The sequence below is a fragment of the Coccinella septempunctata genome, chromosome 3 (genome assembly GCF_907165205.1).
Source record: "Coccinella septempunctata chromosome 3, icCocSept1.1, whole genome shotgun sequence".
Classification (NCBI taxonomy): domain Eukaryota; kingdom Metazoa; phylum Arthropoda; class Insecta; order Coleoptera; family Coccinellidae; genus Coccinella; species Coccinella septempunctata.
This window is the reverse complement of record NC_058191.1, coordinates 41,530,310-41,818,667: the sequence shown is the minus strand read 5'-3', so window position 1 is coordinate 41,818,667 and position 288,358 is coordinate 41,530,310. Positions and strand designations below refer to the sequence as shown.

At 38.3% G+C, this 288,358-nt stretch overlaps 12 protein-coding genes across 25 annotated transcripts; 5 read left to right on the top strand and 7 right to left on the bottom strand.

Annotated features, from left to right (window-relative positions):
- The first annotated feature begins 23,345 nt into the window (after positions 1-23,345).
- On the top strand, positions 23,346-61,904 carry LOC123309454 (B-cell lymphoma/leukemia 11A). Of its 4 annotated transcripts, none has more exons than XM_044892590.1 (3): positions 23,346-23,688; positions 50,764-51,279; positions 58,596-61,904. In XM_044892590.1, the coding sequence occupies exons 1-3, from the start codon at positions 23,652-23,654 to the stop codon at positions 60,524-60,526; spliced, it is 2,484 nt and encodes an 827-aa protein (XP_044748525.1). In that variant the 5' UTR covers positions 23,346-23,651; the 3' UTR covers positions 60,527-61,904. The 4 variants fall into 4 exon arrangements, with proteins under 4 accessions (XP_044748525.1, XP_044748524.1, XP_044748523.1 ...); XM_044892589.1 differs by having other exon boundaries at positions 23,349-23,688; positions 50,761-51,279; XM_044892588.1 differs by lacking the exon at positions 23,346-23,688 and adding an exon at positions 42,040-42,390.
- Positions 61,905-92,386: 30,482 nt separating this feature from the next.
- LOC123309968 (facilitated trehalose transporter Tret1-like) lies at positions 92,387-95,660 on the top strand. Of its 2 annotated transcripts, none has more exons than XM_044893286.1 (2): positions 92,387-92,593; positions 94,247-95,660. In XM_044893286.1, exons 1-2 carry the CDS (start codon positions 92,536-92,538, stop codon positions 95,512-95,514), a joined length of 1,326 nt encoding a protein of 441 aa, XP_044749221.1. In that variant the 5' UTR covers positions 92,387-92,535; the 3' UTR covers positions 95,515-95,660. The 2 variants fall into 2 exon arrangements, with proteins under 2 accessions (XP_044749221.1, XP_044749220.1); XM_044893285.1 differs by lacking the exon at positions 92,387-92,593 and adding an exon at positions 92,777-92,960.
- A 62,402-nt stretch (positions 95,661-158,062) lies between these two features.
- On the bottom strand, positions 158,063-160,661 carry LOC123309751 (maltase 1-like). The gene is made up of 7 exons (XM_044892999.1): positions 160,151-160,661; positions 159,836-159,961; positions 159,539-159,780; positions 159,106-159,313; positions 158,784-159,045; positions 158,364-158,694; positions 158,063-158,279 (listed from the first exon to the last, which is right to left on the bottom strand). The coding sequence occupies exons 1-7, from the start codon at positions 160,631-160,633 to the stop codon at positions 158,210-158,212; spliced, it is 1,722 nt and encodes a 573-aa protein (XP_044748934.1). The 5' UTR covers positions 160,634-160,661; the 3' UTR covers positions 158,063-158,209.
- Positions 160,662-162,867: 2,206 nt separating this feature from the next.
- LOC123309822 (maltase 1-like) lies at positions 162,868-165,371 on the bottom strand. Its single transcript, XM_044893098.1, has 6 exons — positions 164,856-165,371; positions 164,508-164,633; positions 164,152-164,393; positions 163,837-164,044; positions 163,107-163,699; positions 162,868-163,055 (listed from the first exon to the last, which is right to left on the bottom strand). The coding sequence occupies exons 1-6, from the start codon at positions 165,336-165,338 to the stop codon at positions 162,986-162,988; spliced, it is 1,722 nt and encodes a 573-aa protein (XP_044749033.1). The 5' UTR covers positions 165,339-165,371; the 3' UTR covers positions 162,868-162,985.
- A 4,395-nt stretch (positions 165,372-169,766) lies between these two features.
- On the bottom strand, positions 169,767-172,026 carry LOC123309962 (maltase 1-like). The gene is made up of 6 exons (XM_044893276.1): positions 171,423-172,026; positions 171,220-171,345; positions 170,887-171,128; positions 170,601-170,805; positions 169,956-170,548; positions 169,767-169,896 (listed from the first exon to the last, which is right to left on the bottom strand). Exons 1-6 carry the CDS (start codon positions 171,906-171,908, stop codon positions 169,827-169,829), a joined length of 1,722 nt encoding a protein of 573 aa, XP_044749211.1. The 5' UTR covers positions 171,909-172,026; the 3' UTR covers positions 169,767-169,826.
- Positions 172,027-176,860: 4,834 nt separating this feature from the next.
- Positions 176,861-181,292, bottom strand: LOC123309707 (CLK4-associating serine/arginine rich protein). The gene is made up of 11 exons (XM_044892932.1): positions 181,055-181,292; positions 180,899-180,996; positions 180,552-180,847; positions 180,220-180,496; positions 179,974-180,134; positions 179,670-179,862; positions 179,272-179,613; positions 178,678-178,729; positions 178,484-178,571; positions 177,942-178,047; positions 176,861-177,771 (listed from the first exon to the last, which is right to left on the bottom strand). The coding sequence occupies exons 1-11, from the start codon at positions 181,163-181,165 to the stop codon at positions 177,237-177,239; spliced, it is 2,259 nt and encodes a 752-aa protein (XP_044748867.1). The 5' UTR covers positions 181,166-181,292; the 3' UTR covers positions 176,861-177,236.
- A 303-nt stretch (positions 181,293-181,595) lies between these two features.
- LOC123310544 (striatin-3) lies at positions 181,596-190,210 on the top strand. The gene is made up of 9 exons (XM_044894056.1): positions 181,596-182,113; positions 183,295-183,570; positions 183,627-183,777; positions 183,830-184,030; positions 185,534-185,656; positions 185,712-186,063; positions 186,287-186,551; positions 186,707-187,070; positions 187,733-190,210. The coding sequence occupies exons 1-9, from the start codon at positions 181,910-181,912 to the stop codon at positions 187,903-187,905; spliced, it is 2,109 nt and encodes a 702-aa protein (XP_044749991.1). The 5' UTR covers positions 181,596-181,909; the 3' UTR covers positions 187,906-190,210.
- A 236-nt stretch (positions 190,211-190,446) lies between these two features.
- LOC123310545 (barrier-to-autointegration factor) lies at positions 190,447-191,074 on the bottom strand. Its single transcript, XM_044894057.1, has 2 exons — positions 190,835-191,074; positions 190,447-190,725 (listed from the first exon to the last, which is right to left on the bottom strand). Exons 1-2 carry the CDS (start codon positions 190,958-190,960, stop codon positions 190,579-190,581), a joined length of 273 nt encoding a protein of 90 aa, XP_044749992.1. The 5' UTR covers positions 190,961-191,074; the 3' UTR covers positions 190,447-190,578.
- Positions 191,075-191,433: 359 nt separating this feature from the next.
- LOC123310542 lies at positions 191,434-261,011 on the top strand. Of its 7 annotated transcripts, none has more exons than XM_044894050.1 (10): positions 191,434-191,679; positions 209,698-209,809; positions 233,677-233,839; positions 235,979-236,126; positions 244,863-245,000; positions 252,251-252,325; positions 255,724-255,784; positions 256,344-256,459; positions 256,524-256,605; positions 258,386-261,011. In XM_044894050.1, exons 2-10 carry the CDS (start codon positions 209,698-209,700, stop codon positions 260,869-260,871), a joined length of 3,381 nt encoding a protein of 1,126 aa, XP_044749985.1. In that variant the 5' UTR covers positions 191,434-191,679; the 3' UTR covers positions 260,872-261,011. The 7 variants fall into 7 exon arrangements, with proteins under 7 accessions (XP_044749985.1, XP_044749987.1, XP_044749984.1 ...); XM_044894052.1 differs by having other exon boundaries at positions 256,521-256,605; positions 258,479-261,011; XM_044894049.1 differs by having other exon boundaries at positions 256,521-256,605.
- A 2,258-nt stretch (positions 261,012-263,269) lies between these two features.
- Positions 263,270-269,819, bottom strand: LOC123310540 (E3 ubiquitin-protein ligase SH3RF1). 3 transcript variants are annotated; one of them, XM_044894045.1, is made up of 9 exons: positions 269,419-269,819; positions 268,856-269,298; positions 268,456-268,570; positions 268,165-268,400; positions 267,807-268,109; positions 266,685-267,324; positions 266,275-266,432; positions 265,937-266,053; positions 263,270-265,042 (listed from the first exon to the last, which is right to left on the bottom strand). In XM_044894045.1, the coding sequence occupies exons 2-9, from the start codon at positions 269,278-269,280 to the stop codon at positions 264,760-264,762; spliced, it is 2,277 nt and encodes a 758-aa protein (XP_044749980.1). In that variant the 5' UTR covers positions 269,281-269,298; positions 269,419-269,819; the 3' UTR covers positions 263,270-264,759. The 3 variants fall into 3 exon arrangements, with proteins under 3 accessions (XP_044749980.1, XP_044749982.1, XP_044749981.1); XM_044894047.1 differs by having other exon boundaries at positions 266,910-267,324; positions 268,856-269,819; XM_044894046.1 differs by lacking the exon at positions 263,270-265,042 and adding an exon at positions 265,274-265,461 and having other exon boundaries at positions 268,856-269,819.
- A 281-nt stretch (positions 269,820-270,100) lies between these two features.
- Positions 270,101-287,939, top strand: LOC123310541 (putative oxidoreductase GLYR1 homolog). Its single transcript, XM_044894048.1, has 9 exons — positions 270,101-270,244; positions 270,329-270,365; positions 270,523-270,596; positions 271,027-271,153; positions 271,871-271,951; positions 272,010-272,165; positions 274,180-274,356; positions 286,580-286,702; positions 286,799-287,939. The coding sequence occupies exons 1-9, from the start codon at positions 270,210-270,212 to the stop codon at positions 287,450-287,452; spliced, it is 1,464 nt and encodes a 487-aa protein (XP_044749983.1). The 5' UTR covers positions 270,101-270,209; the 3' UTR covers positions 287,453-287,939.
- On the bottom strand, positions 276,388-283,684 carry LOC123310539 (immunoglobulin domain and leucine-rich repeat-containing protein 2). 2 transcript variants are annotated; one of them, XM_044894043.1, is made up of 5 exons: positions 283,082-283,684; positions 278,419-280,215; positions 278,099-278,243; positions 277,901-278,041; positions 276,388-277,827 (listed from the first exon to the last, which is right to left on the bottom strand). In XM_044894043.1, exons 2-5 carry the CDS (start codon positions 280,173-280,175, stop codon positions 277,114-277,116), a joined length of 2,757 nt encoding a protein of 918 aa, XP_044749978.1. In that variant the 5' UTR covers positions 280,176-280,215; positions 283,082-283,684; the 3' UTR covers positions 276,388-277,113. The 2 variants fall into 2 exon arrangements, with proteins under 2 accessions (XP_044749978.1, XP_044749977.1); XM_044894042.1 differs by having other exon boundaries at positions 276,388-277,836; positions 283,082-283,673.
- Positions 287,940-288,358: the final 419 nt, after the last annotated feature.

Sequence of the window (288,358 nt, the reverse complement as noted above, 5' to 3'; positions counted from 1 at the left end):
TTCTGAAAAATCATCGTAGATCTAAATGTGATACATATTCTGAAAGAGCAACTCTTCTTCTTCTAGTGATAAATCTCGAAATTCCATCGAGCCCGGTGTAGGGATAGTTTGAGTTGGAATTGGGTTAGGTTAATCTGGGTTGACTTAGGTAAGACCTGCTTGAAGAGCATATTTGCACATCTCTTTGAGAAAGGGGCACCATTTTTCATTTGTGAATTATCGCAATGTATTTATGTAAAGTACAAAACTACAAAAGCACCCTGGTTCCAAGCATAATTTTCCGTTTTCGAAATATCATCAAGATGACATTTTTCTCATTTTATCGACCTTAATCACATTATAATGATTTCTATCCCATTTTAATGATCTTAATAGTTCCTTCCTCTGTATTTATAAGGCACTCTAAGAAAACAGCTGATCGGTATACTTAAAAGTTAACGTGGGATACACGGATTTTTTTCTCAATTGATTCCCAAGACGGGTACATTTCTACGATCCAGAAACAAAGCAACAATCGATGGAATGGTGACACTCTGGTTCTCCAAGACCTAAGAAGTTTTGTGCCCAAAAATCTGCTGGAAAAGTTCTTGCTTCAGTTTTTTGGGATTGCCATGGATTAATCATCATTGATTTTTTGGAGGAGAGTAGAACAACAACCAGAGAATACCATTCGACGTTACTGATCACTGTACGGGAAAAAATTAAAGAGAGAAGACGCGGAAAGCTACCCAAAGGTGTTTTATTTTTGCAGGACAACGCCCACGCATTTAAATCTCATGTTGCCATGCAAAAAATTCGTGATTTAGGGTTTGAACACCCCCATTATTCACCAGATTTGGCTCCATCCGACTATCATCTCTTTCCTCAGCTGAAAAAAGTTTAAAAGTTCGTAAATTTTCTTCCAACGAGGAGGTAATAAAAGCTGTGTAGGTCGGGTTTGCAGAGCAAGAAGAAACATTTTTTTTTTGAAAGATCTAGAGACGTTGCAGGTTCGCTGTGATAAATATATCCAATTAAGAGGAGAATATGTTGAGTAATTAAATATTTTGACATTGAAATTTTGTTTGGTTCTATAGTAGGCTAAGAATTTTTCAATATATCCTCGTAGTAACTTCAATTGATAATAATTATCGAAAATTTTGTGACAACTGATGCTTATACTATTTTTCTTCCATGAATTTGTGGAAACAATTTTTGTTTTCCAGTCTCACTGTGGAAGAGATTTAACTTCCGAATATCGTCTGTTGTTATTCGATTCGTTCACAATAGAACGACTTTTATGAAAACAGGTATGTACCAAAACGACCATATGCATTCAAATCGATGTTAATAGTTCGAGAATCATCCGCTTAATCGCTTAGTCCTTCCGTATCCACAAAAAAAAAACTTTCCCCTTGTGGGAATGTTCAATAGGCGAGCCTGCGAAATAATTAATACAGAGATGAGACTGAGGGAACCAATTTCCTCTTTAATCAGCCAGCGAGAATTACCTCCGAACGTCTGAAATATTTTCGAGACAAATTTAGATACGAATCAGATACATCTCAGCCCCCTCAGAGGAAGTCGAACAGACTTCGGGATCAACGGTCAAGGTCCGCATCCACCCCGGGTCTTTTCACCCCCCGTCTGACTATTAACGAAGAGGAGCAGGCAACCGAATTCCTTTTCTGAAACTGACCGCAACAATGCCCAACCTGTCACAACAAAACGATGTCCGGTGTTATTGCCGCTAAAGAAGGAAACGTAAGGTGTAATCCTCCGATTTCTGGTGGTAGTAAAACGGGTGATTATTCTTCTCGAAGTAGTAGGATAACATCAGGTATAATGTCAGAGCCATTGTGGTAACACTACGGTTGTTTAGGTGTGTATGTTCGACAATAAATATGATTGTTTGGAAATATTTGGTCACTTATTTACTGCCTTGTTCGATGCTTTGTAGGCAGTATAAATTTTCGCCTCATTAACGTTTCCTACGTTGTTGACGGTAAATGGCAAGAACTGGCTTTCTTTTATTGTTGCTATACTGAATAGAGGCGTTATCTGCAGGGATAAATACACTGCTCGAAAGTAAAGTGGACATTCGAGAGAGAACTAATTTTTTGCACTTGAACCAAACTCCTAGAAGGGCTAGATCAAAATAAATGGCACTTTTCAGCTATTTTTCAGATAAACAAAGAATTGTGAAACCCGTAGCCTCCAACAACTCTTCGTTTCTGAGTTATTTAGATGCAAAAATTGTCACATAACTTTTTCGTCACATATCTGAAACTTGAACCTTCTACAGGCACTTTTTAACGTAGAATGCACCAGTGATCTTTGCTTCATAATTCGAAATCAAATTTTTTCAAGATTATCAATAGGTACTGCGTGAAAAATTGCCTGTAGAAGGTCCAAATTTCAAAAATGAAGGAAGTTTTCACCATTTTTTGTTTTTCTGAAAAATAGTTCGGAAAAGTTCTATTTCTGTTTGAATGTAGCTCAAGTTATACCATTGCGAACCAAAGGAAAGAGTGCTTTGGACAGGAAACTTGTAGGAGAAACTTGTTCCTCGTTGAAGCCGTCCCAGATATTGGATTTCATCAGATCTCTGGAACTGGTCCCATCGAAATTATTTTTTTCGAGCTTTATCGACCCGGGTAATTTTTTGGCTAATTCGAGGTCGTAGATCACGAATATGCAATTCGTTTTTTTCTAGGATCAGTAGTTTCACGAAAAAATGATTTTTTGTGGGAAAATTGGAAAAATTGAGTCAAGTTTGAAGAGCTATAGCAGCTAGAAAAATCGTACTGAACATATGCTGATTTTTTTACACATAGATTGATCCCTTGCGAGTAAAAAGGTCTAATTTTCATTCAGCTATAGCATGCAGTTTAGATTTTATGACTTTTTCTGCAAAGGTCTAAAATTTCGGATTTTCTGTTGACCATAACTTAAAAAATAATCCTCATAGAGAAAATCTGTTTGTATATTCGCAATCTACGACCTCAATTTAGTAAACAGTTCGATTTTGATGGAAATCGGAGACGATGAATTTTTTGAAAAATTTTCCATAATATGTATGGAAAAAATTCGACTTTTCGAAAAATATTTTTTGACTCCGATCGGAACCAAATTGAAACTCTCACCTGAGTCGAGGGCGTAGATGACGAAAATGCAAACAGATATTTAAAAAAAAAAATTAGTTTTCAAGTTATGGTCGATGAAAAATTCGAAAATTTGGACCTTCTCGGGAAAAATCATAACTGTCAAACTATACGCTACAGCTTGATGAAAATTGGACCATTCTATTCACGAAGGATCAATCTATATGTAAAAAAATCAATATCTGTCCAGACCCATTTTTCTAGCTACTGTAGCTCTTCAAAGCTGACCTATTTTTGCGAAATTTTCCACAAAATATGGTTTTTTTGTTAAACTACTGCTTGTACAGAAAAACTGATAGCATATTCGTATTCTACGACCTCGATTTAGTAAATGTTTCGATTTTGGTGGAAATCGGAGACGAAGAATTTTTTGACAAATTTCCATGCATATGTATGAAAAAAATTCGATTTTTCGAAAATTATTTTTTGACTCCGATCGAAACCAAATTGATACTATTACCTAATTCGAGGGCGTAGATCACGAAAATGGAATCAGATATTTTTAAAAAAAAATTACTTTTCAAGTTATGGTCGATGGAAAACTCGAAATTTTGGACCTTCGTGGGAAAAATCATAACTTCCAAACTGTAAACTACAGCTTGATGAAAATGAGACCATTCCTTTCACGAAGGATCAATCTATATGTAAAAAGATCAGCATCTGTCCAAACCCATTTTTCTAGCTACTGTAGCTCTTCAAAGTTGACCTATTTTTTCGAAATTTTCCACGAAAAGTCGTTTTTTCGTCAAACTACTGATTGTACAGAAAAACTAATAGCATATTCGTAATCTACGACCTCGATTCACTCAAAAAAATTATCTGAGTCGATATAGCTGTAAAGGGCGTGATGAGATGAACAGCTCTGTTAATATAGAGATAAGTTTTTAGCAGCTTCAAGGAATACTTTCAAATTATGTCCTTCTGTTAAATATCTGTATATTTAACTAAGAAGAGACCCGTTCTTTCCATCTACGCCTTCTATCGTCACCGTAGGAGCTTGCGAGCGAGCAATTAGCCCATGAGAAATTGTCCGGTTAAAAATATCTTCCGTCATATTTTACGTCAGTCAATCCCTCCGTTAATCCAGACTCTCGTTACTTTCTCAGCCTGGGCAACCAAGAAAAATAAATAATTTATAGTCCTCTCCACCCCTCTCCCTCGCATAAGAATGTCCACTACGCCACATGGAGACATGTTGTCGATGTTTCCACACTGGTCCACATGTGCGTAGACCCTACAAGACGAAAACTGATACAAGCTGTCTTCCTCCCGGCCGAACGGTCTAATGTCGTGTGACATCCCAACATATGATTCCTATATTTACGTTTCAGTAACCGGGGTTTACTGTTCTATAAAAACGTCTCTGTAAACAATTCGGGATAGGATCATCCTCCCACAGAATGTTTACGACCGCTGGAACTACTCGACAATGGATTAATTAGCTGGTATAGTTCGAGATGGTTTTGTATACAATTTGTCGAGCTTGACGCCGCTGTGGAGGATCGACGACGTTTCCCAAGTTTTCAGGGAGATAGAAAACAATACAAGTCTTCACAAGCTAACATTGACGGCTGGTGTCCAGATACTGATTGCTCTACCAACAGCAAAGTGCATCTGACATACGAGGATGTATCGATATCTAGTTAGCCTAGACCAGTTCCATGCACAAAAAAAATATTGCGTTACCATAGCAACGAACATCAACTCATTAGAAGTGTCAGTGTGAAGTTTGAGGTCAAAAAAGTTAGCCAGAGTTACGCAATAGATTAAAAGAAAGGAGATGTCCATCAAAAAATTGGAGTATCGAGCCATCATCGAGTATCTGTATTTAAAAGGGTTAAGAGATGAGAAGATTTACGAAGATACCTATGCTTGATACCCTTGGTGATCAATGTCCTTCCTATACGACCGTAAAAAATTGGACTACAAGCTTCAAAAGAGGTAAATTTTCCATTGAAGATGATGACCGATCGGGAAGGCCAGTTTCTGTGTCAGTCCCCGAAAATATCGATGCAGTTCATGACATGATTTTATCAGATATCTGAAACACTGAATATTTCATACGAACGCGTTCATCATATAGTCTACGTCAATTTGGACATGAGAAACATTGCTGCAAAATAGATCCCTAAATGTTTGAATGTTGACCAAAAGCGTGCAAGGGTAGAAGCATCGCGTTCGATCTGTGCTCGATTTGAAAACGATGTAGACTTCTTAAACCGAATTTTTACTACGGATGAGACTTGGGTACATTTCTACGATCTAGAAACAAAGCAACAATCGACGAAATGGCGACACTCTGGTTCTCCAAGACCTAAGAAATTTCGTGTCCAAAAATCTGCTGGAAAAGTTCTTGCTTCAGTTTTTTGGGATTGCCATGTTGTAATCATGATTGATTTTTGGATAATGGTAGAATAATAACCGGAGATTACTATTCGATATTACTGACCACTCTACGGGAAAAAATTGAAGAGAAAAGACGCGGAAAGCTATCCAGAGGTGTTTTGTTTTTGCAGGACAACGACCCTGCATACAAATCTCATGTTGCCATGCAAAAAATTCGTGATTTAGGGTTTGAATTACTAGAACACCCACCTTATTCACCAGATCATCTCTTTCCTCAACTGAAAAAAAATTTAAAAGGTCTTAAATTTTCTTCCAACGAGGAGGTAATAAAAGCTGTGGAGGTCTGGTTTGCAGAGCAAGAAGAAACATTTCTTTTGAAAGGTCTAGAGACGTTGCAGGTTCGCTGTAATAAATGTATCCAATTAAGAGGAGAATATGTTGAGTAATAAAATATTTCGAAATTGAAATTTTGTTCGGTTCTATCATAGTAGGCTAAGAATTTTTCAATATATCCTCGTACTTTGAATGCGAGTGGACGTTTATGGTGACCATCTCCAACTACTACGTCAAAATTCAGCTCCCAACTTGAATCGCCTCAGAAGACGAGGCATTTTTCCGAGAATTTTTGGCTGCCTTACATTTTTACCCTGTACAGCAAGGAGAGATTGAAAAATATACAGCTTGCCAGTGGCATACAGGTGAAGGATAACGCCATAATTTGGGGTTGGAGATACAGCATCATCGAGGTAACGTCGATGTTATAGCTAGTCAAAGTAAGAAAATATTAAAGCTTTTATTTTCTACTACATTAGATGCTTAGCTCAATACTACCAAGAATCAATAGAAAAGTTCGCTGAATAACGAACCCATCCCTTACGAAAATAAGCAAGATTTTTCAAGAATCTCCTCCAGTGCACCATAACACCCACGACAGCCAGATCAAATTCGATCTACAATACACAATACCCTTCGTAACGTAACAGCGTGATCGTCCGCATAGACTTGACATTCAGCCTGCTCTAACATCCTAGAAGAAGCCACTCCACTCATGTTACGACACGGATGACCCCATCGAATGACATTTAGGTCCGTTTCTGGGCAATTTGATCGTGATATTGTGTCTTTGAAGAAGGATGGTCGACCTGCTCGGACAATAGTGACCTGGCTCACCCCTGTGACGTCAACGCATTCAATGCAAATGTGATCTGAAACTTCATCTCGCCAGTCACTCCTTCATTTACCGACTACGTCGATACCTTCTATATGAAATGGGATGAGAGGTGTTGCCATGTCCAGAAAAATTGGAGAATTATGGACTAAGGAGTGTAGACTGGAATGATCATCGTGGAACGGAATTATTCTGAGACAATGAACTGGCTTGGTAACCCGTCCATTACAGGAAAAGGATCGAAAGATCATTCCAGAAGAGTTATGAGATGACGCAGATCCGTTTGTGATCCAAGGAGTTTCGAAATGACGTTCCCACATAATTTTGACTTTCACACAAGTCATATGAATCGACAGAGGCAGTTTTGTTCATTTGGTAGGGTCTCCATATGCTCAATCAAAATGATAAAGAAGCTACAGAAGGGGGTGAACATATATCCATAGGTCCACCATGGACACATTTCCTTGAGGGACATTTTTGTACCAACAGACATGCTGATAGCTTATAGAAGGCCCAACTTCCTTCTGCAATATCTTGCCGTAAATCTGGCATCATCGCCAATATACACAGGAGATTAGTTGCATACTAATAAGCACAATTTTTCTCCTCGTATTTGTGTACACAATCCGAATAGGCGTTTCGACCGTATTGTCTCTGGTACTCCGTAAAAATGAGTCTGACATAACCTTACAAAGCCACAATTTGCCGGCGTTTTTATCTAACGTCGTTGGATAAATGGACCCATTGTTTCAAAGGTTGAATTGAAATTGCTATTCATGAGAGAATATTGACGGAAATGAAGCTACCTACAACGTTTATTGGGACGGTTCAGCGTGCCCAAATAAATATGCGATGCGTCGAAGATATGAGGTTAATGCGATATTTCCAGATGGGGATCTATTATAGGCCGATTGCGATCTCCTTATATCGGTAGGTACGGTAATCAAGGATACATTGAAGTTGGGAATCTACAGGTTGTTCACGGATAAATCTGAAGATCAGATGCTCCATCCAAGAATGACCACACATCTGATAGTGGAGGATCAGATGCCAAGAATACCCATTCCATTCAGATCTCCAAGAACTTCTGTTCATCAAAAGTTCCTCTCTCGACCTACTGGGACATTCTGCCAGCTGTTCTGTAGGCAAGCAATTCAAAATAACAATAAACCCAATAAACACGTAGAAAAAACGTTGTATTTTTCAAGTACCGCTACTATCATTTAGCGTTGAAAGAAAGGCGAAATACATCCTAGTTTCATAGCAAGGTTACTTCACGTTTAATTTAGGTTCTTTTTCAACAAGAGTTCTACGTAAATATAACGTTGCAAATACAACTATAATTAAAAGTTGAATTTCAGGGTTTAGGCAACGCTGACATTATCGGTTCAATCTACGTTGACTATCCGTAAATTTTAATCGTTATTGTTACCAATCCTAGACGTTACAACAATGTTTCTTGATCTAGAGTGAACTCATTTCATTACTTCCCTAACATATCCGACATTTCAAAAATAAAAACCCTTATAGGGATTAAAAAAATTCTACGAACAGTATTCGAATGAGAAACCTTGAAGTAATGTTTCTCACTGCTTTCGTTGATGAGATACGATAAAGAAACGTTTCATATTGGTAGTTAGAGTAACGGGTTGTTGAACAAATTCGTATACAACGTTGATATAACGTTTCTCAGATATTTTATTGAATATACGTTGAGTAAAGCAAGTTAAGGTAACCTTTCTCGTTGTTCAATGGTTTCTTATTAAACTTTGATATAGCGTTTTTCAATTTTTACTGTCTGAAGCTTATGAAACTAAAATAACGACACGTGTCGTATTGATGACTGCAAGAACGAGTTGATTAAAGGTGAAATTAACGAATGGTTGAAATAAGGTTCCAAAATACAGGCTGGGAACAGTCTGCCCCTATCTGTTCAGAGCAACAACTTGCTGATAAAGGTTTCCCTTGCGCGAGTAGGAAAATATTAGAGAAAAGGTGATCAGTTCAGACGATTTTGAGCGAATAACTATAAATATATGTTCATCTGAAGTGACTATTACTCGACAGTTACGTTAAATCAGTCACAATCAATCAAAACGTTTCGATATTGAGAAACATCAATCACTGCAATCATAGATCGAAAATCTCGGAATGACAAACAAGCATCTGTGAAGCAACACTTGTACCAGCAGGACAATCGATCCAATCTCACCCATTTGGACGTATATTTGTTCTTCCCCATCCGCGTCTGGTCTCAACACCAAGTTAACAACGTTTGAGCGAGGAAGATATCATCAATAAACAGTTATCCAATCGAAAAATCCAGATGTACTGTTGACCAACTTATGCATCAATATTCTGCGCTGGGCACGGCCTAATGACACCGCAAACAGCGGAGAAGATGAGGCTGATCGCACACGCGTTTCGCGTCAAATAATTGCCCGTCACCTTTGAAGAGGAGATTTTATGCTAATTTTATGTGAAAGATGGTATTATCTTATCGTTAGCTGAAGGTGAGGTGTGAGAAGATTGGATCTCATCATCGGGTTAGAAGAGTGCGGAAAAATTCAGGGCGTGCTTCATAGTTCAAAGTGGTAGTTCGTATATGAGCAACTGCTTCGAATCATCATTCTGCTAAAAAAAGTTTCAAAACTTTTTAAATGGGTACAAACAGAATATACTGTCCAGATCTTATTGATAGCTCTCATTTTTCGCAGCTGTCATTTTTGACAGATGTCATTTTTGGCATATGTCACTTTTTGACACATGTCACTTTTTGACAGAAGTCAATTTTTGAATGACTAAAAACTACGCCATCAACATCCACATGTACCATCTAATTCAGAGTTGCGCAGGTATGAATGAAAGTATAAAAACAATTTTGTGGGATTGTAAATCATCCGAGGACTATTGATAAATGTGAAGAAAGGGGATAATGTTGCAGAACCAATAGAATCGAAGATTAACAACCATTTTGGTGCCTCAGGTAGTATGGTGATCTCATATGAATAATTTAATATTCGCAACTAGGCAATTAATTCTTCATCTTAACGCCGAATATGAGTGGAGATTGGTTCCCAATCTTAGAGCCGGCTGAAATAACTCATACATTCAACATCTGAGCACGCTGTGAGAAGTCAACACACCCACAAAGTCCGCCTATTCACTGTAAGGTTAGAAAAAGTGGAGAAGATTGAAATAATACGTTCATTTCCAGTGAACCAATGGGATGAACGAAAAGGAATGAGGAGATGGATTTATCTTGTGTATTTTGCCTGTGCATTCTGATCCACAAGAGTTTATTAATGGTTTAAAAGATACAGGCTGATGAAAAACGATAAAAAATTGTATTTTTAGTTCTATTTCACAAATGGTTTTGTCGAACGAAATGAATTTCGGAATATAGTTTTTTATTTATTTGGTGAATCTTTTTCGAACATAAGATATTACCCACGTCTTCTAGTTTTCTCATTATGACCATTACATACCATAAAAATACCAAAAATGCAAAAAACCCAACTCTTGATACTAAGTTGGACTATCTAAAAGTATTCTTCGTATTTTCTCGTAAAATGAGCCGTTTTCGAGTAATTTGATGTTCAAAAATTAAAAAGTATCTGTGAAATTTTAAAAATTGGGTACTTTGGCTAGATACAACACTGTTTAAAAGATCCACAAATGTGTAGTGTCCCAGATTTATCTAGTTATTCTGAAGGGAATGTTGTTTCTCTAGGGATAGCACAGCTCATTATGAAAATTTGAAATGGCTATATCTTTTTATCAGGGCAGAATCGGAAAAAATGGTAGAGGAAAGAAGCGTTTCTTTTGACCTCAGGAGTCTACTGTTGAAATATTTGTCAATATTTGAGTCAAAGGCTCGCCCTGTATATATCCTCAATGAACTATGAAATATTAAGAAATTTGAACTCCTTGAAAACTGTCAAACTTTCTTGTCTCTTGCAATTCATTCATGGAACCTAAGAATTTCCAGAAATAAATGATCTCATTTCGAGATTCCTATGGAATTCTTCTTGTTAATCACAGGTGGCTGACGTTCACAATGAAGGAAAAGATTCATTTTTTATGGTTATTCTAATGATCTGCCGAAAATTTAACTCAATTACTTATATCAATTATTATCAATCAGTTATTCAATTAATTCCATCTTTGATCGACAAGTAGAATTCCATCCACATCTCTAAATTCGTTCACATTTTTAGATTTTCTCAAGAATCTTGCGTTCCATGAAAAATTGCAAGAGACAAGAAAGTTTCTCAATTTAATGGGATGTCTAACGGTTCGACAATTTTCACTGAATTCTGAAATACACGGTTGTAGATTCAGGTACGTTGATCCGGCCCGAAGGACCAAATGTTGAATAAGGGACGTTGATCCGGCTCGGATGTTTAGCGGATCCAAAAGACATTATGGCCCAGTAAAAAGTATCTGAATGGGGTCCATTTCCAAAATAGGTAGCACTATTGAGATTTCGCATATCATAAGACATAAATCTTCTAGGTTTCTCCTGGAAATTGAAGGTGTTTAAACGAGCCTTTTTTCCACATACAGAAGACAGATCCCACATCAAGAAAACCTGCATCGCCGACAACAGAACGGCAGTGGGTCATGACCACATCTCGTAGTATCTCTTATTATGATCGGCACCGACTGCACCAATGCTCACAGAGCACAATACCATTAATTAGAGGTACGCCAATCCGTCAATGGTCGACCATACCTGACGCGTAGCCTCATCTAGCCGATAAGTAATAGAAGATAGAACCTTTGACACCGCAAATGTCGGCATCATCACGATAATCGACGCGTTATTACCAGCGCTCATGGATGTGCCGTTTTGAAACACGCTGCAATTGTCACTAGCGTCATTGCCGAGTGACAAATACGACCCGGGCACGGTATGGAAAAACTGATTGATGCTGGGAAACGTGCGAAGTGAAGGAAAGGTGAAATGAGTTATGTCTCCGATGTTTTCGAACTTTTCCCCGATCTGTAATCAACTAGATGCACGAGGATCTTAGCCTACTATAGAACCAAACAAAATTTCAATGTCGAAATATTTTATTACTCAACATATTTTTTTCAGTTGAGGAAAGAGATGATAGTCGGGTGGAGTCAAATTTGGTGAACAAGGGGGGTGTTCTAGCATGGAAACATGAGATTTGTGTGCAGGGGCGTTGTTCTGCAAAAACAAAACACCTTTGGATAACTTTCTGCGTCTTTTCTCTTTCATTTTTTCTCATAGAGTGGTCAGTAATGTCGAATAGTAATCTCCGGTTATTGTTCTACCCTTATCCAAAAAATCAATCATGATTACTCCATGGCAATCCCAAAAAACTGAAGCAACAAGAACTTTTCCACCAGATTTTTGGACACGCAACTTCTTAGGTCTTCGAGAACCAGAGTGTCACCATTCCATCGATTGTTGCTTTGTTTCTGGATCGTAGAAATATACCCATGCTCATCCATAGTAACAATTCGGTTTAAGAAGTCTACATCGTTTTCAAATCGAGCACAGATCGAACGCGATGCTTTGGTCAACATTCAAACATTCGGGTATCCATTTCGCAGCAATTTTTCTCATGTCCGAATTGACGTGAACTATATGATGAACGCGTTCGTATGAAACAGTCAGTGCTTCAGATATCCGTTTTAACCCAATTCGACGGTTTGATAAAATCATGTCATGAATTGTATCGATATTTTCGGGGACTCACACAGAAACTGGCCTTCCCGATCGGTCATCATCTTTAATGGAAAATGTACCTCTTTTGAAGCTTGCAGTCCAATTTTTCACGGTCGCATACGAAGGACATTGATCACTAGGGGTATCGAGCATATCTTCGTAAATCTGCTCACCTCTGAACCCATTTAAATACAGGTACTTGATGATGGTTCGATACTCCAATTTTTCGATTTTCACAATTTCGGTGGACATCTTCTTTATTTCAATTTATTTCGTAACTCTGGTTTACTTTTTTGACCTCAAACTTCACACTGACACTTCTAATGAGTTGGCAGCAGGATGCCCTCATTGTTGCAATAAGTGCTTTGAAGGTAAAGCCACAGACTATTTTTCATTCCTGCATCCTAACTCAAAGACCAATGTAGTGGAACATCTGACATTTGACGTCACGTCTTGTCTCTCACAAGCTTATCTGACAGTTCACATGGTTGATAACTTCAGAAGCAAAGATTATAGATTTTGGAAGATAGGGAACGAAGGGACTAAATTCATTCGATCATTGGCCTTTCCAAGACCATAAATTCTGAACGATTTGAGATATCCAAAATCTTGTGGCATATCTGTAATCATCATGTGCAAATCGACCAATCCCCAAATTGTTGGATCATTACCAAATTTTGTCGTCAATTCAAATCCTGGGTGAAGGAAAGCTTATGGAGTGCTAAATTTATTATTCTAAATGTTTTGAGGGCCACACTGAGTATTCCAGAGTTGGTAACCAGATATTATAGGAAGCAATGAACCAAAATTACAATGAAACGTCGCTCATCTAGGCACGGAAGATTTTTCATCATCATCCATTCATCTAAATACCATTCGCACATTTCCAAAAAGCGAACCACCATCGCCTGAAGTTGACGGTAATTACAGTGTCGACAGTCCGAAATTCGTGAACACCCACGTGATAATGGGAGCCTAGAAAGCTTTCACGAGGCAGCATCTATTATAACCCAAAGTTACGATAATGGTGTGCTATTCATCAACTTCAAAAATTCTATGTCCAGAAACCCGTTAATTGTGAAACATTATTTTACCATTATATCGCTTGTATTGTAATTACCCAAAGTATTGTTTGTTTTCCAACATTCTTCTTGCGGCCGGGACGCCTAATTGACATGCTTTCAACACTTGAACATTATTTTTCTTCGATTTTCCCAAGCTGATAAGGATCTAGCGGCTATTGATGCCAAGCGTGAAGAACTCTAGTCAGCTCTTTGATATCTGAATGAAGCAGGCTTGGATTAGGTATACCTACATATACCTTATAATTAATTACAGTGTTGGGACACATTATTTGTCTTTATTATTTTACCGAAAAATTGTATACGCCTGTTTCGTCGTATAGAGAAATTGATTTCTTTGGTCCTCCAGGTGAGACCATTGATAAAAATGATACTCATGATGGAATTTGAATATCAAATCTATTATCCACTTGACACCTAGAGATTTCAGTGTTTGGAACGGCAAGAATCACAGTTACGTTGTTTGATAAATAAATAGAGAATCAAAACATGAAAGTTAAATAATGTCGATATCTCTCTATGAATAAGAATGGGATTAGACGAATGAGCTCACACGCATACAGAATGTAATCCTGTTATTTGTTGAAGTCGAAAATTTTAGGTAGTAGCTGATTCACCGAGGTAGGTAGAAGTGTCATATTCCATTTATACTCAGAGACACTGAGATGTGTAAAGATCCTTAGATCTTTACCCATTTCTTGAAATGTATAATGACTTTATGTAGATATGTCAAAGTAAAAGTTTCAAGAAACTGTGCAAACTTGATTTGAAGGAAAATCGGAACTCACAAGAAGAAGAAAATGGCAAAGAATAAGACTATAACCTACCTGGATCTGGTTTAGTTGAAACTAGGATATTCAAACTTGATTTCAGTTGATCTTCATCATTTCTGTTTCATTTGATTTCCGAGTCTAAGTGATGGTGCAGGATTTGGAGCTATGGTTGTGGTCATAGACGCTGCTTCTTGAGTTCTTTTCGTTTTGGTCAATTTTCCTTCGATAGTTTGGGAGCTTCATCCCATTTGAACCTATGGTCTTCGTTGGGAGAATGTTTTGATAACAATCTTCTGACTTTGCATGGATTTTCATCAATACAGATCTCAGTTCTTCATTTTATTATCATCTTCAGCTAGATGCTCTGTCACAGAGTCTTCTGACTCCTTTGAATCCCAAAAATTAATCCTAAAACAATGAAATCACAAAAACAAGGTGAATTCAAGTTGATTTTTTTCCTGTACTTAACCAATAGTTGTGAATTGATCTGTCATACTTTGGAAATCAAGTGTAAAGAATACGAATTCGGTTCGCGAACTCTCTGGTAGTTTTTCAGAATATCCCGAATCTCATAAATGGCTTCGTTACAATTTAATGACAATATATATTGTTTTTTGCCACTTCGTCGTAGCTATATTATCGTAAAATTTTATTGCATGCTTCTCTGCACCTTTTCCGGATGGTTTCATCAATCCACATCGTAAATTAGTCGGAGTTTAATATTGCCATAGCTCATGCGATCTTTTGTACTGTCGGTCACAGTAAAGACGATTTTCTAATAGTTGTGACGTTGCAATAAGTCTTCCTGACCCTATAACTTGACGTACGGCCTTTTCTGCACATCAGGCTGATGATTATCTCGAATTAAATTTTATTAACATATAAGTAGTATATGCGAACCGACGAAAAAATTTATGGCACGTTAAATTTTCCAACCAGTTTTCTTGCAGTCATGATAATAACGTAGGTACTCGGGTATGGATTATAATGTCATAATTCTCTGTCTCTTCTCATTCGAAATCTTAATGGTTTGTTTAACGATAAGTTTTTTGAGTTATGAACAAGCTTAGTTCAAATATTGCATGCTCGAAAAGAGTTATATGCATGTTCTTCTAACTGCATCCAAGTTCTGCTGGTTTATTTATGTGTTGTGATATCAGCGAGATTCCTTGACACAAAACACAGTTTGAAAATACCTCGGTCAACCGTTTTAGAATACCCTCTATTGCCTTATAAAACAATATATTTTTTCGTTTTGATTTAACTAACAGAAGTTTACTCTTGTATTGGATGCACATTCTGTAGCTTCACCTTGTTTCGAATCGATTTTTAGTTTTGTTATTGTGAACTGAATGGTGCTTGATTTTTGCCATAGATTAAATCGATTTATCTAAAAGATTTTCCCAGAAAAATACAAGTATTATTGTTTGAGGCGCTTTCAAACATGGGACCTTGAAAATTCACCCAAAAACATCTTTTTCTTGTTTGTAGATTATACATAGTTGGGGAGCCGACGATGCTTAATCGGGATTTACTCGAGTGTCATCGAGACCTAGAGAATTTTGAAGATTAGATGGTAGAAAAAAAAAGTTCTATAATGTATGCACTTTCAGCGGTGGGGAAAGCGTCTGCAGGTTTTCAAAGACGTAAAAAAAAATCGTTAGGTGTACATACTCGAGCGTGTCAGATTAAGATACTGTATGTGCCCCACGTATCTCTGATAATAAATTCATGTTAATTTGACAGTTTGCGTGGTGGGGCTGGCCGTACTGAAGAGTTGAAAATAGTAGAAAAAACAATTTTCTTCGAGGGTGTCAGATTTTTTAAGGATATGCAAATTGGACCCAAAGAAAGCTACTTTTCAAGAAACTGACAATTCTGACGTGACGGAATGTCACAGCGATCCTTTGAAAATGCAAAAAAAATCGTACATACTCGAGCGTGTTGTATTTTCATGCAGATGGTTAATCTCGGTGTTGCAGACCTATTGACCCATCAATCTGACACTAATCAAGGGGGTTTTTTTGATCTGACAGTTTGAAGATGATAACAAGGCATTTTTTTTTTAATATCACCCTACCTATACCTGTAATCGTTTCTGTATTCATTGTGAAAGTTGTAGATAATAAAATTCCATACAACTTTTGTCTGAAGCAATTTTTCATGCCCTCAACCGTTTTTGAGCTAGAGGGCGATAAGAGCGAGGAGCTTAGCCACACATGCGGAAGGCCCAAGGTCAATGAAGAAACCCCTGTCTTATGTACATTTATCGCCATATAACTCAAAAACGTTCAGACGTAGAAAAAATTGCTTCGGACAAAATTTGTAGAAAATGTTATGCTCTACAACTTTTATGATGGATGCGAAAACAATTTGAAGCCCAGGAGAGGAGATAATTAAAAAAAAACTTATTTTTGTGGCCTTTATGGCCAATTTTTTATGTTTCGGCTTGCTGAAGCTGTCATATTACATTTTTCCGTTATTCTTGAATCATTAGCTTTATATTAAGAAAAAAGCCACCGCGCTCGAGAATGTACAGGATTGGCAAATTTCGATGTTTTAGCACTACAGTTTTTAAACCAGAGGAGATACACAAAATCTGATACCCCATTCTCGTTCTCTTTTTCTGAGAAACTAACAATAGTAGTAGTCATTTTTGGCCACTTTCTTTTGTTTTCGAGTTGTAAGCAAAAATTGGAAAAATGGTGAAATTGAAATAAATTTATATCTCCGCTAATACTGATGATAGAGCTCTGAAATTGAAACATTATACAGGCACTTTTTTACGTAGAATCCAGTGGCGTGCTCGCCTTTTTAGCAGGATTTTTAATTACGAAGCTATGACCCAAAGTTATGTTTTTTTAAATGGGAACACTAGTTTTCTGTGCAATTTTTTGAAAGCTTAATTTTTACTGATTTCAAAAATACATAACATCATATGGTTTGTATCAATATAAATGATAGGAAATGGTCAAAAACCTTTTTGTTCAATATTCCTATGGTTTCAACTTTTCATGAGCACAGAAACTTATAGCATCGTATGATTACCACTGTCTCCTTCTATAAGTCCTTTCATTATTATGAAAATTTATGAAATATATCTTGATTCAAATTTTGTGAAAATTGGTAAAAAGCATAGAAAGAATGACATTTCCGGAAGGAGACTGCTTTTGTTATAGGAAACTCTATTTTTTTTCCCCCTCAAAAGTTGAAACCATGGAAATATTGAGATAAAAGGTTTTTGACCATTTTCTATTATTTATATTGATACAAACCATAAGATATTATATATTTTTGAAATCAGTAAAAATTAAGCTTTCAAAAAATTGCACAGAAAACTAGTGTTCCCATTTAAAAAAACATAACTTTGGGTCATAGCTTCGTAATTAAAAATCCTGCTAAAAAGACGAGCACGCCACTGGATTCTACGTAAAAAAGTGCCTGTATAATGTTTCAATTTCAGAGCTCTATCATCAGTATCAGCGGAGATATAAATTCATTTCGATATCGCCATTTTTCCAATTTTTGCTTATAACTTGAAAACAAAAGAGAGTGGCCAAAAATCACTACAACTATTGTAAGTGTCTCAGAAAAAGAGAACGAGAATGGGGTATCAGATTTTATCTATCTCCTCTGGTTTAAAAGCTGTAGTGCTAAAACATCGACATTTGCCCACCCTGTACACGTGACGTTTTTCTTCAGCGGTACCGACAGTAATGGGTCCGAATCGATCCTAATCGATTGCCGTCCATTTTCACTTTTACGACCAGCGCAAAAGGAGCAATAATGGTACTCTCGGAACAATACCGAAATTACCGTGATTCTAACCTAAGAAAAGTATGTATCTGGCACACCGATCTGCAGCTAGCTGGGCCCCAAACTGGTGCCGCGGCCCGAGGCAAAACGGGACAGGCTCGCGAATAGAAATCAGGTCAGGGGTCACACTCTGGGGGCAAATCCTCTTCTCGGTTGTATTTTGCAATACTATGAGAACATCACACCTTAACTAGTCGAGTGTCGTACAATGGTCGTACATATATTACACTGAATATTAGATGTCGTGATTTATGTTAAGTGCCAGCCTGTCTGTGGTAAATGGAGGCGATTGTCTCTTGGTTTTTCGCGTTTCGCGCCTGTAAAATCGCACATGGCGACGGAATTGAATGATCATGATGATATTTGATTGATGAGGCCGACATGATGAGGACCTTACCATTCGTTGTCCCACGAAAGAAAACAGGGATACACTTTCTAATCAAACTGATAACATCAGCAATAAACTAACACCTTATTTTGGGTTTTCATCGGCATCAGTATGACCTATATTTATTCAAAGTTACGCCCATGATACTGCAATATTCACTAAGATGTGACTACCCCAGTTTGGAGTTGAAGGAACAAGGATATCCAAATTTTGTGCCAGGGGGGAGCCTTGGCAACGCTGATTATAGAACCGAAGATCTTAATTGGACCAGAGCTATATTACAGGAGATATCATTTTCGAAAAATGCCATTTCAGAAACGAAAATCTGAAATAAGGAAAATAGGCTTCCGAAATTAAATAGAAAATAGAAAATTCACAGTAGATCCAACCGTGATACACACTCCCAAACCCAACATTTTGGGATTTTTCGGAGGCCATACTTTCGAGTCGATTATCTTCCAGGAAAATTATTGTAGATTTGAACGTGATATATATTCTGAAAGAGCAACTCTTCTAGTAATAAATTTGAGAATTTCATTCATTTCGGCACAACTGTTCGGTCTTGAGGAAGTCTTAACTGAAGCCAACTTTTTGGGAATTTTTCTAAGGTCAGATTTCGAGTAATTTTTCTTCCAGGATAATTATCGTAAATCTAAATGTGATACATATGCTTAAAGATCAATTCTTCTAGTAATAAATCTGAGAATTTCATTGATCTCGGCACAACCGTTCGGTCTTGAGGAAGTTTTAACTGACTCCAACTTTTTGGGAATTTTTCGAAGGTCAGCTTTCGAGTAATTTTTCTTCCAGGATAATTATCGTAAATCTAAATGTGATACATATGCTTAAAGATCAATTCCTCTAGTAATAAATCTGAGAAGTTCATCCATCTCGGCGCAACCGTTCGGTCTTGAGGAAGTTTTAACTGGACCCAACTTTTCAAAAAAAATTTCGAAGGTTATATTTCGAGTAGATTATCTTCCTAGAAAATTACCGTAGATCTAAACGTGATACATATTCTGAAAGAGCAATTCTTTTAGTAATTAATCTGAGAATTTCATCCATTTCAGCACAACCGTTCGGTGTTGACGAATTCTCAAGTGAAATTCGCAATTTTGAGAAATACCATTTCCAAGATGAAAATCTAAACGAAGGGCGATTGGCTTTCAGAATTGCTCGCAATAAATTCAGCGTATTCGAAAACCTATATTTTCCTACCAAACTTTCGAATATCTGACACTGTTTAGGAAAAAATAAATTATCTTGTTTTTTCACTCTTTATCTTCATTAAGTCCACTTTGAAGCTCTCTCTGGAGCGCAATTCTCTATTGATCCATCAGGTGTTTGGTTTTCTAGAATCTACAAAGGAAATTTCAAGCATTCCATATCTAAAAGCAGTCTGATTCTGAGAGGCAAATACCCCTCACTCATTTTTTACCCAAAAAATCGAGATTTTCGAAATTGATCTCTGTCTATCATATCCTCTCCTCAGAAACCGACATCATAGGAATTTGATACTCTGGCAATCAACAGACTCAAGCAAACCCGAAAGTTCAGATAGTCACTAACCCATGTTTAAGTTGTAAAATTTTGAAACCCTCACGTCAAAGGATATTCAAGACCAACCTCGACATTCAAAATCTCACCCACACATCCAAATTTACGCCGTTCTTCCTCCCGTGAAGTACGGACGTCTCCGGCGTCTCGATGCCGACCGGTGGCGTCTTCTGGCGGTCGTAAAACGCAACTCGGGCGTCGCGACGCTCACACTTGTGAGTCGAGTCAAGAAAAGTTGATTAATTATTTCAAACAGTTCTTTATTCGCTTCAACGCAATTTCTTTATGAATATTAATTCACTTAGGATTCTCTCTAACTCGATTCCCTTCCTCTGCCCCCTTTTTCGTGCTAATATTTGATCCTTCGTCCTTCCTGCTGTTTGCTTAACAGTGGCCGATTCAAATACTTACCCTAAATTAGTAAATTGCGAATCTTACACAATACTTCTTCCTTTTTAATGATCCTGGATTTTTATTGGCACTGAAAACAATCGGACAGCTGTGGGGTGCTGCGTTTCGATCTTTTCATGACCTCTTCAGGGATCATTAATACTATTGTTGAACTAGTTGTGGTTGCAGTTTTCTATTATCTTCCATTTAAAGCGTCATGAGACAGAATTGACGCGGAAAAACATTAATTCCGCGGAAATGATTCAAAGTGAACACTCCCAATTTTTTATGGGTATGTAGGTAGAGCTAAGGACCAAGGATGGGCTCTCCTACCAGCCTAGATTTTGTTCGACGAAACGCACGCTTATCTAACTCGTTCGTAGAGCTGGATTACCACGCAATATTTACAGAGCCGCCTTTTTGACCAGTAATCTTGATAACGTCCAGGGCCGTATCTTCACTGTTAATTTAGCTTATCGGTGTTTTCCCAACTTATCTTGTTTGTCCAGTTTATTATATCAGTCATGCCATGTTTGCACTAATTACCGCACGTTGGTGATAATGTTTGATTTGTACCTATCCTGTTTAAGTTCAAACTAGCCAAGTACCTTGCCCAAGCTTTTTGTTTGCACTTTGGCCGAATCTTATCTACGTTGAAATCCGACGAGATGCAGTAGAAATGAGCGTTGATACGGTGCCTAGCCTAGCGTCGTTTCAATCGATGGAACAATATCTAAAGGAGAATAGTAATTTCTACAATGAGCACAAGAACTTATTTATAATTTCGACAGATCAGGATGTCTTTCAGGCTACTTCAAAAACGCTTTAAAATAGTTGGCCTCTTCGAAGTGCAAGGTTAGAAGGGCCGAAGGCCATTTTCAATCACTGCAATCATACATAAAAAGCGACACAACTTGAACATAGAGATTCGGGTGATTTGGGAGGATTTTGAAATTTAACTTGTCATATTTCAAAAACGGTGACCTATTTTCATGTGAGAAAGAGGTTCAAATATGCTGAATGACTCAGACTATTGATTAGGATACCATACTTCAGAATTCGGATATAAATTTTGAAAAAAATAAAATATACTTGTCCCAAGTCACCCACCGATTTGGGAGGCTTGGGACACAAGTTAAAATCTATTGATTTCTCTACTCTCAAATGAAGAAGGTGACTTGGGACGGTGTATAGTTTTGAAAAATTAGAGTTTGTGATTATATTTTTGAAATTCAGTAAGGAAACTAAATAATAGACAACTCTTACAGCGAAAGTGAATATATTGAAACTCAAATGTAAAAAAACTCAACAAAACAAGGGAACTTTGATTTCTTTCATTCTTTGGTGATTTTTTCGTTGAAATAACGGAAATAATAATATCCTGCGAATGATCGGCATATTTCCTGCTGCCAATGCGCCGCTTGTATCTATTCGGCATTGTCCCAAGTCACCCTATGAAACAACAAAATAAATGAATGAGATCCGAGTTGCGGTTTGATTTGTAAACAACCCTGTTCTGACTTATCTTATATCCCAATATCCCACGAATCCTGAAAAAAAATTACACATGCACAAAGTGACACACATGTACAGGACACTAGAAAGTATAAGGGCCATAAAAAAACGCGCTTTTACTCTCCTGAATTCGTTAATTTTTCCTGTCAATCCAAACGCTCTGGTCACGGCAAACTCAACAGGAATTAATTGTTAAACTAACCGAAAAGACGCTACACAATCTTATAAGTTTGTCCTTTCACTCATAAATGGTAAGAAACAAAGACATCTGCAAGGGGGGTAATTGTCCCAAGTTACAGGACTGTCCCAAGTCACCCGAATCTACCGGTATACGAGAAAATATGAAGAATATTTTTATATTCATCAGAAAGCATCCAACTTAGTTTTAAGAGTTGGATTCTTTGAATTCTTGGTATTTTTATGGTTTGTGTGGGATAAAACTAAAAATACCATTTTTTATAGTTTTTCAACAACCTGTATCTTTCAAACCGACCTGATTCGGATAAATGGTAAGAAAAAAAGTGTTTCTTTCCACTTCAAGAATCTACTGTTGAAATATTTGTACGAGTCAAAGACTCAGCTGTATATTCGTATATAGTCCCAAAATTTCTGAAAATATTGATACTACTGCTCGACTCTAATAGTCTCTAAACAACTTTCTGAGGGTTGGTGCAGAATTCGATAGCCATTAGGCTGATAATTTCTGAGATACACAATATTTCAGAGATTTGATTAAGATGAAGTCCCTGTCAAAATGATAAGACTGCTTGAGGCTTGTTTTGGAGATATATTTGATGCTCCACCTGTTTTAAAGGGCACAACTAACCGGAAACCTCGAAAATTCAAAATGAGGACATAAGATGTTACACATAGATGTCGTTTTCAAAGAATTGAATATTCAAGATCTTTCAGGCTTCAGGGAATATACCATCAAATTTGTTTTATTGATGGAATCATTCACGCAAACGGAATTTATATCAGCATTTTTCATCATTCTCATTTCCTACGTGATGAAAGCAGAGAGGATTGGTTCAGATAAATTCTGAATGAATTTTTCTTTCGTAGAATTGGTTCGATCATCCGCATTAACATTGGGGGGATGTTCAAAAATGTTCATCACCAAAAAAATAAGTCTCATTGTACCCGTTTACAAAACGTTTCCAAACCCAATCTTTCAACGTCGAACATCCCACCGGCCCGCCTAAGAAAACCACCCATAATTCCTATTTCCATCCGGGCAAACACCGTTAAACAACATCATCAGAGCGCGCCTCTCCTCGAAACGCGGGATAGAGGCAAGAGGAAGATCTGTAACACCGGAACTCACCGGAGTTTAACATCCGTAGAGAGGACATCGGACTTCCCCACTCCGGGCAGGCATAGATAACCATATATGCGCAGTTTCATCCCTTCCAAACAGGGTGAACACGACCAGAGGCTAGTGAGTGGCCCCCTCGAAGGCTGTCGAGCGTTCCCGAAGGCCTCCGAACGTCTACGCGGACTTCCCTAGTAAGTTTGTCCGCATCAGACACACGCGTTTGGACCATTGGCCACTCAGCATCTTGTGGTCCACGTCTCTGCTAGCCCACGCGGAAGTGAGTCGGAAAATTCACATATGTAATGACAGTTGCGGAAAAGTTCATCTGACGACACATCACAATCTGACATGACTTGTTAAGTAGCGAAAGTGCGATATAGTGTACCAAGTGTCAGTGCCAAAATATTGCCATGGACTTAATCTAACACACCGGAAAAATCACCTCGGCAAGATGAGGATCAAGATGCCAGCGGTGCGGATTGCACAAGGTGAGAAAAACCCTCGGAGTGTACGCGATTTTCAAACCTCGCGCCACTTTTTGATTGATGCTTTTAATTAGTACAGAGGGGAGGCTGCTGCACATTGTCTGCCGCTAATAATAAAAGTTTTAATAATGATTTTTGTGAAGTCGCTTGCGCACCATTTTTCTCCAGTCGTCTACGTTTCAGTACGTTTCAGTTATTTCGGTGATGCAGGTCGGCGGATTTTCCACAGGTCGGGAAATTCGAAATTCAGTTTTCCTCGGCGATTTTCCTCGGGAGTTTTCCGGGTTGTGATGCATGAGTGAGAGCTGTGTTTTTCTTTCGGTGTAAGGGATTTTCCATCCATTCAATCACTAGAAATTGCGAACCAAACACTTCCTTCACATTTTCTTCGTAGAAAAATGAAATTTTGACTGATGATTCTCATCTCGATTTTCCACACAGTTCCATCAATATTCCTCAACAATATATACATAATTTTCCATTGAAATTCCGAAACATTTTCTTGATTCCTAAGTATTCGAAGCAGTTATGAATTTTCCACTATTTTCATCCCGAAGTGGTGAATTTCCCAAAGAATTTCCCCATAGCACTAGTATATTCAATAATCCTCAATTTCCATAAGCTGAATCAATACAGAATTATACCTACAAATGTGACTCTGTGATATTTTTCACGCGGAAAATTTTTGGAATTTTCTTTCGGAAGTTTTTCCGACGTATCTCACTCCTTCCTCAACCTTCAAAGGACCAAATTTATATCCTCGATAGTCTTCATATTATTAGTGAAGACAATTCTAAAACAAATGTATATTTTTCACATGGACAATTTCAAAAGTTTTTATTATGTCCACCAAGGCATTTCTTGAATGAATCGGAAAATTCTCAAAAATAGGAACAATTTTCTCTTAGACATTTTTCACACATTTCAAATTTCACTCTAACCTCAAAAGCACCACAGCAATTTTCGAAAAAATACGCAGAAATTTGGAAAAACTCAGCTTATCTAGGAAAAAATTGGCTGAAATAGATGAAAATTCGGCAGATTTTCAGTAATGAAACTTCCTCGTGGAATTTTCACTTGATTCCCGCACACAGAAACTATCCAAAGTGAGTTTTCCTTGTGGAGAAATAATTTGAACATTGAATTTTCCTTTGAACGTCAGAACGAAACCAATTTTTCCACCCGTGAATTCTGGTGAAAGAAAAACTATTCTTCCTAGGTATGACCTAACTGTTGACTGTTTCAATTCTGACTTAGTTCCAATTTTTTTACCTCACAGACTCCAACATTGTATATTTCCATAATCAACCTCTAAATTACCCCTTGCTCTCTAAAAAATGCAAATACCGATTTTCTGGGGTGAAAATCTAGCACATAGCCCAATCCGTGATTATTTTAATTGACTCCGATTGGATTTGTAACATTATCTCTTGTCGTGGGACGTGCATAATAACCAATTAATATTTGTTCTTCACAGAAACGTATCATATCTCAGGAACCAATTGGAATTGTACTGCTCGATAACGATAAGTGTTGAAAAGATTGTTTTCATTGGCGGTTTGTTTCCGTTTCGCCGGTATCGCTGTTTTCACACAGGAACATCCACTTGTTCGGGGTGATAACTGTAAATTGCTCACCTCGGACTTCAAACTATCATATTACCAACATTCTTCATATTGAAACCTACCACCATTTCATATTTTTCAAGAACCTCCCAATCATCTCCTATTTATAGTTCGTATTAATAGTTATCAATCGTGGTGAATGTTTAGGGGTGATAAATGGAAATATGCACAGGAAAAAGTAGAAACGGTTTCTCCTGTTTACTATCATGACTGCTTGCCAGATATCGATGGAATTTCAGATTTCCCTATGGACAGAACAGGTCACAGCGGAAACCGAATTGATACTGACTTTTCCTTCAACGCATATAGATCCCCTTTCGTATCAGTCAGAAAATTCAGATAATATAGAAACCGATGACAACAATGAAAATTAAAAACCATTCCCTTATTCAGAATCTCGAACATACGGTATAAATCAAACCGGAGGCACTTGTCCGATCCTTAATGGCTGTATCCTATCGAGGGGTCCATTAAATGTTTAACAAGTTAATTCTTTTCATGTTGGCATCCGCCTAAGATGACCCATTATACCTGTCTTCAATAATGCACCTATCTTGCGCCTAAACATTGTCGTGTGTCTATAATAAATTCAAGCGAGGGTCCATGGTGGCTTCAACGTATTAAACGGCAGTGAATCTTCTTTTAAATACCCTCCTCGTGGTTCTTTACTCGGCCACGCGTCCTACCTGGCTCCGTAAGATTTTTTTGTAAGGTCGGAGGTCTTCCGAATCAAGAAGTTAATCGAGAAAGGGTGTTGTAGAACCCTTTCCTTTTCACACGGTCATTCGATGGTCAGTTATTATGCAAATGGTCCCTTGTATGTCCGGTACTGCTTAATTGGTTTATTGTGTCGTGGACGTGGAAATGAGGGAGTTCAACGGACGTGGAAATTTTTTTAGTTTCGGTGGAAATGTGTACAAGATAGAGCTTGTAAACATTGCAGAAAATTGCGAATATTCTTCGTGAAAATTTGAAGTGATGAATGAGAATTTCATCCAGAATACTATACCTAAATTCGCACTTTATTTGAATAAATCTTGAGTGTTATTTGTAATAGTAATTGAGGTTCGAACTCTGGCATGAAGAACATGAAGAAAAATTATAACTTTTCCTGAAATTCTGATAGTTAACGTGTTGCTACAGGTAGAAATCAAAATACAAACAAATAAGGAAGGATAAGTTTCATGTTTTTATGTGAGTGGAGCCTCGAACCTGAACCTTCTTCAATTTATTATTAGTTTTTGCCATAAATGTCAGACGAAGGGTAGACAAATTCTTTCAATTCGTATTTCAAATCAAAACGTAAATCTTAGGTGTTTTCATTGTTGAAGTAGAGTCATTGAAATGGAAAATGCATTCTGGGTTTCTCTTTTCTCAACTATCTTTAGTAGTATTGGCAACGACAAAGCTTTCTTGTAAACTACAAATTGGAGAGAGGGGAGAAAGGTTGCTCTGTTTATTCGGGTGAAATATCCAACTAATATTAGGTACAAACTGAGGTAGAACCAAAAAAATATCCATAAATCTGACCCTTGTGCCTGGAGCACTTCGTCAGAGAGAGCCAGGTGAAATTTTATTGACCAAACAATCGACCCAAACGGTCCAGTGTTTGCCTGCCACTAGATTGACCATCAAATCGTCAAATTTGAACAGCGTCGGTCAACATTGTACAACACTCGGCTTGAAATTATTTACCGTATGATTATACGGTTCGAATTAAATGAAGTGTGAAGCTTTCAGCAGATGCGAAAGATGGTCTTTGTGTTGTTCCAAGAGGATAATTATGGAAGGAGTCTGAAAGAACGAAGGAGAGTTTACAAAAAACAAAATTTCAGTTGACCATCAGAAAGGGTTGATTCAGTAAGGAGTACGGAAATCACAGTTGCAATTTCATAAAATATACTTGTCTCAAGTGATTGATTTCCCAACTTTCAAATGAAAAAGGTGACTTGGGACGATGTATAGTTTTGAAAAATTAGAATTTGTGATTATTTAGTTGAAATTCGGTAAGGAAATCGAATGATAAACCCCTATTACAGCGAAAGTAAATATATTGCAACTCACATGTAAAACAAACTAAACAAAACAAGGGAACTTTGATTTCTTCCATTCTTTGGTGATTTATTTGTGGAAATAACGTAAAAATAATAACGTCCTGCGAAATATCGGCATATTTCCTGCTGCCAATGCGCCGCTTGTATCTATTCGGCATTGTCCCAAGTCACCCTATGAAACCACAAAATAAATGAATGGGATCAGTGTTGCCGTTTGATTTGTTAACAACCTTGTTTCATGACATATCTAATATCTCAATATCCCACGTATCCAGAAAAAAAATTACACTTACACAAAGTGAAACACATGCACAGGACACTAGAAAGTAAAAGGGCCATAAAAAACGCGCTTTTACTCTCCTGAATTCGTTGATTTTTCTTGTCAATTCAAACGCTCTGATCACGGCAAACTCAACAGGAATTAATTGTTAAACTAACCGAAAAGACGCTACACAATCTTATAAGTTTGTCCCTTCACTCATAAATGGTGAGAAACAAAGAAATCTGCTAAGGGGTAATTGTCCCAAGTTACAGGACTGTCCCAAGTCACCCGAATCTACCGGTATAATAAACTTTAAGTAGAGAGGACGTTATCTCCTCAAAGCCAAACTAGATACTGGAGTTCATCAGAACTGTGGAAGTTTCACTATAACAAAGGAAGAAACCACCCTTTCTGGCATCCGATTTTTCTACCATCTACAATTATCAAACTCTTTAAGACCCAGACACTAAAGTTCATTAGAACTTTGGAACTGTTAGTTGAGCTGTAGAGTATAGATGTTGTAGCAACTCTGATAGAGGTACGACAGACCTTAAGGTCATAGTGAAAAACACCTCAAACAATCTGAATCTAATCAATCCTCTAACACCATAATAAGAACGCTTATTTTGGTAATTAATCGATTAAAGCGTACCAGTTGGATGGTATACTCGACAACTGTCAAAAGAGTCTGTTTAAAATTTAACGAGCAGGTTCAAAACCCTGCGACGAAACTTATTTTTCACGAGTTAACTCGTTAATACACTCTGACCAAGTGCGGACGAAACAGATACCCACATTAACTGAAGATGTTATGCGATGACCCTACAAGTAATTACTCTTATCTCCATCTGCAGGTAGTAAACCAGATAATTGCTATTGAACGAAACTCATAACAGCGTAATTGGAAAGAGTTTGAGAGAAAATCTCCCCTGGCTCAAGAGTAATTGTGCGGAAATATACAGAACTAGTGACAATGATATAAAGTTCAACACCAATTGACAGTTGCAAAGATCACTTTCTCAAAAATGAGCACAATAATAGGTGGAGAAGGGTGAGCTCTTCAAGAAGAGTATCTCGATAAAAAAATGGAATTTTCTGGGTTACACAGGAGACTTATTGCGTGTTGTTCATTTGGTAAGAATGAGGGTGGTAAAAATGAAATATTTGAGTGAGTTAGGAGAACCCCAACTGTTTCAGTAGATGTATGAAAGATCCTTGAAATGTTCTGAGTGGCTAGACAACAAAACGCTTTTTTCTTGCGTTCAACTCTGGTACCTAATTGATATGTGAACCAATTTTTTTGATGATGTTATTTTCAACGATGACCTAATCATGAGAATCTCCTACTGTCTCGGCAATTTGCCTTGTAACCGTGTACCAACATTAATTAGGGAACAAATGGCTCTTTGCCCCCTCTCCTCACCAACACCGTGTGAAAATATCATTGTGGTCAGTTCTCAAATTGCCCAGGTACAGAGCAAGAAACGTTGACACTATTGACGTTATCGGCTACGTACAAAAAACGGCGGGTAAAGTTCCAATGGAACGATGTAATAATAGCAATAATAACTGAATTCCATGGTCATGACTTCTCGGGCGTTTTAACGCCGTTTTCATTTGCGACCACGAAACCACGTGACTCCTTGACCACGACAGTTGAATATCTGCTCTCGAAGAGAAACTCCGAACTTATCTGCCAGACTAGAATCGATGTGAACGTGACAAAAACTACAAATGGTTCATTGTTCCTTAATCTAAATAAAAATAATGGCGTTGCTTGGGTTATCAATTTAATAATATGCGGATAAAATAAAGTACCTAGTCGTTAGGCGCCAGGCAAGGTACATTCAGCGATATAGTAATTGTCCAAGAATTTTTCCTCTGAATCTGACAATTTGTCTCTTCCATGAATCGACCATTCATTGACTATTTTCGGGAAACATGACTTGGCGTCGATTCAAATTAGTCTTCTAAAAAAATCATCAAAATGACACGTACAAAAATTTGTGTTTCGTCATCTACAGGAAGCATCGGATAGAACAATAAACAGGGATTCCCACACCGAAGAAATCTGTTACGTAAGGTTGAGAGAGGCCTTTCGAACCGAAGAACAAGACATAGTTCGTGATCGCTGAACATAATATTCTGTGACCTGTGTAGGTCGTGCCCTTTTGCCGGTGCGCCACTGCCTGAATTATGGTTTGCTTGATAAAACACCGGCAATCTTAATACGTGGTGGTAGAAATGTCAGGGGGTCTTCCTGACCAGCGTGACTTGATATTTACTGCTTGGTCAGTTCGATTTACTGGTTGAGCGTGAAGCAAAACTGAGGCCAGCCAAACCGCAACCTATTCCACGGCGGAGAGTTTCACGGATGGGTTTTTCGATGATGACCGTGAGTAGGAGCTATTTTTGGGCGAACTTGACCGGTGGAGTGGAATATGGGCCAATGATTATGGGGAAAATAGATAGGTTATACACAGTGGATCTTTGACTTGTACAAATATTTTATGAGTCGATGCTTGAGGTCAAAAGAAACACTTTTTTCGTATACCATTTTTTCCGATACGGCTCTGATTGAAAGAAATAGCTAATTTACGTTTCATAATGAGCTGTGCCACCCCTGAAAAAAAGAAATTACCTTCAGAATAACTAGCTAAATCTATGACACTACACATCTGTGGATCTTACTCGAAAATGGTGCTTTAAACGAGAAAATATGGAGAATACTTTTGTTTTACAAAATTTTCAAATATGCATTAGATATAGCGTTCAACTTGGTTCCAAGAGTTGATCTGATATCCGAATATCCCTCATATCCAAAAAAAAATTACACATTGACAAACTGAAACACATGTACAGGACACTAGAAAGTATAAGGGCCATAAAAAACGCGCTTTTACTCTTCTGAATTCGTTAATTTTTCCTGTACATTCAAACGCTCTGGTCACGGCAAACTCAACAGGAATTTATTGTTAAACTAACCGCAAAGACGCTACACAATCTTATAAGTTTGTCCCTTCACTCATAAATGGTAAGAAACAGAGAAATCTGTAAGGGGGGTAATTGTCCCAAGTTACAGGACTGTCCCAAGTCACCCGAATCTACCGGTACCTACTTTAATTTCACAAAACGTTCAAATATTGATTAAATAGCGCCCAACTTAGTTTCAAGAGTTGTGTTCTTTGAATTTTTGGTTTTCTTATGGTAACGGTAATGAGAAAACTGGAAGACGTGGGTCATATCTTGTGTTCGAAAAAGATTCATCAAATAAATGTAAAACTATATTCCGAAATTCATTTCATTCGATAAAACCGTTTTTGAGATAGAACTAAAAATAACATTTTTTTACGGTTTTGCAACAACCTGTATCTTTTAAACCGAGCCGATTTGGAAAAAATGGTAAAGGAAAAAATTGTTTCTTTTGACCCACTCAATCTACTGTTAAAATATTTGTATACCTAGTTAATCTTGAATTATTTTCTTCGTATTTCAAGAAAATTTGACATGCTTGAAGGGTCTACGTAACGTTTTCTCATCAATAATCAACATCGATTCTACAGCTGAAACATCGATGTATCTTCTCCATCCCTAAATTAAGCCAGCTTTAGAATTCATAGCCATCCAGGCATTGAAATCTGGTAGAAGCTAAGCCATATTTTTCCGGGTTTGCCGAAAAAATCCCTACTCAACTGTTGATTTTCTCTGCCGCTGCGTACACAACATGCATCATATCATAGCGTGACCCAACTCCATCTCTCATCCTGCTGATTTATCCCGTCAAACAATCGAGAATCGCGAAATCTCCTACCCATTTCTACTCCCAACTTCTTCATATTTCAATTCGTAAATTGCGGACGCTAATTTATCGGCCGGCGGCGTCATTTTGATGCGGTTGTAAATGGAAATGTCACCGGTCATAAACTAAACTGTTTTGTATATACGGATAGTTGTTCAACTTTCCTACCACCTGAATTGATTATGCAAGAACGGCGTCTGCTAACAACGAGTATATTAAAATGATCGATCGTGTCCTGGAGGCCTTCGGGGATAGGTGTTGAAACCGACTTTCCTGAGAGCCCCATGGTGGGTATCCTCCTGTCATCTATTTATTTCGATTCTGAAAAACGCCTTGATTGTCATTCTTCTGGCGTTCTTCGGCATGATTTCAACGGATATGTTTTACGCCTATTTCGCGGCAAATCTACTCTGACCTCGGCTTGTAGGGTCAGGTCAAATCCGTAAGAAATCGTTCTTCCGACTTGTTTCGCTTGGACAGTCCCCTTAATACGTAGCTCCGTTGTCCAGTTATGTCAGGATGTCGTCGTTTTTCTGTCGAACCGATCAGCCTTCTTTGGCAGAAACACCGATCCTTAATATTCTCTGAAATCTCTGGTCCTGTCAAAAATGTAACATTCAGAGAAACACCCTTCATTTTACTGAATTCTGTATTTGTAAAATGTATATCGCATTTACCATCTGGGTTTGCCGTTTATTGTTTCAAGTAAATTTACATTTTAATTCACTTTTTGGTATGTTTCTCCTAATTTTACAGGCTGAGTCTTTGACTCGTACGAATATTTCAACAGTAGATTCTTTAGGTCAAAAGAAACACTTTTTTCCCATACCATTTTTTTCGATTCGGCACTGATAAAAATATGAAGCCATTTTAAATTATCATAATGAGCTATGCCACCTCTGGAGAGACAAAATTCCCTTCAGTATGACAAGCTAAATCTATGACACTACGCATCGGTGGATCTTTTAAACAGAGTTTCAGTCAGGCAAAATACCCAATTTTACAGATATCACAGATATTTTTTATTTTTGAACATTAAATTACCCAAAATCGGCGTATTATACGAGAAAATATGAAAAATGCTCTCATTTTACAAAACATTCATTTGATATCGTCCAACTTAGTATCAAGAGTTGGGTTCTTTGAATTTTTGGTATTTTATGGTACGTAATGGTCATAATGAGAAAACTAGAAGACGTGGGTGATATCTTGTATTCGAAAAAGATTCATCAAATAAATGAAAAACTATATTCTGAAATTCATTTCATTCGATAAAACCATTTGTAGGAAAGAACTAAAATTACTATTTTTATGGTTTTTCAACAGCCTGTATCTTTTAAACCGAGCCGATTCGTAAAAAATGGCAAAGGAAATAAGTGTTTCTATTGACCTCAAATAGTGTATCTTTCAGATAACAGATTCATTGTAGAAAATTTGAAAAAATTCAACTTTCAGCAAGGAAGTTAGATGTTTTCACATGAATTAACTATTTTCATTTTTAAACGAATTCATAATAGTGATTCTGTCCAACCACAAGCTACGAATAAGTAACCTTATGGATGCTTATGGAACATTTAACGAGTTTTTTCACAGGGTGAACCTAAATAGAAACAACAAAATTTGTTTCTCGAGACAAAATTTGGAGACCACTATTTAAGTGCTTCCTATTTTAGCGTTATAGCCTTAGGACAACTTCAACTGGGCCACAATGTCCTTGGAACCACTGAACTTTAACCGCGTATTTGAATTCCTTCACATATCTGTACAAGAGTTAGAAAACCCAAGTAGAATTCCATAGTATTCTCGAAATGGCTCGATAGCATTTTTAGATTTCTCTCAAAAACTTTGCGTTTCACGAAAAAATTGCAAGAAACAAGAAGTTTGTCGATAAATTGGGCTTTCTAACAGCTTTGAAATTTTCCAAGAATTCAAATACGCGGTTATAGTTCAGTGGTTTTACAGACATTGAAGCCTCGTAGTTAAAAGGTATAACAAAAGGGTCCATTCCCCAAATACGTAGCACTATGAGATTTCGCATATCACAAAACTTCTACGTACCAAATTTGCTAATTTTGTCTGGGAAACTGTGACCAAATTCTGTTGCATTAATTTCGGGACACCCTGTCCATGTACAGGAACCTTACTACGCTGAAATTTCAGGAGGATAAATAAAAATGTATGTATTTCTTATTCCATTAGAATAGATCACGAATAGAAATATTGATCCGAGTGTTCACGGTCAATACGAACGTATTCTGGTCGAATTTTTTCAGCAGCGGTCATTCTAATCGTACGTTAATTGATTGTAGAGGCAATTATAATGGATTCGATGAAAAAAAGACCTTGCCATGCGTCCGGCAAACTGCGACACGGAATTGTATAATTTCGAGTAATAGTTCTGTTGTGGTTTGAAGAATTTAGAATTGGGTACGTTGATGTGGTCGATCCTTCACAATTTTATTACGCAGTGCGATTAAAAAATGATATTGAATCTCAGGCTGAAAGATGTGGTAGAAAGGTTTTCGGTTTTCAATTACTTATCGTTTTTTACGCCAAACCTTAACGTGTTTTATAATTCCCACGACTTAAAGAAGCAACTAAGGATCGAACTTGAAAATCATGTAATTTCAGCGAACGAAATCCCTAGAAATTATTTATACCTTATCTAGAATGGGCGACTTATCTCAATAAACATTATATTGGCTCAATTCCTACTTTTGATAAGATTAAATCAGCAAATAATGATAAATATTACTTTTTGCCCCAAATTCAGTTTTATTAATCTGATACATACGATGAAAAGATAACCAAAAGTTTTAGGAAATGCGATATTTCAATTCACCGATAATTCATATTATTTTGAAAGATCAGCTTTATAATCCATCCAACCAATCGAATTTTTCTGGGATATTTTATTCAATAAGATAAGAAGTAAAGGTTAGATGAGGGTGAAACCTTCAAAACCACTCATTTTAGAAGCTGTAAGATGTGAAACGATGCTATATTTTCTTCAATACATAAAAATGTCTTATATATTGGTCGATATTTGAGCAACACCAACAAATTCAGTTGATAGACTATAGCAGGAACTGAAAAAACCTGGAGACATACATCCATATTTCGAGGAAAACCGAGAATTCTTGTCTTGATGCCAAACTTTTTCAGAAATGTCCCATTATTGTCATAAAAAAGCATGTATGTTAGAGACCAGTTCAATGAATCCAACTCTGTTTGCTCAATGAGGTGTAGTAGCTAAATAATTACTTCACCGAACAAAGCCATACTTCACTATGGTGAAAATATGGCGTCTAATTACAATGAAGGAACTCTGTGGGTAATCACACACCATTGGACTTCTATACAATAACCACTCGAAGGTGAAATATTCAGACCAATCGAATTGCCTGCTGATGGCCAACTTTGAGGGGTTAATATTGAGGAATTAACGGAGCAAGTGAGAAGATTAACATTGAAACAATCTGGACCAAAATGGTCGACAATGTACGTTGCGAATTTCTGGTTGGTTAGTTACAATCTCATATCTTCTAAAACAGATTTGGATTGAGAAAAATGATTAGATTCCCCGAAATAAAATGATCAAAGAGAATCTCATGCGGTGTGATTTTTAAGCAGGGAGGAATGATAGAATCGGAGATCCAGTTTCTCATGGTTGTCAATGGAGAAATTCGATATTTTAAATCGTTCTACAAAGGTGTTTACACATGACAATTTATCGAAAATAAGTAGCCATTGTAAACGTCACTGCTCGACTGTAAGCAGCGTTGTTAACAATCGTTATAAGAAACCTGTAGAAGCCCCGTAGATCGCTATCTCTGATGCGAGTTTAGATTCTGATCTGCCTGAAGAGGACCTTGTTAATAAATCTGAATAGGGAAATAAAGTTTGTCGGTTGGGGTATTTCGCTATGTTCAGACCGTTGCCTATTCTTCCTTCCAACAAATTTATAAGCAAATTGTGGTTTTATGCCTTTATCGGAACAAATGCCCGTATATTTAGTCCCGGAGTATAATTAATATGTGTATTGACCATTGATATCGAGGCCATGGCAATGTTGGTCAGATAAGGCACTCCAGAAGTGCAGAAACAGCGCTGTACATGGGTAATGTGCTCATTTGCGATAACTATTTGACCAATGACAGGTGTTGGCAGTTCTATTCAAGCCGAATTCCGATCGAGATACAGAAAGCGTTTCAGGAAACTCAAAGCCCAATTATTGAAAGTTTTTCGATAGTCTGGTAATGTCGTTTTCAGACCTACGATGATTTTTCTGGTCGAAATTTGACCCTCAAATATGGGGTCAGTTGAAAAATCGTCAAGACGGAACGGTTGCACCGAGCTCAATTAAATTCGGAGATTTATTACTAGAAGAGTTGCTCTTTCCAAATATGTATTTAATTCAGATCAACGATGGATTTTCTGGGAGGTACGGGAGGCGAGAGATGACCTTCAAAAATCCCTAAAAAGATGGGGGAAAAAGTTGACAATTCGTCAAGATCGAACTGTTGCACCGAGATCAATGAAATGTGGAGATTTATCACAAGATGAGTTGCTCTTCCAGAATATGTATGACATTCAGATCTGCGATGATTTTCCTGGAATAAAAACGACTCAAAAGTTGACTTTCGAAAAAAAAAAATTCCCAAAAAGATGGGGTCAGTTGAAACTTCCTCAAGACCGAACGTTTGTGCCGAAATGGATGGTATTCTCAAGTTTATTACTAGGAGAGTTGCTCTTTCAGAATATGTATCACATTTAGAGCTACAATGATTTTTCTGGGAGATACACGTGTCGAAAATTGACATCAGAGAAAGACGATTTTTAGAGACTCGCACTTAACATAGTTCCTTAAGATTCCTATTTTGATAGGAAATGTTGTGGGTTTAAGTTGGGACACCTTGTACATCATCCCAATATGAACTCAGAACTCAGAATGTGATAAAATGACCACAACTTTACAATTACACCGGCCTTGGTCGACGCTAATCAATGATCGATTAACTATCGGTTTTTCCACAAACTCGACTCACCTGGAAGTTGAGGAATTTATCTTGTTCCATCTGCATTTCCCGTGACATACCCATCGACTTCGGTTATCTAGATTCTGCTGATAAAATTTATATGCAAGATCTCGCGCAGGCTCCAGTCTTGCTGAAGAAACTTAATGATGTCCACTGTTATTGATGCTTGGGGCTTAGTTTGCATAGATTTGAATAGCATGGTGGGCGGTCCGCGAGCTTAGATATCCTGCATCTTTTCAATACGGGATTCGCAATGTATAATTAAATGCATCGACGTAATAAAGATGTCGCAAAAGGGGAAATCTCACGTTGTTGTTGTAATGAAGAAACTCTGAATACATTTGAATGCGATCTCTTCCAATGTTCCATCGTATACGATGGACAAATTCATCATAAAATATGGGCCACAACGTAAACTTTTCATTTTCATCAATGACAGAGTTTTCAGTTGTCATATGTCAAAAATTGATAAGCTTGTCGTTATGGCATCTTAACTTATAAAACCCTCAATCCCACACTGGAAATTTCTAGTCTTTGGAGGGCTTCATCAAGCCAGTATACAGTAACGTCATCAAAAAAGTGATTACAAACGTTCTACTAAACACAAAGAAGGCCATCAACGAGATAACATGGGAAATCACCCACAATTTTTTTTCTGAAGGCTCCCATCGCCGCTACAGATCTGGTACAATTTCTTAGGGTCATTCCGTACGTCATTTTTCATTTCACCGTCGTGACAGACACGACAATATGGACAAACATCTTTCTTTGTGCCTCGAAAGGGTTAGGACGGATTCCCACACTGTACACCCACATCTGCCCCGGCAAAACAACTCGCATTCACAGCGTATGGACATCGCAGAGATTCATCTGGCAGAAAATGATCAGATATGACCCGTGAGCCTGATATTAAGAATGCTTTTTGTGTCGCACACACCGCATCTCTGTCATCGCTCGTTAATTCGCAGTTTTTGTAATAATTGTTTTATGGGGGCATCAAACTCCCATACTTTGCACGGTGAATTGTCAACAACGATCACACCTTCATTTCACGACAATTAAACGTTATTAACTAAGCGAGATATTTCGTATTTTCAGCTTGAGGTCGTTCCTTGTGAAATCCCAGGCCTTGTTAGCAAAAATCTAAAAGTCAATGATAAATTACCTATATTACAAGAAGACGAATCGAAGAGGAATTTAAGTTGAGGAGTAACCAACATCATTTCTTTTATACTGACTCGGAGCTAACCTAAGTGATCCTAGACGAAACTATAGCATCTTAATCTTTGTTCAACAAACTAAAACATGTTTGAAATTTCTGGATCAAAACACGACATGTTTCAAGGGCTACTATGCATCAAGACTAAGTCCAAATTGTTCATTCACTTATATGAAAATATAAAAGAACTACTCATTTCTAGTAAATGCTGAATGTCCAATTCTGTTTGATGATGCATCACTGAAATCTTCACTGGACATATTGAACATCTATACCTTCCGATGACGATGTGGTTGATGCTGCATTCGGTCAATTGATATTAACTGACGGTGTTGATGCTTTAGCTTGTTGTTTCTCCTGACGAATTCAGCAATGAGCTTTGAAATTTACTATACAGGCCTCAATATAACCAGAAACAGCTTGTAGGGTAGAATGTTGAATCTCTCTCTTTTATTTATCGGTCTATTTCTCCCAAATCCATATCAGTAACGCTTAATCTTCCTTATAACAGGAATTTCGGATGCAGCATCCTCGTTTTACTTTAGAAATTCGGATAAGAGTTCGTCTTAATTAGAAACAGTTTTGGGGTTATCAATTATATGAATCAAATAAGCTTGTAAACGACAATTGCTTAATCGATGTAGTCAAGACGTGACATCAGATGTCCATTACATACCTAATAAGCTCATTTGAATAATAAGTTCGATATTCTTTAAGTCTTGGCTTCTGCTGTGCCTTTTTTAGGCAAACCGTTCAGTTAGATCAGAGGTTCCCAAACTTTTTTCTCTCATGGACCACTTTCAAAATTTTGCTAGTTTCGGTGGACCCCCTGCCTACATTTCTACCATATTCCCAAAACTCAAAACAAAAAATGTGAAGACTAAAGCAAACTAAAGAAATTTGCGTTAAGGCGAATTAACAGTTTTCGAAAGAAATCTGAGAATAATTGGTTGATTAATTGATTTATTGTACTGTGAGTGGTTGTCAGAAAAGTAAAGTTGGCCAATGAAAAAAGTAATTCCATCCAACTTTTCTTTTTCGTCATTCACTGACAGCACAAGGAATCAATCAATTCTCTTTTATTTTATTTAGAAAACTCCCCATTCGGAGATGGTAAGGAGAAAAATAGTACCTATATTTTCTCTAATATTCAAATATGTAATAATTTCAAATAATATTATCGAGAATATTATACTGTAATATGATAACAGTATAACTAAAATCAAACATTAATAACGTAATATAACTTCTACAATGACAAAATACTCATAATTTTAATGGGAGGTATGTACTTGATGGATTGACAGCAAATTATCAATATTTTGCTTCAGTTTTGTTAGGAATAACCGCAAATCTCCCCGTTCTGTTATATTCAATCCGTTCCGTTTGTCGAAAGATTTGTGACGACACTTTTTTCGACAAGATATGACGAGGGAAAGGCTATCAGAAGCTTTCTCGCAATTCCAGTCCAGGATATTTTTCGGGTATTTCTGCCTGCAGCCAAAATGTTTGATACCCTCTTTTTGAATTTAACCTTCAGCTCCTCCAATGCTGAGCTCAAGTAGCTCCTCTTGTAATAACACAATCCCCCATTTCCGTTTCATCAAATGGATTTATGATCCATGGTGGTATTTCTATTGTCAAGATATCTTCAAATCTGATTTTAAAGTCATCATTCAGGGCGATTAAATGTTGAACGTATATCTGAATATCCTCATCAAGACATTCTACCTGTGACAAGTTTGAGAAATGAGAAAATTCTCGCCGACTAATATTTTGCTTCATAAATTTCAATTTTCCAAGAAAAGCTGAGATTACACCCTTTGTTTTTATTAAATTGAGGCTATCCCTTTATTGTAAGTTGAGGTCATTAAATTTTTTGAACAAATCTGTCTCCTTTCGAATTGATCAGGTTTTTTTTTAAATCTGGATCTTTACTATCCAAAAACTCTAGAACAGATTCAAAAAGTGATATCTATATTCTTGTTAAACATGCACCTTTCGATAACCAGCGTACTTCATCAGTATGTAAGAGCAATCTCTTACTCTCAAAATATTATCTGCCTACGTTGATAGGTGAAGTCAAACCTACATTTTAGTTCTTCACTATCGATACCAGATAAATTTTCGTGGATCCCCGCTTACGAACTGCGAACCCCTTTTTTTTTGTCACGCCAACGTAGACCCCCATCGAGTCTTCCATAGACCCCTGGGGGTCCACCTGGACCACTTTGGGAATCAAGGAGTTAGATGTACCAGAGCTTCGAAATTTGATAGCCTACATGACGACTTGCTAAAAATACCATTTAATCATCCCTAGAAACCAAATAATCTCAGTAAATCATAGTGGAACTGATGGATTGGGCCACAGCACTAAAGAAATCATCATCCCAGTGTATTTTCAACGTCATATCCCCCCCTCTCCCAGCCACAAAACCTCAAGACTTTATCTCCACTCATTTACGTTGTTTTTACCGTCTTTACAACAATTAGATCCTCGATTCGCCGATAAGGTGACCTTTAACGGTGGCCCATAGAGAGCATGTGAAGATGTGAGGAAATGGTTCAACTCTCCCACGCTCCAGCTAGACGGTGAGCCAGGGCCAAACGAAGAGAATAATAGAATGGGAATTCAACACTTGTCCGAAGAACGGACAATGGGGGGACAATGGTCAGATTCAACCTGCCTCAGATGCGGTATACGATTTTATTCTTTTCAATGGGGAAGGCGATGTTTGTCGTTTAAATTTTGAATGGATTGGGGTTAAAACTGATTGACGGAATCAGGGTGGGACCTGTGTGCGATACCCTGTATACATTAGACGGCAAAATTTAGGTGACGATGGGAATTGTTTGGGTTTTGCATCCTTTGCTTCGATTTGCAATGAATAAAAGTGGAATACTTATATCCTAGTCATTTTTACAACCCTTCTGGATATACGAGGATATGTTGAAAAATTCTTAGCCTACTATAGAACCAAACAAAATTTCAATGTCGAAATATTTCATTACTCAACATATTCTCCTCTTAATTGGATACATTTATTACAGCGAACCTGCAACGTCTTTAGACCTTTCAAATAAAAAGTTTTTTCTTGCTCTGCAAACTAGACCACCACATCTTTTATTACCTTCCCGTTGGAAGAAAATTTACGACCTTTTAAACCTTTTTTCAGTTGAAGAAAGAGATGATAGTCGGATGGAGCAAAATCTGGTGAATAAGGGGGGTGTTCTAGTGATTCAAATTCTAAATCCCGAATTTTTTGCATGGCAACATGAGATTTGTGTGCGGAGGCGTTGTCCTGCAAAAACAAAACACCTTTGGATAGTTTTCCGCGTCTTTTCTCTTCGATTTTTTCCTGTAGAGTGGTCAGTAATGCCGTATAGTAATCTCTGGTTATTGTTCTACCCTCATCCAAAAAATTAATCATGATTACTCCATGGCAATCCCAAAATACTGAAGCAAGAACTTTTCCAGCAGATTTTTGGACACGAAACTTCTTAAGTCTTGGAGATCCAGAATGTCGCCATTCCATCGATTGTTGCTTTGTTTCCGCATCGTAGAGATGTACTTAAGTCTCGTTCATAGTAACAATTCGGTTTAAGAAGTCTACATCGTTTTCAAATCCAGCTCAGATCGAACGTGATGCTTCTATCCTTGCACGCTTTTGGTCAACATTCAAACATTTGAGGATTCATTTTGCAGCAATTTTTCTCATGTCCAAATTGATGTGAACAATATGATGAATGGCTTCGTATGAAACATTCAGTGCTTCAGATATCCGTTTAAGCCCAATTCGACGGTCTGATAAAATCATGTCATGAACTGCATCGATATTTTCGGGGACTGACACAGAAAGTGGCCTTCCCGATCGGTCATCACTTTCAATCGAAAATTTACCTCTTTTGAAGCTTGCAGTTCAACTTTTTACTATCGCATACGAAGGACATTGATCTCCAAAGGTACTAAGCATATCTTCGTAAATCTGCTCACCTCTCAACCCTTTTAAATACAGGTTCTCGATGATGGCTCGATACTCCAATTTTTCGATTTTCACAATTTCGGTGGACTTCGGTCTTCTTTCTTTTAATTTATTGCTTATCCCTGGTTGACCTCAAACTTCACAGTGACACTTCTAATGACTTATTGTTCGTTGCTAAGGTTACGCAGTATGTTTTTATGCATGGAACTGGTCCTGGCTAATTAGATATCAATACATCCTCGTATATTCAAAACTGGACGGAGTGAAAAACTTGAATATTCATCATCGAAGAATTCGAATATTTCATCTTCACCTCCTAACGGTTTTCCCTAGTACCGTATCCGTAAAATACAGACGTCAGGTAGGGATGAACCGTACGCCTAAGGGCACAAAACCCCTACGGATAAATGATAATCGCCAATACCCCAAATTAGCATCAAAAATACACGGAATTCTGGTGGAAAAATACAGGAACCCTCTATAAATTTTTGGACTGTTCGTCCTTTACCCCCACCATGGGCTGAATTAATATCAGGCGTCCTTGATTTTATTACCTGGTGGTTGCGAGACGTAGCATTCAGTTGATCCGCAGCTTCCCTAGGGGATGAGGTCGATGTATGAAATTGTATTTCTGCCAGTTCATAAGGTTTTGTGTGTCGTGCTGTGGACAGAATGAGTTCGGAATTGTTCACGAGGATGGAGCTGTTTTTTAAATATCTCAACGGTGAGGTTCTTTGTTTTCTTTTCGATAATTTTAATCAGATTATTTTTATTTTGTGGTTTATTTTATGTTTTATTCAAGAATCGCTTCTTGAACATTTTTGTCATGTTAAAAGGTCTCATAGTTCTACTGTTGTTTAATTCGATTTATTTCTTAGAAAGTTTTGGCATTCATTGTTTGATTCATCGGTGTAATGAAAATTTTGATTTTTAAAGCTAGCTTTCAGTAATTCTCAATAAAGTGATTGGAGTTTTGAGTGCCTCAACTGAAGTTTGACCTTCGATTACTGGTTTAGGTTAGATTTAGATTGATGGTGGTGTTTGGTCATTCCCAAGATTATAGTAGATGATTCCTAGTGCTTTGAGTCCATTGAAAATCCAAAAATCGAGTAACACTTCATTCATTAAAATATATAAAAATGTTAGAGTAGTTGCAACTACATTTTACACCTAGGTATAATGATTATTATAATATGCTTTGAAAATATGAAATACTCTTTCAACTAAATCGTTGGTTAACTTTGATCACAAGTTTTCACATCCAATATTTGTTCAGTGAAATTAGTGATTCAAGAATTCTTATTTTAGAATATTTCAGATTTAATCTCTCTGCAATAATATGAGTTGCTTTCATTAAGATCAAAATATTTTGATTTAATCAACTTATGCCTGCAGCCATCACAAAATATTTTGATCTATTTGAACTCATGCCTGCAGGCATCACAAAGTATTTCGATCTCTCTGATGCCTATAGGCATAAGTTGATCTGCACGCATAAGTTGAAATAGATCAACTTATGCCTTCATATCTTGTATGCAGCGTTTCTGGACTATTGATTGATCTATTTGAACTCATGCCTGCAGGCATGAGTTGATCTGAACGCATAAGTTGAAATAGATTAACTTATGCCTGCGTATCTTGTATGCAGCATTTCTGGACTATTTGACGTCTAGAATTCGAATTCTTATGAATATTTATTTCTGTACTCTCATACGTTTACTTCGGGTCGATTTTCGATATCTAAAAAATTCTCACGTAACGACTTATCTCTCGTCTAGATTTTGCTGATCCGTTTTGAGTCATATCTATTCGTATCATCGTCTAATTCATGCTCCAAACAAACAATTTCGCGGAACTCCCTATATCAATACGGCATATCTCGCTATCTTGGCGCCGAGCCTTACAGATATCTCGGACAATTTTGACAACACTAAATTTTTATGTTCATTAATTCCCCCCCGAAGATCTAGGACTCCACGGCCATTAAGACCAGCCCTCTTGATTGGAAATACCAGTTCGCGTCGTCTGATTAAGTCTGCCGAAAGCTCGGCTATATTGCCCCATAATGTCCAGAAAGGATACAAGTTGGCATCGAGTGGCTACACTTGGCACTATTTTATTGGTCCTTCCGGTGACAAATGAAGACCAGGTCGTGACATTAACTATCAAACGTTTTGTTTTATGTTTGTACTCTTTCGGTCCCGGGTTTTGAGCTGATAAAGTCGAGGTTCTTTTTATTTAGGTCTGCAAAGAACATGGGAGAATACACAAGAAAGATTGGAATCGCCGTTTGGGTGAAATGCTTATCTTTTGACAGCAAAATATACTGAGGAACGTCGACGATCATTTTAACCCTCAAAACCGATATTTCCACAATGAAAAACATGATTTCGCAGTTGGGCTTGGACCATGAGCGAGTGAAACGACCAGCGGTTTCGTTTTTCTTCGTTAATCAGTACTTTCGACGCCGTACAGTTGACAAGCATCCCGTAGAACAAAAAAACGTCCCTCTGAGTGAAATCGGACAATGGCAGAGCTCTGTTGTCCGTTGTTTGGTCCATTGTTGATGTATGTATGTACGCGTTTTAAAGAGTGGCACCACCTGGTCATTCATTAGATGAAATGGCGGCAAGGGTTGCTCGATTTAACTTGTAAGAAGTCCCCGTTGTTTTGGCCGACCAATGGGGTGGACGCTTTTGGACGCTGTGCGTTTTGGAACTGACCGGTTGGGAAGAAGTTTCTTGAAAAAAAAAACATGGAGTTCGCTTCAATAAACGTAGAAATCCAAAAAGATATTAACGAAAAAAATTCTATCAAGTAGAAAACAATCAAAATCATCTCATCGTGTTTTGAGGCGTTCATCCACTAACGAAATTGTTTCATCGTATACAGAGTGAGTAAAAAGTAAAGCTCGGAATACAGATCTTCGGTATTTATCATTCTGTAGAGCAGTGGTCGAAGAATCCAATTTATATTTGAATCACGCAAATTTTTATGTATAATTGAGAACTTTGCCTTGTATCTTTTATCAGGTATGAAGGCTTATTGGGTTTTTCATATGGCAACCCTAACGTCTTGTGCCATAAATGGATAGACCATTTGTAAATTTCGAAAAACTCGATTTTTTGGGTAAAAAATGAGCAAGGGATTAGAAACCTCCTAAAATGGCACATTTGCACCTTTGTCTAAAGATCAGGTGGTCCTACTACTGTCCTAGAATATGGAGTGCATAGAAGAAAACCAAACAGTTCATGATTCAATAGACAATTGCATTCCAGACAGCCTTTCAAAGTGAACCCACAACTGAAAAGTGGAAGTTCCGAATCGGAAAAAATGATATAGAAAAAAAGTCTTTTGACCTCAAGATACTACTATTAAAATATCTGTATGGGTCGAAGACTTACCCTGTATATGTGCTCATAGACCAAATTGTCCTTCTCACTGCTCATCTTGATTTTATATTGAATGGCTATAGAGGTACTAAACCTTGCATTTTTGTAAGGGTATGATGTCATTTTAAGGTCAGGAAGTTCATTTAGGACAGCAGATCTAGCTATAAGATGGTGATAATCTACTTTTCAGCCGTTTTGAAACAAGAAATGGGCGTCTAAAGCCTTCGTCTCCCACCTCAATCTGGAATCCGAATACAGCTATAGAATATACCTCATTATGAAATGATTTTTGAGCAATCCCACACAAAATCAGATAGACAGCAACAGAATCAGGATTGCCAGTCGGATGACGGTATATTTTTCATAACCCCAACGATGACAGACTGCCCAAGGTCGGATCCGAACCAATTTGAACCACTTTCCTACGTCCCATCCATCCAGAAAGTCAACAACGGTCCGGACTCTCACAATGGGGGCGTGACTGATCCATGGGGGAAAAATCATAACGGAACATGTGATAAACGGCTAGAAATATTACCCGCAAATGTCCCTACCGAATTCCGCACATGGACATAGGGGAAACTACCCGGCGTAGTGACTGATGCCGTCTAGAGCTAACTCAATTTGGAAATTACATCGGGTTAGTCAATCCAGAAACTGCGGCATCATTGGATTATATATCGGGAAGGTGACAAGGCCCTGTCCCAGAGGTTAACAATGTGATTATTGACCACCTCCTGGCTACAAAAAGATAAATCTTATTAGGCGAGACGCAGAAGATACGACTGATATTTCCTGGGGCTGTTTTTGCCCCATGTCCCTAGCTGTGCAAACGGCGAAGAAGGTTTTCTACTCATGACACCTGCGTTCATCAACACACAAGTTTTCATGATGAACTGTGCCACTCCTGGAAGAACAAAATTACCTTCAGAATAAATAGCTAAATCTGTGACACTACACATATGTGGATCTTTTAAACAGAGTTGTATTAAGCCAAAGTACCCAATTTTCCGAATTTCACAGTTTTTTTTTTTTAATTTTTGATCATCAAATTACTAGAAAATGGCGAATTATACGTGAAAATATAAAAAATACTTTTAGTTTACAAAATATTCAAATATTCATCAGATAGCGTCCAACTCAATTTTAAGAGTTAAGTTCTTTGAATTTTTGGTATTTTTATGGTACGTAATGGTCATTATGAGAAAACTGGAAGACGTGGGAGATATCTTGTCTTCGAGAAAGATTCATGAAATCAATGAAAATCTATATTCCGAAATTTATTTCATTCGAAATCACGTTTTGTGAAATAGACCTAAAAAAAGCATTTTTTTATGGTTTATGGAAAAAATGGTAAAGGAAAAAAGTGTTTCTTTTGACCTCAAGAATCTACTGTTGAAATATTCGTACGAGTCAAAGATCCACCCTGTATTTTTTAGCAGAATTCAATAACCCTTAGATATCCGCATGAAAAGTAACGAAATATTTCGAAAAAATACAATGGATCTCGAGTAGACCATTTCGTCCCTCTCAAGCTGATAAACACAAGCATCCACACAATATATACCTGTCTGTCATCCCTTGTATACAATCTTAAGGTACTCGGGCTAGTTACATGCCCAGAAGTGAAAGTAAACATTCTTTTCTTTTGTCCACGCCACCGGATTTCTTAAAGGGCTCGACCAACCCTAGTGTCCGAAATTTCACCCCTACTGACCGCACCCCGACTGACCAATGGAGACTGGCAGGGGTGCAAAATCGATTTTTACAAAGGGAAATACGCGAGCTCATTGGTCTGACGCTCGGCCAGTGGTCAAGGGATTTTCAACCCTCTGCTAGCAGGGAAAACTAGGTGTTTATTTCTCACAGGTACATAAGGGTGTACGGGGTGCATTCAAATATTGAGCTGGCTTAAGGACTACAAAGGGTCTGCTTTGTATCGATGGATTTTTGGATGAGAATATACAAGGTGTAAAAGAAATGTTGTGAAAGGTGTGATTTTTAGCAGAAATTGTATGGATTTTCCCCAAAAAATCTTTTTTAAAAAACCAGAAAATTGACAGAAATGGAATTTCTATTTGGGTGAGGCTGAATGTAATATGAAATGTTCTCCTGTTGGATTCCTTCTTTGGAAAATCATAAAATTCACTCTAATACGACAAAAAAATTCTGTTATGTTTAGTTTGTCCCTTAAAGTTCTTGAAAACATTGTTGAATTTTACTGTCTGCTGATGTTGAAACCATTGTTCGTTGTCCAAATTGAATGTCTTAAATTATATATCTAGTTTTTTCCATTCTTAGTGAAGTATAATATTTGTTAAAGATTCAATTTTCAAAGAATACTCTCTAAATAATTAATCTCCTTATATGACATAGCAGCCATTTTGGATTGACTTCACTTCAGAGACAAACAAACCATCTAGGACATGTATTATCACAAAAGTTCAAGATTTACCTGTCAATATTGAGGATAATAGTCAGCTTTCCACCATACCACATTTTCATATCACCACTGACAATAAATAATATCCACTTGAAGACTTTTTTTCAGAAAATTGATGAGAATGTTGTAAAAACCACTTGAAATCGCAAAAACATGAACTCTACCAACCCTTTTGTGCCCCTCAGTGGTCTTGTCAAAAGTCAGAGAAATATTTCGATGACATAGTCATTGGGATGACTATGCCATCGAAATATTTCTCTTTCTATGTCGTTGGCTGATCCGAATATTTTGACATTTCTTCCACTCGATGAAATAGATGTTTTGACGTACATTTTTCATCATTCATTGGAATCTGATGTAGACTTTGAATTTATGGAAACGTTTTTAGAAGGAATATATTTGTGCCCCACCCCAAACACGGAAATTCTGAGTTATGGCCCTGTTAGTCCATCGGATCAGATGTAAAGATTACGTGTGGTAAATATACGGACAGAGTAATAGGGAAGAAAATAGCCAATTCGTATCTTCGTATGAGTTATTCTTCCCTCTGCCCCCACGGCTGCGGTGAATTGAAACCAGGGACCTCATTTATATCAGCAGAACAATATTGGAAATGTATATGGGGGGATCAGACCAGCGATTTCCTGGTATTTATATGTGCATCTATTATATCGGGTCGCGGAAGTTGTAAACTGGCAAGATTGAGTTCATGCATTTATATGTGGGAAAAATTCGGAATCTGACGGATTTTCACGGTCCGTGGTTACGTAGAAGACGCGATAAGGACGGTAGTAGGAATCGCCCATAATTTCCAGCTTTCATTGTGTGAATCCTTCGTTTTGTTCGAGGATGGGGCCACCTACACTCGTTTTGGAAGAAGAAAATCGATAACCTAACCTAAACTTGTTCATCGCGATGAATCAATGAAATTTTTTCAGATATCGAATCCTGGATAGAAATTTTCTGTTACATCCTTCAAATTGTAGAAGATTCATTTCCCACTTCGTGAGAAATGAACGTATACCTACTTTATTCACATTTATTTTGGCAGTCGGTTGGCCATGAAATGATTTTCTAAAGTTTACAAAAACTTCTAGTTACAAAACTAGAACGGAGTAAGGTTGGCACTCATGAAATGTCGTTAATGTCATAACGCCGTTGCCACAACTTAAATCAATTTTTATTACGAAAATGCCGAGAGTTATTGCAAAAAAGAGACAGGGTTTTAGGAAGTGCCATTTAGAATTCAGGTCCGCTCATTCAAATAGTTATACCCTGATATTCTAAAATCCACAATACTTCAGAAAGTAGCGATTATATTCAATGTAAGAGAATTTATATAATGTTTCATCTGAATCTAAACGACTTATATTTCAGCTGAATATTTCCATAATTAGAAAGATTGTGAATGAAGAGGATGATAAAGAATTTCCTTCTATTGGGAGACCCAAAAAAGTGATGGCATTTGAGAATTTTATGTTTTAGTGAATTAATGCGAAAAGTTTACTACAGGATTTTCGATGAATGACATCGTAGAATAAGTTCCCGAAAATTGATTTTTCTATTTTTCATTTGACTTGTCCTATATATTGTAAATGTCTTAAGGTACCAATAAATACCTAATTATTATCATTATATCAACGTATTAAGATGAACAGCCCAAAATACGAGCCAGTTGTCCTGTTAATTGTTTATTCATTTGAAATTTTTGTTTGAAGGTGAAGTTCATCTTGTCTTGAAACTTCTTTTAATTCCTCTTACTTATATTGATGCAAGATGATTTTTGTTGAGGAACTTAACATTCTTGTAATTATCTGTTGATTCCTTCGAGAGATACCCATTCCACTGCAACATATGCATTTCATCTTCGGGTTAATATTTTTGAAATCTACAACTGATGTAACGTATTCAAACTTTAGCCAAAGAAGATAACGAACACTAACTCTCCTCAAGCTAGTGCATATTATGATATTATACTGATCTCTTGATTTTCCATGCAAATAACTGGATTTGGTATGCCTTCACTCAGTTTGTATAAACTTCAATTATGTTCTTCACATATTTTCCGAAATGATTCGACATTGTGATAAAATACGTAATAACAGAAACTTTTACGTAGAACGGGCAACATAGCGTTGATTTAAAACCCAAAAATGTTTTGACAAACTTCATAACCCCACATTTTCGTACTATACAGAGTGAAATGTGTCAAATTTCCATGGCCAACCGAGTGCTAAAATAAAAGTGAATGGAGTACCTATATAGGGCTGATGTCCTTCATGTAAAATGCAAATTTTTGAGTATGGCTTTGTTTCCGAGGTATAACATCACGAAAATGAAATATTACGCACCCAGTATACTGGGCAGTAGTATTTCATTCCGAGACCCCTGCTAGAATTGAACCGAATTCGACCGCATCCACTTTTCAACCCCCACAGAACCTCGCGGCATGACGAAACCTCCAATTCATAAAAATTGAATAGAAAATTGTTTTTCGTCCATAAACATTCTCGTCATTTGTCCGGCGACGGAGGAGTGAGGGCCTATCGATTACCGAAACAGCTGCGAATCTGTTCCCACCCCCCGAGGCGACCGGGTGTAGTAATGACACTCGACGAGCAAGGAGCGCGAACCCTTTACCCCCCTCATAACCAACCCCCTGTAGGGATTAGCAATCATCGGCTCCGTCGATCCATAATTTTAATTGTCGTTCTTTACAGGGCGTCCCATTCGACTCTGTTCTACGCGGATGTTTCTTCTGTTGGAACTGCTTTTGAATTCGGGCCGTTTAACCGGGGAAAACAAAGCGTCGGTGGTTTGAACGGGGTTTGTCGTTCATCGCGATCAATTGGGCTTTGTTCACGGGGTAGATGGTAGGTGAAGAAGGGCACAAGTTTTCTCCACAAATGGTCATCGATAGAAAAATTTACACGGTGATTTGGCGACAGTTTTTGCTATTTTTTGTGATTGGCAACCTCCTAAAGTAGGGGGATGGCTAATCTACACTTTTGTCTACATATTGACCTCTTCGTGCTTAAACTAAGAGCAAAACTACAAGTGACAACATTAATTCATAACCTACTTAACAGTCTTAACACCCACCTAGGTATAAAAATGGGCCTGTAGCCTTCCTAGATGGAATGGTCTTCCTCTTGGTGGCCAGATATTGCCTCAAATTTATCCTCTTCTTATAGCATTATTAATTTTCTCCTGAAAACAAGTTGGAGTTATCCAAAACTAACGTCTTCTTTTGTTGCAGTAGACGCAGACGGCAACGACCCTCAAAGTCACCAGGACATCCTAACATGCGGCTCCTGTCAAAAACCCTTCGCTCTATCGGACATCGTGTGCTTCATCCAGCACAAAATAGCTTCCTGCAACAAGGAAAACTTCGGACAGTGTTTCTCCAACACCGATCGAGAAAGAGACAACGACGATGAAGCCCTGCCATTGACCACCATCAACACCAGACGGCCTAGCATAAGCGCCCCAATCTCCAGCAAAAAATCGACGGGGAGCAGGGTGCATACGCCTCCCCCAGCTTCCCCGAGGCTGCTGGCACCAGCCGATCTCTGTGTGGATGGAGCTGCCTCATCTACTCCCATCAGGAGAGGATCTGCGACTCCTCTAACCACCTCCAGTCCCGAGGAAGCCGACGATATCAAACCGATCATCAAGAGGGAGAGGACAGAGTTCTCATCTTCCCCAGAGGATCACAGTCAAAATAAGAAGTCTAGGACGGAAGTTGCAGACGCTGAATCGAACACAACACATAGCGGTAAGTTTCAAATTTATCGATCTCCAATACCTTCGTCTCCGATGACAATTTTATCGTGGGGGATGTATATAGAGCATTGTCCAGTTGAACCCTTCCCTCACCCTCTGCATGACGTCTGATCTGATGAATTCAGCGATGCATAACAATCATTTCGGAGTTCTTTATTCATGAGGGCATTGATGACCATCGATGATGCAACTGTCCCCAGAGGGGACAGTCTTCAACAATGGAAACTCGATGTCCGAAATTAGATGCATTTCTATTGTTTCTCTGGGCATCTGGCGTTCTTAATTCGTCTCTATTCAATGATACGAGGGATGCATCTCTTGCGGTAATTCACAGTAATCAATCCAAGAGTCTGATTATGAAATTTCAGTGAATCTGAAGCTTAAGCAACTTGCACTGGGATATCATAACGATTCATCCGATTGTTAGCAAAATAATCGAAAATATTCTCGCCTGGGATGTCTTCTGGCCCTTCTGTAATAACTCCCCACTTGACAGCTCCAATAGAAACGCAACTCTTTGACCCGTTGTCTCTAGAATTCATAAACCCTTCAGCCGGCTTTATTGAATGTCCCGTTTGACGTCTGGATCAGCGGAGGGAACAGCTTTCTTCGAAATGACAGTTTCTTAATTTGGCCACCCTGAGTATGCGACATTTGACAGTGACAGCGGAACGTAGTCGATTTGCCTACGGTTTCAGCGGGAAAAAAGCCACGTATCTCGTGTGAAATAGGACCCGGGCTGACCCTAGGTTCAAGCGAGATATTCTTTCCGAGTAATGGTATTTCGGAGGGCTATAACTCCCCGGATCTGGAGAAATATTAGAGGTGCTCCGTTTGCGGGCCTTCTCGGGGAGAGATAGCGTTCTCTTTCTACCTTCCATTTGCATACGTTAAAGATGTGGTGGCGTGGCACTCACAAAGGAGTCCACGAACTCGAGATTATTTATCACGCTTGTCGCGAGAAGGGTGCTGAAACATCTTGTAAAATCCTTAAAACCACCGTGAGAGGGAGCGGCAAACGGTCAGGGTAGGTGCTGTACGGGAACCAACGACAGATTCCACTAGAATCTTCAGTTTTTGAACTCTTTTTTTCTATGAAATGAGGCGTTAGGATTTTGCAGGCATCTTCATTTTTTTCTCAATTCCAGATGGATGGATTAGATTGAAACTTGATAGGTGTAGTTGTGACGTATCCATACGAAAATTACTGCAAAATTTGATGAGGATTGTTCCACTAGAAGAACGAAAAAAAATTATGTTTTCAGGTTCGGTATCTCAGAAACTATTTGACACATTGTTTCTCGATATATAGGGCTTAGTCATAATGGGTTATTCAGCTAATCTATCTCGTGGCAATCTATTGAATATCTAACATCAAGTTTGCGTGAAGTTGGCGACGTCTACTCTTCACAATTGGTCTCGGCATCTCCCGTATCATGATCCTTGTCACGGGATTCCCGCAGCCGCTCTACAGAAAGAAGGGTGCCGGCTAAAGTAGCCCCACTGAATGGTTTTGGACACCGCACAATGAAAGCGGGCTTAAAAATTTGAATATCGCGGTCATTCTTGCCTTATCTCGACATTAAGGAAATAATCTATTGAGGCTTTTGACAGATGGTTCTTTCAGAAATAAGATTTATTCCCTTGCGCCTTTAAACTTCCAGCGTTAATATCTCAATGTGGCCTATGAAATATTTATGAATGGGCTCAGATTCGGCCAGGAGATCCATCTCAACCTTTCGATTTTATCCCTGTAAACAGGGACCCAATATATGTCGAGTTTTCGGATAATAATTTCGACGTCGAGAGGATAATTTCAAAAAAATCAGATCAAAGAGAGAGAATCAGCTTTGTTTCATCGCCAAGGCGGTTCAAAGCACAGTAGCTAATATCACCCACGGTCAGGAGTAGCAGCAATCATATAAGCATTAAGGCATACACGGACCGCCTGATTCTTGATATTAATAAAAAACGCCCTAGGCGACCGTGTTCAGTAGTCATCTTGGTACTGATTAATAGGCCTAGTAGGGTACTTAGCTGCCTACCAGGTAAAGCAGCGTGTACTTGCTAGTCCATAGCACGCGCTGTACCGGTTCATATCATCTGTTCATCTCTTTGGATCCGAGCGAATGCATCTTTTTTACGGGCGTTTTCTGTGCCGGACGTGTGGACAAGATAACCGAAAGGGTTGCTCAATAGGCATTCGGGCTCAATTTGAATAATTAGAGGGAGAATCCCCGGAGGGAAATGTTCGGCACGAGGTAGACACAAGACAGATTTTTTGTCGAATTTAACGTCTGAGAGGAGGTTATGTCACACTTCTGCCAGAAACGTCTCGTTGGGTTCTCAATAGGGCTGTTTTAAAATGGGCGGTTTTATTATTATACCTTGTATAATATGCGAAACTAAGAAACAACAAGGAAAATGGTCGAATAAAAGTTGTTCTGAATAAATCAGTCTTCTATAAGACTGTTAAAAATGTTTTTACAAGGGTAGTCTTTGACTTGTACAAATATTTTAATCGTAGATTCTTAAGGTCAAAAGAACTGTTTCTAAAAGACCACAGATGTGTACTATCATAGATTTATCTTGTTGTTCTGAAGGTAATTTACTTTACCTTTACACTTACTGTATATGTATCTTTTTTCAGTCAGATATTCTATCTGCATATATTTTTTTCCTTCTATGGGTGTATATTTATATCAAAATCAAGAAATTTCATGTTCTCTATCAACTACCATTACCATTATTGAGATTATATTCGAAAAAAATTCCTGATCTGGCTTTCCTCGAATCAATTCAGTGGCTTGTAACTATAGGGTGCGGGAAGATCTGTAAATGTGTCAATATTGAATTTATATCGCCGAAAAACTTAAATTAACGACATGTCCATGATTTACAGCCTCTCGCCCACAGCGGGCACGTCACTTCCCAACCCCTATTTCGTCCCTTTAAATTCAATAAACGGCGACAAACCGCTAACTGCGAAACGTAACAACTGCTAGAAATGACATCGAAATGAATTTTTTTATTGATGGGTGTTATTCCCACAGTTGACATGGCGAATTTAAGTTTTTTGAATTATAAATCTACATCTAATTTCTTGAAATTATATATGATTATGATCTTCACGCTGAAGTATGTTGGTTGGTAATACTGTTTCAATGCCACCCTTATAAACTGCTATTTGGCAGAAACCAAGCAACAATCGATGCAATGGCGACACTCTGGTTCTCCAAGATCTAAGAAATTTCGTGTCCAAAAATCTGCTGGAAATGTTCTTGCTTCAGTTTTTTGGGATTGCCATGGAGTAATCATGATTGATGTTTTAGATAAGGGTGGAACAATAACTGGAGATTACTTTTCGACATTACTGACCACTCTACGGGAAAGAATTAAAGAGAAAAGACGCGGAAAGCTATCCAAAGGTGTTTTGTTTTTGCAGGACAACGCCCCTGCACACAAATCTCATGTTGCCATGCAAAAAATTCGTGATTTAGGGTTTGAATTACTAGAACACCCCCCTTTTCCTCCAGATTTGGCTCCATCCGACTATCATCTATTTCCTCAACTGAAAAAAAGTTTAAAAGATCGTAAATTTTCTTCTAACGAGGGGGTAATAAAAGCTGTGGAGGTCTGGTTTGCAGAGCAAGAAGAAACATTTTTTTTGAAAGGTCTAGAGACGTTGCAGGTTGACTGTAATAAATATATCCAATTAAGAGGAGAATATGTTGAGTAATAAAATATTTTGACATTGAAATTTTTTTGGTTCTATAGTAGACTAACTGCGGGTTGCATAAAACTTTCATTGTCCGATCAACGATTTGACAGTCACTCGATTTCTGAAACGAAATCACTGAAACCTTTTCATTTCTGAAAATATTAAAAAAGAAGCAATTGAGAATAATTGTATGGACGAACGAACATCATAATGTGATACGAGAGTGATATTCTGAATGCTCATGACTGAATTATCGATTGAAAACAAATCGACGTCTATTCGTCAATCAAGCGTTGATTCCCCGATCAAGCTTTATGAAACCCGGGCTCAGACTTTTTCAATATATCCTCGTACACATCTTGATGTAGTAATTGCTTTGGAATTTATCGATTATTCCACACGAATAGAGAAATAATTAACTACCATTTGTCTCAGGATTGAATTTGTATACTTTCATATATTTCGATCAAGAAAACAAATCTTAAATCATGCTAAAACCGAATATGGGCCATTGCTCATCAAAAATTCCAACCCCTCGTTTCTAATGACCACGAGTCGCCACTGTGCAAACCCTTCGCCATCTTGGGACGCCTCTCCGAGGAAATTCCAGCAACTTAGCAACATATAGTAGGCATAACATTAGCATAATGTTCCTATTCAGGACCCTGGCTACGCCAGTGGCCGGCTATCATCCCGCGCCGTTGTCGGCAGAAATAAGAAGAAGAAAAGCCAGCCGGCGTGAACGATCCGGAGTCCGGGCACGTACGGAACACCCTCGCATCTCCCGGAATTTCCAGCATAAATGTCCAGACGATTTTTCATTCCCGATTTCAGTGCATTATTATTTGGCCGCCCCGGAGGGCGGTAATGGCCAGCCAATATGTGGCCTCAGCATGCAGATCGCCGGCCAGGAAGCCAGACACGGTTTCCGAATTTTTTCGAGGTGGCCGACAGGATATCGCTTTTTGTGGGAAGCGTCATAAATCACGTGGCAGAAGCGATAAAAGTTCGGCGGGGAACCCTTGACCCCAAGTTCTCCACATGGAGGCTTCCTGCGGTTTTATCCGAGGAAAAATGGACTATTGAGAGCCAAGAATACTCTGTGATTCTACAAATATCAGTTTACTAGATTCGGGCATATTTTAAATTGACAAAAACGCCGACAAACTCAAAAAAAATCAATCAGCAAATTGGTCACACTGAAAACCGTCTCGAGGCCCTGCTCCTACGCCAATGAAGCGTCCGATCTCTCACAATGGACCGGAAACACGGCCAACTGAGCATCTTTCGAGGTCAAACCTAAGACGGCGGAAGTTATGTCATAATGAATGTCAATTGGACCGTTCGGAGGTATACCTTACGTCTTTCCCTTGCCTGATTGCGATGTCCATTGTTCTATGTGCTATAATTTAGCGAAATCGATTCGTTTAAACGCTGCCCCGTACGCCGGTCGCATATACCCAAGCGGAAATAGTGGCTTCTTCCGGTTTTCCAACGTTTCCAAGTCATATTTCCAGCTAGGGGGTCGAGTTGGATCATTCGACTCAGATCTGAGAAGAGGATTTCTAAGTGAACATTCGTTTTAAAACTCCTCGAGGTTCAGGACTTCTCTTCTTCTTCGTCTTGGTGCTTTCGTATTCTGTGCTCATTGAGCTGAAACATTTTTAATTTCTTTGACTGTATGTCAAAATTGTCTCATCGTTTCCACCTCGAAAAAGTGTCTTCCCTTCCATCAGCTACTAGCAATTACCTTACGTCGAATCTATAAGGAACTCCAAGCTCAACCCAACCATATCAAACCTAACCTGAACATTTTTGCTCAAATATTCCCCACTTGCAAGAATTGAGGCACGTACTCTGTGCTCATTAAGCTGAGTCATTTTTCATGGCTGTATGTCGAAATTGTCTCATCGTTTTCACCTCGAAAAAGTGCCTGCCCTTCCATCAGCTACAAGCAATTACCTAACGTCGAATCTATAAGAAACTCCCAAGCTCAACCCTACCTTATCAAACCTAACCTGAACATTTTTGCTGAAATATTCCCCACTTGCAAGAATTGAGGCACGTACTCTGTGCTCATTAAGCTGACTCATTTTTCATGGCTGTATGTCGAAATTGTCTCATCGTTTTCACCTCGAAAAAGTGTCTTCCCTTCCATCAGCTACTAGCAATTACCTTACGTCGAATCTATAAGGAACTCCAAGCTCAACCCAACCATATCAACCCTAACCTGAACATTTTTGCTCAAATATTCCCCACTTGCAAGAATTGAGGCACGTACTCTGTGCTCATTAAGCTGACTCATTTTTCATGGCTGTATGTCGAAATTGTCTCATCGTTTCCACCTCGAAAAAGTGTCTTTCCTTCCATCAGCTACAAGCAATTACCTTACGTCGAATCTATAAGGAACTCCAAGCTCAACCCAACCATATCAAACCTAACCTGAACATTTTTGCTCAAATATTCCCCACTTGCAAGAATTGAGGCACGTACTCTGTGCTCATTAAGCTGACTCATTTTTCATGGCTGTATGTCGAAATTGTCTCATCGTTTCCACCTCGAAAAAGTGTCTTCCCTTCCATCAGCTACTAGCAATTACCTTACGTCGAATCTATAAGGAAGACCAAGCTCAACCCAACCATATCAAACCTAACCTGAACATTTTTGCTCAAATATTCCCCACTTGCAAGAATTGAGGCACGTACTCTGTGCTCATTAAGCTGACTCATTTTTCATGGCTGTATGTCGAAATTGTCTCATCGTTTCCACCTCGAAAAAGTGTCTTCCCTTCCATCAGCTACTAGCAATTACCTTACGTCGAATCTATAAGGAAGACCAAGCTCAACCCAACCATATCAAACCTAACCTGAACATTTTTGCTCAAATATTCCCCACTTGCAAGATTTGAGGCACGTACTCTGTGCTCATTAAGCTGACTCATTTTTCATGGCTGTATGTCGAAATTGTCTCATCGTTTCCACCTCGAAAAAGTGTCTTCCCTTCCATCAGCTACTAGCAATTACCTTACGTCGAATCTATAAGGAACTCCAAGCTCAACCCAACCATATCAAACCTAACCTGAACATTTTTGCTCAAATATTCCCCACTTGCAAGAATTGAGGCACGTACTCTGTGCTCATTAAGCTGACTCATTTTTCATGGCTGTATGTCGAAATTGTCTCATCGTTTCCACCTCGAAAAAGTGTCTTCCCTTCCATCAGCTACTAGCAATTACCTTACGTCGAATCTATAAGGAAGACCAAGCTCAACCCAACCATATCAAACCTAACCTGAACATTTTTGCTCAAATATTCCCCACTTGCAAGAATTGAGGCACGTACTCTGTGCTCATTAAGCTGACTCATTTTTCATGGCTGTATGTCGAAATTGTCTCATCGTTTCCACCTCGAAAAAGTGCCTTTCCTTCCATCAGCTACTAGCAATTACCTTACGTCGAATCTATAAGAAACTCCAAGCTCAACCTTACCTTATCAAACCTAACCTGAACATTTTTGCTCAAATATTCCCCACTTGCAAGAATTCAAGGCGTATCTCCGACAGTTTTTAACGGTTTCTCTTTGTTTCAGAACCCAGTAACTACGTTTGCTGCACCTGCAAAGCCCGCCTCCACTCAGCCTGGAGGCTAGTCCAACATGTACAGAACTCCCACGGTATAAAAATCTACGTCGACAACTTCTCCTCCAGCAAAAACAACAACCACAGTTCGAGCAGCGCCAGCAGTAGTTCCTCAGGGTATTCAACGGGTAGTGGCGCTCCTACGCTGCCAAACCTGAGGCATCACGTGTTCCCCCCACCGGATCTACACAACCCCTTCAGTTTATTGAACCGAATACCGACCTTGAACCACACACCAGTTCCTCCAGCCCCGTTGTTCCCACGACCCGATCACCAGTTCAGGATCGATCAGTTGGTGAACGAACAGTTCAGGCATCACAGTTTGAGTCTGGCGGCTGCTGCCGCAGCCGTGGCCGCGGGTGGTGTACCCCCGCCACACCCCGCCTTTCCAACGAACGCAGATCCGAGTACGACAGTTCCTGGTCTTCCTCCTAGAGAGAGAAGCATCCCAAGTCAGCCTATCAAAATGGAACCACAGCAGGATTTTTACTCGCAGCGGTTGAGGCAACTCGCTGGTGCAACCAGCCCGGGGTCGGCTCAGGCGAGCTCGCCGTTACCTCGAAAGCTTTCACCGCCATTTGCAAGTCCCTCGCCCTCGCAAATTCAGCCTACGCCGGCCAGCAACAACATGAGCGTCAGCAGCAACAGCACAAACGGTAACAATAACAACAACAGCGGAAGTTCTGGTGGCAGCAGTGGGAGTAGACCACCCAGCGCGTCGCCTCAAACCGAAGACGAACCTCAACCCCTGACAACCACACCCAGATCCTCTCCCCAAGTGAATCAGACCGCACCTCTGGAATCGCCGAAAGTTAACAACGAGATGGAGCAATGTTACCCTTGCGAATACTGCCCGCAGAAGTTCTCCTATCAGGACAGCTTGGACGAGCACAAGAAAACCCACAACGACGGCGTGTTCAAATGTAAAATCTGCGACCACACGTGTTACAAGAGATCCAAACTGAAGGCGCACATGAAAATACATCGAACGCCTGACGACAAACAGAGCAACGCTGGTTCCGTGGAAACTGGCGATGATTCCGATGAAGAAGATGAAGATATGGAGGAGGATGAAGACGAGGATGAGGAGATGGATCAGGAGGAGGAAGCTGAAGATCTGAGCGTCCCTAGTCAAGGCCAACAAAAGAATCATCTTCAATCGGCGAATTTAGTCGGGGAATTGATGGATAAATTCGGTTTGAGCAACATCGCACAGTACAGCGAAGCCTATAGACAGGCGGTCGAAGAATCCAGCACCAAGATATTAGCGAATAAAGACAGGGATAACAACAACAGCACAGTGTTGAACAACCATATGAAACTATCGGCGGATTTCGCCAAAGGCATGCTGCCTGTACCACCACCCCAACATCTTCCTCTTTTTCCACCTTTCAACGACTCCTTCGACTCCAGAAGGATGAAGATGGAATTCGAAAGGGGCGATTGGTGGTTGCCCAACCTTCCAAGGGGCGAAACCAAGGGTCTTCCAGGACCAAGCACCCTCATCCCCAACCAGCTGATCAAGAAGGAGAACAGACGTAACGACACCTGTGAATTCTGTGGTAAAGTGTTCAAAAACTGTTCGAACCTGACTGTGCACCGGAGGTCGCACACAGGGGAGAAACCGTACAAGTGCGAGTTGTGTTCGTACGCATGCGCGCAAAGTTCCAAACTGACCCGGCACATGAAAACGCACGGTAGGATCGGCAAGGACGTATACAGGTGCCGTTTTTGCGAGATGCCCTTCTCAGTTCCTTCGACCTTGGAGAAACACATGAGGAAATGTGTGATGAATCAGGGAAAAAGTCATCTTTTAGGCAGTATGTCGATGTGTGGCGACGACGATTCGTCGACAAGTCTGACCTCGAAAGAGGTGACATGACTTTTTCCCTGGGGCGGTCTAAGGCTGCCCCCACACCCTCCGAGTCTAACGTACTAACTAGTCCCAGAATTATAGAAAATTATTGTTGTGAAACAGTCTGTTGATTCGAATGTACTTAAATTTTCCTATTTTATTTATTACCACATATTTTTATCGAGTTGTACGAATGGCTTTTCCCGTTACGCCGAGAAAAGCGGTTCATTCACTGCAGATTGTTGTCAGAATTTGTGAGAGCCTGTAGCATCTTCCTGGATTGACTTCGGCGTGGGTACCGTCAATGTACTCATCCTAACGAGCTTCTACTACGAGGTGAAGATGCTACGAGCAGTTGTTCATTCCAGAATCAAGTTAGATCGAGCTGGACTTGAAAAGGATGATATTTTTCGAATACTACCTTTGTCTCTTGTTCTGCGTAACCGATACCAAAGCAATGTTTATTATTTTGTATTACTATTGAAAATGGTTTATTGAGTTTATACATACTTAACTAGATGTAGATTGGATTCATGTATATTTGTAATTAGGTTATTATTTCGAGACTGAAAGGGCTTAAGGTGAATCATTGCCGATACTTACCTCCATTTTTAGGCCCACCCTGTACATTCCCCAATCATATCATTATGGCCAGTAGCCTGACTGTATATATACCAGTATTTATTGAACCGCAGTTCTTCACTGTAATGTACAAAAACTGTTTTACTTAAACTACTTGAACATCATAAGCGAAATCGTCTTATATATTCCCGATGGATTTTGCTCATGTTGTTTAAAAGTTGTAATGAATGTATAGTATTATTATTTATTTGATAGTTTCAAGTTTCTCGAAGTTACTTATCTCGGTGTTAGAAAGAAAGAACACCCTGTGTATCATCGAATATGTTGAAAACTGGTAAATGTGCATGTATACTGAAATACGCATTTTCCGCGTACACAAAATTAAATGTGTTCTCATAACTTTTTCTTTGATTCATTGTAGGCGAATGTATGATTTCTAACTCATAGTTTTTATCATTGTTACTTTGTTTTATCGTTGAAATAAATTTATAAAAATTACATTGTCTTGTGAGTGAAGTACTAAGAACTTTCCTATATACGGATTCGCCTTCCGAAACTTGTACAAAATTGACATTAAAATCGATTTTTATGGCAATATTAGATTAAAAGTGGACCAGGGTTTGATTCTGTCGTTCCGCAAATTTTTATTAATGTAACATTGTAATTATGAATGTTGATATGATGTTATTTTGAATAGTTTTATTTTTAACGATATGGCTGTAGCACCATAGTGTTCATTCGAACTACTTGCTGGTTCCGATGAATGCTCCGTTCCTATCCAAAACTCTTATTTCAGTGTGTATTAAATCTATTATTACTGAAACTTTTTCTTTTATTTTAAAGTTCCATTATCATCGAACAATTTCTCTCAGATGGAAATAAAGCCACTTTCCAGTTAATTCTGTTACTTCGAAATTTGTGTTTCTTCTACTGCCAAACAATAGAGGGAGAATATATTAATGGGTTATCAACACAAAAGCGGGAAAAGATATCCATATAAGTGAGCTCTCCATCGCATAATTAAATAATCTTCAAAACATGTCAGATCTGAGAAGAAAACTTTAGGAAAAACTTAAGAAAAGGAAGAAATTGAGACTTATACCGAGATTTTTGAAGAAAATTGATAGGATAGCAATTGACAAGAGATTTTACTATCATGACATCTGAAAATATTACAGTAGATGTCACAATAAGTAAGCAATTGACAACCAGTGTCAAAATCAAATACATAACTGGTCTTACGTATAGGTATATACAGGGTGAGTCTTTGACTCATACAAATATTTCAACAGTAGATTCTTGATGCCGAAAGAAACACTTTTTTATTATACAATTTTTTCGATTCGGCCCTGATGAATTTTCATAATGAGCTGTGCCAAAATTACCTTCAGAATGACTAGCTAAATCTGTGGATCTTTCAAACAGAGTTTTGTATTCAGCCAAAGATCCCAATTTTTCAAATTCCACAGAAACATTTTAATTTTTGAACATAAAATTACTCGAAAACATTCGAATATTCATTAGATGGCCTCCAACTTACTTTCAAGAGTTGGTTTCTTTGAATTTTTGGTATTTTTATGATACGCAATAATCATAATGAAAAAACTGGAAGACGTGGAAGATATCTTGTGTTCGAAAGAAATTAATCAAATAAATATAAAAACTATATACAGGAATTCATTTTATTCGATAAGACCGTTTGTGAGATAACTAAAAATAACATTTTTTTAATGGTTTTTCAACTACCTGTATCTTTTGAACCGAATTGATTCGGAAAAAATGGTAAAAGAAAAAACTGTTTCTTTTGACCTCAAGAATCTACTGTTTAAATTTCTGTATGAGTCAAAGACTCACCCTGTATATAATTCAGATTGAAGTATCTCTGTGGGGCACACGAACATTTATGAAATTTACGATCGCAAAATTTTAAATTGAAAGTTATAACATTAGAAATACTCGTTAATAATTTGTCATTGTCACCAACAAAACCTCACTACACACCCAAAAATACATTGTAGATAAAATATACTCTATGATATAGAAAATGGCACTAAAACAAATTGAAAACTTCCATACCCCCTAGAATAAATTGCCATCGTCGATAAAAATAATTCTTTTTCCACCTTCACATACTTCCTGGTACCTCGCCCTTACAAAAACTGCAACCGACGATCCCATCCCCTTCACAGAGGGTGATCACAATAACCATTGGCCACCCGGCCTATCACACCCCTAATATGTGGCGCCCTCCGAACACATTCCCGTGAAACCTACCCTTGGCAGTCTACCCGACGCTAGATGACGCTAAATTCGAGAGAGGGTTTCTCAGTTGTTTGGGTTGCATAATTTATTATCGTGTTACGGTTAGGGGAGGATGGGATATAATTGATTCATTGCCTCACCTGTGATACCTCCTCAGCCTTCTACTTTCCGAATATCAGAAGATTTTGAACGGCCATGTAGATTGACTTGAATTAATGCGGTTTGATTGATTAGGAATTTTTCTTAGGGTGATTTGAATCGAATATTCTTATGAAAGGAACATATTGTATCAATTAGTGGATTTTTTTCCGTGATTGGGGATTCATATCAAGGGTTTATTTGGTTAGGTAGCGCATCCTCCATATTTTCATATTCGAAATTAAAACTTGTTCAGTTTCCTGGTCTGGGAAACTGTTATATAGAAGTGCATTAATTGAAATTTGATTTTTTTTGTCGTTTCTCACAATTTGAAGTAGGTAATAATATTCTGCAATGTTTATTGTTTGAAGTGATTTATTCTGATTGAAATTTCCACTCATGTAGAAGAAAAATTGTGAATTTCAGTTCGTTTATTCCAATATTCTCCTTATGTATTTAAATAAATACAATTTTCACTAATTAAAAAAAACGGTGATCAAGATTTCAAGTAAGGAAATGAAGTCGTTTAATCCCAGGTAATTTTCCTTTCTCCCAGTTAACGTGGATCACTTCTTGCACCCCCAAATAACGTGTATATCAGAAAATCGATCGATTGAATCCCTCGTCTTCAACTTGGCACAACCGCGGAGAAAAAACATCTTCCGAACAAAGGCTAAACAGTCCAACAGCCACTCGAGACTTTCCGCAAAACAGGAAATCGCTAAATTAATCTCGGTTCTGAGAGGGGAACTAAAATTCGAGCAATTAATCTTAATATCGGATGTAAGTATGGGCACAGCGCAGAAAGCGAGGAATTAGTAATGTTGGGAGATGCTGGACCCTCCATCTAATACCTTCGAATAAATACCGATGCGAAGGCATACAATTGAAATACAGGGTGTCTCGATGGGACACGCCAGTGACACAATTGTTCTGACAGATCTGGTATAGCCGCCATAATTTGTTTATAGTGTTTAAATGATGATATTTCTTTTCCTATTTATTCTACGTTTATATCCCACAAGTTTCAGAACAGGGAAAGTAATTTTTGTCAAGCCCTGAGGTATTTCCACAAGATTGTGGAAGATTCTTTCACAATTTCTCTCCAAAGTGAATTCGAAAAGGAAAAGAATTTGTTTTCATCGGTGGTACTCGGTGGTACTTCGACCACAGGATAACCATCCCCTGCGCCATTTTGCAATCGCCACTCGTACTACCATCCCTCAAGGGCTTTTTTAAGAACCACCACTTAAGCTATTTATTCATGATATACGAAGAGGTATTGATTTCTAGGAAGACTAGAACAGTTCCATGCATAAAAAAATATTGCGTTACCATAGCAACGAACAATAACTCATTAGAAGTGTCAGTGTTAAGTTTGTGTTCAAAAAAGTGAACCAGAGTTACGCAATGAATTAAAAGAAAGAAGATGTCCACCGAAATTGTGAAAATCGAAAAATTGGAGTATCCAGCCATCATCAAGTACCTGCATTTAAAAGAGTTAAGAGGTAAGCAGATTTACGAAGACATGTTTACCCTTGGTGATCAATGTCCTTCGTATGCGACCGTGAAAAATTGGACTGCAAGCTTCAAAAGAGGTAAATTTTCCGTTGAAGATTATGACCGATCGGGAAGGCCAGTTTCTGTGTCAGTTCCCGAAAATACTGATGCAGTTCATGACATGATTTTATCAGACCGTAGAATTGGGCTAAAATGGATATCTTAAGCACTGAATATTTCATACGAACGCGTTCCTCATATGGTTCACGTCAATTTGGACATGAGAAAAATTGCTGCGAAATGGATCCCCAAATGTTTGAATGTTGACCAAAAGGGTAGAAGCATCGCGTTCGATCTGTGCTCGATTTGAAAACGATGTAGACTTCTTAAACCGAATTGTTACTATGGATGAAACTTGGGTACATTTCTACGATCCACAAACAAAGCAACAATCGATGGAATGTCGACACTGGTTCTCCGAGACCTAAGAAGTCTCGTGTCCAAAAATCTGCTGGAAAAGTTCTTGCTTCAGTTTTTTGGGAATGCCATGGAGTAATCATGATTGGTTTTTTGGATAACGGTAGAACAATAACCGGAGATTATTCGTTTCTGGGTATCAAAATAGGTTCCTAGAAGATGGCCAGCACGATTTTCTGATCTCACCTCAATGGAATTTTTCAATCAATTCAGAGAATCGATGCAGGATGTGCTGATATTCGGAATAACCCACAAATGTTACGAAAATTTCTTAAGAAATTTTTCGACAGAGCTGAAAAATGGCCGTAGGTGGAGGAAATTGATCCTGTTTTGTCTTGATTTCCTCTTTTGGATCTCTTGAGTGTTTCAAAGACAACATATCATCAGAAAGGGCCAAAAATTCAGAAATTAAAGGGAATTTTTCTAGGAAACATCCAGTATCTCAGGAGCCAGTAGTCTGAGAAATGTTTGAGTGTCCCTTTCTATCTCGTCATATGGTCCCCTTTTACCTCTTGCTTGTTGGGTCATTGATCAGAAATAATCACGAGCATAAAGCTAGGTTTTTTGCTCGTTTTATGATTCTCATAAAAAGTGCGCAGTTTCCTCCATTTCAAATGCCAGTTCTAGGCAAATAATTCGAAAATAACAGACATATGGACACAAAAATAAGTCCCTTTTACCTAGAAATAAAATCTGATCCACTATGTTATGTTGTTATCCATTTCTGGAGGTGCAACGAAACTCATATCAAAGCTCACCTCGAACTCCACCACCTTCTACGAGTTCCAGATAAGAAAAACCCCCCTTTCCATTCCACGTAGACGTATTTCCCCCCTTATCCAGCATCCAGCAGGAATAAGAACGGGGTACAGAGCACGCAGAACAAACCGCACGATATGCCAGTCAAGTGGGCCAGGCATTGTGAACCATTCAACTAATTACATAGTGCTGCTGACTTGTGCGCATTCACACGGGAGACTTATCGCTTTTACACTCATTAGGACCAGATTAATCCATCAAGAACTTCGAAATTCATCAGAATGCGACCTCAGCCTCGCGTGCACAATGCGAAACAACATAATATCAACAAAATGGCGGAAAGATGAGATTACGCCTGTTCTGCGTTCTTCATTAGCGGACTTGCGATAATATCCCATTGTTTTGGGAATCGGTGTATTTTTGCCGTGGAGTTGGTAGGCGATGGTGCAAATAGAATGAGGGGGGGGGATATGAGATTTCAACTACAAATGTGGAGGGTGGTTTCATGACAGAATAACATCTCAATCGTTTTCCACGCATTTTGACTTTGCAGACAATATTTCTCAAAAAAAGTCAAGATTTCTCAACTGTTAGGAAATAATCATTTCCTTACTGCTGACTGTAAGGAAATGATATATTTCCTAACAATTGTTATTGTTCTACATAAATGATGGAAAACACGTTGTCTATACAGCATAAATTTATATTTTGGAAATCTCGACGCATTGCAGAAGACATTTTAAAAACAGTTCGTTATATTTACAGTTATTTGACAGTTATTACAATTATTGAACATTGGAGGAACATTATTAGAACAATGACAAACATTTTGGACAACATGCGAGGTAGTAGAGTTATTTTGTTGAATAGTTTTTGCTGTGAAAATTTTATTTGCCACCTCAACCTTATTATTAAGAGATTCTTCGGTATATCATTCAGCAACGTTTGATAACTTCCATCCGCCATGCCTTTTTAAACTAGTTATGTCGGAACCAGAGTCAACCAATATTGTTGCAGAGGGCCGACTAAGCAGTGAGCACTATATTCTGTCGGATTTTCCAAGTTCAAATAATTAGCAACAATTTTAGGCATTTTTCTGAATTTATGTATCCCTACTTATTGTCTACAACCCTCTCCGCTCTGATATTTAAAGAAAAATCGGTCACTGTTCATATTTTCTGGTCTCAACGAAACATAGTTTCGATAAAGTTTCAAGTACCTACATCTGATTAACTACAAATAATCTTGGTTTGTTGGTCTTCGAATCAGGTATGCTAATTAAAAGCTTAGATTCTAGGTCTTCTATATCGTGTAGAGTCATCCGGAATAACTCATCCATTCTACAGGCCCCAGAAATACCAAATAATAAAGCAACCTAAAAAATAAATTGAGGTGGAATCTGAATAAAGATTAAAACCTTGTATATTACCTTAATCATTGAATGTTCTTCATCTGGAGCTTCCTGTATAAAGTTTTCGATTTCTCCCTTTGTTAAAATCTTAGATTTCCTTGCCCTACAACCTTGAGCTTGATGTTACAATAAAGAACGAAGTTTCAAATATGCAGATATATCTATATTGTGTTTAATTACACATTCAACATTGAATAATTGGCCCACAATGTTGAAGATTTCATCTTTAAACAAAGATCTACGAAGTATGCCATCACAACATATTCCGAGAAAGAACTCGTGGTTTTATGACTAAATGTGTAATCTGAATATGAATTAAAACCTTATTAATTACCTAAATCATTGAGTTTTCTTTATCTTGAGGTTCCTGGATGAATTTTTCGATTTTTTCCTTCGTTAAAATCTTAGATTTCTTTTCCCTATAACCTTGACCTTGCCGTTTCAATAAAGAACGAAGTTCTGAATATGTAGATATATCAACATTGTGTCCAATTGCAAAGGTTGACTTCAACATTGAATAATTGGCCCACAATGTTGTAGATTTCATCTTTAAACAAAGGTCTAGGTAGGAAATATGCCATTACAACATTTTCTGAGAAAGAACTCGTATTTTTACTCTTGCTATAGTCAATAAAACGTTTATATGCATATTCATAATTTTCTCTTGATTTCTTTGGCAATAATTCTAATGGAGCAGTATTCACTGCCTCAACCAGGTCTGGAGGAGACCCAGAATTGGAAAAATCATCATCACTTATCATTTTACAATGTTTTGTTTTCGAAAACACCAGGAATCAAATTTAAATGCATCAATTCGAGATTTTTCCAAATTAATTAATATCTGTCGAATTTTAAACGATTTGTGGAAAAACAGTATGTTTACCTCATAGGAAAAGCCACATTCCTGGACTCTGTGTTACAATCTTCACAGGCTTCCATCAGGAATGTTATGTTTTTCCTAAAGGAGAAGGCGTTGAAAAGCTTAAGAAGATTGCATGGCTAGTATAAATGAAATACGATATGTTTCTCATCGTTCTGCAGCGTTTTAGCTGTGAATTTTTACATCGAAGTACAAACAGGCTTCAACTGCTTAAGTGTAGAAACAGGACATTGGTGTCCTGCTATAGAACCATCGTTGTGTACTTTTTATGTGGACCACTAGGAAATTTCAAATTTTGAATGGTTCTCAGTAGGTACTCCAACATCTGATTCAACCCTCTTCAACAAAACGAGGACAAACGGAAAAAAATCAGCATCGGAACGACGAACAATTACCCTTTCTTTTCACAGGTTGCCGGATGCAACCCCGCGAACCTCCAACCCCCTAAAACCACCCCCATGTCGTTTTTTCCATTTCGCAATTTTCGATGAGCTGTCCCGAGTATTTCAGATACAGTCGGCTGGCTAGAAATAATGGTGTTGACGAGAGAATTCCCTCATAAGAAAGCAGAGACGCGGAGAGGGAGGGGCAGCACACACGGGGTAAGGGCGCTACTCAATCTGAACCTGTCTGATGCAGACGGGGAAAAACACCTAGCCATTATATATGACGACTACGAGATGGATTTGTTCAAGTTCGTTTGATTATTCCCATCTTTGTTTACTTATTAACCCCGTTGTCTCGTGGAAATCCGGCAACAATGGGACGTCCTGGAAGTGAGTGATTAAGAAGCATGTGTTCGGTTCGCCTTCTGGATGGGTTTCGTCTGTTGTAATTAGTTGTTGAGGAATTCGAAGGCTTTCAGATGCTCGCGATGCTTCCTAGATGTTGGATCTGCGTTGCTAGGAGTCTGCTTTGTAAAACTCCTGCATCCCTCTATCTCACAGTCGGATGAATTTATTATTCAAAAAGAATTCTGGGGAAGTTTGGCAACCGGTGCTCACGGGAAAACGAATTTTTGTTTATTATATGTGGTTTAAAAACTCATTTTGTGGCAATCGTATAATCTGTTTCAAGTTTTTTGGGAATTTTTGGAACGTTGGATTTCGACTCGTGTATCTCCCAGGAAAATCTCCGTAGAATATGAATGCTAGGTATATTCTGAAAGAGCAACTCTTCTTGTGATAAATCTGGAAATTTAATCCATCTCGGCACAACCGTTCGGCCTTGAGGAAGCTTTAACTGAGTCCATCCTTTTGGGAATTTTTCGAAGGTCAATTTTCGAGTCGCGTATTTTCCAGGAAAATCATCGTAGATTCGAATGTTGTACAAATTCTGAAAGAGCAACTCTTCTAGTTATAAATCTGAGAATTTCATTCATTTCGGAACAACCGTTTGGTCTTGAGGAAGTTTCAACTGACCTTATCTTTTTGGGAATTTTTCGAAGGTGAACTTTCGAGTCGCATATCTTCCAGGAAAATGATCGCAGATCCGAATGTTTTACATATTCTGAAAGGGAAACTATTCTTGTAATAAATCTGAGAACTTCATCCTTTTCGGCACAACCATTCGGTCTAGAGGAAGTTTCAACTGACCCCATCTTTTTTTGAATTTTTCGAAGGTCATCTTTAGAGTAATTTATCTTCCAGGAAAATCATTGTAAAACCGAATGTTATACATACCCTGAGAGAACATCTCTTCTAGTAATAAATCTGAGACTTTCATTCATTGCGGCACAACCGTTCGGTTTTGAGAAAGTTTCAACTGACCTTTTTGGGAATTTTTCGAAGGTCATCTTTCGAGTCGCTTATCTTCCAGGAAAATCATCGTAGATCTTAATGTGATACATATTCTGAAAGAGCAACTCCTCTAGTGATAAATCTTTAAATTTCATCCACCGCGGTGCAACCATCCGGTCTCGACGAATTTGAAACTGAAATTTACATTTTTCGAAAAATGCTATTCCACGAAGAAAATCTAAGCGAAGGGAGATATGCTAGCGAAATTGCTCAGAATAGATGCAGCGTATTCGAAAACCTATATCTGCATACTAAACTTCCGTGTATCTAACCAAAAAATCTAATTTTTGTTTTTCCACATATCATTTTCGAGTTCACTTTGAAGGGCTATCTGCAATTCGCTATAGAATCATGAACTGTTTGGTTTTCCTGAAGCTACAAAAAAACTTCTATTCATTCCATATCCTAGGACAGTATTAGAACAGACTGATTTCTAGACAGAAGTACAAATATGTCATTTTAGGGAGGTCCAACACCTTGCTCATTATTGACCAAAAAATCGAGATTTTCAAAATCGAGTTTTTATGCTGAGGTGGAAGCCTTGGCAACGCTGATTATAGAATCCGAAATCCCAGTTGGATCAGACAAATATAACAGGAGATATCGCAGATTGAAACTTGAAATTTTTGAAAAATGCCATTTCACAGATGCAAATCTAAACGAGGCCAGATAGGCTTTTGAAATAGCTCGCAATAGATTCATCGTGTTCGAAAACCTACATTTTGATACAAAAACTTTCAAATATCCGACACTGTTCATGAGAAAACAATTTTTTTAGTTTTAGTTTTTCTAACTTTCAGTTTCGTTTTAACTTTGAAGGGCTCTCTGGAGTGCAGTTCTATCGAATCATCAACTGTTTGGTTTTCTCGAATCTACAAAACAACTTCTATGCACTCCATATCCTAGGACAGTAAAGGACACCCTTAATTTTAGACAGAGGAACAAATATGCCATTTTGAGGAGGTCTAACGCTTATTTGTTCATTCTTGACTCAAAAATTACTCAAGTATCAAAATTTTTCCAGTATTAGGTACGAAAGGAAGAAATAAAAGACATTGTAGAATATTGGTTGGACTTTTCAACCAATATTCGTTTGATAAAGCTCATTTATTAATGCTATATTAATAATAGACAGAAAAATAAATATACATGTATCAAAACTGTGAAACATATAAATCCTTAACATCCCTAGTATATAAAATAAATGAAACGACTTACTAGGCAAACAGTATTACAAAAGTAAATTCGTTGAACGATGCATTCGAAAAAAAATTATTTATTCTCAGGGCCACTCATATTTCATGGATAACCAACATCTTGAAAAACTTTCAATTCGAATTAAAGAAAAACACTACATAGGACTCATAACCCCGGTACAAATGAAATATCTCAATGTGAAATAACACGTTGAAAAATTACATCCCTGTTGACCAATACACGTTCCATTCTTCCGTATGGGAGTGACCAGAGTCCTTATCCCTATTGGTCAGTAGCGTGGGGTCACTTCACCATCTGATCCTTTGGTCCTTCGAGTCCCATTCACACTGCAACAAAATGAAAAGTGTTAGGGGTGCTTGAGCGTGTTGAATTGTCCGCGCAAGGTATTGATTAACAAGATGGGGATGAATTAATGGAAAGGGGTGAATTGTATAGAGAAACTATTCTGGATATGGATAAGATTAATTTTGTGATTTCACTGGAATTATTAGTCGAAAAGCATCGATATTACTAGAAAACATGAGGTCAGATAGAAGGTTCCGTGTTTTTGTTGATGATTATCGTAGTAATTTCAAAACTTTAAAGGTCTTCCACAAGGATAAGTTTTAGGACCTCTTCTTTTCAATTTATATCTGTGTGATATCCACATTGGTTATTCTGAAGTAGGTACTGATATCATCGTAATCCTTTTCCTTACTAAAATCATAAATTATGTGTGTGTGTGTGTGTGTGTGTGTGTTAGTTTGTTTGTATGTTTGTCTTTCCATAACTTCAGAACCAGATGTCCGATTATGATGGGAATCTCACTATGAAGTAGGGAATTCATCAGATAAGGTTACGTATAGAATAAAATGACGAAAACTATCGATTTTGGTCATTGAAAAGTCCTGAATTATAAGAGATAGAGGGAAATGGTCAAATACAATTGAATGTCATTTGCATGATAGTTCAACATCAAGGTGAGTATAAAAATCGGCGCGTTCTGATTTTTTCGGTAGGGCAGTGTATTCGCAACCCCTACCGGTGTCCCAGCGTAATAAAGCAGCAACATAAACTGCGTCTAGTGGACATAAATTAGAATTTTGTGAACCGGTCCAACGGCTGGCGAGACACCGGGTGGTCAGCCAGTCACCTGAGTTCAAAGGTCGCAAGGTTACGGGTATACAAGGGAGTGAACAGGCCGCAAAAGCCCTAATAGTAGTCAACTGTCAACACATTACCGATATTAATCATAAAGAGTTGGTCGGCGCTGTAAACACATTGGAAAATCGAAAATTTCGCATTTTCTAGATCAAGATTTTTAGTAATTTTTTTTTGGGTCGATAAGTTTTGTTTCTGTTTCTTTTATTGTCGTAGAAAGGTGGGAAGGAAGGGTAGAAATTACGGACGGAAATTCAGCGGGGGTTTTTCTACCTGGAAAGGGATGAATTGATTATGCAAAATACAATTATATGTACCTTCACAACTGGCTGTATGTATCTGTTACAGCCTGACCTACCAACGGTCAATTTGGACCCTTTGCGTACTGACCCAGGTAAAAAACTTTCAGACGAGACTGATGTAGATTTTTAGTTCAAAAGCTGGACTGCAAATATTCAAAAATAAATGAGTAAGTACACGAAAAATGAGAGATGAACGAATAAGAAATAACAAGCCAGATTTTTTAACTATCGCCTTCATAATTTTGCATAGATACGAGTAGAATATAGGGTGAGTCTTTGACTTGTACAATTATTTCAACAGTACAAGATTCTTGAAGTCAAAAGAAACAATTTTTTTTCATACAGTTTTTTCCAATTCGGCCCTGATAAAAAAATATAGCCATTTTAAGCTTTCATTATGAGCTGTGCCACCCTAGAAACACAAAATAACGTTCAGAATAAATAGCTAAATCTGTGACACTACACATCCGTGGATCTTTTGAACAGAGTTGTAATCAGCCAAAGTACCGAATTTTTTCCATTTCACAGATACTTTTCAATACATCATTTGGAATTTTTATGGTCATAATGAGAAAACTGGAAGACGTGGGTGATATCTTGTGTTCAAAAAAGATTCATCCAATAAATGAAAAACTATATCCCGAAATAGATTGGAAAACCTCATGTTATAAAAATATAATAATAAAGAGTTATAACCATCAAAAAAGTCATACAATATGAAGGATAAAAAACCACTAAATCATCCTCTTCAATTGGGAGATAAAAACCAACCCTAAACATTCAAATAAGATGTCACAGATCAGATCAAAGGTCATCCTCTCAAAGGATCACCTGTGTTTACGTGTCGACTAACATCCCATAACAGCGGCGTCAGGTACACCAGTCAGACAAGATAAGGTGGTTATGGGTCCAGTACCAGCTTCCAAACAATTTGTACGATTTTACGGCTATGTAAATGAAGATGGAATACGGGTAAGGGATGCAAGGGCACACGACAAAATTGACCTTTGGACCTGATGGAGATCAGGCAGGTTGGTCCAGAGGTCAAGGGTAGATTTGACCTCTGCAAAATGGTGCAAGAGGGGAAAGCAGACATGGTATATGATGGAATGGATAATTTGAATGAAGAGTGTCACAATCTGATTAAATACCTACATCTTTTTTCTGTGTTATTTTCGTGTTTTGTTTTTATTCTTTTTTTATAACAATTTTTCCAAATTTAAAAAGCTACATACATGTAAACGCGGGAGATCTAAAATTGGCTTGATTCCAATTGAATAGTTTTCATTAATTCATTATTTTCAGCGTTTCTCTTTTCGTTTTTCTCAAGGTTTTCTCTCAACCTGGTCCTTGGTCTCTTGATTCTTCGTTTTTCGTCATATTTTACACTTTCTCTCATACCACTGGAAGGCTATGAGCTTTCCATTCTGTCGTAGGCTCTTTTTGCCAGTTCTGTTATGTGTTCTTTGATTGCTGTGGTTCCTGTCTTCTCTCTGTTCTCTTTGTTTCTTGTGTACCACTCTACGTCTTCTCTAGAGTTATGTTCTGTATTGTTCCCAATGTTTTGAGTTGTTTCTTATTCATTATTAAAATTTGACTTCCGTATGTCATAGTCGGTCTAATTATTACTTTGTAAAGTCTGACTTTCAGTTATGGCTCCTGTTTGCTCTTTCGTTTTATGAGGGGATGAAGATATCCTTTGATACTTCTTGCTTTTTTTGCTGTTTCCTCCATGTTTTCATTCATATTCAAGTTTTTATTCTTTGTTAATCCTCTTTCTTGAATTTAGCCCAAGCTAGAGAATTACATATATAAAAACAGCTCAAAAAAACCGTGTTTGCAGCTGCTCATACCATTTAAAAGTTCTATTAATTCCTGTCATGAGAAAAGCCGAGACCATTCCAGGAAAAAGTGAATTCAGAACGAACGGATATACGCAAAAATCATCCCTTATTCGGAGTCCAGTAGCGTGTTTCAGCGCCAAGAAAACGTCCCGATAATTACGTAGACAGGGCCCAGGCAACAAGATCCCGCAGTTAATAGGGGCTGCCTGCTTGCCATTGGTCAACGGCCCTATGGATTATTCCGTCTTTTGTTTCATCCCCGACTCGCTAGGGGCGGCGGGAGGGGGGTCCGGCATGGCCGCTGCTTGTAATGACACTTGGACGGACCCAGTTACCCGGAGTTTCATGAGCAACCCCCCCGCACCCCGCACCCCGCGGCCCGACGACGGTCTAGTGTGCCCTGAAAGTGCCGGCTGACAAATGCAGGAACGCCCGTTCTCTATGGCGAGTCTCGACATTATTCAACTTCTCCGTCATTGAAATTCTCTGGAAACTAAATAAAGAGATACTTGGGGTTGCGGAGGAAGCGTTCGCAAGGGATGACGCGAGTGCTGTCAAGGATGGACAGGGTGGAACGGGTTGGCGGAAATGTGGACATGAAGGTACTCAAGGTTGCTGGTTTGATTTCGTAGCCAGAGGAAAATTCGAGAGAAACTGATGCGAGAGGGACTCAGGATTATTAAGCAATGTTGGCTGAACATTATTTCAACCAAGAACACGGTTATGCCCAAAAATTACCCTATAAAAGTTAACTTCCAGCTTTGAAATTCATCCCTCTAAATGTGAGAGTGGAAGTCCAAAGTTAAATATCTGGGAGAACCCCTTGATAGCCATCTTCTGTGGAATAAACATTTCTTATAGAGATATCCACTAGGAAAGCATTAAAAGTCTTGATGTCTGGCTGGTTAAACCTGGAGATGTAACCCAAAAATACTGTGTTGGGTGTACGTCATGATTTGGAGACCAATAATCACTTATGGGGCAATAGTCTGGCACTCTAAGGCAAGTCAGAAAAGTACTGAGGAAACCATATTTATTTATTTCTATTTGAACCAGGGTCGTTGTGGCTCGGTTAGCCTTCCATGTAGACCTTTTTTTTGTTTACTGCTCTATTCATTCATAGGAACCCAACAAGGTCGTCAATGGCGTGAGTAAAACCGACAACATCCTTAGGAACTTTGGCTGTTACCTCATGAGTATCCAGGAGCGGTTTCCTCAAATGAATGGTTCTTAGGCTAGCCAGCTCTGGACACTTGCAAACCATGTTCAGCTATTTCTGCTACTGATCCACAGAGCCTGCTAACTTTTCCATATGATACAAATGGTATTTGTACCGACAGAAGTCCCACCACCGACCAAAGCTTAGCTCGTGACAGCTCCAACAGTTTTCTGGTGTAGATCGATGAAATCATCACGAATTTCTTTGACTGAGTAAGTGCAGGAGTGTTTCTCCAGAGGGTTATTCTATTGTTCAACTCCCATTGTTGGACCGCTGTCTTATATTGGTCTTTTCCAAGCTCACAGAAAGGCTCAGGTACAGCAGGTGATAACCTTGATGCTCTTTTCGCAAGTTCATAGACTTTTTCATTTCCTTTAACACCACAATACCCTGGTACCCATAGTAGAGTCACTTTATTGCCTCTGGCCAGTTGCTTTATGGTACTACAGTACTTCCATGTCAGCAGAGATCCCTGGCAGTATGATTCTAGGGACCTCAGCGTGGCCTGACTGTCCGTTATGATAAAGATATGCCCCTTTGAGGTTCATTTTGAGACACTTCTGTGAGGATACGTAAACAGCCAGTGTCTCGGTAGGTAAAATATAGGGTTCACTTCCCATGACATTAAAGACACTAAAAGACAACAAAACTAGGATATTGGATGTCATAACTGATCACATACCTCTTCATCTTTTGATAGATTAGCCAATGAGCCACTTCTGAGATTATCCGTGAATGCATGTGAATCATTTTCACTTCACTCAGTATGTATGTATGCCTCTTCGTTTATTTTAGCTGTTTTCTTCTTTATTCGATCCCTGTAAACAGAAGCAATCTAAATGTTCATTCTTGATAGGACTCAATATATTGAATTGATGTTGCCGATACTTGATGAAAATCCATAATTGAACTTGAAAGAGATCATACGATTCTCACAATAATAAGTTTTTAAACCACGACACGTATTTCGCTATCACAGTAGCATCTTCAGTTCTCAGTTTACCTTCACGTGTCTTGGTTTAACAACTCATTAAAGTGAAAATCACAGAATTTGTTTTAAGGACTCAATGATTAGCCATCCTAAAAGTTCAACAATACACGTCAGTCTGCGAGTATACTTCACTAGCAACATATTTTGATTCTATCTGTGCCTTTCGATTCACCTTAATCGTTAAAAAATCTCTGGATGGTCTAGTGGGGTTGGCAACAGTTTCTGACTAAAATTTGACAGTATGTGCCGAAATAAACTCAAAATCGTATGATGACACATGATGAGGTGGAAACTACCCCAAATATTGAAAAAATTTTTGTCGAAATTCCAAAGCGACTCCCTATATGCGGTTCCTCCTTCCTAAAACCTATATCGCAAATGAGTTATTTTAATTCAACATGGTCCCCGTTCTCTGCCTGGGGCCTTTCACTCCTTTACACCACGTTATCTCGACTTTCCCCCATTTCCTGTACTGCCCCATCATGAATTAACCCTTTCTGAACGCCAGCATCGACGTCATCGCCCACGACGCACGCAAAACGGATACCCCCAGGACCAGGGGAGGACGAACATGGACAAAAGTTCATAACTTTATCTCCGGCGCCTCCACTGCGTAGTTACCGCCATTTCCTCAAATTTATTTAAATTCAATTCCACACCCAGGAAATGTATATTCACACATTCACATTTGCATTTACGTCTCTACCTTTGGAAATGCCAACGCGGACTGGGTCCTCCTACACAATTTATGACAGGAAATTACATGCAGATCGAACTTTCAGTGGTTAAAATTAACCTCCAACTCGACTTTATTTGTTTCTCATTTGTAAACGTCAGTTTCCAAAAACACAATATTAATCAAGAAGGTAAGGCTCAAGGAGGTAACTGACTCGCCTGTGGCTCAGTTATATCCTCCATTCGCCATTAAAAACCCTCTTACCTTACTAGTAATGTTATATACTATTCCTAATAGGACACTTATTAACAGTTGCTGTTGAAATTAAGAAAAGTGAACATGAAAAAAATCAATATTGAGGGCAAAACTTATATTACTTGGTTTATATCTTTATTCTCGATTTCTAGTCAATTTCATAAATTTCCATAACTATTAATGTTATCGAATTTCCATGGAACTAGTTCTGAAAGCTCTACTATAATTTCTCTTTCCTGTTTTATCAAGAAAGTTACAAACAAAAGGATTCATGCCTGCCTTTTCCATAAACGATGAAAACTTTTGTCCCAAACATCATTGAATCGTTCTGTATTCTCCAACAACTAAACGGACTTGAACTAAAATTATAATTTCTTCCCACCGGTGGAAAATTTCCTTAGTAACCAAATTTCAACCCCCTCCGTTAGAATACCACACTATATATATGTACCAGTGGGACGGGAAGAGAAATTTGCCTTGGGCCCCCTTCAGCATAAGTTTTCCGCTAACATAAACGTCTAAGTGCTCTCAACGTTTACCCTTTCCAGAGGCTATTCCAGAACGAAAGTGAAATAGACAAACGACCGGCCAAAATTTTCGCTGTGAAGGATATTCCTTTCAATCTTACGCGTAGTGTAATCATCTAGAACTAAATAATCATAACGGGAATCGAAATCAATCAGGAAACCATCGATCCTTACTATTACAATCTTCAGAGTTATGAATTCAAGTCAAAATAATAATCGATCTATCCGACCATATTTACAACGAAAAAAACAACCTTGAATGTACGAAATATATTCCAAGTTAGAGACTTCCACTGTATTTTCAAAGTTTAAATCAGCTCAATGTAGATTGTTCCCATTTTCCTAATTACAAAAATAGGAGGAACGGTAAAACCCAAATAAAAACATATGATGATGCATTAAATCTTTCAGATTCCACATCCGGGGATCCTGTTGATGCCCAAAAAAGAAATAAACGACGAGAACGGCAACTTTGTTCGCAGAGCTCTCCGGAGGTTATTCGAGCATCCAGCATCAATCTGGTATAAAATACTCCAAAGGAAAAGTAGATGCTTTGTTAGGGGCTTACTTGCCCCGTATTTAGTTACCTGGGTGACGTCACAAAAGGCTGTGTTGCCGGGATACATTTCCCTCATTCTTGATATCTGCATATCAAAGCAATCGCTCAAAACAGTCGTAGACAGGAACACAATTAGTTTTTGCATTTCTGCTCCGGAATATTTAGATGGACGGCTGTATGTATGAGTTCCAACAAGCTATACCTAATATTAAAATATGTAGAAAATATGAGAGCAGTCTGGCAAGTTATTAAATTATTGGAATACCTTCCCAATGGTCTTTTCGCAATTTCAAAATTGGAACTTTATTGCCACTTTATGTTGAACGTCGAATATCATCTATTGTTGCAGACACGGGTGTTGATCCTTGGGGAACAGACAGTTCCGGTTTATGGGGATAAGCATGATATTACATCGAACAGGTGCTTTATGTCAATATGCGATACTATCCAGGAAACGATGTTACCAACTTACACATGAGATGAATTTTCATTTTTTTGCTCTGGATTATTTCCAAAAAGAAGCATTGCCATAGATATAGGCAACCAGTGGATGGTAACGAATGGTCCTATTGCCAGGCCTGCAAGATCAGTAGACCTCAATCCTTTAAATTTTTTCGTATGGCGATATAAGTGTCATATTATTAGTGAAAAAGTGTCTGTAGAAAGAGAAGAATCATCACTTGGAAGACTGGACCTGGTCGATAGACCCTCCCAATCAAAAGCAAGATTTGACTAATGTTAGTTTGAGTGCTGAAGACATTTCAAACGACGAGGGTGATCCTCCACTAAGATCAGCAGAAGATTTTTGACGCAGAGATGATATTCCTCCGAGTGCAATAGAAGGACAAGTTATGTAGCTATGATTATTTAGTTTTTTCTTCATTCATCCTGATGTCTTTGAATAAGTTTTGATGAAAGCTTTTTATTCACTTTGTTTTCTCGTTTTCAGCTCTGTTTCTTTGTTTTTAGCTCTGTTTCTTTGTTTTCAGATATTATTTCGAAATGGAAAGAGGATAAAGAAATTCATCTATCAATCAATGGTAAAGAAGCCCTTCAGTATTAAAAGCTTAATCTGTGAACAAATTTGTCATCACTACACTACTCACGGGAAGACAGGGTTTTTTACTGAGGTTTTCCCTAAGCTCTTCTATCATACTCCAAATTGCATGGTCAGTAACCTTTGCTAAAACTCATACATACGCTATATTGTTTGATAACCGAAAAATGTATTGCTTACAGTCAAAAGAATATATATGTATTATTTGAACTCAGACAGAATATACTGGTCACTGCTTTCGTCGGTCTACTGCAACAATAGAGGTTGACTCTGGTGTCGATATAACGAGTTCGAAGAAACATGGCGGATGGAAATCATCAAACGTTGCTGAAGGATATATCGAAGAATCTCTTCAATAAGGTTGAGGTGGTAAATGAAATTTTCACACTACAAAATATTCAACAAAAAAACCCTACTACCTCGTATGTTGTCCAAAATGTTTCTCATAGTCCTAATAATGTTCCTCCAATTTTCAATAATTGTACTAACTGTCAAATAACTGTAAAAATAACAAATTGTTTTTAAAATGTATTCTGCAATGCTTCGAGATTTTTGAAATATTAATTAATTCCTTGTAGACAACGTGTTTTCAATCATTTATGTGAAACACTAACAACTGTAAGGAAATATCATTTCCTCACAGTGAGGAAATGATTATTTCCTAACAGTTGGGAAATCTTCGGACTTTCTTTTGAGAAACTTTGTCTGGAATGTCAAATTTTTCTAGCGATTTGTGAAAAATATTATTTATCTGAAGGTTTCGGCGAGAAATTGCTGGAAAACATAGTTGATTGTCCATTTTCGTCTACATTTGTCTTCCTGTACATTCCACACAGGCAGATCGAAGATGTAATGGCCGTGAGTTCGCTGCAGGACACGGGATGCGGTTACGGGGGGGTGTGCAGGACAGGAAGGGTTGGCTTTCTCGCCGAACGAAGGGTTGTAGAAGGACCACGGCGAAGTGGGGATTTCCAACGTAGCGTCGTCGTCGGGGCCGGCTTGATCTCCGATCGCAATTAAAACGGACGGCTTCAGCACTAATTTACATCTGCGGACAGAGATACAGACCGTGTCATGTGCGTCGCTAGCTAGCGGCGAATTCGAATAATTTTGACACGAGGAGGACTTTTGGTTACTGGCAAGACGTGAATATTCATGCGGCATGCTCACTTGTCCGTCGCTTCCCGATAAATATTCATCTTGGTCCGGATCCGGGGGTTGGAGAGATGTGTATGGAATGGGGGAAATCTGAGGTCATCGTCAAGATACGAATTTTGGTGGTATTCGCTGAAGGAAACTTGGAGAAAAACGACGATGACGTTTCAACGTAACGCTGATATCGATATTGGAATTATATTTGTGACCCCCGTCAAAATTCTGCAGTAAAGTTGGGTTTCTTGACTCTACAAGTCATTCTTTCTCTGCTCAAAAATTATACTGACATATTTTCGTGAAAATTGATAATATGATACCTGAACCAACTAGGACACCAGAGATCATAACAGATCTCATATCTCTTCAAGTGATAATAGATAGATATGTAAGGTAATGTACTGTAACATACATTACATACATGTAACTTATCGCCAGACTCATTCAAGGGCCAGGTTGACCTCAATAACTCCCCATTATTGCATTTATTTTGAATATTTTTGTTCAACTTGTAATATTTTGGTCGATTTAGTTGCTCACATAAAACAAACAAAAAAACGTGAAGGAACAAAAAAGACTTGTGAAAATTGCCTATGAAATGAATACAAAATTAGAAATCCCCTTGAAATCTAAAGGAGTATAATAGTTTTCAATAACATCGAGAAATATAGAGGCAATGCATTTTTACAGAGTTTCCTGTGCTGCATTATTTAAGAACTGTTCCTCCGATTGGTACCTATACTCGTAATTGCTCTGAACTTTCCGGAAATGACCATTACCTGCTCTAGTCCGATTTGTAGCCTCTTTGGAATTGCTCTGAATGTTCTTGAAATTATCAAACCCCATTGGATTTTTAGTGACACCTATAGTTGAATGCGTTCTTATATTTTCCAGTTCAGTACCAATTATTTCAGTTCACCTTCATCCAACCGAAGATGTTATCGCGATAGCAAAACACGTGTCGTTTTTTAAGAGCTCATTTTTGTGCAAATTAAATAATCATATGTAGGTATTTTTATCTAGTGAGAATCATATGATTCAGTTTTTTAGTTCAATTATGGATTTTCATCAAGTATAGGAGACAACAATCCATAACCCTTATTTCCGTATATTACTCAGTGACTCTGTAGGCCAAACCAAAAATATTTTGCATATGAGGTTTCAATAAATTTGTCTTTGTTGTCGAAATGGAGGCTTGGGATGTTTTTGAAAGTGTGAAGAGTCTTGTTGTCATAACTGAAACACTTCTTGTGTAAATTGCCATGTAAATAGTTAAAAACTGAAAAAGCTATAGTTTGCTCCAGAAGAAACATCAGAGCCGAATTTATTAAATTGGTCTTATTGCTCAAAATCAAATAAGTAGATATACGGGAAATATTGAGAATACTTTCATTTTATAAAACTGTCAAATATTCATTAGAGTTGGGTTCTTTGAATTTCTGGTATTTTTATATTACCAAATGGTCATAATGAGAAAACTGGAAGACGTGGGTGATATCTTTTGTTCGGAAAAGATCCATCATATGAATGAAACACTATATTCCAAAATTAATTTCATCCGATAAAAGCGTTTGAGAGAAGCAAAAAAATGTTTTCATGGGTTATCAACAGCCTTGTATCTTTCAAACCGAGCCGATTCGAAAAAAATGGTACATGAAAAAAGTGTTTCTTTTGACATCAAGAATCTACTGTTAAAATATTTGTACGAGTCAAAGACTCACCCTGTATATCTCAAAGGGAAATTCAACCTTTATTTCTGGTGGTATTTCAAAATCAGTTGCAACGTTTCGTTCCTCAGCAACGATATTTCTAAAAGAAAATGCAACGCAATATTTCTCTATTATTTCTGTTAGAAAAACAAGTGTGATAAACATTGAATGAACGTAAGGAGGTACCTAGCATGAAACGTAGGTCATTTTGCCGATCTTTCAACGATAAATAATAGTAGCTTTTTAATTTGAGAAAGCAAAGTTTTCCCTCGTATCTGTGTTTTCAGGATGGCTGATAGGGGATCACCCTCGAACTTTCCCACAACTCCAACTTTGATTTATACGTAAAATCCTAATATTACTTCGCGAAACGACCAGTATCGATTCGAGTCATCCCAAGGTCCGCCACGTCGGCATCCAAATTTCCAGACTCATCGACCCGAGCCTAAAAGCGCCCCTGATTGCTGCTGACCACAATTTAAGTTGCGATCTTGCGATATGCCCAGCTCCTGACGTCAGCGGAAACTTATTGATAGAATTGATTAGGGAATCGGAAGGGTTTCCCAAGTGAAATTATGCTGTCCAAATAACCTTCGCGATCCTTCGAACACAGAAATTTTCGTACGTATAAGATATTCAAGGAGACAGTATGAGCCCTAACTCTGCTTAGTAACTAGAGCTCTTGAAGAGTTGCTGCTCTGTCGATATCTTTTCCCAATATTACTTTCTACTTAGCCTCGTGATTAACGTTTTCTATGTATGAGCATGTCTGTAAGAGGTGTTGGATTAAGATTCAGATTTGATGGAGGCCTGTTTAATCTGAAGCGCCTCAGAGCAAAAACTCTTACAAAGTTAATCATGGAACTTCAATATGCAGACGACTGTGCACTTACCGCTAGCAGCTCAGAGGATCTACAGATAATGTTGGACACCTATGAACATATATACGAAGCTTCAAACCCTAGACTCAAAATTGACAAAACCAAAATCCTGGTAAGTCAACCAGAAAGCCTTCAAATAGATATCAGCCCGGAGGATGAAACTTCAGAACAGGTCGAGCAGTTCAAATACTTGGGAAGCTTCATAGATACTAGGGCTAACCTGGACACGGAAATACACAACCGTATCAATTCTGCATCACGGGCATTCTGGAAGCTAAAGGACAGCGTGTTTCAAATTCACCACCTCAATCTGAAGACCAAGAGAGCTGCTTACAATGCAGTGGTTCTCCTAACGCTTCTTTACGGTAGCGAAAGCTGGACGCCCTATTAAACAGCTTGAAGAAACACAACAACGTCATCCAAGACAAAAATGCACATCTGATGGTTCCACAAAGTTTCCAATGCAAAAGTCTTTCAGCGCCCGATTGTATAACAATTGAGACTCAAGTAACGAGAGCTCGACTCAGATGCCACATTCTGAGGATGCAAGACACAAGACTCCCCAAAAAAAGCTCTGTATGGCGAATTCACAGAGGGAGCTCGGAAACCAGGAGGTTCAAGGATATACTGCATCAATCCTTGAAATCAGTTAATGCCAATCATAACTGGGAACAACTAGCGTTAGACAGATCACAATGGAGGTCTTTGGTCCACAGTTTTAATGGAGACTCGAGAAGAATACAGCGGAGGCCAGATCTGGTTGGTGACTATCCATGCCCGGAGTGTGGAAGGATCTGTAGGTCACGGTTGGGTCTCTTTAGTCACAGGAGGGCACACAGTCGCAAGTAGCCCTAAGAAATTATAAGTTTGATCGCACCGATAGTTTTTGCAGTAGATTTATTCTCGCTAACGGGATTCTGCAATGAATGAGTAAATATTGTAATATAAACATTGATTGCACCAACTTGAGGAGTCAGAATAAGGATAATTCCACCATAATACCACTCAGGGAATATCTCACGAAGAAGTTGGCTTTGTGAACTTGATTTTATCATGGCAGATAATCTGTAGATGATGACTTTTGTCCGTTCGAGCAGTAGACACCCAAAGCGAAGGAAAGTGGTTGATCAGTCCTGTTGGTAATCGAGTTAAGGCGCATCTCATGCTCGCCAAACCGCAAGACATGGCTAATGCAATATTCTTGCACGGAAACACGAAGACGCGAACTACGAGCGCATGGTGGAAGTTGCCAGGAGCTGCTGAAATTGTGGAACAAATTGTAATAATACATGCATATTGGCAATTGGATGCTGGGACTGTACAGGCCAACCACAACCGGATAATTCGATTCCCGCACGACTCCTATCCCATTTTCGATTCATTCGCGAACTTGCCATGAAGGAATCACCTCAATCATGCAGATTTATATCGATCGATCGGGGGCGATAAAACAACAAGGGGTTCCTACAGGATGAGCAGGAAATATGTTCGAATTCGAGTTGAAAATCTCTAACTAGAGCGTTTTTCAACAAATTGAAACCCACCTGAGAGTTACACAGTTCACTTTTAGGGATTTGTAGACTTAAAAACGAAATGCTAATCCGACTACCCACCATTCATGCTTTTTGGAAAGCTTTGCAAGAAACACCACGAAATTTGGTACGAAAATCGAGAAATTTCTCAAATTTCCTGACTTTTTCTCAAGACAAGACAAGATGTTTGTTGTCAAGGCCAAAATTCTTGTCTTGTCGACCCCTAGAAGACAGGTATTCCAGTAAACGGGAGGGCCGGTTAGACGTTTATGGAGAAGGAGAACTAATCATAGTTTTGTGCTGAAAATTTTCATTTCGGGATTTTTGACGACGAACTTTCTCCCTGGAATATTTTCAGAACTCTGCAAACAGCCTACTACTCTCTTATTTCAAATGGCACATCCAAATCCAAGGGTTGTGATGCTGGACTCGTTTATTGAGAAATTTTGTTCTCTCAGCTTTGATCAACAATTGTCGTGCTCGTTCTGGGCGGCATAATGACTACGCGGATATTCAGAAAGGGTTGATTCCACTGAGCATATCTTTCATGTGGACGCCTGTATACAAGGGAACGTCGATCACAATGGTAGAGGCAGAATCTAGACTCATCTGTGAAGAGAACTCTTTCCCAATCGGCCTCTTCCCAAAGGATATGCTCTCTAGCAAAATCCAAACGCGCCCTTCGATGAGCTGGGGTAAGAGCTGGGCCTCTTGCCGCGACACGAGGCCTTGAATCATATTCTCTGAGGCGATTTCTTATTGTCAGAGTGCTAATTTGCACCTCATGAGTTTGCTCAAGCTGAATTTGAAGGAGGCGAGCGGTTGCAAACCATTGTCTCAACGAAGAAACTCTCAAGTAACGTTCTTGAATGGCAGTTGTTACCCGTGGTCTACCCTGTCCTGGTCTTCGGACATTCATACCTGTCTCCCTGAATCGCTGCAACATTCTGGACACACTTGTATGGGAAACTCCAAACCTTTCTGCAATTCTTGTGTATGTCCACCCTTCTTCTCGCAAAACTACCGCTTGGGCACATTCCTCTTGGGTCGAATTGCGTGTTTCGCGTTGCATAGTGATCGAGTGTAGAGAATCAAACGAAAGAAAAACTATTGATCACTAGAATTGTTCGAGAACAACTGATTTTAGAATGTGGCCAATACATTCAAAATCTGATAATATCATCTTTTTTTATTCCTGCTGGGAAAAAACATCTGTATGGAAGAAAACCATTGAAAGTGGATAACATATTCATGCATAATTCTGATAAAAATAATTATCATTGAGGACACCTTCAGTTGTAGAATAAATTTGAGATTTCCATAATGTGCGTTAATTGTGATGCTGGACTCGTTTATTGAGAAATTTTCTTCTCTCAGCTTCGATCAACAATTGTCGTGCTCGTTCTGGGCGCCATAATGACTACGCGGATATTCAGAAAGGGTTGATTCGCGATGGGGCAGTTCAGGGGACAGGGAGGGCCGAGATAACATGGTGTAAACGGATCGGATAGCCCTTAGTCGAGCCATGGCGTTAGGGTCGTATACTTGAGAGCGATATAGAGACGTTACCCTTTTGAAACGTCCGATAGGGTTTGTTAACGAGCCGATTATGAATCAAAATGTCGTCTAATTAAATATTTAATATAAAGATATCTCGTGAGCTAATTTATGGACGAGAGATACGCTTTGTCGCTCTCGGCACCTCTGATGGTCTCGCTTTCGCAAAATTTGATACAATATGGAGGGTTGGTGGCAATTTTCGAGATTAGATTGGGGAAATAGATCGGCCCGTTTACGATCCTTATTTGTGGAACTAGCTGAGAAAGTGCGTGTTTGATGCTCTACCAATGCTGGGTGCGATGAATATACTCTTGCACATGTGCCACTTTTCTTCTACGATCGGAATGAATTTGTTTTTATTTACAATTTCATTGAAAAGAATATTCAGAATGAAATGAATTTTTTAAGACAATAACAATATCCAGGATGAAACTTTGTCTCGTACAAATATTCTAACAGTAGATTCTTGAGGTAAAAAGAAACACTTTTACTTTCATTTACCATTTGTCCGAATCAGCTATTGAAAAACTTTAAAAAATGTTATTTTTATGAGGACGTATTGATATCTAGTTAGCCTAGACCAGTTCCATGCATAAAAAAAAATTGCTTTACCATAGCAACGAACAATAACTCATTAGAAGTGTCAGTGTGAAGGTTGAGGTCAACAATGTAAACCAGAGTTACAAAATAAATTGAAAGAAAGAAGATGTCCACCGAAATTGTGAAGGTCGAAAAATTGGAGTATCGAGCCATCATCAAGTACCTGTATTTAAAAGGGTTAAGAGGTAGCAGATTTACGAAGATATGCTTAATACCCTTGGTGATCAATGCCTTTCGTATGCGACCATGAAAAATTGGACTGCAAGCTTCAAAAGAAGTAAATTTTCCATTGAAGATGATGGCCGATCGGGAAGACAAGTTTCTGTGTCAGTCCCCGAAAATATCGATGCAGTTCATGACATGATTTTATCAGACCGTCGAATTGGGCTAAAACGGATATCTGAAGCACTAAATACTTCATACGAACGCGATCATCATATAGTTCACGTCAATTTGAGCATGAGAAAAATTGCTGCAAAATGGATCCCTAAATGTTTGAATGTTGACCAAAAGCGTGTGAGGGTAGAAGCATCGCGTTCGATCTGCTCTCGATTTGAAAACGATGTGGACTTCTTGAACCGAATTGTTACTATGAATGAGACTTGGGTACATTTCTACGATCCAAAAACAAAGCAACAATCCATGGAATGGTGACACTCTGGTTCTCCAAGACCTTAGAAGTTTCGAGTCCAAAAATCTGCTGGAAAAGTTCTTTCTTCAGTTTTTTGGGATTGCCATGGAGTAATCATGATTGACATTTTTGGATAAGGGTAGAACAATAACCGGAGATTACTATTCGACATCACTGATCACTCTACGGGAAAAAATTGGAAAGAAAAGACGCGAAAAGCTATCCAAAGGTGTTTTGTTTTTGCAGGACAACACCCCTGCACACAAATCTCATGTTGCCATGCAAAAAATTCATGATTTAGGATTTGAATTAATAGAACACGCCCTCTTTATTCACCAGATTTGGCTCCATCATACTATCATCTCTTTTCTCAACTGAAAAAAAGTTCAAAAGGTCGTAAATTTTCTCTCAACGAGGAGTTAAGAAAAGCTGTGTAGGTCTGGTTTGCAGAGCAAGAAGAAACATTTTTTTTGGAGGTTCGCTGTAATAAATATATCCAATTAAGAGGAGAATAAAATATTTTGACATTGAAATGTTGTTTGGTTCTGTAGTAGGCTAAGAATTTCTCAACATATCCTCGTATCTGTGAAATTCGAAGAACTGGGTACTTTAGCTTAACGCAACTCTGTTTAAGAGATCCACAGATTTAACTTCTTAATCTGAAGGTATAATAATTTTGTTTTTCCAGGGTGGCAATGCTCATTATGAAAACTTGAAATGGCTATACCTTTTTATCAGGGCCGAATCGGAAAAAATGGTATAGGGTAGAAAGGGTTCCTTTCGATCTCAAGAATCTACTGTTAAAATATCTGTACGAGTCAAAGACTCACCCTTTATAGCATCAATTCTGTGATTATTCAATGATAAGAAGCACGTTTTCCCTTCCCTCGAATCACAGAAAATACCACCGAACTTCCTAGCAGGTATTCAAGTACAACATCCACCCCCTCCCGCCGCAACCCTCTCTCAATTTTCCACATCGAGTGCTTCCCGTACATTAAGAGGAAACCCTTCCTTTTCCTCTCCCCGAATAAGGCGACGAACTTTCTGCATAATGCAATAGAACAAGGAAACAGGACCCGAGAATGCGTGGACTCGGGTCTGGTCGAAATCCTCCATGATTCCTCTCTGGTCTCGAGAGGTCACAGGGTCGGCAATTATTTAGCGAGGGTCCGTCCTGTGTGCAGGGGGGGCGCAGGGGGTGGATCCGCGCCGACCTGAAATTACATCGCGGAGGGTGTAAAGGGTTGCGAAACCTATGGCCCAGAACGAGGGCGGCGCGTTGGCTTGTTGTCGAAGGAATACAGTTGTATCTGATCAAGAGGGCCGAGGGTGAACGGGGTAGATAGTTTGGTACGTTGCCATTTTGGTAATTCACTCGACTGCCCTTCGAAAACTGACCAAGGGAGATGAGGAAATTGTATTTTTCCATGAGGAACATGGTAACTATCGTTCAACCTTGGAATGGTGTGCTTCAGGGATGCATTATAGGGCCAATATTCTTTTAATAGACTGCAATATTGACCATTGTGGTTTGGTTGTATAAATAATAATTCAGTAGATATTTTGTGTAAGTACTTGAGTACTCGATAATTACTTTAAATGCTTTTCTAATCTGACTCTTTGTGTTGTCTACCAATCGATGCAGTTTCAATTGATAAAGAAGGCTCAGGACAACCAAAAGGCATGGGTATAGGTACTACTTATGTTTCCTCAAAATTTAATACTTAAAAGACATTTGCTAGATTGAAATCTCTCAGTCTTACTATACAGATTAGTAGTTGGGAAGTCGACAATGCTAGATCGGGATTTACTCAAGCGTCGTGGATACCTAGTGGAATGTTGCAGCGATTCAGGGAGACAGGTATGAATGTCCGAAGACCAGGACAGGGTAGACCACGGGTAACAACTGCCATTCAAGAACGTTACTTGACAGTTTCTTCGTTGAGACAACGGTTTGCAACTGTTCGCCTCCTTCAAATTCAGCTTGAGCAAACTCATGAGGTGCATATTAGCACTCAGACAATAAGAAATCGCCTCAGAGAATATGATTTAAGGCCTCGTGTCGCGGCAAGAGGGCCAGCTCTTACCCCGGCCCATCGAAGGGCGCGTTTGGATTTTGCGAGAGAGCATATCCATTGGAAAGAGGCCGATTGGGAAAGACTTCTCTTCACAGATGAGTCTAGATTCTGCCTCTACCATTGTGATCTATGCTATGAATGCTGATAAGTATATAAGGAACATTCTTGAAGAGCATGTAGTGCCATTTGCCCCATACATTGGTGAAAATTTCATTTTTATGGACAATAATGCCAGACCCCCATCGTGCGCGCATCGTTCAGGAGTACCTTGAAGAGGTTGAAGGCTCTCGAATGGAATGGTCAGCAAGAAGTCCAGATCTCAATCCGATTGAGCAGGTTTGGGACAACCTCAATAGAAGGATGTGAAGTTCTGAAAATCATCCAGCTACTCTTAATGACTTAGGAATCCAACTCGGAGAAATCTGGGAAGGATTAGATCAGAGCATTTTAAGATCACTCATTTTGAGTATGAACCGTCGTTGCCGAGCTGTAATTAACGCAAGGGGTGGAAATACCAAGTATTAAATCACTTATCAGCATTTCAGTATGTTGAAAATTGTTCATTTCTCTTCTTTCACATAAGATTCGTTGAAATCCTGAATTTTTCTTCCATTTAATCTGTCTTGTTTCGTTCAAAACCTTCCCGAGAGGACATAAAAAATAAGTTATAAAGTCAATGTAGAGTTAACTTTCATTAAAATTGAGATTTTCAGAATGTGCGTTAAATTTTTTGCGCAGTGCATCTTGATTAGATCGATTGATTTTTCACCAAGGTGAATAAAGAATTCATTATCTATTTCCTTATTCTAGTTTTCTCAAATTTTTTCACATATACATACTTTCAAGTTTCCATGGAACTGGCGTGTTTCAATATAACCCTCTTATAAAATTCCTATACGTAGGTTTAACCCAAAAGTTAATGACAGAAACTGGTAGTTTCTGTTAAATTCGCGGCATATTTCAGTCACATCATTTCCCTCCGGTCCCGCAAGAAACGCCACTGACTTTTGGGGCAACTTACGCACCATAAAATAATTCACACCGGATCACTGTGTATCCACCCTTCTGGACTAAAATCATTGGCGTAATTTTGTATAAGTGAGTAATTTTTGAACGGTGATGTTGTGAAAGTTTCTAAACTCCGGGTAATTGCGAAGTTGTTGAGCTAGATCCCCCTGGGATTTTGATGGTTCCGATCTCAGGCTGTACGCTAGACCCGCAATCAATAATTTGGTGAGAAATTTCTGAAAATCCCACAGAAATATACCTGAATCCCCAAAATTACGAAAATGATGCTCAGAAATTTCTGTCCGGAAAAACTGTTTGATTTGACTGATTCAGGATGTATATACTTAAATATTCCAACAAATGGCCAACCCTTCATCTAGAGGCATCACCAGAATGAGCCAGTCGACCGAGAACCCCTGTGAAAATTAAAATAGTGTTTCCGCGAAGAGCAAGATCAGCTTGGAAGTTAGAAAACGTTGCTGTGGAAATGCAAGCCTGGAACATAAAGGAAGGAATGTAAATAACAAACATACCAAGAGGTAATTTTGAATAGGTATGTTTATAAAGCCCGTCCACCACAGTTCTCATTCGGATTATTTACCCAAGAATTTCATATAATGGCTCTAACTTCATTCTCTATGTGCCTTCTCCCTTCTCTTCTTTTGTAATTAGGCATAGAATTAAGGACTGTCGGCTCGGAAGTCCTGCGAAATTTGTGCAGGACAATCGCTGTCTTCGGGTTCATCTCAGGCGACATGGAAACACCCCTGTGAAAATAAGAAGTAGAAGTATTATTCTAAAATGTAGAGCGAAACCATGCAAGTATAGGGAGTACAAATTAGTTCAATCAGTCAGTCCAAAATGAATGAACAGAGTAGTCCTCATCGCTGGCTGATTCTCCCTCCCAACTCTCATGCAATTTTCATATTCGATCTCGAAAAAAATGTCTCGTCTGCGAAATTAAATCATTTCGAAACTGATCATCTAAAATCCAAACAACCGACATTCTAAATTCCCGTGAAGGTATCAGGCTTGAACCTTACAAAATTATCTATTATTCAACCACTTATCGAAATATATCAAGGAAGTACAGGAAAATTCATATTAACATGTGAATAATTCACTAGATTATGTTCAAGTGCAGTTCTGAGTCGAATGAGTATCACCCAAGAAAAATTGTATCAGTATTACGTATTTATGAATAGGTTTGATATGGGATATCATTAGTTCATATTTCGCTTTTCGAAACTTCAACTAGGACCCAAAAACCCAGAGTTTTCAGGAAAATGGCGGAGGAAATTGGGTTCAAATCATCGAGAAAAGTTTATTTTATAGTGTTTTCATGTGAGTACTTTAAAAACAATTACGCTATACCGAAATTAAGGTCTAAAAGTTTGTTGTATTTATATTTTTATGCACATAACTTCATCATGCTGAAGTTATTGAATGCAGTTTCAATTTTATCATCACGTGTTCAGTTCTTAATTTTTTGTTATTCGATCTATTTCATATGTCGACTGGATGATTATTCCTTTCTCTCTTTCAGTAAGTTTCTAGACTTCGCGATATTTCGTGTATTGTATGTTCTTGTTGTGTTTGTCATGAAATTGAGTTTTCGAATTCGTTGAACTAAAGTGATAATTGCAAATGGCTGAGAATGCTGCAACACCGAGCTCATCGTCGAGCAAGGTGTATGCAATAGTTGCTGCAAGTAAGATTATAGTTATAGTATAAGATAGTTATATACATACATAGTATATACCGATAAAAAATATTGAATAATGTTTTGGTATATGAAACCCATAATATGTCAACAAAAGTTGATGAAACTTTCGTACTCAATCGAAAATATGCGATAAATCAAAACAGGTAATGAACAATTTTAAATTTCAAAAGATATGTAACAAATTTATTATTATTCATAACAATATTTGTGATCCAAACAACTGTTGAAAATATTTCTTCATGTCTATAAATTCCCTCTTGGATTTTTTTAACTATTATACTTGAGTAAAAAACTTCCATCAAATTCAAATCAATTTATTTCACCACTAGCTATTTCTCTTTTTTGTTCGATTTATTTAGTGAATACTTTTATGTGTTGATTCTGATCGTATTCACTGCAACATGAATTTGAATTATTACCTAAATATTCCTCATTTGGGTTCAATATTTGTAGTTTTTGGTTATGTTGTTGTATTTTTTGCAGTTATTCATCCTATTGCTGGCTTTGTCTTACTATGTCATTACTTTTAGTTGTTTTGTAAGATATTAATTCAAATAAATAAAAAAATATTGTGAAAGCAATCACGAGGAAAATTATAATTGCTCATAATTATTGATAGGTCACGTTCATAAATACTATTCGATATTATCCTTAGAAAAATTCATTTTGAGGGTTGAAAAATTGAGGATTTCAACAGTAGGAAACAACATTTTGGAAATATTGAACTTTGACCCATAGAACATGACACAAACTGCATGAACCCACCTAGTTTTTTAGTGATGAAAATTCAAAATTTGTAGTAAGGTATTTTTAACAGTTTTTCGCTCTCAATTGGCAAGTTTTGTTTGATAAATGTGAAATATTTGCTTGTTTTCAACAGAAGGGAGAGTATTGCATACAGCTATCAAAGTTGTGAAAAGATTGTATCAAAAGAGAATCAGTTATGTATTCTAATAGAAGGAATGATGGTTATCATTGCTTCTGTAATAAAAATTATTTCAATTTTGTTTTGTATTTTGGTTATTTTTCAGAAGTAGTTTCTAAATGTAATTAAGTTCATTTTTGAGGTGAGAAACTCATTTTAGACCTTCAAAAATGATCTTGATTTTAATCCTGTTTTATCTTAACTGAGTTATCTACCATAATAAATTGTTTCATTGCTAACTTTTGTACTTTATAATTTTGTTGAACTCTTAATAATTTCAAACGATGTTTCCTCCGAAAAAGTGTTGTGAATTTCTTTCATCTATTAATTGACGTATTTTTTGCAGCATATCTCTACTCCTTGACCAATGAAATCGCAATAAGTTGGACCTCCCCTGTTCTACCACAACTACGCTCGATCTACCCAAACTTCAACCCTTTCGGCAGAAGGATAACGATCGAGGAAGAAGAATGGCTGGGATCCTTGATATGTCTGGGCTACATGGCAGGTCTTCTACCCTACGGTTACCTCTGCAGCAAATATGGAAGAAAGTACACACTTTTATCACTAGGAGTGATACACATCATCGCCTTCATGCTGTTCACAACCGAAAGTGTCATTGGCTTCTACGTTGGGAGATTCCTCAGTGGTGTAGCGTCAAGTGTTGGATTCATCATATTCCCCATGTATATTTCTGAGATTTGCAAAGATGGCGATAGAGGAGCGCTCTTGGTATCGAGACAAATATTCGCGGGATGCGGTACAGTAATAGCCTACGTTGCTGGGAATTACTTGTCGATTTTTTGGTTCAACTATGTCATATGTATATTTCCCCTATGTTTCTTGATCTCATTCCTCTTCCTAGCGGTGGAAAGTCCATATTTTTACGTGACGAATCAGAGGTTAGACAACGCGAGAGAGGTCTACATCGAACTGACTTCTCAACCTGAACCCGATGAGGAGATTGAGGAAATGCAGAGGGCCCTTGAGATAGTGGATGCTGAATCCATTGCCGAGTTGATAACGCAAAAGCACATCCTTAAATCTATCCTGATTGTCTTCGCCCTCTTCATCTTTCAACAGCTGACAGGGTACATGGCCTTCGCGACTTACACAGAGATCATCGTCAAGTCTAAACACGCCACCATCTTCATAGGAGTTGTAGTCCTGCTCGGAAGTTCCTTCACCACGTTCTTCATCGATAGATTCGGCAGGAAGATGCACCTTTATGCCTCTGTTGTAGGTGTGATCTTCGTGAACTTGGCTCTTGCTATATACTACGTTCAACCGGAGCCAGGCTACTGGACACCCGTCGTCTGTATCACCCTGTTCTTCCTGATGTACAACCTAGGGCTGGCGTTCATACCGCAGATCATATGCGCTGAAATCTTACCCCAGAGGATCAAGTTTGGGGTAGCAACGATTGCGGGGGTTTTTGGGTGGGGGGTAGCCTTTCTTATAACCAGGTACTTCTTGGAATTGGATCACGTGTACATGGTGTTAGCCTTCGCCATTTGCTCCTTGGTCCAGTTGGTCATTATTTTCAAATACGTACCCGAGACCAACGGTCAGAGTTTTCGGGTGATACAGGGTTTGTTACAGATTGACGATTGACGAGATTCAGACTCGGGAACAGTTGGATTTTATCGGTGATTTGTTTTTTCGATTTTAAATAATGATTTTCAACCTCCGAATCCATGTTAGACTTCGAATAATTCGAGAATTGTGTATGATGGAACGAATAAAATTGAAGTTTTAAACCTCTTTCTTATTATTTCCATTCCTCCTTGTCTTCGTGAATCAAATGCAATCAAAAAACCATAACCTTTAACGATGTAATTTCCACATATGCGAGGATTATTTCCCAACTTTTCCTCGTCCCAAAGAGACCTCTGCCGAACTTACAATTCAATTAAAATTGGTAATTGGCTTTCGAGTTGGAGTTGAGTTCGAATTCACAATGTCTAGTTTAAGTTTTAGTGGACTGGGCATCAAAGTATACCTCAAGTTACTACGGGAAAGGGCAAGGCAAATTTCTGCATAAACTTTCCAATTTAGCGTCCTTTATTCGGAGCACAGACCTCTGAAGTTGGGAAACAGTCTTCTTTGTTTGGTACGTAGTAGATGTGTACATCTCCCCTGAGTCAACCTCTATATCAAGGGACTTTGAGGAGAAAGTTCGTTCATGTGAAGTCTGACCATGAAACTCTCTTCAAGTTGATTTGATTATTGTGTAATTAGTTATTTTTTATCATAATGCTTCCATAGACTCGTAGAATACTTTTATAAAACTGGTAACTATGCCCTTCAGAGATCTCTTTTAACTTCTCTACTCTGCACTAGAGATATAATTGAAAATTGAATTGAAACTCTGTTGCTACGAGGATATATTGAAAAATTCCTAGCAAACTATAGAACCAAACAAAATTTCAATGTCAAAATATTTTAATACTCAACATATTCTCCTCTTGATTGGATACATTTATTACAGCGAACCTGCAACGTCTCTAGACCTCTCAAAAAAAAGTTTCTTCTTGCTCTGCAAACCAGACCTCCACAGCTTTCATTACCTCCCCGTTGAAAGAAAATTTACGACCTTTTAAACTTTTTTTCAGTTGAGGAAAGAGATGATAGTCGAATGGAGCCACATCTGGTGAATAAGGGGATGTTCTAGTAATTCAAAGCCTAAATCACGAATTTTTTGCATGGCAACATGAGAGTTGTGTGTAGGGGCGTTGTCCTGCAAAAACAAAACACGTTTGGATAGCTTTCCGCGTCTTTTCTTCTTGATTTTTTCCCGTAGAGTGGTCAGTAATGTCGAATAGTAATCTCCGGTTATTTTTCTACCGTTATACGAAGAATCAACCATGATTACTCCATGGCAATCCCAAAAAACTGAAGCAAGAACTTTTCCTGCAGATTTTTGGACACAATCCTTCTTAGGTCTTGGAGAACCAGAGTGCGCCATTCCAACGATTGTTGCTTTGTTTTTGGATCGTAGAAATGTACCCAAGTCTTATCCATAGTAACAATTCGGTTTAAGAAGTCTACATCGTTTTCAAATCGAGCACAGATCGAACGCGATGTTTCTAACCTTGCTTGCTTTTGGTCAACATTCAAACATTTGGGGATCCATTTTGCAGCAATTCTTCTTATGCGTTCGTATGAATTCCCATATATTTTTTTAATAAGTCCATTACGTGTGTGCACCTTTAGAACAGTCCGACCCTTCAGTGCAAATGGTAAAACCGGATTACAGGACACCGAACGCACTCCCCTAGACCAAGCGATCTTTCACCTACCCCGTACGAACGACTTTTACTACCACTCTCTAGGTGGCGCTGTATCTTCGACGCTTCCACATTCGTTCACCCCCCAGACTGCCCGAGACAGGCAAACTCACCCCTGGCGTTTTTTCAACCCCTTCGACGAAAAAAACGAGGAAAAAAAGAGCCGGTGTTTTGCAACGTTGCCTCGACAGCGGCGTCAGAGGATGGTCATATTCCTCCACCCTTTTCAAATTAAAAAACCGGTGCTTGAAGGTATGGGGATAATGGGGATGAAAGGTAAACCCTTCGGTGTGTTTATTTAGGCAAATGACTCAGCCGGCGTGGGTTGCTGCGATGAATTCAGCTGATTCGGATGGTTTTCACTGAGTATCTTGGTGGAACACGGTTTTGCACGTTTATATACGGGGTGGAATAAATTAAGGTGGTTTTTCGTAGATTGTCATAAGCCATTAATTATTGAGTAAGTGTTATTGAGACTAGCTCCTTGATTTGATTATAATATACGTAAAAATACGCGAAATATCGTTAATTCAAACAACCTTAGTACTTACAAAATCAAATTTGTTCAAAAAGTAAGTATTTTCATTTCCCAGTAGCAATAAAATTGTTTCATTCTCTTTTTCAAATTATATTTTTTATTGCAGGTTTGGGAATTTAAAATTTGTGGCTTTTTTAAAGCTATAATATAGTTCGATATCAAGTTTTATATTTGTGCAGATTTTAAATTCAATTAGGAATAATATATATTTATGTAGGTAAGACGATTCTTAGATATTCTCATTTTTCAAATGATTTCTTGAGCATTCATTCATTTTTGAAGATTTTCCAGATATAAGATTCAACTTGAGACGTTTATTTTAAATTTATACTATTCTGTATACATATTATGTTTAGCTATTTGTGAACTATAATAATAAACCTCTTAGGAATTATTGTTATTCAGTTTTCTGATAATTATTTCTCCACTTCTATGAGATATGCCCATGTAAATGATGATTTAAACATAATTCGTTCGGTTTAGAATTTTCTAATGTCTAAACATGAAATTCCAAATTCTACACGTTCCACTCATGTGTAAGATTTTCTGCCCTAATGGTTTCTCTACTTTATTTCACAAAAATCTTTGTTTTCCTTCTATTATCTAAGATTTTTTTTCTAACTTTAGAGAGAAATTCATGATTTTTTTCAATCGAATTCCCTGAGAGTTTTCAACTCTTTTTTGTGTGTTAGATACCACTGAATTTTGCGTGAAATATAAGTTCAATCCACGAAAAAATCCTTCTACTCAATAATAAAATCTCTTGAATATCCTATCAAATGTGGGTTGTTATTGAAAAAAGGGAAAAGAAATAGATTTCTCTGGAGTTTGAAAAGGTTTTTAGCTTCCTCAGAATCTTCAGCTAATATATTTATTCTGTGTCAATCCGGTCAACCCTGTTCAGTCCGATGATTTGGGATACTCTCCCCCTACTCGGTCGACAGCAGTTGTTTTGAAGTACCTTAGGGGCGGGTGGGATTCAGTGTTCACCCTCTGGACATTGGTCCATTCGACCCTCTGTAATTTCACCGCTTTTTGTTGTTTTCCTACCTGACACACACACAAAATGGCCCTATTGGCTCTCTGGTATTGATCTCGACTGAATTAGAGAGGGATAGGCTGTGATTTGTGAGACTTTTTACGATTTCGAATAGGATATTTATGGCATTCTATGTGTTCTGTAAAAACGACTGTATTTTTTCATTATTTCTGGTTATTACGCTTAAAAAATGAGAACGGAAAAAAGAGGAAAATATAGTATACAACAATGATTGACTTTTCCACAAGGAATCTAGTGTGAAATTAATTTAATCATAGCATGCTGTATATGAAATTGAAATTGCTGAACAAAATTTCTAAATGCATATTTTTCCCTTACAACAAATAAACCACTTTTATTTCGTTGATCCGTAAAATAATCATTTTGGGTATTCTGTCAGAAGAAAACTACTGGTTTAGGTTAGTTTAGTTTAGTTTAGGTTGGGCTGTGTTAGGTTATGATAGCTCTGATTAGTTTAGGTTATATAAAGTTAAGTAAGGTTAGGTGATTGTGACATATTTATATTTGTTTAGTGAGATATCAGAGATGGAGGAGTTCAAAAAAGCTTGCCAATCTTGAGAATACCTACTCCATGAAATACTTACAACGAAAACACATTTTTTTTATTCTACTTGTGCCCTTCGGTTGCCTTAATAATTTAACAATCTTCAGAAGAACGCCAGGTTTCGAACACAAATGATATAATGAAAAATTTTTATGAATATTTTCTGGTTTGGGATTCTTTCTGTGTTTTGTGCCTAACATTGATGGTTTCGTCACAGAACAACTACTAAAGTGTCAAAGTTAGTTATCAAAAAATAATTGCACATAGATTTGACATTAATCTTTGATACTACCACAGAACACTTAGTGGTTGAAGTGATCTGTGACGAAACCATAAATGTAAAAACAAAACCAGAGAAAACTGCCAAATAATGACGAAATTTTCTTTGAAAATACAACATAAATTTTATATCGTCAGTTGGTTTTGATAGCTGGCGGTTTTTCGAGGATTTTTGAATGATTAAGGCAACAGAAAGTAGAATTAAAGAAAAATACGTGTACATTGTAAGTATTTTGTAGGATATCTACAAGATTGACAACTGTTGTTGAACTCAACCATTGAGAACGACAAATATTTGTCTCGTCATATATTTTCATTTAGGCATTAGAAAGAAAATTGCCTTCCACATGGAATATTTCTATGGCTTGGTCAGAGATTCAGAACAGTGAATTGATTAGGATATTCTTCATGTTTTTGCCTTTGGTGGTGAGAATGGAAATGTCTGAACTTCCTGCCGCCACCCCCTATCGTCGGGCCGGGGCTTAACGTGGACAATTCCTTACCTAAGGGTTACCGGGGGCTTTCAATTAATCAGAAATATGGCGATCGGTTGGAAGGCCCTCGCAATGGCGAAAGCAGTTATTTGCCTAAGTCGCTTTAAGCTTGGCGAGCGGACACTTGTGTTTAAGTTACGGGTCTGAAACATATCCCTTAATTAAACAGTTCTGTTTGAACAAGCAGATTAAATGTGACATAGAACTGTAATCGCGCTTATTGTGGTCGGACCCGCTAGTGCGGGGGTCAAACTTGAACCTTCCTTAACTGTTGCGATATTCCAAAATCGTCGATATTGTGTATTACTCGAGAAGTTTGTCATCCCTTACGTCAAGCGTGGGTTCGAAGGTTGCTGGAGGGATTTCCAAGGGATGATTCGATGTTGAAATGAGATTAAACAAGCTATGAGTGAGGTATTAACGAAATGCTTTCTTCCATTGTAAAATCCATGAAGTACGCTCTCAGCCTCATCGCTATATGACAAGCTCCTGCACAAAGATCTGTCTGAACTTGAGCGATGGCCTGCGTTTTTTGAGTTCAGGGGGAAAACTCACAAGTACAATCTCGAACGTCAATTCAAGTGACAGGAGATAACCATTACGTCAAATAGTCCATGAAGAATGTCCATCATGAAGTTGAATCTATACAGCTAACAATATGGCCATACAAAATCAGCAACTTAATACTTTTTCTAGTGATTCAAGAGAATTTGACAGTAGCTGACTAAACGGAACATCAACCAGTGGCCTTGTCAAGGGTGCTTTGGGGGACATGACTTTATAATTAAAATTCGTGAGGTGTTTGATGACATAGAATAGGTAGGTCCATCTTTTTAAAAATCTAAAATAAGCTACAAGTTCTCAAAGAGCAACTCTTCTAGTAATAAATCTGAGAATTTCATCAATCTCGGCGCAACCGTTCGGTCTTGAGGAAGTTTTAACTGACCCCAACTTTTTGGGAATTTTTCGAAGGTCAGCTTTCGAGTAGGTTTTCTTTCAGGATAATTTCAGTAGATCTAAATGTGATACATATTCTGAAAGAGCAATTCTTCTAGTAATAAATCTGAGAAGTTCATCCATCTCGGTGCAACTGTTCGGTTTTGACGAATTCTCAAGTGAAATATGTAATTTTTGAAATATGCCCTTCTCAAGATTAAAATCTGAACGAAGGGAGATGGGCTTTTGAAATGGCTCGCAATAGCGTGTTTGAAAACCTATATTTTCATACCAAAATTTCAAATATCTGGCCCTGTTCAGGAGAAAATAATTTGTTTTGTTTTTTCACTTTTCATTTTCAAGTTGACTTCGAAGAGCTCTCTGGAGTGCAATTCTCTATTGAATCTTCAACTGTTTGGTTTTCTAGAATCTTCAAAACAACTTCAATGCACTCCATATTCTAGGACAGTAATAGAACATTCTCATTTTCAGACAGAGTAGCAAATAGGTCATTTTAGGGGGGTCTAACCCCTTGCTCATTTTTGACGCAAAAAATCGAGATTCTCGAAACCGAAATTTTGTGTTAGAGTGGAAGCCTAGGCGACGCTGATTATATAACCGCAAATCCTAATTTAATCAGACGAATATAACAGGAGATATCGCAGATTGAAATTTGCAATTTTTAATAAATGCCATTTCGGAGATGAAAATTTAAACTGAGAGAAATAGGCTTCTGAGATTGCTTGCAACAGATTTAGACTGTTCGAAAACCCGTATTTGCTTACCAACTTTCGGATATCTAGCACTGTTCACCGCAGAAAATCAAATTTTTACTTTTCCATTTTTCAATTTTCGAGTTAGGTATCAAGCAGAAAAATCATAGTAGATTTGAACGTGATACATTTTCTAAAAGAGCAACTCTTCTATAAATCTCGAAATTTCATCGAGCTCGTTGCAGTGGCGGTTCCAGGAGTGATATTGGGGTGGGGGCATAATTTTATATTTGAAATTCTGTAAGGTGTTCGTTGAAAAACTTGTTGTATGGGCCCTTAGGTCCAAATAGTTCATCTTCTTGAGATCTTCGTTCTAAGGAATACGTTTGCTGGCACCTATAGTGAGGTGAGATCCAACAACGCTGCTAGAAAATGTAAAAAAACTGAACCTTTGGACAGCATTCAAGTCAGACGAAGTATACACCATATCCAAATATGAAAAAATGTTCTAGATATATCCTTATTATTTTCATGTACGCAAATTTACACTTTATCTACTGTAGGCGTCTGAACGTTGGTCATCAAACGTTCGAGAGCAGTCTTTGTCGTCTGTCATAAGGCAAATTGAATTTGCATCGCAAATTTCGAATGCTCATTACGATAACCAAATTTCATCATTTGGCTGAGCTTCTCAATCGCCCATTGAACATCCTTCTTCCTCACCAAACCCTTTCAGTTGAAGGATCCTCACGTTAGACATCATGACCGAATAATAGACGTGCACATTCAGTGAATTTCCAACCGATTAAGACGATAAATTCTCGAAATGCTACCGGAAAGACCACTGTCCGATTCTGCACGTTCCCATGATGGCAAAACACCGGGACACAAAGGACGTCCGACTCATCATCCAGGATGGCCCTTTTTGCCCGCGTCCTATCTCTTGGAGGAGACATAAAGCTGGACCCTTTCGTTAGGGGGACGGACGTTATCTCGGTTTATCACCCTTAAAGTGACCCGTCCGCCAACTAGCAACGTCTACGATAGCCGGGCAGTTGTGTTTAGCGGTTATCACGTTATTAAGATAAAATTTATTGGGACACTTCACTTCCAGGAGCCTCTGGAGGGCATCCGCCGAAATGGAGGGACAATGAACGGAGATGCGGATTCTTTTTACTGGGAGACGAGGATCTTCGAACTAATGCAGAGAAATGAACTAGCACATATTGACTAAATCAATACAAAAAAAAAAGTTTTTTGAAAATATATAATATGTCGATATATTACCTTGCTCAAGGCAAAATTAACATTTTTGTCTAATTTAAATTTTTGATTGAATTCTATGAAACCATAGACCACAAATTGTTCACTCTCAATAAATCTCCATCTCTATGATACGAATCAAAATTTTTCGTTCATAGAATTTCAATTGTTAGCTGAAACAATTTGAATAAATATTGAGCGAAATTTACCAAATCAATTTCGATATAACTCATAAAAAGTTCTCCAACTGAGTATCATTATTGTGTTGTACTTTTCGACATCTTTTTCTAACATAATTCACTGTATGCAACAGCATAAAGCCAGAAGTGACTCTCTGCTCTAAATCGTTCCCATTGATAACTGGTGTTGAGAATTTTATTTCTCCGAAGGATTGAGATCTGGTGATCTTGCTGGCCAGGAATAGGACCATGCGTTTCCATCCAGTGATTCCATCAAGTTTGGCGTATCCTGTACATTCAACTATGAATCACACTGTATAATATTTGGGGAGCCATCGAAAAATTCACGACAATTGAAATTTTTAAATCGAATTCGCCCGCTTTTCAATCTTCTCACACTTCGATAAACCCCATAAATAACCAATTTCTCGCTCAGTCTAACAATTTTAGCAGATACTTTCAGCAAAACCCGCAGCCAGTTCAATTAACTTAAGTATGACATACTTCCAGGGAAAGGGTCCAGAATGACGAATTTCAATTTCAACCCTTGTTGTAAAACGGACATAAAATTAAAATAAGTGGACCGTATATGTGTGTGCTCGACGGCGGACGATGGCTATGGAGGTATAAAGTCGAACTGCGACGTCGATATTTTAAAATAAATAACTTTAAGGGAAATCTATCGTCCTGGGGGTCTGAATTATCAGCCTAATCCTTATTTATAACGCTGCACTGTGTGACGGGGACCTTAAAATGACCCTATCTGGTGGATCCGTTCCTAACAGGGTGAAATATATGTGGAAGACCTTCGGGAAATTTCATTATTGGAGGTCTCCGAAAAAGTCCATTTTGTCCGGGACATCTGTGGAGCTGTCGCGAGTGTGTACATCAATACTCAGTCGGAAGAAATCAGCGAGTTTATGGATTAAGTAGTTCATTCCTTCTAGTCAATAAATTAAGCATACCTAGACTTGCTGTGGAGTAGACTTGGGGAAAATACATACTCAATATTTAAAAGATATTGTTCACTTAATTTCGATTTCAATCTCGGAATTTTAGAATACAGGGTGACTTTTTGACTCGTACAAATACACTGCGCAAAAAAATTAACGCACATTCTGAAAATATCAATTTTAATGAACTTTAACTCTACATTGACTTTATAACTTATTTTTAATGTTCTCTCGGGAAGGTTTTGAACGAAACAAGACATTAAATGGAAGAAAAATTCAGGATTTCACCGAATCTTTTGAGAAAGAAGAGAAATGAACAATTTTCAAAATACTGAAATGCTGATAAGTGATTTAATACTTGGTATTTCCACCCCTTGCTCGGCAACGACGGTTCATACTCAAAATGAGTGATCTTAAAATGTTCTGATCTAATCCTTCCCAGATTTCTCCGAGTTGGATTCTTAAGTCATAAAGAGTAGCTGGATGATTTTCTGAACTTCTCAGCCTTCTATTGAGGTTGTCCCAAACCTGCTCAATCGGATTGAGATCTGGACTTCTTGCTGGCCATTCCATTCGAGAGACTTCAACCTCTTCAAGGTACTCCTGAACGATGCGCGCACGATGGGGTCTGGCATTATCGTCCATTTCACCAATGTATGGGGCAAATGGCACTACATGCTCTTCAAGAATGTTCCTTATATACTTATCAGCATTCATAGCTCCATTATCAACGACCACTAGGTCTGTGCGAGCAGTCAAAGATATTCCATCCCATACCATAATCGATCCTCCCCCGAATCCAGTAGTATTCAAGAAATTGCACTGAGCATATCTTTCATGTGGACGTCAGTATACAAGGGAACGGCGATCACAATGGTAGAGGCAGAATCTAGACGCATCTGTGAAGAGAACTCTTTCCCAAGCGGCCTCTTCCCAATGGATATGCTCTCTCGCAAAAAGTGTTTCATTTGACCTCAAGTATCTACTGTTAAAATATTCGGACGAGTCGAAGACTCACCCTGTATAGTAGCCCACATTGTGCACTTTGAAATACATTGAAAACCATTGCAATATATCAAAATAACCGTTCTAATTCAATTATTGGCACATCTACAACGGTCTCCGTACCCGATGATTAATAGTATTTTAGCGATATAAATCCTTCATTACCTTCCTTCTGGATTCACCGATATGTTCTCAATGCCCGCTCTAACCAAAACAAGCGGGGATTACGATTTTAAGTCAAATAGGGGACATTTTAAACTCACGAGTCGTCATTGACTTACAATGTCGCTTCTACGGATCAGATCATAAAAAATGCCATTATTGATAGTTCGCTTTTCAATGATCGGACAATGCAGGTATAAAAATTGCCGAGAAAAGGTCCCCTTTCTCGCTCTGATTTTTTTCTCTCCGGCCCGTCCCTTCAATACAAACATAATAGTTATTGAACAAATCGAAGGTTCACAAGTGTCTGGAATATAGGGTTATGTTTAACTTGTTGGGGTTAGTTCTCACCATAAAAATTATTTATTTTGTCTGAGTGGGATTAATGTGTTCTAACGTTTTTCTGGTGCATCTGGATAGGAAGAGTTTTATGTCCTCTATGAGAATATTGCTAATCGATGTTGAAATAGTAGTTCCCTGTATTTCACACAATATTTTTTCTAATTTTGAATAGGATGTTGCTATAAATTCAAATTAATAGTAACAAAAATGTCTTTAAAAGCTTCTCTCGGAGATTCCTTAAAATCCTGTAGTAACAGAAATCATTCAATTTTTCACTACGTTACTAAGAGAGCGCCGAGATTAATGAAATCTTGAGATTCATTACAAGAAGAGTTGTTCCTTAGAAAAATTCCCAAAAATTTGGGTTCAGTGAAAACTTCCTCGAGACCGAACGGTTGTGCCGAGATGGATGAAATTCTCAGATTTATTACAAGAAGAGTTGCTCTTTCAAAATATGCATAACATTCGAAACTACGATGATTTTCCTGAAAGATACGCGACACGAAATTTGACCTTCGAAAAATCCCTAAAAATATTGGTTCAGTTAAAACTTCCTCAAGACCGAACGATTGTGCCAAGATGAATATTATTCTCAGATTTATTACTAGAAGAGTTGCTCTTTCAGAATATGTATCACATTTAGACGTACGATAATTTTTCTAGAAGATACGCGACTCGAAATTTGACCTTCGAAAAATTCCTAAAAAGATGAGGTCAGTTAAAACTTCCTCAAAACCGAACGGTTGTGCCGAGATGGATGAAATTCTCAGATTTATTACAAGAAGAGTTGCTCTTTCAAAATATGCATAACATTCGAAACAACGATGATTTTCCTGAAAGATACGCGACACGAAATTTGACCTTCGAAAAATCCCTAAAAATATTGGTTCAGTTAAAACTTCCTCAAGACCGAACGATTGTGCCAAGATGAATATTATTCTCAGATTTATTACTAGAAGAGTTGCTCTTTCAGAATATGTATCACATTTAGACGTACGATAATTTTTCTAGAAGATACGCGACTCGAAATTTGACCTTCGAAAAATTCCTAAAAAGATGAGGTCAGTTAAAACTTCCTCAAAACCGAACGGTTGTGCCGAGATGGATGAAATTCTCAGATTTATTACAAGAAGAGTTGCTCTTTCAAAATATGCATAACATTCGAAACAACGATGATTTTCCTGAAAGATACGCGACACGAAATTTGACCTTCGAAAAATCCCTAAAAATATTGGTTCAGTTAAAACTTCCTCAAGACCGAACGATTGTGCCAAGATGAATATTATTCTCAGATTTATTACTAGAAGAGTTGCTCTTTCAGAATATGTATCACATTTAGACCTACGATAATTTTTCTAGAAGATACGCGACTCGAAATTTGACCTTCGAAAAATTCCTAAAAAGATGGGGTCAGTTAAAACTTCCTCAAAACCGAACGGTTGTGCCGAGATGAATGAAATTCTCAGATTTATTACTAGAAGAACAACCCTATCAGAATATGTATAACATTTGGATCTACGATGATTTTCCTGGAAGATACGCCACTCGAAAATTGACCTTCGAAAAATTCCCAAAATATTGGGTTCAGTTGAAACAAATGACCAAATTTCTTTGCATTAATTTTGGGACACCTTGTATAGATAGTGGAATCGGTAACATAAAATGAAGCTTATTAACAAATCATAGAATATTTGTCACTTATAGCCGTAGAAAATATTCATTTCTTAGCGAATGAGTTTCACTAAAATTTGTTCACATATCCACAACAGTTACTGTAAAGCCGTATGTTTCCTAGTGCTCCATCTCCACAGAAAAGAGTTGGATAATCTCTTTCGCATCCCTGGGAAAGTGGTATTTGAATCCCGCATTCATATTCGGATTTTAACATATGTTCTCTACGCCATCGATATATCAGCATAGTGTAGCCACCGTGATATTTTGTGGAAAGCTGAGTGGGTATATTTTTCTCAAAGCAAGTATATATGCAAATGATCCCGAAGGGGGGGATCCTTACGTTGGACCAGTGAAATATTGCCGACAATAACGAGGCGGACATTGAAAAATCGCGGATTTTACAATGACGTATCATCGAAACGTCCGTACCGGGATTTTTGATTTATAATCCCCGTTTTCAGTGACATACGGAAGTTCGGTCCCTTTCAGAATTTTTTTCACTGATTTCTTGAATTGATCAAGTTTAGTCCGTGGGAGTTTGGTCAAAGATTCAGATGTAATTCCGGATTATCGTAAGGCCCTTTTCTCACGTTGAAAAAATCGTCCAAATAACAGGAGAATACTGGAGCAGTTTTTGGTGCAAACTGACGTGTGAATTAGACAAAAGATGGTTTTCAACTTTTAAAATATCACATGACGATGCCGATCCTATCATGCGGATATCGAACCGTTACAAACGCATTACAAACCTTTTAAAAAGGAAAAAAAACGGCAGACAGATAGACGCATTGTGAGCATATGAAATTTATGACAACCCTTTCAGGGCCTTCGCCGATGTATCGAACATATGCCATCCCAATTTACAATTAGATGTCCCAGGTAGCCGGCCTGGCATGGGGTCGCGAAAAAGGGTTATGTGTGAAATTGTAGGAAATGGCAAATGGGTCTCGGATATAATTCGATGTTTCCGCTACACTTATTTGCGATTTTTCGGGGGTAATTGACAGGTTTATGTGCCGGAAATTCGACAGGAAAGTGGGAAAAGTATGGGAATCTGGGGCATGGGAAATTCCGGATATTTGCGATGGGGTGAAACGGACTACCTGTCTGTCTCGAAGAAATCAGCATTTTTTCCTACATATGCACATCCCCTGAAGGATTTTTTAACGGTCTTCCAATGAAAACATGCATATTTCACACCTGGGATCATCATCCAAAAATATATAAAGTAGACTTTCAGGGAATGGATGAAGAGGTCTAGACGCTTTGTCTATACGAGGATATATTGATAAATTCTTAGCCTACTATAGAACCAAACAAAATTTTAATCTCTAAATATTTTATTACTCAACATATTCTCCTCTTAATTGGATACATTTATTACAGCGAACCTGCAACGTCTCTAGACCTTTCAAAAACAATGTTCCTTCTTGCTCTGCAAACCAGACCTCCACAGCCTTTATTACCTCATCGTTGGAAGAAAATTTACGACCTTTTAAACTTTTTTTTTAGTTGAGGAACGAGATGATAGTCGGATGGAGCCAAATCTGGTGAGGGTGTGTTCTAGTAATTCAAACCCTAAATCACGAATTTTTTGCATGGCAACATGAGATTTGTGTACAGGGGCGTTGTCCTGCAAAAACAAAACACCTTTGGATAGCTTTCCGCGTCTTTTCTCTTTAATTTGTTCCCGTAGAGTGGTCAGTAATGTCGAATAGTAATCTCCGGTTATTGTTCTACCCTTATCCAAAAAATAAATCATGATTACTCCATGGCAATCCCAAAAACTGCAGCAAGAACTTTTCCAGCAGATTTTTGGACACGAAAATTCTTAGGTCTTGGAGAACCAGAGTGTCGCCATTCCATCGATTGTTGCTTTGTTTCTGGATCGCAGAAATGTACCCAAGTCTCATTCATAGTAACAATTCGGTTTAAGAAGTCTACATCGTTTTCAAATCGAGCACAGATCGAACGCGATGCTTCTACCCTTGCACGCTTTTGGTCAACATTCAAACATTTGGGGATCAATTTTGCAGCAATTTTTCTCATGCCCAAATTGATGTGAAACATTCAGTGCTTCAGATATCCGTTTTGTAGGGGTACTAAATATTTTTTTTTTCATGTGAAATGATTGAAAAGATTTCTCGTAGCATTCATAGATATGCCTCAACTGTTTGAACACGTCTCTATACACTGTCGTGTAAATACCATATACCTAGTGTGTATATAAGCTCCAGTTCTCGAAACGATGAGAAAATCTAAAACAATATTGATATTATCTCGGCAAGCTTTTCAATTAGGCTAATCCACTTGAGTTACACTAACCAGTTTCCGACAGAAATAACATCTACAGCAGTTCCTGAAACCCTTCAGAACATCTAGCTTGTGTATACGTTCGTGAAAATTATTCACTATTTTTCTATTAGTTTTTTTCAGGATTAGTTTACATGAGCTTAGCAGTAGGTATATGTTTTTTGTACTACTTGATTGAATCTTTGTGTTTGGCAAATAAAGACCAGTTGATTCACCCCCTTCAAAATGATAATTTTAAAAAACTTCCACATCAAGGTGTGTCCTGATAAAGATATGATTTTAGACGAAAGATATAAATTTCCCATAGCCTTCATTGAATCATCCCATACAGCACCTCCATCTCAACGAAAAAACTACCGAAATGATTGATTATACCTTTTCATCCCCTTTCTGATCGCCACGATAACTAATGACCATATACCGATACCTCTTCCATTATCCTAATCACCAGAGCTCATTTATAGGCGCTGACCCCACGTGGCCGTCGATAAAAATGCATTAAGATATCATTTACAGAGTGCCCCAAGTAAAACGTCAATATTTCAAGGGAAACCTCCCTTTCGTACGTCCGCGGCGGCCTTCTAGGCGCACTGGGGGTATCGTATTGCCGGCAATGACCACGTTCCTTACTTTAGTATGTGTCAAAAATTTAAAAGAATCCCAGAGGACGCATTGAAATTTCGAAAGTGTCCGAGGGAGGCATCCCAAGGTGCTCGTCACGACGCCACGTTAACGGAACGCCGCCCCCGACGGCTGCTTGTACGTAACTTTCTTGCCCCCAACTTCTTAGATGGTATAGATTATCTGTGTAGGGTGTACGTGTGGGCAGATCGTTTTGCATGCGGAAATTTCCATCGAAAATGCGAATTTTCTTAAGTATCTACTAAACACAAGCATATACAAGATATTTTTCTGTGCTTGGATACATTTTAGGGTTGTTCTGTTGAAGAGCCAAATATTCCACTCAAACTGGATGGATCTTTGTGATTCCAACAGAAGATTTCACTGTTTTAGTGACTTCATTAGTAGCTCAATATGAAAATGTACCTTGAAATGGTTTCTGTGGTTTTCCTGTTGAAAATTCCTGGAACTATATTCTGAAATTCATTTCATTCGATAGAACCGTTTGATAGAACTGAAAATAACTTCGTTTCATGGTTTTTCAACAGCCTGTATTTTTTAAACCGAGCCGATTCGGAAAAAATTGTAAGGGAACAAAGTGTCTCTTTCGACCTCTAGAATCTAACTGTTACAATATGTGTAGGAGTCAAAGATTCACCCTGTATATTCAAACTTAAAATTTTTGGCTATATATCTTCCTCTGTGGCGGCTGGAATCGCAATCAATACCATTTAAAACAGTCTGGTTTAGCATCCTGTAACGTCCCCTTTTTGACGCATGCCCTAGACGGGACGTGGGGGATTCTTTCTTGACCACTTAGGGGTGGCTAACGAGTAGGGTGACTGGGCACTGGCCCCGCGTGCCTGACCGCCCTTCTAACGTCAGCCCGTCCAGTTTACCAGCAAAACTTGGCACGTGCTCCAGAGAATGATGAGACGCCGTCTGAGGATATTGACCATGCCATATTCGATTATTTCTATGGGGATGAACGTATTGTGGGCTTCCCTGAGGGAATGAAATATGGAAAAGCTTGTCTGGAACATTCATGCGATGTTTTATAGCCTGTTCTGGAAATGGTTGGATATTTCAGTGCGAATCTTTTGGCACTCTACAGATAAATTCGTCAAGGATAATCATAAACGAGGATGTAGTGATATCTAGTTAGCCTAGACCAGTTCCACGCATAAAAAAATATTGCGTTACCATAGCAACGAACAATAACTCATTAGAAGTGTCAGTGTCAGTCAATTTGAGGTCAAAAAAGTAAACCAGAGGTAAGCAATAAATTAAAAGATAGAAGATGTCCACCGAAATTGTGAAAATCGAAAAATTGGATTATCGATAATTCATTAAGTACCTGTTTTTGAAAGGGTTAAGAGATAAGTAGACTCACGAAGATATGCTTAAAATAATTATTGGTGATCAATGTCCTTCGTATGCGACGGTGAAAAATTGGACTGCAAGCTTCGAAAGAGGTGAATTTTCCATTGAAATTGATGACCTATCGGGATGGCCAGTTTCTGTGTCAGTCGCCGAAAATATCGATGAAGTTCATGACATGATTTTATCAGACCGTCGAATTGGTCTAAAACGGATATCTGAAGCACTGAATATTTCATAAGAACGCGTCATCATATAGTTCACGTCAATGTGGACATGAGAAAAATTGCTGCAAAATGGATCCCCAAATGTTTGAACGTTGACCAAAAGCGTGCAAGGGTAGAAACATCGCGTTCAATTTGTGCTCGATTTCAAAACGATGTAGACTTCTTAAACCGAATTGTTACTATGGATGAGACTTGGGTACATTTCTACGATCCAGAAACAAAGCAACAATCGATGGAATGGCGACACTCTGGTTCTCCAAGACCTAAGAAGTTTCGAGTCCAAAAATCTGCTGGAATAGTTCTTGATTCAGTTTTTTGGGATTGCCATGGAGTAATCATGATTGATTTTTTCGATAAGGATAAAACAATAACCGAAGATTACTATTCGATATTACTGACCATTCTACGGGAAAAAATTAAAGAGAAATCTCTTTCCTCAACTGAAAAAAGGTTTGAAAGGTCGTAAATTTGCATCCAACGAGGAGGTAATAAAAGCTGTGGAGGTCTGGTTTGCAGATCGAGAAGAAACATTTTTTTTGAAAGGTCTAGAGACCTTCGCTGTAATAAATGTATCCAATTAAGAGGAGAATATGTTGAGAAATAAAATATTTGGACATTGAAATTTTGTTGGGTTTTATAGTAGGCTAAGAATTTTTCAATATATCCTCGTACGAGTACAAGGTCGAATGAAGTTTAGTTTTCTTGATTTTAACAGTTTCCCAGGCGATTTTTTCAAATTTTTCTCCAGCTTGAACCTTCTGCAAAGTATGGGGATGGTTTCAAGGGAAAAATGAATTGAATTGGTTCAGTCGTTTTTACGTGATTTGATTACAACGCAAAACAGTGCCCCATTTTTATTCTTAATAAAGATAAAACCTGCAAAATCCGCATTATGCGTGAGAAACCTAATGGTCCGTATCGAACATCGAAACGATCTAAGGATAACTGTGAAACAATGGCCTCCATAAGCCAAATCCATCCCCAAAATCCACGAAAACGAGCCGGCCACCTGCCCCCGGAAAATCCCCGATTTTTCCGGGCCGTCCAAACCCATCCGGCGGAAAACTAATATCGATGGACCCCGGGATCCTTTTATAAAATATTTTGTAACATGAATATGTAGGGATATGCGAAGGCGCCTAGCTTAGCTAGACGATCCCGATCGCATTCGAATTACGGAGCGTAAAAAATCGGGGTAGCATGTGCTGACTCAGACGGTCGCTGGCGGGGGCAAAAAAGCCCGGATGACTGGGTATTTTTCCTCGGTGTCCCTTAGATTGATGGGGCTTTTTCGAAACCGTACAAGAAATAGTAAAAATAAACCTTCTGTTTGATTCGAACGGGGCCGAGCGTTGACAGCCCAGGATAAATGATCTTTTTAGCTGTTCGCTCGTTTTTTTTTTAATACTTCGATATGATTCTAATGGCCCGGCGGGGTCAGACGTAGAGGAGGATTCCTGGCATTTTTTTCAAGTCACAAGATGTGTTTCTTCCCACATTCATAGCATTTTAATTTTTTGCTACTACTTCTCTTCCGATCTCATCAATTCTTTCAATTCAAACGGGACATACTGTATATTTTTGTAGATGTATTGTAAATTAATGAAGATGCCAACAAACTAGCCAGGAAAGGGGCAAAATCTCCTTTCATAGGCCTGCAACCTTTTTGTGGTATAGGAAAATTTTCAGGAGATGGAAAAATTGACAGAGAAACGCTCTTCCGAGGCTTGGTCCCAAACTGAAGAGAGTAGATTGTGTGGTGAGAATGAAAAAACTCCAGATCACCTATCGACGAAATGCCTCGCCTCTGAAATTCAATGAAAAAATGCTTTGGACAAGAAACTTGTGGAAGAGAGGATGTAACCTCTTTGCAGCCATCACGAATACTGGAGATCATAAGAACTCTGGAGGGCGAGCTCTGATAGGGTACACATTAGATCTGAAGGTTACCCCCTACCTGAAAATCTGCAATCTTCCACCTAGGTTAGGTTTTGTATTTCAAGTGAAATATAGGCAAAACATATGTGAGAAGGAAATTACCAGACTGTTTCCTTGGTTAGGTTATGTTAGATTCTTTATGGTTTAAGATTTCTTTTTGCTTTGGCCTTGTCAGTGATGCAAGCAGTTACAAATGATTCGGCTATCACAGTGGCATCTTCACCAACATGTGCATTGAAACTCTCACATGTGACAAAGTATTAGACAGTTTTAATGGTTAGGTTAGGTTTAGTCAGATTAGAATAGGTTAGATTACTGCAGGCTAGGTACGCTAGGTTATGTTAGGAAAATAAAGGTTTAGAATAATGAGATAAAGGCAAATCATATGAGACAAACGAATCATTTTAGGTTAGTTAGTTCTAGGATTTGAATTGAGGTATCTTGAGCGAATTCAAAGTACAATTACGTTAATCGAATTCAAACCTGCAACTTCAAGCCAAAATGAAGATTTGAACGACGTGTTCTTGAAATAACAATCTTCACTTTTCCTCCTATCCTGGACATTTCCCATTCTATTCCATTTTCGAATCGTACACCCGCACTTAATGAAAAAAACCATCGTGAATCTAAACCCAAAAATAATATGTATACAGAGACGACCGTAAGTATTCAAACGAATAAATTCCCAACCCCTTAATCAATGCAGAGCATCTTGTGAAAATCATCCCTCCAATTGCTGACGAGCTTCAGCGTTGGACCCTTCCGAAATGACAAAAGAAAACACATCCTTTGAGCATGTTTTTCCACCGAGACTGGCTTCGGAATTTATATTGACATTTTCCAGGCATAGTTTGTTACTGAAGAGTCCTGCTAATATTCATGTAGGGGTTCGTTCTGGGGTAGTCGGAATGAATACCTGGGAAATACCTTTGTTCCGGAGGAACAGACAGTTTCCTTTTTGATGTCGGTATCGGAAAAGGACTCCGGTTGGTTTCAACATTTAATAAATGAGAAGGTGGACCCAAATGAGCCTTTGGAATCATGGAAAATCATGAAAATACAGTTTACGAGGATGTATTGATATCTAGTTAGTCTAGACCAGTTCCATGCATACAAAAAAATATTGTGTTACCATAGCAACGAACAATAACTCATTAGAAGTGTCAGTGTGAAGTTTGAGGTCAAAAAAGTAAACCAGAGTTATACGCAATAAAGTAAAAGAAAGAAGATGTCCACTGAAATTGTAAAAATCGAAAAATTGGTGTATCGAGCATCATTAAGTACCTGTATTCAAAAGGGTTAAGAGGTAGAAGCAGATTTACGAAGATATGCTTGATACCCTTAGTGATCACTGACCTTCGTATGGAACCTTGGACAATTGGAATGCAAGCTTCAAAAGAGATAAATTTTCCATTGAAGATGATGACCTATCGGGAAGGCCAGTTTCTGTGTCAGTCCCCGAAAATATCGATGAAGTTCATGACATGATTTTATCAGACCGTCGAATAGGACTAAAACGGATATCTGAAGCACTAAATATTTCATACGAACGCGTTCATCATATAGTTCACGTCAATTTGGACATGAGATTGCTGCAAAATGGATCCCCAAATGTTTGAATGTTGACCAAAAGCGTGCAAGGGTAGAATCATCGCGTTCGATCTGTGCTCGATTTAAAAACGATGTAGACTTTTTAAACCGAATTGTTACTACGGATGAGACTTGGGTACATTTCTACGATCCAGAAACAAAGCAACAATCGATGGAATGGCGACACTCTGGTTCTCCAAGACCTGAGAAGTTTCGTGTACAAAAATCTGCTGGAAAAGTTCTTGCTTCAGTTTTTTGGGATTGCCATGGAGTAATCATGATTGATTTTTTGGATAAGGGTAGATCAATAACCGGAGATTACTATTCGACATTACTGACCACTCTACGGGAAAAAATAAAAGAGAAAATACGCGTAAAGCTATCCAAAAGTGTTTTATTTTTGCAGGACAACGCCCCCGCAGACAAATCTCATGTTGCCATGCAAAAAATTCGTGATTTAGGGTTTGAGTTACTAGAACACCTCCCTTATTCACCAGAGTTGGCTCCATCCGACTATCATATCTATCCTCAACTGAAAAAAAGTTTAAAAGGTCGTGAAAGATTTTCCTCGAATATTTCCATGTTAATTCGAAAAAGACTAATACTCCTACATCCCAAACTTCCATGGCAATAATCAGACCATAAATCCCTTGAATTCCCTTATCAACCCTTCGATCAGAACGACCCATCGCGGGGCTAAACAAAAAGCGGGGGGTGCAACGTCTGTATGATATATATCGAAGCCGTTTAACCTCTCCATGTATCATCTCTGTTTTGCGGTATAGCCGAGGAGGATGTCTGAACTGGCGAAACTTTTGCTTACTTTGCAATCTTCTTATTATTGATCAGTGTCCAACGGTCAGAGATGCGCGCGCGCATTGTCCGAACGCTGGTGTTGGGGTGAGTTTGTCGGGCCCCACGCGTAGGTGGTCGAATTGACGGGGTGGAAAATGAAAGTGTAGGATGCTCCGGGAAGATCTGCGTTCTTCTCTCACAACAGATACTTCAATAGTTCTGATAAACCAAGAACATTCTGAATAATTGGTACATTTTCAAATGGCCCTTGTAGCTTGAATCAAATTATTCTAGCGTCCATAAAATCCCAATATTTCATCATTTTGAAACCGTAGAAATGAAAATATTAACCAAGTCCGATACTTGGTGGAAATCCATAAATAAATTAGACACTGAATGAAATGATTTTCACAAGAATTCCAAGCTTTTCTACGTCATGTTTATTGGTGTAATATTTATTCAATATTTATCCAGATTTTGCATATTAGGTATTCTTTTTTATATAGTGCGAAAGAATGAGTTTCAAAACTCTTAGTTTCATCTTCATCTAAAATGGCTGCCCATGCGTTTGTACATCAGGTTCGCAAGCGTAAAATAAAAACGCATCGAGTACTCTAGCTTGGAAAGCCTTCCAGGGGGAGCAGCACCCTCGGACAATAATTAGTCATAGGGGGTGGGTAGATAAGTACAACATGAGCGTTTTATATCGGCCATTTTAGTTTTGGACATACATCCAGAGCTCTGCAGCGTCCAGAGTTGATCAAATTTTAATGTATTTTGATTTTTACAACTAAATTTGATTCAAGAATTAGAAGAAACCAAAAATGTCGAGAATTCAAAGTTATATACAAAATTTCAAGCGAAATACAGTTTTAAGTATGCTTCATGTAAATTTGTGAACTCTATATCTAGGTTTTCTTTATTCTTCACCCGTTTTCAATGTTTGAAATGTTTGTTTATCAATTTTATAATCACCTTGTGTATTATTAAGTCTACGATAGCATTCTATTCACTATACAGAACAGTTACATCTTCTTTCGTCTGTTTCTCAGTGTAGTGTAATCTACACGCGTTCGATCTGTGCTCGATTTGAAAACGATGTAGAGATCTTAAACCGAATTGTTACTATGGATGAGACTTGGGTAAATTTCTACGATCCACAAACAAAGCGACAATCGATGGAATGGCGACACCCTGGTTCTCCAAGACCTAAGAAGTTTCGTGTCCAAAAATCTGCTGGAAAAGTTCTTGCTTCAGTTTTTTGGGATTGCCATGGAGTAATCATGATCGATTTTTTGGATGAGGGTAGAACAATAACCAGAGACTACATTACGGCAGAAAAATTGCTACGAAATGAATCCCCAAATGTTTGATTGTTGACCAAAAGCGTGCAAGGTTAGAAGCATCGCGTTCAATCTGTGCTCGATTTAAAAACCATGTGGACTTCTTAAATCGAATTGTTACTATGGATGAGACTTGGGTACATTTCTACGATCCAGAAACAAAGCAACAATCGATGGAATGACGACACTGTGGTTCTCCAAGACCTAAGAAGTTTCGTGTCCAAAAATCTGCTGGAAAAGTTCTTGCTTCAGTTTTTTGGGATTGCCATGGAGTAATCATGATTGATTCTTTTGATAAGGGTAGAATAGTAACCGTAGATTACTATTCGACAGTACTGACCACTCTACGGGAAAAAATTAAAGAGAAAAGACGCGAAAAGCTTTACAAAAGCGTTTTGTTTTTGCAGGAGAACGCTCTTGCACACAAATCTCATGTTGCCATGCAAAAAATTCGTGATTTAGGGTTTGACTACTAGAACACCCGCTTTATTCACCAGATTTGGCTCCATCCGACTATCTCCTCTTTCCTCAACTGAAAAAACGTTTAAAAGGTCGTAAATTTTCTTCCAACGAGGAGGTAATAAAGGCTGTGGAGGTTTGGCTTGCAGAGCAAGAAGAAACATTTTTTTTGAAAGGTCCAGAGACGTTGCAGGTTCGCTGTAATAAATGTATCCAATTAAGAAGAGGATATGTTGAGTATCAAAATATTTTGACATTGAAATTTTGTTTGGTTCTATAGTAGAAGAATTTTTCAATATATCCTCGTAGTTCTGAGGTAGTGATACAGAGTTTGACGCGAAAATTCATCTGACTAGAAAATCTTAAAAGAATTAATCGAAAATTAGTATCTTTCGTAACCATTTTCATAGGATAAAGTTACTCTTGGAAATAGTGGACCAAAAGTATTTCAAATCACCCCATATGAATAGAATGTCGCCCCTTCCTGTTTTCTAACATGTTGTTTGCGGAAAATCTTGCATTTCCCGACAGGAACCTCTTTCCCCCTAGCCGACACAACACTGCCATTGACATTTCCCGACAAAGAATACCGAGTTGAACGTCCATCCGAAATAGGCTCATGGCTAGTTCTTGAGGGTAATTTATGGGAGCACTTTGCTGCAAGTCAATGGAAAGAAAGGTCCTGCCAGTGATTCCAGGGCGTCCTTTAGGCCGTCCTGCCGAACTCGCTTCTCTTTGACAAATTGCATTCGTTCGCCGATGTAGTTTCCGCCAGTGGGGTTCTTTATCTTGCCCTTCTTGGGGCTTCCACGCAGTTAATTAGTGGGGCGGAAATTGGAAATACCTTAAATTGGGACGATTCGTCTGTCCATAGTTAATTTCGGACGTAATGGGAGAATTTTCCCGATTTCTTTCGGTTAGTTACGTCTAATTCTCTCCCATTATGGGCAGTTTGCAGAGGAGTAAGTTTGACTAATACGTTTTTCATTAGGGGTTTTGCATAAATAGTCGCAGCTTGGAAAATTCATCGGATAGATGTCTATGCGACCTATCACACATTTCTCACAGTGTGAAATTGGTAGTGAAATTCAGTTAGTTCCTTTAAAGAAATCGCTTTGACTGTTATTATTTTTTATATCTTAGTGGCAGCAGATTTTGTATTGCTCTTTGTGATTACTAATTGTTCCGATGCTCATGTCTTTCCCAGAAATCTAAAATTGCCCTCCAATTTGAATCGCCTCACAGGACCAGAAAAAGTTAGAAGCCAGTGACGGAGGATACTTTGTTCAGTTTGTTCCCAAATAAATGCATTTTGACCATAATAAAACAGGCAGAATTAATATGTATAATAATGTACCCCAAATATGTGAATTTTTCAGCAGGAAGTCGCTGAAATTCAATTTCAAATGAAAATACTACTATGCTGGTATTGTAATTGCGAAATTCAACATGGAATAGGGATCTCTGAGATTGTCAGGAGCAATATGAAGAAGTAAAAGGATAGTAAACTAACCTGAAGATTAAAATTCTGTTGAATATTATTTATTTCAATATCATGATTGAAGGAAATTCGTTCGGATGTGAACAGAATACGAAAAACGTAAAATAGTCAGCAATATTCAAAAATTTCTTCTTCATATTCGAAAGAGTCCTTCAAACTGTGAGAAAGTTATCATTATTGTAATTTTTTCTATAAGACAATCAATCCAACAATAAAATTACCAAAAAACATATCAATGTTTTTTCCATTTTCATTTATTTATTTAAACATCACACATGCATGATGAATGTCCTTTAGGGAGAACTTCTAAATTCGCAAATATGAAAACACAAAATGTAAAATCATACTTTGATATCTGCACCAATGAATTTTCGTTTGAACAAAAATCTTAATTGAATTCAAACTCCTGAATATGTTTGAAAGAACCCTAATTCTATTCATCATAGTTTCGACCCACTATTAAGTGAAATATAATCATAGTACATCAGAGAATAAAAAATTGTGAGAATCTGGGAAAGAAATAAATTCAATACCGTAGATTCGAGTGACTTGGGACGATTGTTGAATTCAACTCGTCATATTTTTAAAACGGTGACCTATTTTTATCTGAAAAAGAGTTTCGAATATGCTTAATGACTCAGATTATTTATTAGGATATATACCATGCTTCAGAATTCGGATGTAAATTTAAAAAAAAAATTAAAATATACTTGTCCCAAGTCCCCACCGTGTTGGGAGACTTGGGACACAAGTTAAAATCCATTGATTTCTCAACTATCAAATGAAATAGGTGACTTAGGACGGTGTATAGTTTTGAAAAATTAGAATTTGTGATTATATAGTTGAAATTCGGTAAGGAAATTAAATGATACACCCCTATTACAGCGAAAGTAAATATATTGAAACTCAAATATAAAAAAACTAAACAGAACAAGGGAACTTTGATTTCTTCCATTATTTGGTGATTTCTTTGTGGAAATAACGTAAATAATAATATCCTGCTAAAAATCGGCATATTTCCTGCTGCCAATGCGCCGCTTGTATCTATTCGGCATTGTCCCAAGTCACCCTATGAAACAACAAAATAAATGAATGAGATCCGTATTGCCGTTTGATTTGTAAACAACCTTGTTTCATGACATATCTAATATCCCACGTATCCAGAAAAAAATTACACATGCACAAAGTGAAACACATGTACAGGACACTAGAAAGTATAAGGGTCATAAAAAACGCGCTTTTACTCTCCTGAATTCGTTAATTTTTCCTGTCAATTCAAACGCTCTGGTCACGGCAAATTCAACAGGAATTAACTGTTAAACTAACCGAAAAGACGATGCACAATCTTATTAGTTTGTCCCTTCACTCATAAATGGTAAGAAACAAAGAAATCTGCAAGGGGGGTAATTGTCCCAAGTTACAGGACTGTTCCAAGTCACCCGAATCTACCGGTAGGTACTAGATTTTCATCAAATTTGAGTTTTCCACATACCTAAAAGGCTCCCGAACAACAACCACGTCACCAACAAAAACCAGCAATAACATACATACATCATAAACCTCTCGAAAACGATCTGTATCTGCTTCTCGAACAAACCGTCGAAGTACCACTCGTCCCAATCAAGATTAGTACGTGTTAACGTTCCAAATGCAACTGAATTAATTCCGTTTTCCATTAACCCATCGCAGTAGGTCAAAAACTACCTGCAAAAACCCTTTCTTCCTTCCGGGTTATACCTGGGTAGAGGCGACGACAAAAGGGTTGCCCAAGAATTACGCGCAGCTACCCCCAACAAAAGGATATACCTGTACACATATGGTAGCCTTATATTAAAGAAGCGACAAAGGTAAAAAGTGTTTCCGTTAGACAAGTCCCCGGGACTCGATCAAGCGTGGAAGGTCCTTAAGGTAGCTCAAGAAGGGTGATATCGAACCATCGGAAATCGTGAGAAGATTGGTATTATCTGGTGTGAGAGAGTTGATATCAGTCGATCCATGAAGTCGTCAGCGGATCTTTCGATATTTGAAAAACAGATGTGTGATCGTGAGTACTTTTCTTTCAGGACTTAGTATCAGTTGGGTGTTACACCCAAAGAATTCAAGGGAATAAGTATGTACTGAGTTGTTCTTAAAGTCAGTTACGATATGAAGATATGCTAGGAATGGGATACTTTGAACAATGTCAATCAGTGCGAGAAAAAATGTATTATATCTAGAGAAAAACTGAGAGAAAATACCATCGATTATAAGCAAGAACAATAGAAATAATTATTGAGAAAATATATCTACAAAGAAGAAGATAGGGTGTTTAAGTATTAAATGAAAATTGGAATTGAAACAAAAAAACTGCTATGGAGATTTGAGTAGTTGAAATATAGTTACTCAAGGATGAAGAAAATGAAATGTAAGAATAGTGGAAAGAGTGAAGTGTAAAGGATAAATGAATTCATAGAAGAAGGTAATTATTATTATAATATACATATATAAGTTGATTTTAGATGTAGCCTTCAAGAAAAGCAATAAATATCCCATTTTTTTTCAATACTCTTCGATCTGAGGTTCAAATATCATTCTAATGTGAGTACAGAATTCTTAAATAGAGTTATTTCACGATTTTGATCATGAATACTCCGATTTCGAACATTTATTTCAATTGGAACCCTTATTTAGGTAACTCACGATGATTTAAGGTAGAAACCTATTTACCTAGAATAACTTTGAATAAAAATTGTCTGATTCAAGATCAGAAGCAACACTGGAAACGTAATTTTTTAGCTGAAAATCTATTGTTAGTTGTAGAAAACTTTTTTTTTTCTGCTTTTCTTTTCTCTGGAAAATTTTTTAATAGGTCATTTTAGAGTGTATGTTTACCATATGTTCAGAGTAGCAAGATGGCTGAACCAAAGGCTCCATTGTCGATGTTAGAGTGACCCACCCCCTATGACTAATTAATGTCCGAGGGTGAAATTCACCCTTGCGTATATTGTCACAGGGATTATGGCCGAAAAATGATGATGAAAATTGTGAGTGAGGGAGGTTCATTAATAGTCCTGGAATTAAACGAGAATGCCAATTTATTGTTTTCGATATTATATACAGGATTAGAAGACGGTAACAAGGTTGGAAATAGAATTGATGCTAGAGTAGTACAAAAATGGAGGTTTTTGGGTTTTGAGTATTTTCAACTGGATAGAAGGCTTCAAAAATTATTTCCATTGGTGATAAATCTGCTTTGTTTGATAATTTTACATCATTATACAGGGTGTCTGTAAACAAATGCGAAGAACTTGGGGAGATGATTCCCCGATGGAAATAAGCAGGGGTAGTTCCTATAAATTTTTTTCGAAATTGACCTCCCTTCCAAGATACAGCCTTTAGAAGGTGATGACGAATTGACGGTTTTAAATTTTTTTACAGGTGCTAAAAACCACTGAGTCATAAAACTATACATAATATGAAGCGCTAAGTAGATGTTCCTCACACATTTTTTTTAGATTTCATAACTTTATTATTAGGGGTTAAAAATAACAACCCCTTATGATTTACCTCCAAAAATTATTTTCGTGGGATAGATTTTCAAAAAATGAAATTCTCTTATGGTTTCCCATTCAACTCTGGAGAAAAAAAGTCTCTTGCAGAATGCCGATGCAGTCGATACTTTTCTCGGAATAAATAAAAACAAGCAGTTCAGATCACTGTTCATTCCATTTCATCGTATAAGTGTTCCATAGAATGACTACCTCCTGCTAAAATACATGTATCAACTCTCTGCCTTCGTATATGCTTGTAAGTTTTTATTTATTTCGAGAAAAGTATTATCGAAATTTTGCAAGTGACTTTTTTTGCTCCAGAGTTGAATGGGAAACCATAAGAAAATTTTATTTTTCGAAAATCTATGCCACGAAAACAATTTTCAAAGGAAAATCATAAGGGGTTGTTATTTTCAACCCCTAATAATGAAGTTATGAAATCTTAAAAAATTGTGTGAGTAACATCTACTTAGTGCTTCATATTATGTATAGTTTATCTTGGAAGGGAGGTCGATTTTGAAAAAAATTTATAGGAACTACCCCTGCATATTTTCAACAAGGAATCATCCCCCTAAGTCCTTCGCGTTTGTTCACAGACACCCTGTATATAAGTCTTTTAATACAAATCTAGAACATTCCTATTCTTCGGCGAAAAAAACGTTGTGATATTGTTTTTCAAAGGAGAATACCGAATTTTATATCGTATTCTGAATCTACTGTAATTCTACTCTTGATATACCCCAATTGTCATCATTTGTACCCAGTTTTTGACAAATTGCATGGTTACGTATATTTTTTATGATGGATAACACTAAAGATCATGTCTCTCAAACTGTTCAAAATAAATATATGATTTTTTATTGAATTTCAGAAGAGTTTTCCAGCCTCCTGCAGTTTTTCGACTAATTATATAGGTGGTCCGAAAGAAACTGCGATTTTTCTAAAACGTGCTGGATGAGTCAATTTTTCTAAATGACATGCCCTGAATTGTCTTATCTCTGCTCTCTGTAGTCCCAGATGGTTGTATGCAGAAACCACCAACCCCAGCTTTTCCCCATATGAATTTAAATCTTTTTTAACACAGTTTATCGATGTTTATACTGCATCTATTTCAGCATAGCCAGTCAAAGTCTATATCTGTTTTAGTGTCTTATTCTTCACTTTGGTAAGATGGACTTGAGCAGAGATACCTACTTCATGATTGCACATATTTCGTGTGTCAACTGAGGAAACCCTTTACTCCGAGCAAGTATTGTAACAAAACTGAAACCACCCCATGCGACCCTTATCCAAATCGCGTCGGCCGATTGAAATATTTCGTCGTTATCGAACATCTGCACACATACTAGGCTAGGCATCGAATAATCAACCCCTAAGCATATGCAGAATATTATAATGTACGTTCCCAATTATGCAACCGTCCCATAAGGGAATGATTTCTACCTGGAAAAGGTCTCCCGAAAAAGGATTAAGTATCCCAATATGGGCTACCACCTTTACGGATCAGATTAACAGTTAAAAGCTCTACACTCGAGCATGTCCCTGTATTATCTCGATGACTGTTCCGTCTGATATTCGTACTTACATATCATTTGGGATGTTCTGTTATTCCTTTCATTAATATACCGGAAGGGGTTTGCGGTATTGGCAGCTGGTATCGATTGGAATATTGTCACAGCGAGGAAGAGGGAATCTGATCGACATTTACTGTGAGTAAGTACATTTATTTGCATACAACTATTCGTACATTCTTAAAACTTTCTTCTTTTTTAATAAATATTTCCTCAAGTTAATTTTCCTTAGGCTCGGTACTTTCACCAGCGGAATCTGTCGTTAAAACTCACGAATAAGGCTTAATTTGTCAAATATGAAAATATATTCTATTCACTTTCATTTTAGCACTCGGCTGGCCATGGAAATTTGACACATTTCACTCTGTATAGTACAAAAATGTGGGGTTATGAAGCTTGTCAAAACATTTTTGGGTTTTAAATCAACGCTATGTTGCCCGTTCTACGTAAAAGTTTTTTTTTATTACTTATTTTATCACAATGTCGAATCATTCGGAAAATATGTGACGAACATAATTGAAGTTTATACAAACTGATTGAAGGCATACCAAATTCAGTTATTTGCATGGAAAACACAAGAAATCAGTATAATATCATAATATGCACTAGCTTGAGGAGAGTTAATGTTCGTTATCTTCCTTGGCTAAAGTTTGAATACGTTACAGCAGTTGTAGATTTCAAAAATATTAACCCGAAGATGAAATGCATGATGCGGTTGGGAATGGGTATCTCCCGAAGGAATTAACAGATAATTACAAGAATGTTAAATTCTTCAACAAAAATCATCTTGCTTCAATATAAGTAAAAGGAATTAAAGGATGTTTCAAGTCAAGATGAACTTCATTTTTGAATAAACAATTAACAGAACAACTGGCGCGTATTTGTGGCTGTTCATCTTAATATATTGATATTGATTAGGTCGTATTTATTGGTACCTTAAGACATCTACAATGTACAGGACAAGTCAAATGAAAAATAGAAAAATCAATTTTCAGGAACTTATTCTACGATGACATTCATCGAAAATCCTGTAGCAAACTTTTCGCATTAATTCACTCAAAAATAAAATTCTCAAATGCCACCACTTTTTTGGGTCTCCCAATAGAAGGAACTTCTTTGTCATCCTCTTCATTCACAATCTTTGTGATTGTGGAAATATTCAGCTAAAATATAAGTCGTTTAGATTCAGACGCAACATTATATGAATTCTCTTACATTGAATATGTTCGCTACCGTCTGACGTATTGTGGATTTTAGAATATCAGGGTTTAATTATTTGAACGAGCGGACCTGAATTCTAAATAGCACTTCCTGAAACCCTGACTCTTTTTTCAATCACTTTCGGCATTTTCGTAATAAAAATTGATATTAGTTGTGGCAACGGCGTTAGGACATTAACGACATTCCATGATTGCCAACCTTACTCCGTTCTAGTTACAAAAACTTGAGAAAATTATTTCGTGCCAACCGAGTGCTAAAATAAATTTGAATGGAGTATATAATACTATACCCACATGAAATATCCGTTTTCTCAATGCAAAAATCGATGTGCCATTTAATCGACGAAACCTAAACTTTCAATATGTGAAAGAGGCTTTCCTCAAAATATCAATCCGGCGGAAAAATAATGGACAGAAAATGCGGAACATATTTCCCAAACCAAAACCCCGGGAGCGAAACAAAGCAGGGCCGAATGAATAATATAATATATTCAGGGAGAATTTCAGTATCAAAAATTTTCAGAGGACGCGCGTAGCCAGTAATCCCGGGTCTTAGGGGAGCGCTCGGAACTTGGGGGAGTCCTGGGGGAGAGGGGTCGAGGGATGGACTCCTCGACCCCACGTTATCAGCGGCCGGCCAGCCTCGCCAGGCATTACCATACAGAACCGGGAATAGCCGATATTCCGATCCTTTTTATATCCCGGGGGACCATAAATTCCCGAGAAAAATGGGATAGGTAATTACCTTTTCAAATATCACCACATAACAGATATGTGCCGCAGTGGATGCCGCTTCTTTTCGGTTTACAGTCTGTTTCCTGGGTGGATCTCTTCGGATGGTCGGCAACTTCAAAGGAGGATTGATTTTGTCATCGAATCAACAAGCTTGAAGCGCGGCTATAGTTGATTTTTGAGTTTTTTCAAGGTTAAATGAAGGAAACATTGTTCTTCCTCTGCTTCTTCGTTGAGGTGTCAACTGCTGCCACAGATATAAGGCAAGTAAAATAAAATTTTCCCTGACGTGATATATTGTGATGAAAATGTCATGAATTTTGCTAGGTTTACGTCTTGGAAGAGTGATTTGGCTGGTGTAGCTTTACTCCATTCACTTTAGTGAAGGTTTGGCACTCATGAAATGTCATTAATATCATAACGCCGTTGCCAGAACTAATAGATAGTTGGTTTTTGAGTTTTTCGAGGTTAAATGAAGGAAACATTGTTCTTCCTCTGCTTCTTCGTTGAGCTGTCAACTGCTGCCACAGATATAAAGCAAGTAAAATAAAATTTTACCTGACGTGATATATTTTGATGAAAATGTTATGAATTTTGCTATGCTTCACGTCTTGAAAGAGATATTTGGCTGGTGTAGCTTTACTCCATTCACTTTAGTGAAGGTTTGGCACCCATGAAATGTCATTAATATAATAACGCCGTTGCCAGAACTAATATCAATTCATATTACAAAAATGCCGAAAGTGATTGAAAAAGAGAGAAGACAGGGTTTCAGGAAGTGCTATTTAGAATTCAGGTCCGCTCATTCAAATAGTATGTAACCCTGATATTCTAATATCTACCATTTATCAGACGGTAGCGAACATATTCAATGTAAGTGAATTTATAATGTATCATCTGATTCTAAACGACTTATATTTTAGCCTAATGTTTCCATAATCAGAAAGATTGTGATGAGGATGACAAAGAATTTCCTTCTATTGAGAGACCCAAAAAAGTGGTGGAATTTGTTCCAGAAAATTAATTTTTCCATTTTTCATTTGACTTGTCCTATACATCGTAAATGTCTTAAGGGATCAATTTTGGTTTGTAGGTTTCTCTTGCCATGAAACTTCTGTCAATTCTTTTGACTTCCATTGATGCAAAATGATTTTTGTTGAAGAATATAACATTTTTGTAATTATCCGTTAATTCCTTCGGGAGATACCCATTTCCAACCACTGCATCATATGCATTTCATCTTCGAGTTGATTTTCCACAAACGTAACGTATTCAACCTTTAGCCAAAGAACATAACCAACATCAACTCTTCTCAATCTACTGATATTATGTGTTAATAATTCAATTTTCTTCCATAGCAAGAAGAAATATATTTAATAACTGATCTATTGTATTTTCCATGCAAATAACTAGATTTCGTATTCCTTCAGTTTGTATGAACGTCGATTATGTTCGTCACATATTTTCCGAAGAGGTTCGACATTGTGATAAAATAAGTAATTACTAACCCCGGGTTTCATAAAGCTTGATGGGGGAATCAACGCTTGATTGACGAATAGACGTCAATTTGTTTTCAATCGATAATTCTGTCATGATCATTCAGAATATCATTCTCGCATCAAATTATGATGTTTTTACGTCCATTCAATTATATTCAATAGCTACTTCTTCAATATATTCAGAAATGAAAAGGTTTCAATGATTTCGTATCAGAAATCGAGTGACTGTCAAATCGTTGATCGGACAATCAAAGTTTTATGAAACCCACTGTGAGTCTTTTACGTAGGACAGACAACATATCACTTATTTAAAACCAAAAAATATTTTGACAAGCGTCATAACCCTACATTTTCGTACTATACAGAATGGAATGTGTCAAATTTCCAAGGCCAACCTAGTGCTAAAATAAAAGTGAATGGAGTTTAGCTATGCGCCAATCATCGATCGAAGCACTTATCATTACTGTTTGGCACATCTCTGATTCTTTCCTAGCTCCCCTATTCCGCATCATATAATTGAGTAATGGGTGAATACTCAATGATGATACACATCTTGAAGTTCAATGAATCCTCAGTAGTGTCACCTCACAGAACCAAATGGAATGAATAGATTCACGTAGCCAAAACTCCACCTAATTGCACTATAATAGTTCGACAAGAGCCCATATCTCAAAGTGGATCTTTGACACTTGACAGATGACAGATCGAAAAACCCAATTAGTTGCACTCCACCCAGAAATTATCACGTGCAACATCTCTCAATGCTCGGCTCTCGAGCTAATCGACCTCTGTCGATAAGAATCTCAAAGTCAATTGGAATGGTTTCATTGTGTATCCGGTTCCCCCATATATACGCGGTGCGCCAACCTGACCTAAGGACCCTTTTTTATATTTTGGGTAAACACGCCGCCCGGCCGTTTACCGAAACGATGTTTTTCCAACAAAAAGCAAATATAACAATGAGGTCTGAAATATGTGATTTGGGGGACTAGATGTAGTAATAACGGTTTAGATTTCACGCGCTAGAAAGGGAAGGTTGAGTGGCGGGGTTGCAGGTGGCTAATGAATTTCATAACACTATCGGGATGGGAATTTGGGGAAAGAATCGGTGGAAAATGAGGATTATAACCTGTTGCACGGAGCTGGGGAATGCATCGAAAGATCGATCATTTTTGTTCGCAATATGGTGTATACTTCATTCACTTTTATTTTAGCAGTCGGTTGGCCATGGAAATTTGACACATTTCACTATGTATAATACGAAAATGTGGGGTTATGAAGCTTGTCAAAACATTTTTGGGTTTTAAATCAACGCTATGTTGCCCGTTCTACGTAAAAGTTTCTGTTATTACGTACTTTATCACAATATCGAATCTCTTCGGAAAATATGTGACGAACATAATTGAAGTTTATACAAACTGATTGAAGGCGTACCAAATCCAGTTATTTGCATGGAAAATACAAGAGATCAGTATAATACCATAATATGCACTAGCTTGAGGAGAGTTAATGTTCGTTATCTTCTTTGGCTTACATCATTTGTAGATTTCAAAAATATTAACCCGAAGATGAAATGCATATGATGCAGTTGTTGGGAATGGGTATCTCCCGAAGGAATTAACAGATAATTACAAGAATGTTGAATTCTTCAACAAAAATCATCTTGCATCAATATAAGTAAAAGGAATTGAAAGAAGTTTCAATTAAGATGAACTTCACCTTTGAACAAAAATTTCACATGAATAAACAAGTAACAGGGCAACTTGCGCGTATTTGTGGCTATTCATCCTCATACATTGATGTAATAATAATAATTAGGTATTTATTGGTACCTTAAGACATTTACATTGTATAGGACAAGTCAAATGAAAAATAGAAAAATCAATTTTCGGGAACATATTCTACGATGACATTAATCGAAAATCCTGTAGTAAACTTTTCGCATTAATTCACTCAAACATAATCAATCAATTCTCAAATGCCACCAATTTTTTGGGTCTCCCAATAGAAGGAAATTCTTTGTCATCCTCTTCATTCACAATCTTTCTGATTGTGGAAATATCCAGCTGAAATATATAAGTCGATTAGATTCAGATGAAACATTTTATAAATTCTCTTACTATGAATATGTTCGCTACCGTCTGACGTATTGCGGATTTTAGAATATCAGGGTATAACTATTTGAATGAGCGGACCTGAATTCTAAATAGCACTTCCTGAAATCCTGTCTCTTTTTTCACTCACTTTCGGCATTTTCGTAATAAAAATTGATATAAGTTGTGGCAACGGCGTTATGACATTAACGACATTTCATGAGTGCCAACCTTACTCCGTTCTAGGTACAAAAACTTGAGAAAATTATTTCATGGCCAACCGACTGCTAAAATAAATTTGAATGAAGTATAGAAGTTTGAATCTGTTTTAACTTTATCGAATTTCTATAAACTGTGATGTTTTTCTATAATAATAGTGGTACTAAATGATATTTGGTAGTGAAAATGAGTTCTGTTTCATGGAAAAATATTGCCATATTATAATACTGAACAATATCCTATCAGATATTGACAGTAAGCGGTTTGAAAAAGATGCGGAGTTCCTCATTCGTATAACGAGTAGTACTATACAGGGTTAGAACTATTCAGAGGCTGACTATAGGAATATCGAAAACCGTTAAAAATAACGAATGGCTTGAATTACGAAAAAGTAGTACATCAGTATAATCGCTATATAGGATTATGACTACACACCGAATTTCATATAGTTATCTCAGGAAACAAATGAGTTATGATTGAATGATAATCTTGATTTTCAGTTTTTTCGAGATATCTCAGAAACCATCACAGATATTTGGCAACAGTTTACACCCACCCACTCATACTTGAATAACGCAACTTTTTCGTAATTTAAGCTACCCTGTATTTCTATCAGTTTTCGATGTCCCTGTAGTCCCCTTCTGAATAGTACTAACCTTGTATAGTTGGTGAACCCAAGAGAGAAATTCGGGATTTACTCGTGCGTGTCAGATTAATATAAAGAGATATACCTTGGACCCTGTAGAGTACCTCTACCAAAGATTAGACCTGTATATAGGGGGAATTGTCTAGGACAGCCTGTCAGAATAGTAAAAAAAAACGATCATTGTATATACTCGAGCGTGTCAGATTAAGATATATGTTTGAGAGTATGTATTCATTGTATTCACTTACTCTGACAATTTAAGCTTGAAGAAAATGTGTGAGAGGGCGCCAAACTTGCAAAAAAAAAGTCACGTGTACATTCTCGAGCACACGGTGGCTTTTTTTTTTCTTATTTTGAAGCTAATAATTCAAAAATAACGGAAAGATATAATCTGACAGTTTCAGCAAGCCGAAACAACAAAAATTGGCCATAAAGGTCACAAAACTCAGTTTTTTTGGAATTTCTCCTCTCCTGGGCTTCAAATTGATTTCGCATTCATTATAAAAGTTGTAGAGCGTAATATTCTCTACAAATTTTGTCCGAAGCAATTTTTTCTACGTTTGATTGTTTTTGAGATAAATGGCGATGAATGTACATTAGACTGGGTTTCTACATTGACCTTGGCCTTTCGCATGTGTGTCTAAGCTCCTCGCCCTTATCGCTCTCTAACTCGAAAACGGTTAACGGTATGAAAATTTGCTTCAGACGAAAGTTATATAGAATTTTATTATCTACAACTTTCATAATAAATATAGAAACGATTAGAGGCACAGGAAGTGATATATTTGAAAAACTTCATTGTTATTATCTTCAAACTGTCAGGTTAAACAAACCCCCCTGATTAGTGTCAGATCAATGGGACAACAAGTCTGCAACATCGAGATTAACCATCTGTATGAAAATCTGACACGCTCGAGTATGTACAGTAACAATTTTTTTGCATTTTCAAAGAACCGCTGTGATCGTGCGTCACGCCTGAATTGTCAGTCTCTTGAAGAAGTAGCTTCTTTTGGGTCCAATCAACATATCCTCTAAAAATCTGACACGCTCGAAAAAAAAACCATTTTCAACTCTTCTGTACGGCCATCCCCACCACGCAAACTGTCAGATTAACATGAATTTATTATCAGAGACACGTAGAGCATATACAGTATCTTATTCTGACACGCTCGAGTATGAACAACTGACGATTTTTTCTACATCTTTGAAAACCTGCAGACGCTTTCCCCGCCGCTGAAAGTGCGTACACCATAGATCCTTTTTTTCTTTCCACCATCTAACCTTCAAAATCCACTAGGTCTCCACTACGCATAGAGAGAGTCTAGGACCTATGGTGGGTTCATAGAGAGTTCCTAAGAACAAAGATTGTTCCTTCTTAGGTCTCAGTTCCTAGGAACTCTCACCATCATTGAAGAACACGATAGAAAGTTGTTTCCAGGTGTGCCGTTTGAGTTTTTCCTTATGAACCAACAGAAATCCAACATCGAATATTTCCTCACATCCAATCCCAGAGTATGGATCACTTTGATCGGAAAGACGTGGGATATTGCATAATGCAAAGGCAAGAATAGACGTAAATGTTGTGCAGAACCCCAATTCGTTCTGGAAAGCTTAAGTAGAGCTGAAGCTCCTCGCTTCGGTCCACGGCATATTGGTTGCTCCTAATCCCTGTGCTTAATATAACATATTTCTTTTGTACGTCTCCGCATGTAAGGATTCAATCTTCAGATAGGTTGCGCCGCGAACGAACACAAAGTATTCCGGATCCATTTTTGCCAATAGTGTGCCGGGAATTTTGGCGGGTTTTTGACCAAGGATGCATTTTCCGGTGGGAGAATTATGAATGGAGCGAAGAAGCTTCCTCTCTAGAATATCCTCTGAATTATATATAAAGGTTTTATGCTTGGGAAAGCATAATTCGTGAAATGATTTTTTTTTCGACATGTGGGGAATATCAAAGGGTGTTTTCAGGGGTATTTGACATTGTTGAAGACTCAATCTTTTCTATCAGTGGGTAAATTACCCAACTTACTGAATTACCTTACCAAGGAAAGGAATTCCCAAGAATATATTTGTTTATCTCACTTATCTCAGGCTAAGAATCAATCAGTTTCTTCGACTTGGAAAATAATCTATACCTAGAAAAGTTCCTAAGAAGGTTCAAGTTTCAAGAACCTTTTTGAAATCTATATGTATTGCTGATATTCAAAAGTATATATGGATAGTGAGAGATGGTGACAGAATGAATGTTGAATATTCAATATTGCTTGTGAAACATATCAACCAATGTATGTATGTACCTAAAATGATCCACACATTTCCTCTATTACTGTGTTTTCTTATTCCAATATCTCTTAATGTAAGTATTTGATCTCCAAAGCTGTAGCACTTTTTTTCTTCGCACGCTTGCCAAATGTTGAAGAAAAAAATCAATCCTAGCCCCACGCTCTCTTTCTCGCTTCAATGAAAGCGTGAGTTCATCCTTCGGCTTTGACCCACACCATGACTTAGGTGTTTTAATTGAACTTTTTTCCATCTAAACGAACCACCCCTTTCGGGGACAAACTTCATAGAAAAAATAATCGGATCTCCAAAGGGTTTTGTGGTTGTATAGAGTGTCGGGTATTATTTAGTCCTGGGACGCAGTGGGGGGCTGCAAGGGTTGCAAGGGGGTAGGGGTACGTGACGTCTCTGTACTTTCACTGGATCCCAGATGTCAGAGAGGATTGGGGTGGCTGTATATCATTCACCTTTCGAAGGTATTGATAGTTTATTACCTACTACTGTTCGCGTTATATCAACTGGTGCGAGGAAAATTGTTTCAGGTCATTCTGCTCCTGGAAATTTCCGAATTGGTATGTTTTTTCTTCATGGATTTGTTTATGTGTCGATTTCAAATATCATTCATGTTATATTCGTTGATTTGTTCAGAAATGGGTATGTGAATTTGAGAAAATACTACATTGTTTACCGGATAGGAAAAGCCCAACATCCCTGTACGACTGTGAAGATTGCTAGCAATAGAGAGTCCAGGAATATGGCTTTTCCTACGAGGAAAACATACTATTTTTCCCCAAATCTTTTAAAATCCGACAGATATTAATTAATTTTGAAAAAATCGCGAATTGACGCATATAAATTCAATTTCTATAACAAAACAGTGTAAAATGATAAGGGATGATGAATTTTCCATTTCTGGGACTATTCCAGAGCTGGATGAGGCAGTGAATGCTGCTTCATTAGAATTATTGTCGAAGAAATCAAGAGAAAAGTACGAATATGCATATAAATGTTTTATGGACTATCGCAAGAGTAAAAATACGAGTTCTTTCTCAGAAAATGTTGTGATGGCATACTTCCTACCTAGACCTTTGTTTAAAGATGAAATCTGCAATATTGTGGGCCAATTATTCAATGTTGAAGTCAACCCTTGCAGTTGGACGAAATGTAGATATATCTATATAAGGGTCAAGGTTGTAGGGCAGAGAAAATCGAAAAATGTATCCAGGAAGCTCCAGATAAAGAAAATTTAACGCTGAAGATAATTCACAAGGTTTTAATTTGTGTTCAGATTACACATTTAGTCATTTTTTAGGTTGCTTTATTATTTGGTATTTCTGGGGCTTGTAGAATGGATAGAGTTATGGTCCGAATGACTCTATACGATATAGAAGACTTAGAATCTAGATCTTTTAATTAGCATAATTGATTCGAAGACCAACAAAGATCATTTGTAGTTAATCAGACGTACTGGAATCTTTATCGAAACTATGCTTCGTTAAGACCAGAAAATATGAACAGTGACCGATTTTTCTTTAAATATCGAAGTGAAAAGGGTTGTAGACCATTAGTAGGAATACATCAATTTAGGAAAATGCCTAAAATTGTTGCTAGTTATTTGAACTTGGAAAATCGGGCAGAATTTACTGGTCATTCCTTTCTTCGGTTTTCTGCAACAATATTGGTTGATTCTGGTGCCGACATAACTAGCTAAAAGAGGCATGGTGGATGGAAATCATCAAATGTTGCTGAAGGATATATCGAAGAATCTCTTAACATCAAGATTGAGGTGGCAAATAAAATTTTTACAGTACAAAATATTCGATAAAATAACCCCTATACCTCTCATGTTGTCCAAAATGTTTCTCATAGTTCTAATAATGTTCCTCTAATTTTCAATAATTGTACTTACTGTCAAATAACTGTAAATATAACAAACTGATTTTAAAATGTATTCTGCAATACATCAAGATTTTTAAAATATAAATTAATTCCTTATAGAAAACGTGATTTCAATCACTTATGTAGAACAATAACAACTGTAAGGAAATATCATTTCCTTACAGTGAGGAAATGAAAATTCCCTAACAGTTTGGAAATCTTGAGTTTTTCTTTGAGAAATTTTGTTGATTTTCTAACACATTAATATCTAGTCACCCTAGTAATATTTTCCACCCTCAGTCACCAAGTAGAATCCTGGAGATCCCAGTATTTTACAACCTGATTTCAGAAATCGCTATCGGCAATATACAGAGGCCCATCGAAGCGTCATTTGACTTCTTTCCGTTATTTCATCCATTTATATCCGCAATCAGGGATCAGATTCCACCCCACGTCGGGGTGTGTTTCATATAAAATAGCCACACCCCAGTCCACTGCACTATCGAACTTTCTTTTCTGGATACATGGATGGACTCCCCCACAGTCATTTATAAACAGGGATCAGAACAGTCAAAAATAAAGTGGCGGATAACACAGCGCATTGGGTGAAAGACAACTGTTTTATACTGATGATGGTGCTTCCCTCTGGCCCCCTGTTTCATTTGGAGTCAGCGTCCGTATGTGGGGGCCAGTTTTATATTTGAAATTCAGATTTTTATGGCCTGGCGTGATTGAGCTGGTCGCGCGGATATGTTTGCCGTTATATACAGGATATAGGATCTTGGGAAGAAAACCAGAATTAAGGACACATTGGACAAGTTGTATGGGATAAGGTACTCCAAGAGGAAATTGACCGTCTTATTGGGAGTAGGCTGAGACGTGCATAAGAGATCGTGGAGGACTAACACATAATTCCCAAAATTTGATCGATTACTTACCTGGTGTACTCATACGAAAAATTGTTGTGAAAAATTAATTAATAGTGGGCGTTTAGTCCTATATGAGGATATAGGTACTAGTCAGTAATGTCGAATAGTAATCTCCGGTTATTGTTCTACCCTTATCCAAAAAATCAATCATGATTACACCACGGCAATCCCAAAAAACTGAAGCAAGATTTTTTTGAGCAGATTTTTGGACACGAAATTTCTTAGGTCTTGGAGAACCAGAGTGTCGCCATTCCATCGATTTTTGCTTTGTTTCTGGATCCTCGAAATGTACCCAAGTCTCATTCATAGTGGCAATTCGGTTTAAGAAGTCTACATCGTTTTTAAATCGAGCACAGAACGAACGCGATGCTTCTTACCCTTCCACGGATTTGGTCAACATTCAAACATTTGGGGATCCATTTTGCATCAATATTTCTCATGTCCAAATTGACGTGAACTATATGATGAACGCGTTCGTATGAAATATTCAGTGCTTCAGATATCCGTTTTAGCCCAATTCGACGGTCTGATAAAATCATGTCATGAACTGCATCGATATTTTCTGGGACTGACACAGAAACTGGCTTTCCCGATCGGTCATCATCTTCAATGGAAAATTTACCTCTTTTGAAGCTTGCAGTCCAATTTTTCACGGTCGCATACGAAGGACATTGATCACCAAGGGTGTTAAGCATATCTTCGTGAATCTGCTTACCTCTTAACCCTTTAAAATACAGGTACTTGATGATGGCTCGATACTCCAATTTTTCGATTTTCACAATTTCGTTGGACATCTTCTTTCTTTCAATTTATTGCGTAACTCTGGTTAACTGTTTTGACCTCAAACTTCACACTGACACTTCTAATGAGTTATTGTTCGTTGCTAGGGTAACTCAATATTTTTTTATGCATGGAACTGGTCTAGGCTAACTAGATATCAATACATCCTCGTATGTCTCTTAGTATGAAATAGTGCAAAATCCTTCAGTGTTTTTTTGTTTTAATCATTGCAATTTCAATGTTTTCGAATACAAAATCATTTGGCGTATGGTACTTCCATTCAGATTGACCGTCATATCGATCGTCCAACTACCCTCAAACTTCGCCCTCAAAAATCCCCCATTTCTCGGCCGACAGGGCTGCTCGCGCAATTAACAAGAGAACGAAGGTATCCCTAATCAGATTGAAACTTCTTACAAACTTCCCGGAGTCGATAGACTCCGGCCAGATCGGAATAGACGTTTGTCAAAGGCGTTCCTCGAAGAAGGAACAACTCGGGCGAAGTCCATAAGCTTTTATGTACTGTCTGAGACCCCGCCAATATTGCCCCGACCGGAACTTAGTCCGGGCTGGCCAACTTCCGGACCCGGAACCGAGAACTCTCCTCGGCGGCCCGCTAACAAATAGCGAAACTTTTGTGGAAGTTTCGGCATTTGTTATGCCAGTGGACTCGACACACACACAAATATTCCGCTGTTTGGCTGGAAAACTAATAGTTTAACTTGACAGTGGGAGTTTTAAATACGGGGAGTTCAATTTAAAGTTTGATTATCCGTTATTCTGGTCCGGTTCGCGAATTTTCAGAGCGGCGTTCTACTTTTTGGTCTTCATAGGGGAGATTTTTCGTGAAGAATGCAGTGCTTTATCCATAGACTCTCTATCCCAGGGAGACAAAACATCGCTATACAATTATCTACTTCGTTCTGATTCCAACAAAACAATTGCAATTTAGTCACGTGACAATTCGTTTGGCAAGAATTTCAAAAAGGGTTCCTTTTCACAATTACAATCCACATGTAACTGAAAATGATCATCACAAGCTGTAGTACACAATATACTTGGCCTCATATTGCTGAATAAGGATGAGAACAGATCAGTATTTGTCGACGTGACAATCACAAATAGAGTCATTCGGGGTAACTGAGCGAAGAGGGTAAGTGTGCGCAGTGCGTATATCTCGACTATGCAATGTATGAAAGAGGGGTTCATTTGGGTGAAGCAAGGGCGCAGAATCGCCATATTAGTTTTTCATAGGAGTGCTCCGTGCCACGTTTCTTTAACTTTTTATTTGCAATCAATCAAATTCACTGGTTTTCTTGTTAATTTTTAGCATCTCTGCACATTCTGGCAGGTCCAAGTTCCGAGTCCCTCAGTGTTAAAAAATATTTTATTCGATCATGGGCATATTAATCTAAATATATAAGAAAAAAATTTTAGGTTCTCTTAGCTGCTTAACTCTATAAGAACGTCAATTCAAATTTTGGCTTACTGGGGAAAGTGTGCGCGGGTAAGTGTGCGCATAGATTCATTATATGGGCATTAGTTCAGTGAGGAATAAATTATGACATTGTTGATTTTCTTGGTTGAGACTCGATCAATATTGTCCTATTTGTTCAGAAAAATATGAAGAGCCACCAACAGGGGAATGTATCAAGTGTTGTGTTCACCAAGAATTGTGGCACGAACAATAATGCACTGCTTGTAAAAAGGCGCTCCTGTATTGACAATAAACAGCATTTCTATAATATTGTAACATTTTGATGACATTATTTTGTAATTTGTTTTGATTGTGTGGTTCACGAAGCACTGCGTTCACTTACCCCATGAGGGTGCGCACACTTACCCGCAATACGGGGCAAGTGAATGCACTCCGACTTTCTGTATTAAATTCTTTTTTGCGGAAAGAAAACGTTTTTGTTTGTTTGCTTTTTGATTTTTTTTTATAGATTAGAAAATTCTCTATCTTATGAATATGTTTTAATTTTCCTAGCTCCAACATTTGAAACAGGGTATGGCTTGAAAGGCAAAAGTGCGCACAGTTGCCCCGAATGACTCTACATAACAACAATCTACTGGATAAGCAAATTGGAAATATTTCGAAAAGCAGGCAATTTTCCGGCCAGCAAAAGTCATGGGAATTTTAAAACGTGGAAAGGATTCTTCCGATCCTAATAGTTATTGAGTGTTTCTTTCAGAATATCAGAGAGGCTAAGTCTTTTTGGATTGAACCGACTCTATAACAGTCGAGAAGGTTTCGGGAAAAATGGGAATTGTTCTGATGAGGTTCTGAGCCTTACCAGTTTCATTGAAGCAGGTCTCAATGATAAACTAAAAATAGGGACATCATTTGCGGATTTATGTTAGCATAAGATACACAGTATGGATGGATGGTTTGATTTTCAAACTTTATACTTATCTGAAGTGTGGAAAGATGGTTAGCTTACTAGAAAACACGCTGTCAGGTAGAGAGTTTCGTGTTCAAAACTTCGAATAACGGTCTTCCCCAAGGATCAGTTTTAGCACCTCTTCTTTTCAATTTATATCTGTGTTATATCCCTATTACTTCTTCTGAAAAATTTATATACGCTGATGATATTGCCCTCGCCTTTTTTCATTATTATCTAAGATATATAGAGAATAATCTATCTACAGATTTAGAAATTTTGAGGAATTGCTTTTTCGAATGGCGTTTGCGTCCTAACCCAAATAAAATCGTTAGATGTATATTCTCGAGCGTGTGAGATTAAGATACTGTGTCTCTGACAATAAATTAATGTTAATCATGACAGTTTGCGTGGTGGGGCTTTCCGTACGGAAGAGTTAAAAATGGTGAACAAAATTTTGTTTTCGAGCGTGTCAGATTTTTAGAGGATATGCTAATTGGACACAAAGAAAGCCACTTTTTGACAGAGACTGACCTAACGCAAGGTCACAGCGGTATTTTGAAAATGCAAAAAAAATCGTTACTGGTTCATACAGATGGTTAATCTCGGTGTTGCAGACGTGTTCACCCTTTAATCTGACACCAATCGGGGGGGGTTTTCCTAATATGACAGTTCGAAGATGGTAACAAGGCATTTTTCGAAAATATCCCCTTTCCTGTACCTCTAATCGTTTCTGTTTTCATTATGAAAGTTGTAGTTAATGAAATTCTTCACAAATTTTGTCTGAAGCAATTTCACCTACTCTTAACCGTTTTCGAGTTAGGAGACGAGGAGCTTAGCCACACATGCGAAAGGCCAAGGTCATTGTAGAAACCCAGTCTAATGTACACTCATCGCCACATATCTGAAAAACGTTCGAACGTAGAGAAAATTGCTTCGGACAAAATTTGTAGAGAATGTTATGCTCTACAACTTTTATGATGGATGCGAAAACCATTTGAAGCCCAGGGGAGGAGATAAATCAAGAAAACTGAGTTCTGTGGCCTTTATGGCCAATTTTTATTGTTTCGGCTTGCTGAAACTGTCAGATTATATTTTTTACGTTATTCTTGAATCATTAGCTTCAAATTGAGAAAAAAGGCCAGCCAAAATGTGTACTTTTCAACATGGTATTAACCACATAGATCTTAATCTAACACGCTCGAGTATCTATAATGATCTTGTTTTTACTAGTCTGACAGGCTATCCTAGACAGTTCCCCCTACATACAGTTCTAATTTTTGGTAGAGGTACTCTACAGAATCCAAGGTATCTCCCTTCATATTAATTTGACACGCTTGAGTAAATCCCAAATATCCCTCTTGGGCTCCCCAACTATTAACCTTCCTGAAAATGACACAAAAGGAAGCTAAGCCTAAAGGGACTTTAAATATGTGGACGTGAGTCTGACAGATCAGAAGTGTTAAACTTAGTTACTACATTTTCAGAACAATTTTATGTTCCGTCCTCCCTAAACGTCTAATAAGCCACCCATCGGTAGACACGCTGTATATGAACCAGTGGCGTTTCCTCATCTTTTTCGGGAACTTTTCGATGGTCAACTTTTGACACTCCTCGTATCTACCAAAAAAATCATCGCGGATTCAACTGTGATACATATTCTAAAAGAGCGACTCGTCTAATAATAAATCTGGAAATTTCATGGACTTCAGCGCAACCGTTTGGTCTTGACGAATTTTCAACTGACCCCATCTTTTTGGGATGGTCAAATTTTGACAAGCGTAAATCCCAGAAAAATCATCGTAAATTCAAATGTGACACGTATTCTGAAAGAGCAATTCTTTCGAGATCTCGAATCTCGAAATTTCATAGAGCTCGTGTATTTCTATAAATGTACGAGGATACATTGAAAAATTCTCAGCCTACTATAGAACCAAACTGAGTCTCTAGACCTTTCAAAAAAATGTTTCTCCTTGCTCTGCAAACCAGACCACCACAGCTTTTATTAACTCCTCGTTGAAAGAAAATTTACTACCTTTTAAACTTTTCTTCAGTTGAGGAAAGAGATGATAGTTGGATGGCGCCAAATCTCGTAAATGGAGGGGGGTGTTCTAGTAATTCAAACCCTAAATCACGAATTTTTTGCATGGCAACATGAGGTTTGTGTGCAGGGGCCTTGTCCTGCAAAAACAAAACACCTTTGGATAGCCTTCTGCATCTTTTCTCTTTAATTTTTTTCCGTGGAGTGGTCAGTAACCACCCTTATCCAAAAAATCAATCATGATTACTCCATGGCAATCCCAAAAAACTGAAGCAAGAACTTTTCCAGCAGACTTTTGGACACGAGACACGCTGTATATGAACCAGTCACTTGTTTTCTAAATTTTTCTAGTCCGCATCGACCCTGGCCACCGGAATATTCCAGGATACCTGAAACACGACCATCGACGTCGGTATAAAGATAAAACCGTGGCCCCTCTCCCTTTCCGCGTAATGAATTATGCACAGATGTGAAAAAATCCATTAGCTGTCGAACTCAAAGGTAGGAACGGGCAATAAAATACGAAGTTACGCGTCGAAGTGCCCCCCCGGAGGACGGCGGGGTCCGGAAAACCGGAACACACAGCGTCGATCTTGGGTCAGCTCTCGTATTACGGACGACCCCAAGGAAATAAGCCGAAGATGGCGTCGAGGCCGTCGCGGCGGCGTTCCCTGACGGCTGATGTATGTTGGGGCTGCCCTATTCCCAGATATTTATTGTGTACTTAAGTGGAACGAGTCGAACCGTTCTTCCGAACCCACCGCTCCATTATCCGGACAAAAACTGTATCTAAACAGACGCCACGCATCGGGACGGACGGCTTATGTTTTCATATTTTCGGAAAAGTGCCTAATTTGCAGAATTTCTGCTGGCTTTTTAAGGCCAGACGGTCGGGGAATAATTGGGGTGTTTCCGAGGGCGATGCGGCGTTCTAGCTGGCTAGATGGAGACTGAGAGCGAGTCTATTTTATCGATATTGCGATATCGGATTAGGGATAGAAGGAAAACGTCTCCCTTCCTTTCTTCTGTTATTTCAAAATGTGAAGAAGTTATTTTTAAGTAGGCATGTTGTATTGGGGGTGAAAAATTAGTTCGGTTTGTTTTGAAAAAAAGGATTCGACTATTTCAAGTGTCTCATAATGGCTAGCTGATATTGCTGGTTTCAGAGGGTGAATCTTTGACTCCTACAAAACTCACTTGTCTGGACTTAACTAAATTGGATCAGAGGAATTATAGCAGAAGATATCGAAGATTCAAATTTGCAATTTTTGAAAAATTTCAACGATGAAAATCTAAACGAAGGGAGAAAGGCTTTCGGAATTGCTCGTAGCAGATTCAGCGTGTTCGAAAACCCACATTTGATCACTTGATTTCCGTATATCTAACACTGTTTGCCAGAAAATCATTTTTTCATTTTCCAACTTTCGAGTTAAGGGTATCTAGTAGGAAAATCATAATAGATTTGAACGTGACAAAAACTCTGAAAGAGCAAACTTTCTAGTGATGAATCTCTACATTCCATTCACCTCGGCGCAACCGTTCGGTCTTGAGGAAATTTTAACTGAACCCAATTTTTTGGGCAATTTTTTGAAGATCAACTCTCGAATAGATTATCTTCCAGGAAAATTATCGTAGATCTAAGTGTGATATATAGTCTGAAAGAGCAGCTCTTTTTGTGATAAATTTCAAGATTTCATCCATCTCGGCACAACCGTTCGATCTTGAGTAAGTTTAAACTGAACCCAACTTTTTGGGAATTTTTCAAAGGTCAAATTTCGAGTCGCGTATCTTCCAGGAAAATCATCGTAGATCCGAATGTTATACATATTCTGAAAGAGCCACTCTTCTTGTGATAAATCTGAGAAGTTCATCCATCTCGGCGCAACAATTCGGTCTTGACGAATTCTCAAGTGAAATTGGCGATTTTAGAAAAATGCCATTTCCAAGATGAAAATCTAAACGAGGGGTGATAGGCTTTCCAAATTGATCGCAATAGATTCAGCGTGTTCAAAAACTCCATTTTCATACCAAAATTTCAAATATCTGGCCCTGGCTTAGGAGAAAATAATTTTTTTTTCTCCACTTTTCATTTTCGAGTTGACTTGGAGGAGCTCTCTGAAGTGTAATTCTCTATTGAATCATCAACTGTTAGGTTTTCTTGAATCTTCTAAACAACTTCAATGCACTCCATATCCTAAGACAGTAATAGATCATCCTAATTTTCAGACAGAGTAGCAAATAGGTCATTTTAGGGGGGGTCTAACCCCTTGCTCATTTTTGATCCAAAAATCGAGATTCTCGGAATCGAGTTTTTGTGCTATTGTGGAAGCCTAAGCAATGCTCATTATAAAACCGGAAATCCCAATTGGATCAGGCGAATATAACAGGAGATATCACAAATTCAAATTTGCAGTTTTTGAAAAATGCCATTTTCAAGATGAAAATCTAAAGGAATTGAGTTAGGATTTCAAAATTGCTCGCAATAGAGTCAGCGTCTTCGAAAATCTATATTTTCATACAAAACTTTCGAATATCTGAGACTGTTTAGGACAAAATATTTTTTTTTCAACTTATTGTTCTGTTTTTCCACTTTTTATTATCGAGTTGACTTCGAAGAGCTCTCTGGAGTGCAATCTATTGAATCATCAACTCTTTGGTTTTCTGGAACCTTCAAAACAAATTCTATGCGCTGCATATGCATATCCTAGGACAGTAATAGATCATCCTGATTTTAAGACAGATGATCCAATAGGTCCAACCCTTTGCTCATTTTTGACCCAAAAAATCGAGATTAACGAAATCGATGTTTTGAGCTAGAGTGAGAATGTCGACAACACTGTTTATAGAACCGGAGATCTCAATGGGATCGGAGGACTTCAACAAGAGATATCGCAGATTGAAATTAACAATTTCGGAAAAATGCCATTTCAACGTTGAAAATCTTCAAGAAAGAAGGAAAGCCTTTCGATTTATTCGCGATAAATCCAGCGTGTTCGAAAATTCATCATTTCCATACCAAAGTCTTGGATTTCTTACACTTCTGAGAAAGAAATCGAATTTTAATCTTTCATTTTCCATTTTTCAGTGCACTAGGTATACGCTCGTTTTCTTGCAGAGAAGAACCAAGAAACCGGTGATTTGGCTAATATAGGTGTAGATTTAAGTCACTTTCTTTGGTTCTAGTTTTCAACTTGACTGTATCTATCTATGTTTATCTTTTGAAATATCTAGAAATTAATTTCCTGGAAGACAAGCAGCTTTGAGCGAGTTCAGTACCTGGATGGATGACTGACGCTGAGGTTACGAATTTGTTCAATCTCGCGTCCTGACACTCACGTCACTTCTTTCAAAATTTTTACTTATTTTCATTCAATGAAATCCATTGTAGTACTTTATTACGAGTTGAATCCTCAAAGATTCTTAACATCATTCATATACGGCCTCCCCGCAAGAAAGCCCCAGGTAACCCGGCAAAATTAGCGTGAAACACATCAAGACCCTTTCAGAGTTACAAATGGAAAACCTTTGAACCCCGAACTGCAGAAATCCCTTTATAAATTAGTACGCGGTCGAAGAGCATACTAATCTATTCTGGACAATAAGGATGGAGTTGTGTTTACTTTGCGGTATTCCCGTTCTATTCCGGGAAATCTCTGGGGCCCGGAGCCTAGCCGGACCGAGATTGACGAGGTACATTAGCAAATGGACCCCTCACCCCCGTCCGCCCCTCTATAAATGGGCAGCTGATTTCGGACAATGAATTTTCCCACCTTCGCTCTGACAGTTCAACGATGCCTCATAGTGGAAAACGGGCTTTTAGGGTCAGGAAACTGCCATATTGATGGGGAAATTGATTACGCAATTCGGAACTTTTCCGGACTCGGTGGGTGCGATAGGTTTGTCGGTACAGTGGAAATGACACGCTGGAACTGGGGTGGATCGAGAAATGTTGGAAAATCCGGTTTTCTGGCTTCACCTTTTAAACACAGATGCTAGGAAAAATCTTCACAATTTTTTACTAATAAGTTCTACTATTATTAATCGTTAAATTAACGGCAGAGTGTAAATAAGAAATATGTTTTTTTCTACAAGCATGCGCCTTCAAACCGGTGCGGAAAATAACTATTTTGTTCGATAACATTTTTCGAAATTATAATCTGATGACATATTTCCTGTCTTTTTCACTCAGAAATTTTATCATTCCTAATAACTGCTAATTCCAGCTTGTTATGCTCGATTCAGTGGCGTTTCCTCATCTTTTTCGGGAACTTCTCGATGGTCAACTTTTGACACTCCTATCTACCAAAAAAATCATCGCGGATTCAACTGTGATACATATTCTAAAAGAGCAACTCGTCTAATAATAAATCTCGAAATTTCTTGGACTTCAGTGCAACCGTTTGGTCTTGACGAATTTTTAACTGACCCCATCTTTTTGGGATGGTCAAATTTTGACGAGCGTAAATCCCAGAAAAATCATCGTAAATTCAAATGTGACACGTATTCTGAAAGAGCAATTCTTTCGAGATAAATCTCGAAATTTCATAGAGCTCGTGTATTTCTATAAATGTACGAGGATACATTGAAAAATTCTCAGCCTACTATAGAACCAAACAGAGTCTCTAGACCTTTCAAAAAAAATGTTTCTTCTTGCTCTGCAAACCAGACCACCACAGCTTTTATTAACTCCTCGTTGAAGGAAAATTTACTACCTTTTAAACTTTTTTTCAGTTGAGGAAAGAGATGATAGTTGGATGGCGTCAAATTTGGTAAGTAAGGGGGGGTGTTCTAGTAATTCAATCGCTAAATCACGAATTTTTTGCATGGCAACATGAGATTAGTGTGCAGGGGCGTTGTCCTGCAAAAACAAAACACCTTTTCCTTTTATTTTTTTCGCGTGGAGTGGTCAGTGATGACTAATAGTAATCTCCGGTTATTGTTCTACCGTTATCCAAAAAATCAATCATGATTACTCCATGGCAATCCCAAAACACTGAAGCAAGAACTTTTCCAGCAGACTTTTGGGCACGAAACTTCTTAGGTCTTGGAGAACCAGAGTGTCGCCATTCCATCAATTGTTGCTTTGTTTCTGGATCGTAGAAATTTACCCAAGTCTTATCCATAGTAATAGTTCGGTTTAAGAAGTCTACATCGTTCTCAAATCGAGCACAGATAGATCCATTTTTCAGCAATTTTTTCAAGTTGACGTGAACTATAAGATGAACGCGTTCGTATGAAATATTCACAGCGGGTTTCATAAAACTCTTACTGCCCGATCAACGATTTGACAGTCACTGGATTTCAAAAACAAAATCACTAAAACCTTTTCATTCCTACATATATTGAACAAGAAGCAATTTAGAATCATTGAATAGATGTATATGGATCATAATTTGATGAGAGAATTGAATTCCGAATTCTTATGGCTGAATTATTGATTGAAAACAAATTGACGTTTATCTGTCAATCAAGCGTTGATTCCCCGATCGAGCTTTATGAAACCGGGGGTCAGTGCTTCAGATGTCCGTTTTAGCCCAATTCGACGGTCTGTCATGAACTGCATCGATATTTTCGGGGACTGACACAGAAACTGGCCTTCCCGATCGGTCATCATCTTCAATAGAAAATTTACCTCTTTTGAAGCTTGCAGTACAGTTCAAGTGAAGACTGGAATCTGGATGTATCTATCTTGGAAACAAAGTATTTCCGGACAAATTTGTATAGTCTTATAACCGAAATAATATTTTTCGAATACTGAAACTTTTGGATTAGAAAATTCCTAAATGCCTACTTCTACAGGACCAAGAGTCAAATTTTGGAAGAAATAGAATCTTCGCCTATTTATATTTGAAATACAGAATGATCCTGTGCCAATAAAAGAGATGTATGAATTTCAATCTCATTTTTTATTAACACACCCGTCCAACGAAAAAATTACATTCTCTCCACGGAGAAGCACCATGATTTCCGAGCCCAAAGTACGCAACTTCAATAAAAAACGAATAAAGGCGGTGAAAATGACAGTGTAGCATGCCACTGAAAACAGATCTGTTATAAGGTCAGTAAAAATAGTCTGGAGAATGGCATTTCAGAAAATCAAAGAACCTAACGCCCTTATTTATATGCTAAGGGCGTTCGGAATGATGTGGCATCCGGTTTTATTGCTTGATCAGAATATAACATTACATCGAAATGTTCCGGATATGTTATTTCAGCCATTCGACCCGATACTATAAAGAAAATTTCTTTTAGAGTAACTAAAGTTTGAGGGTCTTCGTATTCCGAGCACGAATATGCCCGAGTTCATACAATATTACGGACGTCGTAGAGGCATGAAAGCCTTTTATGGGATATATGCGAAATGAGATATATAATTCGAGGGACTACATATTCGATATTTTTGGGCCACTTTTCCAATGATAAACCTGAGAGAACGGGCATGAAAAACCAAAAATTATCATCTCTACAGGGGAGTATTGATATCTAGTTAGCCTAGACCAGTTCCATGCATAAAAAAATATTGCGTTACCATAGCAACGAACAATAACTCAATAGAAGTGTCAGTGTGAAGTTTGAGGTCGAAAAAGTAAACCAGAGATACGCAATAAATTGAAAGAAAGAAGATGTCCACCGAAATTGTGAAAATCGATAAATTGGAGTATTGAGCCATATTGCAAGCTTCAAAAGAGGTAAATTTTCTATTGAAGATGATGACCGATCGGGAAGGCCATTTTCTGTCTCAGTCCCCGAAAATATCGATGCACTTCATGATATGATTTTATCAGACCGTCGAATTGGGCTAAGACGGATATCTGAAGCATTGAATATTTCATACGAACGCGTTCATCATATAGTTCACGTCAATTTGTACAGGAGAAAAATTGCTGCAAAATGGATCCCCAAATGTTTTAATGTTGACCAAGAGCGTGCAAGGGTATAAGCATCGCGTTCGATCTGTGCTCGATTTGGAAACGATGTAGACTTCTTAAACCGAATTGTTACTATGGATGAGACTTGGGTACATTTCTACGATCCAGAAACAAAACAACAATCGATGGAATGGCGAAACTCTGGTTCTACAAGACCCAAGAAGTTTCGTCTCCAAAAATCTGCTGGAAAAGTTCTTGCTTTAGTGTTTTGGGATTGCCATGGAGTAATTATGATTGATTTTTTTGGATAAGGGTAGAAAAATAACCGGAGATTACTATTCGACATTACTGACTACTCTACGGGAAAATATTAAAGAGAAAAGACACGGAAAGCTACACAACGGTGTTTTGTTAGGATAGTAGGCTAAGTATTTTTCAATATATCCTCGTATGTCGATGAGTTTGAATATTACTAACGTTTTCGTAGAATTTGCAGCGTTTTTTCTTCTTTCTTCATGGCGTACATGCTTCCTGCGAGTTTGCTGCTCGCTATCAATATTCCCGTAACCCATTCCGAGTGTATGCCGCTTGAAAAATGTCCCCGGCAGCTTTGTTCAGAAGAAGATGAAAAGGAAGTGGAGGAGTGAAAGCATCTGATGTCGGAACAAAGCCGTCAAATAATGTGGGCAGTCTGTTTAACTGAAATGAATAAAACGGTCCTCTGATCAAATTTCGACGGATTGTTTAGATTGCTCTGAAAGGCTTATTGTGGAGTAGGCATTTTAAAAAGCCGGTTCAGAACGATGACATTACGTCTCTTTCTTTACGCGGTCTGGGGATACCGTGAAAGGGGATGAAAAAATTCAGACCGAATAATTCGTTGGAATAATTCCAGGTTTTCTGTGTCCCTTCCTTCAATATTCCAGAGTGATGTGATTCTGGCTATGCTCCCTATAACAGAGAGAGAATTTGAGAGCGACGTTCAAAATTCCATGAAACCTGCTTCATATAGCAGGATTTTTGCTAATGATTCGCAGGAATGCAGAAGGTTGAATATGAACCCCTTCTGAGATTTGTCTTGAGAACTTTTCAAGTTTTTATTAACTGAAATTTAAAAGGGATAAGGGATTAAAAGAGATAATTTGTTGAAATTTTTTACATAGATATCAATAAAAGTTCATTGGTATATACAAAAAAATAAGGTAATCAGGCTACTGTCTGTTTGAGTGGTTTTTTGGGGGTTATCACTCCTTGAAACCAACCCAAATTTTTACAAGATGCAAAACCTCAATCTCTGGCACTTGGAATATTTGTCAAGACTTTAGGTTTGATACTCTAAACCCAATCGTTTTCAAGAAACACGACCTGAAGGAGTAGAATTACTGATATACATACGCGTTCGTATGAAATATTCAGTGCTTCAGATGTCCGTAGTATAGAACTGGTCTAGGCTAACTAGATATCAATACATCCTCGTATTGTACCTTTCAAGCTTTTCCAACAAAATATACCCGAGCCAGCTTAAACCTGCACATGGTTTGTACAAGATGGCTAAAAAACTATAGCATATAGAAGAAATTGAAAATGGCAGTTTCTCAATTTTTGTTCATAACTCAAAATCTAGAGATGATAGGCCGGTTCTGTTTTCAGATCTTGATTACTCAGGAAAAAAGAGCTCCAGAATGTGTCATCCGTTTTCTTCTAGCTGTTATAGTTCTCGAGATCCCCTCTGTAGACAACGAACTTAGCCCACGCTGTACATCTTGTACACTGAAAATTCAATTCAAGTTATCTCTAGAACATTCATTTGAGGAGTGTATTCAACCATAAATTCAATAAATCGATCGACGTCGGAGAGACACTCTGTAGATTTCGGATAGCCAAATCAGCCATGTATAGGTACTGTCAGTTACCACGTCTTCCAATTTTATTCCCGATCGATAAAACGCGGTCTCTAGACCAGGACGCTGTAGGTTTGCATTAAAATTTTACACCTAATAATCCCGAAACTAGAAATCATAAAATTTTATACATATTGTTTAATAAAATCGGTTCGGCAATGCGATCCCCGAAGAACATCATGGGGTGAGCAAACACATAATAAGACAGTTGTTGGTTTTTATTAGCGGGCGCATTCCTCGATAATGTGAAAAGAATATGTGGGGAAACAAATCCCGGCTCTTTGACATTTTATAGGACATCTGTGATTCCATAAGAATGTACCTCACGTCCCTGAGACCGTAAAGACTACTGGACCAATGGTTGGAAAGGTGGAAATCCGGGTATTAGGATTTTCCGGTTCTCCACTATACCTATTGTTCTATATTTGCACGGCGCTGAATATTCCGGAACAGAGTCCATTTCTTCACGTGACAATGGGCTTTCTGGTGTTCGGATATCGAACATGCGATGAAGCAGAAGTCTTTATTTGATATATTCCATGCGGTAGGAGTTCCAACCTATAAATTGTTTTATTAGTTCAGTAAGAAATGATATTTTCCAGGATCGGTATACTTCATGAAGATGAAATTTTAACTAGAAAGTGAAATATACAGGGTGTTAACTGATAGCATTGCAAAATTGCTCTTTTCCTCGAAGAAAACGAAGATCCAGAGGATCTTCTGCAAGTTACCAGAAAACTCTAACTTAAATTAAAAAAGGTTGAGATAATAAAAGTTCTATATGTCAAATTGACCTAAAATTCACAACTCAATTCGAAAAATATTCAGAAGCTGCATGAGTAGGCCTAAAACCATCCTGAAATTTAAATGGGACAATGATTAACAGATGATTTATGGTTTCTTCTGTTTCCCCGCATTCACAACTAGGGCTCTCAACCGAATTCCATCGGAAAAGCATACTATTGCAACGTCCATGACCTGTTCTTATACGATTCAGAATACAGCACATTTTCCTGAGAATATCAAAACCAGGAACTCTATTCGAGGGATCACTATATAATTCTTGGTTGAAAATAGTGACAAATAGACTGCCAAATATCCTTGTCTCTCACATTCGAATAAAGGAAAGAGTTGGACCATAAGGGTTTAAGTGAATTAAGTCTGGGAATCGTATTTTGTGGAAATGAGTCGGGAAATGAGTAGCAGTTATTCCAAGATTTTATAACTACACTCTGTCTACGAATATGGAGCGGTACAATGTTTAAAAGAACTGGTAACTATTGAGAGAAGATCTGATAGTTCCAGTTATAACAATCATAGAAAGATTTAGCTGTGCCTCAATTTTTTGCCTTTGAGCACTGTTAACCCAAAGGATACAACAATATTCAGCATCCGAAGAAACCAAAGCTAGGGCTGCCGTTGGAAGAGTACAGCTGCATCAGCACCCCATGAAGTACCAGCTAGTATATGCAGGATATTAATCCTAGTTTTCAACTTCAGACGCAAATTTTCCAAATGCCCTTTGAAATTCAGCATGGAATCCAGCTTAACTCCTAGATATTTCGGATTGAAGTTATGTTCCAAAAAAGAATTACCGAAAAGTACACTCAATTTTCTATATTTCCGATGATTACCAAATGGAAACACTAAACCTCTGTTTTATTTGGATTAGGACGAAAACGCCACTCGAAAAAGTAATTCCTTAAACTTTCTAAAACTGTAGATAGATTATTCTCTACGCATCTAAAATCAGAATGACGGAATGCCAATCTAATCGAAATATACATCAAAGTAACATATCAAGTTCCCCTCCAGACCAGACAAGTTCATCATCACACAAAACCCAACAATATACAATGTATTCAAAACCACTTTTTTCATCGTAACTCCACAATTTAACCCCAATTATTCCCATCTCCCTCAAACACCTATCATGGATGTCGAACAGCATTCGAATCAACATCAACTGTTACCGAATCCCATTGTGCGATGGTCACCTGAGTGTCCATCCTTCGAGCAAGATCAAAACTAGAGCGTGCCAGTGTCAGAGGTCAGAGGATGGGGTCCAGCGTGTCAAAGTGGCTCCCATTGTGGTCCAGCGCGAGCAGCGGTGGAATTCAGGGGTGCGAAGATTAAATTCAGATCATGTTTTCATCCCCTTGCAGAGGTCAAGCGTGGAATAACTTAGCCTGGAATTTTTTGTGGGCAGCGGTGGTGCATATTGAAACGGAGGTAGTTTTTTTGATGGGGTCGGGTTGTAAAGTGGATGAGGCTGATGTTTTGTGGAATGTGGGTCCAGGGATCAGGTGGAGAAGTATGGTCAGGAACTTAGAAACCCGTTATTTTTAATGATTCGAGATCTGGACAAATCTTAGGGGAAGGTCAAGTAAAGTATGTCCCCTGGTTAGTAAGTGTCTTTTATATCTGGACATAAAATCTGTATCTTCTTCATGGTGGTCCACTCTCTTATAGCAAAACTTCGAAAGTCGATAAAATGTTGGATTTCAACACATTATTGTTCCAAATACATAGGTTCTCTAACCATGATAAGTTATTCATGTTTTCACATGATTTTTCTCGATATTTATTTATTTATTTATTTATTTATTTAGAAAATACAGGGATACAAACAGAAACCAATTCCAAAACAGTATCCACTCTGTAAAAATGAAAAATCAATTTCAGTTAACAGACAAAGTAAGGACTTAAGTACACCCCAAAACACAGTTCAATACATTCAGATAAAAAACAAAAACAAAAAAAACAAAAGGGAGAAACAGTCAAGTAATGCATCATGATATTCATACAGTAACACTTTTGAGTTGTTTTTTGAAATTTTTCAAGGAGGATTCATAAAAATTTAAAGATGTGCCATGTAGATTACATATTTTTTGACATCTCACTAATGGTGAAACATTTATATATTTTAGTTTCCCAGATATTCAGATGTAATTTGTAGGTTGTGGTATTTTTTACCATTCAAATAGAATAATAATCTGATTTGTTTGTGGGAATCTACAAGTTACTACTTTTTTCAAGGCTACCTACTCTCCCTTCTTGATCCTTATTTTTTTTTTTTGTCATACACACCAGTGGGAATTTTCCATAATATTATATGATTTATGTTTTTTTTTTCGGGGGATCCTTATGTCTTGCGTTTTTTCACAAGGGAGGTAGAGAAAAAGAAGTTTTTCACTCATTGCAACATTTACTATCAGTACGAGGATATATTGAAAAATTCTTAGTCTACTATAGAACCAAACAAAATTTCGATGTCGAAATATTTTATTACTCAACATATTCTCCTCTCAATTGGATACATTTATTACAGCGAACCTGCAACGTCTCTAGACCTTTCAAAAACAATATTTCTTCTTGCTCTGCAAACCAGACCTCCACAGCTTTTATTACCTCCTCGTTGGAAGAAAATTTACGACCTTTCAAACTTGTTTTCAGTTGAAGAAAAAGATGATAGTCGGATGGAGCCAAATCTGGTGGATAAGGGGGATGTTCTTGTAATTCAAACCCTAAATCACGAATTTTTTGCATGTGCAGGGGCGTTGTCCTACAAAAACAAAACAACTTTGTTAACGCAATATTTTTTTTATGCATGGAACTGGTCTTGGCTAACTAGATATCAATACATCCTCGTATCTCACCTTCTGAAATAGAAAATTGTTTGTTTAATTGTTCGAGCAATCAACAAAAACTGTCAGACTGATTTTTATTAATCTCAATAAACGAAGAAAGACTCTACAACTAACTGAACTCACCTTCCTGGCTTCCAGAAAAAAGTTTTTTCCACTATTTACAAAAATTAGTTGACGAAATTCAATATTGCCCTGAGAAGACTAAATTCGAATATCTTTATAATAATTTACTATAACTGATTCGTAAATCAAAGTTGGAAAAAAATCCTTTATCAAACCTACCAACCAGACATCCAGAAGGAACCATAAACGTCAAAAAATCAGTGCTCGAATCCTTCGGTAACACAATGCTACACCTTCCACTTCAATCTCCCGGCAGGTTGTTTTCCTTCTCTCCCGGAAAATTGAATTATCGAAAAATAAACGAGTCCTGGCCCGGAATGAAGACTCAAAATTGAACAGACTGTCATATTTGTATATGTATATATTTGCAGAGAGGGCCAGGCCAGCCTGGCATTGTGGCGTCAGAAGCTATCAGACGTCTCCGAGGATCCCCTGATTCAAATAAGCCCGGACTACCGCCGACTCCGGGGAAATAGGATTTGGTTTTTGTCGACACCGACGACTTTATAAGTTGCTGCCCCTAATCCTCTTGTTCGTATACTCTGCAACTGCCCAATTTTGGCAGATCTGCCTCCGTGGTCAAGCTGTGGACTGGACTAACTTTTGATAATTATTTTTTGGTCCTGACTTTGATACTCTTCAAGTTGTCGAATCTCTGTGTGAATTTAAGCGTTTAGATGCATAAAGAGAGTCGTCATCATGAAAAAATTACCATGCTCTCTGCTTCTATCTGAAAGCAGTCGAATCTCTAGGTGAAATAAGGCGTTTGACCACAAAATAGAAACAATCGGCTGAATATCTAGATATATAGTTGGGAGCCGACGATGCTAGATCGGGATTTACTCAAGCATCGTGGATTTTGAAGATTAGATGGTAGAAAGAAAAAAGGTTCTATGATGTAGGCACTTTCAGCGGTGGGGAAAGCGTATTCAGGTTTTCAAAGATGTGACAAAAAATCGTTAGGTGTACATACTCGAGCGTGTCAGATTAAGATACTGAATATGCCCTATGTGTCTCTGATAAAAAATTCATGTTAGTCTGACAGTTTGCGTGGTGGGGCTGGCAGTACGGAAGAGTTGAAAATGGTAAAAAAAATTCCAGCGTGTCAGATTTTTAAAGGATATGTAAATTGGACCCAACGGAAGCTACTTTTCAAGAGGCTGACAATCCTTTGAAAATCCAAACAAAATCGTTACTTGTACATACTCTAGCGTGTCAGATTTTCATACAAATGGTTAATTTCGGTGTTGCAGACGTGTTGACCCATTAATCTGGCCCTAATCAGGGGGGTTTTCTCAATCTGACAGTTTGAAGATGATAATAAGGCAATATATCTCCCTTCCTGTTCCTCTTATCGTTTCTATCTACATCATGAAAGTTGTAGATAATGAAATTCTATACAACTTTTGTCTGAAGCAAATTTTCATGACCTCAACCGTTTTCGAGTAAGAGGGCGAGGAGCTTAGCCACACATGCGAAAGGCCAAGGTCAATGTAGAAACCCAGTCTAATGTACATTCATCGCCATATATCTCAAAAACGTTCAAACGTAGAAAAAACTGCTTCGGACAAAATTTGTAGAAAATATTATGCTCTACAGCTCTTCTGATGAATGCAAAAACAATTTGAAGCCCAAGAGGGGAGATATTTAAAAAAAAACTGATTTTTGTGTCCTTTATTGCCAATTTTTATTGTTTCGGCTTGCTGAAACTGAATCATTAGCTTCAAATTGAGAAAAAAGCCACCGCGCTCGAGAATGTACACGTGACGTTTTTTTTTTGCAAGTTTGGCGCCCTCCCACACATTTTCGTCACTCTGAAATTGTAACAATAAGAGAATGTATGCTTTTCAAGATCTAATTTTCCACATTATCTTAATCTGACATACTCGAGTATGTATAATGATCTTTTTTTTTTACTTTTCTGACAGGCTGTCCCACACTATTCCTGAGGTATCTCCCCCTTATATTAATCTTGGGCTCCTCAACTATCACCTAGATTTTTTTATTACTTTCAAAGAGCTGTAGTTGGGATAAAGAAGTAGGTATGATTAATCTGTCTGTAAACTCAGTTAAGGTTAAGTTTGGAGCCTATTAGCCATCATTTAGGTCAAATTCTGTACTGATTTTTGCCCAATGATCCTAAGGACTGGGGAGATAGTCTATGGGCTTGACAAAACTGGCTGTCACATCGTGAGCTGCAGTAGCTACTTGGTCTGGGAAAGACATAGGTAGTCTTCTATGAAACTTCTTATGTACGATAGTATTGAATGCAAACACACATTCCAGTTATGGGGAAACCGAGATTCTCCCAACAGTTCTAGCAACAGCAGAAACGCCCAAAAACAAATAATTAACGAGCATCCGTTTTCTCCTAATCAAAGTGGAAAACCCACCGGGACACGCTCAAGAAACGAGTAGAGTAGCGTAAGCGTCCCTTTCAATTCCCCACGACTGAATATTTGATTCGCCCCACACCAGACCATAATAAGGGATTCAGTTTGTGTCCGGCATGGCAGCACATGGGCGACCTTCAAACGGACGGGTCTGAGCGTCGTGACGCCGAGGGGGACGAGGGTTCGACGTCCAGGCCCGATGCCAGCAGCCTAATGGCCGCACCTCTACCCACCAAATGATGGTTTCGTGGACCGAATGACAAACGGTCACCGATGTCCGTAATGGCACTATTTTCTGGCGGACCTGGGGGTTAGCTGGTGGAAACCGGTCTTACGAGCCTGTTATTTTATGAGGGAAAAACTGCCTTTCCTGCTCTCAAACTGACCCAGAACTACTCTGTCGTATCTTTTCATCCAATTGATGATTAAAAAAATTATTACTCTCTTGAACATTACACAGTTTATGTTACGAGACGTTTCAGATACAGTGGTATCATGCTGTAATAGTTATTGAAGTTGGCAGTTACCTTTCAGCTTGTTTTGTAATGGACTGTATACAAAATCTTCTCCTGATTCGCTGCAGAAATTCACAAGTAGAATAACTGACAAGAAATAGTGTACAGAGATGTATTGAAATGTAGTCAGCCTAGATCAGTTCCATGCATAAAATAATATTGCGTTAACATAGTAACGAACAATAACTCATTAGAAGTGTCAGTGTGAAATTTGAGGTCAAAAAAGTAAAAATCTGCTGGAAAAGTTCTTGCTTCAGTTTTTTGGGATTGCCATGGAGTAATCATGATTGATTTCTTGGATAAGGGTAGGACAATAACCGGAGATTACTATTCGACATTACTGACCACTCTACGGAAATAATTAAAGAGAAAAAACGAGGAAAGCTATCCAGAGGTATTTTGTTTTTAAAGGACAACGCCCCTGCACACAAATCTCATGTTACCATGCAAAAAATTCGTGATTTAGGGTTTAAATTACTGGAACACCCCCCTTATTCACCAGATTTGGCTCCATCCGACTATCATCTTTTTCCTCAACCGAAAAAAATATTAAAAGGTCGTAAATTTTCTTCCAACGAGGAGGTAATAAAAACTGTGGAGGTCTGGTTTGCAGAGCAAGAAGAAACATTTTTTTTGTAAAGGTCTAGAGACGTTGAAGGTTCGCTGTAATAAATTTATCCAAATAAGAGGAGAATATGTTGAGTAATAAAATATTATGGCATTGAAATTTTGTTTGCTTCTACAGTAGGCTAAGAATTTTTCAATATATCCTCGTATATGCCTACATTCTCAGTCCAGACCAGTTTTGTGAAAATCCTCAACAAACTCCACTTTCCTAATGACGTAATTAAATCGCAATTAAATCAGCTCGCAGAAAAAAGAGTTGTAGGTCCTTTTCCCCCCTTCCCTCCGTGCAAAGAAGATGGTTCTTTTGAAATTTTGTTGTCTTGTTGGCGAGGATCTGTTCATCGGAGCAATCCCCATTCTGGACCTTTTTTCATCTGAGATGTCTCGCAGACGCACGGGTCAAAGACTACTGTAATGAGTTTCCGATTCCCCAGGGCTCCGTCTTGTCCATATTGTGTGTTTCAAGTTTGACGTCCTTTGTTTTTCTTTCCAGGACGAAATTACCCAACGTTCCTTGCCGCGATGTTCACTCTGATGCAGAACGGCCTCGCGAAAGAATTGATTAGTTGTATGCCGAGACATGATTGAGGAATTATGATTCTGGCTCTGATGAGCATTAAATAATGCATGGATGGAAAAGTTTTCGGTAGGATATCGTCAGAAATTGTAAGAAATTAAAATTCAATAGGAAATGGTCTTCATTATCGTATCTAATTACATATAATAATAAATAAACATCACAATTATTATCGTTCCTAATACTGATAATATTTCATGAATACAGTAGCGTGTTTCCATCAATTTTAAAGTCATTAGATGATCTATCCTCAACAAACTATGTCCAAAACCAGGCTCTCGTGTGGTTTCAACTTGAAACTTTGTGGATTGATGACAGATCTGAAAAAAGATAACTAGAAATAACAGGAAGCTCGTTAAAGGTGACACCACCAAAGTTTCTAAGAGTATAATAATCATACACACCCTATTTCGTATGATGAACCAACGTTTGTCAAGGCTACAGTTGCTTCCTTCGCTTTTATAGAAGGCACATACACAGTTTCTTCCTCAGTATTTCCATGCCAACCTAGTTTAAAAGCTAAAACCGTATGTTGGTTAATGTAACTCCTCTTCAGAACGATAACGTCATCAGAAATAGCCCAGATATCTGTTGTGCCACTCTTAGTGGCATCCTCTTTCCTTTTCCTCGTCAATTTCCTGTAGATTTGGAAGTGGCTCAAGACATTTTCATCAAGCTGGTAGGCTAGATTCAATTCCTTGTACTTCTCACTCACAGGCAACCAAGGTTCAGCACCTTAGATTGTATAAATTTAAACCCTTGCTACTGGGATTTCAGTTTGAAGAAAAGGCAGAACACAAGCAATAATTTCCACTTCTCTTTACCTGCATTGAAACCTGCGTTAACTGAATCGTTCCACTGCAGAGGAGTCCTCTCGAAATCCCTGCTAGCTGACTCGAATATGGACCTGTTTCGAGCCGATGGATCTTTACCTTGCTCGTAAGTCACCTCACCATCCTCCTGCCCAAACTCCTCTCCATTGTACGTTACGGCAATACCAGGCAGCAGCTGCACCAGCATGTTGAAACCGTCGATGTTCTCAACGCCCAACCTGGTTGGAATTCTTCTGTTATCGTGGTTGCCCAGCTGGAAAAATCATGGTTGACTGTATGGTTGTATGGCGGATGAAAATGTCATACAACTCACCACCCAGTTAGAGGTATAGATCGAAGGCAGTGCGTTCTGCCACGTGTAAACGATTCTGGCTATGTCGTGAGCGGTTGAGATGTTCTTGTTGAAATTTGAGATGAAGAAGAAGTTGAAAGTGAAATGGGCGCCTTTGGTACTGCCATCGGCGGTTCCATAGTATGGCATTGTATGGTCTAGATCGGCATAGGCCTCAGTCATCAATATCCTGCGAATCAATGGTATGTAAAATAGAACAGTGTCAACTAAATTCTTGATAGTTTTCTGAAAAATTGATTTGAATATCCATTTAATCATAGAGGGTGTTCCAGGATTGTCTATCTTATGAGTGGCACTATCTTGTTGATACCACGTGCAGTCCACATCAAAAGCACCTATATTTGCTTCTTGTTGGTATTTGCTGAAGGGATAATTTATTATTTTCTTTTCTTACCTGGCATCTCCTCCGTTTTGTGCTGTATAATCATCCACTAGCTTCCTCCATTCATAGATCAGGTCGTAGGTCTCAGGTTGATTGTTGGTGTATATGTGTTCAAGATAATCGTTATCCATTGGTGTAGCGGATGGATTGAAAGATCTTGGTTCATCTCTCAGTTCTTTGTCTTCTACCAAATAGGGTATGGCGTCTATACGGAAACCGTCCACACCAAGATCTAAATAGTGAACCAAAACTTTCTGTGAACAAAGAACATTATTATGATGCTCACCAAGTGTTTCACTTCTTACTCACTTTCATATCTTCTCGAACTTTTGGGTTTCTGTAGTTGAGATCTGGCTGTTCTTTCACGAAATGGTGTAAGTAATACTGTTGCCTTTTATCTGACCACTCCCATGCTGATCCCCTGAAGACACTAATCTGTGGAGCAATTAAAAATATGAGTAATAACACGACAGAAAATGGTGCTTAATCTTAAGGTTTTGGATGCAAAACCAATCCAATAACCAAATTCCGGTATAAGTAATTCATTGAACGGCCTACAATATCTCCAGATTCAACACCAACGATCTTTCCCTTATTGATTCACGTGAAAAGTGTTTTACTCACCCAGTTGTTCGGTGGGCTTCCGTCTCCTTTAGCATCAGCCCAAACATAATAATCCTTGTAGTCCTCATTATTGTCCTCTGACTCCTGGAACCACTTGTGCAAGTTGCTGGTATGATTTGGCACGAAATCCAGTATAATCTTGATGCCGATTTCATGCGCCTTCCTTATCAGTTCTTTCAGATCCTCAACGGAGCCGTACATGTCTTCTATGGTGTAATAGTCGCTGATGTCATACCCTGCATCAATCTGAGGTGATTTCATGATGGGTGACAACCATACGCCATCAACCCCTGCATCTTTGAAGTGGGGAAGCTTCTCGATCACTCCTGCCAAATCACCATTACCATCATTGTTGACATCCCTGAAAGATCTGGGGTACACCTGGTAGAAGACTCCATGTTGCCACCATTCCTCCTTCGCGCTGCAAACAGCGGAAGAAAGATACAACACTACTAGAGAAAACCACAAACTATTCCACGACATTATGCGAATTGAGCACCATGCACAAATTGCAGCATTTATACCATTTCAATCCTTCCCTTTTTATGGAAATTGATAATTAGAAATAAGATAATGTTAGGATGTTTTATTCCAACTACACGTGATAATGACAAATTGTGAGAATTGTTCAGATGATTATCTGCGTATTAGAAGATTAAGGAATGAAAACAATGGTTGGATTTTTTCTATATTCGAGTTCAAAGCCTCTAATCTAACATGTCGAAATGTTGTCAATTGAGTACGATTATGTTTATTGTTGGTTTTTGAATGGGTTGAAAAAATTATCAAAATTATACCTCATTTTTTCGACCGTAACAAATATTTCAGGACACGTCAAATTGCTACACACATAACTAGCAATATCTCTGTTCACCTCGAACTATCTTGAGTGAGTGTCACTAACTTATCTATTTTCTGATGACCGTTGTAAACCGACAATAAAATTTAACCAATTCTCCACTTAGAACAGCCATGAATTTAATTGGTTTTGTCATTTTTAGCGTAAATATGTTTTCACTTTTCATAACATAACATAATTGAACACTGATGTGTTACATCGAATAAATGAATGGCTTTTTAAATAGACACTTCTACCAATTCAGTTACACTCAAGTCTGTTATATTTAGAAGTCAGACCGATGCTGAATCTTTCAGTTATTTATCTCAACTAGAAGATTCTAGCTTTTTAAATGCATGCACGGGGTTTCCTAACAAACTTCAGGCATATACACTGCTCAAAAATTGATAAGGATGTTCCAGAGAGATTTTTGCGCTCGAATCAAATTCAGCATTGCTTTATATACCATGTGGAAGGGCATACACACACAAATATGGTCCTCATGACACTCATTGGTTTAATTAAAAAAAACTTCTTCTAGATATTTTTTGTGGAGTTATGTAATGACAATTTTGTATTGATTATTACATTCATCATGCATTTAGAAGCTTTTCAACTTGAACAAATCGTGTGTTGGTTGAACGAAGGTTAGTTAATAGAATACTCAAGGGGGGAAGATTAAGAGCTAGAACCGTCGTACAAAATCGGTTACTATACAGTTAAATCGTCTAAATCCTTTCTTTACAGTATTCCCAATGCATAGCTCACTCTGATACATTTGGTTGACACCAGTATCGAGATATAATAAATGTCTTCATGTCATGTCATTCATTCATTGGTCTTCATGTGATTTTTGTTCTTCTACGAAGAGTATGAGAAGAATAAGTAGTGATATTGTGGAAATGTTTGCCTTTGATATTTTAAGTGGAAAAGCGGATGTTGAAAACGACTGAGCAATGAGCTATAGCAAAGAAATCCTATAATTAAAATAAATTATTCAGATTTATATAAGTTTTCCACAAGAAAACAAATTAAAACCTCATAGGTATTATCTTTTTTCCTTCCTTTTCACTCATCAGTGAATGTATTGTAGAAAATCCTTCGCTTCTTTTGATATCATGCATTCCCAGAAGCACGGTCATCCAATAGATCTTTTCAAACAATATTTATCGTTATGTTGATCATGTATTCGAATAGTTCTAATAATTTGCTCAGAAGCCGATTGGAACTTAACAGAATGTAAGTACATAATTTCGATATTTATCATCAAGTGGATAATCCTCGCCATTCAAAACAATACCATTATTTTTTAATCTTCAAATTGTGTCTTATCAGAAAATTCAATTACCTGACGTGCGAATTACTGATAAGTGTATGACCATGTCCTTGCACACAAATATATTCATTGATGTTTCAAAACGATTTTTACTGGAATTCCAACTGAATAAGTTGTGATTAGTCGCAAGAATTTTGTACTTTGATAGGAATACAATGTAACTATGACTGAAGTCAGTGAGATGCTTCAAAGTTGAGCTCTTAATATTACTGTCTTGAGAAAGTCGTTAATCTTTTCAAAACTGAGTACTTTGCAAAAGAGACAGCCAAAGTAAGAATGAAACGGCCTTCTTTAGCTCTTCGTAGAGCGCGAGTTTGAGGAATGTCTCGCCAAATATCCGTCAAAGGATTTGCGAGCTGCTGTAATGTTTGCGGTGGGTCAGCAGCGGTGTAATTGCTGTGATACTACAGACCAGATATGCAGATTGTTTGATACGTGTTTCATTGTATTACAGACTATTTCTGTATAGTTAGGCAAAATACTAATCTTTGTCTCCAATGACAAAAAACAACTCAGAAATGGAATGAATAAAGGGAATATGTGTCCTTATGGAATTTCATATTTATTAAAACAAAATAAAATGATCACAATTCCTATTTATCTAAATAACATTATCTACTCCCATAAAGGAGAATACAAAAACTTATCACATTGATTTCAGTCAGCAGGTGATATCGATGACAACTGCTTCGTGGGGTTGCAGAACCAAACTCTGCACTGATACTATTTGCCTGCAAAAAAATTGCTATAAAATCTCAATTTTCGCACACCAAAATACTTACCCTTTCTCGTACTGAGATCCAACACTACTAACAGCTACAGTGCCATTTTGACACGAAACTCCAGGAACCAGAAGAGTTTCCGGTTGGTTGTTACCATGCCAACCCAACTTGAAAGCAAGGGCAATATGTTTACCCTCGTACGATCTCCTCAAAACGATGGAATCATTCGATAACGCCCAAACGTTGGTACTTCCAAGTCTTGCAGTGTCTTCTTGCCTCTTTCTGTTCAAAGCCTTGTAGATTTGGTAGTGACTGATCTGGCCCTCGTCCAGTTGGCTTTGCAGGTTCAATTGGTGGTATTTCTCGCTGACAGGCAGCCAGGTTTTGGCGCCATCATTGAAACCTGCATTGGTGGTGTTGTCCCACTGTAACGGGGTGCGTTCAAAGTCTCTACTGGTCTTCTCGAAGATTGCAGGATCCCTTGCTGAAGGGTCTTGACCTTCTTCGTATTTAACTTCGCCATCTTCCTGTCCAAACTCCTCGCCGTTGTATGTTATGGCGACTCCAGGAAGGAGGCTGACCAACATGTTGAAACCGTCTTTGTTTTCGTTGCCCAAACGGGTTGGGTAACGTCGGTTGTCATGGTTTCCTATCTGTAACGGAAGAACTAGAGATGTATCTAGTTTCCTTTGGAATCTATGGATGAACAACTGAAGAAGATTCTTTCAAAAAGGCTTGGAAACCCAGTGAAAGAATCCTGGAGATCTAGAATTGAAATAGCTATACTTACTACCCAGTTCGATGTGTAAATACTTGGCAGTGCATCCATCCAATTGTTTATTATTCTTTGCAGGTCATTCGCATCTGAGATGTTGAGATTGAACTTTTGGATCATGAAGAAGTTGAAGGTGAAATGTGCTCCCAAGGTACTTCCATCAGCTGAGCCATAGTAAGGAATTGTTTTGTCGAGATCAGCATAGACCTCTGTCATCAAAACCCTAAATGGAATTTCATTATTGAGGGAAGTTCGAGAGCAATAATGATCATAAGCAGAATTTCTGATGTGTACATTCTCCATTGCAAAAAAATCAAATGCTTCACTCACTTGGAATCTCCTCCATTCTCAGCTACGTAATCATCGACGAATTTTCTCCATTCATATACAAGTTCATAAGTCTCTGGTTGATTTTCAGTGTAAATATGATCGAGAAAGTCATGATTTTCTGGATCAACATCAGGCTCGTAGGACCTAGGTTCATCGAGGAATCTATCGTCTTCATAGGCACATAAAATGGCATCAATTCTGAAACCGTCCACTCCAAGATCCATGTAGAACTTTAGGACTTTCTGAAGAACAAAATTTTAAAAAAATTATATGGATTTAATTCAGGACGAATCAAAATTTTAGATTCATACTATATTATGTATATTGTAAGTATAACAACATTCAAATTAGCCTACCTTCATCTCCTCGTGGACTTTAGGATTTCTGTAATTGAGATCAGGTTGTTGAATGGTAAATTGATGAAGATAATACTGTTGACGTTTTTCAGACCACTCCCAAGCAGTTCCAGAGAAGGAGCTTAACTGAAAAAGGGCAAAAATCAGTTGAAAATGAAAATATTCAAAACTAATAAATCTTTCTGCAAATGCTGACTAGTCAGTAACGCTAAAAGCCAACAAATCTTGAGTGATCTCTTTGGTAAACTGCATTAACACTGCACAAAACCTCTGAATGAATAAGAGTTGAGGTTAGATACTTTATCACGCTATTTCATTCTTTCATATTAGGTCATCAATTTTTCTCACCCAGTTATTCGGTAGTTTGTCAGGCGTACCATCCACCCAAACGTAGTAATCTTCGTATCCTTCTGTCCTGTTTTCTGAAGCCTTGAACCATTCGTGTTGATCGCTGGTGTGGTTAGGCACGAAATCCATTATAACTTTTATTCCTTGCTCGTGTGCTTTCTCTATCAATAATTTGAGATCGTCAAGTGTGCCAAATCTTGGGTCTATCTTCATGTAGTTGCTGATATCGTACCCTTGATCCACCTGTGGAGATTCCATGATAGGGGATAACCAAACGCCATTGGCACCAAGATCCACAAGGTGGGGAAGCTTCTCCAGGATGCCAGGAAGATCACCATCACCATCGTTGTTCGAATCCTTGAAGGACCTAGGGTAGATCTGGTAGAATCTCGCGTGTTTCCACCAGTTTTGGTCTCCTTGAAGGCTTCTGGTGTTCACCAGAACACCCAAAAATGTCAAAAAAATGACTGTCTTTAAAATCATAACTTCCCACTTCCGAACGAAATCTGTTTATGAGATTTGTAAACTACAACAAAGTTTTATAGAGATTTGGATCACTGGAGTATCTTATCAGAGAGATTCGATCGAATGTTTGGGTAATTTTCCTTCTATCACTGATAACCATTGAATGTGCAAATTTGAATTCAATACTTTTCATGTTTTTCGGAATCTTATCAGATAATATATCTAGGCACACGAAACGGGAAATGTAACACGCGCTGAGAAAACGTAATGAAATATTTGGAAACATGGGGATAAATTTTTATTTCGTGTTTGGAGAATAGAACTTGAGTGATATGATACACTTCGCTCTTTAATTCCTTTCTAAACAAAAACTAGCATATTAAATAAACATACTCTGTTGTGTAGAGTACACATCTTGTATTGTTAGTCCTTGCAACAAATTGATGGTAGGACAATGATCCATATCATTTGATGAAGGCATAAGGATGCAAAATACAAAATACTTCAACGTCAGGTATTTGAAATGCCAATCACAAATTACATTTTCAGGAAGTAATTGAAACACAAATACCAAGTATGTATTCGTATCTGATTACATACGAGGATGTATTGATATCTAGTTAGCCTAGACCAGTTCCATGCATAAGAAAATATTGCGTTACCATAGCAACGAACACTAACTCATTAGAAGTGTCAGTGTGAAGTTTGAGGTCAAAATATTAAACCAGAATTACGCAATAAATTAAAAGAAAGAAGATGAGCGCGGAAATTGTGAAAATCGGAAAATTGGAGTATCGAGCCATCATCAAGTACCTGTATTTAAAAGGGTTCAGAGGTAAGCAGATTTACGAAGAAATGCTTAAGACTCCTGGTTACCAATGTCCTTCGTATGCGACCGTGAAAAATTGCACTGCAAGCTTCAAAAGAGGTAAATTTTCCATTGAGGATGATGACCGATCAGGAAGGCCAGTTTCTGTGTCAGTGCCCGAAAATATCGATGCAGTTCATGACATGATTTTATCAGACTGTCGAATTTGGCTAAAACGGATATCTGAAGCATCGAATATTTCATACTACGCGTTCATCATATAGTTCATAACAATTTGGACATGAGAAAAATTGCTGCAAAATGGATCCTCAAATGTTTGAATGTTGACCAAAAGCGTGCAAGGGTAGGAGCATCGCGTTCGATCTGTGTTCGATTTGAAAATAATGTAGGCTTCTTAAACCGAATTGTTACTATGGATGAGACTTGGGTACTTTTGTACGATCCAGAAACAAAGCAACAATGGATGGAATAGCGACACTCTGGTTCTCCAAGACCTAAGAAGTTTCGTGTCCAAAAATCTGCTGGAAAAGTTCTTGATTCAGTTTTTTGGGATTGTCATGGAGTAATCATGATTGATTTTTTTTGGTGAAGGTAAAACAATAACCGCAGATTACTATTCGACATTATTGACCACTCTACGGGAAAAAATTGAAGAGAAAAGACGCGGAAAGCTATCCAAAGGTCTTTTGTTTTTGCAGGACAACGCCCCTGCACACAAGTAACATGTTGCCATGCAAAAAATTCGTGATTTAGGGTTTGAATTACTAGAACACCCCCCTTATTCACCAGATTTGGCTCCATCTGACTATCATCTCTTTCCTCAACTGAAAAAAAGTTTAAATGGTCGTAAATTTTCTTCCAACGAGGAGGTAATAAAAGCTGTGGAGGTCTGGTTTGCAGAGCAAGAAGAAACATTTTTTTTGAAAGGTCTAGTGACGTTGCAGGTTCGGTGTAATAAATGTATCCAATTAAGAGGAGAATATGTTGATTAAAAAAATATTTTGACATTTGAATTTTGTTTGGTTCTATAGTAGGCTAAGAATTTTTCAATATATCCTCGTATATCCCGAATTTCCTTCTTGGGTTCCTCAACTAAAACTGTTAATTGGCAGATCTGCTTCAGTTTTTCTTCAGTCTGATTTGTCAAGTGAACTCAGCGTTGTATACAACCAAAAAAAAAGACTAATGTACGTTTTCAAGGATATTATCGGTTGAAGATCCAATAACATCCTTTCAGATTTCCAAATAAAACGAAATTGCTCATGCACGATTCTTCGCCCATTCAATTTTTCTAGTTCTTCTTCATTCGCTTCGTCTTGGGAGGAAAATATTCTCGCGATAGACCCCCACATAGCTCCGGTGTCTCGTTTGTCGATTCAATGTAGCACATCATCGAAAGGGAGGTAAGTGTGAATAATAAAATTGGATTCTGAAACGTCGAACATATAGACAGGAATATTATAATTGAATAGGTCGAACCTGGATAGGTCGAATATTGTGCTGGGACAAAGGGACCTGTGCTGTCTTCTCCCCTTCAGAGCCATATCGATATCCCAAAGATGCAAGTTATTCGAGGGAAAAATAACTCTCGGGAATTCTCGGGGATGTACAGTTAAAACCAACAGTTTCACAAGGTTATATAGTTGGTACCGTTCTGAATTAATGCTCTTCGGCTATCAAACCGTGAAATGAACGGATTTTTATGTTCACTCAGTGTCACGTTTAGAATTGCAGAAACCAGATTAATCAACAATTTTATCGATTTTGGGGTAATGGAATATGAAGTGTACAATAATTCGAGGAATATTAGTGATAATACGTTAGGTACGAACTTACTGCACGAAAGATAACATTATAATTCAAACTGCTCTACAAAACTCAAGGAAAAGTAGAAATTTTGAGACTGTTCCAAAAGTTCTCACTTTTTAATCAATTTTTTAAATATGTGAAATCATAATATTCACTCAGTTATCTAAGTCATTCTTTTGTCCATTTCCTCATAAGTTTCTACGGTGAAAATTCATATTCACTGCAAATTAATTTAAGCATTTTTCTCATTGCCATCGCGTTACCATAGCAACGAACAATAACTCTTTAGAAGTGTCAGTGTGAAGTTTGAGGTCAAAGAAGTAAACCAGAGTTACGTAATAAATTAAAAGACGGAAGATGTCCACCGAAATTGTGAAAATCGAAAAATTGGAGTATCGAGCCATCATCAAATACCTGTATTTAAAAGGGTAAGCAGATTTACGAAGATATGCTTAGTACCCTTGGAGATCATGTCCTTCGTTTGCGACCGTGAAAAATTGGACTTCAAGCTTCAAAACAGGTAAATTTTCTATTGAATATGATGACCGATCGGGAAGGCCAGTTTCTGTGTCAGTCCCCGAAAATATCGATGCAGTTCATGACATGATTTTATCAGACCGTAGAATTGTGCTAAAACGGACATCTAAAGCACTGAATATTTCATACGAACGCGTTCATTTTATAGTTCACGTCAATTTGGACATGAGAAAAATTGCTGCGAAATGGATCACAAAATGTTTTAATGTTGACCAAAAGCGTGCAAGGGTAGAAGCATCGCGTTCGATCTGTGCTCGATTTGAAAACGATGTAGACTTCTTAAATCAAAAGGTTACTATAGAAGAGACTTGGGTACTTTGCTACGATCCAGAAACAAAACAACAATCGATGGAATGGCGACACTCTGGTTCTCCAAGACCTAATAAGTTTCGTGTCCAAAAATCTGCTGGAAAAGTTCTGGCTTCAGTTTTTTGGGATTTCCATGGAGTAATCATGATTGATTTCTTGGATAAGGGTAGAACAATAACCGGAGATTACTATTCGACATTACTGTCGTTATCCAATTAAGAGGAGAATATGTTGAGCAATAGAATATTTTGACAACGAAATTTTGTTTTTTTCTATAGTAGGCTAAGAACTATTCAATATATCCTCGTATCCTGCTCCGACATCATTCATATTCTCACTATTTTTGCGTTGTATCGAGATAGATCGATAAGGGATAAGCGGATACCCATTTTTTGTACACGAAACCATCGAACGATCCCGTCAGAATGATAATGGCCGCAGATTATCCAGGCTAGCTGATTATGGAGGACCCCCAGTCAGCCTGGAATTTTACAAGGGTTCGATTTCTTGTCCGTCTGTTTTGCGAGCAAGATCCAAAGGTGGGACAGCGGCTAGCTCCCAAAGCCATGAATTATGCATGCCGTAGATGAGGAAAACGTGTAAGGACCCTCGGTCCCAACCTTTCGCTCCCTGCCCCGTGGCCAACTTACCCCTTGCCCATCAAGGGCTGTAACTCTCCGGGTCTTACAAACTAAAATCAATCTATATGCATAAAATGGAAGTTGGGTAGTTGCGATAAATTCGAGGGTTAACCGGGGAGGCTCAGATTTGAAGGCCGTCAGAGAATCTGCCAGAGGAATTGGTGTATAGGTCCATTATTCCTCCATTCGGGATAACAATTTATCTTCACCCACCTGAAGATGCTATTGTGATAGCGAAACACGTGTCGTGGTGTAAAAATTCATTTCTTGAAAATCGTATAATCTGTTTTAAGTTTAAAATTGGATTAATCTCGTACAAAGTTTTGTTGGAAAGTGTTTATTCACACACTAAATTACATAATATACTCAGATTATAAATATTCAACAGGCAATATCTAAAACGATGCTGTCATGTGGTTCCAGGACAAACCCTGATGGGTCCACCATATCCCTGAAAAAAATGAAGTTTCAATACAAATCGAAATGAGTTCACTCACAACTTCAACCAACCCTATTTGATACGATGAATTGACGTTGGTCAATGCTACTTTGGCTGTATCACATTTGATACCAGGTACGTAGGCTGTCTCGGGTGTTGTATGGTTATGCCAACCTAGTTTGAAAGCCAGTACGATATGCCTGTTATCCAGACTCCTCTTCAAGACCAGCAGGTCCTCGGATAGACTCCAAATTTTGGAATCCCCAATTCTTGCCGTATCTTCCTGACGTTTCCTCAAAACTTCCTTGTATATTTTGTAGTGGCTCAAACCGTCCACCTTCTTTTGAGCTGCCAAGTTTGTCTCGTGATACTTTTCGCTGACTGGGAGCCAAGTGTCGTGGCCTTCGTTGAAACCAGCATTAACCGTGTCGTCCCACTGGAAAGGAGTCCTCTCGAAGTCTCTGCTCACTTTGTAGAACGTCGATCTGTTCCTTGCAGCTGGATCTTTGCCTTGTTCGTAAGTCACCTCGCCATCTTCCTGACCAATTTCTTCTCCGTAGTATGTAACACCGATTCCTGGCAGCAGATTCAGTAACATATTGAAACCATCCACGTTTTCGACGCCAAATCTAGTGGTCACCCTCCTGTTATCGTGATTCCCCATCTGAAAAAATTAATAATAAGACAACAAGGAATTCTATGTTCGCCTAACTTACATCCCAATTCGATACATAGATGCTTGGAAGGTTGTCAATCCATGTGTAGACTAGATTCTCAATACTGTAGGCGTCACTGCTGTTCAGGTTAACTCCAACAAAGAAGAAATTGAAGGTGAAATGAGCTCCAAGCCTGCTCCCATCAGCTGTTCCATAATATCTCATTGTTTTGTCCAGAGGTGCATAAGCTTCTGACATGAGAATCCTTGAAAAATTTCAACAACAAGAATTAATGAGAAAAATTGAGGCATCAGTTTATTTAAGTCGGCAGCTGAAGAATGGTTACCTTGCATCTCCTCCATGTTCCCTCGTGTAGTTATCCACAACTTCCCTGAACTCGTAAAGTACGTCAAAGGTGTCATCAGTGTTCATTGTGTAGATGTGGTCTAGGTATTCATGATCTTCTGGCTGTGAATTTGGATCATAGCTCCTTGGTTCATCCCTCAGAAGCTTATCCTCAACAAAGTATGGCACAGCGTCTACCCTGAATCCATCTATGCCCATATCCATGTAAAAGATCAAGACTTGCTGTGGGTTAATAAACATAAATCAGATTCTCTATAGAAGTAACTGTCTCAATCTCAAATTGAGTGGACTTGAATATGGTTTTCCTACTAACCCAAAGCGCTTCTCGAACTTTAGGATTCCAGAAGTTCAAATCAGGTTGTGCTGCCAGGAATTGACGAAGGTACCATTGGTTCCTTTTTTCCGACCAAGTCCAAGCGGAATTCCTGAACACACTCCTCTGAAATTTAATAGGAAAATGATATATTTCCTCCAGCACAGTGGGTTGGATACACAAATTCCCAAAAAGCCACTCACCCAATTATTTGGAGGTTTGTCTGGCGTTCCATCCACCCAAACATAAAAGTCCTCATAACCCTCTGTCCTGTTCTCAGAAGCCTTGAACCACTCATGCTGATCGCTGGTGTGGTTTGGCACGAAATCGAGGATGATCCTCAGTCCAAGATCATGAGCCCTCTTGATCAACCTCTTCAGGTCGTCCATGGACCCATACATGGGATCTACGTCATAGTAATCACTGATATCATAGCCTGCGTCTATCTGTGGCGACTTCATGATTGGTGACAGCCAAACCCCAGTGATCCCAGCATCAGCGAAGTGCTCCATTTTATCCAAGATGCCTTGAAGATCCCCGTCGCCATCGTTATTGGAGTCTTTGAAGGATCTCGGGTAGATCTGGTAGAAGACTCCGTGTTTCCACCAGTCCTGGTCGCCTTGACGTACTGGAACTGATATAGCAGACCCTAACAGAATGGTGAAAATGTTCAGCCACAAGATGAACATAACTGAAGGATTTTACTGTAACGATCTATCAATAATAATGGTTTCTTCCAGTTTTGTTGCTATTTTATTGATCTGGCTGAGATAATCTTCTATCTGAATTTAGATAATATCAAGAGTGGTCTATTTTTTCAACGAATAGCATCACGATCGAAACTGTCGACGAATTCATGATCAATCAGTGAGCGTAAATCAAACTACATACCTATATATTTTGTTTTTGGAAAACAAACGAGCACCTCTCAGTTGATAAGATCAATTTTTTGGTCTATCGCATCAGGTTTTGGTGAACGAGTAGGTATATTATCATTCAAAGGGAATTTTCAGAGAATATATGCAAGGCATAATGAGTGATAAGATATTTGGAGTAACAAACCATTTTTGATAATAATTGCAGCTATCTGCAGATATCTTTGCCACCAATGAATAAAAATATAGTCTACAGTTTCATTTTTGAAATTAAACAATATTATCCTTTTCTGAGCTATAGGAAATATGACAAAATGAATGTTTGTATAGATTTTAAGTTATTGTCTGATGGTGGAGTCTACTCAAATTTGGAATGAATTAAGTGAATCAGAAACAGTTTTTGGTACTTGACATGCTCGTATAGGTCGAAAAAAATGTATATCCTCGCTTATCTTATCTAGATAATCGATACGATGCTACTCTCCTTGTCTCCTTACTTAATCGCTTCTTCCAGATTCTAACACAGTAGCAAATCTTTTGTGTTTCAGACGCTGGAAGAGGACATCCATAAGAAGCTGCAGGAACAATGCAAAATCAAAATCAAAATATCCTACACCAATAGTTTGGTAGTTTATAGTATAGTATAATATAGTATAGTATAGTATAGTATAGTATAGTATAGTATAGTATAGTATAGTATAGTATAGTATAGTATAGTATAGTATAGTATAGTATAGTATAGTATAGTATAGTATAGTATAGTATAGTATAGTATAGTATAGTATAGTATAGTATAGTATAGTATAGTATAGTATAGTATAACTTATGGTTCTCTTTGTATGGACTGAGATTTTTAGGGTTCTGTTTGTAGCAGAGTATAGCGTACCAAGAGCATAGCTTATCAGTGTTCTGTAAAGTGAAGTAAGAGAGGTATCTTTTATGTGTAGAGTGACTGAGAGTAACACAGACATATTTTATATCCTGTTCCACCACAACCTTGTTTAATATCCCACCAATGTTAGTTTTAGAGGAAGTATCTAAATTTTTTTAACCAACATATTCAGAATGTTTTGAAGATTTTTAGAAAATGAAGTATCTTTCGGGATTCAACAGTGGAAGTGGTTAGAGATATGAAGTCGAAGGAAAGAATAAATCGATCTACTCTGGTGAAAATTTCGTTCATAAGATAGTCTGTAGTGGTTTATTGGGAATAGGAATCGTTGTACCTACTCACTATAGCTTCAAGAGATGCCATTAGGGCAGAATTCAGACGGTCCGAGCCACATGTTTCACGGAAAACAATCCGAGCGCCCTAACCCATCCCCAAAATGAACGCTTATAATCCATAATGACGGTCGTTAAAAAGACAAAGTGACGAAGTTCCGGAATTATTTATATAAATGTTGGGTAGCAGGTGGAAAAGTGCCCTAAGAAAGATGGGGGGGTGTGACACCCGTCTTTGCGGGGGTCGGCTGCTCGTAGCAGGACCTAGGGGACCCCCCAGGGAGTCGTTCGGCCTTCCTGACAGCCCCATTCGCAAACACGCACCTACCCTTTCCGCGCCTCGAGAAGAAGCGACACGTTTACGTAGCGCTAGGTGCCCATCAATATATTTTCATCGGAAAATGTCCGCTTATGGCGTTCGCCGGTCTGGTCAAGAAGGGGACTGAAAATGAGTTCGGAAAATTCATTTTCCGATGGAATTCACAGAATAGTCCTATACAGGGTGTGAGTGGATAACATCGAGCTTGATTTCGATCAACCCTGCTTGGGTATTTAAAATTGTTGCTATTCTTTCATTTCGATAAACATTCATCGTTTCTACTGAAAATTTGTTTTTAGGATCAAGCTGATGGTACCATCCAATGCTAGACACTATAAGGAATAAGCAAACTTTGAAGGAATGGAAATATTATATATTCATTCAAACAGAATATTCACAACACTACAGTTGCAGTAAAAATTATTATTTTATACCTAGAACAAGTTAGTTAAATGAATATTTATCCATTTAACCACATGAATGAACGTTTATAACTCACGTGTTGTATACAACATTTTATTCCAATTTGATTATGATTCAAATGATAAAATTTTACACAGAATTATGTAATTTATGAAATGACATGAAATCCACTTCGATTGATTGTTGCTAGGGCAACATTAAAACAGCATTATTCAATCCATAGCAACAAGAGAAAGATGACGATTAGTCATGTTCATGTTATTTTATTTCATTTGTGAGTTAAAAGAAATTATTTATAGCTTGTTGCTATGGGTTAAATAACGTCGTCAAAATTGAATAAAAATTATATTTTGTGGGTAATACAATTATTTTCAATGAGTTATCAAGTATTTCGCGTATTTTATTGAAGAGTGGCACTGAATGAAATTGTCAATAGCAAGGATAAGATGTGCTAGAAAATCCTTGAAAATTTTCATGATACAAAGCTTTATTATTACTATTATGAAAAAAAGCGAAGTATATAAATTTTTTGAAAGCCCATATTCAGAAAAAAAAGCTCATATTTTTCAAAATGTAATGTAGCTGCAATTGTAATTTTTGAAGGAAATCCTATCATCATCTTAACTCACTGCAGGATATAATATACAGGGTGTTCCTAAATTGAACGTACGAACGAAAAGAGAGATTACTTAAGTGAGTTTAAGAAAACAAAGTCCCATAAACATGGGGCCGCAAACGTTTCGTTTTCGAGATTCAGAGTGTTGAAGTTTGAATTTTTTTCAAGTTTTTTTCTCATAGTATCTACACTTCACAAGATATTCAACTGAAATTTGGCATAGATATTACATTTTAGAGTTCTCACCACGTGACATGGCAATTTCGATAGAAGATCTAAAGGGTGATATTTTTTCTGGAACACTGCCACCTGTGTTCTTCTGCAGAACTTTTTTTTGGTGAGCAACTGTTAATTTGAAAAAAATGTAAAAAGAAGCTTTGTTCTTATACTAAACTCTTCGGTCTCTTGTAGTTTTGTCGTATATACCAACGATTTCGAGAAAAAAAATTTTGAAGAACAGGTGGCAGTGTTCCAGAAAAAATATCACCCTGTAGATCTTCTATCGAAATTGCCATGTCACGTGGTGAGAACTCTAAAATGTAATATCTATGCCAAGTTTCAGTTGAATATCTTGTGAAGTGTAGATACTATGAGAAAAAAACTTGAAAAAAATTCAAACTTCAACACTCTGTATCTCGAAAACGAAACGTTTGCGACCCCATGTTTATGGGACCTTTTTTTCTTAAACTCACTTAAGGAATCTCCCCTTTTCGTATGTACGTTCAATTTATAGGAACCCCCTGTATAGGTAACTTACGAAGAAAAGCTTGACTTTTGCAGATAAAAATTTGTCAGAGGCGGTTCATGGTCATTTGAAGCGAGGGGGCTAAAATTTCGATGAGTTTCGTTTCCTGTATCTATGAATATATCTTATATAGCTTCACTTTAGCACTTTGCTGTATGAATAAATCATATTCATGTGACAAAAATCGAATGGGTTCAGGAATATTCCTTCCAGTCGGGTTATAAAGAAACCTTCAAGGCTTGGGATATGCGGTATGCTGTTCCCCCTGTACTTTTAATCAAAATACTGCGTTCCTAGGGGTCCGCCATTCGCATTCCAGGCAGATGTGGACGAGGCTGGACTGTTTGGAAAAGGGGAAGACCACATGTCCTGCGGGACTCGTCCTGGGAAAATTACATTCTTCCAGATCCTTCTACCTGCTTCGCAGTCCGTGGAGGAGTTTAAAAGGAAACGACGTATACCTAGACAAGTAGATACGGATCGAAACCGATGAATACACAAATCCATCTTAAATTCGAAAGAAGAAAACAAAATGCTGATAATTTTCATATTTCTGGTTGAAATCCGAACGGAGCTTTCATTCAAAAATTGCAATTTTTTAAAAATATGCCATTTCAACGATGAAAATCTGAACGAAGGGAGATATGCCTATGAAATTGCTTGAAATAGATTCGTCGTATTCGAAAACCTATATTTCCATACCAAACTTTGGGATCTCCGACGCAGATTTCGAAAAAAAAAACGTTTTGTGTTTTTCCATTTTTCATTTTCGAGTTCACTTTGAAAGGCTGTCCACAGAGCAATTTTGCTTTGGCACATCAACTCATTGATTTTTTGGAATCTTCAAGACCACTTGTATAAATTTCTCTCACTGGAGGAATCATCTAACACTGTACTTCTCAGAGAGAGGAGCAAATATGTGATTTTAGAGGGAGCTAACCCCTTGCTCATTTTTGACCCAAAAATTTGAGATTTTCGAATTCGAGTTTTTGATCTAGTATTGAAGCCTGACTAGTGCTGATTACGAAACCGGAAATCCCAATTGGATCAGACAAGTATAACAGGAGTTATCGCAGATTATTGAAATTTGCAATTTTTGAAAAATTCCATTTCGAAGATGAAAGTCGCTTATCTTAAAGAAAAACCATCACAGACAGGAAAGTGATGCACATTCCGAAGAAGCAACTCTTTTACTAATATATCTGAGAACTACAGCGATCTCAAAGCAACCGTTCGATCTTGACGAATTTTTAACTGACCCCATCTTTTCGAGGATTTTTCTAGAGTCCCCTTTAGAGTAGCCTATTTTCCAGAAAAATCATCGCAGATAGGAAAGTGATGCACATTCCGAAGAAGCAATTCTTCTAGTGATAAATCCGAGATCTACAGGGATCTCGAAGCAACCGTTCGATTTTGAGGACAAATAAAAAAATAAGACATCAGAAAAACAAATTTATTTTCAGAAAATCAATACCTGCTCAACATAATTACACTTGTAGATTGGTAAACTTATCTGCCACATGTGGTAAACAGTCCCTCATAAAAATACCGAAATAAAAATCCTAAAACAGCCATCAAGTTCAAATGCAATAATTTAAATCCACATTTCCTATAAATCATACACATAATTTTCCCTAACTGCTATCATATGATTGATATTGAAAGACAACCTTCCTATACAAATTAATTTCAAAATTTCGAAAACCTCAATTTCCTATTTCCTTCATTTCAATTTACTAAGCCGAGAATTTTCAAATATTACTCAAAAATTGATTATATACTGAACTTCAACATGAATATCAAGATAATTTATCACTAATAGTCAACTAAAGACCGTAACGGCTTGGAATTTGTATCATTATCACTATTGTTTTCATATCTATCTCTTCTAGAAGAATCTCTATTTCTCCAGTCTCTTCTATCTCTATCGTCTCTACGATTTCTGACGTCCCTTTTGTCTCTATCACTTCTATCATTCCTTCTATCTCTATCTTTGTCGTCCCATCTACCCCTATCGTCCCTTCTATCTCTATTATATCGTCTATCCCTATCGTCTCTTCTATCTCTATCCGTTCGTCTATCTCTATCATATCTATCTCTTTCTTCCAGGTAAACAGTTCTCTTTTCCTCGTATTTAACTGGCGATTTCCGCCTGGAATACGCGCTGTCTTTCGAATCCTCTGTTCTGGTAGAACGTTTCTTATGTTCCTGTTCTTCGTTTCTCAACTGAGGACTCGGACTCCGACTCTTAGTTTCTTCTGCGTCTTTTTTGGGGCTCCTGCTGCGAACCGTACTCGAATGGGTGGACAAAGAGCTGTCGCTGTCGTAAGCGTGTCTCTTTTCTCTTTGCCTAAAATCAAATCATAACCTTCCTCAAAATTCTGTCGATACTGTAAAACCCAACAACAATACAAAACATATGAATCGGCATTACCAGATTTGTTGTCTTAAAACAACGGAATTTCAAAAACCAAAACGGAGGACACAATCTGATCCTGTAATATACTAAGATCATACTACCTTTTTCTCAGCTTTATACCCATTTCTCTCAGTTCATCCTCCCTCGTTTGCTGTTCCTGTTTTTCCCTTTCAGCTTTCGTCATTTCAGCTATCTTATCAGCCTTAACTGAAAGCAGAAATTCGATTTTCGATGTGCCAATGATGGAATTTTAAAAATTTAAAAAGAAACCAAGTACGAAAGCCCGACAAAAAATCCCCTTCAAAATATGCCAGTTAATTCCATGATGCAATCTTTATCTATTGTTCCCTCGAAAAAATATGATAAAGTCCGTTAGAATCGAAAAAAACGTTATAAGATGCAAAAACGACATAATTTTAAATTCTGACTGCCCAGTCGAATGTTACGCCCATGTCTGTGCCGCTCTGGAGCTAACTTCACGTCATTTCGAAAGCATCATCGATGTTCTGGTATAACATGAAGTTAGCCGATTTCCGTTAATTCTATGGTCCCTCCTGATCATAGACAAATAGTTTATCTATGCTCCTGATGACTTGGTAATTTCTTTTGAATAATTCTGCTCATTAGATTATGATTAACTTACACTGCTTATTGAGAAGTGCTTGTCGTTTTCGTCTAAGACGTTCCTGGAATGAAAGAGCCAAGGAAGACATCGAGGTACCTGTGGATTTCTGAAAACATTGTTAGAGTGATAAAAATTGCTTTGCCATGAATAGTGTTGAAATGAAACTTCAAGCAGTATAAATATACATCGTTTCTATTATGATTCTTACTGACTTTGAATGAAGAGCCTGTATTACCATATCCCGGCTTATTATTGGAGTTTATCCTGAAAAATAACGAATGAGGAAAAATCTGTAGGGACTTCTTTCCCTGTAGTTGAAAAAAGACCCGAGAGAATGATGCGTGTGAAGTTGGACCAACACAAATTTTGTGCTGATATGTGCCGCTGAAATGTTTTCAGGTTCTCAAGATATTTTGCAGAATGTATCAACTCAGAACTTTTCGATAATTTTGATTTCAACGGCTGAAAAAGATTCTGTTGTCAAATTTTTTTCTGCTAGCAAATGAGTGGAAAAATGTATACTACAATTGTGCTGGCTCGTACCGTAAGTAAATATTTCCAAGAAAATTCATAGGATTTCCCGGGAAATCTAAAATTGAAGAGGAAGTTAGCCCAGTGCTTTCGTATTTTCTTGATGGAAAGATATACAAAAAATTGGTTTCTACATGTTCGAAAATTTGAACGACACAAAAATGAAAATTTTAAACCCATCCTTCACTGAGTTTGAGCGAAATAAATCAACTTTACAACCACCGGTCGTTTTTCAACCACTTGGAATTCGACCTTTTCTCTTTATCGACACATACATTTCCTTCTCGTCTTTTTCGTTTACGTCAGAATCGCTCAATTCGGAGGAGCTCAGATCGCTCTTTCTCCTGCCGTAATATCTAGGAATTTGTTTGGGGGGAGACTCCTTCTTTACCGAAGGACTCTTGGATTTGGACCGGGGTTTCTTCGGTTCTCTGTCGCTGGAACTCGAGGTGGAACTGCTGGAGGACCTGCTACGTTTTTTCGGACTTTCCGAACTGGAACTCGAGGAACTCCTGGATTTCATCCCCCTGTACACCCTCTTTCTGGACGAGGACCGTCTGCTCGTGGAGGACGACCTGCTTTTCGATTTGGACCGAGACCTAGAACGTTTTCTGTACCTGAAATGACATAGTTCAATAAGATTCCTTGCATTTTTAAAACCTGCGGATCATACCTATCTCTTGATTTTGAACGTCTTTGTCTAGAAGTACTTCTAGAACTTCTGCTAGGAGATCTCTTTCTCTTGAAAGAATCACTAGATTTGGCCATATAAATAGACCTCTCACAGCTACTATTGTCACCTTTTCTAGATTTTCCCATCTTGACTTTGTCGGCGTAAGTCGGCTTAGAAGCAGGTTCCTCATCATCTTGAATGAATTATTGTAACATTGTGTCATGAAAATATCGAGGAAAAACTGAATACTATCTCAGAATTCCTTAAAGAAATACAAAAATCTATTGCTCAAGAGTAAACTCACCTCCAAAGGATGTTATATAGGTTATTTTCCCTGCATTATCTGGAGTAGGCGATTTCGATGGCGATTTACTCTGTCTGAAAGCTGCATAATCAGGTGACTTTCTAGCAGCGTAACTGGGTGGACTTATAACACGATTTGCTAAACGCTTCTCTCTGTGGGCTCTAAATAGAAATAAAAATAAAATGCATACAACTCATCGAACACATAGTTTCGGGATTATAATATTTTTCATGCAGTTCTCTATACCTTCTCTCCCTTCGTGATTTTCTCCCTGCATATAAAGCTTTTTCATGCTCTTCCTCTTTGGCTAACCTATAACTCTCTGCCTCATCCAAATCTTTGATGAGAAAGGAATAAAAATCATTAGAACTCATCCCATAATTTCTTCCATGACGATTCATCTCGTGCGCTTCAGAAGGATCCATTTTAGAAACATTAATAGAAAGATCCACATCTAAATCACTGTCAGAATGTTCAGATTCTGCTTCATTTGTTTCAGTTACGGGTTGTGGTTGACTTGTACCTAAAAAGCATTAATAGAAATCAAATTGCTACATAACTAAATAGTGATGATTTACCAGTGCCATCCTCATAGTTGAAACCAATAGCTACACCAGCGGCCCTCTCTTTTCTTTTCTCCTTATTATCAGTATAACCAAATTGCTCTTCAATATGTAACTGCTTCAAAAATTTTTCTTCAGATAAGCCTAGGAAAGAGTTTTGAGCAATTATTCTATATCTTTCGTAATTTAACTGTCTCTCCTCTTGGGAGAGCTCCTCTTCTTCATCTTTCTTAACTACAGGTATGAAATCCAAGTGGGCCCTCACATCGAAACGATCAATCAAGTTATCTGGATCACCCTGCCATGGCATCCTTGAAATAATTTAATTATTTTTCAATCAGTTATGAAAGTATTATATTTACATAGCAGTTGAACTGTCTGCAGCTGCTGCTACGGAGGGATCCAAGTGTATCTTGCATTGTCTCCCGTGTACTTGCAGAAATTGAGTGGGATCTGCTTTCTAAAACATCAAGTAGAGTATAAAATACGTTTACGTTACTTTACATACTGGAACTTACTATTCTTTCATAAAAATCTCGCCTTCTTTCAGCCCTTCTGCGATAATCCACTAGCATTCCCCTGATTCTACGCTCTTGGCGTCTAGCTTCATGCCACATACTATCAGACATTCGTTCCGATTTTTCATAAAACCTTTTCACGTTCAAAAATCAATTCAATGGTTTTCAGTTGAGCCAAATCAGAATATTTCCTTTCGGCTTTCATACAACAAAAATCGAAACGTCAACAACTGAGGTGAATGACAGAGATCGACATTTGAACTACCCTACACAGAATTCAAAGATTCTTCCTTGCAGAGTTTTAGATCTTTATGATACGGCCAAAACAAAGGAAATTTCATCCTAGAATTGCGGCTACAGAATGAGTGAAGTGATTGTAATTTTCATGATAAGAGAGTGTTCAAATCATTTTTCCAATTGCATTTTTATTTCTCGAAAATTTATTTCGATGTTTGTGTCACCATGTCCTAATCTCTATAGTTGTAGAAATTTGACAGCAATCGTCAATTAACATACGAGCAAAAAGGAGAGGAAAACTTCCAAAGCTCTGGTTACGTGAGAGAAAGAGAGATAGTGAGATATCAGAGTTTGTGAGGTGTTCTAGGAAGAAAAGGGAAATTTTCCAAGAAGCAAGAAATTTATATGTTTTTGATAAACGAATTCTCAATTTCCAATTTTCTTTCAATTCATCTGGCTCTAACCGGTCAACTGGAAGTGTGTTAGTTTGTAACTACGAAAAGGAATCTCAACGTATTCATTATTCTGTAACGAAAATTAGAAAATAAAATGGCGTATTGAAGAGCAATGGTGGACAATTGAAATTTTCTAGTTTGAGTTAAGATTAAAGATACGACAATGGAAGATAATTCGCTCAACCATCAGAACGGTGTAGGACAAGTTGTGAAGCAAGTTAGTGCAGTAAGCAACAACAAAGAAAATGATGAAACATCAGTTAAAGCACAATATTCGATACCCGGAATCTTACATTTTATCCAACACGAATGGGCTAGGTTCGAATTAGAAAGATCCCAGTGGGAAGTCGATAGGGCCGAATTGCAGGTAGGTTTTTTCATTTAGTTTATACCCAGTTTTCCTATGAGTTTTCGTCATTGAAGGAAGTTTCGTGGGAAATGGCCAAAGTGAATTTTTTCTTTGTTTGTTTAATTTTTTCCAGATTTGTTCACAAAAGATTTATCTTTTTCGCAATGATAATACCGATTAGTTGAAACATTCTGCTTTCCAATAATCCTACATTTTCTCTTGTCTGTCTTTCTCCATTGTTACTTTTTGTTCTATCAAAATATATCAATACAAGTTCTACAATTGAGTGAAAATTTAAAAATAGCCTATTCATTGAATTTGCGATGAAAAATCATCTCGTTTTGTTCGGCCTATTCATAATAAACTGACCCATTCATAAAAGTTGATATTGATTGTTTTTCTTCAGCAAAAACAAATTTCATCGAATCATTGTTATTTTGCTCAACCAGTATTCCTATGTTATGTATATTGAACTCTCACAAATTATAAAAATTTGTTAACCTTCAGCATGCTGATAATTGTTTCGCTCTAATAAAAACACTTCCTGTCTATTCATTACTGTGTTGAACAGAATTGTCACCTCAATTGAATATTTTCAATATAAATTTCTTGTCGTTCATTCTGGAGGTGTTCCTGAAACATTGCATTGCATAATAATGGAAAGTGCAACTGTTAACAGTGCATAATAATATGAATAAGTCGGTAATTAGACAAGAACAAGCAGTTGTCTGTGAGATTTTGCTGACTGAATTCCTGAAAATGCAGTCAAGCGTCCATTTAGAAACAATTTACGTTGAGAGTTGTTCTGTTATGTTTTGTGCTGATGTTTTGGATATGAATGAATTTCCAATATGTTACGGTCAGTGCATCTTAATTTTAGCCAATTTCGTATATTGAATCTGATATAACAATTATACCTGCTGTGTTTTTTCTATATTTTCTCATCTGATATTGAGTTGAGAGTATTATATGTGTTTCTATTGTGATTTGTTCTATTATTTTTGTAATTCCCTCTGGGTTTATTCTTATGAATATCGTTACATGGTTTTTTGAAGCTGTGGAGCTTGTTATTTTATGAGAAAGATGAGTTCCATTGCTTTATCAATTATTAATCATTTTGGCCTTCATTAATTAACACTTCATGCCTTCGTCCATTAATATTTGAACTTCTGAATTGAAAAGTCTCTGTTTATTTCTAGGCCCGCATAGCTTTTCTTCAGGGGGAGCGTAAGGGTCAGGAAAACCTGAAGAATGATCTCGTTCGTCGAATAAAAATGTTAGAGTACGCTCTCAAACAAGAGCGCAGTAAGTTTCACAAACTCAAATATGGTACAGATCTGCAGCAGGGCGATATGAACCCTCCACCACTGGATGAATCGTCGAACGAGAACCAGTTGGACGCTGATCAAACCTACATTTCCGTTACAAATTCCACCTGGAAGCAGGGGCGCCAACTTCTACGGCAATACCTACAGGTAATTGAAAAATTGGTTCGAAGGAAGACCTACTTTTAATGCTTTAAATTTTTCAGGAAATTGGTTACACAGATAGAATAATTGATGTGAGATCCACCCGGGTCAGAGCTCTGCTGGGTCTGAACAACAACGGGGAACAGGAGGAGAACCACAACGGTAGCTCTCTAAACGGAAGCGAATCCAACAAGAGGCCAAGCGAAGGTCAAGGTAATACATCTTCAATTTTCCAATTCCCTTTTAAAATTGTGTTTTCCGGCAGGGAGAAAACCCTTCAAGAAGGAACGACCGGGTTCTTTGGCTGAGGCGATGATGATCGAGGCCGAGCAAGCCGTGATGGCCAACATGGAATTCCTCACCAATTCCGAGATGGAAATGGACGACGACGAGGACATTATCAACGAGAAGGATGTGGAAACGATGGAGGAGACCGATGATGATGTTAAGGCAGGGAGGAAAAAAGGTGAGTAGAACACAGTGTGTTAAAGAGAGCAAGAGCCCCGCTTGGAAGGAAGAAGGAAAAAGTTATCGAAGTCTAGTGATCTCTTATGGACGTTTGAATAAATTTGAGAAAAGTTGTTTAGTCGTTTTGTTCTTTAATGAATCACCGTTCAGTTGACGGGTCTTCCCCTGGTATTCGAAATGTGCGGATTACTTTGACGTAATGTTGATTTGAGGAGGAGTGAAACATTGACGAGATTAAATCGAAGAAAGTCTCATTATTTCATTCGATAAGGGTCGTTGGGTTGAAAGCGCCCCAAAATCGTGTTTTAGACGAAAGTTGCCTCATTTTTTCACTTTGACCCCCAAAAATACCTGGAAAATGCTGAGAAATAGGTCAAAATTTTGACATTTATCGAGAGCGCCTGGTTTCCAACCAATCAGATTCTAAACCCTGAAGCCAGATCGGAAAAGACGAAAAAAGTCCGATAAATTGATGTTTTCAGGTTATCCAAATGTAAACAAATCCACGATCACAGAATATACTCCCACTTGACATTTGTCACAGATATAGGTTAACGTCAGTGTGACAGAAGTGAGGTTAGAGCCGATCACAGACTAGGTGTAGTGTTTTGGCCTCGGTATTTGTGGAATTCATCTCATTGTGATTTTTTAAGGCAAATTTGCCGAAAAAGTGAATCTTAGCCTATTAGTGATGGTAAAACTTTTAGAAAAGACCGCTAAACCTTGAAAATTCTCTAGAAGAATGTTTGAAGTGCCTTCTTTCGTCGCAGTTTTTCCTTTATTGGAAATATGGGTCTGGAGTAGGATTTTCCGGGAAACGTGGATGCTGTGTGAGAATATCTGTGCAATGATGTTGAAGATCTTGATTTTATTATCACAATTTCTGAATTTCATGACAATTTCCCCCATTTGTATGTTTAATAAAGTGCTGCTTCAAGATTACGTTGTCTTCCGTTCTTTATTTCCCTTAGATGAAGTGTTTTTTTCAACTCTACGAATCCCGTGTTTCAAATGTCAAATGAAAGGTTGAATGGGTTATGTTTGAATCTGGTAACTAGTAAATTTCATATTGGAGATTCATATCAGAGCTGATATGGCTGGTTCAATATTCATCGCCAACTCGTTTATTGTGATATAAACACCACTTCGTCTACCTAAGGAAAAAAAAAGGAAGGTTATGCTTGTATTTCTAATAAAGACGATTTACAAGGGAAGATCTGATGCATGGGATTTTAACATTGAAAAATGAGGAGACACTACGCAATACTGCGGTCAGATTTACTACCAATGAAAGCTGCAATTCAATGTTTACTTGAGGTGGGGATAACTTTGCGCTAACGGTCCTGGGTGGTAAATGGCTAAAAAAAATAAAATTGGCCACCCAGTTACGTTGTTTTCCTCGCAGTGAGAACTTTTCATAACTCTCTGTGTCCTCCGGCATGTTGACGTATCTGTGGCAACAACTGTCACTTTAACAGCATGTATTTTTCGACGTTTTCAGGCAAAAGTGAGAGATTGTGCAGCGACTTCGACTCTAAAGCGATGGAAGTCATCAATGAAATCACCCAGCTCTTCGATTCCGAAGATGACAACGACGAGGGGGATCAGGGGGACTGGAACCAAGGTAAATATCAACCGATCTAATATCCAGAACACCTTCTTAAATAACCCCCTCGCAGGTTACCAAACTACGATACAGAAAAGACCCATGGACCCCGTGGTCAACGAGGAGATCAACAGCAGCCTGGAGGCCACCCTTGGCCTCGGCGAACTGGCCCAGCTGACCGTCAATAACGACGCCGAGAACACCTACGACATGGCCACGAGCAAAGAGGCGTTTCGGAAGACCTGGAACGCCAAGTACACGCTGCGCAGCCACTTCGACGGCGTCAGGGCGCTCGCGTTCCACCCGACCGAACCCGTTCTGATAACCGGCAGCGAGGATCACACCCTCAAGCTGTGGAATCTGCAGAAGACGGTGCCGGCCAAGAAGTCCGCCTCTTTGGACGTGGAACCGCTGTATACCTTCAGGTAGGTCCCCTCGTCTTCGCCTGGTCGTCAAAACAACCATTAGTCGCAATATTTCCTGTGGTTCATTCTCGTCCACCTCAAATACATTCCAAAGATCATAGAAAAATATCTCTAAATGTCAATGTCATTATCGATTGTCGAGGACTGTATTTTCTGTGGATTTTTCCTCCGCGTCGAGCTTTGTCCGTTCCAGCTCATGTTAAGTGATTAAACTTCCCCGCAGGTGTCATAACAAACCGGTCCTCTGCCTGGCCATATCCGGTTCGGGCGACTACTGCTACTCCGGCAGTCTGGACTCGGCAATTCACGTCTGGAACGTGCCCAATTCGAACATCGACCCTTACGATCAGTTCGATCCGGAGATACTGTACACGACGCTACACGGGCACACGAACGCGGTCTGGGGCCTGTCCGTCTTGAGTTCCAAACAGCAGCTGTTATCCTGCTCGGCCGACGGCACCATCAAGCTGTGGGTGCCTCACAGCGAGGTGAGTAGTTCTTTTCGACCGTAGTTCGCTTTTCCCCCATCTGTCAAAAAAATGTCAACTGTCAAAACAATGTCATTTGTCAAAATAATGTAATTTGGAAGATGCGCTCGTCTAGCTATCTCTGGATCAATCGACGAACCTCTCTCCACTTTCAGGTCCCCCTGCTGAACACCTTCACGTCGGAGCAGGACGGCGTGCCGTCGAGCGTCGATTTCATACGCGACCATCCGATCCAGATCGTCGCGTCGTACAACAGCTCGCACAGCGTCATCTTCGACATTGAGACGGCGAAGCCGGTCGTCCGACTGGAGTCCGGCCAGGAGCAGGCGAACGCCGCCAACAAGATGATCAACAAGATCGTGTCGCATCCGACGCTGCCGCTCACGATAACCGCCCACGAGGACCGTCACATCCGGTTCTGGGACAACATGACGGGGAAGATGGTGCATTCTATGGTCGCGCATCTGGACGCCGTCACCAGCCTGGCGGTGGATCCCAACGGGCTCTACCTTCTGTCAGGTAGGTTATATCGGCTCTTTTTTCCCGAGGACGGCGTTTTCCGCGTTAGTTTGACGTTTTACGGGTGGAAGATATGTCATCATTTATGGCCACAAGTCTATGGTTGGGACGAAAAATTCTAAAGGCGTTTTTCGCGATAGTTTGACGGGTAGAAGATGAGTAATCATCTATGGTTCATGTCATAAATCCTGAAAGCGTTTTTCGCAATAGTTTGGCGTTTGACGAAATGAGTCGTACGGTTCAGATCGAAAACCATAAAATTATGTATTCGATTCTATGATAACGTCATTATTGCAATAGTTTTTCATACTTTCTTGTCAAGATTTAGAATACCTGAAGCTGATACAGCTCATTTTCTTACGGGAGTTGAAAATGGTCAAATGGATTTCGAGCTTGAAATCTTCATCAATCAGTGGAACCTTACGGTTTGAGGCCACTTTCAGCCCTAACTGTCATGGTCAGTGTCGCATCTTCGCTATGACATATGATCACAGAATTAAATGATTTTAATTTTTTTAGTGACATTTGACATTACAATATTCCAACTAAATTTGCCGTCGAAAAATGGTTGAATGAGGTTAGGGTCAAGGTGGATCTTCCATCTTTTACTTTTTGATGAAATTTCAATGTATAATACTGCTATGTTACTCTTCTTTCGTTAGGTTCACACGATTGTTCGATAAGACTGTGGCACTTGGACAACAAGACTTGCGTTCAGGAGATCACTGCCCATCGAAAGAAATTCGATGAGAGTATCCTAGATGTCGCTTTCCATCCGTCGAAACCTTATATAGCGAGCGCAGGAGCAGACGGTCTCGCCAAAGTGTTTGTGTGAATATATGCAGTTAGTTGAACTTCGTAAAAAATAACTCAAATAAAAAAAAAACAGTGAATATTGATAGAATCGGGCCAATCTCCAGATGTATAAGTAGAGGGTCTCGTCCCAGTTAAAATTTGGTATCGTTGGAAATAAATCGATCAGGGAGATGATTGAGTTTTCTCTTGAGAGAGTTGCAAATGGTTATTTTAATTAAATTATGTTATTTTTTAGTTTGTGCAGTTTTCAGCGCACAAATTATTTCCGACTTGATTGTTTCAAAACGGGGAATAGTCTGATCGAAATAGCAACTAACGAATTCTATAACCTCTTTCTATATTTTAGTGGATTGATTTCTAGTCATCTCAAATCTCACATGTTTCGAAGTAACCTGTTCGTCAGGTGATTTATTTTTGTATGTCTCAACTAAACATTGAATACCTGAAACTAAAATCGACGGAAATGGCGGCGTTTACTCGATTTTCGATTGGTTTATTTTTGTTCTTTTTGTGTGGAAATTGTTTTCTGATGAAACTTTCCCTCCCTCATTCTTGAGCACTGCAGTGTTGCTCTTCGAATCTACTACTTTGGAAATTGCTGATTGATATAATATGGAAAAGGTGATTTCTATGGGGAAAGTTATGGTACCAGGTACTGTCACTCGAGTGATGACAGCTGTCAAACAGAAAGGTCCAGTGAACGCCGCCCTTTCTCTCGTTCGCAAATAAAACCATAATCTATTTTAGTTTCGAGTAAAAAAGAAACTTGCAAGCAGAGAAGTTGGAAAATATTGACATTGATTTTCTACATCACTCGGCGTTCAATGAATTGCATCCATGGAGAGGGGTCGTGGTCTAGATACCTATTATAATACTTCATTTATTCATTCGTAGAATTAGTTGTACATATAACTAGATATATTCTTATGGTTTGTATATAATAGGTAAATAATTACCTCTGATTCCATTTCTTTTGTATATAATTTTTGTTTCTAATTTAAAACTTCCCTTTTTTATATGTAATTTCGTTTGCATTTGCTGTATTGAATGTAAATAAATAATCACTGTGCTTGTACTCACTACTGGATAAGTCATTAATTCTAGTCGTTTCAGCCTTTTTTCTCTCCTTGGTGATCAGATGAGTGCGTAAACTAAAAGTGCCAAATTATGTCTAGGGTGGTTCTATGAAATTTGAAAGGTTATGTTCTTGCGCACATCAACTTTCAAAATTATCACACGAATGGTTCGTTATTCATCATACTATTTGAATGTTTTCGGTTTAAAACTCAACCATAAAGCATTGACGGTTGAAGTTAAATGCCTGTAGGGCACTTCAATCTAACGAATTGTCAACGGTTACGTTAGTTACCGAGGGGCAAGCAAATCGTTTCTTAGAAACGTGTTTTTTGTCTTACGGTAACCAATAGCAACCACCGATTTTGACAGTTGTTTAGATTGATACACAAACAGTTTACATCTGCCTCGCACTACTCTTGTAGTTTAAATTTGTGTTAAATCCTTAAAACACGTTGTAGATGCTGATAGTAGAACAATTTAGCGGTTGGCTTAGCATATTGAATACGTGTAGGATCGAAGTGTTCGTAATAATTTTCTGTACGTGATTGTTAATTCAACTCACTGCCTGTAAATCTGTAAAACTATCTTGTTTTTACTAATGTTATAATAAATTTAAGCCCTTAATATTCGATCTTCTCATATGCAGTGTGAAATATGCGGTCCTTGCGAATGTTTCAGGGGGAGAAGTTGATGCAGAACATTTTCTACCTCGGTCATGTTTTTTAATTAATTATTGTGCTCAATTTGAATCGGCTAAAGACTTAAATTCTAACAACCTCAAAAAATTCCGAGACAGTTTAAGTATATCGAATCTGTCAAAAGTTCTAACCTCAATCAACATTCTGTTAGCAGCATAAATTCACTGAGATGTGTCTGACCCTCCACGAAAGCTCAAATGACTAGAAGTGATGAATTTACAGCTGAACAATGTTAACTATTGAATAGGTACAGGTTTCCTACATTAGGAGCGGTTCAACTCCAAAATGATGTGAAATTGTATGTATATTACAAAGTGAACATTACAATAGCTCTACTCTATAAGAATGTTACGCTCTTGGTTTCGATATTAGGATATCTAGATTGAATAAATGTTTTTCGTTTTTCAACACAATGACATATTTTTAACTTTGTATATTCATGGATAATCGCATTTTTTACAATTTGATTGTGATAATTTATTTTATGAGTTTCAGTATATGATAAACTTTTCTTGTAACTACTCAAAATATAATGCTATTATTTCGAAATGTGTCTTTGAAAGATCATTGATTCAACCTGATTTCCGATGTCTCCAATATCCTTACCGATTACATGTATATTTTGGAAATGATCCATTATTCAACTGCAGTAGAGTAACATTATCATGGTCTCCTGTCCTTTTATAATAAACCACAAACCTTCTGTCATCACTCAGTCAGATAATTCATAAAGAAGCAAAAATTGATGCTTATAAAGAAACGAAACACAAAAGGAAGAACAGGAAAAAGAAACATTGATTTATTTTGTCGTACGAAAGAATTCTAAATGCAGTTCAAATATAAAATTCCAGTGAAATTACAGTTTTTAGTTAACAAATACTAAAAAATATACAAATATTCAATATGAGGACAAATATTTACAAGAACTCTTCACACCAGTCATTGAGACACTGCCAACAGTCTGAAGACTGCTTTGAAGAAGCGGAGCAAACATCTTTCATCCATTCTTGGAATAATTCTTTATTCTTCTTCAAAACGAGGAATTGACCTAGGACCACATAAGCCTGAAAGTAGAAAAGGTCTATTAATTTCCCAATTCGTGTACACAAGAAGATCGAAATATTATCAGTTTCCACTTTGTGAGCTTTGATATCCCTAAGGAAGCATACTCACTCTATCAAAACCAGCACTTTTCAGTCTACCTCCTAAAACATCGCCCACGCCAGCCAAATCTGTTACTGGCTTATCTCCCATGGGCTCAGCAACGAAATTCCTATGTTTTTGGGATGTCCCCGACATATTTGTGAGTATTATTTATTAAAAACTTTTTAAAACAAGATTAAAATCAATTAAAAATCCCTTACAAACAAATTTTTTTACTACAACAAAATATAACCACAAAAACGTCTCTCTATGGTCAAAGATCCTCTTTGCTATGGTTTTCGAGTAGCTCCAGTGACTGAAAGAAAAAGAAAGTTTTTTTATAAGAATGTTCAAAGCGACGAAATTCCATTTATTTATCAAGATTACCAATGGGTTTTCAAGTATAGTCCAAACTACTGGATTTTCAATCAAAAAATAAGTTTATTTGAAAAGAAAATTCAAAATATTTATGGTCAAACCTGCTTTTTGATGAGGCTGATACAGAAACCTAGTAACTTTTCTTAGTTAGTTCGCATATTGCTCAATAGATGCGCCATGTTCGATTTTTGAACTTCGGGTCGGATTTTACGCGAGATGCAAACACAGCAACAGTTGACAGCTCACTTTGGTGCAGGTCGTGCAATCTCCTTGAAATCAAAAATGTTCATTGTTTACATTTAATGAATAAAAAAACATATTTCGAGTTTAATCGACCAGTTGCGTGTGATTGGAGTGGATTATAACACAAAATTATGTGGTGTTGGGCAAGTGGATTATAGTTAGTGATAATAACTTGGAAACTTGTATAGTTGTTATTCAAGTTACACTGCTGTGAAATGGATTAAATAAGTTGCCGAGAGCACGTTTTGAACCAAGTAAGTGAATTGATTTTTCTTTTTGTTCCCATCGATTATGTATCTAATCAATTGTTCAAAATATTTGATTTGCTTTTCAGTTATTTTTATTTTGATGTGAATTCAAAATTTTCTCTTTCTTCTTTCTCTTAGCTAAATACTTTTCTTTACCTCAATGACTGACCCCAGATTTTCATTGTATTTATTTTCATACGTTGCCTCTATACTGATATATCCAAAGATATTACGTGTGTAATATCTTTGGATATATCCTACTAGTTTGTTTTTAGGTTAGCTATAACGTTACATTATGTAAATAACAAGTTCTCATAGGAATGTTACTGGGTACTACTTCGATAGTTGCGTACAGATTGTTCCTAGGTCAAAATAAATGGGATGCAGCTTTTTCTGATAAGACCGATTACTTTATTGGTATTCTAGACGCAACTTGATTTCATAAACAAAGAAACGAGACGAGAACTTCTATGTAATTATGATAATGATAAATTTTCAAGGTCACTGACACTAGTGACATCTACGATAATATAGACCCCTTAAGGCCTTGCAAGGGTCCTGAATATTGTAACTAATAGGTTGAATTGGTACCAATAATATTAATTTTGAAAGCGAAAAGGATATAAATTAATATGTAACAGTTCGATTTTTATGGAGTTATCAAGATTGAACTTGTGCTATTTTCTTCCTGGAGTGCCCATATCTCAAATATAAGAGAATTGCATTCTTTTGAAATTTAACTTATTTTTAAAACATATAAATTGTAGGTTTGATGATATATTATCTGTGCAATATTGAATTCATAGAATCATTAGGATAATCCATCCATAGAATGAATGAACAAAATATGTAAATGTTGATAATGATCTGTTCAATCTTGACTCTATTCAATCTTGTATGCAGATGAAGCTTTTGAGTGTTACGTGAAATATAGACATTTTCATCGAGAACATACAGGTAGATATTAAAGTCATGTTTTACTTCGTTTAATTTCAAAGATATGCGTATAATCTGAAATCCAGTTTGCATTAAAACACAATTTCTATTATTCATAGCATACTAGTGTGGGTATTAGACTCGGTATTAGATAGATAGTCATTTTATGATCCTTGTAACTATTTAAGTATCCATTTCCTAAGATATTAATTACAAGTTATAATTCCACTTTGGTTTACGGAATTATACCTATTCTTTGAAGACGTCCTAGATTTTATGCTACAGTTATATGATTGTTAAGTAAGAATTCTCGCAACAATAACTTTATTGTAACTCGAGCCACACTGACCGAAAAAGCGGAGGACATTGTGAAAGATTCGACTCGCCATTACGTAGAAAGAGGATTTTGAAAAGCATTTTTGTAAGCAATGATATTCATGAACTTTCATGTGCGTGTAAAAAGAGCCTGGTAACACTTTCGCATATTTTGCCAATTATACATTTTTCAACCTGTATAATCTTTTCATTCTTCTTGAATTGTACGACAAAAAATTGGTCGAAATTCAAATTCAAAGTATCCCTAGAATGGAACATTTTTCTGTCGAAAATGCATGCTCTGGCCATAGATAACTCGACTGAAAATAATTTAAGTTCATTTTTATGAAGGAAAGCTCGAAAAGATCGAAATTCATTTACTATTTTTTGAATTCTATGTAAATGTGAATTCTCGTCAATATTGATATTGTAAAGAAGTATATTCGAATGTGAGAACTTTTTGTGTGTGATCGGTTTTCAATTAGGTAATTAATTGAATGAAGGCACCTGAACACCGAGCTAAACATCACAGAACAAAGTGATCTTCCATAATGGACTACTCCATTAATCTCTATTCAAAAATGATAATTGAGCTTCTAATGATGAACACCAACAGTATCGTAAGTGACAAGAGTAGAATCAATTATGGTGTTGTCGACTATATGAACCGCAAGGAAAATAATTGAGGAGAATTAACACTATGGAGACGAATGCTCAATTGATATTTGTGGGCCTGAAAATATTCTCGATGTGAGATTCCATCCATATAAATGTTGTTGTAGGGAATATGTTTCTCGAAATTTGTATTTGTAACCTGAATAAGCTACAGTCTTAGCGAAATATTTTCAAAGTGTTTCTTTTATTGAATTGAAAATTAATTTCCATCAAGTGAAAAATAAAAATTCAAAACATAGAAATGCCAATCGCGAGACCAATCAGCTATAATCATAGAAAATAAGATTTATCTATGTCCTCTTGCATCTATGGCTCTTAAAAAATATCAAGAATTTACCGAGATCACAGATTATCTTACTCTCTGTAGGAACACTCGTTATTTAATGTTCTCTGGCAGAGGTCAGCGCATAGAGCGTCATGAATCAATCGGGCGAGTTCCAGTTGTCATCGCTTCTCCACATTATTCAAGATCACCGCATCGAATACTAAATCGGGCATACGTGAAACCATCCGATTCGATTTTCTTCATGTCGCAATAGTTTTTCAATGTCAGCTCTGAATTACAGCGATCGTAATCGGTCTGTGTTTCCGAGACTGTCTGTTTGCTTGCAGCCAGAGCCCGCAGTGCTATCCAACACTTCCGGAGAGAGTGAAACGAAACAATTTTTTCAGTCTGATTGACATTTTGCATACGTACTTTTTCACCAACTGTTCCGGAATAACGCAACGTAATTATGGTTTGCGCCTGCATAACCTATCGTATGTCTTCTTTTTCTCGTCTAGCGTTATTTCCTCATTTGTACTGTCATTAATTGGAAAGCCTAGTTGCAAGATGTCGAAATCTGGAATCGAACAGTTATAATTGAGGGAATATTAATAAGGAGAATAAGGATATTAAGTGGATTGGTTTCCGGTTATTTTTTCGACGTCCTGTTTTCGTACGTTTTGCTCTATGATTCGTGATATCGCCGAACGTTCTCAAAGGATTGTAGCAGAACATTTTGAAAGTTGACATTTTGCGATACGATTTCGACGGACATTCTGTGACTCCTTAACAATTATCGCTGACTTTAAGGGGCGTAACTGTTTCAATCAAACACCTGTACCCGATTTCATTTTACAATATCGATCTACTCGAACAACAATTACACTTCTATTCGCTTCAAGTCATAATCAACACGTTTAATTGCTGTTCAGGAACTCGGATGTTTATTTATAAGAGATATTTTATGCAGTAGGTGCCTATTTCCTCTTTGAAACATAGAGTGTTACTCTGTGAAAGACGAAAAAACGTGTATGTTTTCTGAAACAATCAGACACTGCTTGAATCGAAGCTTAAATAGTTTCAAATGTATGCAGAAAAGTACATAGGTGATATTCTGTCTGTTCTATTAGTTTCTAGATTCGTTTACTCATGATCCGAATGATTTATATACATATTGGATTTTCCCCGTTGGGCCTAATAGACTGTTGTAAATAGATTTACAGAGGGTACCTACCATTCCTGAGCTCAGGTGTCGTATTTTGAATATTGGACAGCCAATGGGACCACGCAGACATGTCGGTCTTTCTACCTAAGAACTTATCTCGGAATTTCTGTTTTGTTGTCATAAAGGCGTTCGTGAAGTTGCGGAGAGTACATCTTGTAGGTGGATGCTAGGTAGTTGGTGACTGTGCTTTGTGTTATACTTGGAATACGCAGTTGGAATTTGTATTTTTGACGGTGAGTCACTTCAGGCGATCTAATTCATTTAGTTTTTTGGTTTATCGATCTTGAGAACGAAGTAAAACGAAAAATTCGTAATTCGCTTGAAATTAATGCGTTTTTGACATGTGGATTTCGAAATAGGAGAAACAAAGTTGGTAAAGTTTCGAGTACAGAGTAATTTTGCACCAACGCAACGTCATTGAGGTTTTTATTAGGGCTTTTCTAATTTTGTCTCGAGGATCTTTGACCAAATTTTGTTGCATTAATGTCAGGACACCTGTATCAATTCAATTCAATTTTTGACTCCCTATACGTTGGGGTGCAAAATTCATCTCGAATTCCTTAGAGAAATATTGAATTTTTCGGGACATAAATCACCTCTTCCTTTTTTGCCGCTTCTAGATTGAACACCCCGTATATAAACGTGTTGCCGCGAATAAACATCGCAATCTCTGGCCCCTTTGTCGTCGCAAACTGCTTTTATTCCAGCCGACGCGATATCATGAACATATTTATTTTTCCATTATCTATCCATTTATCTGTCCATTTTTCGAAAGGCCTTCATTGGGCGACGGAAATAGCGTCTTTTGAATTGTTCATTACGGGGGCAACGAAGCATCGATGCCTCGTCCGGAGAGCCATAAATTCCTGACCTAGCACTTCTGAAATTGGCAATCCATAATGGATGACGGGATAACAAAGTTGGCGCTGGAGGATTATTTTTGGATTATGAATGAATGCATGTAACCTATCGATTGGATACTCTTCGGTGGTTCGAAAGAGCAAGAAGGCTGCAGTTAATAAAAGACGATGTTTTTTGCTGTATACAGGGTGAAACACGGCCTTTTAGGGTTTGTAGAGTGTAGAGAATGTTGGGATTTTTGACTATGAACCTCCTCCCTAAATGATCCACAGACGTCTTCAGCTTCCGGTTATACCGGAAACACCCTACTACTTGATTTGATTGCAATTTCGACAGTATGTCATACCTTTGGTAAAACGTCAATAGTTTTTGAGTTATTGGGATTCTTATGAAAAGAATGGTGAAAACGAGAAGTCACCTTTTCTGAATATTTCTTCTGGGGAGGTTTTTTTCGAAAAATGTTGCCAATTTTGCCATCATGTTGTATTATAATTCTATTTCCTCTTTGGACCGAAAATGTGCAGGGTGTTGATGAGAAGATTATCAAGTTGCACAGTTTGAATTCATTGAAACTCGAGATTTTCATATTCCAAGCTACATATTTTCTAATTTCAGTCGATTCTATGTAAAATATAGGAAGAGTTGCCTCAATGAAACTTGCACCTGAAATGAAAACTTTCAGATTATCGAGGAAGTTATCTCTTCATTTTAGTTATAGGGTTAATTTTGGTAACCTACTTCTTTTTTCACGTAGAATCGACTGAACTCGTAAAAATATCGGTTGTAATTTAAAAATCTTTTGAATTGATGAATAATATTCGTCCAACTTGAGAATCTGCTCATAAACGTGGTGCATATTTTGCTCCAAACAAAAACTAGTGTTTTATTAATACTACAAAGTGGAAGAATTGAAAATGGTGAAGATTTTTTCGAAAAAACCATCCCAGCAGAAACATTCAAAAAAGTGTGACGTCCAATTTCCACCATGTCTCTCACAAGAATCCAAATAACTCATAAAGCGTTGCATTTTCACCGGAGGTATAGCATACTGATGAAATTGTCATTAAATAAGTATATTTAGGGTCTGAAAATACTCAAGACAGAAAGTTTATTGTCGAAAAACCAAACATGCAAATTTTTCAGAACAAAATTGTGATCCAATAGGCCATCTACCATGGAACACCCTGTATATGCTCGTATTTTATTCGAAGTAAGAAGCTAGCACTGTAAGGGAATAGAAAAAACATCCCTTGGTTCTTTCAAGTTTTATTTAACAGCGTGTATTTTGAATAATTCCCCAATTGTGTTCCGTCGAAATCATCCCCTAGTTCAGACAACTTTTCAACGTGATAAACCAATAAATACAACGTATCTACGTACTTGTATTTCAACCCGTCTCACATATCCAATTAGCATCTTCCAATATTCCGAAAAGAATCCCTACGTCACTATTTTAAGGGTATCGTATATCGAAATATGACCTTTCAGTCCCATTTTGAGGTGGGAAACTATTTTTTCATCGTTCTCAGTTAACTAGCTCGTTTCATCTGTCTTAACAATGACCACACTACCAGGATTTTCCGTATTTCAGTGAATGTTCAACGTAAGGTGTGGTCTGTCGCATAGAAGACATTTCCTTTGTTGTCGAAGCCAGTCGGTATACCGGTGACATCTCCAGACAGCCCTCATATACATTTAACTGGCTCCTGGCTCGTACGCGAGCACTTTGAACCAGGAAACTCTCGTCCGTTGCCCTTTATCCCTCGCCAATCGATGACGACAGATCACGTTGATATAGATGGGTTTTCAGGGTTTCCACGCACTTCTACGTCGATCACAATGCACCCCTATGGCGGACTAGGTGGTGCACTTTTGCGAGACCATATGGGCAATCCCCAGTAATCGTCAACAAACAACGCATATTGTTGTCCGAGCCCTCCAGTCGACAAATAGAGGGTGTTTGGCCGAATATCCGCAGATTTGAGCGTGCCATATTGTTTCTCGCGATTCAACTGGTCAGAGAATCAGGACAAATCCCTTCTGACAAAAAATTTCAACCGTTTCCGAAGAAAAAATTATTTTAAGTACTTGAAAATGAAAGATAAAACTAGGTATTTAAAATTCCAAGCGTTTCGTTACTATTGCACAAGTTGGCAACATCGACTGAAATATGCCTTGATAATAAAGGACAACAAATACACTGTCTAGATGAGATAGACAAAGATGGCTCTCTATGAAGTCTGCGACGAACGAGGAAGGTCGTAAAATTTTATGTTGGTGTTGAGGCTCGCCAGTGAGTAGGCACCTTATGATGGCTGTAAATCAACCATAAATAAGCAATTGTTATTTTTTATTTTCTAGTAGGTGCTGTTGCCAAATCGTAAACTAAAAACGAAGCGATTTAACTTTTAAAACCTCATATTTGAAGAATGATTTTGAATAGTTTCCGCGGTGCATTTGAAAAATTCATGAATGAGACTCATAATTATTCAGTTTAAACTTGCATGTGCAGTGATAACCCAAATTGAGGAGAATTCCCCATTACAAGAAGTCTATAAGAAACGTGGTTTATTAATTATGCTCAACGTCCAGTTCCGAGACTTGGTCATTAAAAAAAATCCGCTTATGGGGATTTTAGAGGTTTTTGTCGCTAAGCCAAGGAAACTGTCATCTGTCATCTATAGTCACGTGGAGTTTAAGTGTCGTCTGTCAGTTAATCTCCTATTTTAGGACGCTGAAAACTGGCATGAATGGGTAATTTTGACTCTACAGTCATGAAAGGCATTTGAGTGATGCTCGGAGTGATGACTAGATCTGGGTGTTTGGGTTTGACATGCAAAATCCTTACTATTTTAAATGTGAAAGTACGTGTGTTTGTTTGTATGTTTGTCCATCCATAACTCCGGAACCAGATGTCTGATTTTGATGGGAATTTCTTTATAGTGTGAAGAATTTATCAAATTAGGTTTTCGTGTAACATTCATTTATCACATATTTTAGCAGTAGATACAAACATGTTATTTTTAGTTTGTCTCAAACGATTTTATCTAACGAGATAAATTTCGGAATTGTTTCGTTGATTTGATGAATGTTTTTCGAACACAAGATATCACCCACGTCTTCCAGTTCTCTCATTATGATCATGTGGAATCTTCGAATTCACGATATTTGTCTGTGGAATGTGTGGAATCCTTGAATGATCCCACAAGAGAATGACTGGTTGTCGACTATGTCGTTATCCCTATTTGGGGCTATTTTTAGTTCACCACGTCTGATTCCTCCCTTCATTCACGACCGGACTACAGAAACAGGGGTGGTCTATTTTTAAGTTTTACTACTATCTCTTCTGTCGGATTTTTCCAACAGACCATGAGGAAATGGGACCTGGATGATTCGAAAATGTCGGGTTTCACTTAATTGGACGTATGGCTTGGTAAATTTGATTCGGTCGATATGTATTTCTTAGTTTCGTTAAAATAGGTATACTGGGTGTATTTAACAGAAGAAAAAATATGTATTTCAATTTGATTCACTACCATTAAGTTCAACGGATTTTTTCCATTTGATGTAGGTCGAATATTGCGATTAAATTTGGGATGTTTTGACGTGTTTACACTTTTTCAATCTCAAGACTATATATTTGGTAGTATAAGTCAGCGAGGAACATCAACTTCCAAAACAAACCAATTGGTTCCAATACTACATAGCCTACTTAACGATCAATTTTTGTGTTCGCTGGAGGCTTCAAATGATGCAAGTTCACGCTGTTACCGCCTGATTCACCTACTACTTCTCAATATCTTCCGTTATAGATCGAACTCGATGTTCTTAATTATCCGCTCGCTTAATTTATAGACGTAGCTCGACCGTAGCAACAAAGTAGGTACATCAGAGTCTGCTCGACGAAACGTTAACCCAAAAACTAATTACCCCAAAAACAGACCTGTAGAAAAGAACGGGTAGAAACTGGGATGAAAAACTCTCGGAAATACCGGAAAAATGAGGAAAGCAACACGGAACCTAATTATTGCCGTCGAAGCAGAGTGGCGTTTGAAAGAGAGGGCGTAAAAGAGAGAACACAAAAGAATTGAAAGAGAATAGAGTGGATTGTTGAAACTTGGAGAAACCAGGTCGTAGATTAGGCCGATAGGATTCGTAGGTCTGTCTATGGCTGATGCACATACAGCTTATGGAATCACGTAAATATCATTGTAACGAAGACGACGGTATTTATACAGGGTGAGTCTTTGACTCGTACAAAGGTTTTAACAGTAGATTCTTGAGGTAAACATAAACACTTTTTGTGTTTCTTTTGACCTCAAGAATTCACTGTTGTACTGTTTGTACGAGTGAAAAACTCACCCTGTATAACTTTGTAGGCAAGTACAAGTAGTATTTTCACTAACTTGGCGTGTATGAATATCAGGGTTCTCGAATCTGCGAAAATCTACAGGATGTCCATTTAAATTGAAAAGTCCCCTTCCTGAAACATTCAAATGGTATCAATACTATCAATCATATGCTTTAAATGGTCCATTTTCGAGATACTCAAGGACCTCAGGAGAAACCAGCCAACAAAAACAACGGATGCAGACTTTCGAAGAGATGAATCACGAGACAACTACAAAACCGGAAGGGAGGTTAGCGTTCCAGGGCTAGCTGAGGAATTTGGAACGACTGGACCCACTTGACTGTACAGATTTAATATGCCGGAGACCAAGCAGATCGCTGACGCATCACTTTGTTACGGTTTAACAATGCTTGATCGGAGGATCAACGCTTGATTGGCGGATAAACGTCAATTTGTTTTCAATCGATAATTCAGTTAGCAAGTAAAAGTATAAGAAGTCGATCGAAAGTCGAAGTGATGGCAGCTGTTTTCGAGTTATTCGTTGATTGCCGACGTGATTATGTCAAGATTGACTTGTACTGGAAAAATATTACCAAATTCGTACTTATGTATTTCAGAAGTTGTCTTGGTTTTTTCCAATCCTCGTTGAATACATCAACTTTGGCGTAAGAAAGCGTAACTAAAATTGGGTTAATGCGATACCGTTCGTTGATATAATATTTCAATTCACAATGTTTCAATCGTTGCTCAAGTAATGAGCCTGTTCATTTAATCCAATTATCAACTTGTACCTAGATAAGATAATGCTTAAATGAAAATTGATAATTTCCAGTACAATCGTCGTGCAATCAACCTAAGTCCTAAGGGTTCGATACTGACTTGAACACACCATTTTTCGTGGTTAGGCATAGGATTAATTTTTAGGGAGGATATCTGAATGATGATTCGTTATTAGACGTCTATAGCGTCTACGAACGCAATAAGCCGATCGATGTATATTTCAGCGGTCGTAAATCTCTACTTCGCCACTTCTGAATCTATCAATATTTATAGATGATGCTCTGGTATAGGTTTATTTATCGAATTCGTCATCGCTTGACCCAGATGCCATGGGAAAATGGTACAACTGTTCGATCTGCGATGACGTAACAACGCGCTGATCTCTCACTGTTGTCAGTATGGCGATTACGCGACTGAATAAGGTGAAAATTCAATTAACACATAATAGAGCGGTTTTTAAGTGGAATTCGGGTATTCTGTCGAATTGACTAATAGCAGAAGCGATTTGGAATGATTCGAGTTCGAAAAAGATCGGTTTTTCGATGTGGGAGTTTGGGAAGATGTGAGACTGAATAAAAAATGGAAATTTTTAGTTTTTCGGGATTTTCCGAAGGTCTTATTTCGACACGCTAATCGCCCAGAAACAGAAACAGTTTCTATGCACTCCATATCCTAGGACAACCTGATTTTGATACAGAGGTAAAGTAGGTCATTTTAGGGGGTCTAACCCCTTGCTCATTTTTGACCCAAAAAATCGAGGTTTTTGTGATAGGGTATATGTGGATGTGATACATATTTTGAAAGAGTAACTCTTCTAGTAATACATTCCGAAATTTTATCGAGCTTGATGCTGGAAATGATTCAGTTTGATAACTTCAAGTGCAAGTGGAGATTTCAATGGCTTTCAAACGATTGAAATCGTGACATAACAAGATAAATGATGGAACGGCATGAGTGAAGTATACAGTCGGAGTCTAAATCTAAAATCACCCAGGATTCTTTCGAAATTTCATTTGCGAATGCATTTCCTGGAAAAATAAACGCGCTTTCTTATCTGTGGAGTTTATTTGCTTATTTTTCATTCGAAAGTGATCGAGATAACAGTCCCATTGTTTACGCCTACCTTTTATCCTAAAACAAACATTGAACAGTTTCTGTGATAGATACTTTTGAATTGCGAAATTTTATCGATGCTTTTTTTTGTCGTCCGTCACTGGGAAGATTAAGTGATGGGGTGTACTTGGTCAGAGAGGCCCTGGCACTCTGATTCCTGATCCTCCCATCACCCGCATCTTCCCTGGATATTCCAAAAAGAGTGTGCTTGAAAGAGCAATGAATCCGACCTTTGGTACTATAGGAAATTGTCCGATGTATCTGGTGTTTCACGCACAAGAATCATGAAAATGCAAACAGATTTCTGCATGAAGGCTCGCTGATTCCTCTTCCATCAACTGCACCATCTCTTGATATTCTCAGGATGGCCTAATGGGCTAGTCGATCTATTACAAGATGAAGAGGTGTGAGATCTGTAAGGATCTCAAGAAGACCTCCTGTACATTATAGTTGGACACATTCTCATACTTCCAGCGATGCAAACAGAGGTTAAGGTGCCTACAGATTACTCTGACGTGACGTAGGCCCACGTTATAATGCGTCAGAGCAATTTGGACGCTTCCGCGCAAACTCCTATGTTACAGTTTTGAATCGTGCGCGTCATGACATGGGCCCACGTCGGGTCAGAGTAATCTGTGGGCACTTTGAGTCTTCGTGTTTTATCGAAGGTTTTTCTTGTACTGTTCTGACTTGTCTTGGCTCCTTGGCATGCCAGACTATTGCTTCATAAGTGATTACTGGTTTCACAATCATAACTTACAACCATCGCAGTAGTTTTGGGTTATATTCCCAAGTTTGACCAACCAGATGCAGACTACTGCGCACTTATCGCTAGCAGCCCAGAGGATCTACAGATAATGGTGGACACCTATAAACATATATACAAAGCTTTAGGCCTTATATTCAATATCGACAAATCCAAAATCCAGATAAGTCCGCCAGAAAGCCTTCAAACAGACATCAGCCTGGAGGATGAAACTCAAAAAAGGCAGTTCAAATACTTGGGAAGCTTCATAAATACTAGGGCTAAACTGGACACGGAAATACATAACCGTATCAATTCGGCATCACGGGCATTCTGGAAGCTAAAGGTCAGAGTGTTTCAAAATCACGACCTCAATCTGAAGACCAAGACAGCTGTTCACAAAGCAGTGGAGACCCTACAGGCGACATATTAAACAGCTTGAACTAACGCAACAAAGTCTTCTAAGACAGATAATGCACATCAGATGGTTCCACAAAGTTTCGAATGCAGAAGTCTTGCAACGCGCGAGTTGTACAACAATTGAGACTCGAGTAACCAGGGCCGACTCAGATGGAGCGGCCACATCATGAGAATGCAAGACACAAGACTCCCTAAAATAGCTGTGTATGGCGAATTGACAGAGGGAGCTCGGAAACTAGGATGCCAGTATAAGCGGTTTAAGGATATACTGCATCAATCCCTAAAATCAGTTAATGCCAATCATAACTGGGAACAACTAGCTTTGGACAGGTCACAGTGGAGGTCTTCGGTACATAGTTATAATGAGTTAGACTCGAGAAGAATTCAGCTGGGGCCAGATCTGGTTGGTAACTATCCATGCCCGGAGTGTTGAAGGATCTGTAGGTCACGGTTGGGTCTCTTCAGTCACAGGAGGGCACAGAGTCGCAATTAGCCCTGAGGAATTATAAGTCTTAGTCTTAGTTCTTTTTTTTTGTTTTCTTTTTAACTTTTTGTAGATTTATTCCCGGTAACGGGATACAGCAATGAATGAACGACCAACCAGATTTCTGTACGTCATCAAGGTCTTTATAGCTTTACTAACAGCGATCCCAATATTCTCGCCAATCTAAGTTACCTAGATTTTGCCTAGATCATGCAGGGGATAAAACATGCAAATAGTTGCAGAGCTCGCACGACTGCCGATTCTGAGTGCTCCGCGGCTCGATGATGAATAAATCATCAGGAAACGCCAATTTCAGTAATCGAGTTGTATGCACAAACAACGACGTGCCGGCTAATTTCTTGGGATGCTGACCTTGCAGTTACATCGGCAGCGACACGAGATCCGCGGATCTGTAGGAACGTTGTCGGACTACGTAAACGGGGACAAATGCGTGTGCGGAATCGTTAAGTTCGTCAGAATGTGTGCCTCAACTAACGGTATCGAAATATGGGAATCGTAGGTAACCATTGTCTGCGGACCGTTCTCACGTGACCCATTCGTAGTCCTGCCCGATCGGGAGAAGATGAGAGTATGGAGGTGAAACGAGTAGTCTAAAGGGTCGTGCACACTGGGCCAACGGGTCGGCGAACGTTGGTCGTTGGCTGCCGGTCTTTCATCCGCCTAATGATGCTGGGTTTACGCAGAGTTCTTGAGAACTAACATCTAAGAAAGGAACCAATCTAATTGGCAGACGAAGGTTAAGGGAATGCATTCTATCGATTAGATTGCTCCATTTTTTGCATGGCAACATGGGATTTGTGTGCAGGGGAGTTGCCCTGAAAAAACAAAACACCTTTGGATAGCTTTCCGAGTCTTTTCTCTTGAATTTTTTCCCGTAGGGTGGTCAGTGATGTCGAATAGTAATCTCCGGTTATTGTTCTACCCTTATCCAAAAAATCAATCATGATTACTCCATGGCGATCTCAAAAAACTGAAGCAAGAACTTTTCCAGCTGATTTTTGGATAAGAAACTTCTTAGGTCTTGGAGAACCAGAGTGTCGCCATTCCATCGATTGTTGCTTTGTTTCTGGATCGTAGAAATGTACCCAAGTTTCATCCATAGTAACAATTCGGTTTAAGAAGTCTTCATCGCTTTCAAATCGAGCGCAGATCGAACGCGATGCTTCTACCCTTGAACGCTTTTGGTCAACATTCAAACATTTGCGGATCCGTTTTGCAGCAATTTTTCTCATGTCCAAATTGACGTGAACTATATGATGAACGCGTTCGTATGAAATATTCAGTGCTTCAGATATCCGTTTTAGCCCAATTCGACGGTCTGATGAAATCATGTCATGAACTGCATCGATATTTCCGGGGACTGACACAGAAACTGGTCTTCCCGATCATCGAAAGTGTGAATAAACTTTTACATAATTCGATTTTGACTTCTTCGTTGTCGCTACCACCCTAGACAACATCGAGCTCTGTCTCCGGCTAGCAGCTACTCTGGTAGGTTTGCTATTCTTCCTATTGAAAAGAATAGCTGGCGCTCGAGATTAAGGCTTCTCCGAGTAAACCACGTTACAAAAATGGCTCACCTTTTCGACCTCAAACTTCACACTGACACTTCTAATGAGTTATTGTTCGTTGCTATGGTACAACGCAATATTTTTTTTATGCATGGAACTGGTCTAGGCTAACTAGATATCAATACATCCTCGTATATGTAGCTGCTGCTGAAACGATCTTGTTCGTGGATGATACTACCATTGCAGTCGGATCCTCTGAGTTATCTGGATTCTCTGATGAGGGTAGGTCTGTAGCTTTGCAGTGGTTCACTACAAACAGCCTGCGTATGAATGATGAAAAGACACAGCAACCAATTTTGAGCTTGAAGTAGCGAAGTCACGAAAGGAATACGTGGCAATCGATAAAATTTCTTGGAGTACGTTTGGATTGAAAAAAATTGAGACAGATCTAGTCTAGGCTCCAACCCACCACGTTAAAGGGTCTTTTCAAAGGCCTCCTTTCTGTATCCTGTTTCGAATACAGCGTAAATAAGGCACGTATATCATTTCGCATGTGTCGATATCATCATCATCTCCCGGAATATAATAAAGAGATCTCCTACACTCATATCATCTCTATATTCACATACAGACGACAGCATCCGTGGACCATCTCCCTCGGGGAATCCCAGTTCCCGTTTTTCACAACACGGCTTCTGTTGCGGGGGATGAAAAGTGAAAGGTTCGGGTTACATTGCGGGGACCAGCATCCCTTATATTGATCAGCCGATGTGAGTAATTCTCGTTTCCTTCGACTAATACGACGTTTCGGACCATATGGCGTATTGGGATGGGTTTCTGCGTGATCTGGTTAGGTCGGTGGCCGATAGTTGATGATCCACGTGTTCGTTAGCTCAAATAGCTCACAAATTGAACGAAAATCTGTAAACCGCCGTTGCCACAACTAATATCAATTTATTACAAAAATGCCGAAAGGGATTGAAAAGAGAGAAGATAAGGTTTCAGAAAGTGCAATTTAGAATTCAGGTCCGCTCATTCAAATCAAAAAGATTGTGAGTGAAGAGGATAACAAAGAATTTCCTTCCATTGGGAGATCCAAAAATGTGGTGGCATTTGAGAATTTTATTTTAGAGTGAACGAATGCGGAATGTTATAACCTACAGGATTTTCGATGATTCTTATCGTAGAATAAGTTCCAGGAAACTAATTCTTCTATTTTTCATTGGACTTGTCCTATAGATTGTAAATGTCTTAAGGGTTCAATTGAAGATTATTTGAAATTTGTACTGAAACACTTCTTTCAAATATTTTTCTAGGTTATATTTATACAGGATGTTTTCAAAGGTGAGGCTCTTTTTTTTCGACAGAAGGTAGTCGCCAAAATAAGTCTTTATAAAACCCTTAGAATTCAAATGAAACTTCAAATACTGTGAAAGGTGATTCAGGCATCGGAAAAACGAAACAAAAAATTAGTCTGAAAATAACTATAACATGACGTTAGATATTCTCTTATTTTCAGACTCATTGCGGTCTTTACTCTTCAGTTAATTGATCTCGCTCCCCGTTCACCATCTCGTAGAGCATGTCCTCCCACGTGACGCGAACGGCAAAATTTCCGCGAAATTGAATGTCTCTCTCGCACGTGTTCGATCCGTTCACCGCTCGTGCGAAGCCGCCCGACGTCCTTAAGGCTCCAGGACACCCAGCGACTCTTTCAGCCATCAGTCTCTACGCCTCTGGCTAGCGATCGAAGTAACCGAAAAGGAAAACATAGTTTTTTCAAAACAAAACAGTCCCAACCTAATATATACTTGTTTCGAATGCTTTTTAGACATGGGGAGGGCGCACTGTGGTCCTTAGGGTCTGTAGTTTTTAGTCTGTAGCATTATTTGAACAGGAATGCATCGGGACTTTGGCGTTCGTACGTTTTACGAAAATAATCTAGACCCAGCAGGCGTTTCGATATTCCTGTCAACGTTTCTGCCCTCTCTGGGCTAGCCAACATGAGCAAACAGAAAGTGCACTACGAGGACCAGGACATGGACAACTCAGAACAGCAAAAACATCCAAAAATATGCAGGTTGCTCTAGTAGAAGTCAAAATGCAGATAATCACACTCAAGTCCATGAAAGACCACTCCCACTAACCTAAAGTCACAGTTTGGTGTTCTATGTCTCGATTCAGACTGATTGGCGTTGTTTTTCTCCAAGAGGAAAATGTCAACGTCAACCTCTTCATGGTACTCCTGAACGATGCGCGCACGATGGAGTCTGGCATTATCGTCCATAAAAATGAAATTTTCACCAATGTATGGGGCAAATGGCACTACATGCTCTTCAAGAATGTTCCTTATATACTTATCAGCATTCATAGCTCCATTATCAACGACCACTAGGTCTGTGCGAGCAGTCAAAGATATTCCACCCCATACCATAATCGATCCTCCCCCGAAACCAGTAGTATTCAGGAAATTGCACTGAGCATATCTTTCATGTGGACGTCTGTATACAAGGGAACGTCGATCACAATGGTAGAGGCAGAATCTAGACTCATCTGTGAAGAGAACTCTTTCCCAATCGGCCTCTACCCAATGGATATGCTCTCGCAAAATACAAACGCGCCCTTCAAAGGGCTGGGGTAAGAGCTGGGCCTCTTGCCGCGACACGAGGCCTCAAATCATATTCTCTGAGGCGATTTCTTATTGTCTGAGTGCTAATTTGCACCTCATGAGTTTGCTCAAGCTGAAATCGTTGTCTCAACGAAGAAACTCTCAAGTAACGTTCTTGAATGGCAGTTGTTACCCGTGGTCTACCCTGTCCTGGTCTTCGGACATTCATACCTGTCTCCCTGAATCGCTGCAACATTCTGGATACACTTGTATGGGAAACTCCAAACCTTTCTGCAATTCTTGTGTATGTACACCCTTCTTCTCGCAAAACTACCGCTTGGGCACATTCCTCTTGGGTCAAATTGCGTGTTTCGCGTTGCATAGCGATCGAGTTTAGAAAATCAAACGAAAGTGAAACTATTGATCACTAGAATTGATCGAGAACAACTGATTTTAGAATGGAGCCAATACATTCAAAATCTGATATCATCTTTTTTATTCCTGCTGGTAAAAAACATCTGTATTGAAGAAAACCGTTGAAAGTGGATAACATATGCATGCATAATTCTGATAAAAATAATTATCATTGAGAACACCTTCAGTTGTAGAATATATTTTAGATTGCCATAATAATTTTTGCGCATTGTATTGCCCTGCTAGTCTCTTGGTCCTTGTGATCTGATCCTGTCTGCAAGAGTCTCCATCGGCATCAGCGTGTTTAACTAAGCCGCGAATCATTGCGCCAGCTTCTAGTAGACAAACCATACGTATCAAACGAAACTTCTTGATCTTTGAGTAAGAATAGATTTCTGTGGCTGAAACAATCTCGCCTCGTCTCGTCCCACAGGTGCGGACGGCCCTTAACGGATGCTGGGCGTCCGGAAAATCCCGGATCGATAGGAAACGACCCTGACCCTGACCGAGGGAAGGTCATAGTCGTTTCGCGGTCGGAGCTGAAGCCAAAACGGATATGCCTTTTCGCTGTTATACGGACCCTTTGTAGGCGTGATGGAATTCTCGATTTCCTTATTGAAATTTAAATCTTCGGGGCTCTTTCTTGTTGAAAGCCGAAGGGAATATGAATGTTTGGACGGTGGCATATTGATTGGTTCTTAGAGACGTTCAGTGGTTAGAAAGAACGCCTTGTTAAAGGAAAAAATAGGATATACTCGAGCCTTATATTGTTTCTTACCATGCCTCAGGAATCTACTGTTAAAATATATGTAGGAGTCAAAGACTCACCCTGTATAATTCGGTTCTGCCGACCCACAGAGCCGCTGTTTCCTTTTCAATGACCCGCTCTGTATATTACATATCATACTTGCGCGAAATGCACTCAACCAGTTTTTCTTTAACGGCATACTCCGGGTTTCATGAAGCTTGATCGGGGAATCAACGCTTGATTGACGAATAGACGTCAAGTTGTTTTCAATCGAGAATTCGGTCATGATCATTCAGAATATTATTCTCTACGCCACTTCAATCATTCTCAATTGCTACTTCTTCGATATATTCAGATGTCAAAAGATTTCAGTGATTTCGTTTTAGAAATCGAGTGATAGTCAAATCGTTGATCGGACAATCGAAGTTTCATGAAACCCGCTGATAATCTTGTGGAACTATGTAAATAAGTTGTCTTCACGGTTCCAAATGACAGAGAAAAGATTGTGGTCTCCGATCTTGAAATCTTAAGAAGTTTTTTCTCGTTTTTCAGATGTCTTCGGCTGCGGTCAGTACACATTCGGGGGCTGGTCCCCTTGGTTTGATGTCATGTGTACGAGAGTCTTCGCCTCTCCAAGATTTCGATTCAGACACCGAAAAGAGTGGTAAGTTTTACTGATTTTATTCCGTAAACAGGCAAATTTTCCTTTACCATATTATACATGCCCTTTATGACACAAATTCCCGAACTTTCCTCTTATGACACACACATTTATTACCAGTTTGATTCGAATTATTGCCTTTAGGTAACATTTTTGACTCACGAATAAAAATATGAAGGTTAAGCCTGTCAAATTTCATCAAATATTCGTTAGGTTCGTAGCTCAAGGCACTACTAACGTTCTACTACTAGTACTGGTAGTAGTAGTACTAGTTCGTTGCATTGCCACCTTCTACGTCATCGCCTTTTCATTCTTTTCACTCTAAATTGCACCTCCGTTACTGTAACTTCTCAGAATTTGATGCTGTGGCTGATTCTTGGCTAGGGAAGCAACCAAGGCATTAAATCTGCTTTTCTGCATTGTGGAACACATAGTTCACGGAGCAGTTTACCCTTCAATTCGGTCCCAATTATTGTTTTTATATTTTCTGTCCCTTCCTTCCATAACAAAGACTCTGTCAGTTGTTGCTAACCTATCGTGATATCTACTGTCAGACGATAACTTCCCTCTGTGAATATAATTTTGTCTGCTTAGTTTGCTTGTACGAGAATGATTCATAACAGGTCAGAAAATCTTCGAATTTCAACGAAAGCGTACTGTATTATCTTTAAACCTTTCTGTTCGATATTTTCGAGATCTGTAGTTCTCCGCACGCGTTTCCACCGTTTTCCTCCGGTTCCGTCGACCTCAAAACGATACGAAGTCGATAGCCATCGAATCAGGGAAGCGTGGAGGCCGGCCAATCGTTGCGTATCGCCACAGACGATTCGCCTGTGTATAAAAACGACTAGAAACCATTCGGTCGATTTCGTTTCGTTGCCCGCTCTGAAATCTCCATCCGTGTGCAATCTTCCACTCATTGACGGTTACTTATGCAGAAAGCGGACTCGACGATATGGGTTCTCGTTCCCGGAGAAGGCGCTTTCACTTTCGCAACTGGGTATTTGGACGAGAGCGAAAATGGAGCTCTCGTTTATTATCTTAACATTTTACTCGCTAAAATCATGGATTTTGTCGGTATATGCAAATCACGACACTGAAAGTGAGTACGATAATGGGAAAGCAACGAAATCACTTAATACCCGGTGATTCCATAGCTGCCGACGTTATGTTTTGATAAATGAAAGACAATTTACCCTTGCCAGGGGAGGTTCAAAAGATAAACGACGAATCTGCTGTCATTGTAGTTCTATCAGCCAAGGCTAAGCCAATCTAATGACATTGTTGCTCTTTCAGCCTAGGCTAAACTAATCTACTGGCATTGTAGCTCTCTCCGAATAGGCTAGAAGAAACAGCTCTGTGTGCCTAGGTTAAACCAATCTAGTGGCATTGTAGGACTGTGAGCCTAAGCTAGGAGAAGTCAGAAGCCTAGAATGGGCTAATCTACTAGTATTGTAGCTCTGTCCGCCAAAGCTAGGAGAATCTACTGGCACGGTAGCTCTGTTCGCATGTGATAGAGCTTTGGTAGGAAGAACTGCCAAACTAGACTAAGAAAGTCTACTGTCCGTCTAGGCCCAGCTAATTTACTGGCATTGTAGTTCTGGGAGTCTAGACTGAGCTAATCTACTGACACAGCAGCTCTGTCCGCCTGTGATAGAAGAATATTTGGCAGAAAGCTCTGCTAAACCAGACTAGGGAAGTCTACTGGCAAGGTACCTTTGTTCGCCTAGTCTAGACGGATCTACCTGCTTGGTAGCTCTGTTCGCCTAGGCTAAGAGAATCTACTGGCACGGTAACTTTGGTAGGAAGCTCTGCCCAACTAGGCTAGGAAAGTCAACCGCCGCGTAGGCTAGGAGAACTTAGCGGCTCTGTCTGCCTAGGCCGAGCTAATCTACTGACACCGTAGCTCTGTTTGCCTGTGATAGAAGAACCAGGCTAGGAAAGTCTACTGGCAAGGTACCTTTGTTCGCCTAAGCTAAACGAACCTACTTTCAGGGTAGCTATATCCGTCTAGGTTCGGCAAATCTACTTTCACAGTAGCTCTGTCCGCCTGTGGTAGAAGAATATTTGCCAGAAAGCTCTGCTCAACCGCAAGCTAGGAAAGCCTGCTGGCAAAGTACCTCTGTTCGCCTAGGCTACACGAATCTACTTGCAGGGTAGCTCTATCCGTCTGTGATAGACCTAGAGCTTTGGTAGGAAGATCTGCCCAACTTGGCTAGGAAAGTCTACTGTCCTAGGCTAGGAGAACTTAGCGGCATTGTAGCTCTGTCTGCCTAGGCCGAGCTAATCTACTGACGCAGTAGCTCTATCCGCCTATGATAGAAGAACCATGCTAGGAAAGTCTACTGGCAAGGTATCTTTGTCCGCCTAAGCTAAACGAACCTACTTTCAGGGTAGCTATATCCGGCTAGGCTCGGCGAATCTACTTTCACAGTAGCTCGGTCCGCCTGTGATAGAAGAATATTTGCCAGAAAGCTGTACTCAACCGCAAGCTAGGAAAGCCTACTGGCAAGGTACCTTTGTTCGCCCAGGCTAGACGAATCTACTTGCAGGGTAGCTTTGACCGTCTGTGATAGACCTAGAGCTTTGGTAGGAAGCTCTGCCCAACTTGGCTAGGAAGGTCTACTGTCCTCCTAGGCTAGAAGAACTTAGCGGCATTGTAGCTCTGTTTGCCTAGGCTGAGTCTACTGGCAAGGTACGTTTGTTCGCCTAAGCTAGACGTATCTACTTTCTCTGTCCGCCTAGGCTCGGCGAATCTACTTACAGGGTAGCTCTGTTCGTCTAAACTAACAGAATCTACCTGAAAATGAAAACTGTCCGCATGGAATCGACGAATCTGCTTACACAGGGTGTCTCTGCCCGCCTAGGCTAGGTGAATCCACCTGAAGGGTTGATCTATCAGCAAAGGCTAAACTCACCAACTCGGCAAATCTCTAGGCTCACTCAAACTCAGGCAGTGAGTAGTAAATTTCATGGTTTTCAGTTCTCGAAGGTTTGAAAATCTGGTAGTTTAGTATCGGCCATTTGATAGCTTTTGGAACTGAAAAAATCGTGTAGGTAGTAGGTAAAATCGAAGCTTTTGTTGGTGACACCAACCAATTCAATATTTCAGCATATTTCGACGATTCTGTAACAATTTACCCTTGTTTGAGTGAAATTCGGATTTGACGTTTGACATTGACGTCTACTTGATGTGAGAAACTCGAATTATGTCGAGATGCATGTTTTCACAGAATCCCTCAGGATTCCGTCTTCACCAGTCCCTGGAATCCGTCCAAATTGTTTATAAATAAACCGACGTTGGTGCAACAAACAGAAATGCGGAAGATACGTTTTAGATTCTATCCTAAATAGAGGGGACTCTTATCTATCGCGAAAAAGCACCGGGTCGACAGTTCTGGGTCTCTCTCTCTCTACATCTGCACCTCAATTTTTTCTTCCGCCGGGTATAATCGCAGTATCGTGTCTGCCAGCCTCACTAATCGTCGTCAATTGAAACGGATCGTTTCTAATTACGCAATGAGACCATTGAAAGCGTGCTAGCGGAGTTAGAACATCTCGAACAAGGTGTTTCGCAAGAATGAGTACAGTTTTTCGATTTCCTGGAAATTTAGCCGTTATGGAGCTGTTCTTGGATGGTTGTTGCGTGTGGGAGAAGTCAGGATCTTTTGGGATCATATTCACAACCCGTTCAGGAACTGAACTGGTCCAAAGCGGCTTCGAATTCACGGGAATCTCAAGCGACTATTCGTAACGCATACATACGAGCCAATTTATTGGCCCTTCTCCCGCATAATGGGAGCTGTTTCTGTTTTATGTCCTGCACTCTGACCTCCATTAAGCTCGGAGATCTCTCATGCCGTTCTTGGCAGAGTCGTACCTATGCTAATAACCCGCAGTAGGCTCGATTTTCTCCGGTTATTCATAGAAAAACTATTATTATTCAACGAATGTCCGAGATATCGTCATTAAATTCGATACTGAGACCAGTTCGTGCTCGGTTTCGTCTCATACATCGGAGGAATTACGAGTGAAATCAACCGTTGCCATTTGGAGATCTTTGAACTTGGAAATTTTACATACGAACATAATATTATGTCGTAGGTACAGGATATTTCTATGCTGTCTATGATGACAGGAAAGAGTTAGGTGTAATGATTTATTCTTGTCAGAGATTATGGTAGACGACACTTGGCGTGCTATGTCGGAAGAGATTACTGCCATTTCGGATATAGCATCGTAGCTGACAGTCTGCATTGAAATTGTGTGATTTAGTGCGTTGCCACACAGACGTTTGAGTTGTCAGTAGAACTGGCGAGATACACGAAGTAACAGGTGGTGTCACGTTTAGATTACCATAGAAATCATCTCAAGGTGCTGTTCTCGAGGGTATCTCACCTCATATTCGCATATCTCTATGCTCGTTAGGGCGTGTTTTGACATTTCGCTATTGCAATATGTCACAATCTATGTTCAATATAAACAAAACCAAAATCCTGGTAAGTCCTCCAGAAAGCCCTCAAACAGATATCAGTCTGGAGGATTAAACTCTAGAACAGGTCGAGCAGTTCAAATACTTGGGAAGCTTCATAAATACTAGGGCTAAGCTAGACACGGAAATACACAACAGTATTAATTCGGCATCACGGGCAGTCTGGAAGCTGAAGGACAGAGTGTTTCAAAATCACGACCTCAATCTGAAGACCAAGACAGCTTTTTACAAAGCAGTGGTCCTCCCAACGCTTCTTTACTGAAGCGAAAGCTGGACGCCCTGCAGGCGACATATTGGGCAGCTTGAACGAACGCAACGTCATCTAAGACAAATAATGCACATCAGATGGTTTCACCAAAGTTTCAAATGCAGAAGTCTTGCAGTGCGAGAGTTGTATAACAATTGAAACTCAAGTAACGAGGGCTCGACTCAGATGGAGCGGCCACATTCTGAGGATTCAAGACACAAGACTCTATAAAATAGCTCTGTGTGGCGAATTTACAGAGGGAGCTCGGAAATCAGGAGACCAGTATAAGCGGTTTAAGGATATACTGCATCAATCCCTAAAATCAGTTAATGCCAATCATAACTGGGAACCACTAGCGTTAGACAGATCACAGTGGAGGTCTTTTGTCCTCAGTTATAATGTAGACTCGAGAAGAATACAGCGGCGGCAAGATCTGGTTGGTGCCTTTCATGCCCGGACTATGGAAGGATCTGTAGGTCACGGTTGAGTGTCTTTAGTCACAGGAGGGCACACGGTCACAAGTAGCCCTAAGAAATTATAAGTTTGAACGCACCGATAGTTTTGTTTCTGAGTCTTTTTGTAGATTTATACTCGGTAACGGGATACAGCAATGATTATAATGATGATCTGCGCCTTTGTACCGTACTTGAAGATTAATGAAATATTGTCAAAATTCTAGGGGTTCTAGCTCAGCCATCTTGAATATTTCATAGAGGCAATTTGTAGTGAAATGACTTATTTCGATGATTTCTACCTTCTGTCAAAAAAAGCCTCACCTTCGGAAGCACCATGTATAGGATCCAATTAGGGGAATTATGGATATTAGCCAACGAGTAACCTGAAATCTCCTGGATATCGCGACCGGTAATTTCGTGTAATTTCTTTTTTGGTCAGGTGTCGTGAAGGAATTTCTCCTTCGAAATTCTCACCTACTACGATGCGAAAAAAAAATCAGGTCCGGTTATAGACTTTTTGCGAGTCGTATCGAAAAGATGTAGTATTCATATTGTATAAGTGTACCGCACGCCATGTATATAATGAACGATAATCATCAAACAGATTACATCTCGATTTTGAATAATTTCAAGCAGTTTGTAGTGCTTCGAACGACTTGATTATAATGATGTTAATAATTGATGAGCGTTTCGGGTCGTAATTGTTAATACACCGGTATTTTTTAATTATGGTAATTGCCCGAGAGCGTGCTGTGGAAAAAATCGCCTGTAATTTGAATTAAGTTACTATTATATTGAAAGATTTTCACGAAACTAGGACAGTTTGGCCCGATCGATAGCAGTAAGTGGTTAGGTTTTCAGGTTTATACAGGGTGAGTCTTTGACTCGTATAAATAGTTTAACAGTGGTTTCGTGAGGTCAGAAGAAACACTTTTTTCCTTCACCATTTTTTCCGAATCGGCTCGGTTTAAAAGATACAGGCTGTTGAAAATACATGAAATTTTTTTTATTTTTGGTATCACCCACGTCTTCCAGTTTTCTCATTATGGCCATAACGTATCATGAAAATGCCAAAAATTCAAAGAACTCAACTATTGAAACTAAGTTGGACGCTATCTAATGAATATTCGAACATTTTGTCAAATAAAAGTATTCTTCATATTTTCTCGTATAATGAGCAGTTTTCGAGTAATTCGATGTTCATGAATTGAAGAGTATCTGTCAAATTTGAAAAATTCTGTACTTTGGCTGAATACAACCCTGTTTAAAAGATCAACAGATGTGTAGTGTCACAGATTTAGCTAGTTACTTATTCCCAGGGTAGTTCTGTTCATTATGAAAACTTTAAATGGGCCTGGCATCTTTTTATCAGGGCTGAATCGGAAAAATTGGTATAGGAAAAAAGTGTTTCGCCAAGATTAACGGGGATATTCATAGTATTCTGTATTTTGACCTGTAAATGAGGAATTCTTAATGGTAAAAAGTTGAACTGATTCGTCCTCTCAATATTTCTTTCGAATTATTCTCGCCCATATCGTAAACCTGTTAGATACGTAGTTACAACGTAGATGTTTTAATCCAATATTAGTTTGAAGCCTAATACGGGAGTTACTCACTGGAAAAATAAATCTGTAACTGATACCGCTGGAATTTTGTTACTAGTTGATCCAGGTCATACGGTGTTTCGTATAAAAAATGGCCTATGGTCAATTTTTGACAGAATAATATCTATCAACTAAAAAAAATGATTGTACTTCAACATCCAGGCCCTGCTTTGATACAGCTCCCTGAAGCTGGCACCTGAGAAGCAATTCTAAATTTTTTCCTCAAAAAGCAGAAAACTGACAGAAATGAAATTGAGCATGGGAGTGAATAGGCAACTACAAAAAATTGGTGGTGTTTCCTTGTAATTGCTAGTATTTTCCGCATCGTTTCTCTGTTTGTGTGTCTCATTTCGTCATATTCTCTTGTTTTATGAACAATTATTGTTTTGTTGTTTTATTTGGGACAGATTCAGATGTTTTCTCGTACAAAATCTGTTGTCCGTTCTTCCACCATGCCAGAGCCAACCTCATTACCTTCGCATTGCGTCAAATCGTCGAGAAATTAACAATTTTACAATCCTCCTCCCACGTAACCTTTGTGGAATTGTTGTCGTGGTGCAATTCGAAACTAGAACACCTTCTGGTGCTCCGTAGTGGTCGTTATTATACGATCTGTCCCAACCTGCCGAGACACGAACGCTCGGTCTTACGAATCTGTTTCAGCGAGGAAGAAACACGATACTTTCTTCAGATTTACACAACATGTCGTTCGTTAATGTGCAAGGTCGGCTGAATATATGTATATCGATTTTATTTCGGAATGTGCGTGATGTTTATCGTGGATCGCTGTGGGAAACCTATTATACAGGATGACTCATTGGAAAATTGGGAGGTTGATTGGAAATTATACAGGGTGTTCCTAAATTGTACGTACAAACGAATAAGGGAAATTCCTTAAGTGAGTTTAAGAAAAAAAAGTCCTATAAACATGGGGTCGCAAACGTTTCGTTTTCGAGATACAGAGTGTTGAAGTTTGAATTTTTTTCAAGTTTTTTTCTCATAGTATCTACACTTCTCAAGATATTCAACTGAAATTTGGCATAGATATTACATTTTAGAGTTCTCACCACGTGACATGGCAATTTTGATAGAAGATCTACAGAGTGATATTTTTTCTGGAACACTGCCACCTGTTCTTCTGCAGAACTTTTTTTTGGTGAGCAACTGTTGATTTGAAAAAATGTAAAAAGAAGCCTTGTTCTTATACTAAACTTTTCGGTCTCTTGTTGTTTTGTCGTATCTACCAACGATTTCGAGAAAAAAAACTTGAAAAAAATTCAAACTTCAACACTCTGTATCTCGAAAACGAAACGTTTGCGACCCCATGTTTATGGGACTTTTTTTTTTCTTAAACTCACTTAAGGAATCTCCCCTTTTCGTTTGTACTTTCAATTTAGGAACACCCTGTATTTTTCTGGCGTTGAAACTTCTCGTCAAAAGTTTAGGATATTGATTGTGGTATCCGTAAAATTTCGATATTTTTTCAATTATATAAACTGATGATGAGTACTTTACAGGGTGAGTCTTTGAGTTGTACATACAGGGTGTCTGTAAACAAATGCGAAGGACTTAGGGAGATGATTCCTCGATGAAAATAATCAGGGGTAGTTCCTATAAATTTTTTTCGAAATCGACCTCCATTCCAAGATACAGTCTTTAGAAGGCGATGACCAGTTGACAGTTTTTAATTTTTTTCACTGGTCATTAAACTGTACAGGGTGGGCAAATTTCGATGTTTTAGCACTACAGCTTTCAAACCAGAGGAGATAGACAAAATCTGATACCCCATTCTCGTTCTCTTTTTCTGAGAAACTTACAATAGTAGTAGTGATTTTTGGCCGCTTTCTTTTGTTTTCGAGTTATAAGCAAAAATTGGAAAAATGGCGATATCGAAATAAATTTATATCTCCGCTAATACTGATGATAGAGCTCTGAAATTGAAACATTATACAGGCACTTTTTTACGTAGAATCCAGTGGCGTGCTCGCCTTTTTAGCAGGATTTTTAATTACGAAGCTATGACCCAAAGTTATGTTTTTTTAAATGGGAACACTAGTTTTCTGTGCAATTTTTTGAAAGCTCAATTTTTACTGATTTCAAAAATATATAACATCATATGGTTTGTATCAATATAAATAATAGAAAACGGTAAAAACACTTTTTCTCAATATTTCTATGGTTTCAACTTTTGACGAGCACAGAAAAATAGAGTTTCCTATAACAAAAGCAGTCTCCTTCCTGCAATTTCATTCTTTCTATGCTTTTTACCAATTTTCACAAAATTTGAATTAAGATATATTCCATTAATTTTCATAATACTGAAAGGACTTATAGAAAGAGATACTGGTAATCATACCATGCTATATTTTTCTATGCTCATCAAAAGTTGAAACCATAGAAATATTTAGAAAAAAGGTTTTTGACCATTTTCTATTATTTATATTGATACAAACCATATGATGTTATATTTTTGAAATCAGTAAAAATTAAGCTTTCAAAAAATTGCACAGAAAACTAGTGTTTCCATTTAAAAAAACATAACTTTGGGTCATAGCTTCGTAATTAAAAATCCTGCTTAAAAGGCGAGCACGCCACTGGATTCTACGTAAAAAAGTGCCTGTATAATGTTTCAATTTCAGAGCTCTATCATCAATATTAGCGGAGATATAAATTTATTTCGATATCGCCATTTTTCCACTTTTTGCTTATAACTCGAAAACAAAAGAAAGTGGCCAAAAATGACTACTACTATTGTTAGTTTCTCAGAAAAAGAGAACTAGAATGGGGTATCAGATTTTGTGTATCTCCTCTGGTTTAAAAACTGTAGTGCTAAAACATCGAAATTTGCCCACCCTGTACATAATATGAAGCACTGAGTAGATGTTACTCACACAATTTTTTTAGATCTCATAACTTTATTAGTAAGGGTTGAAAATAACAACCCCTTATGATTTTCCTTCAAAAATTGTTTTCGTGGGATAGATTTTCGAAAAATAAAATTCTCTTATGGTTTCTCATTCAATTCTGGAGAAAAAAAGTCTCTTGCAAAATTTCGATACAGTCGATCCTTTTCTCGGAATAAATAAAAACTTACAAGCAGTATGCGAAGGTCTACGAGGTAGAGAGTTAATGCATGTATTTTAGCAGGAGGTAGTCATTCTATGGAACACTTATACGATGAAATGGAATGAACAGTGATCAGAACTGCTTGTATAAGTTCTTATTTATACCGAGAAAAGTATCGACTGTGTCGAAATTTTACAAAAAACTTTTTTTCTCCAGAATTGAATGGGAAACCATATAAGAGAATTTTAATTTTCGAAAATCTCTCTTGACACTTGAAGGAAAATTATAAGGGGTTGTTATTTTCAACCCTTAATAATAAAGTTATGAGATCTAAAAAAATTGTGTGAGTAACATCTACTTAGTGCTTCATAATATGTATAGTTTTACGACTCAGTGTTTTTTAGAACCCGTGAAAAAAAATCAAAAACTGTCAACTCGTCATCGCCTTCCAAAGGCTGTATCTTGGAAGGGAGGTCGATTTCGAAAAAAATGTATAGGGACTACCCCTGCTTATTTTCATCGAGGAATCATCTCCCTAAGTCCTTCGCATTTGTTTACTGACACCCTGCATATTTCAACCGAAGATTCCTGAGGCCATAAGAAACTATTGAAGAAGTACAGGATGTGATGACTATTCTCCGATCACAAAATCCCACCTACATCTTAGTTTCTTCATTATGACCATTACGAACAAACTTTTGTTGGCTCAATAGTTAAGCATTAAATTCGTCCTCACTTTCGTTCATTATCGAACCAATCAAGTCTTCGGCATCATACGAACCATGCACCAAGGCCGCCCTGTATCTGATCTCGATAATAATTACACGTCGATATCGATCGATAAAACCGACCCATTCGAAGGCGATTCTGCGGTCGTTACACAATGCAAAGGGGACTGCAGCAACTTCGTCGACATTACGCAAAATTCACTCCGACAAGCTTGTCACGTGTCTGTTCCTGGCGGACCATTCAAATGTCAGAAGTTTTCACCACCCCCACCTTTTGCACAATCACTGTAAATGTCCGCTTCTCGATGTACCATATATACAGAGGCGGCTCGTCCTGCGAGGCAGTGCCTCGCCAGTAAATTCAAAAAATTACAACTATTCATCGAATATTTGATCGTTTATTTTCGTAGGACGTACAAAGCCCTGATGCAGTACGGTCCAAATAATGGTGCAGACCCTTAGGAACGAAAAGGGCCCTTCCACACCTACCTTTCCCCACTACAACCCGAGCAATGGCCCTTCGCATCATATTGCATAATTTAGCTTCATCACACAACAATAAAATCAATGGGGAATTCTCCTCAATTTGGGTTATCACTGCATATGCAAGTTTAAACTGAATAATAATGAGTTTCATTCGTGATTTTTTCAAATTCACCGCGGAAACTTTTCAAAATCATCCCTCAAATATGGGGTTTTAAAATTTAAATCGCTTTGTGCGGAGTTTACGATTTGTCAACAGCGCATACAAGACTTGTTTATAAAATACAGGCGCGTACTTACTGACGAGCTTCAACTGCAACCGGCCATAAAAATCCCATAAAATTTTACGACCTTCCTCGTTCGTCGCAGACTTCATAGACAGCCATCTTTGTCTATCTCATGAAGATAATGCATTTGTTGTCCTTTATTATCAAGGCATATTTCAGTCGATGTTGCCAGCTTGTGCAATTCTCACAAAACGCTTTAAACTTTGAATACCCAGTTTTATTTTCATATTTGAGTGCTTGAAATAATTTTTTTTTGGGAAACGGTTTAAATGGTTATTTCAAAATGTGACGATTCAAGATATTTCATAAAAAATACATCATTTTCGTCAGAAGGAGTTTTCCCTACTCTTGGCTTTCTATCTAAAACAAACGAAGGTCGAACTTCCGCCTGACGTTTCTTAGAAACACAGGTTAACCCTTAACATTTTGACGAAAGTTACGTTGGCACCGATCACGGACAGGGGTGGGTTCCAGTTATACTCATATTTCGAAGAATTGTTCATCAAATTTATCTCCTTGTGGTGGATAACTTGGTTTACTAGTTAGACTGTAGCTGAGCATCTTTTCTCTTTATTCAATGCAGTATAAAAGCTATCGAAAACGTTGAAGGTGGCCTACGAACACTTCTCTGAATTTCTTCAACAGCCTCTTGTCAATTTAACATTTCTAATGTCACCGAGTATGCTGCTGCGTTGGTGATCTTAGTCGGATTGAATGTCAGTCATTCAACGTCATTGACATCTTCGACAATAATCGGTTCAAGATTCGCGAATTCCATCTCGAAGAATGGAATTAAACTCGACGAAGGTCTACACTCTCCGATCGGGTACCTACTCGCGATTCTGCATTTAACCACATTCCAGGTAGACGACGTCATTTTCATAAAAATTCATAACGGCCCATGTAAATTCGCTCGTTGACAGCCGGTCTTACGTGAATCTCTATACTATGGGCGCGATCGCTAATGCGTCGAGTTTTATGCAAAAACGTTCTGTATGAAAATTCTCCAAATACACTGCGCAAAAAAATTAACGCACATTATGGAAATCTCAAATTTATTCTATAACTGAAGGTGTTCTCAATGATAATTATTTTTATCAGAATTATGCATGCATATGTCATCCACTTTCAACGGTTTTCTCCAATACAGATGTTTTTTCCCAGCAGGAATAAAAAAAGATGATATTATCAGATTTTGAATGTATTGGCTCCATTCTAAAATCAGTTGTTCTCGATCAATTCTAGTGATCAATAGTTTTTCTTTCGTTTGATTTTCTACACTCGATTGCTATGCAACGCGAAACACGCAATTTGACCCAAGAGGAATGTGTCCAAGCGGTAGTTTTGCGAGGAGAAGGGTGGACATACACAAGAATTGCAGAAAGGTTTGGAGTTTCCCATACAAGTGTGTCCAGAATGTTGCAGTGATTCAGGGAGACAGGTATGAATGTCCCAAGACCAGGACAGGGTAGACCACGGGTAACAACTGCCATTCAAAAACGTTACTTGAGAGTTTCTTCGTTGAGACAACGGTTTGCAACCGCTCGCCTCCTTCAAATTCAGCTTGAGCAAACTCATGAGGTGCAAATTAGCACTCAGACAATAAGAAATCGCCTCAGATAATATGATTCAAGGCCTCGTGTCGCGGCAAGAGGCCCAGCTCTTACCCCAGCCTATGGAAGGGCGCGTTTGTATTTTGCGAGAGAGCATATCCATTGGGAAGAGGCCGATTGGGAAAGAGTTCTCTTCACAGATGAGTCTAGATTCTGCCTCTACCATTGTGATCGACGTTCCCTTGTATACAGACGTCCACATGAAAGATATGCTCAGTGCAATTTCCTGAATACTACTGGTTTCGGGGGAGGATCGATTATGGTATGGGGTGGAATATCTTTGACTGCTCGCACAGACCTAGTGGTCGTTGATAATGGAGCTATGAATGCTGATAAGTATATAAGGAACATTCTTGAAGAGCATGTAGTGCCATTTGCCCCATACATTGCTGAAAATTTCATTTTTATTGACGATAATGCCAGACCCCATCGTGCGCGCATCGTTCAGGAATACCTTGAAGAGGTTGAAGTCTCTCGAATGGAATGGCCAGCAAGAAGTCCAGATCTCAATCCGATTGAGCAGGTTTGGGACAACCTCAATAGAAGGCTGCGAAGTTTAGAAAATCATCCAGCTACTCTTAATGACTCAGGAATCCAACTCGGAGAAATCTGAGAAGGATTAGATCAGAACATTTTAAGATCACTCATTTTGAGTATGAACCGTCGTTGCCGAGCTGTAATTAACGCAAGAGGTGGAAATACCAAGTATTAAATCACTTATCAGCATTTCAGTATTTAGAAAATTGTTCATTTCTCTTCTTTCACATAAGATTCGGTGAAATCCTGAATTTTTCTTCCATTTAATGTGTCTTGTTTCGTTCAAAACCTTCCCGAGAGAACATAAAAAATAAGTTATAAAGTCAATGTAGAGTTAACTTTCATTAAAATTGAGATTTTCAGAATGTGCGTTAATTTTTTTGCGCAGTGTAGTTTCCCATCTACGAAGGCGATCATTTAGTTTAGGTTTGTTTTTGGATGCTGAGTAGGAAGAGGGTGGTATAAAGATGGCTCAGAAAGCACCACAGGAACTGGCGCTGAAATATTCAGGGCTGATTCTGCCTTTCAGGCAGAAAGTAAAGACTTTGTCGAAATGGTCGTAGAAAGAACATTACTAGTAGAGGGTTTAGGTGTGAGTACAGTTCTGTTGGGGACACAAACGATCTTGTTGAATTCACAGGGCAGTATTTGCCCTCAAAACAATCTAGTTGATGGACCAGACTTACACAGGGCGGTTCAGCTAAAATACTACACCTGAGTAATCAGGGCTTTCAAAGAGTCACCAGCATACCTATATTCATTTCCGATTGATCCATATCTCCTCATTCAACACGTAATCTTAACAATGCTGACATTAATTAAGACAGCCCAGACGTAAAAGCCTTCGTTTATCGTATGTGCCGATTCGTGAATTCGCCGGAATTTCCAGTTCTCCACGTTTGAAAATACGAACGCCGAGCCGCCTATATCCTCTGCGCTACTCCTCTTTCAGGAATTCCAGCCGTCTGCACTTTCTTGGTTTCCAGCTGAAAACGGAAGGAATACGTGTTTAATTACCGTCGAAACGCACACGGAACAAAGCCAGTGTTCATCTGGATATATTTCGTTGCTATTGTTGTTCGAGTAGTTGTTTTAGACATCGAACAAAAAAAAAAAACGTTTTGAGACTTCGTGGGTTTCTGCCACGTTGGTGGTCGATGGACGCTCTGCCGTATCTCGAAAAGTGGGAAAGTGAGTACCTACTGAGTATTTGTGCTATTTTTCCATAGGAGTATCTAGGGAATGGGCTGCCTTCATCTCACCAGGTTGTTGCCCCAGTCCAGGAAGTTAGTATTGCCCAGTTTTTCCTGTTTTTGAATCTTTCCTTTCATACAGAGCAACCGCTTTCAATCCTCCATAGCCTTAAGACCAAGCGGGCGAACAATGAACACCATCTCGAGGTTGAAACAGTCAAGACTCCTGAGGACCTTGTCAGATTTCCTGCCACCATGCATGACCTCCTGAGGACTAATCGAGCATGGGATTCTGAAGCTTGTATAATACCCTGGACGCTATCTGAACTCTAGGTCAAGAAGTACAAGTAACTGTTGTTAAAATTGATTGAACCTAAATTCAGAACTGAATACATCTTGGTTTAAGTGAGTTATCTTCACACAGTTATGGTTTTTGAAGGGGGCTGCATTTCATCGTGACCCTAAGGTCTTTGTCGAATTGATCAATTCGGCATCGTGGGCATTCTGGAAGCTAAAAGACAGAGTGTTTCAAAATCACGACCTCAATCTGAAGACCAAGACAGCTGTTTACAGGGCAGTGGTCCTCCCAACTCTTCTTTACGGAAGCGAAAGCTGGACGCCCTACAGGCGACACATTAAACAGCTTGAACAAACGTAACAACGTAATCTAAGACATGTAATGCACATCAGATGGTTCCACAAAGTTTAGAATGCAGTCTTGCAACGCACGAGTTGTACAACAATTGAGACTCAAGTAACGAGGACCCGACTCAGATGGAGCGGCCACATTCTGAGGATGCAAGACACAAGATTCCCCAAAATAGCTCTGTATGGCGAATTGACAGAGAGAGCCCGGAAACTAGGATGCCAGTATAAGAGGTTCAAGGATATACTGCATCAATCCCTAAAATCAGTTGATGCCAATCATAACTGGGAACAACTAGCGTTAGACAGATCACAGTGGAGGTCTTTGGTACACATTTATAATGGAGACACGAGAAGGATACAGCGGTGGCCAGATCTGGTTGGTGACTATCCATGCCCGCAGTGTGGAAGGATCTGTAGGTCACAGTTGGGTCTCTACAGTCACAGGAGTGCACACAGTCGCAATTAGCCCTAAGAAATTATAAGTCTGTTCTCACTTTTTCTCTTTTTCTTTTGTTTTCTTTTCTTTCTCTTTTTTATTTTTCCTTTTTTGGTCTTTTTGTAGATGCTTTCCCGGCAACGGGATACAGCAATGAATAAGGTCTTTGTATCCCCCATAAGAGGTGTTCTCTTATGTTCTCTTGTCCTCTAGCTCCTGAGTTCCAATGAACTAACTCCAGGGCTTGAAGGAGGCTAAGTGACATAGAGATCTGAGATGCGCTTCTTCCTGTTGATCATTCCTGCCCAAACCGCTCCAGGTTCTTCACGCGATTGGACACATCTGGCTTATCTACGCGAATCACCTATAAATCATACGCTGATCGATCGCAACCTCCGAAATTTCCGCGTGTAAACAAATAATATCAAATCGTGCGTCGGACGTAAGGGGGCCCGTTGCCAAAATCACGAACGCCGATCTATGTCACCTAGAGTGAATCACCCGGGTGCGTTGACCGTTCTAATTCGACCGCTCGTTGTTGAGTAGGTTCGTTTTTAGTTTATGACTGATGTGAATTATTCATTTTGAGGTTTTTCTCCGGAGTATGATCGGCTTACGCAGTGTGAAGTTTCTGCTTCGCAAGATATGCCCCAGGTTTCATAAAGCTTGATCGGGGAATCAACGATGAATAGACGTCAATCAGTTTTCAATCGATAATTCACTCATGACCATTCAGGATATCATCCTAGCATCAAATTGTGATGTTTATACGTCCATTCAATTATTCTCAATTGCTACTTCTTCAGTATATTCAGAAATGCAAAGGTTTCAGTGATTTTGTTTCAAAAATCGAGTAACTGTCAAATGGTTGATCGGAGAATCAAAGTTTTTAGAAACCAGCTGTTAGAGTATTTCTCTGTGAATCAACGTGTGGCAAAGCCAAATATCGTTTTGGACCAAATTTGTTTGGATCGCTTCTTTGGTCGCACTTGACAGGGCTGATAAGGTGATGCCCACATCTCACGAGATTTTCACTTTATCGACAGTGGTGGCATCTATTAATCGATATGCAAATCATTCATGCATTCCCACTGTGAGAAACTAAATAGGTCGTAGAAACAGATGCGCCCTAAAAAATTGTACTACAATTTAAGAGGAGTTTATACCACACTACCACAGGACTTTATCGCCATCCGCATGAGCCGTAAGGGGGGAAAGACTGCCAGAACACTTGAACGATCAGGAGAAGTTGCGAATATTACAATAGTTTCCACTTTCGTCGGAAAGATGGCAGTACTTTACGAACGTAGACAGGTTTCGAATTGTAGCCAATGGCGAGACTTTTTCGAGTAATTTTTTATGTGGAAATTCATTGAATGAACCATTTAACCTCGGAAAGTTAAAAACATGAATGAATATTTGTTCTCTCATGAAAAAAATTTCATATTTTTCATTTTTCGTTTGACGAATAAAACAATTTCTGACTTTCCTAGATGACAAACTGATTGAATTGTATAATTATGGAAACCCCATATAAATTACTGGCTTCTGACGTAAGATATACCTTCTCGCCTATTGAACTGACCACTGAAACTGTGTAGACCCCTCTTAAATGAGCAGTACATACAGAGTGTATTTGAAGGTGGGCCTTTTTTCAACAGACGGTAGAACTGGTCAACATGGTCGCAATTTTACACTGTTCCACCCCAAAGTCTGGAATTTCACTAGTGGCAGATACAGATTCTCGTGTACCTGTATCTTTATTCAGCAACAGTACAGAAACAACGAAAAAACTTGGATCTTTCCACCCCCAACCTCCAAATTTTCATGGCAGAGGTCTGCAATTTGATCTAAGGACTCACAGGATAGAAATATGGATATTCAGTTTTCAGGATTTCTGGACAATCACTTCTAACCCTTTGTTTGGATTAGGGGGTGGAATCACGTACGAGCAAAATACTTGATGTGTTATACCAGATGAACAATAGGCTTGAAATATGATGACAATAGTAGATTCATTAAATATATTAAGTTTCATTTTCATAAGTCTCACACTTCAGATATTATTGATATCATCAAAGTTTTTAGGTTACTCACTTGCGACAAAAAGATTAAATTGGTCATGTGAGCTGGTATTTAGTACACACACCGAAAACATCTGCCACATATTTCGATTAAGGTGTAGAGTTAGGGCGTGCAGAGTTAAAGGCTTGTCTCTAAATGAAATCTTATATCTTGATTAATCTAATGATGTTTTTTGGTGTTAAAAATCGTAATAAAAAAGAATCCTATAGTGTCAAATGAAAAGGAGAGAGTTGATGAGACAAAGAAGTCCTCACCAAAATCCAAGTATTCGAAATAACAGTTACGTATAATGAAAATTATGACAATAATTTTTTAAGCTCATAACGAGAAACGGTTTGGATCATTCAAGAATTTCAAACGTGTCGTCAGCAAACCAAATGCTGTCTTGTGTAGAGTATCGATGGTAGTTAGACTATCTTTTCTTTGGTTCTGCAGATGCAAAACAAAGTTTGCCTTTTCTATTGGCTTCGTAGTTGTTTATATCATTGTCCTTACACAATTATTATCGTTACTTTATTTTTTTTTATGTTTATTAATTTCTTGATGTAAATTCGTAAATAATGAGCAATTGGATCTAGATGTTTTTCTTCTTAGTATGTCCAAAGTTCTAAATATTCCCTCAAAAGGATACCTGATGCTTGAACTGAACATCACACACCACACCAAACTTGACACTTTACATTTCATTACCGATTTGATTTATTCCAGCGGGCTATGGTAGCCGACTGGCCTCTGCCGATAACTTTCCACAAAACATTTGATCTCTTCTAATTTATCTCGCGATTTCACTCGAAATATCCAACCAAAATCACTTCTGTTTCGTTCTGAGGTCGACTGGCTGGTACTGAGAATCGACCATACCGAAAGAGCACCCCAATCGGCGGCGTTTTTCGTATCGAACGCCGAACAATTCACGCTCCGTCGAAAAGAACGGAGATAACGCCCGCATCGCATTTGGGTTTTATCGTTTCCGCGTGCTGCATTTTTCAGCGAAAAATCGGCGATACGGCCGTTGTAATCTGTTTCTGTTTCGGCTCGTTGCATTCTGCAGTCGTCTCACCGACTTGTAGAAACTCGGCCGCTGAATTTATCGCGTCAGACGTTGGTGCACCTGGTCTAGCCCTAACTTGCCGCTTCTTCGTCTAGTACCGACTGGTGATGGACGATAGAAAAGCCAGGATGTTCTACAGGAGGAAATACAGCCTTGGTAATGTTCAAGTTGGGTTGTTTCTTTGGTATTATTTTTTTCAGTGCTAATAGTTGGGTGAAATTTCATCCCCGCCTATCTGGCGATGAAAACTGAACATCATACGTAGTTTTTATGGCTCATTATAAGGGCGCGGAAGCTTAAAGTCTTATTTTTTTTTCTTGAGAAGAAATTGATCGAAATTCATGACGTTTCGCGAAAGATTTTTCATTTCACCTTGTACCCCGCTTTATTCATTATTTTTCCGCGATTTTCGTCAGCAATTTTGTGATTTGACTCGTATGGATCAGGTTTATGAGACTTGCGGTTGATAGATTTCATTAAAACATTATTGATTCGATTGTGGCATAATTTCAAACCAGAATTCAAAATTACGTTACATCATACGGCATGCATTTAAATCTATCGAACGATGAAGTCGATAGCTACTCGCTAATTGGTATAATTGTAAATCAACAAGTTATCAAGGATCCTTGAAATATAATTGGGATTTTCGCCTTATTTAGAAAGTCTATTGTGGGATTTTCTTGTTTGTGCAGCTTGAAAATTTCACTTTTCTCTTTTCCGAAAAAATTGATACGATTCGGTCAGTTCGATGCCCTCTATCGGCGTTATTTCGTACTGCAATCGAGAATCACTACCTATCACAGTGAGCTGAAATGTATCACTTAATTAGTCTTAACGAACCAGATACGATAAAAGCTACCTTTGTCGTATAACCATTTCAATGAACTCCACAGTTTGTCATTGTATACGTTTTATCTAGTTATTTCAGCTCGTATTCCTCCTCGGTTGCGAGCAGTGGCGTACAATTAATTGTTACTTAAATGCACTCTTGAATCGCTGTTAATTTTTCGAAGGTCAACTTTCAAGTCGCGTATCTTCCAGGAAAAATTTGGTAAATCTGAATGTGATGCATATTCTGAAAGAGCAACACTTCTAGTAATAAATCTCCAGATTTCATCCATCTCTGCGCAACCGTTCGGTCTTGACGAATTCTCAAGTAAATTTCGCAATTTTTGATAAATGCCATCTGCAAGATGAAAATCTAAACGATGGTAGATAGGCTTTCGAAATTGCTCGCAATCGATTCAGCGTATTCGAAAACCTATATTTTCATACCAAAATTTCAAATACCTGGCCAAGTTTAGGAGAAAATAATTTTTTTTGTTTTTCCATTTTTCATTTTCGAGTTGACTTCGAAGAGCTCTCTGGAGTGCAATTCTCTATTGAATCAGCAACTGTTTGGTTTTCTAGAATCTTCAAAACAACTTCTATGAACTCCATATCCTAGGACAGTAATAGAACACCCTCATTTTCAGACAGAGTAGCAAATAGATCAATTTAGGGGGTCTAACCCCTTGCTCATTTTCGACCCAAAAAATCGAGATTTTTGAAATTCGGTTTTTGTGCTAGGGTGGAAGCCTTGCCAACGCTGATTATGGAACCGGAAATCCCAGTTGGATCAGATGAATGTAACAGGAGATATGGCATATTGAAATTTGCAATTTTTGAAAAATGCCATTTCCAAGATGAAAATCTAAACGAAGGAGGATAGGCTCTCGAAATTGCTCGCAAAAGATTCAGCGTGTTCGAAAACCTTCATTTTCATACCAAAATTCCAATACCCGGCCAAGTTTAGGAGAAAATTTTTGGTTTCTCCACTTTTTATTTTCGAGTTGACTTCGAAGAGCTCTCTGTAGTGCAATTCTCTATCTTCAGAACAAATTCTATGCAGTCCATATCCCAAGACAGTAGTAGAACATAGGTAATTTCAGGGGGGTCTAACCCCTTGCTCATTTTTTACCCAAAAAAAATCGAGATTTTCTAAATTCAGTTTTTGTGCTAGGGTGGAAGACTAGGCAACGCTGATTATAAGACCGGAAATCCCAATTGCATCAGATGAAATTTCCGTACATTCTAATATTACGTATCTAGGGAGATGAAATCAGGTTTAATCACAAAAAAAAATTGTTCCGGGTTATAGAATGAATGGTTGATAAACCTCTGACACAAGGACACCCTACAACAACAATCCAGAAGACCTACGAATTTCCATATCCTACTCGAACACAAATTTCCCGTGTCTAATTGTGAAAAATTCGGATTTTTGGGTTGACATCTTGGACCGAAGTGTCACCTGTCGAATTTGACAGATTTCTCCTGATTCATCTCTATGGTTATGATCTTACAGATACGCGGAACTCGTATCCCCCATGTCTACGGCACTGGCGCCCAGATTTTCGACGGTGTTCCCCGTTTACGGTGTTTGAGTCACGCTCCGCGGACAAAACCGCCATTGTGCACCTATATCATTGTTGCATTTGTTACAATTAACGTAACAATATCGAAAACGACGAGGATGATCGCACTCTTCTACCGATCCGGGACTTTGCTGACACAGTCCGGTGTTTGTTTCGACCGCCGCAACCAGAAAACGATGCGTTGTCGCCATGTTCTACAGAAATAGGAAATACCGCCTAGGTAGGGAGATTTTCGAATGTCGAAAGTGCATTTTGTGTTTTTTTTTTACGCGCCGAGAGTGAGGAGATACAGGAACGAGTCCGCGTTTTGTTCCACGTTCTCTGTGTCGTATGGATTATGTGCCGAGTCTTTTTCTGTGCTTGGAACGAGCCCACGGTAGTTCTATGATGGGATAAGTTGAGTTGCCTGCGGGTTGGTTTTGGTTTGTTTAACTTCCGAATGCGGGAAGTTTTGGGCTTTGTTTTTATCTTGCCAGAAGTTTTGTTTCCGTCCTGAAACTGTAACGCCAGTAGGGACTTTTGTCTGGTTGATCTATTCAGTGGATGGTTCAAAGCGTCTCCCATAGTATGGAGAAAGATGATGCTTGCAGCTTTGTTAAATTCATGGGTAGAATTGAAACATGTTAAAACGGTGGCTGAATTTCTTAATCTTAATTGTCTGAACGACGAAATGTATTTCCATTCAAATTTTTTTGGCTGTGTTACTAGGAAACCACTGATGCTTAAAAACTTGGAAGTTCAAATTAAAAACTAGTCACGTCCAGTTTCCTTGGAATATTATACAGGGTGGATCTTTGACTCGTACAAATATTTCAACAGTAGAGATTCTGAGGTCAGAAGAAACACTTTCTTCCTGTACCATTTTTCCCGATTCGGACCTGATAAAAAGATATGGCCATTTTAAGTTTTTATAATGAGCTATGCCACCCCTGGAGAAATATAATCTCCTTCAGAATAACAAGCTATATCTATGACACCACACATCTCCGGATCTCTCACACAGAGTTGCATTCAGCCTAAGTACTCAATTTTTCGAATATCACGTATCAAGTATTTCTAATTTTTGAACATCAAATCACTTGAAACCGAGAAAATATGAAGAATACTTTAATTTTACAAAACGTACAAATATTGGAATAAGATGGTATAGGAAAAAAGTGTTTTTTTTGTCACAGACTCACGCTGTATATTCTGAATCAGGAAAAAATATGGGAGAAAAGCAGTTTATATTCAAAAAAATGAAAGTTACTGTTATATCACTGAAGTGGTGGCCTGCAAAAAAATCTTTGACTACTCCACTGCATTCTACGTGAAAATGGTGTGTAGAATGTTACATTTGTCCTTCGGTATCACTGAAACTTTACGAAATAGAAGTACCAACTCAAAGAGATGAAAAATGAGTTTCCATCCATTTTTCCCTAGCTCTTATGGTTGCAGTCTTATTGGCTGCCATCCAATCCCATCGAATTTTGCCCATACTGTATAAGTAACGATTTTTTTGCATAATCAAAGGATTGCTGTGACCTTGACCTGACCGAATTGTCAGTCTCTTGAAGGGTAGCTTCCTTTAGGTCCAATTAACAGTGAATTCGGAATACCCATAAAAAAAACGTAAAATTTGAGCCATTTGTAACTCAGAAACGCTTTTGAATATGGGATTTATAGAGTCTTGTAGGGGTAAGTTTAGAAGCCTTGGAATATTGACGGTTTAGCCTGTATTTTCATAAATGCCTGTTGTACTTACATCACTCGATACACCTGTCCAGTGTCATCCCAAAAATTTCTTTTGGTTTCTTTCAAAGGACGGAGGAAGTATCGCTCTTGCAGATGGAATTCTCCTCAATTTGGGTTATCACAGCATAATATGCAAGTTTAAACTGAATAATTATGAGTTTTATTCATGAATTTTTCAAATGCACCGCGGAAACTATTCAGAATCATTCTTCGAATATGAGGTTTTAAAATTTAAATAGCTTCGTTTCTAGTTTACGATTTGGCAACAGCGCCTACTAGAAAATAAAAGGAACAATGGCTTTACAAAGTAACAGCTGTTGATTTACAGCCATCATAAGGCGCGTACTCACTGGCGAACCTCAACAGTAACCAGCCATAAAAATCCCATAAAATTTTACGACCTTCCTCGTTCGTCGCAGACTTACACAGACAGCCATCTTTGTCTATGTCATCTAGTATTTGTTGTCTTCATTATCAACGCATATTACAGTTGATGTTGCCAACATGTGCAATAGAAACGAAACGCTTTAAATTTTAAATACCCACTTTTACTTTTCATTTTCAAGTGCTTAAAATATTTTTTTGAAAGACGGTTGAAATGGTTTCTTCAAAATGTGACGTTTCAAAGATATTTCATAAAAAATACATCATTTTCGTCAGAAGGAGTATTCCCCATTCTTCCTCAATTCGTATACCTACCATACCTACCTACCAGCAATGATCTAGACGTCTATATTCTCGAAATTCCACGCATATTTTCACCAACTCATTTCTCTCTCTCTCTTTTTCAGTGGCCACCAAGAAGAAGTTCTGGAACCGCCTGAAATGGTTCAAGCGGAAGAACAAGGTGATAGAGGACAGCGTCCTGCCCGTCTCGGATTACATAGCGACGTCGGAATCCCTACGTAGCAGGTCTACGAGCGAGCTCTCGATCGAGGAACCGCCGAGGAAAAGGTGAGAGAACACTTTCATTTCCGCGTCTTGACCTTTGGAGGGCCCTTAGACGCCTCATTAACCCGAGGGCGTCATGATGTTGTCGCTATCGGCTAATCGGGGTCGATCTCTGGAAGATGATGGGGTGTGGGGTGTTATTTCGGGACTCGAGGGTTGTTTGGCGCGTCCTAATTCGGGGTGTCGATTTATATATCCGATAGGTGGGGAGGCGGCGATGCTAGATCAGGAGACCTAGTGGATTTTGAAGATTAGATGGTAGTAAGAAATAGGTTCTATGATGTATGCACTTTTAGAGGTGGGGAAAGCGTCTGCAGGTTCTCAAAGATGTAAAAAAAATCGTCAGGTGTACAGGATGGGCAAAATTCGTTGTCTACTGAGAGGATCTCGAACTATAGCTGCTAGAAGTAAACGGATGGCACAATTCCGAGCTCATTTTCGGAGAAACAAAGAATGGTGAAAACCGCAGCCTCCTATGATACTTCGTTTTTGAGTTTGACAATTTCGTTAAGTTCTCGTAACTTTTTTGTCCTTGAAGATACAAATCTGAAACTTGAACCTTCTACAGGCACTTTTTACGTATAATTCACTGATGAGCTCAAAATATTTTTTCATTTAGAATCATTAGGTGAACTTTTATTGAATTTGTTATTTTTGAATTGGAAAAAAATCTTTTGTCACTAAATTCTACGTATGAAGGTGTGTAAGAAGGTTCAAGGTTCAGATCTGTAACTTCGAAGACACAAAAGTTATGAGAACTTTTCGGAATCGTCAAAATCCCAATTTTTGTTCATAACTCGAAATCTAAAAATGATAGGCCGATTCTGTTTTCAGATTTGGATTAGTCATGAAAAAAGAGCTAGAGAACGGGTCATCCTTTTTCTCTTAGCTGCTATAGTTCTCGAGATCCCCTCAGTAGACAACGAATTTTGCCCACCCTGTACATACTCGAAAGTGTCAGATTAAGATACTGTATATGCCCTACGTGTCTCTGATAATAAATTCATGTTAATCTGACAGTTTGCGTGGTGGGGCTAGCCGTCCGGATGAGTTGAAAATGGTAACAAAAAAAGAGCGTGTCAGATTTTCAGAGGACATCTTGATTGGACCCAAAGGAAGCTACTTTTCAAGAGACTGACAATTCGGACGTGACGCAAGGTCATAGCGGTCCTTTAAAAATGCAAAAAAAATCGTTACATATATACTCGAGCGTGTCAGATTTTCAAACAGATGGTTAATCTCGTTGTTAAAGACAAGTTGACCCATTAATCTGACACTAATCAGGGGAGTTTCTGAATCTGACAATTTGAAGATGATAACAAGGCATTTTTTTAAAATATCTCCCTTCCTTCACTTATAATCGTTTTTGAAATCATTATGAAAGTTGTAGATAACTAAATTCTATACATCTTTTGTCTGAAGCAATTTTACATACTCTTAACCGTTCTCGAGTTAGAGGGCGATAAAGGGCGAGGAGCTTAGCCACACATGCGAAAGGCCAAGGTCAATGTAGAAACCCAGCCTTATGTACATTCATCGGCGTATATCTCAAAAACGTTCGAACGTAGAAAAAATTGCTTCGGACAAAATTTGTAGAAAATGTTATGCTCTACAACTTTTATAATGGATGCGAAATCAATTTGAAGCCAGGTAGAGGAGATAATTCAAAAAAACTGATTTTTGTGATCTTTATGGCCAATTTTTATTGTTTCGGCTTGCTTGAACTGTCAGATTATATATTTTTCCGTTATTCTTGAACCATTAGCGTCAAATTAAAAAAAAAAGCCACCGGGTTCGAGAATGTACACGTGACGTTTTTTTTTTTGCAAGTTTGGCGCCCTTCCACACATTTTCGTCACGCTTAAATTGTCAAATTAAGAGAATATATACTTTTCAACATGTAATTAACCACATATATCTTAATCTGACACACTTGAGTATGTACAATGATCTTTTTTTTTCCTAGACAATTCCCCCTATACACAGGTCTAATTTTTGGTAGAGGTAGGTCTCTACAGGGTCCAAGGTATCTCCCCTTATGTTAATCTGATACGCTCGAGTAAATCCTGAATTTCCCTCTTGGGCTCCCAACTACAACCAAACGGGTGACGGTGTTGTATAGCTTCCGATTCTTTTTTCCAGAAATGGCAGCTCTATGTACCCAGGATTGAGTGTGTCACATGACAGCGTTTTTCACTCGCCACAGTCGGGATCAGAAACGGACCTCGACGTTGGACACAGTTCTTCTTCGCTGTGTATTCCTACCCAGCCTCATGCCGCAGAACTACAGGTGAGTTCGAACGACCATGTTTAAGTTGAGAACGCGTTGCCATAATATGTCGGAGCGAAGAATAGTATATGTTGGAGGTATAACGGGTGAAATCACCAGCTTGTCAACGCAACACAATAGGCGCTTCCTAGAGGTTTTTTTTTGCGGTCTTGCAACAGCCTCGTTAGAAAGTTCTTATACGTCCGAACAATTGTTAAGTGGATGGTTATTCCGCTGACGATTTTATTGTCAACCGATTCAATGGTGGCCTTGAGCGAGGATGAAATCGGTAATTGCTTTGACCGCAATCGGAGTTGAGGTTGACGGAAACAACTGGTAAATTCAGGGAGACAAGCGCTCTTTAAATATTCCAGGATGAATTGAGATCGGGGAAAAAGTATCGTTTGGGCCCAGATTGAGGTCAAAAACACATCACTCTATAACTTTCCGGTTCAATTGAAACAAATTTTAATTTATTCATCAACATACTCTCATGCAAAAGTGATACATACTACATTGCAACTAGGGGTCGCCAAGTTCTTAGAAATAGACCTTTTCTTCGCAGTCATGGAGCGTAGCCCTTGGGGCAGCGAATAAAAGTCTCGAGTAGGTCCGCCCTGGTTGTGTTTCTTTCATTTCTGGAGAAATACAATTAATTACCTCCCGATACCGTATAGCAAGTCATTTCACTTCGCGAGGTCATCCTTAGTATTCATTTCGTCAGTTCTGGTTGGCGCATTTTATTGAACAACCGTTGATTTTTCACTGTACCCGGTATAAACTTTATAAAGTGCTCGTGACCGGATAGAATTTCCCGAATGTATGTTAGCTGATCGATTCTCTCATATTTCATACCTACACATATTTCCGTTGTTTAATCATTTTCCGAAGGTGTGAATAAACTGGTACACAATTTGATTTTGACTACTTCGTTATCGCTACCACCCTAGATAACAGCGAACTCTGTCTCCGACTAGCAGCTACTCTGGTAGGTTTGCTATTCTTCCTAGTGAAAAGAATAGCTGGCGCTCGAGATAAAGTTTCTCCGAGGAAACCACATTACAACACTTTTTTTATGTTTATGAAAACATGGTATAATTTTGGCTTATTTATATTTTCGTCGTTGGTACTTTCGAGAGAATAACAGAATTTCTTTCTGTCAGTATTGCCACTAGTACCTACCACTATCTTGCATTGGTGAATGTTGCTGCCTTTATCTTTTTACTGCCGCTTTGGCAGCTGCAGTTTCATATTAAGATTTACCATTTTCTCTCTATTGCTTGTTAGAGTTGTTAGTGAATATTCTGAGTCAGAATCGGAGCCAAATAGCTCAGCAGGTCTCACAATGAGCTGGGTTGGGTAGTGTTCTCTCTCTCGATATCAAGACAAGTCGGCGTCTTGCTATGTAGCAATACTACTATCGTAATATTTATGTCACACATCCTTCCTGTGTTGGGCGATAAAGTTCGTGATGATTCATGACGGAGCTCTTACGGAGGTCCTACGCTAACGCTGCAAGATTGTTGATTTCGATCGATACAAACAGAAAAGAAAAAGAAGATTTTTTAAGACTTTTCAGTGTCATCATAAGTCTTCTTTTAGGAACATTGGTAAGGACACTAAGGTGTTTCTTCACCAAACTCATGCTCAGGATCTCAGTGGCCTATTTTCAAAATTTCAGCTTCCTAAAATATGAAATATCTTTTTTAAGCCTATCTCATTGGATCCATGGCAATTTTTTGTGGAAAACCGTTCTACAGGGCGAGTCTTTGATCCGTACAAATATTTCAATAGTAGGTTTTTGAGGTCAAAGGAAACACTTTTTTCCTGTACCATTTTTTTCGATTCGGCCCTGATAAAAATATATAGCCATTTTGAGTTTTCATAATGAGCTGTGCCACCCTCTTCAGAATAACAAGCTAAATCTATGACAAAACGCATCTATGGATCTTTTAAACAGAGTTGCATTCAGCCCAATTTTTCGAATATGACAGATACTTTTTATTTTTGAACAGCAAATTACTCGAAAACGGTGCATTATACGAGAAAATATGAAGAATACTTTTATTTTACAAAACGTTCAAATATTCATCAGATAGCGTCCAACTTAATTTCAAGAGTTGGGTTCTATGAATTTTTGGTATTTTTATGGTACGTAACGGTTATAATGGGAAAACTGGAAGACGTGGGTGATATCTTGTGTTCGACAAAGATTAATCAAATAAATGAAAAACTATATTCCGAAATTCACTTCATTCGATAAAACCGTTTGTGTAATAGAACTAAAAATAACATTTTTTCAGGGTTTTTCAACAGCCTGTATCTTTTAAACCGAGCCGATTCGGAAAAAATAGTGAAGGAAAAAAGTGTTTCTTTTGACCTCAAGAATCTACTGTTAAAATATTTGTACGAGTGGTATAGGGAAGTACTAGGCGAATATACTGAGGTGTGGCCAGAAACCGTTACTTTGAAGTGTATACTTAACTGACCACACTCGTTGAACACCCTGTATCTCGCTTATGCTTCTGCTTTCATCTGTGAGCCAATCTGTAACTTTTCATAAGCCTACAGGAAAATTGCATTTCTGGACGTTTTTAGTGATCTATAGCTTACAGGAATCCGTTACTATTTACGATAAGTAGTTCAAAAGTAAAACCGTAAAGAAGATAGAAACAGGAACATTTCCAGAATTGCATTATTTACAAATCTGTCAATCGGACACTTACAGATCGTTCGTACGCTACAGGTTTGTAACTTACAGAGGAAAAGCAGAATACAACCATATACAGAGTGTTCCTGAATTGAACGTACAAACGGAAAGGAGAGATTCCTTAGGTGAGTTTAAGAAAAAAAAGTCCCATAAACATGGGGTCGCAAACGTTTCGTTTTCGAGATACAGAGTGTTGAAGTTTGAATTTTTTTCAAGTTTTTTTCTCATAGTATCTACACTTCACAAGATATTGAACTGAAATTTGGCATAGATATTACATTTTAGAGTTCTCAGCGCGTGACATGGCAATTTCGATAGAAGATCTACAGGGTGATATTTTTTCTGGAACACTGCCACCTGTTCTTCTGCAGAACTCTTTTTTTTTTGTGAGCAACTGTTAATTTGAAAAAATGTAAAAAGAAGCTGTGTTCTTATACTGAACTTTTCGGTCTCTTGTAGTTTTGTCGTATCTACCAACGATTGAAAAAAATTCAAACTTCAACACTCTGTATCTCGAAAACGAAACGTTTGCGACCCCATGTTTATGGGACTTTTTTTTCTTAAACTCACTCAAGGAATCTCCCCTTTTCGTTTGTACGTTCAATTTAGGAACACCCTGTATGTCATAAGGCAAAAGTGTTTCTCCCAACCACGATGCAACACCCTGGTCCCTGAGTATCAAATTAACGGGCATTTCGTTCGTTTCTGCTCCCAATCTTTTCGGTGTCAGCAGAGAGATGGGCCATTTTTCCCGGTGAACGATCTCCGAAATTAACATTCGGCATAAATCCGTCGTGAAGCACGCTCCGCCGATTGTAATTCCGCCACTTCCTACCGAGAATGTCATAATTGCTGGATCTGGTTTCAAAGTTTCGGTTCCTCTTTACCGCACAGATAAGGAATAATCGCAGTTCTTGGAAACGGCAGCGATTAGTCCTCGTTTTTCGTCGATAGAACTTAGTGGTCGTTGTTGTTCTTCGCGTCTAGGATAGTGGCGTGCTACTGTACAATGTGCCGATAAGGATAGGGGAACATTCTTTCCGGTAATTGGAGCTCGTCATCATCGGTCTTGATCGTGAACTTTGGCACGTGCATCATTGGCATCTTCCCCGAACTGGTCCGTTTGTTCTGAATTCTTCCAGTCGGCGGATGTGGATATCATCGAAATAACCCTGTAGATAAAATAACGATAAACAGGGTGTAACCAGAGAAGACCGAGAATTCTTAGGGGGCGATTCTTTGCCGACAATTTAAGGGTGTCTTTCGTGTAAACCAAAGATCTTAGACCTTCCCTCGACAAGTTACACGCTGTCAAGTGCTGGACAGTTGAAGAAATGGCACATTGTAGGATTGTTCAATAATAAAGAAGGCTACATTAGAAATCAAAGCGACTTGACTGGCACATATACTAGATTTTGTTCAATATGGAATTTTTCACCCCAGTTGAAATATCATTCATAGGTAGCCTATTTATTGGTGGAACATGCCCTAATGCCAATGCTTCAAGTATCCAGCACTTCGAATAAAAATATAAATTTAAGGCGTTGAGTCATATCTACTTATTTCAGTGATTGCTGCAGAAATCAGAGAAAAATAAGGCTTAACGTTAAGCCTGCCTTCCATTCGGTGCAAAAGTGACATAGAAAACAGAACACCCAGTATTAATGGATTTGTTGCAACGATTTTTCGTATACATCTGTCTAGGTGTTGGGTAAGTTATCGATAAAGAAATAGAAGACAAGAACCGCTCTTGAGATATGGTTGGGAACTGATTTTTTCTCTGGCTTAGGCCAAGTTGTATAGGGTGGTCAAAATTCGTTGTCTACTGAGAGGATCTTTAGAACTATTAGAGCTAGAAGAAAAGAGATGATATATTCTCGAGTTTTTTTCCTGTGTTATCCAAATCTGAAAATAGAATCAGCCTATCATTTCTAAATTATGAGTACGTAACGGTCATAATGAGAAAACTGGAAGACGTGGGTGATATCTTGTGTTCGAAGAAGAATCATCGAATGAATGAAAAACTATATTCAGTAATTCATTTCATTCGATGAGACCGTTTTTGACATAGAACTACAAATAACAGTTTTGAAGGGTTTTCAACAGCCTGTATCTTTTAAATCGAGTCGATTCGGAAAAAAATGTTTCTTTTGACCTCAAGAATCTACTATTAAAATATTAGTACGAGTCAAAGACTCCTTATACTAATATTCTCAGGAAATGTTATATTTTCACTTTTCGGTCCTTTAAACCTAAATTAATCGATAAAAATTATGATATTTTCATGTATGATAGGGTTTTTTCACTGTCCTAACGTGAGTTAACAACCTAACCTAATATCAAAATTATTCAGTTTTATTTTTATCCAGAATTGATCAATTAATTATTCACATTTCTCTCTCAGTAAATTAACTCAAACCCCAATTAGTTCTGTTGAGAATTAATTGAGAATTACGGTAAGGAAACATTCGAATGTCATAATTAATTGCATTTTAACGAACGTTTCAAAAAATCGTAGCTACTGAACTAGATGTTTCCGATGATTGGGATCAATACCATACGATTCCTCATAAAAAATTCTTTCTAGGAAAAAAAAATCATCAAAATCTGAGGTGGGGCATAAATCGAAGTGGAGCACCAAAAATTCGAAGAATCCAACTCTTGGGACTAAGTTGGACACTATCTAATGCATACTTGAACCTTATGTAAAATAAAAGTATTCCTCATATTTTTTCGTATAATGCGCTGTTTTCGGGTAATTTAATGTTTAAAAACAAAAAATATCTATCATATTCGGAAAATTGGATACGTTGGCTGAATGCAACTCTGTTCAAAAGATCCATAGATGCGTATAGTGTCATAGATTTAGCTTGTTATTCTGGAGAGAATTTTGTTTCTCCAGGGATGGCATAGCTCATAAGGAAAACTTGAAATGACTACATCTTTTTATCCGGGCCGCATCGGAAAAAATGGTATGGGAGAAAAGTGTCTCTTTTGATCTCAATAAAGATTTAAACGAGTCAGAAACTCACCCTATATAGCACGCATTTTGATGAAATTTCAAAAAAATCGTTGCTGTCAAATTGAAAGTTTGCAGAGATTGATAGTTGTACGAATAGATTCTGTACTGCATCCAAGAAAATATCGGCAAAAATATCTGCCTTAGCCACAATGTTGAATTCAAGATAACGCACTTTACGAAATTTTCAAAAAATCATAACTGCCGAACTATAAGTTTCCGCGGATCGAAACTAATAGCATTAGATTCCTCATAAAAAATTCTATCTACAAAAAAATAATCATCAAAATCGAATTCGAACTGTACATAACAAATCAATCAACACTGAGTGTTCTGTTTTCTACGTCGCTTAGTATGTTTCGAGGAGCCTCTTTATAATCCGCCCTCGAGTGTCAGGATAAAGCCGTGTCCGTTCGAGGGACGGATGACGCGATACCCGTGACGTCACCCGGCGGCGCGTCGCACCTGTCGAAACTAGATCGCCGCCGTCCCGACGCTGTCGGCGTCGGCCATCCACAAACCCGCCGCGCGTCTTGACTCACCGGCCGCGGTCTCGGCCTATCTGTCGGGATTTCGCGGAATCGATTGCTCACCCGTCGGATTACGACCAAAAGTTTTATATCTATCGTACTCGTATAGCAGAGTGGAAGCGGTCTCCTGCGGAAAACCTGTTCCAGTCCACGCTCTGATCCCGACCTATTGCGAAAGTGGCCAGTTTTGTGTCCGCGGATGGCGTGAAAAGACCGTGCTACGTGATGTAGGCCCTCCGTCTACCCGCCCGCGATGGATTTCCTCCTCAGAATATGGGTAAGTGTCGATGCCATGCCATCTGATCTTTCGTCCAATCAGTTTTTTTTTCGATCTCGAAGATAACGCTTCTCGTGTCCGGTCTTGTTGACAGTTGTCGCGAGGTTATGAACGCGATGAATGCCTTCGTCGTCTCGCGGTGAATTTTCTTCGCCCCTAGTAGCGATCGTGGATGACGTAACCTCAAAGACACCTGTGGAATATCGACGGTTTTGTGTGTGGTACGATGAATCACGCGAGACGCATCGCCAAGCTCGACGTTTGTCGGAAACTGTCGAAAATGAGGGGAATCTGGTACAGGAGGCTGTTTTGCAAGAGGTTCGACGAGGACGTAAGTCGGATTCGTTTGGAAATTTCGAAAACCGAACGGGAGTTGACGAACAGCAGAATTAGACTATCAGGTTGTCTGTGACTGTTGGCAATGATTTCACGAAACCTTTGTTGTCGTATGCCAGACTGTCGGACTATCCTCCTGTTGTTTACATCATCGAATAATGGGTGATCCATGTTTTGTTCTTTGTTCGTCCGAAACTTGAGGAAAAGTGGGATCAAAAGTATACGGAGTTGGCCATTAGGCCATTTAAAACGAAAACACTGCTGTGTAGGTCGGTAGAATTGAATTAGGTACTTATATAAAATAAGTCGATTTTTGATTCCAGAGGTCTACTTCTGATGAAGAAAAAGAGAGAGATATTTATCAGTGTCTTGCAATATACAATATTGTTTACACAAGTCACAATAAAAGTTGTACATACAGGGTCTAGTTGAAGGTGAGGCTTTTTTTTCAACAGAAGGTAGAACCACCACCAGTTTCACCAAAAATCACCTATACATAACTTTCAAAATGATGAAAAAAAAATTGAAAATTATCACTGGAATAGATCCTAATGCTACCCTAGGACGTTTTTTAGCTGAAGTATCGCAAAGCACTAAAAAAAAAACCTCCTGATTCGACCGTGTGGTTTCGTTTAGGACATTGGCTCGTTTGATATTTACGTGGTAATGAAAATGGGAACTTAGGATTGCCGAATTGTTTTCAATATTTTTAGTAACTTACACGCTTATGAAATGGTTCATTTCGATACCAACTAACAGAAGAGACTCAGGACACAATTGTAAAAAATAGAATAATACTTCAAAATCTCACCACTAAAATTCGTCTTAATTATTCACGAATTTTTTCACAATGGGCATCACAATCTTCTTGTTCGAACATTCCAACAATCGTCGTAAAAATGGGATGAAATGGGGAAACATCAGGGCACTTTTCAACATAACTAACTTAAACACTTTCAACAAACTGCCTCGATTTTCTACACCCTGAATTGCACGATACAACAATTATGATTATCTCAAAAGTGACCTGATGCATCTAATCCGATGAACTTGGTACTGAACCATTCATTGTCCAGCCATATGTTTATGTTTTGTTTAGTTTCTGCGATGCTGGAGTCACCTTCCACAGTCCCCCAAATTCAATGAAATGTTGGGGTTGTATCTCAGGCATTTTGGATATTTTAGACAAGTTTTGGTTAAACGACTTATTTTGATCAGTTCTACCTTCTGTCACAAAAAAGCCTCACCTTTGAAAACACCCTGTATATAATTTATACATAAAATTAAATCTCCCCGAACTGTAGTTGACTCAGCATAAAATTTGAGTCATCTATCGTCTCAGTAGAATTCGTCAATTGAATAAAACGCTCCGCTTCTTAAAATGATGTAAGCTTTCTTAAGTGTCTTCTGGGAATAGTCTTAACAACACCAGGAAGTTATTGTACAGGTTTGCAGCGCTGTAGATTGGACCTTACTGAGTCTTAGAAAGTTGACCATATTATCACATCAATTTTCATTTCGAAATGGCTGAAGGTATATAAATTTATCCATGTAACGCCACTGCCTTAGTGTCGCGCTAGACAGGGAAGCATCGAATTTGTGTACCACAACTAATACCTACGTTCGTAGCACTGCGATGGCCATTCCGTGTGATGTATTTATGTTCCAGGCAAAAACTATTAATTCAAACCTATAAATTGTTGATTGCGCTGCTGTTGACTCGCCCTGTGTAAAGATACTTCGACTTCTGACCACAAACGAAACGGATTTCAAATCCGACCAAACATCGAGAGATATCTCGATTTTAGATTAGTGGACGTTTTGGGAAATATCACTAGATTTGTGTTATCATTATGTAAACTGATGGTAGAATCTCGATTTTCAGACCGAACTCAGCGAGAGGTTGAGACTGAGGCGCAGTGGAGGAGGAAGAGGGGATACCAGCGAAGATGACGAAGGATTCCCCCATAGCCTATGCAATTCCCCCACCACGACTGATAATATTGACAAGACTGCCCTTAAGGTAAGCGATGAGTTGGGAAAATCACCCTTTGTTTTTAGTCCTAGGTGGAAACAGTTCTCCCTAGGGGAAACAGATTTGTTGTTTGTGTGAATCCTTTCATTTTGAGGTTATACACTCAACGGCAAAAAATTCTGCCCCTAAAATTTCGTTGTCCAAGTACTTTGGTAATTTTCCATGGATTTCGATAGTTTCTACGCCAAATTGTATATACGTTCTTTGCTGTTGAAACAACCTTCAGAAAAGTGATCCAAAAATGTTGATAGCTTATTTTTAGAGGGCGAAAAAGACCTAGGTGTTTGTAGTCCAATTTCTCGACACCCTGTGTGTTATTTCGGGAAATTTGTAGAGTTTACTCTCAGTTCATAACAAGGACCATCCTTTTTGAAATGTTTCTGTTTTTATTTCACCCTGATATCTTGATTTATTTTGAAGATTCACACATTTAAACAAATGTCTACCAGGCCCTTTGCTTCCTAATTCTCCTATGACCCATACCTTCTCCACATGGCCTCATGCTAATGTATGTATAGCAAGAGGAAGATGTGTTAGATCTGTGATGATCTCCATTGCAGAGTAATCACTCAACAATCTATAATCCTACTTAGACTGGCACAGTAAGACAACCAACCAATGCCAAACAAACGCCTACATGCCCAGAGAAAGATACAATTTCCAAAATTCGAATTTCGGGAGAAATTTCATACGGTTGTCGACGCAGTAGTTAGCGGCGGACGAAGAAGCTGTAGAATTCTCGCGCATCCACCTCCAATCGTTCGGATCTCATCTGGCGTCAAGTTTAACGGTCCTCTCTCGTGCACTTTATTACTTGTCGCTCAATACGAAACAACTTCAGGAACCGTTAATGTTATTGGGTCATTGCCAGTCCATTATTCGATGGCCTTACGCAAACGAAAGTCAATCGACTCCGAAACGGGCGTAAATATTGGCAAGAGGAATCGGGTCACTCGTAAAAATCGGCACACACTCTGATATTCGGGAAAACTGGCCGGGAAATCTTCAGGGAAAAATAACGCGACTTTGGCTTTGTCGTAAATGTCGCCAACGACTACAGGTCGCGACTGAAAGAGTTCAGAAATTGTAGGTCGATAGTACGATATGTTCAAGGTTACAGCCACAACAATAAAACTAACTGTAGATGGAAAAGTGATACATATTCTGAAGGAGCAACTCTTCTAGTTAAAAATCTGAAAATTTTATCAAGCTCGATGAAGCCGTTCGGTTTTTTTTATTCAAGTGATTCCATCATTTTGGAAATGTTTCTCTCAATAAACATAACCGTAGATGGAAATGTGATACATATTCTGAAAGAGCAACTCGTCTAGTAATACGACTGAGAATTTCATCCATCTGGGCGCAACCGTTCGGTCTTGACGGATTCTCAAGTGAAATTTGCAATTTTTGAAAAATGCCATTTCCAAGATGAAAATCTGAACGAAGGAAGACATAGGCTCTCGAAATTGCTCGCAATAGATTCCGCGTGTTCGAAAACCTATATTTTCATATCAAAATTTCAAATATCTGGCCCTGTTTAGGAGAAAATATATTTTTTTGTTTTTCCACTTTTCATTTTCGAGTTGACTTCGAAGAGCTCTCTGGAGTGCAATTCTCTATTGAATCATCAACTGTTTGGTTTTCCAGAATCTTCGGAATTCTATGCATTCCATATCCTAGGATAGTAATGGAACATCCTGATTTTCAGACAGAGTTGCAAATAGGTCATTTTAGGGGGGGGCCTAACCCCTTGCTTATTTTTGACCTAAAAAATCGAGATTTTCAAAATCAATTTGGTGTTTTCTGGCTAGTACCCGACAGAAAATGAAAGGGTATTCAGAAGCATGTGGCATTTACGCCCTTCTATCATAAGAAAGTTGCCACACCACACAACCCATTCCAGAATTAACGATAAAAAATTAAAAATAGGAAAGTACAGAAGGGGAATAGGTGATTCTTACACGCACTTCCAAATTATTTGAACTTTTTGTAAAATAAAAATTGTGTTTATATTTCCTCGTATAATGCGCCGTTTTCGAGTTTTAAAAATTAAAAAATATCTGTGATATATGGAAAATTGGCTACTTTGGCTGAATATAACTCTGTTTGAAAGATCCACAGATGTGTTGTGTCACAGATTCAGCTAGTTATTCTGAAGGCTATTTTGTTTTTCCAGGGATGGCACTGCTCATTATGAAAACTTAAAAGGGTTATATCTTTTTATCAGGGCCGAATTAGAAAAAATGGTATACGAAAAAATTGTTTCTTTTGACCTCAAGATCCTATTGTTAAAATATTTGTACCAGTCGAAGACTCACCCTGTATACACCGTTTCGATGCAACCTCGCATTTCATCCGCGAATAGAACCGATTTTGAGGGCGATTGCTCAATCGGTCAATTAGCCTCGAAAGTGAACTCTGCCTTATGGTCGACTCTCTCCGTCGTGCACGATCTATCCATAGAATTCGATTTATGACATTTCAAAACATTACAATACAAAAATTGGTTTTGAAGGCTTATTATTCCATAGATGAATTTATGACTGACACCAATTTGAGCTACTCTCATTGAATCTATGTAATGTCATTTGTATTTAACCTGTCTTTTTTATATGTACTAATATATGTATTCGTTTATTTATTTATTTTTCTTTCATAGAACTTTTATGTACTTTCGTATATTCATTATTGTTCTATTTATGTATATGCATATATGACTTGTCCTATACACATCAATGTTTGTGTCTTTTGGATCAATAAATGCTATTTCTATTTCTATTTCTAATACGGTCACCCGCACACAATGACAATTAGGTCTTATGAACGGTATTGAAAATTCAACAGCTGCTAGAGATATCGCCTTGAATGCCGAATATCAACGTGAAACACCCGTTGTATAAGAGGTATGCATGAATTAGGCGAAAAACGTTCGAACAATGGTAAATATGTCGAAAAATTCGTGATGAATATTCTTGGACGTTCCAAAGCTTCAGAGGAGGTTTTCAGCTCGCTAGAGGTTAGGGTGATATAACCCTATTTCCTCACGAAATATTGTATTTCCGAACATAGAATCACCTCCTGCATTTGGCCGCACCCTATAGATATTTATGGTTTTGTAATCTGGAAAACATTACTCGGCTTTACTTGCTGAAGGAAATTCCCAGTTTCTTTGACCATGAGCATTAATTTCTCGCTCCTTTGAACGAAAGTAACTCAGTTGAAACTGCAGAATGTTGAAAATTGCCCTCTTACAACATCGTGCAAGTGTACGCTGAGAGAATGTCTTTATTAACTTATTTTTCCATTTCGTGCAGCTCTCTCCTTCCTCGAAATATCACGTTATAAAGAGAATCAAATTTCTCAACTTTCGGGTTAGTTATCTAGCAGAAAAATTATAGTTAATCTGAATGTGATACATATTCTGAAAGAGCAACTCTTCTAGTAATAAATCTAAGAATTTCATCCATCTCGGCACAACTGTTCGGTCTTGAAGAAGTTTTAGCTGGCCCCATCTTTTTGTGAATTTTTCGAAATTCAATTTTTTGAATGTTGATGGTGAAAGCCTTGTCAACGCTGATTATAGAACCGAAGATCTCAATCGTATCGGAGGAATATAACGAGATATTTCAAATTGAAATTTGCAATTTTTGAAAAACGCCATTTCAGCGATCAAAATCGAGATACGAATCTGTATGAATACTAAATATTTTCGAAATAATTTTTCGACACTGGAATATGTGAGGTGTGTCATGAGAACAGATGAGATGGAAAAAACTATGCTGTGTTCTACACGCAGTATTCTGCACTTATCAAACTCCCATGCCTTTGTCTTCTATGTAAGAATTATGACAGATACGATTATAAATCGACACACTTTCCTGATTTCTTCATTGTCGAACGAACGTTGCGAAAGATACTTTACAATATCATCGCTTCTTCCAGTCGTGATTTTTTTTATTCAACGATAAGTTACGAAATGTTGGCATAATAACACAACACCCACGGTATAGATTTATAAGGAGAGGATAATCATTCAATAAAAATCTCTTTAGCGGGTGTCTTCCAACGATATTTTTAGAATTTATTGAGGAATTATTGCTGCTCTCGACCTTGGCGTTAAAGTGCAGTAGCAGAATAGCTCGGTGAGGTCATCGATAATTCGTAATTGCTCGATTGATAGAAGAAAATTTATCTTGAGGATAGATAAGCGTGGAGAAATGAACTCACTTTATTGAGACTAGAGGCTCAAAAGCTCTTTCAGAATATGTATCACGTTTAGATCTGGGATGATTTTTTTGAGATATACACGAGTCGAAAAATTCCCGAAAAGATGGGTCAGTTAAAACTTCCTCAAGACCGAACGGTTGTTCCGAAATGGATGAAATTCTCAGATTAGTTACTAGAAGAGTTGCTCTTTCAGAATATGTATCACATTTAGATCTACGATAATTTTCCTGGAAGATTGATCTACTCTAAAGTTGACCTTCGATAAATTCCCAAAAAGATGGGTCAGTTAAAACTTCCTCAAGACCGAACGGTTGTTCCGAAATGGATGAAATTCTCAGATTAGGTACTAGAAGAGTTGCTCTTTCAGAATATGTATCACATTTAGATCTACGATAATTTTCCTGGAAGATACGCGATTCGAAAGTTGACCTTCGAAAAATTCCCAAAAATATGGGTCAGTTAAAACTTCCTCAAGACCGAACGGTTGTTCCGAAATGGATGAAATTCTCAGATTAGTTACTAGAAGAGTTGCTCTTTCAGAATATGTATCACATTTGGATCTACGATAATTTTCCTGGAAGATACGTTACTGGAAAGTTGACCTTCGAAAAATTCCCAAAAAGATGGGGTCAGTAAAAACTTCCTCAAGACCGAACGGTTGTTCCGAAATGGATGAAATTCTCAGATTAGTTACTAGAAGAGTTGCTCTTTCAGAATATGTATCACATTCAGATCTACTATAATTTTCCTGGAAGATACGTTACTGGAAAGTTGACCTTCGAAAAATTCCCAAAAAGATGGGTCAGTTAAAACTTCCTCAAGACCGAACGGTTGTTCCGAAATGGATGAAATTCTCAGATTAGTTACTAGAAGAGTTGCTCTTTCAGAATATGTATCACATTTAGATCTACGATAATTTTCCTGGAAGATAAGTTACTGGAAAGTTGACCTTCGAAAAATTCCCAAAAAGATGGGTCAGTTAAAACTTCCTCAAGACCGAACGGTTGTGGCGAGATGAATGAAACTCTCAGAATTTTTATCACTTTCAGATCTTCCATGATTTTTCTCTAGAAATCGTCAAGAATGTTTACACGCTCACCCGGTAGGGCAGCATCGGAAGAGGAAGCTCATTTCGTCCTCCCCATTGTCTTTCATTGCTAAACGCTCCTCTATCTCTGCTGCCATGTGCATCCCATTTGCGTACACGCCAAGATGAACAATAAATCGTTCATTTCGTAGGAAATGAAACTAGAAACTCCCAGTGGTTGCGGCAACAAGAAATTACATCATAGAGTAATGTGCGTTCTTCGCGGCAGCGCAAGAAACGTCGGAGTTGCAAGAGATCTTTTTTTTTTTAATTATTTCTCGGATGTACTCTTTATCGTTCGGTCGAGTGGTGGAGTGCTCTAGTGGATCGGTTGTTTACCCTTTTCTGGGGGTTTTTAGGGGTGTATTGATGTGACGTTTGGAAGAGACGTCGATTGAGGTCAGATGGAGGCGGGAGTTTGTGGATTTAAGGCCGTGCATAGGTTCTGGTTGATTAAGTCTATTTATGAAAAGGTAACTTGATGATTGCAATATGTGATAATTACATTTAGTCATAGAGCAAAAGAAATTTTCCAGTTTTCTTACTGTCTTCTTGAATAGTCACGCTTCAAGTTGAGGAATGAGTCGATATGAAAGGTCCTAGGGGTGTAAGCATGATAGGATTTGTAGACGCCGATGATTTTAAGAAATCTTGAAAGTTTCAGATCTCTAACTGGCTTGTTTTTTGAGAGAGGCAAATTATGTGACAATTACAGAAAAAATTCTCGGGAACTCGTTCACCAAATTTTGGATATGTTTTTAGGGAAGACGGTTTAGAGGATCCGTGAAAATGAGATTTTTATTTTTCATTTCAATTTTTAGCTAGGGATCGACAAGATCAGAAATTTAAATAAATCTTGTCTTGGCGTTTTCTTGAGATATTACATATTGTCTTAATTAACCAGTGATACCGTATATGGTGTTCCTCCGGCTAACTTTTCATTTCGTTTCGTGCTAACCAAACACAATATTTATTTGTTTTCTGAAGAACTCAAAATGACGTCACGCAGTTGCACTCTTTACCCCGTTTAGTTGAGTGAGGTTATTATTATCAAGAAAATATAGAAAGAAGGTTCAAAAGGAGATCGAAAACACACGGCTTCGTTTGGTATCTCCACAGTCCACGTCACTTTGTCATTTTGAATTATCTTCTTTTAAACTTTACCTATTATTATTATCTATCGATACGCCACTGCTTACGGACCCAGTTTTGTCAATTCAACTTGACTTTGCCACCTTCTACGTCATCACCCCTCCAATCTGCTTTGAACTGAATTGCAACTTCTTTCTGTACCTACTCTGTATTATCACAGAGAGGTAGATTTATATTACTATAAGTGACATTGATTCTTCAGTGAGCAGAACGTCTGCTGAGCCATTTGGCTCCTATTCTGAATCAGAATATTCACTAACAAACAAAGGAGAGAAAAGTTTTAGTAAAAATTTAAAATGATCTGTGATACTACTTCGAGTATTGTGAGTGAAAATGATAAAGCTGAATCTGAAACCGTAGCTGCGAAAGCAAAGCAGCAGCATTCACCAATGCAAGAGAGTGTTGGGTACTATTGGCAATACTGAAAGAAAGAAATTCTGTTATCCTTTCGAAATTGAGGTGGACACAAGTACCAACGGCGAAAATAATGAATAAACCAAAATTATACCATTAATTATCTTCATAAACATAAAAAAAGTGCATGCCTGAAAGTAAAAATTGCAAATCTAAATTCCAATTGGAGTTCCAACAAGATTACTTGTTTTCTTGAGAAAAAGTCTTGGTGGCCATTGAATGTGCATTTTTTCGAGGCGTTCTTCTATTGAGAAGAAAAATTGGGATCACTATAACAAATAGAGATTGTTTGATTTGTTATACTATTGTTAACATGATGTTTTATTGCGTTACCACTAATTCTATTTTTTTGTTCCAGGATCTCCCAAATAAATCGCATAGTACTTGTAGTGACGGTTCCCTCCTGAGTGTTGGAAGTTCAGACATAGAAGAGGTAACTACATATTTCGAAAAAAAATTTCCTTTCCTGACAAACTCTTAGCAAGACGGCCCTGGCCATATCTCCCAATTTTTCCCCATTTCATCTCCATAATTCAATTTTGGAGGTTTGAAAAATAGTCCTCTCGATGCTACGTAAAAATTCACGAAGCCTAAAAAGATTTATTGTTGTCTACACGCGATGTTAGATGAAGTTTGCGAGCGATCCATCATAGAACGCGACAAGATTCTTATCAATATTGCACATCTCATTTTCCCCATCGGATATAGATCAAACAGGCTGATGTGTAGTGCCTGGAGCAGAAATCGTATTTTCTTCTGCATCCAGACAGTGAAGAAGTGTTCAAACAGGCTTTCATGATTTATCGCAAAAGGTGAAAATAGTACACAAGTTTCGGGACATCTGAGAATGAACGACTATGAAAAAAATTCGGTGTCTTAGAGAAGAGAAGGTTCTTAGATTTTGTCGTATCTGTATTTTTAGGAATATTAAGTTTTGTTCTGCGTTCTAAGGCCCGTTTGCACCAATACCCCTTAAAACGAGTACTTAACTAAGTGTCGTTTAAAGTTAAGGGACGCTTAATTTTATTCCCAGTTGCAGGACTGTGGCTTAACAAAATCTTAAGTAAGGGGCCCTTAAGTTTTCATATCTAGTGATATTTCTGTTTTTTATTTTGGTGCAACTTCATCCTAATCCAATAAAGCCATTTCATTGGTTGGACGGTTGCCGATGATCGTTGTCATTTCATTAACCTAACTTTGTTGTCCTGTCAGTCAGTTTCAAGTAAATTATTCAATTCAAAGATTATACATTTAACTCTATAAATCTTTGATTATATAATATTATTATCAAAGAGTTAACAAATTTTTTGATAATGATTGTAAAATAAAAGGTACCTAAGTTTATATAAGTACAACACTTTCTTTGTAAGGTCTTGTGTGAATTTGTTTTACTAATGTTGAAGAGGAACTTGGACGCTCAACTTCTCAAAAGAAGAAAATAGTTTGTTGCTAACTATAATGATTTGTGACACCAAATTGAAAATTAAAAAACACTGATGGCATTACAATAAAGGCAAAAGAAGAGGCTTGGCATTCAGAAATGAATTCATTCAATTTTCAAAATCCATCAAAAATGGGGAGTTCTGTAGCCAGTTCAACAAATTATTTTAGGTTAGAATCCCGTCCTTAAATACCTAAGTGGTGATTACAGGAGCGCTTAAATTTAAGGCTAGCTTTAGCCATGTAAATGTCACTTAACGGTTGGTGCAACGTAATGCAAGCTAAGGGTTCATTTTAAGGGACACTTAACACTAAGTGCGTTTGGTGGGTCTAAGCAGCTTGATTGCTCTAGTTATAGATTGAAACTAAAAGCTTCTAAGACCACGTTTTTCTTATGTATCAACACGGATATTGTGGGTTGAATTCCGAAGGCTTATCGCTGAAAAAATTAATCGGAACGTTTTTCATCATTAAAGGGACCAGTACAGGAAATCTTTGAACTTAAGACCAGGAAACTGAAGATTGTTGTTCGGTCCAAACTGTGACTGACGCAACAGTCCCGGTAAATATTTTAATCGGCTAGAAATTCACGTGGAAGTGCAAACTTTTATGTAATTATTGCCGGTTCGACCTAATTGCCTATTGCCAGACTCTTCGTCCGTTCGGGTTATTCAGCATCTGACATAACCGAGCATTTTAATTGATAGGATAGTTTTCGATTTTCAACCGGCGGAATGTTTCTCACGGAAAAAGATCTCGATTCGCGATACGCTTTAGGAGCTCGAGAAAAGTCTCGTTGCCGGTTATGAATCGAAGGAATTGTATGCATTCCGTACGTCGGACCTGAAGATGATGTTGTAACGGCGAAACGCGTGAAATGGTTGACGAAACACGTTTCGGTGGAAAACTTGGTTTTTTTTTTAGTGGTACGTGCATCGTCTAGTCTGGCAGGCTGTTCACATGAAAAGTGTCATCGAAAGATGAAAAACGGCTATGAAAACGATATTGATACCTGGTTTCCTCATATAACGTTTGGAACCAGGTAATTATCTTGGAAACGAAATGGACGATAGTTACGACACTTTACAGGCAAGTTTTTTGTTACTGTCGTACCGTAAATTTACTCGATTTTTTTGGGACACCTTGTATATTTTTACAGATTCAAAATACCTTTTAACTTCGACTTCGCGCATACAAAGTTCGAAAATTCGAAAAACCTAGAAATGAATCTTAAAAAAGTTACGAGAATTTTTCGAAATCGTCAAAATCTTAACTTTTTCTAATAACTCTTAAACGAAGGATCGTAGGAGGCTACGCTGTTCACCATTCTTTGTTTCTCTGGAAAAGAGCAAGGAAATTTTTCATCGGTTTTGCTCTGGCTATTCTAGTTTCCCAGATCCCTTCGTTATATACCGAATTAGGGACACTCTGTACAGTAGTAAACGAAAAATTTTGGCATCAGTTGGGTTATGCGTCAATATACTAGTCTGAAAAGGTTCATAATTAGCGTCATTCTCGTTCTGATGACATTTACTACGTTCCTTGCTTCATTCCAAACATGTATAATATTTCCGTCTATGTTTTTGATGGAAGGTTTAATAGGGAATACTCCTTCTGACGAAAATGATGTATTTTTTATGAAATATCTTTGAAATAACCATTTCAACCATTTCCCAAAACAAATTATTTTAAGTACTTGAAAATGAAAAATAAAAATGGGTATTTAAAATTTAAAACGTTTCGTTTTTATTGCACAAGTTGGCAACATCGACTGAAATATTCGTTGATAATAAAGGACAACAAATACACTACCTTGATGGGATAGACAAAGATGGCTGTCTATGAAGTCTGCGACAAACGAGGAAGGTCGTAAAATTTTATGGAATTTTTATGGCCGGTTGCTGTTGAGGCTCGCCAGTGAGTACGCGTCTTATGATGGCTGTAAATCAACGCTGTTATTATATAAACAAGACATTGTTTTTGTTTTTTTTTTCTAGTAGGCGCTGTTGCCAAATCGTAAACTAGAAACGAAGCGATTTAAATTTTAAAACCCCATATATGAAGAATGATTTTGAATAGTTTCCGCGGTGCATTTGAAAAATTCATGAACGAAACTCATAATTATTCTGTTTAAACTTGCATATGCTGTGATAACCCAAATTGAGGAGAATTTCCCAGTTTACCCTCACATCTAGTTGAGTGACTGATCATTTTCCTCGATCAGAATATTTGTGTGAACGCCTCCAGGTCTAGATCTGTGATTTTCGTTTATTTATGTGAGCTATTTAAATCCATTAGAATCATTTTATTGATTTTCGTTTTCAAGAGTGTAGAATTATACTAACTATGTTCGTGTAACGAAGTGACCTTCATTTTCTTTTTTTTTTGCAGGATTTATTGATTAGTCAGATAAGGCATAGCTCTAAATCAACTTTATCGGAAAACAAACATGGTGAGTAGATTTTTCGTTTGGCAACGTTGTTGCGTTTGTGTATTTACATCAAGATAAAACGCCCGAAACCCTCTCTCGATGACTTTCTTTCGATTTAGGGAGTGCTGTTGATCGAAATTAGAAGGCTGATGATCTGTACAGCTAACGGGTCGACTAATTTAACGCTACATTGTGCTTGTCGACCGATATCAGCGTCCATGAATCATCTTTAGTCATGCATTACTATAGGAATCCACGATCATCTGCATTAGAATGGAAGCTGGTTGTTCCCCTGTAGAAATGCATGAAGTTTACTCGGTTACATCGGTCGAGAATGAATTCAAATTGTTATTTGACCATATTCAAAGCAACAATTTCGGTTATGACAGCTGACACACATTTTCAAGTAATGTCAAGTTGAAAAACTTCAAAATTATCAACATGTTAGTAACTGTCATATCTTAAATTGAGGTTAACTTCTGTTCGCAGTGGATAAGATACTGTCAAAACGGATAATTAATAAATTTTTAGGTTAGAACGCTATTAAATGCTTCTATTGTGACCTTTTCAATTTTTCTAGACTTTGACCTCAACACAACGTCCATACCACTTAACCACAGCGCGGCACACCACAGAGTTTCGGTCAAACCCAAGAAAACTCACGGGGTGCCAAGAAGAAGAAGAGGAGTTCAACAGGTAAACCAACCAAAAAACGCATATATTTTTTTTTATTTATGATAATTTTTCTCTGTTCAAGCAGTTACCCAACACACTGCCAACCACCATAGAAGTCAACGAAGATTCTTCCATAAGGAGCTCGTCTCCTGAAGCTATCGTTAAAGGTATGGTAGACTTCGAATCATTCGTAAATATCGCCCCAAAATGGCGAATTTAGGTATCCTCATGCATGGCCTTGGATCATTCGTAACATCATTATAACCACATTGATCGTAAACGTATTGCAGAAGATTAATATTCAAACCACGCTGTCACTGTTGAGAGACTTTGTAAAAATCAAAGATTTAAATTTTCATAAGAACACGCGATCCTCCTGTCATTCGTTGACATATAATTTTTGACAGACGTCAAAGGCAGTACTACCAACCAACAACAACCAAATTTTATGTCTTCATCATCATAATTTGAATTCAAAAGTCACTGTTTATAGCAGTAGTATTTCGGGATTCTGATTTATTAGCATTTTTTAATGGGTTTCATGAACCTGATTACAAGCGCGTAGCACGAGGAAATTAATGTAAACAAAAGCCCTTAGGAGGAGGAAATAAGTCATTACTGAAGGCCCCCTTTGAAAGGCTCAGATTACTTCGCGATGTTGGTGGTAGAGAGCACTTGGCGTTTTGATTGATGGTAATGTGTCGAGTTTTTATGCGGGATAAATTATCAGTTTTCGTTTTCAGAATTTTAGATACCAAAAATTCAGTAAAAGAGTCCTTTCCTGCGCCTTGCGTGTCCTTCCTCGTCATTTTTGATGAAAAATTTTTGGTCTATATTAGCAGTAATGATGATTCACTTTTATTAAAGCAGTCGGTTGGCCTTGGAAATTTGACATATTCCACGCTATACGGGACAAAAATGTGGGGTTATGACGCTTGTCAAAACTTTTTTGGGTTTTAAACCAGCGCATTGTGGATTTTCCTTGGGAAATAGATTCTTTCGAAAATATGTGATGAACATAAACAATTTTTATACAGGCAATGATGAGTTTTAAAGGGCTGTAAAAAAAATGGTAGAAGTTAGGGAAAAACGGTGTTATTTATTGAAATCAATGGGGAATTCTCCTCAATTTGGGTTATCACAGCATAAGCAAGTTCAAACTGAATAAGTATGAGTTTAATTCATGATTTTTTCAAATTCACCGCGGAAACTATTCAAAATTATCCTTCAAATATGGGGTTTTAAAATTTAAATCGCTTTGTGCAGAGTTTGAAATTTGGCAACAGCGCATGCAAGACAATGAAAAGAACAATGTCGGAGCAGCCTGTAATAAAATAACAGCTGTTGATCTACAGGCGCGTACTTACTGGCGAGCTTCAACTGCAACCGCCCATAAAAATCCCATAAAATATTACGACCTTCCTCGTTCGTCGCAGACTTCATAGACAGCCATCTTTGTCTATCTCATCAAGATAATGCATTTGTTGTCCTTTATTATCAAGGCATATTTCAGTCGATGTTGCCAGCTTGTGCAATTCTCACAAAACGCTTTAAACTTTAAATACCTATTTTTATTTTCTTTGAGAAAAGGTTGGAATGGTTATTTCAAAATGTGACGTTTCAAAGATATTTCATAAAAAATACATCATTTTCGTTAGAAGGAGTATTCCCTATTGGAAGTTTTTTTACTCGATTTTTGAAAATGATGTCTTTGTTCTCGTCTTGAACTTCCTGTTTCATCAAGTTGGCCAGCCCAAGTTTTGTGATAAAAATATCAGGCTTACTATTAGAAGCAGCTAATTTCAATTCAAAATAGCAGTTCCTGATGAAGGTATTCCACGGGAAACCGACTGCTTCGATAAAAGTGAATGGACTATTATAATACTCGCCCTTTCATTCACTAATCCATCATGTCATCTGACCGCTTTGCTTTCATTCTCATTTCAGACAACGCTATAGAGCTTTGTAACACGTCAGGAAATCATCCGGTCGCATTAACCGAAACCCAACTAAAAAGTTCTTCTCTTCCTCTCGGTCTAGTTCCGCCCGGCTCGGACGGCAGGCTGAACAGGAGCAGGTCGAACGCGGGCAGCAAGTCGCAGGACGCCCTCGAGGAGAGGGAGGAGAAGGAGGAGAAATGCGACAGGTCCTTCTTCGAGAGGCTGTTCCCGCGACGGAGCGCCAAGAAGAAAAAGGCCAAGACGGACGAGAAGAAGCAGGAAGAAAAGAAGATCAAACTGGAGGAATCTTCGACCAAACACGACGATAAGAAACAGGAAGAAAGGAGGAAGAGTGAGGACGTCAAGGGTCCCGAAGTGTTCAGACCGATCGGGGATAAATTCAGTTCGATGGAGGACAGTTTCACCCCTTCCAGTTACTCCAAACAAGCGTCGGAAGGCTCTAATCGTAGGTACGAAGCTAAGCCACGTTCGGGGCCCACTTACCGTCAAAGGGTGATCCCGGTGGACGTCCCCGACTCTCCAGGGGCTCCCAGGAAAGACGATGCGACCAAAAGCCTCCTTCCGGACATCCTGTCCACTTCCCCCCTTCACCTGGAGCTGGAGAACAAACTAAAACAAAGACTGACCCTTTCTAGTCCGCCTCAGAGTTTCGATCTTAACGCGGAGCTCAAAGACGAGGAGATCAACGCTTCCAAACCGCCGAGGTTCGTCGAGAGCAAACACGAGGAGTCCAGGTACAAGATCAAACTGGCCGGGTTGTCCTCCCTCCAGCAGAAGGTGCTGATACTGAACGAGGACGAAGGGGATTTTCACAATTTTAAGTCGCTGACCGAATTCCCCACCACGTCGCAGGCTTCGAGCGTGCTGTTGACCAAGAGTCACAGTTTCAAGAGCGCCAAATCCACGACCACGTCGCAATCTACCACCAAGACCGTGTTCGGTGGGGAAACCAAGGAGATTTCCATCGGGAAATCTTCCTCTCTCGATAGCATGAAGTTGCTGGATGGGACCGAGCAGGTTCGGAGGACGGAAAGGATGGAACACCAAAGACAGATCAGACAGCAGACGGTGGAGATCAAATGTGACGTGACTGTCAACGAGGGGGACAACCTGGACGAGGAGATAACCAGGCAGATGATGGAAACCAAGAGTATCTGCGATAATTACCGCGATAAAAGCCACATAACGATCTCCGGGCCAAGTCACACGGCTGTGGTAAACGTGAAGAACGATTCGGAGTATTTCAGTTTGATAGCCACGGAAGAGACCAAAGTCGACACGGTGGAAAAGGTCCAGAGTCCGAAAGAACACCTCGTGTCCATAACCAAGATAAACGTGCAACCGGAGACCGAGCAGTTATCGCCCAAGTCTCCCCCGGTGATCCTGGAGAGTAAATCCATACTCTCGTCCAAGAGTCCCAAGTGGCTGTCGGACCAAGCCCGATCCAGACCGGTGTTCAACTTCGAAACGGACAATAAGCGGAAATTCAGCCAGGACAACGTGGAGATTGTGGACAAAGAGGCGGAATCCCCGAAGACTCCTCCCCACATGTTCAAGAAGAACGAGAAAACGGCGAAGAAGACCTCCGTGGTCTCCTTGGCGACCCCGGACTCCCCGACCAGGGACAAATCGATCAACTCCCTCAAGTCCTCCAGCTGCGATTCCCTCGCCAGCGACCATTTCGACAGCACCGACAGGTCGTCGCAGGACAGCCTGGACCACTTGGCCGACAAGAAGGCGGACGGCGTGGTGTTGAGGAAGAAGGCGTCCCTGAAGGACGCGAGGGAGGACGAGCCGGAGCTGATGAAGGTGTTCGCGAGGAGATCGCTGAAACTGAAGGACCCGGAGAACGAGAGTCTGAGCCAGCAACTATCTGTGATGATGAAAGAGAGCTGTGATAGGACGCGCGACAGCGACAAGGAGAACCAGACGGAGTCCCCGGTGAAGGAACGGAAGAGGTCGAAGGATAACTTCGCGAAGTTGACGGAAGACGAGCCTCAGTCGGGGAAGAAACGGGCGAACAGCAAATCGGACGATGAGGACACGAAGAAACCACTGATCTTCGAGCTGGAGAAGAAGGATAAGGAACCGCTGATCGAGTCGAACGTACCGCACTCCAAGCCTATCCCGATCAGGAGAAATTCCAGATCCGAGAATCATTCCTTGGAGAACGTCGAGGTGACCCTCAGGAAACCGGCGGAGCAGAATCCGTACGTGCGTTGCGTCAGCGTGAATTCCGCCAAGAACATCGACAATTCCCAGAACATACTGAGGAAACAGTTCGTCAGCAGACGAAGGACCGATAACTGGATCACAAACATCAAAAACGAAGACGCCGACAAAGAAGCGAAAGACGTCGATGCTCCCAAAGACCAAACGGGCACAGAGCTGATCATAGAACCTAAAAACTTCAACCAGAGAAAGGCGGAATGGGAGAAGAGGGCCCAGGAGGCACAGAAGAAATCCCCTTGAGGTTATGCGTCCGAATAATGAGACAAACGTCAGTGATATTCACATCATCTCGCCCGTTTTAATAATGTGAAACGTAAGTGTTGTTTCAGATTGGTTATTTATTCTGTCGTTATTTAATTTTCGTCCATTTTCTTAACTGTACATTCTATACATCGTCTTGGCGAAATTTTATCGAATTTGTGTGTTTGATCTCTCGAATGATCTCCGGTTTTCGCTGAAGTCTCGGCGGCAAATTGAAAGATTCAGTAAGAAATTACACAGCGTAAAAATATTCACTGCGGTTCTTTACTTTCATGAATATTGAGAGTTGTTTAATTGTTTCAATTTCCAAATTTTAAATTCACTCACTCATTCGTGAACCAACTGGAACTTGTTTTTTTAGTTTCTATTCTTCATAACGAGGTATTTATAATCGTGATACATAATATTTATGAATGCTCTCAACAAAAGCCTACTTCTAAGTCTAGATAGGACTCGATTTTGTTCCATTAAGAAGAACCTAACAATTTTCAAACAGTTCTTTTTCCTTTTAACGGCACTCAAGATTCAACAGTTCTTTTGCAACTTCGGCATTTCGAGCATCAAAGAAATAAATGAAAAAAAATTCATAGCATTTTTAAAATGTTGCAAAAGTTTTGAAATCACTTCAACGAAGACTGTTTGACGGAGACGCTGAACAAATTGGTTCGTTTTTCAGGCAATTTACGTCTATTACTTTCCTATCTGTTGTTTTAAAATTCGAGTTTTTTTCTCTCTCAAATCGAATGAGCTTATTACGATTTTTCGAAAAATACCAATCTGAATCCCGTCTTTCTTCAGATCGTGATCAATTAGAGTTCGAATCCGTTTTTTATATCGTCTTTTTAATAATTTTTATGTTTCTTCTTAGTGTTTTTCGAGTAATTGTCGATTGATCGGAAGTACTCTCCGGTATTTCAACATTAATTATCCCTCTATTCCTATTATCAACAAATAATCATTGAGAACGTATAAGGTTTACTGTCTTGGAACCCAATATTGTATAACATGTAAATATATATATTTTTAGGACATCACTAGTTTATCAAAGATCAATTTTTTACATGAACTGTTGCCATGTGATTGTACCGGCATTAGTTTTTTAGGAATTGTAATATTTCAGATGAGATAGGTTGTAAGTGCCTTTTTAAACAAGAAATCGTTATAATGTACATAAAAATTAGAATTATTGATAACAATAAAAATCTATTATCGATGAATTGAGAATGCCTTGTGAGTAAAGTGAAGGGTGCTTTTACAGAAAAAATGTATTATCTTTCAATGAGTGTATATTATGAATTGTATTATTAACTATATGTTTGTTGTCCGAAACAATAAAAGATTTATATGAACACTTTTACCCCAGCTTTCAAGACTCGAGTGAAAAATGAATACCTTATAACTAAAAATACAAGAAAGATATTAACGAAAAAGGAACAGGTGAGAAAATGGTGCCGGAGTAGCGGAAGGACCCCGTGAAAGGTAAGAATTGTGACGTTTTTCGGTATTTATGGGTTGGTGAAGTTTTCTATGTACGTCTGTGTCAGCTGGAACACAACATTTTGAATATTAAGTTCATAGACCTATTGAACACCGTTTTTAATACTTCTGTGATTAAGTTCCGTTCGACCAAAGAATAATTAGTTGTAACTCTTTGGTTCAACATCGAGCGTTGGTGAAGTCTAATAAAATGTCTGAAATTCTTTCGCCGAATTATGATTGAAAATTTAGGCGCTAGTGCATGACATAGTAATTAGTGAAGTGAAAGAATAGCGGGATTGCTTGAATTTAATGCTGTTTAATTGAGAGAAAATACTGGTTGCGAGTATGTCATTATGTAGGTAAGCCATTTTCAATGTTTCGAATAACTTCGCATTTTTGGTTGAACCTAACGTTACCTAAACGTACTATAGTTAGGTTGTATTTTGGATGTATTCATCCAGGATTATTTCTGAAATATCTTACCTCATTTTCAGTATAGTATCTGTATTCATTACATTTTCTCAATTCTCGCTGCTACTACAACTTGTAATATTTCAGTTTTGCTATATCTCGATATTCAAAGCCTTTGTCTGTGGTTGTAGCCATGGCTTATAAATCACAAGTGATTAATGAATGTTTGATCGACGATCAGTGATTTATGAATGTCATAATTTTCAAGGAAACTGATAGAACTACAACTTCATGTTGTGCCAAAGCACAATCACAAGCGCTTTGAATCCACCGTCTCAATTTTTCTTCGGCATAACATGTTCTGATAGCGTCCAAAATTGCATATTTAAGGCATTATCCAATAGATCCTCGTATCATTTGATAAATTGTGAACTATTTTGTTCCTTCACAAGAAGATTGTCATATCATCAGGTATAAAAACACAAAATAAATTCAAATTCAGATATATTTCAAACATACATGATGATTTCTAAAAACATAAGAAGCCTAATAATATTTTCACAAAATTTCAGTCATGTTTACACAATGCAAATTCAACAACAAAAGATAATCCAATTTCATTTAAACCACCACCAAAATAAAAATTTCACCAATGAACGGTCTGGGACAAATCACTAGTATGAATATGATTACGTTATTCACCATTTGAATACATACTTATAGAAATCACTGAACACATGGTGTAAATTTGAGAAATGCAAGATTAAGATATGGCCTAACAAATTATCCTACACGGGAACATTTTCCAAACTGCCAAATATATTTTCTTTTTTCAATGCAATTTCATGCATGGCTACAATATCGACAAAGGATCGGTTAGGAGTTATTATTTCTGTTTAGGAAACGTTCACTTTAGCGAAAAACTTTCCTGAAACATTTTCAACGAATTGCCTGAATTGGCCCAATGTTGTATTGTCAAAGCACAGCATTAATTTTAACTATAAACTAACATTTAACACATACTGAACACGAAACACATTAGGAAAATATCTCCGTATAAAGTTTGAGATTGAAGCGAAACGAGAGATTTGGATGAGTAAGGTTGAACTCGAGATGGGAATAGCAAATAAATTTTAAGTTGTGCAACAATGATTCATTCCACTATACATTTAATTTACCACACATACAATGGCTTGCATTATGCAATGAAATCTCATTGTTCAAAAAGAAACATTTTAAACTGTGCCGAGTGGTTTTATTTCAACATATTGGCAGTCTGGAAACTGAACGCTTTCATCATCGTATTTTTAGTTAGATAGAATTTAGTACAAAAATGGCAACTCAAGAAGTTAAATAAGATTCTACTAACCCAAATTATAGTAAACGCATAAATAAGTTAAATATATAAGCACCTTATATAAACTATTAACACAGAACATAGGGCATGTTAGATAATAATTTCGTATAGAGAAAACCTGGATAAACGAATTCAGTTAATTCAAAATGCTACGAATAAGCGAGATACATAAATTAAATAAAAGCAATAAATTATCTCCAACAATAAACACGTGGGGAGTATTGCACTAAGATATATTGCCTCGATGAACGGAGTAATATCAAGAGGTTAAATGTATCTACTTATTCCATTAAATTCGCAATCAATTAAATGCAGCTAAAGAGATTAATATCCAATATCACAAATGCTTAAATTAGGTTCTTGATAAAGCAAATGATTATATTTTTTCTAAAAATGAGCAGTGTCTAGTAGGTTTAATCCAATAGGTTTATTCGCACATTCAATTAGCAAATAAGAAGTAAGGTTAAGCGTAACCCATTTAAATACAAAATCAGTAATATTAAATTGTAAATGTGCAACTTATTTATCTTTTTTTTTTCGAATTTTGTCGATAAATAATACTTTTTTCCCCGATATTTATGTATATTTAAATAATTCAATTGTGTTTTTGAAATTTAATTTTAGAAGGCCTCAACGAAACTGGCTGGAAATAGACCTGTCTTTCCGGTTCTCTGTTGAGTGCCCTTGTACCATCCGTCGTCCCTCTTTTTGTGCACGTAGATTATGTCGTCGATGTGCAACTCCAGCTCGTATTCGCTATTGGCGGGGTAAGGGGTTATGCATCGGTACCTTTCGCGCACAGTCTGCGTGGCGGTTTTCGATCTGTTGCCTGCGTCCAACGAGTTGGACTTCCTGTGACGGTGCACCTCGGGGCTTGACGTAGAATGCGCAGATTCGACGCTTCTACAATTCAATTCGTTCGGTCAGAATGGAGGTGGGATATTCGGGGTGGGCTTATGCAGCCCAAAATAACAAATGGCAAGTCTGCCTGTTGTTAAGTGTTACTTGGTTCTGCATAGATCTACACTCGGTATGAAAATGGTGTGAAATGGTAAACTTGCGTGAAATAAAGCATAGAAATCAGTTAGGTACTTCCAACTGACACATGTCTTACGACTCAGATACCTAGAGTAAAAAGAAGAATTTGATCCCGATATTTCAAGGCTACTTCAATGAAAAATTCATATTACTCACTAATTTGTTGTCTGTCTCATGTATTAAACATTTGTTCGAATTTATTATCATAGTGGTTGTGGTTTCACTTTGGTTTAGCTGAATCTTTCTGGAAAAACTTAGCAAACAACCTCGAAATGCTGGAATTGCTGGAAATTTTTACTGTGATAAAGAACGTTGAATTTGGAACGGTTCTCTAAAGTTTACTACAGTTCTACCAACTATCTCGGGTAGCTATCTACCATTAGTTGAATGAATTGACTAAGCTACCTTCTAGAAATACCGGGTTTATCACTGAATTTTCACGTGGAAAACGATTCACAAGATCTGCTGGTCTTGGAATTTCCTTTAACAACGAAATGTGGTCGCTGTTAGATTGATCCTGGAATTTGGAAGGGGCAGTAGAAAAGTTAGTTTTTCAGATGTATTTTTGAAAAAAGCCGACAGGCACAGCAAGTTAGTTCGTACTAAGCGACATTACTCCAGACTCTACATTGGATTATTCGCTGCATTCTGCTCAAAGGGGCAAAGACGAAAATGAAGAACTACCACAAACTAAATTTACAAATAAAGCAATGGCTAAGGTGCAAAAAGAACTACATATAGTAAAATCGTGCAACACACCTGTGTGAGGGGAGAACACTGGGGCGATCTTTATGCTTTAAGCGTTGCGATGAGGATCCCAACAGACGATGATCTGTCGAATGCACCTGCAGAAGCTGGCTTGGGCACGACCCTGATCTGAAGGGAACGGATGATGTATTATTAGAAATAGATCTGACAATGTTCAATAAAATCGTGATGTGCTCGAAAAATTAATGAATTGTGCTTATTTTTATTGAACATTGTGACAGAAATCTCAGGTAGTCGGGTTAACACAGAGGGATGACAAACGGTGTGAGCACACAGCATAAAAATCACCTCTTTAACACAGAATCATGACATCAAACTGCATTACTTACCGCACGTGTACTGATTGAGCGGCTGAAGTAACGGTGGAATCTTCGAAAACAGGATTATCCATTGAATACGAAGAGTTCGGAGGTGATTTGGGCCTCTTCATGCTGGCAAGCCTCTTCATCAGGCTCACAGTTGAGCTGCGTTCTTTCCGTTCCTTGGACTGTGGGAGAAAAATCATCAATCATGTGACGTCCCACGATTGACGTAAATGACATTGACAGACGTAAATGACATTGACATTTCAGGTTATCTCCCGAGAAACTGGGAGATGTTTGTTATTATTCAATATCGAAAATTGTGCAAGTGAAAGTTAGTAGAAATTTTCGACATTTCAAGCGAAACGCAGGTGAAAATCTAGCCACACGTGAAAAAACACAAAGCATTAATTAAAACACACACAAAAAGCACAAACCTTATCAGTATTTTTAGTAGAACTCGCAGAAGCTAAAAACTGAGCGCCACTGGGCATAATGGCACTCGTGCTGCGTCCCAAGGGCACGGCCACGCCCTCCTGCTGCCCGTGCCAGCTCGACGATATGCCGGGGGCGGCGGAAGGACTGACCGCGCGCGGGGGAAGCTCAGGCGGCGCCCCCAAGCTCTTGGACAGGCCGTTCTTATTGCTCCGAATGCGACTTACTGACGTTTTGGCCTCGATCTGGGCCGCGGTCAGGCCGAGCGCCAGGGACACGTAGTTGCCGGGGAAGACCCCGCATTTTTGGGTGCGGTTAGACGTGCCCTTGTACCAACCGTCTTGACAACGGTCCGTCACCATATAAATACCACCCTTTTTCAGTTCCAACTCGTCCGGCTTCTGCGGTTTGTACGGGTAGAGAGCGATGTAGGGGGCCGGCAGCTGAGAGTCTTCGTTGGTCCTTCGGGGGGAGGATAGATGGGCGGCGTGCTCGGCGATCTCGGCGGAAAGTCGATGGGGGTTGTGCTGCGGGTGGGACAGACCGGTGAAACTGTGTCTTTTTTCCTTCTGCTGGTGCGTTCCGTGGGACGTCCTCTGGGGGGTGCTTGTTGCGCTTGAGCGTCCAACGAGTTCGGGTATCCTAAACATCGAGAAGAAACGCTAGAGTTCACCAACAGAAACAGAAAAAAAATCGAGGGATGCACTTTTTTGGCAGGTACAACAAATCGAATTGAAAAAACAGCCCATAGTTTACAAAGATACGAAATTCCGTCGAAAGATGCCTGTAGTACCGTCTAAGACCATCACGCAACCTTTAAGTTTCATTCCTTCGAAAAAATCCGTTAAAATTCATAGAAAAAACCCAGAAAAATGCGAAAACGACACGCTCTTGATCATTTTCAATCGCGAATGCCCAGTCGAATGTTACGCCCATGTCTGTGCCGTTCTCCAGCTATCTTCACCTCCTTTAGAAGGCAACATCGACGTGAAGTTAGCCGATCCCCGTAAATTCTATGGTTTCTTCCGATGACATTTCGAATAATGGCCATTTTTGTAATTCCGACAAATATTTTGAAAGCACGACACGATTTGTATATTGGAAGGAAAAACAAGATTACTAACTGAACGAAACTCCTGTTGGAGGTTCCCTGAGTCCTGGAGGGTGGCGAAGCGGGCGAAGAGGGAGCCGTGCTCGAGCTCGAAGATGTATTGCTTGAGGAAACGTTCGGGGTAGTCGTCGAAGAGCTACCCGAACTGATCGTTGAGCTAGAATCCGAAGTTGGCAGTGCTTTGGGGGTAGCTGTTTGCGGGTTGATTTTAGATTGAGGCACCACGTTTTTAGAATGATCGGTGGGGATGAGCGGGGTACCATTCTCCTCGGCCGTCGGAGTTGGCGGTGCTACTTTGGATGGTCCTGGTTGTACGCTGAAATTAACGTAAACTAAAGGCAAATTCGGATTTGGGCTATAACGTAACTTACTTGATGGAAAGTTTCATCAACGACCTGGCCAAGTTATTCAATTCAACAAAAGCCAGTGGGAAAATTCCGATTTTTCCATCTAATTTTCCTTCGGCCCAATTCTCATCGACCCTTCTTATAACATTGATTATATCGCCTTTTTTGAAAACTAAACAACCCTCTTCTTCATCGTTTGTCATTCGAAAATCATAGAGGGCTTTGCACTGGGGTAAATGGCTTGGTACAGGAGTGATAATCTAGAAACGAACATGAGTTAAATGAGGCAGAAAGCAAGGTATATTCATGAAATACCTGCACATAACTCAAAGGGAAAACCCCTTGAAATCCATTGCATTCCCCATAATACCAATTGCTATCAATTCTCCTCTTCAGTATTATCGTATCTCCCCTTTTAAAGGTCAAATCTCTAGAAATGTAAACAGTCGTATATTACTCAAGAAATGGCAGGATGACTAAATTTTCTCCACCAATGAAATTCTCAATTCCCAGTCCTTTATTGCTATATCTATCATTCCCAATCAGCTTTTATAACGTTATCAATAGTAACAATTATTCAAATGATTTGGGAAATCAGTTTTATCTATTTTATTCATTAATGGATCTAAGTGATATCCCTTATTCACCCACTGAATTGATAATTTGATAAATTTATTAAGTACATAATAATATGATCAAGATACAAAAATCTTACCCCACTTCTCTTGGTGCATAATCGTAAAGAGCCTTTGCATAGGGTTGATGGTTAATTTGGGCAGCGCTCAGCTTACTGGGTGATATTATATGTTCGGATGGATTATGAACAGGTTGTTGGACAGCTTGGTGCAACAAATTATGTTGTATTTGGCCAGATCGACTGTTCCTCTGTTTGAGTGCGTTCGGTGCATTTTTCATACCCTCCAATATTCTCATCAGGAGAACATTGGGAGGCAGGTCATCTACCTTTGTGGTCACTAATACACGACATTCTGGACATCGCAGCTCTTTGTGTTTATGAACAATTTCTTCTAAGCATTTTTTACAGAAGGTATGCTGACAAGGGAGTACTTTACTGGAAGTATCCAAACGCTCCAGACACACTGAACATTCGAGTAAATCGTTTAAAGTTCCTTCATCCATATTTGGTCATCAGTGATACTACAGTTTTGTTTATGGGAAATATGATAGGGTTATCATTCATACATTTCCAAGTGTGAATTACTGCATTTAGTGAATGAATTGACTTTCGTTACTCGTAAAATTAAATATTTTGATTACCTACGTTCCGATATTGGCGGACTAAAAATAGTGGTCACTTGCACTAAACACTTCAATAAACTTCAAATCAAAGATTCGAGTTAATCAATGACTAATTCAAAGTTCATTCTTCAGCTCGCTCCACTTCCGGTGATTATTGAGGAATAGACAAACTACTCATCGTTTAATCATGCATGCTCCAACTAGTAATTATTAACGCAATCCATCATGCTTGAGGATGATGGTAGCTGGTAGGTACCACTCGGCATCTCTCAATTATTGGAATGATAATTTCTATTCCTATTAGAATAACAAAAAGTCCGCTGTTATCAATAAATCACTATTCGGTTTTTTCATAATTAATTAAGGGTAACACAAATACAAAAAAAATTGCGTTCGCCTCTGGTCTGACACGGCTGACAGCAACTGTCAGTGGGAAAGAAGCAGAAAATATTGAAAATTCGTGTTCCGAAGTATCTGACAAGTGACAATTACGGCAATTATTTATTATTAAACCTGCACAATTAGTCTCGTTTCAGTTCAAAATTGATTGTGAATTCTGTTGTATAATTAAAATTATATAATAATCGTATTATTCATTCCTAAATTACTAGTATTTTTATTTCATTTTTAGATATAAGAAGAATTCAAACTACAGAAAACTGATGACATTTGATATAATTCTATGCTTGGTTGAGATTTCATTGCGCAAAATCGAAAGCATGTGATGGCAAAGCGGCAACAAGGCAAATAAAAATATTATTCAACTTTACTTCAGTTTGAGTGAAGCCGTCTTAGGTGGAAGTGCTACAATGTCGAGCAAATTTGAAGTTGGTGATTTAGTGTGGTGAGTGTTAAAATTGGAAATTAAATTTTTTTCTTGCATATAAATGAAGTGTTAATGAGATTTTAATCATAAAAAAAATTTCAGGGCTAAGATGAAGGGATACCCACCGTGGCCCGCTCAAGTAAGTGATGCCGATTCAACCTAACCGTTATTCCCTCCTTTGCGCGCGTCGTCGTTTATTTACATACTTAGCATTTCGTCCCAACTAACCTCTGCATCTGGATGAAATTTGATTATCGTGAAACTTGGGTTGTGTTGCTAAAAATGATACTTTTTAGGTCGTAAATCCTCCTCCAAAGAAAGGAAGTAAGAAGAATTGTCAGTGGATCTACTTTTTCGGATCCGAAAATTAGTGAGTATTCTCATAACCCAGATTTAGTGTACTTTATGAGATAAGAATGATTTGAGTGATTTCTAGGTATGAGTTTATTTCTAATTAATGAAGTCTGTTTTGACAACTTTCCAACTAGCCAGCTCATTTGGTCCATTTAATGGGTAGAAGTGTTTATTTCTTGATTATTATTTATTTACTCCATTAAGATTTCCCATTTATTGAATATTATGGGAAAATTGCATGTTACCTACTTTTGTTTTCATTTTTATTGATTGGACACTTGATATCATTCCGAAAGAGAAATAACTTTTCATAATTCTATTCAGAAATAACTCGAATCATGTACAGTTCTCTTCATTTGAAGGAACGTTAGGTATGATATCTCATTTGATATAGTTTCTTCGCCTCATGTTTGCAAAAAACTAATTTCGTTTGTGGCAATTTCAAGTGCTTGGATCGAAGTTGATCAAATCAAATCATATCATGCATATAAAGAAAAGCTATCGATGGGTTCCAAGGCTGGTGGATTCAAACAAGCATTGGAAAAAATCGAGGAATTTATTGAAAAGAAAAAGGTGAGTTTCCACTATATTTGAAAAGTTCATGTTTTTGGACAGGCGAAATGATTTATGGTGTTTTTTTATACTCCATACAAGAATAATTGACATATTGGGCAACTGTGAAACATCGAAATTTTGTTGATAAGATGTTTAGTTACGAAATTAAGTTTGGTATTGGGAAGGACACTGACTGAATAGCAGTGGTCGACGATATTTTTTATTTTGTTCTACTTATTCTTGGTGTAATTGAACTAATCAAGAAAATACTTGTATCAACTTTGAATGAATGCTGATTAATTTGCTCTTAATTTGAATATTTCAGCTAGGTTATATTTATATATTTTATTTCTGTGAAGAAAGAGGAAACCACAGATATTATTCAATGATCTCTTGTAAACGGTTATTAAACTGTGTTTTTCTTTAATCTTATGTTGTATACTTATTTGAAAGTTTAGTATTGTTTCAAAATAACCAATTTTTATGTGCTGTTGAATGATTGAACTACTAATGTCTTATGCACCTAATCCTTGAATTTATGTGCTGTTTCTGTTTATTCAAGAGTCCTCTTTCATATTCCTCGAACTACTCATATTCAAAATGAAAAAATTAAGTCGGTACATAAGTGTCATTTGTGGGAGAAGATAATTATCTTTTGCGATGAAACAAATTGGGCAATAAATATTATTATTTATTCTTTGAATACCGTATTTACAGACTATTTTTCTCTTACAGACTGATCCAACTTATGAAATTGAAATGCCAGCAATAGTTGAAGATAAGGATGATGATGAAACACCAAAAAAGCCGAAAAAGGTTAGTTGCATCACACATAAGATAGATGAGCAATCACTAAGAAATAATTATTTTTCAGGCTGTCAAAAGAATGTCCAAAGATGCTCCATCCGGTAGTCCGAGTACGGTAGCTAAGAAACCAAGAAGATCTTCCCCGAAATTCGAAGAAAATGGTTCTCTTAGCCTCAACGAGGAACTTGCGGAACTTCCGGCTTCGGCAGACTACAGTAATAGGGTATGTAGTAAAATTTTTTCAATAATATCCGAATTAATTTCGATATCTGTATACTTGTTGAGGCAACAGTATTGCTATATAGCAATATTCTATGGTTATAGCTTCTGCACATGGGTGAGCATGAAGTTTGATGGACCAGTGAATAATGACTCACTAATCACTTGCGATTGAGGAATGTTTGATATACAATAAGTGGATAATTGTTCATTAATCACCATGATTTGTGAATCTGATAATGCTGAAGGAAACTAAAAGATTATAATCACTTTATGCATGAATCATGCATACAAACCTGTTTTACCATCCTGTAAACATATATTTTTGTATCCTGAGCCAGCCCTATTTTATTGCTTGCACTAGACATGAAACAAAGTGAGTTCGAGCATTTTCCAAGTATTCTAAATCTGTTTGTCTTCCCCCCTTTTTCTACTATGAGCATCCACTACCGTACTACCTATTCCTGTCTGTGACTTTAGTCAGTTGTCAAGCTGACGTGGTTTATTTGGTCTTTTCTGATCTGCCTTCAGGTTTCAGAGTGTTGCCTGATTAAACGACTCCCGTTTGGTTTTTTCCCGTCTGGCGAGACGCAGCGGTTTGCATGAATAGGGCGATTTTCGAACCCTCAAAATCAGCTGATTTTTCCCCCTCTCTTCTATCACTCGTTGCTTGGGAAATTAGTATAAACCGACAAAACGGGATTTCACGATATTATTTATGTCACACAAATTGCAGGAACGTCAATTATAATATAATGGACCATTAAAATTTTATTCCACCATTGATTGGTATATACAGGTTGTTTCTTTGAGACATTCTAATATGTGGGGGGGGGGGTGATTCTTTGATTTATTTTGAGATGAGATCAAATTTGCTCAAAAATGAATGAGGATCTCAAAAGCAATATTTTTTTTAAGAGAAATCAACCCCGTATTTTTTTTTGTCCAAAAATATTCAATTTAAGACCCGTACGTACGCCGCTGGTAGAGAAAATGAAAATTTTTGTATATCACAAAATGAAGTTATATAAAAAATTTCATTAAGATGTGTTCAATATTATCAGAGTTATCATTGAAAAACTTTTTAATTTTATCACCCTGTATCTGAGAAGTTCAGACTTTTAGGAAATAGGTTCCATAGGAAGTGTTTTCTTAAAATGGGTCGAAGAATCACCCCCTTAAATATTAGCATGTCTTTGAGGAACACCCTGTATACACCAATTAATGGTATAATAGATTAAAATTTTAATGGTCCATTAAATTGACGTTTTTGGAACTGGCCTGGGCATCTAACTGGTATTATTCCAAGATTTTACTGTGGCTAGCAAATCTTTCTAGTTAACTAAGGATCAAAGAGGGCACTTCGACGAATTTTCAAAATCCTTGGTAACCGTGGGATGGGCTATCTTAAACTCATCGTTTCTGAGAAACATTCAGTCTGCCCCACGGTAACCAACGGCAACCTACGATTTTGACAGTTAATTCAAAGTGCCTATTGGTTAAAGTCTTGTCTCATCTTTCATTCATAATCTGCTCATGACTGTTGGATAAGGTTACAGATGACCATTTGAGCCAGCCTTGAGAATTGTTCAAAATTAAGGTCTCGTGTAAAATTCAAGTAGGTTGCGATCTATTAATTTGACCGTTTTGGTGGTTACCTAGCTTTAACTTTTTACCAACTGGGTGTGACAAATCATAATTTATGACTGTCTCATGTCAATTGTCACTCGCTCAAAGTAACAACTTTGGCAACACAAAGATGTTGCTATGCAGCAATACTAAAACGCGTGATATCGTGTATTGAGATATTGTTATGAATACAGATATGATCGAAATTGAGGTGAGCTATTTTAGTAATACTCTTTTTACATTGTTGGATAAAGTACAGTATTCTACTCGCATATTATAAAAGCCATCATAATACGCTCGTTGACTAGATCGTCGGCTAGCTTCGATATTCAACGCAGAAAATACGGAAACGTGAATTATTCATGACCTTTTCTTCCTTCGACTTTCAGGACTCTTCCCCTCTGACGGACCTCAACAGTACCGCCGACACGTCCAAGGAAAAGGTTCAGACTCCTTCGAATTTGGCGTTCGGCTTCATGGGTCTTGGTGTCATGGGTACCGGCATTGTCAAAAATCTCATAAACTCGGGACACCGAGTCAATTTGTGGAACAGAACCATAGAAAAGGTAAGTTGTTTTTTATTATATGTAAATCGTCGGGCGAAATTCGTTGATGGAACTTGAGTCTATAGAATCGACAGTAACGGAGCATGAAGAAATTGATACGTGCTGATGTCACTCAGTCGTATAACTTTTCCAAAATATTTTCATCAGAATTAGATTTGGCATCGCTGTATGAATTGTGCACCATGAAACCAGAGAGCTTCTGGTGACATTGAATTGTGACACATATTTCGATTCTATATTCCAGCGTACGATATTCGAAATTTGACACTCGATAGTTGCGGTGTCGACAATAATTGCTTTTCATTCCAGTTTGAGCAACTTTGATTGTTTTAAACAATGATAACAGTAGTTGAAATTTGAATGTTTATTAATGAATCGATCGATTGATCAGAGTTCAATTACATATACAGAGCGGGCGAAAAATGACGCACTAGAACTTTCGTTAGTAACTGTTTTGTAGGAGCTCGACCAGGTCACTCAGGCAATTTTTCATACATCAATGAGGGGTTTGTTGGGAGTTCAGTTTTATCAAATGGCAACCCTAACTTCGATGCATAGGATGATTTTATCATTGATGCGGTTTTTTATCAACCCTGTTCTAGTTATAGGAATGATATGGTTAAACTTAATGAATTATAATTTGGAATTTTTTATGTTCATTTTTGCGCAAATGGCTTGAGCGTGTAAACGGGCTTCAATACAGTAAAAACACATTAAAGCTAAAGATTCATTTTCATTATTATCTTATCTTTCTAGAATGAAAAAGCGTCAGTAGCGAAATCCCTTATTCCCATTTTTTTAATGCACTTTATTTGAAGTTGGCAAAACTTCAAACGCCATATTTACTCGGGGTATTGATTGCGTCACAGTATGATGGCCGCTTCCGGTTGTCATGACACGATGAAACTGTTGACATTCAATGAAAATTACCATCTTATTTACTTCTACTTTTTTCGGTAGCAAGTGTACTGGGAACAAAGTACCTTCTGGAGAAAAATCCATAGAAATAAAATTATCTAAGTCTGTGATCATGAGCCATTAAAAGATTTGACACTGTCAAAAAAAAACTACCCTGAACTTGACGTTTAAAGGAATTTCCCCTATAGTGGTTTAAACCATAGACACTGCGTTATTTGCGTGACGAAATCGATATCCCTGAGAGCGGGTCGTTTATAACTTTTATATCGGAAAACTCGTTTAAACATGGGCTATTGTCTTATTAGCCATTTTAATTTAAAATGATTTTTTTTTTCAAATCGCTTTTTTCATTCATGTTGGATTTTTATTGAATTGTAGCCTTTTCGTTAATAAGGTTTCAAATGGCATAACGTATATCCTAATCGCTCATTTCAATGAATAAAGTGGCAAATATAATGAACTTTTAATGTCTTTAACACTACCAATTTGGCACTTAAAAATGGAAAATTCCTTAGAATTCGTCAACAAAATTTGAAATTTTTCGGAAATGGCTGATACCTTGAAACTGTTTCATATTTTGTTCACTTACATGTTTGGCGCCTCGTGAATTACGGAAAATAAATAATGTGAGCTGTACCTTCGATAGAATATCGTATTAATTTTAATTGAAAATTGTGGCCTACTGATGTAGGTGAAGATTCACATAAATTTAATGTTCTCCATCAATTTTCAATATTCTATTCTTCATATCTAATCTGGTATATCGGAGAAAATTTACAAAAAATTTTGAGCAAAATTATGCGTCACTCCTTTAATGTGACGAATGACTAGAGGTTATTTCTAAGATGATAATGAAAGTCGATTCATTGAGTAAGCTGCCTGTATTGCTTCGAGTACTGAAGTGCAGCACCGCGTATCTAGTTTCTCGTTAGGTCAGCTGGTAATCTTGATCTAGAAAACATGTACTTCAAATAAATCCTGTGAATTATTATTCGTCGATCATTAAAAGTCACGTAGATTATGCATTATGTAATTTCACCGAATCACGAAAGATTTTTTTAAGAAATGATCACAACGTGAAGGTAAAAGGTAAAATCGATTAAAAAAAAGTAATAAAAAAGAACCATTCAACATTTTATTGGATAAGAATATTTCGAAAATATAAATATTAACAGTCGAAATTGATTATTGTATTCCTAACTAAACAACTTAGAAAAAATTAATATTCTGAAATATCCATCGAAAAGATCTCTGAAAGAGAAAATCAGCATTTCTATTCTGCAAATGCCATTCCAGTAAATAGCTTATCGAGTGAAAACCAGAACTCACAAATTTTAACAATATATCATTATTATCTTTATTGAAAAATAGTGTTTATTCTTATTTGGTACCCGCTTAAGTCTCTATACCAGTGTAGATTATACCGCAATACGGGGAAAAAATAATAATCATTCATGACACCAAATTGAAACTAATTAACTATTTATGGATTATTTACATATTTCTTTAAACTGCATCATTTCTGGGTAAAACGGTGCTTCGAATAACCTACGAATACCCTTTACAAGCTAGTTGAATTTTCGTCGAAATGGAAGCGGTGTATCTGGAAAGAAAATTTTGTACTCGATGTTGGAATCATCCGTCCTCTCTTCTTTTCAGTCTTGTCTCGATTGACTAGGTTAATCGTGGACTCTCGAATCATTCTTCTTGTTACACAAATCAAACCGATTGCTTTGAAATAGGCTTGGCACTAAACAGCGCTCACGGATTCTACACTGCGATAGTCAATAAATACAATTATCACAGCTTCACTAGGGCAAAAAAAAAAGTTAAAATCTACTACAGTACAGTCTCGAGCCTTACGGAATCGTCGTCGGTGTCGCTGTCCTTGTACGGAGGCGGTGCGGACGATTCGGACGAATCTACGTTCTCCGGCTTCTCGAGGACGTCGGCCAAGAATCTCAGCTTGGCGTCCCTGTTCTTCTCCGCGTGGGGTTTATCTTCGATCATCTTCAGCTGGGGAAGCAGTGGGTCCGATTGATGCTGCATGGAAAATTGCAGATCGCGCATCAACGCCGATTTCGAGGAGCAAGGCTGTTCTAGGAAAAGGGGGTCCGGCCTGTCTTGGATGTAGTTGATGATGAGGCCGGGCGGTAGTGGACTCACCGGCGAGGCTACCTTGGACGCTAGAGACCTCTCGGTGGGCGTGTAATACAGCGACAGCCTACTCTGATTTAGGTCGGTGTTGGCCTCGGTACAGACCTCGTCCAACTGCGCCAACTTCTCTATCTTCGCCTTGATGTACATGTCCAAGTTTTCCACCTCGGTAGTGTCCAGGACCAAGGATTCCGCCCTTCCGCAAGCGCCCGCTCTGCAGTTCTCGAAATACAAACTCGGCAGGTTCTCGATCACCTTGTTCAAGGTCTGCTGTTGGTACTTGTACGTCTCCCTGAGTTGCAACACCTTGTGCGCGGAAAACTTCCGGATCTTGTTCCTTTGAAAGACGTAGTTTTCCCGCACCCAGTTCAGTTGGTTCGTCGAGTAATCTCTGACCTTTTTTACCTGAAAATACAACAGATGGATCCTTTCAGTGAATAAACAGTGGAGCATAGGTTTTGACGTTTACCTGGTCTTGGTATTGGCCTCTGAGGGTAGTCAAGTGGGCCGATCCGATATCACGGAAATCTTTGAGGTGTTTGGACTGCGAATGGTAACTGCTCTGGATCCATTCCATCTGTTGGTTGCAGTTTTCCCTGATCCTTGCCACCTGTAATCACATTGTATTTAGTGGTTTTGGAGATGGACGGTTGGATGGCGAACTAACCTGTTGCGCGTAGTTGTCCCTCAGTCTCTCCAACTGTTGCGATTTGTACTGTTCGATGTTGTCGAGCATGGCGTAGATTTGTTTGGCTCTAGGTGAAACTCTGTCCCGCTTACAGAAGCTGCAGAAGTTATTGAACAGGCCGAATCTGTACAAAGAAACAATTTAAATTCGTTTCGAACAATGTTTCTTACATGTTTTAGTATATTATCATTTTCGACCCAATGAAGCAAGCGGCAGTGACTTAAGTAGTAGCATTTATTACATGAACAGGGTTAAGAAAAATGTATGTTATTCAATTATCAAGTTCCTTGATGGCATACCTTTTTATTAAGTAGCGTAGGAACTGAATGATGAGGGTGAGTGTCAAAAATGCAGATGCACACTGCGCGCCAACAATTAAACTGATGATTCTCACATAATTCCAGTCGGCTGGATCGATGTGGAGTAGGACGTTGTCTGTTGTGTTGGCGATTGGGTTGCTGGCGTAGCAGATGTACCTTCCGCAATCTTCCCTTGTCACGTTCTTGATCAGCAGGGTACCGTTGTCCAAGACCTGAATCCTCGGCGGTATGACCCTCATAGGCACCATCATTCTGTCGTGAGCGTGCGGGTGTTTCTCGAAGACGTCCGGTATAGCCGGATCTGGATTCCAGTGGAACACCTGTCTGGTAGGCGTTATCCACGTGATGGCAGGAGGAGGATTGGCAGAATATTTACACTCCAAGAGCGCGTTAGATCTGAGCCTATATTGCATAGTAGGCGTTTTATACATCATATAAGGAGCGGTGCAGTTCAGATGCTCCAAAGTAGGCAACATATCGTTGGGATACGCGTACGGTCCGCAAGACAGCTCGGACACGGTCATGTTGGATTTCCTCTTGGATACTATCCACGGCGCGAACCAGAACATACGGCAGTCGCAGGCCCACGGGTTGTTTGATATGTTCAAGTACTTGAGGTGCGTCAGGTTCGCTATTGACTCGTGTAGAAAAGTGAGACCATTTCCGCTTATGTCTAACTCCTCGATCAGAGGAGTGTCCGAGAATAAGTAACTCTCGATTTTCTTAAGTCTTTTATTTCGCCTCATATATAATTTTCGAAGTTTTGGCACGCCCAGCAGTTCGCTGTTATGGAATTCTTCGATGTTCGTTTCATCGACGACTAGACTCTCCAGTTCCGGACTGAAATGGAGCAGTCCAAATGGGAAGGTGTTGATTTCTGTGCCGCTTATATCTAAGGTTCTCAGTCTTCGAAGACCTCTGAACGTTCCACTCGGTATGTTCACGATTGGATTGTAAGCAACGTTTAAGTACTCCAAGTTGACCAGCGAATCGAAGATGCCCTTCGAGAAGTACTGAATGGAATTGTGGGATATATCTAACCTATGGAGGCTCTGCAGATCGGCCAGGGCGTTGGAAGTAAAATTGGCCAATTGGTTATTGTTCAAATATAATATTTCAACGTGCCTGTTGAACTTGAAGAAATGATCCAATATCTTAACTATGCTGTTGTACGACAGGTCTAATATTTTCAAATTTTGCATCGGATGGAACAGCTGAAACGGAATGGCTACTAGGGAATTGTGTGAAAGATAGAGTTCTTTCAGGTCGAGACCGTCGAAGGTCAATCTCTGAACGTCTGTGATATGGTTGTGTGAGAGGTTCATGAGATTCAGTTTCTTGAATCGTTCGAAGTGATAATCGACCAGCTTGTCTATGTCGTTCTGAGACACGTCCAACACGGTCAGACCGCTGGTGTTCTCGACCACCTGCCGTATGTCTTTCAGACCGCTGGCCCTCCATTTCAAACTCCTCAGGTGAGCGGCATTGATTTTCTGATCTTGGATGGTAACGTTGAAAAATTCCACCCTGTTCACGTTCGAGGGTAGAGTCTGATTCGTGGCATCGCCGTCGGTACACGCCAACAGATAACGGTCCTTTATGACACAGGCGGGAGGTCCCACCGTTCCTTCGTCGTTGACTGCGGTATCGGCATTTGCACAGCTCAAGAGGTAGATAATGAACAACCGACAACAAACTGCTCCGGAGAAGCGGTTCAGACGACGAGGTGTTTCCATCTCACCAGCGACATTTTACGGGTACTCGAATTGGAGAAGGCTGAAACAGAAAGGATAAACACTCATTGCGAGATATCGAGCGGGTCGCTGGGTTTATTTTTAACACGCCACGTGCTTTACCAACGTGAAAATTCAAATATCACACGCCGTTTCATGGTAGGAAGCCTGAATATACTTTTCAAACTTTCGTTATAATTGGCTTCAGGTCGGGCTCAAAGGGAAAAAAATGTTAGACCAACCTTTCAACACCGTCATTTATGGAAAGATGTACCAAGTTGAACTACATCGAATTTTTAACTGGTGAAATGGTCAAATGGACGTATTACGTCATTTTGACGTATGTATAGAACATAATCGTTACGTCTACGACGGGAATGATCGATATACGATTTCTATGGTTTTACATATGTATTATAAGCGATGCAACTGGATACTTGAACCATTATCGATAGTGAGCTTGTTTTATTTATTGGTTTAATCGGTTGCACATACGTTTGAGTGCTATCTGTTTGAATATTTGGAGAATTGCTCACTTAGTAACGGCTTCTATAAGTTACGAACGTATTTCGTGATAATTACTTTGTTTTGTAAATGATAGTCGATCAACAAATTCTAACTTCTACTTCAAAACTGATTTCGAAAGGGCTTTGTGAAAATAATAATACAAACCAATAATTTTTGTTTGGCCTACTGGTTTTACTTTCATTTGGAAATGTTTCGACGATTTTGAGAATAACTTTGTGTGAAATTCCCATTGTTCTGAATCAAATCAGATTATTAACATGATCATGAACCGAATGAATCCAAATCCATTAAAATCAACTCGAGCGCTGTCTGTTCAGAACATTATGTGAAAAAAGGGCGTTTCCTCAAGTTTGTGTAAACCTTAATGCTAATATGCGGATTTACATAAGACTGCACTCTGATGATGGGTTGAATTAAGCGTTAAGGATAAGGTTATTTCACCTGGTTGAAACCTCTAATTTCCATTTCTCCATTACGTTGTTTTCGTAACTCGGTCGGACTCGTGGATCAATTTATTCGGATGAAATTCATTAAAACGTTGACCAGTTGCATGTTGTTGAGCAGTCTCTATTCCGGGATATAACTGCAGGATCCAATTTACTATAAATGGACCTGAATGTCTTTCATTATGATATTATATTGGGCGAACCATACTTGCCATGACATTTAGCGAAACAAACAAGAAATGTCGTTCATCTTTTGTATGTTTCAGCGAATTACAATTGGAAACGCTGATTCTTTGATCAGTTTTTCTCATACAAACAAAAACTTGAGTTGGATATACAGAATATATTATCATTTATATTTGTGAACCAGAGAAGAATATATTTTTAATGATAGTTCTTCCAGTGACCATCTGGACATTGATTATCTCAACATATGCTCTATAAGTCATCTAGATTAGATGCAGTCATCTCCATTTTCTTCATTATCTAAGGATCTATGTGTCTTGCGTCTTATATTAATAATACGTTCTATGAAGAACGTATCTTTTCTTTTATTTCGAATCGCTTCCACAAAGTAGAATCGATGAAATATAGCTTGTTGTGAGCTCGGAGTTGATTGTGAAACTTGATCTGCAATTTAACGTCATTTTTCCCGGGTTTGTACACTTCTCTCGTCGTTAATCTCAGTAAAACGATAGGCTTCAAAGGAAGATTTACGAGACTTTCCTGTTGGCGGTTTTCAATTTCAATATTAAGCGGAGTGAAATGTTTCGCTCGTACTTACACGAGGCCGAAAATTCAGATTAATTTCATGTTGCTGTGAACTCAATTCAGTCAATGAACAAGTTCTCGAAACGTGGGTATAATAGATGGAAATTTCTAAGTTCTGTTTGGGAATTCACCTCCCTCTCAGGCATTCAAACTTTAGATTCCCTTATTGCTATCGATTAGATTTGCGAGTAGCAAAACTATATGGGTATTTAACGCCCACTCTAGTAAGAGTATATGGAGGTCACATTTGAGCTGGATGTGAATGCATTTATCCATGGGAATGATACTATTTCTACCATTTTGAAAGACCAATTCGAAGAAAAAGATGAGTCTTCAAAGATTAGGTAGAATCAATTTAAATCGTTATAAAATGAACACAGAACTTTTATTGGATAGATATTAACATATGGAAAATGGAGCAGACGTTGATGTTTAATATAAGTAGATAGTCACTGGAATAATATTCCAATCTCAACTGCTTGATAACTGGAGTCGAGGGTTATCTTATGGTATCATAATAGAAACCTGTTTGTAGTTCGAGGGGCCGAAAAATATCGCCAAACTTTAGCTATACCTTATCAAACTGACCTCTTTTCTCGTTTGGCAGATTAAAACACTAAAAATATCTACAGGATATTCGGGACGTATCGCTACAATATAAATACGTCTTGGGGTTGTTAGCATTTTGTCTATCCGCATTGCCAAAATATTTATGACATTCCGAAAATAATACCGCTGATGACTTTACGGTGTCTGGTTCCATACTGAATAATGAATAAAATAAATAACGAATAGCTCGGAAACAGGTAATATGGGTTTTCTAACAATTAAATCAAGGCAGACTTATTAATTCTTCAAGTGCAGTCTTATATAATTTTTCAGAGCTTTGCATTCATTGGAAATCTCGTCAATTTATCACGCTCTATGAATGAATAACAACAATATCAATTACGGTCACTAGAGACGTATCAACAATAGTACATATATACAATAATAATTGAATTGTTTTTGATACCGTTTTAGGTTGAAATCAAGGTTCACGTCCATTCAATTATGAAATGGCAAAATACTTTCTCCTTTTTGCACAGAGAATTGAACCTTACATATCTTTCTATGATTCGATAAAATTGCACTCATGTTTGCAACTCAATAATGCATACATACCATTTCCTAACCACTGGCTTTGTGTGTAAATAATCGCAAAATAACGGATTTCGTCCCGAAAAGATGGTAGAAAATAGCTATCAAAATATAATTTATTGTTGAAATATCACTGTGAATAAAGGTTTCACATGTAAACAACCGTTATTCCTAGATCATTTTGATTTCCTTCGAACTCAGATATGTACACCACCAATACCACACCGACAATAAACTGACGGAAAATGACGAAGCACCGAAGCAGACTGCAAGCAGCCTAGTAAAAGATGTCTTGTTTTTCGATTTCGCTCGTATAGCGCTTCGAACGATCGTATCCAGCTGCTCTAGGTGAGCTGGCAACGTTCTACGGTTCCCAAAGCCATGGTCCGGTGGTGGGGAGATGGGATATCGCGCTCGGGCGAAACCAACTCGTCGCTACCGAGGTGAGGTCTCCCGGAACGCCGACGAACCGCGTTGTCTTGCGTCCAAGAAATATTTCCGCCAAAAATGGCGTTTCGCACACACACACACACTGTTCCTTTTTGCGAGCCGTTGCGACCTGCCCTCTCAGCATGAGGGTCTAGGTCATTTCAGACGATCAACCCAGTTCTGCTGATCGGTTTTCTTCTATTCCTACCCGGAGCTATTTTCGATCGGATAGAAAATTTGACCTTTCTCTGCCAATATGTCTGCGACCGTCAGCGTATTGATAAAACTTGAGGTGAAATGATGTCGGTGACCTTTTTTCGATTAATGGGATTGAATTATCTCAATGATTTGAAGGGGGATCATGTATGGAGATCGAATATGGACGAATTTCTTTTTATATAATATTTTCTGAGTGAATTAGCAGCGTGCGTTAATAATAGGCGTGGAAAGGTTAGAAATGAGGGTCGGGTTGTCCCAGAACATTACGAGTTTTTCAAGAATTTCGCAATGGTTGCAGACAATTCAATTATTCGCTGCTTTCAGCGTTCGTTTCCTTGAATTCAGTTCTGGAATAAGTTGAGATGAAATTAAGGCCGGCCAGAAATGAGTCTAACTCACTTCCAGTAATTCAGTGCCGTTTGTCCATTCTGATGAATACGTTCTTTGTGCCTCATCCGTACCTCGAAAATAATATACAGCAGTAAAGTAATGAATTCGGTCAGTTTGCCGTTGAAACTTCGACTTTTACAAGGGTACCACTATGGTCCAATTGTCAATGCGAGTTTACACAGGTACCAAAACTAGTTTTGGTTCACCTGTTGTTGAAGTTGAAGACTAAGGGCTTCATTCGTTTATTTCAAAGAATTTTTGGTTTCTTGACTTTTGGAAGCGAGCATACAGTGGGTTATAGTTGTCAAGTCACTAGGCTCGGAAAATTCGTTGAAAAATTGCTTTTATTATATTTTCAAACTACATACTCTCAATTTCAGAAAATAGACTCAAAACACCCATGCCCAACTAATTGACTTGAACGCCATTTTGTGTTATTCCCATCCTAGACTAGAAGCACTCTAACGCCATTTTGAGTTAAGGCAATTAAACTTGTAAAATTGCGTAATTTGAATTCAAAATTGACCTGAAATTTTGTGCGTTACTTTTTACCCACTATGAATTGAGTTGCACGCATACTGAATAAGTCTTCAAAGTGCTTGTAAGAAAAAGCCAAATGATGTTGAATCATGTTATCTTGGATTCTATTCAATGGAATTCTTCCTACCCATCCAATTATGATCCAGAAGTCGTGGACTTAGATTTGGTAGGTTTCATTGGATCGTCCACAAGATCCTCAGATCTAACACCATTGGACTATTTCTTATGAGTAGTTCACACAACGGCGCAAAATGAATCGTGATAGTCTATAATGAAATACGGTCTAGATATCCCCCTCAGAATGAAAAAGGACTCCTCCTTTTATTTAAGAGGAATATTTCATGTTTTGTGCTTGTGCCAGCTTTTGTAATAGTTTTTATCCACACTGAATGTGGAACGGACACAAATCAACTGTTTCCATAATCTATTTTGTTGCCTAACCAAAAAAATAATTCTCTCCACGAATTCTTCCCGACCTTGCTTGCTCTGCGCATCAGCCAAAGAAAACATTTTGATAATGAAATCACATATCGTCGCACCGCTTCATGTAGAGAAGTAAATGGTAAGAAAAGATGTCGTATTTTTTGTGATACAGCGTCCTACGTTCTGACTTTGATTTATTTCGGGTAAATATTATCCGGGAAAATATTCAAGGACAAAAATAACATACCGAAATAGCTCTGGAATCCCGAATTTATCGGATTTCTCTAATATACCGAATTACAGATACAGAGCAGCAAAGATAATCAATAAATCACCATCTTTTTGAAGTGGTGAAACTGATATGCGGTAATACGAATCCCGAAATTCCTGCATACCTACATACTTTAATCTATGAAATTCGAGAGTCTGCTCTGAACACTTTGATAAAAAAAAATTCAAATTGCTTTCCTCTTTTCCATTTGTTCATTCTTCTTATAATAGGGATTTCATCAAATTTAATTTCGCAGTTTCATAATTCTATTGAAATGTGTTTTAACGCTTCTAACCATTATCGGTCCAACAAGTTCCACTAATAAGAATGGCAAGGCAATGGAAAATGATTAATTATCGAATGATTTGGTTTGTCTTTATCGTTGTGAACGAGACTGCGACATGAACAGAAATGAAATTAATCAAATCTGTAGTTATTGTTATCGCTTTGACACGTCATATTGCTTTCATGTGATGTTTTACATTGTTATGGCTTGAACCATTGTTTTCTTTTCACGCATGAATATGACTACACCGATCTTGCTTTAAAGCTCCCAAGATATGAAAAAATATTCGTTTCTCAGCTCATCTGTGAACAATACAGACCTCTATTGATCGTTCCGATTCACGTGTCCATTCCAATCGGAGTCGCTTTGATTTTGAGTTGGTGGAATCCTTCTTAAAAGTCGACGAGAATATAGATTAACGTCTCAAAGTCTTTGACGAACTGTTTCAGTCGAAAACAAAACACCAGAAGCGTTCAAAAGCCCCTGTTGCATGATTCGACAGCTATTCACCGATCTTGTTGGTAGATGGTAAATCTTGGGCTTTCACTTCTCAGCCTTTCGGTTACGTCTCCTGCTTTTCCATATCGATGGATGAGCCGGGAAACTACGCTTCATTAACTTAGCTGATTTCGTCCCGCTAGATCATACAAATAGCCTTATTTCACATTTTGAATCAGTCTTTCGTGATAACGTAAAATAACTGATAAAAAATTCTGAGAAACGCAGGCAAAAACCTGCTTGAAATTTTTATCAAATGAGGAACAAAAAACCATTCAGATATAAGAGAGTAAACATCTCATAAATGAACATTTAGTGGACAATACTGGCAATACAATCAGTCACAAAATTTCTGAATTTCCCTTACTTTTGTGGGACAGTATATTTCTCACCTATCTTTTCGTTGGTTGAGTTTTTGTCATTCCTCAGGATGCCTTGCGAATAATTCTTTTTTTTTCTGTTTCAGTGTGAAGAGATAAAGAAGAAATATCAGTCGAGGCTGGTCACGGTGTACGATACACCCTGTGAAGTTGTACTCAATTCAGATGTTATTTTCTCGTGCGTCTCCGATTCCAGCGCAGCAGGAGAGGTAGGTTTTGTTCGATCTATATTTGTTGCAGTTAGAAATCGCTCTCATGTTTTCCTTAATCTCTGCGCAGTATTATATAACTTTCTTCATGTTTAGATTCTTTATGGAAATCTCGGAGTTCTCTCCTGCGACAATGCCCTGGAAGGTAAAGGTTACGTTGAAATGACTGGAATAGATCCGGAAACATCGATGGACTTTTGCAAATCCATCCAAACCAAAGGCGGCTTTTACCTGGAGGCCCAACTGCAAGGCAGCAAAAAAGAAGCCGAAGAAAGCAACCTCGTCATACTGACTGCAGGTGATCACAGTCTCTTCGAGAAATGCCAGAGCTGCTTCAAAGCGATGGGAAAAACCGCCTTCTACCTCGGTAACGTGGGATACGCGGCCAAAATGAACATGGTGCTCAACATGATCAACAGCATCGCGATGGTGGGTCTGAGCGAGGCGTTCAGTCTAGCGGACAGATCGGGCCTATCGACAAAAATCGTCTTAGAAATATTCAACGTAACAAATATGGCTAGTCCGTACCTGCAGCGGAAGGCGGAAAGGATAGTTAGTCGCGATTTTCAAAATCCGGACCATCCCCTTCAACACATGCAGAAAGACATAAAATTATGCCTAGATTTATCAAACACGATCAAACAGCCCCTCCTGATGGCGTCGACGACTAATGAAATACTTAAACATGCGAGGCGTTTAGGATACGATGGACAGGATTGTTCGTGTGTTTTTATGAAATCGAAATTTTAATGAAACTTTCTCTTTAGTTTTCTAACCTAAAATTAGTTTTTATAGAATGATTGAATGAAAGAATACCTGAACTTATTCTTTTGGGAAGTTTTTGTAATATTGACGTTACATATTAATTTTTACATGGATAATATTTTAATTTGAATTTTGTGTTATTGAAAGATGGAAATATGTTAAGCGTTAGCGAAGAGAATGTTCAATATATGTAAAATATTTCTTTATAAGTTAAACATATACCTGTCCATAGGTAGTTGTCATTGTAATTTTTGTGTTACACATAGTTATAATATTTTTTTATCCAATTCCATACTTTTACCGAATGCATTTTAGTGATTGGTATTTCGAAAAATTTTTGTATGTACAGAAATGTTTCACTTTATACAGAGATCAAATCCTGGTTAATCCGCTCCTTATTGTAATTTGATACACTTCAGATTTTTTTTCCAGATAGAATAAATACAAAGTTAAAAAAAAAATATAAGATAAATTTGGTGTATCAGTTGGATTTTTCGAATTCCTGATCCTGACGATGTTGCGACAACGAAGCGAATAAAAATATTCATTTCAAAATTCAATCATAACAGTACTGAAACGAACGATAAACCGATAAGAGAAGCTGACATAAAATCCGCTTAAAAATATCAAATCCTTCATCATCGATAATCCCAAATTAACGATTTATTTAGTACATTAACTTTTTTACTATCTAAAATAAAATTCTTCCGAAAAATCCACATACCAGTCGAGCAAAAAATTCCAGAAATTGCGACAAATTAAAAAAAACCCAAAACGGCTAAATCGATTCTGACCAAAACCGAAAGGTGAGCACCGAAGTGTGAAATTTCACATCGATTGATTGAAAATTGCGACATTCGGCATACCCACAACAATTTTTCTGAAAAATTG

Excerpts from the sequence above, each read along its gene's own strand:
- LOC123309454 (XM_044892587.1), top strand. The coding sequence starts at position 42,339 with ATGAGTTCGGAATTGTTCACGAGGATGGAGCTGTTTTTTAAATATCTC. Across the intron at positions 42,391-50,760 it reads GTTTTTTAAATATCTCAACG|TAGACGCAGACGGCAACGAC; the intron begins GTGAGGTTCTTT and ends CTTTTGTTGCAG. Across the intron at positions 51,280-58,595 it reads ATCGAACACAACACATAGCG|AACCCAGTAACTACGTTTGC; the intron begins GTAAGTTTCAAA and ends TCTTTGTTTCAG.
- LOC123309968 (XM_044893285.1), top strand. The coding sequence starts at position 92,897 with ATGGCTGAGAATGCTGCAACACCGAGCTCATCGTCGAGCAAGGTGTAT. Across the intron at positions 92,961-94,246 it reads GTATGCAATAGTTGCTGCAA|CATATCTCTACTCCTTGACC; the intron begins GTAAGATTATAG and ends TATTTTTTGCAG.
- LOC123309751 (XM_044892999.1), bottom strand. The coding sequence starts at position 160,633 with ATGTCGTGGAATAGTTTGTGGTTTTCTCTAGTAGTGTTGTATCTTTCT. Across the intron at positions 159,314-159,538 it reads CAAAACGGAGGAGATGCCAG|GATATTGATGACTGAGGCCT; the intron begins GTAAGAAAAGAA and ends ATTGATTCGCAG. Across the intron at positions 158,280-158,363 it reads GGTTCATCATACGAAATAGG|ATCTGTCATCAATCCACAAA; the intron begins GTGTGTATGATT and ends ATCTTTTTTCAG.
- LOC123309822 (XM_044893098.1), bottom strand. The coding sequence starts at position 165,338 with ATGATTTTAAAGACAGTCATTTTTTTGACATTTTTGGGTGTTCTGGTG. Across the intron at positions 164,045-164,151 it reads GAGAATGGAGGAGATTCCAA|GGTTTTGATGACAGAGGTCT; the intron begins GTGAGTGAAGCA and ends AATTCCATTTAG. Across the intron at positions 163,700-163,836 it reads TTTACACATCGAACTGGGTA|ATAGGAAACCATGACAACCG; the intron begins GTAAGTATAGCT and ends CTTCCGTTACAG.
- LOC123309962 (XM_044893276.1), bottom strand. The coding sequence starts at position 171,908 with ATGTTCATCTTGTGGCTGAACATTTTCACCATTCTGTTAGGGTCTGCT. Across the intron at positions 171,129-171,219 it reads AAGTTCGAGAAGCGCTTTGG|CAAGTCTTGATCTTTTACAT; the intron begins GTTAGTAGGAAA and ends ATTAACCCACAG. Across the intron at positions 169,897-169,955 it reads AATTCATCGTATCAAATAGG|GGATATGGTGGACCCATCAG; the intron begins GTTGGTTGAAGT and ends CATTTTTTTCAG.
- LOC123309707 (XM_044892932.1), bottom strand. The coding sequence starts at position 181,165 with ATGTCTGATAGTATGTGGCATGAAGCTAGACGCCAAGAGCGTAGAATC. Across the intron at positions 180,135-180,219 it reads AAATCACGAAGGGAGAGAAG|AGCCCACAGAGAGAAGCGTT; the intron begins GTATAGAGAACT and ends ATTTCTATTTAG. Across the intron at positions 178,572-178,677 it reads ATACAGGCTCTTCATTCAAA|AAATCCACAGGTACCTCGAT; the intron begins GTCAGTAAGAAT and ends CAATGTTTTCAG.
- LOC123310544 (XM_044894056.1), top strand. The coding sequence starts at position 181,910 with ATGGAAGATAATTCGCTCAACCATCAGAACGGTGTAGGACAAGTTGTG. Across the intron at positions 183,571-183,626 it reads TTCTACGGCAATACCTACAG|GAAATTGGTTACACAGATAG; the intron begins GTAATTGAAAAA and ends TAAATTTTTCAG. Across the intron at positions 184,031-185,533 it reads TAAGGCAGGGAGGAAAAAAG|GCAAAAGTGAGAGATTGTGC; the intron begins GTGAGTAGAACA and ends CGACGTTTTCAG.
- LOC123310545 (XM_044894057.1), bottom strand. The coding sequence starts at position 190,960 with ATGTCGGGGACATCCCAAAAACATAGGAATTTCGTTGCTGAGCCCATG. Across the intron at positions 190,726-190,834 it reads AAAGTGCTGGTTTTGATAGA|GCTTATGTGGTCCTAGGTCA; the intron begins GTGAGTATGCTT and ends TTCTACTTTCAG.
- LOC123310542 (XM_044894049.1), top strand. The coding sequence starts at position 209,698 with ATGTCTTCGGCTGCGGTCAGTACACATTCGGGGGCTGGTCCCCTTGGT. Across the intron at positions 209,810-233,676 it reads TTCAGACACCGAAAAGAGTG|TGGCCACCAAGAAGAAGTTC; the intron begins GTAAGTTTTACT and ends TCTCTTTTTCAG. Across the intron at positions 256,606-258,385 it reads TCCTGAAGCTATCGTTAAAG|ACAACGCTATAGAGCTTTGT; the intron begins GTATGGTAGACT and ends TTCTCATTTCAG.
- LOC123310540 (XM_044894045.1), bottom strand. The coding sequence starts at position 269,280 with ATGGATGAAGGAACTTTAAACGATTTACTCGAATGTTCAGTGTGTCTG. Across the intron at positions 268,401-268,455 it reads TCCCTTTGAGTTATGTGCAG|ATTATCACTCCTGTACCAAG; the intron begins GTATTTCATGAA and ends GTTCGTTTCTAG. Across the intron at positions 267,325-267,806 it reads TCCAACAGGAGTTTCGTTCA|GATACCCGAACTCGTTGGAC; the intron begins GTTAGTAATCTT and ends CTCGATGTTTAG.
- LOC123310541 (XM_044894048.1), top strand. The coding sequence starts at position 270,210 with ATGTCGAGCAAATTTGAAGTTGGTGATTTAGTGTG. Across the intron at positions 270,245-270,328 it reads GAAGTTGGTGATTTAGTGTG|GGCTAAGATGAAGGGATACC; the intron begins GTGAGTGTTAAA and ends AAAAAATTTCAG. Across the intron at positions 271,952-272,009 it reads CACCAAAAAAGCCGAAAAAG|GCTGTCAAAAGAATGTCCAA; the intron begins GTTAGTTGCATC and ends ATTATTTTTCAG.
- LOC123310539 (XM_044894042.1), bottom strand. The coding sequence starts at position 280,175 with ATGGAAACACCTCGTCGTCTGAACCGCTTCTCCGGAGCAGTTTGTTGT. Across the intron at positions 278,244-278,418 it reads CTACGCTACTTAATAAAAAG|ATTCGGCCTGTTCAATAACT; the intron begins GTATGCCATCAA and ends TTCTTTGTACAG. Across the intron at positions 277,837-277,900 it reads GAGGCCAATACCAAGACCAG|GTAAAAAAGGTCAGAGATTA; the intron begins GTAAACGTCAAA and ends TTGTATTTTCAG.